This window comes from Chiloscyllium punctatum, chromosome 33 (assembly GCF_047496795.1).
Source record: "Chiloscyllium punctatum isolate Juve2018m chromosome 33, sChiPun1.3, whole genome shotgun sequence".
Classification (NCBI taxonomy): Eukaryota; Metazoa; Chordata; class Chondrichthyes; order Orectolobiformes; family Hemiscylliidae; genus Chiloscyllium; species Chiloscyllium punctatum.
The window spans coordinates 32273265-32561622 of record NC_092771.1 but is presented as its reverse complement, the minus strand read 5'-3'; the positions used below and the strand labels follow the sequence as shown (position 1 = coordinate 32561622).

The following is a 288358-nucleotide window of genomic DNA, read 5'->3' as shown; positions in this document are numbered from 1 at the left end:
CTGCCAATGTAGGTAACTCAGCCACATTAGGGAAATTTAAACAATCCTTGGATAAGTACATGGATGATGATGTAATGTGAGGGACGATCAGAGAGTAGTTCACAGGTCGACGCAACATCGAGGGCCGAATGGCCTGTTCTGCGCTGTATTGTTTTATGTTCTATGTTCTAACAATGCAGATCACGTCCCTCAGCTCCCACAGATTCAGTTTGTGTGGACCTTACAAATAGCAGGGAGAAACAAATATTGGTGCATTATATATCTTGACCAAGACTGTCATGCAAATTTTCTGCTTGTTATGCTCTCAAAAATTGATATGCAATTTTTCTGGGTGCCGCAGTAATACTGGATGATCTCAAATTGCTTCTAAACTGCATTGACTAAGTGACTGCTAATGCTGCGAAAAGTAACTTCCATTAAATGTCTAATCAGGTAGGTTGAACAGTATGTTGTGAAAAAATAAGAAATATAGGCCAGGTTATTTCGGATTCGATATTGTACAGTCAGAAGAACTAATTAATAAGCTTGTTCTAAAGCCGCATTTGAGAAATAGTGACAATATCTTTCGATTTTACACGGTATCTGCATACAACATAAAAGTTTTGAACTTTGCAGTCCAGCATCATGGAAACCTGGAGGCTGGAGGTTCAAGTTGGTTACAGTGAATTAGAAAAATAGACACGACGTTTAGCATTGTAAATGACTGTTACTGATAGAAATATTACAAAATCTGAAATATATGTATATATGACTAAGTTACAAGCACCAAGGAAGGGCATGTGACTCAATGATGTTTAACGTAAAAAATTAAAGATTGCATTAAATCAAAGCAAGTGGCTTCAGAAGAATTCCAGATATTGGGGAAACCTGCGAATTCTGAGAGATTTACGTTCCAGAAAATGAGGACGCAGAAACTGTTAAGGAAATAAAAAAGAACATGATTGCAAATACACAGGAAACACCTAGAATGTTTTAAGCCTCTATCCATATATCAAAGAAAACAAAAACATGGTCAAATGTCGAAATTTGTAAGGTACAGGAGAATTTATTGTGGGGAACAAGGAAATGACAGAAAAAATATATATATTTACTTCGCGTCTGTCTTCATGGAGAAAGCTACAGGAAATCTCCGAGATATAGCTAGTGATCACGTGACTTATGGTACTAAAGACATAAAGTCAATTCATATCAGTAACAGGGCCTGCTTGAAAATGGAGTTAGATTGATTATTGCTAAGTCTGATGGACCAGATGCACTTCATATCAAAGTGTCAGAAATAAAGCAGCATGTTAATTGAACTGTCGATGACTGTGTTTTATTATCCTGTAGATCGCGCAAAAGCCATAAACCATCGTAGATAACTGGAAGGAAATATGATCAAACTATAAACGGAGGGAAAAAGAGATAATGTGGAGGACTGCAGACCAATTAATTTGACATCCTTAGGGAAACAGTTACAATCTAAGATGTGATATTGCGTATTTAGAAATTAACAGCAACATCGAAGAAAGAGTATACTGATCATAGAGGAAGTGCAATGGACATTCTACAGATTAACCCCTCCGATGACAAGTTTTTTCTGATGAGGAAACCTATCTTGTGTTCTCTATAGTTCCAAAGAATGAGAGGTGATTGCAGTGAAATTTACAAAATTCACTAAACATATGACAAGGTGGAAATAAGCAGAATGTTTCTCTGGTCCTCTATATTTAAGGTAAATAATGTCAGGATAAGGACAGGCCATTTAAAACAGAAGTAAGGAAGAAATTCTTCATTCCGAGAGGAATGACTAATGCAGGGCCTGGAAAACTGCTGGCAGACACGATTATGTAGAATGGCCAGATATTCTACAAGTTTGTCAAATAGAAGAGAATAACCAGAGAGAAGGAAGGAGCCATTTGTGACCAGCCAAGTTGAATCCAAACTCAACTTACTAGCAGGAGACAGAGGGTGGTGGTAAATGGCTATTTGTGTGAACGGAGACCAGCGTTCGTTGTCAAACCACAGGGATCACTGCTGTGTACTTATTATTTGTGGCATTCCTAACTGATGTGAATGTGAAAGGGGTGGGGAGAGTGTGATTAGTAAGTTTGTGTTTGACACAAAGACTGACTGGGTGGTTGGCAGGTTTTATTTATATTCCCTCCAGTGTGGAAACAGGCCATTTGGTCCAACAAGTTCACACTGACCCTGGAAAGATTAACCCACCCACGCTTTGACTAATGCACCTAACACTACGGTCAAACTAGCATGGCCAATTCACCTGACCAGTACATTTTTGGACTGTGGGAGGAAACCCACGCAGACACGGGGAGAATGTGCAAACTCCACACAGACAGTTGCCCAAAGCTCAAATCGAACCTGAGACCCTAGGGTTGTGACCCTAGCAGTGCTAACCACTGAGCCATCGTGTCCCCCCACGCCCGTGCGAAGGAAGATATTGCAGGAAGATACAGATAGAATGGTCAAATGGGAAGGACAGGTCCACACCCCCCAACAATCTTAGGAAGCAGCGATCATAATATGGTAGAGTTCAGTCTGGAGTTTGAAAGAGAGAAGGCAAAATCGAATGTAATGGTGTTACAGTTAAATAAAGGTAATTATGAGGGCATGAGAGAGGAACTGACAAAAATAGACTGGAAGCAGAGGCTTGCGGGGAAGACAGTAGAGCAAAAATGGCAGGAGGTTGTGGGTATAATTGAGGACACTGTACAGAGGTTCATCCCCAAGAAAAGAAAGATTATCCAGGGAGGGATTAGACACAAAGGAAGTCAGGAAATGTATCAAAGAAAAAGAGAGATCCTATAAAGTGGCCAAGAGCAGTGAGAAATCAGAAGATTGGGAAGGCTACAAAAACAAACAGAGGATAACAAAGAAAGTAATAAGAAAGGAGAGGATCAAATATGAACGTAGGCTAGCTAGTAATATTAGAAATGATAGTAAAAGTTTCTTTCAATACATAAGAAACAAACGACAGACAAAAGTAGACATTGGGCCACTTCAAACTGATGCTGGAAGCCTAGTGATGGGAGATAAGGAAGTAGCAGGAGAACTTAACAAGTACTTTGCATCAGTTTTCACAGTGGAAGATAGGAGTAATATCCCAACAATTAAAGGGAGTCAGGAGGCTGAGTTGAGTATGGTTGTCATTACAAAAGAGATAGTGCTAGAAAAGCTAAAAAGTCTTAAAATTGATAAATCTCCTGGCCCCGATGGGATACATCCTAGAGTTCTGAGAGAGGTGGCTGAGGAAATAGCGGAAGCATTGGTTGAGATCTTTCAAGAGTCACTGGAGTCAGGGAAAGTCCCAGATGATTGGAAGATCGCGGTTGTAACCCCATTGTTCAAGAAAGGACCAAGACAAAAGATGGAAAATTATAGGCCAATTAGCCTAACCTCGGTTGTTGGTAAAATTCTAGAATCCATCATTAAGGATGAGGTTTCTAATTTCTTAGAAGAGCAGAGTCTGATTAGAACAAGTCAACATGGATTTACTAAGGGGAAATCATGCCTGACAAACCTGTTGGTATTCTTTGAAGAGGTGACAAGTAGGTTAGACCAGGGAAACTCAGTGGATGTGGTCTATTTAGACTTCCAAAAGGCCTTTGATAAGGTGCCACATGGGAGGCTGTTGAGCAAGGTGAGGGTCCATGGTGTTCGAGGTGAGCTACTGGGATGGATTGAGGATTGGCTGTCTGACAGAAGGCAGAGAATTGCAATAAAAGATTCTTTTTCAGAATGGCAGCCGGTGATGAGCGGTGTCCCGCAGGGTTCAATGTTGGGGCCACGGCTGTTCGCATTATATATTAATGATCTGGATGAAGGGACTGGGGAAATTCTAGCAAAGTTTGCAGATGATACGAAGTTAGGTGGACAGGCAGGTAGTACTGAGGAAGTGGGGAGGCTGCAGAAGGATCTAGACAGTTTGGGAGAGTGGTCCAGGAAATGGCTGATGGAATTCAACGTGAACAAATGCGAGGTCTTGCACTTTGGCAAAAAGAATAAAAGCACAGACTACTTTCTAAACGGTGAGAAAATTCGTAAAGCCAAAATACAAAGGGATCTGGGAGTGCTAGTCGAGGATTCTCTAAAGGTCAACATGCAGGTTGAGTCTGTGATTAAGAAAACGAATGCAATGTTGTCACTTATCTCAGGAGGGTTGGAATATAAAAGCACCATTGTGCTACTGAGAATTTATAAAGCTCTGGTTAGGCCCCATTTGGAGTACTGTGTCCAGTTTTGGTCCCCACACCTCAGAAAGGACATACTGGCACCGGAACGTGTCCAGCGGAGATTCACACGGATGATCCCTGGAATGGTAGGTCTAACGTATGAGGAACGGCTGGGGATCCTGGGATTGTATTCATTGGAGTTTAGAAGATTAAGGGGAGACTTAATAGAGATGTAGTAGATAAATACATGGCTTGGAAAGGGTGGATGCTAGGAAATTGTTTCCATTAGGTGAGGAGACTAGGACCCGTGGACACAGCCTTTGAATTAGAGGGGGTAAATTCAGAACAGAAATGCAGAGACATTTCTTCAGCCAGAGAGTGGTGGGCCTGTGGAATTCATTGCCGCAGAGTGCAGTGGAGGCCGGGACGCTAAATGTCTTCAAGGCAGAGATTGATAGATTCTTGTTGTCTCGGGGAATTAAGAGCTACAGGGAGAATGCGGGTAAGTGGAGTTGAAATGCCCAGCAGCCATGAATAGCCTTGCTTCCACTCCTATGTCTTATGGTCTTATGGTCTTAACCTATCATCCCCTCCTGGCACCTTCCCCTGCCACTGCTGGAATTGCAAAACCTGCACCCACACCTCCCCTCACTTCTACCCGGACCCAAAAGGAGCCTTCCACATCCATCAAAATTTCACATGCACATCCACCAATGTTATTTATTGCATCCGTTGATCCCGATGTGGTCTCCTCTACATTGGGTAGACTAGATGCCTTCTCGCAGAATGATATGGGGAATATCGCAGGAACACCGCACCAGACAACCCCGCTGCCCCGTGGACGAAAATTTCAAATCTCCATCCCACTCTGCCGAGGACATGCAGGTCCTGTGCTTCCTCTACTGCCACCGCCACAGAAAATTGTGGCACGGTGGCACAGTGGTTAGCACTGCTGCCTCACAGCGCCAGAGACCCGGGTTCAATTCCCGCCTCAGACTGTGTGGAGTTTGCACGTTCTCCCCGTGGGTTTCCTCCGGGTGCTCCGGTTTCCTCCCACGGTCCAAAAATGTGCGGGTCAGGTGAATTGGCCATGCTAAATTGCCCGTAGTGTTAGGTAAGGGGTAGATGTAGATGTAGATGTAGATGTAGGGGTATGGGTGGGTTACGCTTCGGCGGGGCGGTGTGGACTTGTTGGGCCGAAGGGCCTGTTTCCACACTAATCTAATCTAAAAAAAATGTCGGGGTCTGGTTCACTTCCCGGAATGTCGATATGACGGTCCCTGTAGAGCGGGGTATGTCCTGGGCTGTTGTTCACTTCCCGTGTGTGCCATGTGGTGCTCTATGGATAGGGTGCATGCTGAGTTGGTATATCTTCCTGGTGCTATGTGGTTCGCCATGCAGAGGGGTGTGTGTTCTGGCCTGTTGTTCACATCCTGTGCTGTCAAAAGTGGTGGATAATGGTGTGTGTGCCGGTCTCTCGTTCACTTCCCGGTGTTTTCCATGTGGTACTGCATGGATAGGGGGGGCTGTGTATGTCAGGCTGTAGTCCACATCCCACTGTGTCCAAAGTGGGGCTCAGTAAAAGGGTGGAATGTGTGCTGGGTTCTCATTCAGTTCCCGGTGTGTCCCATATCATGCTCAATGCGACTGTGAGTCGGGTTGTTGTTCACTTCCTGTTATGTTCGCATTGTGCTCCATACACAAGTGGGTGTGTGTTGGGCTGTAGTTCACGTCTTGGTGTGTCCGATGTCATGTTCCTTGGAAAGGGGTGTATATCGTAAGCTTTTTACACTTGCCGCGTGTTGCTCGATGGAAAGTGTAAAGTGTGTGTCCGGCTATTGTTCACTTCCCAGTGTGTCCCAAGTGGTGGTGTAAGGAGGAGGGAGTGTGCCGGGTTCTTGTTCACTTCCTGGCATGTCCCCTGCCGTGCTCCTCGGACAGGGGCTTGTGTGTTTCCGGCTGTTATTCATTTCCCCGTATGTCCCATGTGGTGCGCCATGAATAGGGGTGTGTGTTATGGGGTCTTGTTCACTTGAAGGTGTATCCCATGTATTGCATCAGTGTGACCCAAATGGTGCTCCATGGAGAGGGGTGTGTGTCTTGTTATTGTTTACTTCTTGGTCAGTCCTGTGTGGTGCTCCATGGACTGGGGCATGCGTGTTGGGCAGTTCCCGGAGTTTCCCATGTCGTGCTCCTTTAACAGAGGGGTGAATGCAGGGCTCTCATTTACTTCCCAGTGTATCCCATGTAGTGCTCCTTGGACAGCGTGTGCATGCTGGTCTGTTGTTCCCTACTTTGTGCGTCCCATGTGGTGCTCCACGGACAGGGGGTGTGTACTGGTCTGCTGTTCGCTTTCCCGTACATCCCATGTGGTGCTCCATGTACAGGCGTTTGGTTGCTGTGCTATTGTTCACTTACTGGTGTGCGACATGCAAGGACAGGTGTGTGTGTGCTGTGCTCTCATTTACTTCCCGCTTTGTCCCATGTGATGCCCACTGGACAGCATTGTGTGAGTCTGGCTATTGTTCACTTCCTGGTGTGTTCCATTTGGTGCTCTATGGACTGGGGTTTGTGTGCTGGGCATCTGTTCTTTTCCTGGTGTGTCCCATCTCTTGCTGTATGTCGGGCTCCTGTTCACTTCCCGGTGTGTCTGACGCACTGCTCCATGGACAATGGGTGTGTGCTGGGATCTTCTTCACTTCCCAGTGTATCCCAAGTCGTGCATCATGGAGGTGGTGTGTGTCGGGCTGTTAATTTCCCAGAGTGTCAATATGACGGTCCCTGTAGAGCGGGGTATGTCCTGGGCTGTTGTTCACTTCCCGTGTGTGCCATGTGGTGTTCCATGGATAGGGTGCATGCTGAGTTGGTATTATCTTCCTGGTGCTATGTGCTAATCAATGGACATCGGTGTGTGTATCGAGCTGTTGTTCACATTGCAGTATGTCCCATGTCGAGCTCCATTTACAAGGGGGTGCATGCTGAGCTGTTTGTCACTGGAGCACCATGAACAGGGGCTAATTTTTGGGATGTTGTTCACTTCCAGGTGTGTCCCATGTGGTGTTCCATGAATAATGGGGTGTGTGGTGGGCTGTCGTAAACTTCATGCTGAGTCCCATGCTGTGCTCCATGGACAGGGGTGCGTGTGCTGGGTTATCGTTCACTACCCAGAGTGTGCCATATGTTGCTCCATGGAGAGCAGGCTGTGTGTTAGTCTGTATTTCACTTCCTGGTGTGTCCCATATTGTGCTTCATAGCCAGAGGGTATGTGGTGGACTTTTGTTCTCTTCCTGGTGTGTTCCGTTTAGTGCTCCATGAACAGGGGGCTGTCTGTCGGGCCCCTGTTCACTTCCTGGTGTGTCCAATGCGCTGTTCCATGGACATGGTGTATTTGTTGGGATTTTAATCACTTCTCAGTGTGTCCCAGGTAATGCACCATGGGCAGGTGGGTGTGTGTTGGGGTGTTAACTTCCTGGAGTGTCCGATGCGATGCTCCCTGTAGAGTGGGGTATATCCTGGGCATTTGTTCACTTCCAGGTCTGTTCAATGTGTTACTGAATGGAAAGAGAAGTGAGTGTCCAGCTTTTATTCACTTCCTGGTGTGTCCTATGTGGTGTTCCATGGACAGGGGTGTGTGTGCTGTGCGGTACTTCATAGACATGGAGTTGTGTGCTGGGCTGTTGTTCAGATCCTGGTGTGTTCAATGTGGTTCTGCATTGATTTAGACATGCTTATTGGACTGATGTTTAATTCCCGGTTTGTCCCATGTGGTGCTGTGTGGAGAGTTTGTTCTGTGCCAGGCTATCGTTCGCTTCCCAGTGTGTCCTCCATGATGCTCCATGGACAGGGGTTTGTGTGTCGGGCAGATGTACATTTCCCCGTGTGTCCCATGCTGTGCTCCATGAACTGTGTGTATGTCCATTAACAATTGGGTGAGTGCTCTCCTCTACTTACAAGTTGTAACCCATGCTCTGCTCCATGGAGACGGGGATGTGAATCGGTTGTTTTCCCATTCCCAGTGTGTCCTATGTGATACTCAAAGGACAGGGAGTGTGTTTTGGCTTCTTTTTGTTCACCTCACGGTGTGTCCCATGTCGTGCTCCATGGACAGGGGGCTGTGAATCGGACTGTTGTTTACTTCCCGTCATGCCCCATTTGGTGCTCCATGTACAGGGGTTCGCGTGTCGAGGCTGTTGTTCATTTCCCGTGTGTCCCATGCAGTGCTCCATGATCGTGTGTGCACGTGTGTGTGTGTGTGTGTGTGTGTTGTGCTCTTCTTCACGTGTCTTGCTCCTTGGACAGGGGGATGTCTGTTGGGCTATTGTACACTTTTCAATGTGTCCCATCTGGTGCACCATGTCCACCACGTGGGACACAGGGGTGTGTCTGTCGAGCAGTTGTTTAGTTTCTGGAGTGCCCCAAATAGTGCTGCCTGTGACAGGGCGTGTATGCTGGGCTCTTGTTCACTTCCCGGTGTGTCCATGTGGTGTTCCATGAACAGGTGCGTGTGTGCTGGGCTGTTGTTTATTTCCTAAAGTGACCTATTTGGTGCTCCATAGAAAGTGGTGTGAGTGTAGGGCTCTCGTTTACTTCCTGGTGTATCCCATATGCTGCTCCATTAACAGCGGAATGAGTGCAGGGCTCTTCTGTACGTACAAATGTATCCCATGTTGTGTTCCATGGACACAGAGGTGTGAGTCGGCTGTTTTCCAAATCCCACTGTGTCCCAAGTGGTACTCCATAGACGCAAGGTGTGTGCTGGCTTGTTTTTCACCTCCCGGTGCATCCCATATGGTGCTCCAAGATCAGGGGTGCGGCTGTGTGTCCTCGCCTGTTTTTGTTCCCGGTGTGTCCCATGTGGTGCTTAAAGGATAGGGAACGTGTGCTGGGCTCTTGTTCACTTCACGGTGCGTCCCATGTCATGCTCCATGGAGACGGGGCTGTGAGTCGGGTTGTTATTTACTTCCTGTTATGTCCCATTTAGTGCTCCCCGGAATGGGGTGTAGGTCCTTGGCTTTTTTCAATTCCCGGTGCGCCCCATGTGTTGTTCGATGGAAAGGGAAGAGCGTTCTCGGCTTTCATTCACTTTCTGGTATGACCCATGTGTGATCCATTGACGGGGTGTGCGTACTGGGCAGTTGTTCACTCCCGGTGTGTCCCATGTGGTACTCGAAGTATAGGGGAGCGTGTGCTGAGCTCTTGTTCACTTTACAGCGTGTCCCATGTCTTGCTCTATGGACAGGGGCTGTGAGTCATGTTATTGTTTACTTCCTGTTATGTCCCATTTGGTGCTCCCTGGAATGGGGTGTATGTCTTGGATTTGTTTTCAATTCCCGATGTGCCCCATGTGTTGCTCGATGGAAAGGGAAGTGTGTGCACAGCTTTCATTCACTTTCTGGTGTGTCCCATGTGGTGATCCATGGACGGGGTGTGCGTGCTGGTCAGTTGTTCACTTCCCGGTGTGACTCATGTGCTGTTCCATTGACAGTGGAGGCGTGTGTCAGGCTGCTGTTCATTTTCCACTATGTCTCACGTGGTTGTCCACAGACTGATGTTCATTTCTTGTTGTGTCCCATGTGGTGTTCCATGCACGGGGTGTGTGTGCTGGGCTATTATTCACTTCCTAGTATGCAGGTGTTATGCTGCATGGACAGCAGTGTGGGTCGGCCTGTTGTTCAGTTCCTCGTGTGCCACACGTGATGCTCCATGAACAGGGGTGAGCATGTTGGGTTCTCCTTCACTTCAAGGGGTGCTCCATTGACAGGTGGATATGTGCTGGGAGCAGGTACATGGCTTGGTGTCTCCATGCGGTGCTCGATGGAACGGGAGATGCTTCGGACTGTTGTTTGCTTCCCAGTTTATACTCTGTGTAGCTTAATGCACACACGTATGTATGTCTGGCTATTTTTTGCTTCCCGGTATGCCGATGTGGTGCTCCATGGACCGGGGCTTGTGTGTCGGGCTGTTGTTCACTTCCTGGTGTGTCCCATGTGGTTCTCCATGGACACTGGAGTGATCGTAGTGCTCTCGTTACTTCCCTGTGTGTCCCATGTGGTGTTCCATGAACAGGAATGTGTGTGTTACGTTGTTATTCACTTCCTAGTGTATCCAATGTGGTTCTCCATTAACAGAGTGGTGAGTGCAGGGCTCTCGATTACTACCAAGTGTATGCCATGTGGTGTTCCAGGGAAAGCATGTGCATTCGTTGGGCTGTCGTTCACTTACCAGTGTGTTCTATACGATTCCCAAAGAGCAGCAGGGTGTGAGTCGGACCAATGTTCACTTCCCATGTGGTGCTCCAAGGACAGGGAGTTGTGAGTCTGTCTAATGTTCACTTCTAGGTGTGTTCTATGTGGTGGACCATTGACAGGGGGGTGTGTCGTGTACTCTTGTTCACTTCAACGTATATATTATTTCGTGCGCCATGGACAGGAGTGTGTGTGCCGGGCTGATGTTCTCTTTCTGGTGTGAGCAATTTGGTGCTGCATGGATAATGAGATATGTGCTGGGCTTTTGATCACTTCCCAGTCTGTCATATGTAGTGCTCCATAGACAGGCAGAGTGTGGGTCAGTGTGTCGTTCACTTCCCAGTGTGTGCCATGTGGCATTCCCTGAACAGTGGGGTTTGTGCTGGGCTATCGTTCACGTCACGGTGTGGAGCTTGTGATGCTCCATGGGCAGCGGGGTTAATGTTGGGCTGTTATTCACTTCCCAGTGTGGCCCATGTGCTGCCTCAATGGCAGTGGTTTGCGTGCTAGGCTGTTGTTTCCTTCCCATGTATCCCTTGTAGTCCTCCATGGACGGGGTGTGTGTGTGTGTGTGTGTGTGTGTGTGTGTGTTGTGCAGTTGTTCGTTTCCTGGTATGTCCCTTTGGACAGGGGTTAGTGTGCTGGGCTGTGGTTCACTTCTTGATTTGTCGCATGTTCTGCTCCATGGTCGAGGGGTTATGTAACTGGCTCTTGTTCGTTCCCAGTGTGTCCCATGTGGTACTCCATAAAGAGGGGTGTGTGCCAGTGGTGGTTAACTTCCCGATATGACCCATGCGTTTCCCCATGTCATGAGCATTTGTCTTCTTCCAGGTCTGTCCCATTTGGTGCTCCATGAACTGGGGTGCATGTGTCGGGCTGTTGTTCACTTCCCGCTGTGCCCGATGAGGTGCTCCCTGTAGAGGGTGTTATATCCTGGGCTTTTGTTCACTGCCCTGTGTGTCCCATGTGGTGCTCCATGGACAGGGGTATGTGTGTTGTGCTCTCGTTCACTTCAAGTTGTGACCGATGTAGTGCTCCATGAGCAGAGACATATCTGTCCATCTGTTGTTCACTGCCTGGTATGTCTGATGTGGTGCTCCCTGGACAGGGGTGTATATACTGGGCTTTTGTTCACTTCCCGGCGTGTCCCATCAGGTTTTCCATGGACAGGGGTTGTGTGTTTCCAGCTATTATTCAATTCCTGGTGTGCACCATGGTGCTGAATGGACAGGGGTGGGTGTGTTGGGCTGTTCATCACTTCTCAGTGTTCCCCATGTTGTGCACCGTGGACAGGGGTGTGTGCTGAGCGGTGGATTACTTCCCAGTGTGTCCTAAATGTTGCATGGACAGGGCTGTGAGTGTTGGGCTGTTGTTAAATTCCCCGTTGTGTATAATTGGCAGTGGGGTATTTGCTGGGCTTTATTGTCATCTCCTGGTGTGTCGCATGTGTTGCTCTAGAGGGTGGCGGTATGTGTCGGACTTTTGTTTACTTCCCGGAATGTCCCATGTGTTGCTGCATGTGTTTCACTTTCCAGTGTGTACCATGTTTTACTCCATGGACAGAGTGTTGAACTATTGGTCATTTTTCAGTGTGTCCCATGCGGTGGTCCAAGGACAGGGGTGTGTTGTTCACTTCCTGGTCTGTCCTGTATGGTGCTCCATGTCGAGGGGAGTATATGCTGGACTATTTTTCACTTCCCACTGTTTCGCATGTGCTGCTCCATGGACAGGACTATGTGTGCTGGATTCTCGTTCACTTCCCGAAGTGTCCCACGTGTTACTCCATGTACACCACGTCAACTGCCCTACCCTCATCGACAAGCTTGGTCACCTTCTCAATAAACTCAATGAGGTTTATGAGACACGACCTGCTCTTGATGAAATCATGATGACGATCTGAAATCAAATTGTTGCTTGCTTGAAGATTAGAAATCCTATCTCTTATAATCCTTTTCAAAAACTTTCCTACAACAGAAGTAAGGCTCACTGGCCAATAATTACCTGGGTCATCGCTACTGCCATGCTTGATCAAGGGCACAACATTTGCAATCCTCCAGTCCTCTGGTACTAAACCTACAATGACGACTCAAATATCAAAGCCAAAGTCTATGTTATCTCCTCCCTAGCTTCCCAGAGAATCCTCAGAAAAATCCAGTCCAGCCCAGGGGACTTGTCTACTTTCACTCCTTCCAGAATTGGTAACACTTGTTCGTAACTAACCTCGATCCTTTCAAGTCTAATATCTCGTACCTCTTTCTTCTCCTCTACAATGTTCTCCTTTTCCTGAGTGAAAACCGATGAGAAATGTTCGTTTTGCACCACTCTGATTTCTATAGGGTCCACACTCAACTTCCCACTTCTGTATTTGACTTGCCCTATTCCTACCCTAGTCATCCTTTTATTCCTCCCATGCCTATAGAACGTTTTAGGGTTCTCCTTTATTCTATTCGCTAAAGACTGCTCGTGTCTTCTCTTTGCTCTTCGTAACTCTCTCTTTAAATCCTTCCTCGTTGATCTGTAACTCTCCACCGCCTCATCTGAACCAATTTGCCTCATCAACACATAAGTCTCCTTCTTCTGCTTAACAAGGGATGCACCTTCTCCAGTAAACCATGGTTCCCATACCTTGTCACTTCGTCCTTGCCTGACAGGGACATACCTATCAAGGACACGCAATATTTGTTCCTTAAACAAGCTCCATATTTCCATTGCCTACATCTCCTGCATTTTATTATCCCATTCTATGCATTCAAATTCTTGCCTAATCGCATTATAATTGACCTTGCCCCATCAATAACTCTTGATCTGTGGCATGTAGCTATCCCTCTCCATCGCTAAACTAACTGTAAACGAAATATGGTCACTCCGTCTTAAGTGCTCATCTACAACTAAATCAAATACCTGGCCTGGTTCATTACCAAACACCATATCCAGTGTAGCCTCCCCTCTTGTCAGCCCTTCGACATACTGTGTCAAGAAATCTTCCTGTACACATTGGAAAAAAACTGATACATGTGACGTACTAGAGTTATAACATTTCCAGACAATGTTGTGGAAGTTAATGTCCCCCATGATGACCGCTCCGTTCCTTTCACTCCTTTCACTCCTTTCACTCCTTTCACTCCTACCCAGGATAATTTTGCCAATCCTCTCTTCCAAATCCCTGGAACTCTGCGGAGGCCTATAAAAAACTACAAGCAGTGTGATCTTTCTTCTCCTGTTTCTAAACTCAGCTCACCCTACCTCAGTAGGCGAGTCCTCGTCAAAAAGTTATTTCAGCCACCGTTGTACTATCATTGACTAACAAGCCCACACCTCCCCCTCTTTTACCACCTTGCCTGTTCTTAATGAAAGATCTAAACCCTGGAACCTGCAACATCCATTCCTCACCCTGCACTATCATGTCTCTGAAAATGGCAACAACATCAAAATCCCAGGTACCTAGCCATGCTGCAAGTTCACCTACCTTATTTCGGATACTTCTGGTGTTGAAATAGAAACACTTCAATCTAATTTGCTGTCTGCTCACACATTCCTTTGACTCTGAAATCCTGTCCCTGTCTTCGTTTCTCTCATCGTCCTGTGCACTGCAACTACATCTTAGGTTTCTATCCCCCTTCTGAGCCATTTTAAATCCACCCGAATAGCACCAGCAAATTTCCCAGACATGATATTAGTACCCCTCTGGATCAAGTGAAAACCGTCCTGTTTGTACAGGTCCCAAATTCCCCAGAATGAGCCCCAACTCCTGCACCATCCTTGCAGCCACGTCTTCAGCTGATATCTCTCCCAATTTCTTGTCTCGCTATCACATGGCAACAAACCAGAGATAACTCTGTTTGTTCTAGCTCTCAGCTTCCACCCTACCTCCCTGAAACCCTCCTTACATCTCTACCCCTCTTTCTACCCATGTCGTTGTTACTTACATGGACCATGACTTGAGGCTGGTCATGAGATATGATCCGAGACATCACAGACCCTGGCACCTGGGAGGCAACACACCAACCGTGAGTCTCGTTCGTTCTCAACAAACCTTCTATCTGACCCTCTAAATATTAAGTCTCTAATGACTAACACCCTCCTCCTTTCCCTCCTTCCCTTCTGTGCAACAGGAACAGGCTCTGTGCCGGAGACCTGCACCCCACTGCATACCTCTGGTTAGCTGCCTACCTCAACAATATCCAAAAAGGCATACATCTTTTTCAGTGGAACGACCACAGAGGAATCCTCCACTGACTGATTTTACCCCCTTCAAAGTAGCCACACTGTATTTCTGTAGTGTTGTGATTATCACATTCACCTCACACGTGAAAGGTTCCTGGGATACAAACAAGGCTGTGCTGCTGCTTCATTGTGCAGGAAATCGGCATTGCCCATACTGGATAGTTCAGTGGTTAGCGCTGCTGGCTAATAGAACCAAGGAGCTGGGTTCAATCCCAGCCTCAGGTGACTGCCCCAAGCTCCCGGCTTGGCATGGCCTTCTGACTGCAGTCTGCGTTTTGTTTCCTCTGCCCAGATCTCAGAGATATAAGCAGTGTAGTGAGTTCTGAAACCAGAATTCAATACAGGAAATGACATTAGCACGCTGTCCAGTGTACACACTCACCAAATGGGGAGCTGTAACATTGAAAAGGATCTAGATCTCCTTGTACAATAGTCACTGAAAGCAATATTGCTGGAGCAGTAAGCAGTTAGGAAGATAAATAGTGTGTTTACTTTCACTTCAAGGGGATTTGAGTATTACCCCTGTACAAGGCCGTGGTGAGACCTTATCTGGAACATTGCGCGAATTTACATCTCCGTACCTAATACAGGACAAACCTGACATTGAGGGAGTGCTGCAAAGTATTGCCAGACTGATCTCTCGGGTGATATTCTTGATGTGGGAGCAAAGTTTGGGTCGACTGGGCGTATGTTCTCGCATTAGCAAAGTGTGTGGTGATCTCAGTGAAATAATTAAATCTGTGACAGGGTAAAACAGATTAGAAGCAGGGATGATAATTCAGCTGGTTGTATAAAAGAAGTGACCACAGTATTAGTTACAGGCAGGTAACTCTGCATTTAGATGGGAATAATTGTCTGCACTCAGAAACTGGTGTACCTGGACAATTCTCTCCCAGATAAAGCTATGGAAGCAAAGTTACTGAACATACATTAGGATTTCTAGACACTAGAGGGAGAGAGCAGGAGTATGGTGTGGAGATACAGCATCAGCCATCCGTTTTGGAATTTGGTGGAAAACTCAGTGGAGCAAAGTGATCAAAGCAGTTTCTAGCTCATAGTTTGTTACGATGGTTAATCATATTAAGGTATATGTATCTTGTGTGGGTAAATTGCATTGAAGAAATCTTCTCTCATGAGCGATTATGGGGAAGACTCAGTGGTTGCCTGGCTTATTCCATTCCCGATGTTTCTGTGCAGTCTGTGGGAAAGCTCTGTGGGTGTTGTCACAACCTGTCTGGTGTTAGGAAGGAGGCCTCTGCAGGGTCGACAGGACTGTGTATCCGGTTCCATTTTCACACCGAGACTGAGGCTGGGTGTTCTGTCCGGTTTTATCCTTTACGTCCACGGAACAGTTTGATACAACTGAGTGACTTGCTTGGCCTTCTCAGAGACCATTGAAGGTTTTTCACGTGTTTGTCAGACTGGAGTCACTTGTAGGCCAGGCCAGGAAATCACGGGACATTCATCCTGAAAGTACATTGGGAACCAAATTGGTGTTCCCAATCGTTATTGGCTTCAGGTCACTGCTACTGACACCAGATTTTAGGTCTCGATATTTAGTTTAACTTCCACCAGCTGCCAGATAATTAGCTTGATCTTAATTAGTAATCCAGTGACATGTCCACAACAAAAAAATCTCCACATGGAGACCTATCAGAAACCAAACTGAGCAGGTTATTTTTGTGCTGCTTGACAGCTCTGTCAGTCAGAATTTGCACGAATTTGCCTGCCATGATGTGACTGAGGGTGTGGTAATTGATCACATTGAAATTATTCCCCTCTTGGGGGACTGGACATAGTTGATTAATTTCTCACATTGCCAGTAAGATGTCAGAGTTGGAGCTGGAATGAAGCAACTTCCCCGTGTAAACGGCTTGTTGTGCAGTACAGATCTTCAGTCCTATTGCAAGAATGATGTTGAGGCCCTTTACCTTTGTCATGTTTGTGTTCAGCTATTTCTTCATGTCATGAGCAGCGAATCGAACTGTATGAAGACTGGCATCTATGATTCTGTGGGCATCATGACAAGGGTGAGATCTGTCATCGACTGAGCACCTCTGGTTAAGAATGGTGTAGAGACTACATTACTGTATTGAAATTGATGTTCAGGGCTATTTTGGAGTTATTTGTGGAGCTATCTCCTCCAATTAACTGTTTATTCATCCATCACCATTTATAACTGGACGTGGCAGGATTGCAGAGGCTTGGTCTGACCTGTTGGCCCTGAAATCATTTCACCATCTCCATCAGATGTTAGTTCTGTTGTTTGGAATATAATTAGTCAACTGTGGTAGCTTCAAAGTGTTGTCATCAGGTTTTGGTACACATGGTCCCAATCCCAGCATGTTCACCCTCACTCGTCACTGAACCACAGTTTAACTTGATGGAAATGATGGAACATAGAACATAGAACATAGAAGAATACAGCACAGTACAGGCTCTTTGGCCCTCGATGTTGCGCCGATCCAAGCCCACCTAACCTACACTAGCCCACTATCCTCCATATGCCTATCCAATGCCCGCTTAAATGCCCATAAAGAGAGAGAGTCCACCACTGCTACTGGCAGGGCATTCCATGAACTCACGACTCGCTGAGTAAAGAATCTACCCCTAACATCTATCCTATACCTACTACCCCTTAATTTAAAGCTATGCTCCCTCGTAATAGCAGACTCCATACGTGGAAAAAGGTTCTCACGGTCAACCCTATCTAAACCCCTAATCATCTTGTACACCTCTATCAAGTCACCCCTAAACCTTCTTTTCTCCAATGAAAACAACCCCAAGTGCCTCAGCCTTTCCTCATATGATCTTCCTACCATACCAGGCGACATACTGGTAAACCTCCTCTGCACCCGTTCCAGTGCCTCCACATCCTTCCTATAGTATGGCGACCAAAACTGCACACAATATTCCAGATGAGGCCGCACCAAAGTCTTATACAACTGCAACATGACCTCAGGACTCCAGAACTCAGTTCCTCTACCAATAAAAGCCAGTACGCCATATGCCTTCTTCACTGCACTATTTACCTGGGTGGCAACTTTCAAAGATCTGTGTACATGGACACCAAGATCCCTCTGCTCATCCACACTACCAAGTATCCGACCATTAGCCCAGTACCCCATCTTTTTGTTACTCTTACCAAAGTGAATCACCTCACACTTAGCTACATTGAACTCCATTTGCCACCTTTCTGCCCAGCTCTGCAGCTTATCTATATCCCGCTGTAACCTGCCACATCCTTCCTCACTGTCAACAACTCCACCGACTTTCGTATCATCCGCAAACTTGCTCACCCAACCTTCTAGCCCCTTCTCCAGGTCATTTATAAAAATGACAAACAGCAATGGTCCCAAAACAGATCCTTGCAGAACACCGCTAGTAACAGCACTCCAAGATGAACCTTTACCATCAACTACTACCCTCTGTCTTCTTCCAGCCAGCCAATTCCTAATCCAAACCTCCAACTCACCCTCAATGCCATACCTCTGTATTTTTTGCAGTAGCCTACCATGGGGAACCATATCAAACACCTTACTAAAATCCATATACACCACATCTACCACTTTCCCCTCGTCCACCTCCTTAGTCACCTTCTCAAAGAATTCAATAAGGTTTGTGAGGCACGACCTGCCCTTCACAAAACCATGCTGACTATCCTTGATCACATTATTCCTATCCAGATGTTCATAAATCCTATCCCTTACAATTCTCTCTAAGACTTTGCCCACAACAGAAGTGAGACTCACCGGCCTATAGTTACTAGGATTATCCCTACTCCCCTTCTTGAACAAGGGAACCACATTTGCTAGCCTCCAGTCTTCTGGCACTATTCCTGTAGACAACAAGGATGTAAAAATCAAGGCCAATGGCTCTGCAATCTCCTCCCTTGCCTCCCAGAGAATCCTAGGATAAATGCCATCAGGCCCAGGGGACTGAAAGAATATCCCAGGCAAAAAGTTACAGATTGTGGTTGAATACAATTCTCTCTCTTGAAATGTTTGAAGGAGATCTTTGACCAAGAAATGAATTGAAGGCAGGAATGAATTAGTGACAAAAGATGAGTTATAAAGACATGGACTCTTCATGTCAAACAATATGCAAAAATATCCTTTGGCCCAACCTGCCCATGTTCACCAGCTTTCCAAAACCACACTAATCCTATTTGCCAGCGTTTGGCACACATCCCTCTCAAACTTTCCTGTTCATATATCCAACCAATTGTCTTTTACATATTGTACTTTATTGCCCTTTACTGCTTTCTCTGACTACTCATTACATATACAGTCGATGTTTAACATTTACCTAATAAAAGCAAATTACTGCGGATGCTGGAATCTGAAAGGAGAAAAAGAAAATGACGGAAAATTTCAGCTTTGACAAAGGGTCAGTTAGACTAGAAATGTCAGCTCTTTTCTCTCATTACAGATGCTGCCAGACCTGCTGAGATTTTCCAGCATTTTATCTTTTGGTTTAACATTTACCTCTTAGACCCCTTTTAAATCTTTTCCATCTCACCTTAAAACTGTGACCTTTGCTTTTACAGACCGCTTCCCTGGAGAAAAGGCCTTAGCTATTTTCCTTATCCATGGCCCTCATTGTTTTATAACTATAAGGTCATCCTCCTACGCAAAAGGGAAATCATTCCTAAGCTATCTCATTCGTCCTTATATCTTAAAACCTCCAATATCTGTCATATCACTTTCAATATATTTGCACTTTTCAGCTTGAAACATCCTTTCTATCGTTGGGCGACAGGAATGGTGCTTAGTGCTCCAAACGTGGCTTTATCATTTTTTACAGCCACAACATGATGTCCAAACTCCAGTACTCAAAGTTCTGACTGGTGAAGGTAAGCATGCTTAATGCCTTCGACACTATCCTGTATACCTGCAACTCCACTTTCAAGAAACTATCTACGTGCATCCCTGGATCTCTCTGAATTGCAACACAACCCAGAGCCCAACCACTAACTCTCTAAATCCTGCCCTGGTTTGTCTAACAAAATACAACACCTCACATTTATCTGCATGAAGCTCCATCTGCCATTCCTCGGCCCTCAGCCCAGTAGATCATGATCTCATTTTCCTTTTAAATAACCTTGGTCATTGTCCTATTTACCAGCAGTTTTGGCGAATCCAGAGAAAGTGGGAGGGAAGGGAGAAAGAGTTGGCATGAGAGATCGAGAGTTGTGGGGAGAGAGAAAGAGACTGGTGCACAAGAGAGAGTGCGTGGGTTATGAGAGCTGGGTGGAGAGACAGTGAGCAAGTGAGAAAGAGAAATGTAGGAGACAATGAGATTGGATGAGAGAGAGGGAGAGAAGAGAGAAAGTGGGGAGAAAGAGAGTGGGGAGAGAGAGTGGGGAGAAGAGGGAGAAGATGGGGAGAAGAGTGAGTGTGCGAGGGGTATGAGAGCTGTGGAAGAGAGAGTGTGGACAAGATAGCGAAAGAGTCGGGACAGATTAAGAGAATGGATGTTTGAAAGAGAGATTGAGGAGAGAGAGAGGTTGTGGATAGAGTGGGGGTCAGACACAGAGTGGAGGAGAGAGCGATAGAGGAGAGATGGAGTTGGGGAGAATGAGAGAGACAGAGGGGGTGAGAAATGAAAGAGACTGTGTGGGGGAGAGAGTGGGGGATGAGAGGGAGAAAGTGAAAGAGAGAGAGGCGTCCTGAAGAGAGAGTGTAGGTTGGAGAGAGAAAGAGTGTGGGGGAAATCGGAGAGAGTGTAGTGGAGAAAGACAGAGATTGCTGGCAGAGAGGGAGAGTGGGGGAGGGGGATGAGAAAGCGTGCTGGGAGAGAGAGACAGAGAGTGGGGGTAGCAAGATAGAGCATCGGGTGAGAGACAGTTGGGAGGAGTAAAAGTGGGAGGGGAATGAGAGCTGGTGAATAGAGAGAAAAAGAAAGAGAATGGAAAGAGAGAGACTGGGGAGAGAGAGCGATTTTGGGATAGAGAGACAGAGAGGGAGGAGAGATTGTGTGCATAAGTGAGTCAGAGTGAGAGGGGAATGAGAGCTGGGTGGGGAGAAAGAGAGAGTGGGCGAGATAGAAAAAGAGTCGGGGATCGAGAGACAGCGTGGGCAGGAGAGTGAGTGGAGAGAGAGAGTGGAGGACAGAAGAAGCGTGGGGAGAAGGCAGTGAGTTGGGCTCAGGGAGAGGGAGTGTGGGGTGGAGATAGATTGGGGAGAGAGAGATTGGGGAGGAGACAGCGTGTTGGGGGAGAGATAAAGTTTGGGCTGGGTGAGACAACTGGGACAGAGAGAATTGGGGAGAGAGAATGTTCAGTAGAAAGAGAGCAGTTGAAAGAGATAGTGAGGGAGGAGAGAGACATTTGGGGAAGTGAGAGAGTGGGGTATCAAGACAATGGGTGGTAGAGAGAGTGGGCGGGTAGGGAGAGAGTGGGGACAAAGAGAGAGAATTGGAGGGGAGAGCGAGTGAGGGCAAAAGAGAGTGGCGGAGAAAAGGAGCGAGTGGGGAACAGAGAGGAGGGATGGGCGATAGCTATAGTAAATGAGAGAGAGTGGAGTGGAGAGAATGTGTGTGGTATGAGAGAAAGCAAGAGAGGAAAAAAAGAGTGGGGAAAGGGTAATGAGAGCTGGGTCGAGAGACAGTGACCGGATGAGAAAGGGCAAGGGTGGGAGATGGAGAGATTGAAGGAAGGAGAGATAGTTGGGGGAGAGATATAGAGTGGGAGGAGAGCGAGAGAGACGAAAGACATAGTGGGGTGAGAGATAGAGTGGAGAGGAGGCAGAGTGGAGGAGTGAGCGAGTGTGCGAGAGTGCGAGAGAAATGAGAGGTTGGGGAGAGACAGAGCGGACGAGGTAGAGAAAGAAAGTGTAGCATAGAGAGATACTGATTGGGAGAGAGATTGGGGAGAGAGAGTTGGGGAGAGTGTGTGTGGAGAGGAGAGCGAAGAAGAGCTGGGAGGAGAGAGAGAGGGGGCAGAAGTAGAAAAAGGGGAGAGAGAGAGAGAGTAGGAGGGTTGAGTGAGTGGGGAGAGAATGAGTGCGAGGAGATAGTGGGGGACGCAGAGAGTCTGGAGTGTGGGAGAGACAGTGGGGGAAGAGAGGGAGTGAGTAATGAGAGTTATGGTGTGAGAGAGTGTGGGAGAGCAAGAGTGAGGGCATATTGAGAAAGTTGGGGAGACAGTGGGAGTGGAGAGAGTGTGGTGGGAGAGAGAGAGAGAGAATGAGAGTGGGGATGCAGATATAGAGTGGGAGGGGAATGAGAGCTTGTTGGAGAGATAGTGACCAGGTGATATACAGAAAGAGTGGGAGACAGAGAGATTTGAGAAGACAGAAAGTTGGGGAGGAGAGAGATTGGGGGAGGAGAGCGTGTACGTGTGAGAGAGAGATGGAGGAGAGCGAGAGAGTGGGAGCAGAGATCAAGTTGGGTAAGAGAGAGTGGAGGGGAGAGAGAATGGGACAGGTGAGCGAGAGTGTGAGACGAATGAGAGGTGAGGAGACAGAGAGATTGGGCGAGATAGAGAAAGAATGGGTGACAGAGAAAGCGAAAAGGAGAGTGTGGTCGGAGAGAGAGAAAAAGAGAGTGGGGGCAGAGATAGACACTGGTGGGGGAGAGAGAATGAGGGCATTGAGAGCTGGAGGAGAGAGTGAATGATGAAATCGAAAAAGAATGGGAACTGAGAGAGTGAGGGGGGAGTGAGAGAGAGTTGGGTCAGACAAAGAGTTTGGGGAGAGAGAGAGTGTTGGAGCGGAGTGTGGGGAGGGTGAGAGTGGGGGTGTTTAGAGAGATAGTGGGAGGAGAGAGAGTGGAATGAGAGGGAGTAGTGCGAGAGAGAGTGGGAAAGGGGGAAAGGGGGAAGTTTGGAGGGGAGAGAGTAGCAGGAATGAGCGAGAGTGGGAGGGCAATGGGAGCTGGGGAGAGGGTGGGTGAGGTACAGAAAGAATGGGGACAAAGAGAGAGAGATTGGGGAGAGACAAAGAATGTGAAGGAGAGAGAATGGAGGTGGCAGAGAGACAGTGGTGGGAGAGAGAGACATATGAGAGAGAGTGGGTGAGACAGAGAGAATGGACATGAGAGTATGGGGAGAGGCAACTGGGGGGAGAGACAGTTGGGAGAATCTTTCTCTATCTAGCCCTCTGTCTTTCTCTCCGAGCACTCAATCCCTCTCTCTCTGTCTCTCTCCACCCACTCTCTCCGTCACTCCCATTAAATATCGCGCTCCCAACCTGCTCTTTCTGCCCCCACTCTTTCTTTCCACAGCTCTCTAGCTATATCCGCACTCCCTCACTCTGATAACCACTCTCTCTCCAATATCTCTTTCTTACCCACTCTCTCGCCCCGCCTCTCAATTACCTCATTCACTCTCTCATCTCCACTCTCTTTCTCGCCCACTCTGTCTCTCTTTCCCCACACCCTCTCTACATAACTCTCAATCTCTCCCCTACACTCTGTCTCAGCACCATTCTCTATTTCACCCCTCTGTCTCTGCACCCCCATTGACCCTCTCTCTCACTGTCTCCACCACTCACTGTCTCTGTACCCCGAATTCTCTCGCTCTCCAGTATCTCTCTGTCTCCCTAATACCTTCCCCCTCTCTCTCCGTGCACATTCCCTCTCCCTTACATCCGATCTCCCCCACTTTCTCTCCCCTTCTGTATCTCTCCCAACACTCTCTCCCACTCTCTCTGCCCCACTATATCTATCCCACCACACATTCTCTCTCGCTGTGTCCCATTCTCTCTTCGCCACTCTCTTTTGCCTCCTCTCTCCGTGGGTGGCACGGTGATAGTGGGTGGCACGGTGGTTAGTGGGTGACATGGTGGCACAGTGGTTAGCACAGTTGCCTCACAGCGCCAGTGACCTGGGTTCATTTCCCACCTCAGGTGACTGACTGTGTGGAGTTTGCACATTCTCCCCGCGTCTGCGTGGGCTTCCTCCGGGTGCTCCGGTTTCCTCCCACAGTCCAAAAATTGTGCAGGTTAGGTGAATTGGCCATGCTAAATTGCCCGAGGAGAAAGTGAGGACTGCAGATGCTGGAGATCAGAGCTGAAAATGTGTTGCTGGAAAAGCGCAGCAGGTCAGGCAGCATCCAAGGAACAGGAGAATTGATGTTTCGGGCATAAGCCCTTCTTCAGGATTCCTGAAGAAGGGCTTATGCCCGAAACGTCGATTCTCCTGTTCCTTGGATGCTGCCTGACCTGCTCCACACTAAATTGCCCGTAGTGTTAGGTGCAGCGGTAAATGTAGGGGAATGGGTCTGGGTGGGTGTTGCAGATCAGCTGGGAAGGATTGAAAGATAGAATTAAGAAGAGCAAAGAGAGGAGAGTCTTTAGCAAATAGAGTAAAGGAGAACCCTAAAGCTTTCTGTCGATCTGTGAGGAATGAAATGATGACTCGGGTAGGAATACGGCCATTCAAAGACAGAAGTGGGAAGTTGAGTGTGGACCCGGTGGAGATCGGAGAGGTGCTAAACAAAATTTCTCACCGGTTTTCACTCAGGAAAAGGAGAATATAGTAGAGGAGAAGAAAAGTACAAAATATTCGACTAGAAATGTTCAAGGTTAGTTGCGAATTTTCGATTAGATTACTTACATTGTGGAAACAAGCCCTTCGGCCCAACCAGTCTACATGGAACCTCCGAAGGGCAACCCACCCATTCCCGTACATTAACCCTTTCACCTAACACTACGGGCAACTTAGTATGGCCAATTCACCTAACCTGCACACTTTGTTTTGGACTGTGGGAGGAAACTGGAGGACCCTGAGGCGGGAATAGATCCTGGGTCTCTAGCACTGTGAGGCAGCAGTGCTAGCCACTGTGCCACTATGCCACCCATTTTAGAAGCAGTGAAAGTAGACAAGTGTCCTGGGATGGATGGGATTCATCTTGGAAGCTGGGGAGGAGATAGCAGAGCTTTTGACTTTGATATTTGAGTCGTCATTGTCTACAGGTTTAGTAAAAGAGGACTGCAGGATTGTAAATGTTGTGCCCTTGATCAAGCATGGCAGTAGAGATGATCCAGGTAATTATAGACCAGTGAGCCTTACTTCTGTTGCAAGAAAAGTTCTTTTTGAATGAATATAAGAGATAAGATTTATAATCATCCAGCAAGCAGCAAATAGATTTCAGATAGTCAACATGGTTTCATCAAGGGCAGGTCATGAGTTTTTTGAGAGGTGACCAAGCATGTAGATGAGGGTAGGGCATACGTACTGTACACGGTGGCACGGTGGTTAGTGGGTGACATGGTGGCACAGTACACGTATGCCCTACATAGTGTACACATAGACGTAGTGTACACGTACTTCAGTAAAGCCTTTGATAAGGTTTCACATGGTAGGCTGTTGGAGGAAATGCAGATGCATGGAATTGAGTGGCAATTTGGATAAGAAACTGGCTTTCTGAAAGAAGGCAGCGAGTGGTGGTTGATGGAAAATGTTCATCTTGGAGTCCGGTTACTAGTGGTGTACCACAAGGATCTGTTTTGGGACCACTGCTGGTTGCAATTTTTATAGATGACTTAGACGTAGACATAGGTGGATGGTTTAGTAAAGTTGCAGATGACACTAAAGTCAATGGAGTAGTGGACTGTTTGGAAAAATGTTACAGGTCGCAGGGGGACTTGGATAGACTGCAGAATTGGGCTGAAAGGTAGCAAATGGAATTCAATGCAGCTAAATGTGAGGTGATGCATTTTGGGATGAATAACAGGAAGGCAGAGTACTGGGTCAGTGGAAACATTCTTGGTAGTGTGGATGTGCAAAGGGATCTTGGAGTCCACGTACATAAATCCCTGAATGTTGCCACCCAGGTTGATAGTGGTGTTAAGAAGGCATACCTGATGTGTTATGTTTCATTCGCAGAGGGATTGCATTCCGGAACCGCAATACCATGCTGCAACTATACAAAAAGCTAGTCCTGCCACACTTGGAATATTGTGTACAGTTCTGTTCACTATATTTCGGGGAGGATGTTGAAGCATTGGAAAAGGTGCAGAGGAGATTTACCAGGATGTTGCCTGATCTGGAGAGAAGGACTTATGAGGAAAGGCTGAGAGTTTTGGGTCTGTTCTCCTTGGAAATCAGAAGGCTAAGAGGGGATTTGATAGAGACTCGCAAAATGATCAGAGGATTAGATAGGGTAGCCAGTGAAAGTCTTTTTCCTAGGATAATGACATCAGCTTGTCATAATTACAAATTGAGGGGTGATAGATTTAAGACAGATGCCAGAAGCAGGTTATTTATTCAGAGAGTGGTAAGGGCATGTAGGGGAATGGGTCTGGGTGGGTGCGCTTCGGCGGGTGGACTTGTTGGGCCCAAGGGCCTGTTTCCACACTGTAAGCAATCTAATCTAATCTAATCTAATCTCTCTCATTCTTTCCCCATTCTCTCTCAAAACCTCCACCCTCTCTCTCTACGTCCTCACTCTCCCTCCCCAATCTCTCTACTTCAACTCTCTCTTCTCCACACTCTGTCTCTCCACCTTCTCTCCCCATTCTCTCTCTCTCCTCTCTGCCCTACTCTCCCTCTTTTTCTTCTCCAATTTCTCTCTCTACAGCCCCATTCTCTCTCTTCACAGCCACACTCTCTCTACACCTCCTTTATCTCTCCCCTTACTCTCTCTCCCCCACACTGTCTCCCCAATTCTCCCTCTCTCCCCCACTCTCTCTTTCCGCACTCTCCCTCTCCCTCAACTTTTACTCTATCTCCCCTCCTCTCTCATCCCCCTCACTCTATTTACACCCACACTGACCCTGCTCCCACCTCACTCTCTCTCCACTCCACTCTCTCTTTTCCAAGTCACTTTTCCCCGCCACTCTCACTCACTGCCCCGAGTCTCTCTGTCCAAACCACTCTCTCTGCTCCACAATCTCTCCACCCCCACACTCTCTCTGTACCCCACATTGTTTTTCTCCCATTTTCTCACTGTCTCTCTGACCCCAATATTCTCTCTCCCCACTCTCTGTCCCCTTCACACTATCTCCCATGCTCTCTCCTGTCCATCTCTCTCTCTCCACACTCCAAATATCTCTGTCCCCACACACTCTTTCCCCCATCGCACTCTCTCTCCCTCCCCCTCTCTCTCACCCCAATATCTCTGCCCCCCCCCATTCTATCTCTCTTTCCTACTACTCCCACACTGTCTCTACATCTTCACTCTCTCTTCACACAGTAACACTCTCGTCCCTCCTCATTCTCTCTTTCTGTGCCCCACTCTCTCCGCCACTTTTGCCACCCTCTCTCTTTCTGCCTCACTTTTTATGCCCCCCATCCCCACTATCTCTCTCCAATCCATGCTGTCTCTTCTCCACACTCTCACTCTCCCGCCCACACTCTCTGCAATTTCTCGCCGAACTCGCTCTCTCTCAGACCAAATTTTTCTCTTGTCCCCACTCTTCCACTATCTCGACCGCTTACTGCCTCTCTTCCCCACCCGTTGTCTTTCACCCCCCAGTTCCTCCGTTTCCCCGTCAGTCTCTCTCTCTCCCCAACTCTCTCTCCTCCAAACTCTCTCTCTCAGCCCTCAATCTCTCACCCGCACTCTCTCTCCCACACATTCTCACTAAACCCCACTCCCTTTCACACCACTAGATTTCTTTACCGCCACTCTCTCCCCCACACTCTCTCCCCTTACATCTCTCTCAAACCCACTCTCTCTCCACCACTCTCGCTCCACAAATCTTTTTCTCCCCTACTTTCTCTACCGTCACATCTCTCTCACCTTAGCTCTCTCCCTCTCCACCATTGTCTCTCCTCCACTCCTTTCACCCCCCCCTCTCTCTCCCCACTCTCTCTCAAATCACTGTCTCTCTCTCTCTCCCCCCCCACTCTCTTCACACACACTCTCTACGCCTGAACTGCTGTGCTCTTCCAGCACCACTAATCCAGAATCTGGTTTCCAGTATCTGCAGTCATTGTTTTTACCCTGCTGTCTCACCCCACTCTCTCTTTGTCCCTCACTCTATCTCCCCCTCACTGTCTCTCCTCAATCACTCTTTCCCTTGCTGTCTCTCTTCCCCTTCTCTCACTCTCCGCACCCTCTTGTCTTTCACCCCCACTGTTTTCCTGCCTCTCTCTCTCATTCAACTCTCTCTCTCCCCAAACACTTCTCTTCCACAGACTCTGTCTCTCAGCGTCCACTCTCTCTCAGTCCCCATTCTCATTCTCTCCCTTCACAATCTCTGCTCCCTTCACAATCTCACACCTCTCACCCCCACTCTTTCTCTTCACCATTGTCTGTCACCCTCAATCTCTTTATACGCCACTCTCTCTCCACTCTTGCTGTCTCTTCCCCCACTCTCTCTCTTCTCCCCACTCTATCTATTTTGCACTCTATTCTCTCTGTCCCCACACTCTTTCTCTCCTGTCATTCTCTCTCAGCCCCCACTCTCCATCTCCCCATATTCTCTTCCCCCATTGTCTCCCCATCACATCTCCCTCACCCGCCACTCTCTCTGTCTCCCACTCTCTCTGCACCCACTCTCTTTCTGCACTTCCACTGTATTGACCACCCAACATTCTCCCACTATCTGCCCGCTATCTCTCTCTCTCCACCCACTCTGTCTCTGACCCCCACTCTGTTTCTCCCCACTCTCTCTCTCTCTCTCTTGCCCACACTCTTGAACGCACCCACAATCTCCACTCCACTCCACTCTTTCTCTTTCTCTATATCGCCCACTTACTTTCTCTCCCAGGAGTTCTTGATCCTCTCTCTTTCTCTCTCTCACTCTCCCCAACTCTCTCTACATCTCTCTCTCTCCTCTCACTGTCTCTCTCTATCTGGTCCCTCCCCCCACCTCTCACGCACGCACACACACAGGCACGCAAACACACACACACACACGCACACATTCTCTGTCCCCCAATCTTCCACTATCTCACCCATTCTCTCTCTCCCCAGCTCGAATTCCCCTCCCATTCTCTCTCCTCCTCTCTACACTCACTCTGTCCATCTTCCCCACTCTCTCTCTCCCCCACTGTCTCTCAGTCACCCATTCTCTCTGTCTGCCCCCCACTCTTTCTCTATCTCACCCACTTTCTTCATCTCTCCTAGCTCTCATTTCCCTCCCACTCTAGCTCTCTCTCCCCCAACTCTCTCCAGTCTTCCGACACTGTCTTGTTCATCTATTCTCTCTGTCTTCCCCACACTTCACTCTCACCCCCAGCCATTCTCTTTCGGCCACCACTCACTCAGTCTCCCGACCATTCTCCCAACTTCGAGAGAGACAGACAGAGAGAGAGAGAGAGAGAGAGGAGGCGCAGGGAGAGTAGAGAGACAATGCATTGGCGAGGTAGAAAGTGGTAGGGGAGAGATAGAGTGGTGGGAGAGAGAGAGTTGGGGATAGATATAAAGTGGGAAGAGAGAGAATAGGAGGGGAGAGAGTCAGTGGGGTCTGAGAGACATTGGAGGAGAGAGTGAGGGGCGTGAGAGTGGCGGTTAGAGACAGAAGAGAGAGAGAAAATGAGGGATGGATAGAGTGTAGGGGAAAAGTGAGAAAGAGAGTCGGTGGGAGAGAGAGCATGGGGTGAGAGATAGCGAGAGAGAGAGAGAGAGAGAGAATCGGGGCTTTGAGAGAGAATGCAGGGTAGAGAGAGAGGAGGGTGTGGGAAGAGACAGAATAGTGGTGGACAGAGATAGATAGGGGATGACAGAGAGTGATGAAAGATAGAGACTGAAGGAGACAGAGAGTGGGAATGAGAGATAGAGGAGGAAAAAAGAGACAGAGTTGGGAGGAGAGAGTGAGTTGAAAGAGAGAGAGTGGGGTCAGAGAGTGAGAGTATAACAGAGTTGGAGAGTGGGAAGACATTGAGAACTGGGGAAGAGAGAGATGGTGGGCGAGGTAGAGAAATAATGGGTGAAAGACAGAGAGAAAATGTGGCAGAAAAAGAGAGTGGGGAGGAAAGCGAGTGGGAAAGGAGAAAGAGAGAGTGTGGAGAAAGAGAGAGAGTGGAATGCAGAGAAAGTGGTAGATGATGGAGAGCTGGGCGAAGAGAGAGAGTGGGCAAGAGGGAGAAAGAGTGGCGGCAAAGAGACAGTGGGTGTGGAGAGAGAGTGTGAGGAGATAAAGACAGACAGTGGGTGCTGAGAGAGAGTGAGTGAGAGAGCAAGTGGGGAGAGGCAGAGAGACTGTGTGGAGGAGTGTGTGAGAGTGTGGGGAGTAGAGACGTGTGGGGGGGGAGCATCGAACATCGAACATCAAACATTGAACAATACAGAGCAGAACACAAACTTCGACGCTTGATGATGGGCTGACCTGTGAACTCATCTAAGCTCATCCCCCTACACTATTCCATCATCATCAATCCAAGGATTGTTTAAATCTCCCTAATGTGGCTGAGTTAATTACGTTTCCAGGCAGAGCATTCCACGGACTTAGCACTCTCTGATAAATAACCTGCCTCAGACATCTGTCTTAAATCTATCACCCCTCAGTTTAGAGTTAGGCCCCCTCATACAAGCTGACATGCTAGGAAAAAAATCACTATCTACCCTGTCTAATCATCTGGTCATCTCGTATGCCTCCATTAATCCCCTCTTAGCCATCTGTTTTCCTTTTAGAACAGACCAAAGTCATTCAGCCTTTCCTCATAAGACCTTCCCTCCAGACCAGGCAACATCGTGGCAAAGCTCATCTGCACCTTTTCCAATGCTTCCACATCTTTCCCGAAATATGGCAACCAGAACTGTACACAATATTCCAAGTGTGGCTCACTAGTGTTTTATTTTGATGCAGCATGCTATTACGGCTCCGGAACTCAATTCTTCTACCAATAAAGCCTAACACACCATATGCCTTCTTAGCAGCACTACCACCACTTTCAGGGATCTATGTACTCCAACATTGCTGTGCACATCCATACTATCAATAATCTTTCCATTGACCCAGTAATCTGCCTTACTATTAATCTTTGCAAAGTGAATCACGTTTAGCAGTATTAAACTCCATTTACCACCTCTCAGCCCAATTTTGCAGATAATCCAAGTCCCCCTGCAACTTTCCTCCACACTGTCCACAAATCCCATTGACTTTAGTGTCATCTGCAAACTTACTAACCCATCCACCTATACCTGTGCCTTAGTCATTTGTAAAAATACCAGTGGTCCCAAAGCAGATACTTGGGGCACACCACCATTTACCGGACACCAGGATGAACATATTCCATCAACCACTATTCGCTGCCTTCTTTCAGAAAGCCAGTTTCTAATCCAAACTGCTAAATCACCCTTAATTCCATGCCTCTGCATTTTCTCCAAGAACATCCCATGTGGACCCTTATCAAAGGCTTTACTGAAGTCCATGTGCACCACCTCATCTGCATACTTGGTCACCTTCTCAAAAAACTCAGTGAGGATTGTGAGACACAACATGCTCTTGACGAAACAATGTTGACTATCTGAAAAAAAATGCTTGCAAGATGATTATAAATCCTATCTCTAACAAAATTTTCCAAAGCTTTTCGAACAACCCAAGTGATGCTCATGTCTAAAGTTACCTGGATCATCTCTACTGCCCTTCTTGATCAAGGGCACAACATTTGCTATCCTGCAGTCCAAATGCCAAAGCCTCCACCAATGTTTTCTAGCTTCCCAGAGAATCTTCAGATAAATCCCATCCAGCCCAGGGGACTTGTCTACTTTCACTCATTCGAGAATTGATAACATCTCTTCTTTTCTAACCTCATTCCTTTCTAGTCTAATATTTTGTATCTAATTCTTCTCTTCTACAATATTCTCCTTTTCCTGAGTGAAAAACGATGAGAAATATTCATTTAGCACCTCTCCAATCTCCACATGGTCCACATTCAACTTCTGACTTCTGTCTTTGACTGGCCTTATTCCTACCCTAGTCATCCTTTTATTGCTCTCAAACCAATGGAAAGTTTTAGGGTTCTCCTTCATCTGCTCATATCCTCTCTTTGTTCTTCTTTACTCTCTCTTTAAATCCTTCCAAACTAATCTGAACCATCTTGTCTCATTGTCACATAAGCTTCATTATACCGCATCACAAGCGATGCAAATTTTGTAGTAAACCACGGTTCCCTGACCTTATCACTTCCTCCCTGCCTGACAGGGACATATCTATCAAGGACACGCAATATTTGTTTCTTAATCCAGCTCCACATTTCGATTCTCCCCATCCCCTCCAATTTGTTACCCTATTCTATGCATCCTAAGTCTTGCCTAATCGCATTATAATTGCCCTTGCCCCATCGATAAGTATTGCCTTGTGGCAAGTACCTATCCTTTTCCATCGCTAAACTAAATGTAACTGAACAATGGTCACTCCCTCCATAGTGCGGCACGGTTGCACAGTGGTTAGCACTGCTGCCTCACAGCGCCAGAGACCCGGGTTCAATTCCCGCCTCAGGCGACTGACGGTGTAGAGTTTGCACATTCTCCCTGTGTCTGTGTGGGTTTCCTCCGGGTGCTCCGGTTTCCTCCCACAGTCCAAAAATGTGCAGGTTAGGTGAATTGGCTATGCTAAATTGCCCAAAGTGTTAGGTGCAGGGTAAATGTTGGGGAATGGGTGTGGGTGGGTGCGCTTCGGCGGGTTGGTGTGGACTTGTTGGGCCGAAGGGCCTGTTTCCACACTGTAAGTAATCTAATAATCTAAAAGTGCTCATCCACAACTAAAACAAGCACCTGACCTAGTTCTTTACCAAGCACCAAATCCAGCGTGGTGTCCCCTCTTGTCAGCCCTTCGACGAACTATGTCAGGAAGCCCTCCTGTACACATTGGACAAAAGCTGATCCCTCCGACATACTAGAATCATGCATTTCCAATCAATGTTGGGGAAGTTAAACTCCCTCATAATGACCACCATGTTCCTTTCACTCCTGCCCAGAATCATTTTGCCAATCCTCTCCTCCATCTCCCTGGAACTCTGTGGAGCCATATAAAAAACTCCCAGCAGTGTGACCTCTCCTCTCTTGTTTCTGACCTCAGCCCATATTACCTCGGGAGATGAATCCTGGTCGAAAGTTCTTTCAGTCACCGAGAGAGGGCGAGATAGAGATAAAGTGGAGAACAGAGAGAGGGGGGTGGGGTAGTATAGAGAGAGAGAGAGTTGGGGTAGAAAGGGAGATTTGGCAGAGAAAGAGAGTGGGGGGAAGAGTGTGGGTGTACAGAGACAGAGAGTCGGAACAGGGGGAGAGGGGGACAGGGAGAGAGAGCGTGGGGAGGAGACTGTGAAAGCATTGGGAGGAGAGAGAGCGGGGGCAGAGAGAGTGGGGGGAGAGAGATTGGTGAGAGGGAGAAGTAGAAGGGAGAGAATGAGTGAGGTAGAGAGGGTCGGGGACAAGAGAGGGATTGTGGGGCGCAGACAGAGAGTGCGGATAGAGAGAGTGGGGCGGAGAGAGTATGAGGAGAAAAAAGAGAGTCAGAAAAGGTCGATAGCTGGGAGAGAGAGTGCGAGATAGACGAAGAGTGGTGGACGGAGAGGTGGAGAGTGGGGGCGAGAGAGTTGGTCCAGAGAGAGAGTGAGTGGAGGGGAGAGAGGGAGGAGTGAGAGAGAGTGGCTGGGACAAAGATAGAGTGGGGTGAGAGAGAGTGGGGGCTGAGAGAGAAATTGGAGAGAGAGAATTTGGGGAGAGAGAGAGGGGGAGAGAGAGAAAGCGTGGGAGAGAAAGAGTGCAGGAGAGAGACAGAGTGCGGGTGAGAGTGGGGGAGAGAGACTATGGTGAGACAGTGTGGAGGAAAGAAAGAGTGCGGAAAACAGAGAGAGTGGAGAGAAAGGAGAGAGTGGGGAGAAAGAAAACGTGGCCGGGAGACAGAGGGAGTGAGCGATGAAAGAGAGTTGGTGGGGGAGACACAGAGGGGCGAGAGAGAGAGAGAGAGGAGTTGAAAGAGCGAGTGAGGGAGAGGGAGAGAGTGCCGGGAAACACAGATAGGGAGGAAAGAGAGTGGGTAGTGGGAGAGAGAAATTGGTAGAGAGAGAATGGGGACAGAAACACACTAGGTTGAGAGCTCAAGAATGGGGGAATTACAGAGAGGTGGGGAACGGGAGACCAGTGGAAGAGAAAGAGTCAGCGAGGGAGGATGACAGAGATTGTGGGGGGAGAGAGACAGTCAGCGGATAGAGAGAGTGGGAAGAGGGGGAGAGTTGTGGAGGAAGTGAGTGGGGCATTGAGAGAGAATGGAGGGGTTGGTATAGAGAGTGGGGGCGAGTGACATTCAGTCAGAGAGAGAGTGTGGGTAGGAGTGGGATTGGGTAGAAGGAGAGTAAGGGCAGATAAAGTGTAGTGAGAGAGAGAATGGAGAGAAAGCGAATGGGGAGGAAGAGAGTGGGGGGAGAGAAAGAGTGAGGTGGAGAGAGAGAGGGGAATGAGGTGGGAGAGAGAATGAGGGAAAGGTGGAGAGAGGGGAAAAAGAGACAATGGGGAGTGAGAGAGTGGCAGGGAGACAGAATGGGGGAGGAAGACAGTGGGTGGGGAGAGAGAGAGAAATGCGGAGAGAGGGCGAGTGGAGGGTAGATCGACTAGGGAGGAGAGACGGAGAGGGGAGACAGAGAGAGAGAGGTGAAGAGAGTCAGTGGGGTAGAGATAGTGAATGAGAGAGAGTGGCAGGGAGACAGAGTGTGGGAGGAAAGTGTGTGGATGGGGCAGCGGAGTGGAAGACAGAGAGAGTCTGTGAGAGAAAGAATGGGGGAGAGAGAGACTGAGGAGTAGTTACAGTATAGGTGTTAGAATGACTGGAGGAGAGAAACAGTGGCGGGGAGACAGTGTGTGAGAGTAAAACTGTGGGTGGGAGGAGAGAGAGATTGGTGAAGAGAGAGAGAGTGGGGTAGTAGGGGGAATCTTATGATGTTTGTTACTGAACCTTAACTGAATTACTGTATGACTGATGTAATAACTGATGTAATTGATGATTACTTTTAGAATTTGGCAAAGTAAATGATTCAATACTTCCCAACGAGTTTGCTCTGCTGTTGATTAGATAGTTAGTAAGATCACTGAGCAGAGAATTAAAATGTGTGGCATGATGAGTTAAAAAAAGGAGGCATTCAGTGATTATTGATCAGAATTGTTTGGTCACTTCATATTCTCAGATATTCAAGAAATACGTACTTTCTGCCTATGCCTTTCTTCTGGGGAAATACAATATCGAATTCTTGGAATTTTTAATATCATCAATATTTAGATATTTGAGACAGAATTACAAAGGAAAAAAGTAGATAAAGAACATTGGGATCAGAAAACTAAGTCAATGGCATTTGTAGGGAATTGTTATTAGTATTGTCTCTGAAAAAAATCAATAAGCTTAATGGGGATCTGTTCAAAATGTTTGCAGCAACTGTTGTACTTGGTCACAATTATATTTTGGTATGGATGATTGGACTGGAAACCTATTGGAAACTGGCCTATATTCAGGACTTGCTCCATCACGATATATGTTCCTCAGCTATAAGTAATGAAGTGTGATTATTGGTCTGGGAAAGATGCAGTGTGTAAAGTGTAAGAAAGTGTCTCATGCTCATCTTTCGATGGGGTGAAAGCAATATTTCGCTAGCACTTTGCTGTAATGTTGATTGAAGGTTCATTAAAATTGGCAAACTGCGGATTAAAATAAATAGATTTATAAATAGATGAAAAAAATGAGCCATTCAATAAATGTCGAACAGGATTTTCTCTTGCTCAAAAATGCAGGAAATACAAGGGAATACATTTTGCTATATATCGGTTTCCCAGTAGAGCATTATAATTTTAAATTACGTAATTATTTAGGTTATCAATGCTGATATATTTGAGTCATAATCAGGAAGACAAAATATATAGACAAAGTGAGCATTGCACTGACCAAAAGATAAAGTGAATGGCATTTGATTGTAAAATGAATTTTCATAAATACATGATCATTGTACGTTGATACTTTATATTTGAATAAGAAAGAATAGACTTCAAAATTTTAAAAGCAGTTTTCTTGTTATGAAATGAAAATATTAATCATTTTACAGTGTGCATGATTTGAAAAGAAAAGGTCATTTCATGCGACATACCAGCTGAAGACTATTTCCCATTTTCCAGATATTAGGACTTCCAAGAATTCAGAATTTAGCGTTGTTGAAATATACAACAAAATGTGTGTAACTTGTCCTGTCTCTTGCCCACAGGAAAGAATAGGAAATTTCAAATACTTTCAGCATGAAAAAGATTTAGTTCTTAGTATTAACATCAATATTCGTCCAGAAGTATAATTATTGTTTCAAGCCACACTGTGTTTAATTACGAAACTAAAATATAAGAAGTAGATTACAGTCATTGGTTGGAATGATAACTAAATGTTCACTTAGATGATTGCTGTCCAGAACAGTACGATACTTGGTTACTCTACTGAACAGTAATTAGATGCTCATGAAGATCTGTGTTGCTCCATGAGCTGTGTTTTGTGTGAGCACTGATTTCAGTAACATTGAGATATCTTCCAAGAATTGGGAGCAGATTGATAACTAAATGTCAAAGATCTTAGTTAAAATTAAAAATTTAAAAATAAAATATTTACTAGTATTGCTTTGTGAAACGCTCTTAAACCATTATGCAAGAAATGAGAAAAGTGAGAGATATGCAAAGTCAACTTTCAAATGTACCACAATCCAAGATTTTCAAAACATTTCAATTTTATTTTCAGATTACAGAAATGAGTGGAAGAGTAAAAACAAACTGCAGATAATTCATAAACTGAACTATTATTTATAGCACTGGAGAATAAGTTGTTTCTATGTTTCAGTTGTTTGAAAGAAGCTCTTTGGAAGAAGAATTGATGGATATCATTACTTCACCTCTTTCATTTTTGCAGATAACATTCTCAAATATTTTCAAGGAACATGGAACCAGCAGAATTTGATGCCTGCATTTCTTTGTGGCCTGACTGAAATAAATAGCAAATATTGTAATTATTGGAATGAACAACAGATAGAAGAAAAACTCATGTTGACTTGAAAGACAATTCAAGATCGTTTCTAATCAACATCCAGAGCTGCTCCGAAGCACCACTGTTGAAGGTCTGAATTAAAACCGTGCCCTCTGGTTTTGTACAGACTGTTAGTGACCATTAATCCACACATCCACTTAGTGTCAAACCTTGCAGTTTCTGTAAAATGTAATATTCTCAATGTCTCCGATTTCTACATCCATGTTATGTGCCGGGCCTGATATTTATCTTGGGACTGAGAATCAGAGATTGACAGGATGTTTTGATATAGTGTGCCTGTCTTTTGATTGGCAATTGTCAAGGCACTACCAGAAATCCACAAAAATCTTCATAATGTTCCCACCAGGAAGGGCAGGACAGGAATCACATGCTCATTGTTGTTACTTAAATGTTTATTGTTATTCTTGAATTGCGAATTCATGTGTTTCTGTGTGAAATGGACTGAAAGTGAAACAGTAATTTATATTAATCGTGGACGGTATCAATACATTTCACATTTAGTATGAAGTTTATAATAATTCGTGGAAAGGCAATTTGACATAATTGTGAGAATACTGTACATTATCCAATAAAAATCAATTATATAATTCCATTTGTTCAAAGCAGTTTATCATTTGACGAAATGAAAATTAAATTGATTTTGCCTCACACATGAACTGAAAAAAAAATGAATGAATCATTCACTGTGGCTATTCATCTGAAGAGAACATTTATTCTTTCCGAAAATTCACAATTTCCAAGAATTCAAAATTAACTGCGATTTTTTAAATGAAAGAACAGAGATAAAAATTCATTTATTCTGTACTAAGAAAATTTACATTAATTTAAGTAATTTTGTCACATGAATAATAGATAACTTTTATTGTGATTAGAAAAACAATAAAGGTTGGATTTGAAGTGAAATATAATGAAATCAATTCAACAATGTTTCCAAGTTAAAATAAAAATCAACATTTGCAATGATTGAGAGATGGCACATTGCAATATTTTTACATTAGTTATTCTATAGAGACATAACGTCATGACATTACTGGTTTGACCAATTATTAGATATTAGCAACAAATAGATTGTAAAAATGCTATCAGTAAACTGAAGCATAATGAAACATCTCATCTTTCTATTTGACAGAGCATTGTATATACAAAGAACAAAGAAAATTTACATCTACTCATGCATCTACCCAGATGCATCATAAATAAATCTACCGTGCCTGCCTCTACCACCTCTGCTGGCAATGCGTTACAAACGCCCACCACCCTCTGTGTGAAGTACTTACCGCGTGTATCCCCCTTAAACTTTCCACCTCACACTTTGAAACCATGACCTCTCACTATTGAATCTTTCACACTGAGAAAAAGCTTGTTTCTATCCACCCTGTCTATACCCTTCAGGATTTTGTAAACTTCAATCAGGTCCCCGCTCAATCTCCTTTTTTCTAGTGAAAATAAACCTAACCTACTGAACCTCTCTTCATAGCTAGCACCTTACATAGCAGGCAACATCCTCGTAAACCTTCTCTGAACCCTATCAAAAGGATGTGGATGCTTTGGAGAATGTGGCGCCAAGGACTGTACACAGTATTCTAAATATGGCCAAACCAAAGTCTTGTACAATTTTAACATGCCTTGCCAGCTCTTATACTCAATACCCCGTCCGATGAAGACAAGCATACAATATGACTTCTTGATCACTCTATCCACTTGTGCAGCAACCTTATGGTTATAATGGACCATACCTCTCTGCCCATCAACTTTTCCAAAGGCTCTTCCATTCATTGTATAATTCGCTCTAGAATTAGACTTGCCTAAATGCATCACCTCACATTTGTCTGGATTGAAAGCCAACTGCCACTTTTCCACCCAAATCCCCAGTCTATGTATATCCTCCTGTATTTTCTGACAGTCCCTTATGCTTTCTGCTGCTCACCAATCTTTGTGTCATCTGCAAACGTGCTGATCGTACCAACAGTGCCCTCTTATAGATCATTTATGTATATTACAAACATCAGCGTCCCCAATACTGGAACATCACTGGTCGCCTTTCTCCATTTCGAGAAACTCCCTTCAACTACTACTCTCTGACTTCTGTTGCTCAACCAGATCTTTATCCACCTAACTAGAAGACCCTGCACACCATGTGACTTCACTTTCTCTGTTAGTCTACAATGGGAAACCTTATCGAACGCCTACTAACGTCCATGTATATGACATCAACATCCCTTCCTTCATCTAACAACTTGGTCACTTCCTCGAAGAACTCTATCAAGTTGATAAGGCACAATCTCCCCCGCACAAAACCATGTTGCCCATCACCGATAAGCTCATTCCTTTCCAAATATAAATAGATCTGATCACTCAGTACCCTCTCCAGCAACTTCCTCACCACCGACATCAGGCTCACTGGTCTGTAGTTACCTGGAATATCCCTACTACCCTCCTTGTACAGGGGGACAACATGAGCAAACTGCCAGTCCTCCGGCACCTCACTTGTATTTAAGGATGCCACAAAGATGTCTATCAGGGCCCCAGCTATTCCCTCTCTCGCCTCCCTCAGCAACCTGGGATAGATCCCATCCATTCCTGTGGACTTGTCCACCTTAATGACCTCTTGCAGACACAACACATCTTCCCTACTTATGCCAATGTGATTCAGACTAATCATGTTTCTATCTCTAATCCCAAGATTCATCATGCTCCTCTCCTCAGTGAACACTGATGCAAAATTCAGAATCTCACCCAGTCTCTCTGTTTTGGCACACAGCCTTCCTTCATTATCTTTTAGTGGACCAACTTTTTCTCGAGTTACCCGCTTCCTTCTTATATAACAAAACAAAATGTTTTGGGAGTTTCCTTAATTCGGCCAGCTGCAGCTATTTCATGACCCATTTTAGCCCGCTTGATTCCTTGTTTAAGACTTGTCCTACTCTTCCAATATTCATCCAGGGCCCATTCTGTTCTCAGCTGCCTAGACATTATGTGCTCTTCCCTTTACCTCTTAGCTATAAATGAAAAATAACTTTTATTGCGATCATTATTTTGAGATTTGTATCAGATTTAAGAAGAAAACAAGGAGCAATTAACATGAGAACTTTAGTGAATGGAAAGCACAGTAAATTAAATTTCAAGAGGCAACTTTTAGTATTTGCTCTGAATGAGCAGATAAATACATTAAATTGCCATGAGTTGAAAATGTCCACAGTTGAACAAAACCTAAATTACACTTGTTTTGCAATATTTGATTTGAAAACCTGTTTAAGAAATGCCACAAATCAGAACTATTAACAACTCTTTCTCTATAATCCTTGGCCATTGGTAATAAAGAACAAGTATTGTCTTGAGCAAGAAACACCGTGTGTATTTACTGAACAGTAATGTTAGAGGACATGCATTGGATTTATTGGAGTGAATGATAACCAAATGCTTACTGTGATGGTAGCTTTCAGGAACAAAAAGATAGTTACTCAGATTATTCCACTGAAAGTAATTAGCTGGTCATGAAGACTTTTGTATGACTTCATGTGCACTGTTTTGTGTGAGCATTGATTGACAACCATGTGTTAAAGATATTATGTAAAGTGAAGATTTGATTAAATAAAAACGTTGCTGACATTTCGACTTGAACACAATTAAACCATCATACAAGAGCTGAGATAAGTGCGAAACATGCAAAGTAGATTTTCAAATGATCTCATTCCAATATTTTCAAAACACATCAAATTTCCATTCAATATGACTGGGTGAAAGGAAAATAAAAGGAAAATTCTCTACATTTTAAGAATTGAATTTTAAAAGAAATTTAATTTTATCAAAGGACTTAACAATGTTTGAATAAATTGCAATAGTTAGTTACATAAATTGCAATAGTAAGTAATCAGCTGACTACTAATTGATCGAAAATCACATTTTGTTATTTTACAGAAGAATAAATCATCTTTTCTTTGGTACGTTTACAACATTAAAGAACAAGGATTGACGTTTTTGACTTAAGCACTTTTGAATTTAAAAAAAATCAATGAGTATCATTACTTAGACTTTTTCACCTTAAGGGCTGCAAGGAGTCCTGAATTTCTTTCAGGAAAATGCTCATGTTAATTGCTTCTCGTTTTCTTCATAATGTTGATAGAAGTGTCGAAATATTGATCATAGTAAATTATATGAGTTATGAATGAATGTTTTCTACAAGAAAACCAAACAAAGAATGAATGGATCACTTTGTAAAATAGTTCCACGTTTCTGAAATCAAAATACACACAAACCTCTTGCTCAGACTAGAGAATATGGATTGATGCATGTGAGGTACTGAAATGTATAATGCAGATGTGTTAAATGTTTATTGAAACTCCTTTGCGGAACATAAAATACTTGAACATTCCTGAGCTGTTTGGAACTAACATACTATTGCTCACCATATGGATAATATTTGGATTTCGTAAGTTGTTTTGAAAAAAAAAGAACTTCATTGTTTCGTTATTTCAAGTTTTCAAAACTCTAGTGTCGTGAAATTTAAAATATAGATGCACTATAATGAGATAAATAGCTTTATTAGTGATCTTAATATAATAAATTGCAGATTATGTGATCGTAGGAATGAACAACAGATTGAAGCAGATCAAATCTTTGATTCAAAAGCAGGTGGGAATGGAAGACACGCCTCCTGCTTTGAGGGGGGTAGACTCATTGCCAGCGCTCCACAAGATCATTGCATTATGTTCCCAGCCACGAAGGGTGGAATTATAATCACATGCTTACTGTGGTTGCACAAGTGAAATCTCATCAATCTTTGTTGCGATAATTGGTCTGCTTCTATGTGTAATGGATTAAAAATGATGTAGTCATTCTCAATAATAAAATAATCTTAATTAAAATTGATATCATGATAACTGCAAGAAACATATATAGACATAATCTTATGATATTGTAAATTTATTAAAATAATTGTAACTATTCAATATGTTTAAAGTGATTTTCTTATAATTAAAAGACGATTGGAATATTTTTGCAACATGAGGAAATCAGCAAAAAAAAGTTCAATGCGACGATTCAGCTGCAGACAACTTCCCTTCCTTCCCATGATGTTCAAAGTTGAAAATTTTAACATTGATAAATAAAGAACATAAAGGTGTATACTCTTCTTGTTTCCATAAGAAATTTACACAAATTTAAACAAATCAGAAATTTCCTTTGCTTTTAAATCATTTAACGCTTAGTCTGATCAGAAATGCAATAAATTTTCGGATTGAAGATAAATATAATCAAATTAAAATACATATTGATCTTCATAATAATTGGCAGATTGAACACTGCAATATCTTTCCATCAGTGGATGTACTGAGTCGTAATGAATGAACTGAATATTAATGACAACTCTCACAGCCATTTTAATCAGCAATTTGTCAAAATAAACAGCAATTAATTAATAAAATGTCCTGAGGTGCCTCTTAATAGATGAGGCTGTGATTACTTTGACTGTTCAAATGTGCATCAGTCAGATATTTCCAATGGCGTTGATTGGAAAATCAATACCTTCGTTTTATGAATTTATTTTTTGTTGTAGTATCGGCACTACGATTGGCATTGCATTATGATGCCAATCTCACTTTACTAAATATTTTCAACTTTTCTGACAGGGTTCTAGTCCAATTATCAGTGGACATTTTTGGCTCAGTACATCAGTAACTGCAAACATTTTAAGCACATCCATTAAACATATTTGTCTGTTAATTCAAAACAAGTATTATAAAAAAACACAGCAAGTGTCAATGAACTGCATCTTTCTATTATACCTGTTTGTTGTCTACTTATTTTCATCCACATTCTGACAGTCATGTTTAAATATTGATTATATCAAATGTTACACACTATTTTTCTCTCCCAGAGCAGAGAACACAGATCTTACAGCACGAACTGGCCCTTTGGCCAATGATGTAGTGCTGAATGTCATGCTAAATGAATCTCAGCACTTCTTCCTGCCCTTGGTCCATAACTCTCCGGTCCTTCCATATTCATGTATTAATATAAAAGACTCTTAAATGCCCCTATTTTATCTGCATCCACCAGAAGACCCGGAAGTGCGTTCCAGACACTGACCACTCTCTCTGTAAGGAAAACCTGTCCCTTACATCTCCTTTGAAGTTTCGCCCCGTTCTTCAACGCACGCCATCTAGATTTGACACGTCAATTCTCGAAAAAAAACATTCTGACTATCTCCGTATTTCATAATTATATACAATTCTATCAAGTCTTCCCTCAGCCTCCGAAGCTCCAGAGAAAACATCCTGAATTTTTATAGCATCTCGTTGTAGTTCATATACTCTAATCCAGACAGCAATCAGGTAAGCACCCTTCTAACCCTCTTCAAAACATGTATATCCTTCCTGTAATGTGGTGAACAGAACTGAACACGGTTAGCTAGCCTAACCAAAGTCTAATAAAGCTGCAACATGATCTGCTGATTCTTGTAATCAGTTCCGTGACCAATAGAGGCAAGCATGACATATGCCTTCTTTAGCATGCTACCTACTTGCATGATCACTTTCAGGGAGCCAAGGACTTAAACTCCAGGATTCCTTTGAACAAGGTCCTGCCTTTCCTTAATATTGTACTTAATCTCCCAGGGAGAAGCACCTCCCACTTACATGGATTAAACTCTATCTACTATTTCTCCGTTCATATCTGCAGCTGATCTATGTCCCGCTGTATCCTTTGACAATTTTAGAACATAGAACATAGAACATAGAAGAATACAGCGCAGTACAGGCCCTTCGGCCCTCGATGTTGCGCCGATCAAAGCCCACCTAACCTACACTAACCCACTATCCTCCATATACCTATCCAATGCCCGCTTAAATACCCATAAAGAGGGAGAGTCCACTACTGCTACTGGCAGGGCATTCCATGAACTTACAACTCGCTGAGTGAAGAACCTACCCCTAGCATCAGTCCTATATCTACCCCCCCTTAATTTAAAGCTATGCCCCCTTGTAATAGCTGACTCCATACGTGGAAAAAGGTTCTCACTGTCAACCCTATCTAACCCCCTAATCATCTTGTACACCTCTATCAAGTCACCCCTAAACCTTCTTTTCTCCAATGAAAACAACCCCAAGTGCCTCAGCCTTTCCTCATAGGATCTTCCTACCATACCAGGCAACATCCTGGTAAACTTCCTCTGCACCCGTTCCAGTGCCTCCACATCCTTCCTATAGTATGGCGACCAAAACTGCACACAATATTCCAGATGCGGCCGCACCAGAGTCTTATACAACTGCAGCATGACCTCAGGACTCCGGAACTCAATTCCTCTACCAATAAAAGCCAGTACGCCATATGCCTTCTTCACTGCACTATTTACCTGGGTGGCAACTTTCAGAGATCTGTGTACATGGACACCAAGATCCCTCTGCTCTTCCACACTACCAAGTAGTCTACCATTAGCCCAGTAATCCATCTTTTTATTACTCTTACCAAAGTGAATCACCTCACACTTAGCTACATTGAACTCCATTTGCCACCTTTCTGCCCAGCTCTGCAGCTTCTCTATATCCCGCTGTAACCTGCCATATCCTTCCTCACTGTCTACAACTCCTCCGACTTTCGTATCATCCGCAAACTTGCTCACCCAACCTTCTAACCCTTCCTCCAGGTCATTTATAAAAATGACAAACAGCAATGGTCCCAAAACAGATCCTTGCGGAACACCGCTAGTGACGGCACTCCAAGATGAACCTTTGCCATCAACTACTACCCTCTGTCTTCTTCCAGCCAGCCAATTCCTAATCCAAACCTCCAACTCACCCTTAATGCCATATCTCTGTATTTTCTGCAGTAGCCTACCATGGGGGACCTACACTATCCACAACTCCAGCAATCTTTGCATTGTCTTCAAACTCATTAATCCACCATCTATATTTTCATCCAAGTAATTTATATGTATGCCATAAATAGCAGAGGTCCCATAACAGATCCTGTGCAAGAACGAGTAAAACCGAAGGAAATGAAAAAAGAAACCCTGAAGAAATAAGATTTTTGAACGGTGAAACAATTCTGATTAATAATCTCTGAACTTTTAAAGAATATGTAATCCTCAGTTTACTGATCTTTATGAAAATCTAGAAAAGATCAAAGCAAATTGCCTTGAAAATATTGAATAATTGTAATTGTTGATTTCAAACATTATATTCATTCACAGGATGAGGGCATCGCTATCGAGGCCTGTATTTATTTTCCATCCCTATTTGTGCAGAGGGCAGTTGAGATTCAATCACATTGTTATGGATATGAAGTCATACGTAAGTCTGAAAAGTAAAAATGGCAGTTTCCTTCCCCTAAAGTTCATTAGTGAGCCAGTTGGATTTCTCTGACAAGCGGCAATTGATTCCTGGTCATCATGAGACTTTTAGTTCCAGATTTTAAAAAAGAAATTGAATTCAAATTTCAACACCTGTTGTGGCAGGATTCAAACCCTAGTCCCCAGAACATTATCTGATTCTCTGGATAAACAGTCCGGTAGGTAAAAACAATGACTGCAGATGCTGGAAGCCAGATTCTGGAGTAGAGTGATGCTGGAAAAGCACAGCAGTTCAGACAGCATTCGAGGAGCAGTAAAATCGACGTTTCGGGCAAAGGGCCTTCATCAGCCTATCTATCTCCGTATTTCATAATTATATACAATTCTATCAAGTCTTCCCTCAGCCTCCAAAGCTCCAGAGAAAACATCCTGAATTTTTATAGCATCTCGTTGTAGTTCATATACTCTAATCCAGACAGCAATCAGGTAAGCACCCTTCATCAGTGAGCCTGAAGGGTGGAGAGATAAGTGAGCGGAGGATGGGGGTGGGGAGAAAGTAGCATAGAGTACAATAGGTGAATGGGGGTGGGGATGGAGGTGATAGGTCAAGGAGGAGAGCAGAGTGGATCGGTGGAAAAGAAGATAGGCAGGTAGGACAAGTCATGGGGACAGTGCTGAGCTGGAAGTTTGGAACTGGGGTGAGGTGGGGGAAGGGGAAATGAGGAAACTGTTGAAGTCCACATTGAAGCCCTGGGGTTGAAGTGTTCTGAGGTGGAAGAGGAGGCGTTCTTCCTCCAGGCATCTGGTGGTGAGGGAGCGGTGGTGAAGGAGGCCCAGGACTTCCATGTCCTCGGCAGAGTGGGAGGGGGAGTTGAAATATTGGGCCACAGGGCGATGTAGTTGATTGGTGCAGGTATCCCAGAAATATTCCCTAAAGTACTCTGCTAGGATGCGTCCAGTCTCTCCAATGTAGAGGAGACCACATCGAGAGCCATGGATACAATAAATGATATTGGTGGATGTGGATGGAGCTGAGGGAGGAGGTGTAAGTGCAGGGGAAGGTGCCAGGATGGGAGGGTGGATTGTAGGGGGGCGTGGGCCTGACCAGGTAGTCATGGAGAGAACGCTCTGTGCGGAAGGCGGAAAGGAGTGGGGAGGGAAATATATCCTTGGTGGTGGGATCCGTTTGGAGGTGGCAGAAATGTCGGCGGATGATTTGGTTTATGCGAAGGTTGGTAGGGTGGAAGGTGAGCACCAGGGTTCGTTCTGTCCTTGTTACGGTTGGAGGGCATATTTAACCATGTGGGAGGGGAAATTGTGGTCTCTAAAGAAGGAGGCCATCTGGCGTGTTCTGTAGTGGAACTGGTCCTCCTGGGAGCAGATACAGCAGAGGCGGAGGAATTGGAAACACGGGATGGCATTTTTGCAGGAGGTAGGGTGGGAAGAGGTGTTATCCAGGTAGCTGTGGGAGTCGGTGGGTTTGTAAAAAATGTCAGTGTCAAGTCAGTCGTCATTAATGGAGATGGAGAGGTCCAGGAAGGGGAGGGTAGAGTACCAGAGGCCTTTGCCGCCTGAATAGGTCATTAATCGCTTGTCATTTTAATCATCACACTATTGTGAAATGTAATCTTTGTAACAAACATCGTGAGATACACATTTTAGTATAATCCATTATTTCTTAATGCCAGTACCATTATGAAACATTATTTTTTTCAGGTCAGCACATCTGCAATAAACCAAAGAGTTCTAACCCAAAAGTCATAGTAAATATCTGATTTTATTTCATTTGTCTACTCATATTAAGTGAATGATTATTAATCAGACTTATAAATTAGGAGATTTCTAATGATTTTTCACATCAATATTTCAGTTCTTTCCAACATATTGCGCAATCACGTTGCAGTAAAAGTTTTCACATCATTCTTAAGTTTGTTCTCAGCTACTTTAAAACTAATTATTGATAATATCGACCAGTTAATAATTATTGAAATCCAATATATCCAAGTATAGATGTGCAATTATGTTTCAGTACATCAACTGATAAAAAAAAATTGCATTTTACAATCTCCCAATTTAGATAAAAACGAATATTATCGGTGGAAATTTAGTTGAATTCACTTAATTTCACTTCAACGCTAACATTTATTGTAGTTCTAATAATCCTACTGAGAGCTGCATATTTTTCATATGAAAAATCCACTCAATTTCATATGATTTCCTCAAATTCTCACATGTTTGGAAAAAAATGGAAATTGTTTTCAGTTGATTTTCCTCTTCAATAACTGTTTCTTCCCCCCAATTCATGTCCATTGTAAAATGTTTTCTTTTAGTTTTCAGATCAATGCAAGAAAGAGTGCTTTGAACATATAGAAATTTTAAAGATTATATTCCAAACTATTTGTCAATGTACAATATTTGTACAAGTATGTCGACTCTTCTTTCTACCATACATGGCATATTTCATTCACAAGTATAATTGCATTCATTATCTATTCACATTCTGCCTAATTCTGAGATAAACGTCCAACCACTGATTGTGGTGAAAATTTAGCAAATTATAAGATACCTTTCTCTGTAAAAAAAAATTGGAAGGAAAAGAGAATTCTTGGATCGTCTGCATTTTTTCATGAAAAGAAATCTGTTTGATAATCACTGTTAATTTTATTTCAACCAATCAATCTTGTTAATATTTTTTAATCTTGTTCACTGATCTTAATGAATATATAATCAACATCAAAGTAAACTACTTATTGTTGAAACAAATTATTGTTTCGAACTCTTACTTTAATTATAAATAAAAACCGACAGATCTGTGAATGCTGTAAATCCGGAACATAGAACATAGAACAATACAGCACAGAACAGGCCCTTCGGCCCACGATGTTGTGCCGAACTTCTATCCTAGATAGAGAATGAGAACAATCCTAGATAGACAATGAGAAATTGCTGGAAACGCTCATCAGATCTGGCAGCATCTATTGGAAGACAACAGGGTTCACGTTTTGGTTTGATTGACGTTCCTCAAAGGGGTTCTTTGTGTCAACAAACTCAGAAAAAAAATAACTTCACATGCAATATTGTAGAAAATAATGCATTTTCTTTCTTATTTGAATACTCATAATAATCATAGATTCTTATTCAGCCTTATCAACTCTCTCCAACAATTACTGTCAGTCAAATAGTGATGAGATGTGTGACTATTCTTTATTTCAGTAATTTAAGTTTTTAAAAAAAATGCAATTATTGCTAATATCTAGTATTGATTTTTTCTATACTTTTCAATCCAGTAATTACTAAAATTTGGAAAGATGGCTTAGTTCATCAATTGATGTAAACTTACACTGCACATTCGCCCGATCATTCAGAACATTGATTTTCATTTCAACAGAGGAAACCGAGCTGAATTGAATTGCTTGTGAACAAAAATGCATTCTGAAAAAGGATCGCTGCACACAAAGTATTAACTCTGCTTTCTCTCCACAGATGCTACCAGACATGCCAAGCTTGTTTTCCAGAAGTTTCTGAGTTTGTTTCTGATTTCTAGCAACCACAATTCTTTGGTTTCTTGTATTGATTGTATTTCATTTCAATGCTAACATTTATATATTTCTAATTATTACAATAAGATCTAACTATTTTTCGTTTCCTATGTACACACAAAACCGAATCTCCTTGTGTTTGTTCTTTTCTTTAACAGTAAATCTTGAATTCTTAGGAATCACAAATTTGTGGAAATGAACGAAGTTTTGTTCAGTTAAGTAGTCACATTGAATGGTTCATCCGTTATTTCCATTTCATGTGAATTGCCAAGCGGTTTAGACGTCATTTGGGTTTATGAACAACTGCTTCACGCATATTGATCTATTTTATGCTTCACTGATTGTCATTTCAAATTTATGCTAATTATCACGAGATTTGTTTTAATTAAGACCATTGTTGCTTGGCTTCATCTTTGTTACAATTCTATTGGTTATTTCAAGGCGCACAGAAACTATCTAACTCAATCTAAATCTAATTATTACTTTACAGTCAATCCCCTACAGGGTGGGAAACGGGTCATTCGGCCCAGTTAAGTCCACACCAACCCTTCAAAGAGTAACTCGCCCAGATTTATTTTCCTACATCTACTCCTAATTAACACACCTAATAGTCGGGCAATATAGCATGGCCACTTCACTTAACCCACACATTTTTGGATGATGGGAGGAAGCCGTAACACCCAGAGAAAACTCACACAGACACAGGAAGAATGTACAAACTCCACGCAGACAGTCGCCAGAAGCTGGAGTCAAACCCAGGTCCTTGGCGCTTGGTGGCAACATTGCAAACCACTGAGCCACCGGGCCATCCATATAATTATCACAACTAAACTGATTTTTTTTTCGTGAGTAGGCATGTGATTGTTGTCCTGTCCTGCGGAGGGACAATCTGGAGGGCTCTTGTGGAGCTGCAGTATCCACCAATAAACTTGGAGGCATAAGTTGTGTCCACTTTCAACAAAGGTGTACCAAAGTACCTGTGAATTTTAATGGTGAAAAAAATTAAGTGTCTATTGAATTGCTTTTCAATCAAACATGAAATATATTTATTCATTTCAATGATCACAATATCTCCAATTTATTAGCTTCAGGCCGCTAATTAAAGTATGAATGTCATGATGCGGCGTCCACGTTTCTCTCAAATTTTAAGAATTTTGCAGTCTGAATTATTTTATCGTCTACATGATGCTTTAGGTGAGGGAGGCCGATTTAAAAGGGCTCTGAGGAGCAACTTTATTCACAGAGTGTGCTGTACACATTGAATGAGCGGTCAGAGGAAGTGGTCGAGATTGTTACAAATACAACATTTAAAAGGCTTTTGGATAGTCATTTGGCTAGCAAAGATCCAGAGGGCTATGGGCAAACTGCAGTACATGGGATTAGTTCAGGTCAGGAAACCTGGTCAGCATGGAAAAGTTGAGATGAAGGGCTTGTTTCCATGCTGTTTCAATCTAGGTTTCTTCAATTCTAAATTTACTGAAATTGATAAAGGAAAAAGCAAATGGGTTTTAATTCCATTTTGCGTTCTTAAAAAGTGACAATTTTTTTTAATGTTGTCACGTAAAATACTCTATATTTACTGCAATTAGAAATGCAGTAAATGTGAATGTTGAAGTACAATATGATGGAAATGATTCAGCAGCGTTCCCATGATTAAAATATAAACTGATCTTCGCAATGACTGAGTTTCCATACTGCAATATCTTCACATTAGTTCCTGAACTGAGACATAATTCCACAATTATACCCATTACTGAACTGAACAATTATTAGATTTTAGCAATACTTACATTTTCAAAAACTCTATTAGTGCACTTAGAAGAATCACAAATTTACGTTTGCATTTAATTTTGCAATATGCAGAAATAAACGGGAATGCTTGCATTAAAAGTAATTGCAGTAACCTCGACTTATAAGGCTGAGATTACTGTGACCATTCATATGAGCAAAAGTCAGATATTTACACTGAATTTTGGATTGTAAATCATTGATTCCATTGTGGGAGAGGAGACCTGAAAACTAATGCATTTCTTTTTTTTTCTAAGGACACCCGGTCTCAACACTTCTCTTCATTTTTTTTTCTCTTTTTTTCCTTTTTTTTAACTTTTTTTTCTTCCCCCACACTTATTTTTCCCCAGCACCCATGGTGTGTGTGTGTAGTGTGAGGCACAGTGAAAGACACAAAGTGCACAAATCTTTATTCAATTTCCACCACCAGGAAGATATGAAAAACACTCAGGTAGCCAGTGACAAGCACTGCCCTTCACATCAAAGGGCAATGCTGTGTGATCAAAACAGTGAAGGGGAGGGTAGGGACTAAATCAAAATAGAGTTGGACGGGGAAATGATGCACTCCACTCCCTGCGGCGCCCACCTCTCCCTGAACGACTCCAGGGTGTTGGTGGACACCGCGTGCTCCTTCTCCAAGGACACCCGGGCTCTAACGTAACCCCAGAAGAGGGGCAGGCAATTGGCCCTAACGACCCCCTCCACGGCCCGCTGCCTGGACCTGTTGATGGCCAGTTTGGCCAGGCCCAGGAGCAGACCCACGAGGAGGTCTTCGGACCTGCCCTCCCTCCTCTGTACCGGGTGCCCGAAGATCAGGAGCGTGGGACTGAAGTGCAGCCAAAAACAGAGGAGAAGGTTCTTAAGAAAATCAAAAAGGGAGTGCAAATGCCCACACCCAATATATACATGGTCCACAGACTCCACAGCGCCACAGAACAAGCAGTTGGGCTGGGAGTCCGTGAACCACCGCAGGGGACTGCTGCATGCAGCACCCTCCACCCCAGATCCCCGAGAGAAAGGGGGAGGACTCCCACGTAGAGAGACGTCCACTGGGGATCTCCACCGCCCGGTGGCAAGTGGGCACGCCAAGGCGTGTCCGGACGGTGGATGAGGGAGAGGAGGTGGACGGTGTGCAGCAGCAGTCTATACAGGGTCTTTCTTTTCACATCTTTGAAGGGAACAAAATTAAAATTTCGGAGGCGGCTCAGGTTGTGGGGCACAGGCTCCCGCGGGAAGTACGGGACCTTGGGCCAATGTGAAATTCCATCCGGGCTGGGGTGAGCGCGGACGGGATCCCACCGCACACCTGAGCATCCTCCAACTGGTGCACTACGTCGGGTCCGAGCACCGCCGTTTTAAGGCGTCGGATGGTGGTGGCCACGTACCGGATGTCTACCGCTGCCCTGCTAGCTATGTCCTGCTGCAGCGTCCAGCCCAGGACCCCAGCACCCAGCACGTCCCCGACCCTGGTCGCCCTCACCGCCACAGCCCTCCCCTCCGACAGCCACTCGAACCCGCGAGTACGGAGGTGTGGATTCCTGAGCAATGGCTCCCTGATGACAGCCACTACTCCAGCCGGAGGGTAGGCGCGACGCGTTTCGACCATGTTCCAGACAGTGATCAGGTCCTGGTAAAAGACAGGCAGCATCTTGAGGGCGACCTCCAAACCGTCACGGTCGACGAACAAGAGCTGCGTGTCGTAGTTGAGGTTACGCACCTGGCGGAAAAAATACGTGACCAGGGCGCACCACCTAGGAGGAGGCTCGACGTAAAGGTATTGCCGCAAGGTCTGAAGGTGGAACGTCGCAACCTGGGTGCGGACGCACACCAGCGACTGACCACCCTCCTCAATAGGGAGACTCAGAACCTGCGCGGCGACCCAGTGCATCTTTTTGTCCCAAAAGAAGTCGACCAACGTTCTCTGGATGTCAGCGACAAAGCCAGGAGGAGGGACCAAAGTGACCAGCCGGTACCACAGCATGGCGACCACCAGCTGGTTTATGACCAGCACTCGACTCCTGTAAGATAGCACTCGGAGCAGTCCTGTCCAGCGGCCTAGGCGAGCCGAGACTTTGGCCTCCAGCTCCTGCCAGTTGGCCACTAATGCATTTCTATGTTGTAGCATTGGTGAAATGGATTAAATTAAGCAGTGGATTAAGTTAAACAATGGGTAAAATTAAGATGTAAATCTCACTAGACACTTTAGAAGGACAACCGTAAATTATTCTGAAGTTATCATAATTTTTATGACTTGACAACTAACGCTGTAATCTGTACAAATAAATTGACATACTATTTTGAAAGTATTTCGCTTTGATGTTGATTGTATGTTCATTAAGATCAATAAACTGAAGAACAAAATACATTTATGGATTGAAGAAAAATATTAGTCATTCTGTAATTATGGAACAGAATTTAGTTTTACTTAACAATGCAGACAATATAAAATTATGTATGTCCTTATGTTGGTTTACTTGTGGAGGCGTGTATTTTTTAATGGATATTTTATCTGATCAATGTTTAAATATTTGTATCACCATTATAAAGAAAATCAGTAAGAAATGAAAATAAGTATCACAGTGACCATGATGGGAAGAAAAAATAATTTTCATTTTTTTGTGATAAATGGATGTTGACAAATAATGTTGGAATAAAAATGAAAACAATTTCAACACTTTAAGATCAGTTTTGTTCATAACGAATTGAAAATAAAAATAATTTTGCAGCGCAAAGAGATCCGAAAAGGCAAACAATCATTTTAACGTGATACATCAGCTGAAGACTACTCCCATGTCTGGCTTTTAAAAAGTAGGACTTGCAAAATTTGAAAATTTATTGTGTCTGTTGAACTGAACCACAAATGTCTGTGAATTAATTTATCGCAAAAAGAAATCACAGGAAATTCCAGGTATTTTAGCATGAGAAAGATGTAGCTGTTTGTGTGATTATTGAAAACAGAATAAATGTTTATGTATTTAAATATAATCGAAGCAAATTAAACAGGACCTTATTGCTGAAATAAAAATCAACGATGATTCCATTCTTGAGCTAAAAATCAACTGGGAACACACTATCACCATATGCCTCAGCATTAGCTGTGATTGTAAAACTATACAGTGCTATACTGAAACATAATTCCACACTTAAAGCTAGATGTACTGGATTTGAACAATTATTAAATGTTGGAAATAAGCAACAATTAGTGTGAAAAACAATTAATGTCAAACTTTGAATTGGTGAGAAATCACATATTGCTGTACAACTCCGTAATTTGTAGAAATGAAGAGCGATTTTTAGAGTGAATTCTAATGTGACATGTCTTAATTGGAAAGACTTAATATTAATTCCATGATTGTTTTGCGTATTCACAGCAGAAGTGTTATGAGTGCTGAATGGGAAATCATTGGTTGTTTTCCAAATGTATTAACCTGAATGGGACGATTTTTAAAAAATTTAATATTGAAACATAGAACATAGAACATTATAGCGCAGCACAGACCCTTTGGCCCTCGATGTTGCGCCGCCTTGTCATACTAATCTGAAGCCCATCCCACCTACACTATTCCATGTACGTCCATTTGCCTGTCCGATGACGACTTAAATGCACTTAAATTTGGCGAATCTACTACCGTTGCAGGCAAAGCATTCCATACCCTTACTACTCTGAGTAAAGAAACTCCCTCTGACATCTGTCTTATACCTATTTCCCCTCACTTTAAAGTTGTGTCCCCTCATGTTTGTCATCCCCATACTTAGAAAAAGGCTCTCCCTGTCCATGCTATCTAACCCTCTGGTTATCTTGTACGTCTCTATTAAGTCACCTCTCAACCTTCTTCTCTCTAACGAGAACAGCCTCAAGGCTCTCAGCCTTTCCTTGTGAGACATTCCTTCCATACCAGGCAACATCCTAGTAAATCTTCTCTGCACCCTTTCCAAAGCTTCCACATCCTTCTTATGCGGTGACCAGAACTGTACACAATACTCCAAGTGTGGCCGTACCAGAGTTTTGTACAGCTGCAGCATAAGGTCCTGGTTCTGGAACTCAATCCCTCTAATAATAAAGGCCAAGAACACTGTATGCCTTCTTAACAACCCTGTCAATCTGGGTGGCAACTTTCAGGGATCTGTGTACTTGGACACCAAGATCTCTCTGCACTCCCAAGAATCCTACCATTAGCCCAATACTTTGCATTCCGATTACTTCATCCAAACTGTTTCACCTCACACTTGTCCACATTAAACTCCATTTGCCACCTCTCAGCCCAGCTCTCCATCCTGTGTTTCTCTGCAACCTACTACATCCTTCGTCACTATCCACAACTCCACCGACCTTAGTGTCGTCCACAAATTTACTAACCCACCCTTCTATGTCCTGATCCAAGCTCAATTATAAAAATGACAAATAGCAGTGGACCCAACACCGACCCTTGCGGTACGCCGCTAGTAAGTGGATACCAAGATGAACATGTTCCATCAACTACAACCCTCTGTTTTCTTTCAACAAGCCAATTACTGATCCAAACTGCTATGTCTCCCACAATCCCATTCCTCCACATATTGTATAATAGATAGAGACGGGCAGGGAGAGTCAGAGAAAGAGATAGGTGGGGAGAGAGAGTGACAGGCAGGTGAGAGAGAGAGAATGACAGCAGAGAGAGAGATAGGCGGAGAGAGAGCACAATAACAGAGATAAAGCTAGAGACTGACAGGCGGAGAAAGAGAAATAAAATAGACAGAAAGACAGGCTTAGAGCAAGAGAGAGAGACACCCAGGCAGAGAACAATCTCTGCCTGGCAGAAAGACAGATGGGGAGAGAGAGAGAGATAGCGAGAGATTGAGAGGCGGGGATAGAGAGGGAGAAACAATTCGTAGGGGGAAGGAGAGAGAGAAACAGACAGGTGTAGAGGTACAGGCAGATAGAGACAGAGATAAAGCGAGAAACAGGTTCGGGCGGGGAGGCAGAGACAGAGGTGGAAAGGTAGAAAGAGAGACAGGCAGAGAGAGATTGTGTGAGAGAGACAAACAACTGCACGGGTGAGAGACAGATGGGAGGTATAATAAGAGACAGAGAAACAGGCAGGAAATGGGGTATGGAGAAAGAGAGGTGGAGAGCGATTGAGAGAGAGATAGACAGACACGTGGCAAGAGGGAGAGAGAGACTGACAGGCATTGATAGAGAAGAGAGAGACAGACGGTGTGAGAGAGAGAGAGAAAGAGAAAGGGAGAGAGAGCGTCTTACAGACAGAGAGAGAGAATGAGAGAGAGATAGTGGGATGTGGAGAGAGAGGCGGGAGAGGGAAAGAGAGAGTGAGAGAGACATATCGGTCGAGATAGAGACAGAGAGAGAGGCGGGGCTGGAGAAAGAGACAGACACGCGGAGAGGAAGTTGGAGAGAGAGAACTGTGCGGGGCAAGAGGTAGAGGCGGTTGGGAAAGTGATGATGATGTGTATACATAGAGAGAGAGAAAAAGTGAGAGAGACAGAGACAGATAGGCAGAGATGGAGAGAAAGAGGGGGAACACTGAAACACAAAGAGACTCACAGACAGGCGGAGAGAGAGAGAGAGAGAGACAGAGGCAAACAGCTGAGGAGAGAGACAGAGCGACACGGCGGGGTGGGGGGAGAGGCAGAGATACAGAGAGAGAGGGAGAGAGAGATGGTCACGGAAGTGGAGAGAGTAAGAAACAGGTGATGGAGAGAAAGAGACTGGGACAGATGACGAGTGTGAGGGTGAGACAGACAGTTAGATGGGCGGAGACAGAAAGAGAGAGAGATAGCCCTGGGGAGTGAGAGAGAGAGAGAGAGAGATGCAGAGAGGGAGAGAGAGAGAGAGAGAGAGACAGGTGGGTAGAGAGCGAGAGAGAGACTGACAGGCAGAGAAACAGAGGGAGAGACACATGCGGTGGGGGAAGAGATAGAGAGAGGGGGATGGAGAAAGCGAAAGAGAGTTGCTGGGAATGAGAGAGCAAGAGAGCCGGGGATGGAGGGTGTGCGTGTGTGTGAGAGAGAGAAAGAGAGAGTGAGAGAAAGGGAGAGAGGGTGTGACAGTGGTGCGTGGGGAGTGATAGAGAGAGTGTATTGCGGGCGAGAGAGAGGCTGACAGCCAGAGTGAGAGAGAAAAGAGACAGACAGTTGGCGATAGACATTGGAGAGTGAGAGAGGCGGAGAGAGACAGAAACTGGGAAAGCTTGAAACAGAGAGGGAGAAGAGAGACAGTGAGGGGAGAGGGAGAGAATGAGAGAGGGGGAGAGAGAGAAAGAGAGAGCGAGAGAGACAGATAGAGCTCGACAAGCAGAGAGAGAGAGACAGAGCGAGCGAGAGAGAGATAGTGAATAACTGTGAGGGAGAGAGAAAAATAGAAAGATCGAGAGGAGGAGAGTGAGAGTGAGTGGAAAGAAGTAAGGATAGAGAGCAGTGGCGAGAGAGGGAAACAGAGAGAGGTGGCGGGGGGGTCAGAAAGACTGGCAAGGAAGAGTGTGTGTGAGAGAATGAGAGAGACAGGCGGGAGGAGAAAGATAGACATGTGGAGAGAGGGAGTATTACAGAGACAGAGATAGACAGAGTGGCTGACAGGCAGAGAGATGGTGAGAGAGTCTGACAGACAGAGAGAGAGTGGAAGAGAGAGAGCATGGCAGGGAAAGAGTGGCGGGGAGAGGGAGAGATATAGTTAGAGAAAGATACAGAAAGGAGGAAAGAGAGACAGAGAGAGAAAGAGGCGGATCGATAGAGAGAGAGCCACAGACAGACAGGCAGGCAGGCAGAGAGAGATAGCGAGAGAGAGAGGCTGGGAGGGAGAGATACAAGCAGGGAGAGAGAGACAGGTGGTAGATGAGGGAGGGAGGGAGAGAGAGAGAGACAGGTGACAGATGAGGGAGCGAGAGAGAGAGAGACGGCGGGGAGGTAGAGACAGACAGACAGATAGAAAGACAGGGAGACAGAAAGAGACAGACATATGGGACGAGACAGGAGAGAGGGACAGCGTGAGACGGACAGGGAGAGAGAGAAGAAGATGGAGAGGGAGAAACAGAGAGAGTGACAGGTGGGGTGGGAGAGAGGTCGAGAGGGAGGCGATGAGTGTGTGTAAGAGAGAGGGGAGCGAGAGAGAGAAAGGCTGGCGTGGAGGGGAGGAGAGAGAGGCAGATAAACAAAGACAGCGTGTGTGTGTGTGTGAGAGAGAGAGGGTGAGGGAGAAAAGTGGGCAGGGATAAATAGGGAGATAGACAAGCGGGGAGAGAGAGAATCAGACACGAGAGGGAGAGGGGGGTGGGCGGAGTGAGTCTTAGAGACAGATGGTGTGGAGTGAAGAGAGAGAGACTGGAACAGGCGGGAAGTGAGAGGCGGGGAGAGAATGATAGAGAGATAGACAGGAGGGAGAGGGAGAGCGAAAGAGAGATGCAGTGAAAGAGAGAGTGAGAGACAGGTGTGGAGGAAGATCGGGAGATACAGAGAGAGAGGTGGGATAAGAGAGAGAGACAGAGAGAGAGGTGCGTAGTGAGATAGAGAGAGTGTGAGTGAGAGGGAGACAGAGATAGAGAAAGAGACTGACAGGCGGGGAGAGGGGGAGAGAGGCGGGTAGAGAGTGGGGCTGGGGAAAGAGAATACAAGCAGAGAGCAATAGAGAGATAGACAGGCGGGGAGACAGAGAGATAGAGAGAGGGAGGGAGAGAGAGACTTAGAGAGACAGACAGGCGGAGATAGACAGCCATGTGAAGAGAGATAGCGAAAGAGACTGACAGATAGAGAGAGACAGATAGATAGAAAGACAGCGAGTGACAGCGAGAGAGGAGATGGACAGAGAGAAAGTGAGTCTGGGAGAGACAAAGGGAGAGAGTGAGACAGCGAAAGACAGGAGGGGTGAAAGAGAGATAGTGAGAGAAAAAGACAGACAGGTGGAGAGACAGACGGAGAGGCGGAGAAAGAGAGAGAGAGCCGGGCGGGGGAGAGAGAGCGACCGCAGAGAGAGAATGAGGGCTAGAGAGAGGCGGGGAGGGTGAGGGCCAGTGCCAGTAACAGAGAGAGATGGAGATTCACAGGCGGAGAAAGTGAAAAATAGACACACAGGTGGAGAGCGAGAGAGAGAGAGAGAGAGAGATGCGGTGTGAGAGAGACACAGGCAGCAAACGAGAGAGACAGCAAGAGAGGCGGGTGAGATAGATAGCGAGAGATAGAGAGGCGGGAAGAGAGAGAGAGAAGTGGGGAGAGATAGACATTTGGTGTGGGAAGGAAAGAGACAGACAGGATTAGAGAAAGAGGCAGATAGAGACAGACATAGAGCAAGAGAGAGGTTTGAACGTGTAGGCAGACAGAGAGAGAGGTAGGAAGGGACTAAGAGAGAGACATGCAGAGAGGGAGTTTGAGAGAGAGCCAGAGAACTGCGCAAGGGAAGAGAGAGATGGCAGGGAGAGTGAGAGACAGAGACAGAGAGAGGCGGAAAGAGAGTGAGAGGGATAGAGACAGACAAGTGGTGAGAGATAGAAAGAGACTGACAGGCAGTGAGAGAGAAGAGAGAGTCAGGCGGGAGGATAGAGAGACATTGGAGAGAGAGCGAATTAGAGAGAGAGTGGCTGATAGGCAGACAAGAGTTAGAGAGAGAAGTCAGACAGGCAGAGAGAGTGAGAGAGAGTGGGGCGGGGAGAGAGAGAGACATATAGGGAGAGAGAGGGTGACAGAAAGGAGAAGAGAGAGAGAGAGATAGAGAGAGTGAGGTAGATTGATAGAGATAGAAAGATGGGCGAAGAGAGATAGAGAATCGGAGAGAGAGAGAGGCGGGGATACAGAAATAGAGACACGGGTTGAGAGGGAGATGGAGAAAGAGAGAGACAGAAAACTGCGTGGGGAGACAGATAGAGGCGGGAAAGAGAGTGTGAGAGAGATAGATGGGAAGGGAGAGAGATAGAGAGAGGCACAGAGAGGCAGAGGCAGAGAGAGATGGAGAGAGACAGAGAGACAGGCATGTGGAGAGAGATAGAGAGAGAATGACAAGCGTGGGGAGAGTGAGAGAGAGAGACAGGGAGGGAGAGAGACTGAATGTGTGTGTGTGTGTGTGAGAGAGAGAGAGAGAGAGAGAGACCATGGTGTAGATGGGAGAGAGATAGAGAGAGAAAGAGAGAGAAAATGTGAGAAAGAGAGACAGATAAAGACAGACAGGCAGAGATGGAGAATAAGGGCGAGAGAAGCGGAAACACTGAAACACATAAGCAGAGAACCACAGACAGGCCGAGAGAGAGTGTGAGATAAAGACAGGCAGAGAGAAAGAGACAGACCGTGAGGGAGAAAGACAGTCAGATGTTTCAGTAAAAACAGAGGAGATGATAACAGAGGGGGAGGTGTGGCATTGTTAGTGGCAGAAAGGACATTTGAGAACTCATTTACTGAGGTAGTATGGGCTGAGATTGCAAACAGGAAAGCAGAGGTCACCCTGTTGGGGGTTTTCTATAGGTCTCCAAATAGTTCCAGAGATGTAGAGGAAAGGATAGCAAAGATGATTCTGGATAAGACTGAGAGTAACAGGGTAGTTGTTATGGGTGAACTTGACATTTTCGAATATTGACTTGAAATACGATAGTTTGAGTACTTTAGATGGGTCAGTTTTTGTCCAATGTGTGCAGGAGGGTTTAGTGACACAGTATTTAGATAAGCCAACAAGGGGTGAGGCAACATTGGATTTGGTACTAGGTAATGAACCCAGCCAGGTGTTAAATTTGGAGGTAGATGAGCACTTTGGTGATAGTGACCACAATTTGATTATGTTTACTTTAGCGATGGAAAGGGTTAGGTATATACAGCAGGGCAAGTATTATAGCTGGGGGAAAGGCAATTATGATGTGATTAAGCAAGATTTAGGATGCATAGGAAGAGGAAGGAAACTACAGGGGATGCACAATTGAAATGTGGAGCTAATTAAAGGAAGAGTTATTGCGTGTCCTTGATAAGTATGTACCTGTCAGACAGGGAGGAAGTGGCTGAGCAAGGAAGCCGTGGTTTACTAAACAAGTTGAATCTCTTGACAAAAGGAAGAAGGCTTATGTTAGGATGAGACATAATGCCTCAGTTGGGGCACTTGAGAGTTACAAGTTAGCCAAGAAAGACATAAACAGAGAACTAAGAGGAGCAAGGAGGGGACATGAGAAGTCATTGGCAGATAGGATCAAGGAAAACCCTAAAGCTTTCTTTTAGTATATCAGGAATAAAAGAATGACTAGAGTAAGATTAGGGCCAATCAAAGATATCAGTGGGAAGTTGTGCGTGGAGTCCGAGGAGATGGGGAGGAACTAAATGAATATTTTTTGTCAGTATTCATACTGGAAAAGACAATGTTGCTGAGGAGAATACAGAGATACAGGATACTAGGCTAGGCAGGATTGAGGTTCACAAGGAGGAGGTGTTAGTAATTTTGGAACCTGTGAAAATAGATAAATCCCCTGCGCAAAATGGGATTTATTCTAGGATTCCCTGGGAAGCCAGGGAAGAGATTGCAGAGCCTTTGACTTTGATCTTTATGCTGTCATTGTCTACAAGAATTGTGCCAGAAGACGAGGATAGCGAATGTTGTCCCCTTGTTCAAGAAAGGGAGTAGAGACAACTCTAGTAATTATAGACCAGTAAGCCTTACTCCAGTTGTGAGTAATGTGTTGGAAAAGGTTATAAGAACTAGGATTTATAATCATCTAGAAAGAAATAAGTTAATTAGGGATAGTCAACACAGTTTTGTGAAGAGTAGGTTGTGCCTCACAAACCTTATTGAGTTCATTGAGAAGGTGACCAGACCAGTGGATGAGGGTAAAGCAGTCAATGTGTTGTATATGGATTTCAGTGAAGTGTTTGATAAAGTTTCCACCAGTAGACTTTTGCACAAAATATGGATGCATGTGATTGAGGGTGATTTAGCAGTTTGTTTAAGAAATTGGCTAGCTGAAAGAAGACAGAGGGTGATGGTTGATGGAAAATGTTCATGCTGAAGTTCAGTTACTCGTGGTGTACTTCAAGGATCTGTTTTGAATCCACTGCTGTTTGTCATTTTTATAAATGACCTGGATAAGGGTGTAGAAGGATGCATTAGTAAATTTGCAGATGCCATTAAGGTCAGTGGAGTTCTGGATAGTGCTGGAGGATGTTGCAGGTTACAGAGCAACATAGATAAGCTGCAGAGCTGAGTTGAGATATGGCAAGTGGAGTTTAATGCAGAAAAATGTGAGGTGATTCACTTTGGAAGGAGCAACAGGAATAAAACATATTGGGCTAATGGTAAGATTCTTGGCAGTGCAGATGAGCAACGAGATCTTGGTGTCCCTGAAAGTTGCCACCCAGGTTGATAGGCATACTGTGTGTTAGCTTTTATTGGTAGAGGGATTGAGTTTCGGAGCCATGAGGCCATTCTGCAGCTGTACAAAACTCTGGTGCAGCCGCACTTTGAGTATTGCGTACAGTTTTGATCACCATATTATGGGAAGGATATGGAAGTGTTGGAAAGGGTTCAGAGCAGATTTACTCGGATGTTGTCTGATATGGAAGGAAGGTCGAATGAGGAAAGGCTGAGGAACTTGAGGCTGTTTTCATTCGAGAGAAGGTTGAGAGGTACCTTAATTGAGACATATAAGATAGTCAGAGGGTTAGGTAGGATGGACAGTGAGAGCCTTTTTCCTCTGATGGAGATGGCTAGCAGGAGGGGGCATAGCTTTAAATTGAGGGGTGACAGATATAGGACAGAGGTAAAAACAATGACTGCAGATGCTGGAAACCAGATTCTGGATTAGTGGTGCTGGAAGAGCACAGCAGTTCAGGCAGCATCCAAGTAGCTTCGAAATCGACGTTTCGGGCAAAAGGCCTTCATCAGGAATCTGAAGGGCTTTTGCCCGAAACGTCGATTTCGAAGCTACTTGGATGCTGCCTGAGCTGCTGTGCTCTTCCAGCACCACTAATCCAGATATAGGACAGATGTCAGAGGTAGTTTCTTTACTCAGAGAGTATTAGGGGTGTGGAACACCCTGTCTGCAACAGTATTAGACTCACCAACTTTAAGGGCATTTAAATGGTCATTGGATAAACATATAGATGAAAATGGAATAGTGTAGGATAGATGAGCTTCAGATTGGTTCCACAGGTCAGTGCAACATCAATGGTCAAAGAGCCTGTACTGCATTGTAATGTTCTATCTTTCAACATGCATTGAAACTCCTTTTGAGCATGTGCCAAGGTTAAAGGGTTAAGTCTATATGCATGTTGCTTAATTGGAACAGCATTTTCCATATCTACATTATGCATAATTAGATTAATACTTCCCAGCAAATTTCCACTTATCACCCCACGTGATAGCAATAACTCTTTCAGGTCATTTTGATTTTCCTCTGGAAGGTAATTCAATAATTTATCCAATTTTTAAAGACTTCCTCATTGTCCAATTTAATGTGAGAAATGTCCAATTCAGAATCCTCTGAACTTGGTTCTTCACTCTTTAGTTGTAACCAGAACCACAAGCTCCTTCTGCTTTCTTTCCTTATCAAAATAACTTTTAAGCATATTTCCATGACACACTCTGTGAGATTTCTTTCTGTTTGTCAAATATTTCACCTCACTCAATTCCCTTTCAATTTGATAAGGTCCACTAAACCTTGCTTTTAAAAAGTCACTTGTCCCTGGAAGTCACACTAACACTTTATCTCCATGAGCAAATTTGTGAGGTTTGGATTTCTTGTCTGCTGCCTGTTTCATTGTATGCTGTTATATTTTAAAATGCTGTTTGTCCAAGATCCCCACTCGATTTAATTGTTCCGTAAAATTTGACACACAGTCCAAATATGTGGTCACAGAATTCTAATTCACCAATTTCTCTTTAATTAATCTTAGCGATCCTCTCACCTTATGCCCAAAATCTAAATAAAATGGATTGATTTTGGTCAATTCATTTGGTGCATCTCTGATGGCAAAAAGTACAAATGGAATTCCTTTATCCAATCATCTGGATAGTCATAACTGTAAGCCCTTAACATGGTCTTCAATGTCTGATGCCACCTTTCTAGTGCTCTGGATTAGATTAGATTACTTACAGTGTGGAAACAGGCCCTTTGGCCCAACAAGTCCACACCGACTAATCGAAGTGCAACCCACCCAGACCCAGTCCCTTACATTTACCCATGCCCCTAACACTATAGGCAATTTAGCATGGCCAATTCACCTAACCTGCACATTTTTGGACTGTGGGAGAAAACCGGAGCACCCGGAGGAAACCCACGTAGACACGGGGAGAATGTGCAAACTCCTCACAGTCAGTCGTCTGAGGCGGGAATTGAACCGGGGTCTCTGGCGCTGTGAGGCAGCAGTGCTAACCACTGTGCCACCGTGCTGCCCACTGGATGGTATGCAGTGGATCTGAAATTGTTTTATTCCTAAACTGTCTATAACTTCCTTGAATAATAAAGTTTGACCCTTGATCTGATTAAATCTCTGTGAGTCGTCTGTACCTAGCTAAAAAAAGTAACTCTTCTACAATCCTTTTAGCTGTGATTTTGCATAATAGTATAGCCTCTGGAAATCTAATGGACATATCAATTACTAACAATAACTGATTTCCACTTCTTTGTTTATGTAGGGGTCCTATGCAGTCAATTAAGACTCAAGTGCAGGAATGGATATTAAAGGTGCAGGTTTTATTCCAGCCTGCATTTTTCCAATTGCCTGATATGTATGACATGTCTGACAAAATTCAGCTACAGCCTTATGCAGTCCAGGCCTCTTGTATTTTAGCTTGAGTTTTTCTTACCCCTACATGACCTCTTACTGGTAGTTCATGAGCGACCCACAAAACCTTTCTATAACCCAGTGGTAATATGACTTGATGAACTTCTGTCCATTTCTCAGCTGCCTGAATATGTGATGGTCTCCATTTCCTCATTAAGACATCATTTTCAAGATAGTAGCACTCAGGGATACACTCAGATTCCTTTTCCATATATGCTTTCTGATACAATTATATTGGTTTTTCATCTTTCTGTTGTAAATCAATTAATTTCTTAGAGCTAAAGATATCCACATTGCCCTCCACCTGTCCCTGTATTGCCTCAAACATTTGATTAAATATGGTTTCTGATAATTCTACTTCAACTTTCTTATCTGTATTTTTGATTTCTACTTCTGTTTCAACGATTGACTTTGTGACCTTGTTTACCACACAGTCTGGAAAAATCATAGGATATACTTCCTGTAATATCTCAGTTGCCTGATTTTCTGTTAGCTTGTCACCCATAGTTGACAGCACTCCTACCTGTGAGCCAGCTGTATCATTAGCAAAGACAAATTGTATTCCTGGAGCTGAGAGTTTTTCCAGTAGTCCTACTACTACTTTTCCACTTTTCACTGGATAGTCTAACCTCATTCTATATAATTGAACACTTATAGTCTCACTATGAATTCCATGTACTTTCACTTTTTCTGGCAGTAGTCCTTCTGAGTTACATATCTCCTCATCTTTCAACATCAAAGATTCACATGGCCCTGTGTCTCTTAAAACCTTACCTGCTTCTCCTGGCCTATGCAAGAAAACCTTACCTTTGCACGTAAATGGTTTATGAAGATCTGGTACTTCTTCCTTAACCAAACTTCAACCAGATTGTACACTCTGGTGCAGAATTTTAGCCTCCACTGTGCATTTCTTTACCACTCCAACAAAATTCACTGGCTTATCCTATTTTACTGCATCTGTCTTTCCAGTGCTTTTCCTAACCCAGCAACACTGTGATTTCCTGTGCCCTACTTTGTTGCAGTGAAAACACCAGAGCTTTTCACTTCTTTTTTCCTATCATGGGTTTCCTTTTTACCCTGTGGTAAAAGCATCCTTATGCTTTTCACCGAGACCTGTTGTTCCCTTACCATGTGAGGATTTTTCTTTTCCCCAATTTCTATCTCTCACAGTTGAAATTGATGTTTGAAGTCAAACTTTGATTTATGAACTAACTCTGGATGAGCTGTGGGTTTACACAGGGTCTTAGCGGGGAGGCAGACGAGGAGATTCAGGAGGATAAAAAAAACGTGTTCGGCACAGTGGTTAGCACTGCTGCCTCACAGTGCCAGAGACCTAGGTTCAATTCCCGCCTCAGGCAACTGTCTGTGTGGAGTTTGCATATTCTCCCCGTATCTGTTTCCACACTCTAAGTAATCTAATCATAATCAGCTGCCAACCTTGCTGTTTTAACTCCCAGCTCTTCCACATGCATTCTCACCACTTCAGGAAGTGAAATTGGTCTTTCTAAGAGCATCATATGTTTGATCTACTTTTAATGCATTTGTCCATGTATAAAAATTACTTTGTTTGATCCTTTCAAACTCAATTTATGCTTGACCAGGGTCCATCCTTAGCTTCCTGAAATGTTGCCTGCAGGCTTCTGGCACAGACTGTGTGCACTTAAGATGGCTTTCTTCACCTCCTCATACTCCCCAGATACCTCCTCTGATAGTGATGTAAATACCTCACTAGCTCTACCTACCAACTTTGTTTGGATCAACAAATCCACATGGTCACTGGCCACTCCATTTGTTAGCCACCTTCTCAAACAAGATGAAAAAATGCTTCTACATCCTTCTCATCACATTTATGTAATGCTTGAATATATTTAAACAAATCCCCACTAGGCCTTTGGCTACGACGGGTTTGCTCATCCTCACTATCTTGCTCACTAAGCTTACCTTCTGCCTTCACCTCCCTCCATATAAGCCAGCTTTCCAGTCTAAGTGCCAATTTCTGAATTTCAAACTCTCTTTCTCCCATTCTTTTCTCTCCTTTACTTTTTGTTCTGCTAAAATGATTGTCACAGGGTGATAGGGATGTACAGCATGGAAACAGACCCTTCGGTCCAACCTGTCCATGTCAAACAGATATCCCAACCCAATCTAGTCACACCTGCCAGCATCCGGCCCATATCCCTCCAGACCCTTCTTATTCATATACACATCCAAATGCCTTTCAAATGTACAATTGTACCAACCACCACCACTTCCTCTGGCAGCTCATTCCATACGCGTACCACCCTCTGTGTGAAAACAATTGTCCCTTAGGTGTCCTTTATATCTTTTCCCTCTCACCCTAAACCTATGCCCCCTAGTTTGGACTCCCACACCCCAGCGAAAAGACTTTGTCTATTTATCCTATCCATGCCCCTCATAATTTTGTAGACTTCTATAAGGTCACCCCTCAGCCTCTGACACTCCAGGGAAAACAGCCCCAGCCTGTTCAGCCTCTCCCTATAGCTCAAATCCTCCAACCCTAGCAACATCCTTGTCAATCTTTTCTGAACCCTTTCAAGTTTCACAACATCTTTCCGATAGGAAGAAGATCAGAATTGCAATAATCCATCAGTTCCTTAACCAATGTCCTGTTCAGCCACAACATAACCTCCCAACTCCTGTACTCAGTACTCTGACCAATAAAGGAAAGCATACAAAACACCTTCTTCACTATCCTATCTATCTGCGACTCCACTTTCAAGAAGCTATGAACTTGCACTCCAAGGTCTCTTTGTTCAGCAACACTTCCTAGGACCTTACCATTAAGTGTATAAGTCTTGCTAAGATTTATTTTCCCAAAATGCAGCACCTCACATTTATCTGAATTAAACTCCATCTGCCACTTCTCAGCCCATTGGCCCATCTGATCAAGAGCCTGATCTGAGGAAATCTGAGGTAACCTTCTTTGCTGTCCACCACACCTCAAATTTTGGTGTCATCTGCAAACTTACTAACTGTACCTCTTGTGCTCACGTCCAAATGGTTTATATAAATGACGAAAAGGACCCAGCACCGATCCTTGTGGCACTCCACTGGTCACAGGCCTCCAGTCTGAAAAACAACCCTCCACCACCACCTTTGTGCCAATTCGGTATCCAAATGGCTAGTTCTCCCTGTATTCCGTGAGATCGAACCTTGCTAACCAGTCTCCCGTTGGGCACCTTGTCGAACACCTTACTGAAGTCCATATAGATCACATCTACCGCTTTGCCCTTATCAATCCTCTTTGCTACTTCTTCAAAAAACCCAATCAAGTTTGTGAGATATGAGTTCCCACGCACAAAGCCGTGTTGACTATCCCTAATCAGTCCTTGCCTTTCCAAATACATGTCCATCCTGTCCCTCAGGATTCTCTTCAACAACTTGGGCAGCACGGTGGCACAGTGGTTAGCACTGCTGCCTCACAGCGCCAGAGACCCGGGTTCAATTCCCGCCTCAGGCGACTGACTGTGTGGAGTTTGCACATTCTCCCCGTGTCTACGTGGGTTTCCTCCGGGTGCTCCGGTTTCCTCCCACAGTCCAAAGATGTGCAGGGCAGGTGAATTGGCCATGCTAAATTGTCCGTAGCGTTAGGTTACGGGTAGATGTAGGGGTATGGGTGGGTTGCGCTTCGGCGGGGCGGTGTGGACTTGTTGGGCCGAAGGGCCTGTTTCCACACTGTAAGTAATCTAATCTAATCTAAAAAAAACTTGCCCACCACCAACGTCAGGCTCACTGGTCTATAGTTCCCTGGATTGTCCTTGTCACCCCTCTTAAACAGTGGCACCATGTTAACCAACCTCCAGTCTTCCGGCACCTCACCTGTGACTATTGATGATACAAATATCTCAGCAGGAGGCCCAGCAATCAGTTCCCTAGCTTCCCACAGAGTTCTAGGGTACACCTGATCAGGTCCTGGGGATTTATCCACCTTTATGCATTTCAAGACGTCCAGCACTTCCTCCTCTGTAATATGGACATTTTGCAAGATGTCACCATCTATTTCCCTACATTCTTTATGCTTTTCCACTGTAAATACTGATGCAAGATACTCATTTAGTATCTCCACCATTTTCTGCGACTCCACACAAAGGCCGCTCTGCTGATCTTTGAGGGGCCCTTGTTACCCTTTTGTCCTTAATATATTTGTAAAAACCCTTTGGATTCTCCTTAATTCTATTTGCCAAAGCTATTTCATGTCCCCTTTTTGCCCTCCTGATTTCCTTAAGTATACTCCTACTACCTTTATAGTCTCCTAAGCATTCACTCGATCTATCCTGTCTATACCTGACATATGCTTCCTTCTTTTTCTTCACCAAACCCTCAATTTCTTTAGTCATCCAGCATTCCCTACACCTACCAGTCTATTCTTTCACCCTAACAGGAATATACTTTCTCTGGATTCTTGTTATCTCATTTCTGAAGGCTTCCCATTTTCCAGCCGTCCCTTTACCTGCGAACATCTGCCCCCAATCAGCTTTCGAAAGTTCTTGCCTAATACTGTCAAAATTGGCTTTTCTCCAGTTTAGAACTTCAACCTTTAGGTCTGGTCTATCCTTTTCCATCACTATTTTAAATCTAATAGAATTATAGTTGCTGGCCTTAAAGTGCTCCCCCACTGACATCTCAGTCACTTGCCCTGTCTTATTTTCCAAGAGTAGGTCAAGTTTTGCACAAGGTGCATCCACATTCTGAATCAGAAAATTTTCTTGTACACACTTAACAAATTCCTCTCCATCTAAATCCTTAACACTATGGCAGTCCCAGTTTATGTCTGGAAAGTTAAAATCCCCTACCATAACCACCCGATATTTGCTCTGCTTTTAATTCTTACTGTTCCAAGTCTTTTTCTCTTTCTTTTGCCTCTAACTCAAGTTGTTTCACTTTCACTTGAATTTTAGCCAATTCCAAAGATTCTGATGGCGTTTCCAGTAAATTTAAATGCCAAGCTGTTGCTGTAATTATCTCTCCTTTCTCATGGATAAAGGTAACTCCAATTCCAGCGTCTGCCAATTCCAGCAGCTTTGCTTTGTTCACCTTTAGTAAAGCCCCCCCAAGTCACTTTTCCACCCCCCGAAAACTCTTCGTGCCCGAAAAACCATTACTACCCCAAGCACTGCTTAAACCAACCAAATTCAACACCTGGAACAAAAGACACCATACACTCGCCACCTTTGATTCCAATAACCCTAAACCCAAATTGGAACTATACAACAAATTCTGGAGGGCACTCAATCTGTTCTGGACCAGGCCAAACCCCTCAAAATATTTTAAGAAAGTAGTTCAGACCCAAACTTTTATTTTTTACAGGCAAACATAGAGTGGATTTTCTGGGAGCAATGTGGCTGGTCAAAGTACCCAACTTCAAGCAAAACAGAGTGTACTTACACACTATGGTTGGAACATGAACAAAAGTAAACTGAATTTAGAATAACTTAACTATATGAAAAGCACAAATTTCAAGTTAGATATTGTAGCATGTATCACAATATTATGGGATAATGAAATAATAGCAAAATCTGAGAACGCTGGAAATCTGAAATAAAAATGAAGTGCTGAAGAAACTCAGGCTTTGTCACATCTATGGAGAGAGAAAGACTTAACATTTTGGTCTGATGTAACACTTCTCCAAAGAAGTCATATTGGACTGCAAATGTCAACTTTATTTCTCTCTCCACAGATGCTGCCAAACCTTCTAAGTTTCTAAAGCACTTTTGGCTTTTATTAAACAGTGAGTCTTGGTTGACATAACACTGCTTACAGCCGACAGAGGTTAAATTAATGGTCCAAGGCATGCACTTAATGTTAAAATTATGCTAAAGGAAATTTTCCAACATTAGGGACATAAAATACTACAAAATCTATATGTATCTCACAAGCAGAAATTCTCATTTCTAAGTAGAAAGAAACTTTTATTTCTAAGTTGAAATTACTCAGAGGGTACTGGCAGGTACCTTTATTTGAAAGAGCGAAGACATTTTCAGCTTTTGTGACACCAAACTGACCAGACCAATTTAAAGTCATGCCATTTGTTATGAAAAATGCACCAGCCACATTTCAAAGACCATCCAAGAAAGTCATTTTGAGAAAGTCTATAGCCTCAAAACTTGTCTTTAAACATTTAGACTAAAATGTAATGCTGAATTTACACATTTACTGCAATAGAAAATAGACAGGCAGAAAGGCTCAGAAAAAGGGGGGAACTTAAAGAATGCTAAAGATAGGGACACCTGTGCTCACCAAGTGATAACAGAATGCTGTAAGGCAATTAAGAACATTTGCCTTAGCATCGGTGAATCTGTGTGAATAGGACACCAAGTGATAACATTCACAGCCGTTCCCTTGTGAAATTAATAACAGATTTTTAATCTGACCCTGAAACGAAACTTCGTACTATCAAAAGCTTTGTAATTAATGGTTGGTTCTTGTCCACTATAATGGATTCTTACTACCCCTTGCAAGCGGGGCAGACACAGTGAGAAAAAAAACATTTGCTGACTTGAGAGTTCAAAAGGACACTAGAGAGAGAGACCATTTTAGTGCTGAGACTGTTGGTGCCAGTAAAAAATGAACTCTTAGTGCTTACTTGCTATGGATTGAATTTGATTGCATTTTGAGACTTTTTAATGATTCTGAGCAGCCATTACTGGTATACAAACTCTGCAAGAGGTAATATTGATAAGGCTTTAACTTACTTGCTGGTTTTACTGTGTTGCTGGAAAAGCGCAGCAGGTCAGGCAGCATCCAAGGAGCAGGAGAATCGATGTTTCGGGCATGAGCCCTTCTTCGGGAATGAGGAAAGTGTATCCAGCAGGCTAAGATAAAAGGTAGGGAGGAGGGACTTGGGGGAGGGGCATTGGAAATGCGATAGGTGGAGGGAGGTCAAGGTGAGGGTGATAGGCCGGAGTGGGGGTGGGGGTGGAAAGGTCAGGAAGAGGATTGCAGGTTAGGAAGGCGGTGCTGAGTTCGAGGAATTTGACTGAGACAAGGTGAGGGGAGGGGAAATGAGGAAACTGGAGAAATCTGAGGTCATCCCTTGTGGTTGGAGGGTTCCTAGGCGGAAGATGAGGCGTTCTTCCTCCAACTGTCGTGTTGCTATGGTCTGGCGAAGGAGGAGTCCAAGGACCTACATGTCCTTGGTGGAGTGGGAGGGGGAGTTGAAGTGTTGAGCCACGGGGTGGTTGGGTTGGTTGGTCTGGGTGTCCCAGAGGTGTTCTCTGAAACGTTCCGTAAGTACACGGCCTGTCTTCCTAATGTAGAGGAGGCCACATCGGGTGCAGCGGATGCAATAAATGATGTGTGTGGAGGTGCAGGTGAATTTGTGGCGGATATGGAAGGATCCCTTGGGGCCTTGGAGGTAACAAAGGGGGGAGGTGTGGGCGCAAGTTTTGCATTTCTTGCGGTTGCAGGGGAAGGTGCCGGGAGTGGAGATTGGGTTGATGGGGGGTGTGGACCTGACGAGGGCGTCACGGAGGGAGTGGTCTTTTCGGAACGCTGATAGGGGATGGGAGGGAAATATATCCCTGGTGGTGGGGTCCGTTTGGAGGTGGCGGAAATGACGGTGGATGATACGCTGTATATGGAGGTTGGTAGGGTGGTAGGTGAGGATGAGTGGGGTTCTGTCCAACACCATCCACCCCAACCTCAAATTCACCTGGACCGTCTCAGACTCCTCCCTCCCCTTCCTAGACCTTTCCATTTCTATCTCGGGCGACCGAATCAACATGGACATTTACTATAAACCGACCGACTCCCACAGCTACCTAGACTACACCTCCTCCCACCCTGCCCCCTGTAAAAATGCCATCCCATATTCCCAATTCCTTCGTCTCCGCCGCATCTGCTCCCAGGAGGACCAGTTCCAATACCGTACAACCCAGATGGCCTACTTCTTCAAATCTGCAATTTGCCCCCAAACGTGATCGAAGATGCCCTCCACCGCATCTCCTCCACTTCCCGCTCCTCCGCCCTTGAGCCCCGCCCCTCCAACCGCCACCAGGACAGAACCGCACTGGTCCTCACCTACCTCCATGTCCAGCGTATCATCCACCGTCATTTCCACCACCTCCAAATGGACCACACCACCAGGGATATATTTCCCTCCCCTCCCCTATCAGCATTCCGAAAAGACCACTCCCTCCGTGACGCCCTCATCAGGTCCACACCCCCACCAACCCAACCTCCACTCCCGGCACCTTCCCCTGCAACCGCAGGAAATGCAAAACTTGCGCCCACACTTCCCCCCTTACTTACCTCCAAGGCCCCAAAGGATCCTTCCATATCCGCCACAAATTCACATGCACCTCCACACACATCATTTATTGCATCCGCTGCACCCGATGTGGCCTCCTCTATATTGGGGAGACAGGCCGCCTACTTGCGAAACGTTTCAGAGAACATCTCTGGGACACCCGGACCAACCAACCCAACCACCCTGGGGCTCAACACTTCAACTCCCCCTCCCACTCCATCAAGGACATGTAGGTCCTTGGACTCCTCCATCGCCAGACCATAGCAACATGGCAGTTGGAGGAAGAACGCCTCATCTTCCACCTAGGAACCCTCCAACCACAAGGGATGAACTTAGATTTCTCCAGTTTCCTCATTTCCCCTTCCCCCACCTTGCCTCAGTCAAATCCCTCGAGCTCAGCACCGCCTCCCTAACCTGCAATCCTCTTCCTGACCTCTCCGGCCTACTACCTGGTCAGGTCCACACCCCCCTACGACCCACCCTCCCATTCTGGCACTTTCCCCTGCCACCGCAGGAACTGTAAAACCTGTGCCCACACCTCCTCCCTCACCTCTATCCAAGGCCCTAAAGGAGCCTTCCACATCCATCAAAGTTTCACCTGCACATCCACCAATATCATTTATTGTATCCGTTGCTCCCGATGTGGTCTCCTCTACATTGGGGAGACTGGGCGCCTCCTAGCAGAGCGCTTTAGGGAACATCTCCGAGACACCCGCACCAATCAACCAAACCGCCCCGTGGCCCAACATTTCAACTCCCCCTCCCACTCTGCCGAGGACATGGAGGTCCTGGGCCTCCTTCACCGCCGCTCCCTCACCGCCAGATGCCTGGAGGAAGAACGCCTCATCTTCCGCCTCGGAACACTTCAACCCCAGGGCATCAATGTGGACTTCAACAGCTTCCTCATCTCCCCTTCCCCCACCTCATCCTAGTTTCAAGCTTCCAGCTCAGTTCTGTCTCCTTGACTTGTCTGACCTGCCTATCTTCTTTTCCACCTATCCACTCCACCCTCTCCTCCTTGACCTATCACCTTCATCTCCTCCCCCACTCACCCATTGTACTCTATGCTACTCTCTCCCCACCCCCACCCTCCTCTAGCTTATCTCTCCATGCTTCAGGCTCACTGCCTTTATTCCTGATGAAGGGCTTTTGCCCAAAACGTTGATTTCGCTGCTCGTTGGATGCTGCCTGAACTGCTGTGCTCTTCCAGCACCACTAAACCAGTATTTGATTTTCAGCATCTGCAGTCATTGTTTTTACCCTCTCCGGCCTATCACCCTCACCTTGACCTCCCTCCACCTATCGCATTTCCAACGCCTCTCCCCCAAGTCCCTCCTCCCTACCTTTTATCTTAGCCTGCTGGACACACTTTCCTCATTCCTGAAAAAGGGCTCAAGCCAGAAACATTGATTCTCCTGCTCCTTGGATGCTGCCTGACCTGCTGCGCTTTTCCAGCAACACATTTTCAGCTCTGATCTCCAGCACCTGCAGTCCTCACTTTCTCCTTGCTGTTTTTACTGACAATGACTGCCCCACTGTGAATTCTAACTAATCAGATCTTATGTCTTATTTGAATTTGAATCACAAACTTGACAAGAAAGCATGCTTAATTTGAGACTAATATATCATTTTGAATACAATCTTGCAGTAACATTTCAGCCATTTTATAGTCCAAAGTTTGCCCTCCTTGCTAAGAAACCATTTCATAAAACAATTGTATCAGACAAGCGAGCTGTGCAAGGTTACCTTATGGACTCTCCAATGAGCTCAGACTAGTACCTTGTTATGACAGAAGCTTATCTCGCTAGCAGGCGCTTAACTCAGATGAGTATGTTTTTCCCACATGATGGATAGCTCAAGGCCTGTAGGAGTGATCAGTCAAGCACACACAGATCTGTCAATTAGCTTTTCTTCCTTACGAATTATTGTCTTTCACTGTTATCTAATTAAGAACATGCAATTTTTTCAAAAAACTTTTGTATAAAGGAAGCCACTTTGTATCAGTACATTGGAATAGCCTGCTGGGGCACTTGAAGATCTGCTACCCTACTCTCCTAGGTATTTAGAACTTAGTTTAGCTTATAGGTATCAGTGTTATGTTGTAACAGTGATGCAATTAGTGAATAAAGGAGATGACTAAAATTAAACTAAACTGTCTGTAAGAGGTTTTTATTCCAGACTTCCAAACAATACGATCTCTGAGAAGAACCGAGAGAGGCTTTACAGGTCTGAGTCCACAAGGGATTCCCTGGGCCGTCTCAAATCTCCATTTTAACAATTTCTGAATTACCAATTATGTGGTCTACATTGACAACCTGGTGATTTTGTCATACATGGAAGGAACATTTGCAGAATCGATTGGAATTGATCGATTGAATTCGGGAAGCAGGCTCGGTGATCAACCTGGCTAAGAGTGTTTGCAAAAGCCCAGGTCAGCTTCCTGGGATATGCTATTAGACTTGGAGAGATGGCCTCACAGAATCTGAAGCCAAAGGTTGTTGGGGAGTTTCCCGTACTATCGATGAAGTCGGCAGCGCTATGATTTCTGGGATACAGTGGGTTTTATCGGAAGTCAGTACCAAATTTTAGCAGTGTGATTGCTCCACTACTGAGTTCCTGAAGAAGGATAGAAAATTTCAGTGGACGGCAGACTGTCAGAAGGCATTTGACAGCCTGAAAGTTGTGTTAACCACTGCTCAGTGTTAGCCACACCTAATTATGCAAAGCTATTCAAGGTGACTATTGATGCGAGTGATGTGGGGGTTGATGCTGTACTCTGACAAGAAGTCAAAGAGTCAATAGAAAGACCGATTGGGTATTTTCCTAGAAAATTGAATACTCATCAAATATTCCGTGGTTAGGAAGGAAACCTTGACCTTGGTGTTGGAGTTACAACAGTTCAACATTTAGACAGCCAGTAATGTGTCTGAGATAATTGTACATCCTGATCGTAACCCATTAATATTTTTTGAGAAATTTAAGGACAAACATTCCAGCCTGTTTGGATTGAGCTCATTGTTGCAGCCATTCAATTTGAAAACTACACATATGGCGAAACTAGCTAACAGAATTGCTGAAGAGTTGTTGTGACGGATGAAGAAAGATGGAGATGTTCGGCAGCAGAAGTAAACAGATTGAAATAGATTGTGGTAGTGAATGTTTGCATGTTTAAGAGTCAATGCAATGTATATTTATTGTAACGGACTAATAGAGTAAGACTAAGGGTATTTTTAAAAAATGAATCCATCTTTGTATATTGATGGTTCATTTCTTTCAAAGGGTGGGGGGAGGGGAGGTGTGACAATGCTGTGAACTTAGCAAGTTATTTTGTCCTGGTTTTTTTGAAGTGAGGTTGTAAGGCAGTGGCACCGAGCAGTCTAGCAGAACCACAGGAGTAAACAGCCTGGAGGCCTTGGGTTATTTTTCAAAACAGCCTGAACAGCTGTGGCCAGCTCTCACATATCAGGATTTCTGGGTTTTAGGTTTAACTTAAAGCAGACGCTATTGGGGTCTCAACACAATTTGAAGCTTCAGTGAATGTCTCCTGGTTGCTACTCTCTCCGAATTTTCCTTTTCGCCATGGAGTGTGTTTCTAGGATGTTACTATATTGGAACAGTTAATCAGTAATAGTTATTATATCTATTATTTTGTTAAGTTTTCCAATAGAGTTAAATTATTCTAACTTCCTCTTTCTTTAGTTTATTATACCTGCAGTGTTTGAACAAATTATGTTTTGCGTAACATTAAATAGTTTGACTAGCTGCATTGCATCTGGAACAGACCTTCTTAAAATATTTTGAGGGGGGTCTGGTCTGGTCCATAACAAATTTTGGGCTCTTATCTCAAAGTTCAGTTTGGGTTTAAGATTGTTAGAATCAAAGGAAATTGATGGTGTCTTTTATTTTGGGTAATAAATTTGGTTGGTTTAAACAGGATGTTCCTTGTCTCTACATTGGTGAGACCAAACGTAGACTAGGTGATCATTTTGCAAAGCATCTTCACCTGGCCCGAAAAGGCGAGCCTGACCTCCCAGTCACTACCCATTTCATTTCCCCCCCCCCACTCCAACATGTCCATCTTTGACCTCCTCCATTACCACAGTGAATCAGACCGCAAATTGGAGGAACACCATGTCATCTTCCACCCGGGCAGCCTACGGCCCAGAGGACTTAGCATTGAGTTCTCTAATTTCAAATAACCTTTCCACCCATCCCCTGGCTCCGTTCCATTCCTTCCTTCCTTTCAGCTACCAACCGGATTCATCTCTCCCATTGACCAACTAGGTTGTACTCACTACCTGTGTCCACCTGTCACTACCTCACCATTCTGCTACTCTCCCCACCCTACCCCTCTCTCTCTCTTTATCTGTAGCTCCCCCTACCCCTATATCTAGTCCTGAAGAAGGTTAATAGCTGAAGCATTGACTTCTCCACCTTCTGATGCTACCTGGCTTGCTGTGTTCTTCAAGCCTTCTGTTTGCCTACAGCTTTAAAGTTACTATTTTCTTTGATTTCATGCAAAATCAGCAGGAATAATGAACTTACAAAGGCTGTGAAGCTATGTTTGAAAATAGAAAGAATGATAGAAATACTTTAGTGCACGAAGTGTTTATCTTTTTAAAACATGACAATATATTACTCCCTGACACTCTCACCAATTGTTTTTCATTTACTCTGTAATGCATTTGAGGTTACAGTGTGCAGGGTCCTTTGCACTCAGTGTTTGTCCAAAAGGAATTGTTAATTGATACATTGCCTAATGTTCTGAGATGAAGGAACAATAAAGGCATGAGTTCCTGAACCTGCCCTTGTCCTCATGGTCCCATGTGGCAAACTGATTTCACAGCATTTCAAGAATTCTAGTAGTTTACTGTTGTACTTTATCATACTACCATGTGTTTACCATGGCAGGAATTCCTCAGGCATGCAGAGAAGCAACATCAAAGCTGGAAATTTCTCCACTTAGCACTTTTTTTTCACCAAGTGATGACAATGTCCCTCAGGATAAGTAAATCACCAAGATTTTCTATCACTTCTCTAAATCCTAATTATTCCTGGTCACAATAACGGTCTCCATGCCCCAGTTAACTATGGTCATACCTAGGTTGTCTCAGGTTCAGGAACTCACTAATGTATGCATTATTCAAAGCCTATAGAAACTCTCCTTGACCTGAACACCTCCACTAGACCTGAGGCAGTGGTAGCACTGTCCTGGTTCCAGGTTCTCACATGGCCCCAGACTCAAAATATGTGCATACATTCTGGTTCGAGCTGGGTTCCCAAAAGGTCAAGGGATGTTCAGAGCCAGGCTGTTCCTAGGCCATTTACAACATGATCCCAACTATCTCAAAAGGCAGGTTACCTCTATCAGACCTGGAACCTCTTGTTCTTCAACTCTATCACTGCTCTGCTCCTGTCACCAACTTCCCTGGGAGCCCTACTAACCCTGATTGTCATACACGTCCAACGTGTAATGATTGCCCCTGCTAGTTACCCCTGCTCCCAAAGTCCTCCTGGCCTTGTCACTCTGGTCACCTCCAACAACCCTCGTGTTCCTTGTTATTACACGCCCCCACCAAGCCCTGTGTTGACATTCAATCTCCCAAGCATTGTGAGGTCATTGTCACCCCCCCACCACCCCCCATGTCGCCATGGAAACAGGAGGTGAGGTGGGTGCATTGTGACGGGGGGACCAGTTGCCATGGAGAGGGGCAGCCGTTACTGAGGCGGCGGCGGCCACTCGACAGGCACCATCGCCCCAGCTGATAGCCAGGCGGGGGGAGAGAGAGAGAGAGAGAGAGAGGGGGAGGCTTCAAGGACTCGAAGCATAAGTTACTCCTCCTCCTCCTCACGATCCATCCCTAGCTCCTTTTCACACTGCCGTTCTCCCCCCCCCCCCCGAGTACCCGAGGCCCAGCGGCGGCGGCTGGAGGTGCACTGTGATTCGGCCCGGAAGATGGCGGCCTGAGAGGGAAGAAAGCGGCCCCGCTGGCAGACAGTTCCGCATCGGCCTCCGCCCCTTCCTCCAGCCGGCCCACCCTCCCCCGGCAGTGACTCCCGACAGACAGAGAGAGAAGCAGCGCCGCTTTCCCCCTCCCCCCCTCTCTCTCTCCTGGCCTGGGCCTCGGCCTCAGGCCCCGCCGACATGGAGTGCCCCCACTTGGCGAGCAGCGTCTGTATCGTGCCCGACTCCACCAGGTTCCCGAGCGGCTCGCCGTCCTCCTGGTGTTGTGCCGGTGAGTGCCGCACGGTTCCGCTCTCTGCACAACTTGACCGCACTTTATCAATCGCTCTCCCTGTTCTGTGTGTCTGTGTGTGTGAAAGAGCAGCTGGCTTCTACCCCACCCCTGTGCTCGTCGCCCGGTTTTCAAAGCACCAGAAACACCAGCCCACAACAGGCTGCCGTGTAGGCCTGGGCTGCACAGGGTGGGAAAGGAATTGTGAAGCTGGATTGAGTTTCTTTGTCAGGGAGGTAGGGGATTGTGAAACTGATTTTTTTAACAGTTTACCTTTGAGGTGAATCTCAGACCGGAGCTCTCATTGGAAGGACCAGTTTGTCTTGAACTTGTGAGCACCTCGGAAGGTTCTTCTGCATCAATCTGACATGTTCCTCAGCAAATTGGAGGGGATTGGATTGAAACTAGCTCGAAGTTGTATTTAAGATGGGCGATTTTGTTTTGAAACATTAATGAGCTGAGCCAATGTGTATTTTATAAAGTTAACCCTACAATCTTTGCCACGTCCTATATCAATACAGCCTGGATTGAGCGGCAAGCATTTAATTTCCTGTTTATCCCGGACATGGAAGATTTATTTTACAAAACAATAAACTGAACCAGTTCGACTTCTGAATGACTTCCTTTGTGGAAAGCATTTGGTACTGTTTTAAAGTCGGAGCAGACTGGCTTTCCTTAGCTAAAATGTTAGGCCTTTTGTTTCCATTGTCTGAGCCGCCCAGTGCAATGTCCGTAAGGAACTTGTTCTCAAGACCTGCTTTGGTTTTAATAGGGAATCGCCCCCGTGAATTGTATTCTTTGTTTGAAAACTGGCACAACAGGCTGCATACAGCTCAGACAACCTTGGACATGGAATTCTATGCGATGATAAAACTCTGGAGACAGGATGGGTTTGTGATCTAATCGCCCCAGCAAGGGGATAAGAAATACAATGGGATTTTCAATTTAAGTGACGTGAAGTATTTTCTATGATGATTGTTAGCAGCTTTAAACGCTTAACATTTTCTTGTCTGCTATGTATGACGAATATTGGTGATTCAGATAGTACTATAAGATAGTTTTAAAACTCAAAATCTTTTATCATTGTAATTATTGTGCCTTTGTAAATCTGATATGACATAGAATGTCTGAAATTTTCAGATTTGTGCTGAGACAGCTTTATTTTGTCTGTTGTGCTAGTGTGTAAAATTTCTGAAAGTTTGTGGGACTTCATCTAAACTGTAATTGAATGAATGTTTCAAGATGAGATCTGTGTGTTGAGCTACCGTTTACAGTTGCACACTATGGAAATAAGGAACACAAGAGTCATAGGCACAACTCCTCCGTGCCTAATAGAGTCCCATTTGCCAACACTTGGCCCATATCCCTCTAAACCTTTCCTATGCATATACCCATTCAGATGCCTTTTAAATGTTGTAATTGTACCAGCCTCCATCACTTCCTCTGGCAGCTCATTCCATATATGCACCACCCTTTGTGTGAAAAAGTTGCCCAATAGGTCCCTTTTTAAATCTTGCCCCTCTCACCGTAAACCTATGCCCTCTAGTTCTGGATTTCCCCATCTCAGGGAAAAGACCTTGTCTATTTATCCTGTACATGTCCCTCATGATTTTATAAACCTCTCTAAGGTCACCCCTCAGCCTTCGGGCTCCAGGGAAAATAGCCCCAGCCTGTTCAGTCTCTCCCTGTAGCTCTCCTTCAACCCTTGCAACATCCTTGTAAATCTTTTCGGAATCCCATCTTTCACACCATCTTTCCGATAGGAAGGAGACCAGAATTGCACGCAATATTCCAAAAGTGGCCTAACCAATGTCCTGTATAGCCTCAGCAAGACCTCCCAATTCCTATACTCAATGCTCTGACCAATAAAGGAAAGCATTCCAAACACTGCATTCACTATCCTACCTACTCGTGACTCCACTTTCAAGGAACTATGAACCTGCATTCCAAGGTCTCTTTGTTCAGCGGCATTCCACAGAACCTTACCTTTAAGTGTCAAAGTCCTGCTCTAATTTGAAAATGCAACACCTCTCATTTATCTAAATTGAGCCCCATCTGTGCACCTCAGTCCCCTCAGCCCATTGGCCCATCTGATCAAGATCTTGTACTCTGTGGTAACCTTCTTTGCTTACTGAGTTTTGAGAAGATTTGATGCTCGGGTTGAGGTTCTGGATGTAGGTTTGCTTGCTACGCTGGAAGGTTCATTTCCAGACGTTGCGTTACCCTGTTAGGTAACATCTTGAGTGGGCCTCTGGGCGAAAAACTGCTGATAACTCCTGCTTTCTATTGATATGTTTGGGTTTCTTTGGGTTGGTGATGTCATTTCCTGTTCTTTTTCTCAGAGGTGGTAGATGGGGGCCCAAGTCAATGTGTTTGTTGATAGAGCTTTGGTTGGAATGCCATGCTTCTAGGAATTCTCGTGCATGTCTGTTCGGCTTGTCCTAGAATGGATATATTGTCCCAGTCGAAGTGGTGTCCTTCCTTATCGGTATGTGAGGATACTAGAGAGAGAGAGACGGTCATGTTGTTTTGTGGCTAGTTGATGTTCATTTATCCTGAGATAACACATCCTTCCTAGGACAAGCCAAACAGAGACATATGTGAAAATTCCTAGAGTTCCGGTTAGAATGCCATGCTTCTATCAACAAATACGTAGAGTTTGAAACCACCCTCTGACAAAAAGAATAGGAAATGACATCACCAACCCAAACATATAAATAGAAGAGGAATTATCAGCAGGCCCCTGAAGTAGGGTGACAATACTTCTGGAAGTGAACCTTCCAGCTCAGTGAGCAAACCTATATCCAGAACCTTCTTTGCTGTCCACTGCATCTCCAATTTTGGTGTCATTTGCAAACTTACTAATTATACCTCCTATGTTCATATCCAAATCATTTATATAAATGATGAAAGGCAGTGGACTCATCACTGATCCTTGTGGGACAATACTGGTCACAGGTCACCTGTCTGAAAAGCAACCCTCCACCATACCCTCTGTCTTCTAGCTTTTGAGTTAGTTCTGTGTCCATATGGCTAGTTTTCCCTGTATTCCATGAGATCTAACCTTGGTAACTAGTAAATGGTAAATGAGGAACCTTGTCAAACCCTTTGCTGAAGTCCATATAGCTCATCCTCCCAGTCTACATTTGGAAAGTTAAGACCCCTATTATTCTTAAAAGATAACTGAAGTCTCCTTACAAATTTCTCAGTTCCCGCAGACTGTTAGGGGGTCTGTAATGTAATCCCAATAAGGTGATAATTCCTTTCTTATTTCTCATTCCTCCCAAATAACTTCCCTAGATGTATTTCCAGGAATTTCCTCCCAAGTACAGCGGTAATGCTATCCCTTATCAAAAACGCCACTCCCCCTCCTGTCTTGCCCCTCTTTCTATCCTTCCTATAGCATTTGTATCCTGGAAGATGAAGCTGCCAGTCCTGTCCATCCCTGAGCCACGTCTCTGTAATTGCAATGATATCCCAGTCCCATATTCCTTACCATGCCCTGATTTTATCTGCCTTCCCTATTAGGCCTCAAATTAAATGTAATTTAATTTCAGTCCTACCTTGTTTTCTGCTTTGTTCCTGTCTGCCCTGATTGTTTGACTGACTCCTTTTCCCAACTGTACCAGTCTCAAATTGATCTTTTCCCTCACTGTTTCCCTGTGTACCATTCCCCTACCTTGGTTGTTTAAATCCTCCTGAGCAGCATGGTGGCTCAGTGGTTTGTACAAATGCCTCATAGTGCCAGGGACCCAGGTTTGCTTCCAGCCTTGGGCGACTGTGTGGCGTTTTCACGTTCTTCCTGGAGTGAGTTTCCTCTGGGTGCTCTGGTTTCCTCCAACAATGCAACAATATGCAGGTTAAATTAATTGGCCATGCTAAATTGCCCATAGTGTTCAGGGATGTTTTCGTTAGGGGTAAACATAGAGTAGTAGGGGATTAGGTTTGGGGAGAATACTCTTCAGAGGCTCGGTTTGGACTTGTTGGATCAAAGAGCCTGTTTCCACACTGTAGGGATTCCATTTTATTGAGAGCAGCTCTAGCAAATCTCCTTGCCAGTATATTAGTCCCCTTCCAATTCAGGTGCCATCCATCTTTCTTGTACAGGTCGCTTCTACCCCAGAAGAGATTCCAATGATCCAGAAATGTGAACCCTTCTGCCCTGCACCATCTCCTCAATCCCGCATTCATCTGATCTATCCTGCTATTCCTACCTTTGCTGGATCGTAGCATTGGGGCTAATCCAGATATTACTACCTTCGAGGACCTCTTTGTTAAATTCCTGCCTAACTTTCTATATTCTCCCTTCAGACTTTCCCATCCTATGTCATTGGTTCCATGTGTACAGTGACCTCCTGCTGGCCCCTCTCCCCCTTGAGAACATTATGCGTCCTCTCTGAGATATCCTTGATCCTGGCATCAGGGAGGCAACACACCATTCTCATTTTTCGCTGCTGGCTGCAGAAACACCTGTCTGTGCCTCTGAGTAGAGAGAGCCCTATAACAATCGGTCAGTTGGAACCTTACTTACCCCTCATTACAGTTAAATCAGTCTTGATACCAGAAACTTGGCTGTTTGTGCTACGTTCCCCTGAGAGTCCAAAACCCCCTACATTTCCCAAAACGGCATACTTATTTGAGATGGGAATAGCCACAAAAGACTCCACTACCTGCCTACTCCTCCTACCTTTCCTGGTGTTAACTCATCTACCTGACTGTATCTGCAGCTTTTTCCTCCTTTCTAGAACTGCCATCCATCAAACCCCAGCTCTTGTAAATTCCTCATTGTCTCTAACTTCTGCTCCAACCCATCCATGCGATCTGATAGGATTTACAACCAAAGACACTTCCTGCAGACGTAATCATCAGTAACACGGAAACACACTCTAAACTCCCACATCCTACAGAAAGAGCACATCACTCTACTAAGGTCATCTTTGCTCCTTCACAAGTTACAGACCCAGAAAATAGTACCATCTTATTGCTCTAAGGGTTAGAATGTGTTGGGTTTTGGAACTATTTTAATGATACAAGTTTGTTCTAACCTCAAGCTTAAATGTCTTATGATGTTTTGGAATGGAAATGCAGAGCTGAAATTTCATCCCATGTGGCTTATTTTGGCTTCAATTTTGAATGGTTCCCCTAACACATTTGCTAGCTAACTGATCTGGTAAACCTCACACAAGGACTTAATGAAATTTTGCTCAAAGTAGAATGACAGGACTGATGATTATGTACTGTTGACTTCAACAGTTCTTCCTGACTGTTAATTAAAGGTGAGTGTGTTGTAATGTAATCCTTAACATTCTAAATGGGTATTTCCCAATAATGTAATGCTACTGTGGTTTCCATGTGGTGTGACACTGTGTCCCTGTGATATAACAGTGAATGGGAACAGTAAATTAGGCAGTGGTATCTTCATTTCCGTAGAGTACACCTTTAAGATCACAGAATTGAGATCCATAATTTTGTTCAGCATTTGAAAGACCTTGTGCAGCATAATGTGCACCTCTAGGCATTCATTCCATGTGTCATAGATTCAATCAGCATAGGTGGTGGGAGAGAGTGGGGCACTCGTCTATACCACTTCTCTAAAAGAGCTCTTTACCCCATTCTTACCCTACTGTTGTAGAGTCCCACAGAATAAAGACTGGCCCTTTGGCCTAAACTGGTTCATGCTAACCAAAATGTCCATTCACACTAATCCCATTTCCCTGCACTTCGCCCACATCCTTCCATGTATTTATCCAAATGCCTTTTAAGTGTTAATGTACTCGCCTCAACCATTCTCTCATGCAGCTCATTCCATATGTGTACCACCCTCTGTGTAAAAGAAGTTGCCTGCCATGTTCCCTTTTATTCTTTTCCCTCTAACCTTAAGCTGATGCCCTCTAATCCTCTATTCCCTGACCCTGGAAAAAGACTCAGTGCATTCGCCCTATCTATGCCTCTCATTACCTCCATTATGTCCCCCCTTAGTCTCCTACGCTCTAAAGAAAAAAGTCCTAGATTGTCCAACCTCTCCCTACAACTCAGATAATTGAGTCCAGGCAATATCCTTGTAAATTTCTTCTGTACTCTTTCCAGTTTAATAACATCCTTCGTATAACAAGGTGACCAAAATTGAACACAATCCTCCAAGTGCGGCCTCACCAACATCTTGTATAACAGCAACATAACTTCCCAACTTCTATACTGTCGACCTGTGACTCCACGTTCAGAGAACTGTGAACCTGAACTCAAAGATCCCTTTGTTCCACTGCACTCCTTAAGGCTCTACCATTCATTATGAAACTCTTACTTGATTTGACTTTCCAAAATGCAAGACATCACACTTAACTATATTAACTTCCATTTGCCATTTCTTGGCCCACTTACCCAGCTAGGAGAAAGGAAGAACTGCAGATGCTGGAGATCAGAGCTGAAAATGTGTTGCAGGAAAAGCGCAGCAGGTCCAAGGAGCAGGAGAATCGACGTTTCGGGCATGAGCCCTTCTTCAGGAATGAGGAAGGTGTGCCAAGCAGGCTAAGATAAAAGATAGGGAGGAGGGACTTGGGGGAGGGGCATTGGAAATGCGATAGGTGGAAGGAGGTTAAGGTGAGGGTGATAGGCCGGGGTGGGGGTGGGGGCGGAGAGGTCAGGAAGAAGATTGCAGGTTAGGAAAGTGGTGCTGAGTTCGAGGGTTGGAACTGAGACAAGGGGGGGAGGAAATGAGGAAACTGGAGAAATCTGAGTTCATCCCTTGTGGTTGGAGGGTTCCTAGGTGGAAGGTGAGGCGCTCTTCCTCCAACCGTCCTGTTGCTATGGTCTGGCGATGGAGGAGTCCAAGGACCTGCATGTCCTTGATTGAGTGGGAGGCGGACTTGAAGTGTTGAGCCACAGGGTGGTTGGGTTGGTTGGTCCAGGTGTCCCAGAGGTGTTCTCTGAAATGTTCCGCAAGTAGGCGGCCTGTCTCCTCAATATAGAGGAGGCCGCAGCGGATGCAGTAAATGATGTGTGTGGAGGTGCAGGTGAATTTGTGGCGGATATGGAAGGATCACTTGGGGCCTTGGAGGTAAGTAAGGGGGGAGGTGTGGGCGCAAGTTTTGCATTTCTTGCGGTTGCAGGGGAAGGTGCCGGGAGTGGAGGTTGGGTTGGTGGGGTGGGTGGACCTGACGAGGGAGTCACAGAGGGAGTGGTCTTTTCGGAATGCTGATAGGGGAGGGGAGGGAAATATACCTCTGGTGGTGGGGTCCGTTTGGAGGTGGCAGAAATGACGACGGATGATACGATGTACCTGGAGGTTGGTGGGGTGGTAGATGAGGACCAATGGGGTTCTGTCCTGGTGGCAACTGGAGGGGTGGGGCTCAAGGGCGGAGGAGCAGGAAGATGTGGTGGAGAGCATCGTTGACCATGTCTTTTGGGGGGGGAGGGAATTGCGGTCTTTGAAGAAAGAGGCCATCTGGGTTGTTCGTTATTGGAACTGGTCCTCCTGGGAGTAGATGTGGCGGAGACGAAGGAATTGGGAATATGGGATGGTGTTTTTACAGGGGCAGGGTGGGAGGAGGAGTAGTCTAGGTTGCTGTGGGAGTCGGTCAGTTTATAGTAAATGTCCGTGTTGAGTCGGTTGCCCGAGGTAGAAATGGAGAGGTCTAGGAAGGGGAGGGAGTAGTCTGAGATGGCCCAGGTGGGGTTGGGTTGGGGTTGGGGTGGATGAACTGTGCAACCTCCTCATGGGAGCACGAGGCAGCGCCGATACAGTCATCGATGTAGCGGAGGAAAAGGTGGGGAGTGGTGCTCGTGTAGCTGCGGAAGATGGACTGTTCCACATATCCTCCGAAGAGGCAGGCATAGCTGGGGCCCATGGCTACTCCTTAGGTTTGGAGGAAGTGGGAGGATTGGAAAGAGAAGTTGCTCAGCATGAGGACCAGTTCAGTCAGTCGAAGGAGTGTGTCAGTGGAATGGTACTGGTTGGTTCGGTGGAAAAGGAAGAAGCAGAGGGCTTTGAGCCCTTCGTGATGAGGGATGGAGGTGTACAGGGACTGGATGTCCATGATGAAGATAAGGCGTTGGGGACCGGGAAAGCGAAAATCATGGAGGTGGAGGGCGTGGGTGGTGTCCCGAACATAGGTGGGGAGTTCTTGGATTAAGGGGGACAGAACCATGTTGAGGTATGCAGAGATGAGTTCGGTGGGGCAGGAGCAGGCTGAGACAATGGGTCAGCCGGGGCAGTCAGGTTTGTGGATTTTGGGCAGGAGGTAGAAATGGGCGGTGCGGGGTTGTGGGACTGAGGTTGGAGGCGGTGGATTCCATCGTCTCTGCCGCATCTGCTCCCAGGAGGACCAGTTCCAATACCGAACAACCCAGATGGCCTCTTTCTTCAAAGACTGCAATCTTCCCCCAGACATGGTCGACGATGCTCTCCACCGCATCTCCTCCACTTCCTGCTCCTCTGCCCTTAAGCCCAGCCCCTCCAATTGCCACCAGGACAAAACCCCACTGGTCTTCACCTACCACCCCACCAACCTCCATATACACTGTATCATCCATCGTCATTTCTGCCACCTCCAAACGGACCCCACCCCTCCCCTATCAGCGTTCCAAAAAGACTACTCCCTCGTCAGGTCCACACCCCCCACCAACCCAACCTCCACTCCCAGCACCTTCCCCTGCAACTACAAGAAATGCAAAACTTGCGCCCACACCTCCCTCCTCCTTCCCTCCAAGTCCCCAAGGGATCCTTCCATATCCGCCACAAATTCACCTGCACCTCCACACACATCATTTACCGCATCCGCTGCACCCGACGTGGCCTCCTCTATATTGGGGAGACAGGCTGCCTACTTGCGGAACGTTTCAGAGAACACCTCTGGGACACCTGGACCGACCAACCCAACCATCCCATGGCTCAGCACTTCAACTCCCCTACCCACTCCACCAAGGACATGCAGGTCCCTGCACCCCTCCATTGCCAGATCATGGCAACATGACAGTTGGAGGAAGATCGCCTCATCTTCCGCCTAGGAACCCTCCAACCACAAGGGATGAACTCCGATTTCTCCAGTTTCCTCATTTCCCCTCACCCTCACCTTATCACCCTCACCTTAACCTCCTTCCACCTATCGCATTTCCGATGCCCCTCCCCCAAGTCCCTAACTTTTATCTTAGCCTGCTTGGCACACTTTCCTCATTCCTGAAGAAGGGCTCATGCCCAAAACATCGATTCTCCTGCTCCTTGGATGCTGCCTGACCTGCTGCGCTTCTCCAGCAACACATTTTCACTACTTACCCAGCTGTCCTGCATTTTTTTTTCGCTTTTATGTATTTTATCTAGTTTCTTCTTCAATAACAGCATAAGAGCAGGGATTAGACTAGCCCATTTAATCTTTCAAGCCTTCGCCATTCAACAATAAGAAATAACAAGAGTAGGCTGATTTGCCCCTCGAGCCTGCTTTGCAATTCAATAGGGACCTGGCTGATCTGCTCTGGGCCTCAGATCCTTCTCTTGTCATTCTGTTTCCATTATTTTTAAGAGGCAGATGAAAAGGTAAAGCTGAAAAACAACTTCAAATTAAATGTCAAATTAAATTTGGAATTTGTGTAAACTTTACACTTGGGTTTTGAGTCTAGTTTCTGCCTAAATACTTCAGGAAAATCTTAGAACATAGAACAGTACAGCACAGAACAGGCCCTTTGGCCCACGATGTTGTACCGAGATTTAATCCTAATGTAAAATGTAGTAATTTAACCTATGCACCCCTCAACTCACTGCTGTCCATGTGCGTGTCAACCAGTCACTTCAATGTCCCCAGTGAATCTACTTCCACCATCACTGCTGGCAACTCATTCCATGCATTCACCACTCTCTGCATAAAGAATCTACCTCTGATGTCTCCTTTATACCTCCCTCCTAATTTCTTCAAACTATGACTTCTTGTACCAGTCAATCCTGCCCTGGGGAAAAGTCTCTGGCTATTGACTGTATCTATTCCCCTCATTATTTTGTACACCTCGATCAGGTCTCCTCTCTTCCTCCTTCTCTCCAGAGAGAAAAGTCCGAGTTTATTCATAAGGCAGGCCCTCCAGTCCAGGCAGCATCCTGGTAAACCTTCTTTGCAACCTCTCCAAAGCCTCTGTATCTTTCGTATAGTAGAGCGACCAGAACTGGACACCATATTCCAAGTGTGGTCTCACCAGGGACTTGTAGAGCTGCAGCAAAACCTCACAGCTCTTAAATTTGATCCCCTTGTTAATGAAGGCTAAAAAGACATATGTTTTCTCAACAACTCTATCCACTTGGGTGGCAACTTTGAGGGATCTATGTACCTGCACACCCAAATCCCTCTGTTCCTCCACACTTGCATAACTTCTATTTTGGCCATCCTTTATGATTGCTGATGCCAGTCCTGTTTGTTTCTTATTTGATGGATTCAATGTCCTGATATCCAGCTCTGGCACTTAATTTGAAGTTGTTTTTCAGCTTTACCTTTTCATCTTATTTACTCTTATTTTAATGAGACTTGTCTCTTAGGCACCTCCTTTCCCAATTAGTCTCTGTGTTGGAGTATCCAGCAAGGCCTTTTCAAAAGGGTTTTGTGTGGTGTGCTCCCACACGCTGACAACAACATCAGGGGTGCCCAAAACACCGTGCTTTCCTAATCACAACTGCACTGTCAGTTGGAGGTGTTAACTTATTGGCAGATTTTCCTCAGCAACACCTCAAGTGGACATTCCTTGTCTGAGCTGTGTTGATGAGCTGTTGCCTAAAATATGATCATAACTGGTCATGATATTGCCCTTGATTTGGTTTGCACTTGAGTTAGTAATTGTTAACGAGGTAAAAACAATGACTGCAGATGCTGGAAACCAGATTCTGGATTAGTGGTGCTGGAAGAGCACAGCAGTTCAGGCAGCATCCAAAGAGCTTTGAAATCGACTTTTCGGGCAAAAGCCCTTCATCGGGAATAAAGGAGTGAGCCTGAAGCGTGGAGAGATAAGCTTGAGGAGGGTGGGGGTGGGGAGAAAGTAGCATAGAGTACAATGGGTGAGTGGGGGAGGGGATGAAGGTGATAGGTCAGGGAGGAGAGGGTGGAGTGGATAGGTGGAAAAGGAGATAGGCAGGTAGGACAAGTCATGGGGACAGTTACTGAGCTGGGAGTTTAGAACTAGGGTGAGGTGGGGGAAGGGGAAAATGAGGAAACTGTTGAAGTCCACATTGATGCCCTGGGGTTGAAGTGTTGCGAGGCGGAAGATGAGGCGTTCTTCCTCCAGGCGTCTGGTGGTAAGGGAGCGGTGGTGAAGGAGGCTCAGGACCTCCATGTCCTCGGCAGAGTGGGAGGGGGAGTTGAAATGTTGGGCCACGGGGCAGTGTGGTTGATTGGTGCAGGCTCATCTCATCTCCGGGACACCCGCACCAATCAACCACACCACCCCGTGGCCCAACATTTCAACTCCCCCTCCCACTCTGCCGAGGACATGGAAGTCCTGGGCCTCCTTCACCGCCGCTCCCTTACCACCAGACGCCTGGAGGAAGAATGCCTCATCTTCTGCCTCGCAACACTTCAACCCCAGGGCATCAATGTGGAATTCAACAGTTTCCTCATTTTCCCCCTTCCCCCATCTCACCCTAGTTATAAACTCCCAGCTCAGTAACTGTCCCCATGACTTGTCCGGACCTGTCCTACCTGCCTATCTCCTTTTCCACCTATCCACTCCACCCTCTCCTCCCTGACTTAATCACCTTCATCCCCTCCCCCACTCACCCATTGTACTCTATGCTACTTTCTCCCCACCCCCACCCTCCTCTAGCTTATCTCTCCACGCTTCAGGCTCACAGCCCTTCATCAGGAATAAAGGCATTTGCCCGAAACATCAATTTCAAAGCTCCTTGGATGCTGCCTGAACTGCTGTGCTCTTCCAGCACCACTAATCCAGAACCTTAGTAATTGTTAATGCCATTCTTCAAGGAATAAATGCTGTTCCTTCACTATTGCTGAGTCAAAAGCCTGCAGTCCCACCTTTTTGGCACTGTGGGTGCGCCAAGGACCTCAATTGTTCAACAAGGCAATTGTTCAACAAGGCAACTCTCCACCACTCAACCTTCAGGGCAATTAGGGATGGATAACATAATGCTGGCCTTGCCACATCTTCAAATGAATTTGAAAAAAATTAGAAAAAGTAAGCACAGATTTGAATGTAGATGTTTATGCCCAGTTTATTGATTCTAAAAAGGGTTGAGCTGTACTACCTGTTTTGAAATGAGCACCATTTAATGTAAAATGTGCAGCTGAATCGCTATGTGAAATTGAAATCTTAATATACCTTATTAAATGAGTTGTGTGGTGAAGGAGTTAATTTCTTGGTGATCTGATCACTTTAAGCAGTTATTTTACTGTATTAATGTGCAAGAATCCTTCCATTCCTGAAGAAGCAAAGGGATATTCACAGGTTTCATTGTGTTTTCCATTTAAATGTTAGGAAATGACGATCACCATATCTCTTCTATTTCACAATGACATTACCACAGTTGCTGAGAGTGAAAGTATAACTTATAAACAATAGGTTTGAGGAATTAAGCAATCATGGAACTATTTTGAAGAGGCATGTTTCCTGCTGCTGTTAGTGTTTGCAAGAGGAAGTGGAAAGGACTGTGTAATATCTGTTTGGGGATGTTTCTCATTAATGCGTTACTGTGTAATAGGGTATTGATCTAAGTATGGAGCTCTGTCTCTAACCTGGCATCGTAAATCGATTTACACTTGGATTTGTGGAAGGGACACAATAGGAATAAAATCCTTTGCAGGAAACTACCGAGGCAAGACGAACAAGTTACCCACTACAGTTAAATGAGCACCAAAAAAAATTTGGAGAGACAAAGAAGTAAGGTAATTAATCCAAAGACTCATCAGAAATTCCCTGTAAAAGGGGAAAGCTGTGAGGTTAAAAAATAGCAAGAAAGGAACAGTCATTCAGTTCCACTTGTGAATTGTTCTCTTTATTTTAAGGGTTGTAGCTGATATTGTTGTTACTTTACTCAGCTGGAACCTCAACATAATAATCATAGCCTTTTAGTCTGTTGGTATTTCTGGAGTTCTTTGTAATCAGCATTAACCTTTTAGAGCGTGACAGTAATGTTTGTAATAGTCATGATTTGGAGATGCTGGTGTTGGATTGTAATAGTTCATAATAGTGTTTGCAATATAAGGCTCCACTAGTCAAATAATTGACAGTACTGGAATAAGATCACAAATCCTCATACTTCACTACTTTTTCTTACAAAATCTATGTGTAATCACATATCATTTATATTGTGAAATCAAATCTAATTTGCGTAAAATTTTATTTTCAATATTACTACATAACAAAATTTACTTGGTTTAATTATTATAGAATGTTCTTTAATATTAAAGAGTAGTGAGATGTTGTGAATAAATTTTTGAAAATTATTTGTTCATGAGATGTGGGGGTTGCTAGCAAACCCAGTTTCAATTGCTCTCGAGGTGGTGCAGGTGAGCATTAACTATGGACTTAAAATTACTGGTGAACTGTTCATTTTAAATGGGACAAATGGCTTGACTGTTAACTACTCTCAATGGCAGTTGGGTTTGGGCAAGACCAAATGTTGGTCTTGCCAGCAACTCTAGGAGCCTGTGAAAAAAATTAAAACACGGTGGGAGTTAGAGTTCAGGAAGTCTACATTACTTCTGTCTAACACTGTTTGAATGATGGCTGCAGACACTATTTCTAAATGCAACCTGGGAAAAAACTGTGGGAATTGCATTCAGTTGTGAACATAGAACATTACAGTGTAGGAATGGGCCCTTCAGCCCATGATGTTGTGCCGAACATGATGCCAAATTAAACTAATCTCTTCTGCCTGCCCTTGTTCCATATCCCTCCATTATTTTACATATTCATGTGCTTATCTAAAAGCCCCTATCATATCTGCCTCCAGTACTTCCACTGGCAGCGGTGTTCCAGACTCCTACCACTCTCTGTGCAATAGACTTGTCCCTCGCATCCCCTTTTAACTTTCTCCCTTTCACCTTAAGTGCATGCCCTCCACTATTAGACATTTCAACTCTGGGAAAATTGTACAGACTGTCAACTCTATCTATACATCTATGGAACCAAATGCCTACTTTTCCTTAATATTTGATCACCCAAAGTGCAGCACCTCACACTTACCTGGATGAAACTCCATCTGCCATTACTCCACTCAAATCTGCAACTGACCTATATCTGGCTGTATCCTGTGACAACTTTCTACACTATCTTCCACTCCTCCAATCTTTGTATTGTCTGCAGACTTACTAACCACATCCTCCATCTGCATTTTGATTCAAATCATTTATATCTGTCACTAACAGCAGAAGTCCTAAAGTGGATCTCTTAGATCCACTAGTAATGGATCTCCTGCCGGAAAACCATCAGCCCACCACTCCCCTCTTCCTTCCATGTGCAAGCCAGTTTTGAATCAAAGCAGCTAAGTCACTGTGGATCCCATGCATCATCTTCATCTGGCTGAGCCTACCATGAAGGATGTTGTCGAAAGCCTTAGGGAAATCCATGCAGACAACGTCCACTCCTGTGCCCTCATCAATCATCTTTACCACCTTGAAAAATTAAATCTAGTTAGTAAGACCTGACCTGCCCCAAACAAAGCCGTGCTCACTGTCCCTAATTAGGTCATGCTTTCTCAAGTGCTCGTAAATCCTGTTCCTCAGAAACCTCCAAGAGCTTCCCAATCACCGATGTGAGACTCACTGGTCTATAGTTTCCTGGATTATCCCTATGTTCTTTCTTGAACAGAAGAAAAACATTAGTGACTTGCCAGTCTTCCAGGACACGTCTAGTGGCTAGCGAGGTAACAAAGGTCTTGGTCAAGACCTCAGCAAAAGGGGTCTTCTCTGGCATCTCTTAATAAGATGGGGTAGATACCATCAGGTCCCAGGGACTTATTCATTTTAATGCTGTTCAAGAGACCCAACACCACTTTCTTTCTTGATCTCAAAATGTCCTAGCATATTAGCATGTTCCACATTAATCTCACTATTCTCTATATCCCTCTGCTGGATGATTACTGATTCAAAATACGCATTTAGGATCTTGTCCACATCCTCTGCCTCCAAGCAGGAATTCCATGCTTTATCCTGGAGTGGTCCCACCTCCTCCCTAGTCGTCGTCTTGTTTTTTAATGGATGTGTAGAATGCTTTGGGATTCTCTTAACCCTACTAGCTACTGTCATTTGGCTCCTTGCTTGAGTTCTTTCCTGCTTTCTTTATATTCCTCACTGGTCCTGTCCAATTTTAGTGGCATCTATAAGGTTTAGGAAGTTTTTTCCCTTTTGAATAAATTCACAACCACCTTCGTTATCCGAGGTTCCCTTCTCTTGCCATCCTTATCCTTACTGGAACATGCCGGTCCTGAATTCTGATCAGTAGATCTTTGAACAATTCCTACATGTCAAATGTGTATTAGCCTAATAACAGTTCCTCCCAATTAACACATCCTGGCTCCTGCCTAATACTGACATAATTTGCCCTCCCCCAATTTAGTACCTATTCTAGTCGCAAGATCCTGACTTATCCTTATTCACAGCTATCTTAGAACTTAAGGGGTTGTGATCACTGTGTTTACAAAATGCTCTCCCACTGAAATATCAGTCACCTGGCTGGGCTCCTTAGCTGGTATAAGGTCCAGTATGGTCCCTGTTCTAGTTGGACTAGCCACATACTGTGCCAAGAAACTTTCTTGCATGTACGTTACATATTCTACCCTGTCCATGCCTCTTGCTGTAAGGGAGACCTTGTCAATGTTGGAGAAGTTAAAGTCATCCATTTTGACAATTCTGTTATTGCATCTTTCCATAATCTGCCTACATATTGGACATGGACAAGGGAATTGCTGGACACATGCATTGATATATTTGGGCTGTGCTAAACCTGAAACACTACATGTGAAGTGTCTCCTACCCGTCCTCCTCTAACCAAAAAAAGACTCTGTGGAGGTTTGGTAAGGTAAGGCTTTTTTTTCCCCCCAATTATTCAATCTCTCTTGGTAATTTAGAGCAGAGGGGATGGAGGCTAGGGCAGTTGCATGCTCCTCTTGCAGGATAAGGGAGGTAAGGGTCACCACTGGTGTCTCTGTGTACATCACCTGTGAAAAGTGCCTGCAACTCCAACTCCTCACACACCATGTTAGGGAGCTGGAGCAACATTGGAACATTTAGGAGGCTGAGGCGGTGGCTGGTTTGTGGGGGGGGGAGGGGCGGTGAGAGAGAGGAGGTACAGAGAGGCAGTCACACCTGAGTTACAGGACCGAGGTAGCTAGGTGAAGTGTCAGGAGAGGGAAAGGGAATAGGCAGACAGTGCAGGGACCTCCTGTGGTTGTACCCCTCAATAATAAGTATACCGTTTCGAATACTGTTGGGGATGAGGCGTGGGGAGGATGGAGATGACTTAACAGGAAAGCCATAGTGGCCAGGTTTCTAGCACTGAGCCTGGCTCTGGCTCAGAAGGGAAAGGGTGTAGAATAGGAGAGCAATAATGACAGGAGATTCAATAGACAATAGATGCAGGAGTAGGCCATTCTGCCCTTCGAGCCTGCACCACCATTTAATATGATCATGGCTGATCATCCTTAAATCAGTATCCTGTTCCTGCCTTATCTCCATAACCCTTGATTCCACAATCCTTGAGAGCTCTATCCAACTTTTTTTTTCTTAAATGAATCCAGAGACTGGGCCTCCACTGCCCTCTGGGGCAATCCCGCCATTCCAGGAATTGACCTATGCTGTACTCCCTCAATAGCCAGAATGTCTTTCCTCAAATCTGGAGACCAGAGCTGCACACAGTACTCCAGGTATGGTCTCATCAGGGTCCTGTACAGCTGCAGAAGAACCTCTTGGCTTCTATACTCAATCCCTCTTGTTATGAAGGCCAGCATGCTATTAGCCTTCTTCACTACCTGCTGTACCTGCATGCTTACCTTCATTGACTGGTGTACAAGAACACCCAGATCTCTTTGTACTGCCCCTTTACCTAAATTGATTCCATATAGGTAGTAATCTGCCTTCCTGTTCTTGCCACCAAAGTGGATAACCATACATTTATCCACAATAAACTGCATCTGACCACTCAAACAAACTTGTCCAGGTCACCCTGTAATCTCCTAACATCCTCATATCCTCAATTCAATTTTGAGAGGAACAGACACGAGATTCTGTGATCATGAGCGAGACTCCCGGATAGTGCGTTGCCTCCTGAGTGCCAGGATTCTTTAGGGGGAGGGAGAGCAGCCAGAAGTCGTGGTACACGTAGGTACATATGTCACAGGTAGCAAAAGGGAGGAGGACCTGAAAAGTGAATATAGGGAGTTAGGTTGGAAGCTAAAAGGCAGGATGAGCAGCGTAGTAATGTTCGATGTCACAGGCTAGTGAGGCGAGGAATAGAGAGTGAGTGCAGCTGAACATGGGCTGGTGTAGGCGGGAGGGCTTCAGATATGTGGATCATTGGGATACCTTCTGGGGAAGGTGCGACCTGTGCAAGAACAGGTTGCACCTGAACTGGAGGGGCACCAATATTAGATTAGATTACTTTTAGTGTGGAAACAGGCCCTTCGGCCCAACAAGTCCACACCGACCTGCAGAAGCACAAGCCACCCATACCCCTAACACTATGGGCAATTTAGCATGGCCAATTCTCCTGACCTGCACATCTTTGGACTGTGGGAGGAAACCGAGCATCCAGAGGAAACCCACGCTCACACTGGGAGAATGTGCAAACTCCACACACAGTCGCCTGAGGTGGGAATTGATCCCGGGTCTCTGGTGCTGTGAGGCAGCAGTGCTGCCCACTAATATCCTGGAAGGGCAATTTGCTAGAACTATTCGTGAGGGTTTAAACTAGATTGGCAGTGATGTTGGAACCAGAGCTACAGTCAGAGGAAGGGGTATTTGGTTTACAGGCAGTGAGTGTCTGAGAGGAGTGATAGACACTTGATAGGGCAAAAGTGAAGTCAATGTTGAAGTGTGTCTTCCAAATAAAAGTGTGTCTATTTTAATGCAAGAAGTATCAAGAATAAGGGTGACTCGGAGCATGAATCAGTGCTTAGAACTGTGATGTTATGGCCATTGCGGAGACTTTGAAATCTCAGGGGCAGGAATGGTTGTTGATGTTCCCGAATTTAGATGTTTCAAAAGTAATAGGGGTGAAAGGTAAAAGAGGTGGAGGAGTGGCATTGCTAATCAGATAGTAGCACAGCTGCAGAAAGGGCGGATGTTGAGTAGAGTTTGCCTACAGAGTCAGTATGGGTGGAAGTCAAAACAGGAAAGGAACAGTCACTGTAGTGGGAATTTTCAACTTCCTTAATGTCTCGGTGGCTGTTGAAGGGCCTAGTATAATCCCATCAAAGTGTTTGCAGCCATCTTATTTTTGAGCATAACCCACATTTCCTTAAATGAGCCCTCCATTATGTCCTTGATGTAATGCAACTCCTCCACCTCTTTTACCTCCCTCTCGAACTCATCTATAACAATGAAATCCTGCAACGTTGAGCAGCTAGTTCTGTCTATCACTCAACCAAGTCTGTATCATGGCCACCACATCATCGTCCTATGTACTGATCCAGGCTTTAACCTCACTTGATTTACCTCTAATCCTCCTGTGTTCAAATTAACACACATCAGCACATTAGTACCATTGTATCCATTTACTGGTCTCTGCCTGTTTTTGTTCTCTGACTTGCTGGTCCTATCATATACCTTCCCCTCAATCCCTCCATTTGTTGACCTGCTGCTCTGGTTCTCTGCACCCTACCATTTCAAGTTGCGTTAGCGGACCTCCCTGTGAGGATATTGGTTCCCCTCTAGTTTACATACAACCCATTCCTCTTGTACAAGTTGCCCTGCCCCAGAAGAGATCCCAATGATCCAAGAACCTGAAAACCTGCCACTTCCTCCAACTCTTTAGTCATGCATTCATCTCTCCTACCTTGATATTCCTTGCCCTGAGATCACTACCCATAAGGTTCTGCTTTTCAGCCTCTTTCCTAACTCCCTATACTCCAATCCATGGTATTTCATCCCTCTTTTTACCTATGCAATTGGTACTAATGTGCACGATGACCTCTGGCTGCTTGCCCTCCCTATTAAGAATTTCGTGCAACCACTCAGACGATCTTGATCCTGGTACCTGGCAGGCAATTCGCCAATCTAGAATCTTGAGCACTGCCACAGACACCTGTCTGTGTCCCTAACTAGCAAGTCTCCTGCCATTGTTGCTTGCTTGGACTTTGCCTGACCCTGCTCAACAGCAGAGCTGTTTGTAGTGCCACAGGCCTGGCTGCTGCTGTTATGCTGTCCTGAAACGCTATCCTTCACAACAGTATTCAAAACAGTATAGCTGTTAGAGGGGACAATAGCCACAGGAGACTCCTGCACTACCTACCTGCCTGCCTGCCTCTCCTGGCAGTCACCCATCTACTTAACTGAACCTGTCGTGTCAAAAAGTGAAGCGCTGGAAAAGCATTGCAAGTCAGGCACATCCGTGAGGCAGGATGGTCGACGTTTTGGGCATAAGCCTTTCATGGGGAATGTGCCTGTGGTGTGACCACTTCCCCGTAACTAGTCTCTTATCATGCTCGCTGCCTGCTGTATGCTCCTCAGTGTTCAGCTGAATGACGTGATCTGTGAGGAGCTGCAGCCAATCTCATTTCCTATAGACATAGTCGTCTGGGACATTAGACTGCTCCCTGAGCTCCCATATTTGGCAGGAGGAGTACACCATTGACCTAACTGCCACCTCTGTCCCTTTACAGTAAGAAAGATGAAAGAAGCTTACCTTGTCTTTACCTTCTGCACCTTTCTAAACCTACACTTCCTCTAACCAGCTGCACTTACACCACACTGCAACCTCTCTCAAGCTATTTTGTTGGTAATTTCTATTGATTGCATTGTAATTTAAATAACCAATCTTTACAAATGGACCAAGTACCTTTTGAGGCTACCAAAAGAGAAAATGCTGGAAAATCTCAGCAAGTCTGGCAGCATCTGTAAGGAGAGAAAAGAGCTGACGTTTCGAGTCTAACTAACTGACCCTTTGTCTGTTCTGTTCTGCATGTATCAAATGAACAAATAAACATTAAAGTTTGACTCTATCCCAACAAACCAAAGGCATCTCTTACACATAAAGACTATATTTTCATACATTTGAGGTACTGGGAGGGTTCAATAACTGAATGGGCCCCGAATTAACTTCAGGAAGACTGCAGACTGTGGTCTTTCCCCGCTGTGTCTGTGCATTTCTCAGCTTGTAGTCCTGGACCTTGGAATGTACCAGTCTGCAACACTAGGTCAAGTTCTGGAAGACCAATAAGTTTTGGTCAGACTAAAAGTTAATGGTCCTCCAGGTGCAGTTATGTTTGTCTCGGTGTGTGTTGCAGGGAACAGACCATAGAGCACAGAGTCCTGCTAATGGAGCTGCTCAGGATGAACTTCGACAAAAACCTGTACATCTTTCGCAAAAGCCCAAGTCATGTTCCTGGTCCATGTCATTGAAATCTACAAATGGACCAACAGGATTTGAAAACAAAGGTTATTGGGGAGTTCCTTATACCGTTACGGAAGAGGGAAGTACTCCTGATTCCTGGGATTGAGTGGCTTTTATCGGAAATTCATTCTGAATTTTAGCAGTGTGATTGCCTTTATGATTGTCCTGTTGAAGAAGTGCAGGGAATTTCAGTGGATGGAGGAATGTCTGAAGGCATTTGATAGCCTGAAAGCTATGTGAGTCACTCCCCCAGTGTTAGCCACAACTAATTACACAAAGCCATTCAACATGTTTAACAACGTGAGTGATGTCGGTGTTGTTGCTGTACTTTTGCAAAAAGATGACGAGAAGATAGATCTATTGTGTACTTTTCCAGAAACTTGAAGAATCATCAACAGTAGTATTTCACAATTGAGAAGGAGATCTTGAGTTTGTTGTTGGTGTTGCAACATTTTAATATTTATATTACCAGTAACACCTCAGGCAATTATATATGTGATCATAACCCCTTAAAAGTTTTCCAATAACTTTTAAGGATAAAATACCAGACTGCGTTTAGATTGAGCTTATTATTTCAGCCATTCAGTTTGAAAATTATGCATGCGGCAGGACAAGAGAACGGAATTGCCAACGTGGTGTTGTCTTTGAAGGAAGACGGCGGCATTCTGTGGCTGGAAGAAAATGGACTGAAATTGACTGTAGTAGTGAATAATTGCATGCTTAGAGTCAATGTAGTATATATGTATTGTACTGTAATTATAATGTAAGGGTTTTAAGAAAATGAAACCATCTTTGTATATTGACTTTTTTTCGTGGGGGAGTTGTGACCATGCTATGGCTTCAAGATAGGTATTTTGTCCTGGTTTTCTTTGTGTGAAGAAATATTGAGACAGGTGAAGTGGGGTCTGCTTAAAGTCAATAGATTAAACAGCTTGTGAGGCCTTGGGTTTTTTTAAAATTAAAACAATTGAAGCAACCTGAATGAATGGGGTCAAGCTTCCACAGCCAGGATTTTTAGCATGTTTATGATGTATGGCACTGAGTGTGGATCTTGAGATGGAGCAAAAGAAGCTATCTGTGGAACATTGAACATCGCAAAGATACCTACGATCCCGGGTGAATTCAAAGCAGGAAGGATAAAATTTGAGTTGGAATCCATGTGAGGTGAATTTGAGCTGGAGGCAGTCATTAAGGAATGTGATGTGGCTATACAAATGAGTTTTAGCTAATACCTTGTTGAACACCCAGAGTGACTGAAATTAATGATAGTGAATGAGAAAAAAGATTAGAATGGAAACCCCATCGGAGACAGAAGCAGAACTTCTTCAATGTGAACATACCTAGAAGAAAAGTGGCAGTGAGTTAAATACTAAATAAGAATCAAAAGAACTGTGGATGCTGTAAATCACAAATAAAAACATAAATTGCTGGGAAAGCTCAGCATCAGCATTCTGAAGAAGAGTCACCTGATCTGAAATGTTAACTGTGCTTTCTCTCCACAGATGCTGCTAGATTTGTTGAGCTTTTGCAGCAATTTGTGTTTTTGTTTTTGATTTACAATGCCTGCAGGTGTCTCAGTTTTTAAATTCAGGATGTTTAGTTTTAGCTTTCTGCAGTTGCAGAGGTCTTGAAGCTGGATGTGAAAGCTTTTATTCTCATCTCGGTTACAGCTAAAAGCTGCCAGAATCACGTGTGAGACAATCTATTTCATTGAATTTATCTTTGCCAAGGATGCGTTTATGGAACGTTACTATATTGGAACAATTAATTAGCAGTTAGTATATCTATTACTTTGAACATTTTGATAGTTGTGTCAGTTCTTATTTTTATTTTCTCTGTACTTTTGCATTGGTGTTAAAATAAAGTGTGTTTTGCTTAAAGTCGAATAGTCTGACCAATCGAATTGCATCTGGAACGCAGCACCTTACTAATCCTAAAAATAAGAAAACATTCTGGTCTAGGATATCTTCTGAATACATTTTGAGGGGGTTTGGTTTGATCCATAACTTTGTGAAGTTCAGTAATTTGATGTCTTGGCAAAATGTTTCCTTAAAAGTGATTTTCAGACTCTATACAACATGAACTGCTACAATTTCCAAATTTCTTTACCACTGCTTGAACAACACATACTTACAGCAGTTGTAAGGAAAAGGAAACTTTGAATTTTTATAATATGACAGCCCTGCTATTGCCATGCAATAGACCAGGACTTTTTTCTTTTGCCAGAAGAAGTAAAACCATTGAAAATATTTATTTCTGAAAATAAAACAATTATGTTCTTTTTATTTTGCAGTTTGTCGCTCCAACAAAAGTCCATGGGTCTGTCTAATGTGTTCAAGTGTTCATTGTGGAAGGTACGGTAATATTATCATGAGTCTTAGGCTGTCATAACGATAAGCAGACTGTGATTGTTGCACTTTACTTTGGTGTTATATAAAGATTGGTAGGTAATGTTGTTCACCTCTTCAACTGAAGTGTGTTGCACTCGATAGTGGATTGTTAACTCGCAGTTATTAAAATTCCTGTAATTAGTTTTAAAATATTGATAAGTAGCACAACCTTGTTTGGAAGTATACGATATGATGCAGAAACACTACAGGTAGTTCTGCTGTAATGCGGTAGTTCCGTTTCCATGCAACACAAGTGTTATAGAAAATCTCACGATATAAATAAATGGGTCTTATGGCAAACTGCCAAAAATATCAGGAGAACTCGAAGCAGTAGTAGTTAGTCCAAAATATCTTTAAATCATATTTTAATGAAATAATACAATAAATTCAACACTTTAACTTTAACTCACAGACTACAGTACTGTCTCTTTCATGAAGCTCTTCACCACATGAATGCCAACATGGCATTCTCAAGATTCTCCCCCAGTTTGAAATAAAGTTCCTCCTAAATGTAGACTACAATTCCCAATTTCAAGTTAAGTTTCAAGGCTTACAGAGTTGATGCATTCCTGTTTTAGCTGTACACACTGAATTTGCATTTTGCAGATAGAAGATCCTGAAGCTGGGTTTTACTGTTCTGGTAGTGCCAGGGATAGAATTGTGTAATAGCAAATGGAAGTTCACTTTATATTAAAAAAAGTCCACAAATTGTATTATAGCCAAATCATGTTTAATAAATGCGCATTGTAGGAAAACTATCTGTAATGGTGATTTGGAGATGCCGGTGTTGGACTGGGGTGTACGAAGCTAAAAATCCCAACACCAGGTTATAGTCCAACAGGTTTAATTGGAAGCACGCTAACTTTCGGAACGATAGCCACTATCACATGATGAAGGAGCATCACTCCGAAAGCTAGTGCGCTTCCAATTAGACCTGTTGGACTAAACCTGGTGTTGTGTAAGACCATAAGACATAGGAGTGGAAGTAAGGCCATTCGGCCCATCGAGTCCACTCCGCCATTCAATCATGGCTGATGCGCATTTCAGCTCCACTTGCCAGCGTTCTCCCCGTAGCCCTTAATTCCTCTAGACAACAAGAACCTATCAATCTCGGCCTTGAAGACATTTAGCGTCCCGGCTTCCACTGCACTCCGTGGCAATGAATTCCACAGGCCCACCACTCTCTGGCTGAAGAAATGTCTCCGCATTTCCGTTCTGAAATGACCCCCTCTAATTCTAAGGCTGTGTCCACGGGTCCTAGTCTCCTCGCCTAACAGAAACAATTTTCTAGCATCCACCTTTTCAAAGCCATGTATTTTGGACGTCTCTATTAGATCTCCCCTTAATCTTCTAAATTCTAACAAATACAATCCCAGTATCCTCAGCCGTTCCTCATATGCTAGACCTGTCATTCCAGGGATCATCCGTGTGAAGATGATTCAGGAGAAGAGTGACAATAATAGGGTGATTGTTATGGGAGACTTTAACTTTCCTGATATTGATTGGGAAAGCTATAGCTCAAGTTCGTTAGATGGGTCAGTGTTTGTGCAATGTGTGCAGGAGAGTTTCCTGACACAATATGTAGATAAGCCAACAAGAGGTGAGGCCATACTGGATTTGGTTCTGGGTAACGAACCAGGCCAGGTATTAGAACTAGAGGTGGGTGAGCACTTTGGGGACAGTGACCACAATTCGGTGATTTTTACTCTAGGGATGGAGAGGGATAAGTGTGTACTACAGGGCAAGAGTTATAGCTGGGGGCAGGGAAATTATGATGCGTTGAGGCATGATTTAGGATGTGTGGATTGGAAAAGTAGATTCCAAGGCAAGAGCGTTATTGATATGTGGAACTTGTTCAAGGAGCAACTATTGAGTGTCCTTGATAAGTACGTACCTATCAGGCAGGGAGGAAAGGGTCGTGTGAGGGAGCCATGGTTTAATAAGGAGTTGGAATCCCTTGTTAAATGGAAGAGGGTGGCCTTTGTAAAGATGAGGCGTGAAGGTTCAATAGGGGCGATTGAGAGTTATAAGGTAGCCCGGAAGGACCTGAAGAGAGAGCTAAGAGCAGCAAGGAGGGGACATGAAAGGTCCTTAGTGGGTAGGATTAGGGAAAACCCTAAGGCTTTCTATAGGTATGTTAGGAATAAAAGAATGACTAGGGAAGGAATAGGTCCAATCAAGGATAGTAATGGGAAGTTGCGTGTGGAGGCTGAAGAGATTGGGGAGGCGCTGAATGAATACTTTTCGTCAGTATTCACTCAGGAACAGGACATTGTTGTCGATATGAATACTGAGGCACGAATAAGTAGAATGGATGGCTTTGAGATATGTAGAGAAGAGGTGTTGGAAATTCTGGCAAGGGTGAAAATAGATAAGTCCCCTGGGCCTGATGGCATTTATCCTAGGATTCTCTGGGAAGCAAGGGAGGAGATTGCAGAGCCATTGGCCTTGATTTTTGTGTCCTCTTTGTCGACAGGAGTAGTGCCAGAGGACTGGAGGCTAGCAAACGTGGTTCCCTTGTTCAAGAAGGGGAGTAGGGATAATCCTAGTAACTATAGGCCAGTGAGTCTCACTTCTGTTGTGGGCAAAGTCTTAGAGAGAATTGTAAGGGATAGGATTTATGAACATTTGGATAGGAATAATGTGATCAAGGATAGTCAGCATGGTTTTGTGAAGGGCAGGTCGTGCCTCACAAACCTTATTGAATTCTTTGAGAAGGTGACTAAGGAGGTAGATGAGGGGAAAGCGGTAGACGTGGTATACATGGATTTTAGTAAGGCGTTTGATAAGGTCCCCCATGGTAGGCTACTGCAGAAAATACAGAGATATGGCATTGAGGGTGAGTTGGAGGTTTGGATTAGGAATTGGCTCTCTGGAAGAAGACAGAGGGTAGTAGTTGATGGCAAAGGTTCATCTTGGAGTGCCGTCACTAGCGGTGTTCCGCAAGGATCTGTTTTGGGACCATTGCTGTTTGTCATTTTTATAAATGACCTGGAGGAAGGGTTAGAAGGTTGGGTGAGCAAGTTTGCGGATGATACGAAAGTCGGAGGAGTTGTAGACAGTGAGGAAGGATATGGCAGGTTACAGCGGGATATAGAGAAGCTGCAGAGCTGGGCAGAAAGGTGGCAAATGGAGTTCAATGTAGCTAAGTGTGAAGTGATTCACTTTGGTAAGAGTAATAAAAAGATGGATTACTGGGTTAATGGTAGACTACTTGGTAGTGTGGAAGAGCAGAGGGATCTTGGTGTCCATGTACACAGATCTCTGAAAGTTGCCACCCAGGTAAATAGTGCAGTGAAGAAGGCATATGGCGTACTGGCTTTTATTGGTAGAGGAATTGAGTTCCGGAGTCCTGAGGTCATGCTGCAGTTGTATAAGACTCTGGTGCAGCCGCATCTGGAATATTGTGTGCAGTTTTGGTCGCCATACTATAGGAAGGATGTGGAGGCACTGGAACGGGTGCAGAGGAAGTTTACCAGGATGTTGCCTGGTATGGTAGGAAGATCCTATGAGGAAAGGCTGAGGCACTTGGGGTTGTTTTCATTGGAGAAAAGAAGGTTTAGGGGTGATTTGATAGAGGTGTACAAGATGATTAGGGGGTTAGATAGGGTTGACAGTGAGAACCTTTTTCCACGTATGGAGTCAGCTATTACAAGGGGGCATAGCTTTAAATTAAGGGGGGGTAGATATAGGACTGATGTTAGGGGTAGGTTCTTCACTCAGCGAGTTGTAAGTTCATGGAATGCCCTGCCAGTAGCAGTGGTGGACTCTCCCTCTTTATGGGTATTTAAGCGGGCATTGGATAGGTATATGGAGGATAGTGGGTTAGTGTAGGTTAGGTGGGCTTTGATCGGCGCAACATCGAGGGCCGAAGGGCCTGTACTGCGCTGTATTCTTCTATGTTCTATGTTCTATGAATCTCCGCTGGACACGTTCCAGTGCCAGTATGTCCTTCCTGAGGTGTGGGGACCAAAACTGGACACAGTACTCCAAATGGGGCCTAACCAGAGCTTTATAAAGTCTTAGTAGTACATCTCTGCTTTTATATTCCAACCCTCTTGAGATAAGAGACAACATTGCATTCGCTTTCTTAATCACAGACTCAACCTGCATGTTTACCTTTAGAGAATCCTCGACTAGCACTCCCAGATCCCTTTGTGCTTTGGCTTTATTAAGTTTCTCACCATTTAGAAAGTAGTCCATGCTTTTATTCTTTTTGCCAAAGTGCAAGACCTCGCACTTGCTCACGTTAAATTCCATCAGCCATTTCCTGGACCACTCTCCCAACCTGTCTAGATCCTTCTGTAGCCTCCCCACTTCCTCAGTACTACCTGCCTGTCCACCTAACTTCGTATCATCGGCAAACTTCGCTAGAATGCCCCCGGTTCCCTCATCCAAATCATTAATATATAATGCGAACAGCTGTGGCCCCAGCACCGAACCCTGCGGGACACCGCTCGTCACCGGCTGCCATTCTGAAAAAGAACCTTTTATCCCAACTCTCTGCCTTCTGTGTGATTTTTAACTAACTGTAATGGAGTACTCTCCATTGAGTGATTGACACTCTTTGTAAATATAGTAAATGTTTTTTTTTTAAATCCAGAACCTGAGTTCTAAACCATATGTGAATATTGGGGACTATCCAAAATTCCTTGGATTTTAGAATTATTGCAGTGATTTGCAAGTTAGTGAATGTAACACTGTTATTCAGAAAATGAAGGTTAGAGCAAACAAGGGACTGTAGATAAAGTCATTGGGAAATTTCTGCAATCTATTATTAAGGAAATTTCAATGCATTCAGAAACTTATTGTATGGTCAGGTAATTTTAGCATTTTATTTTTAAAATATCTGGTAACAAATCTTCTGAGTAAGTACCTAGTAGGATAGATAAAGGGGAACCAGTGGCTGTAGTTGGCATGGATTTCCAAAAACCGATTCAATGAGGTGCCCACACAAAAATTTTAGAGTTTGGGGTAATGCTTATAAGAGTGGTTCACTGATAGGATATAAATTAGTGGTAAATGAGATGTGAAAATTGGCAGGTGGTTAAGGATCAAAGCTGGGGCATTGGATACTTTCAACATATTTTAATGACTTAGATAAAGCAGCTGAAGACTCCTGTGGCACTACTCACTACCTCGGAAGCACGGCTCAAGTCTCACCTGGTCCAGAAATTAGTAATGACAACTCTGAACAGGTTGATTATAGGAAATATCTAGATGAAAAGCTGAGTGTAACATATCCAGGTTTATAGATATAATGTGAGGAATCGACATCATAAGAAGGATGTGATGTATGGGAGAGGATGCAAAGAAATTGTTTTCCTTAGACAGGAGAGACTGAGAGAGGAATGTGATTTGAGATGTATAAAGTTATGATGACCATGATATGGAGGTGCTGGTGTTGGACTGTGGTGTACAAAGTTAAAAGTCACACAACACCAGGTTATAATCCAACAGCTTTATTTGGAAGTATTAGCTTTCAGAAAGACCAGCACTCTGAAAGCTAGTACTTCTAAATAAACCTTTTGGACTATAACGTGATGTCGTAATTTTTTTAAAACTTATGATGTGCATAGATAGTTAGACAATTATAAGGAATGACATAGGCTCAGATGAGGTTTGAATCTATTTGGGGGGGGGGGGGTGAAGAAGTGGAAGGTAAATAGAAACAAGGGAAACAAAACACTGGCAGGAGTCATATATAAACCCCCAAACAGTAGCCACACAGTAGAAAAGGCTGTCTGTTAACAAATAGTAGCATCATGCAAAAAGAAGAGCGTAATAATTATGGGTGTCTTTATTGGCATGACCAATGTGAAGATTAAAGTTAGAAACAGTAGCTATGAAAATAGATTCATAGAGTTCATTAGGGATAGTTTCTGAGAGCATATGTCAGGTAGCCTGCTCCCTGGTTGACTATCTTGGATCTGGTAATGGCTAATGAGGCAGATTTAACAAATTAACTGTGATTAGAAGATCCCCTAGGAAGTAGTAATCATAACAGGAAAGATCCTAAGAGAGGAATGAATCAACCATGGCTAACCAAGGAAGCTAAGGAGAGTATAAAGTTGAACGAAAAAGCAGATGAGGTAAAAGTCAGTCATAGCCACAAAGACTGGCATAAAATCAGAATCAGGTAGGTAAAAACAAGGACTGCAGATGCTGGAAACCAGAGTCTAGATTAGAGTGGTGTTGGTAAAGCACAGCAGGTCAGGCAGCATCCGAGGAGCAGGAAAATCGATGTTTCGGGCAAAAACCCTTCATTCAGGAATAGAGGCAGGGTGCTTGCAGAGTGGAGAGATAAATGAGAGGGGGGTGGGGGTGGGGAGAAAGTAGCCAAGAGTACAATAGGTGAATGGGGGTGGGGAGGTGATAGGTCAGAGAGGAGAGTGGAGTGGATAGGTGGAAAGGAAGATAGGCAGGTAGGACAGGTCATGAGGGTGGTGCTGAGCTGGAAGGCTGGAGGTGGGGGAAGGTGAAATTAGGAAACTGGTGAAATCCACATTGATGCCATGGGGTTGAAGTGTTCCGAGGCGGAAGATGAGGTGTTCTTCCCCCAGGCATCGGGTGGTTGAGGGAGTGGTGGTGGAGGAGGCCCAGGACCTGCATGTTCTCGGCTGAGTCATTGAGACGTACAGCACGGAAACAGACCCTTTGATCCAACCCGTCCATGCCGACCAGATATCCCAACCCAATCTAGTCCCACCACCAGCACTCGGCCCATATCTCTCCAAATCTTTCCTATTCACATACCCATCCAGATGCCCCTCTGGCAGGTCAGTTCATACATGTACCACCCTCTGCGTGAAGAAGTTGCCCCATAGGTCCTTTTTATATCTTTCCCCTCTCACCATAAACCTATGCCCTGTAGTTCTAGACTTCCCCTGCCACCCCCCCCCCCCACCTCTCCCCCCGCCAAGGTGGGAGGGGGAGTTGAAATGTTGGGCCACAGGGGCGGTGGGGTTGATTAAAATCAGAATCAAACAAAGGAGAACTACAAAGATAATAAAAGAGAGAAAATAAATTGAGGGCAAACTAATGAGGAATATAAAAACTGACAACAGTTCGACAAGGTTCCCTATGGGAGACTGATTAGCAAGGTTAGATCTCACGGAATACATGGAGAACTAGCCATTTGGATACAGAACTGGCTCAAAGGTAGAAGAGGGTGATGGTGGGAGGTTGTTTTTCGGACTGGAGGCCTGTGACCAGTGAAGTGCTACAATGATTGGTGCTGGGTCCACTACTTTGTCATTTACATAAATGATTTGAATGCGAGCATAAGAGGTATAGTTAGTAAGTTTGCAGATGACACCAAAATTTGAGGTGTAGTGGACAGTGAAGAGGCGTACCTCAGATTACAACAGGATCTTGATCAGATGGGCTGAGAAATGGCAGATGGAGTTTAATTCAGATAAATGTGAGGTGCTGCATTTTGGGAAAGCAAATCTTAGCAGGACTTAATGGTAAGGTCCTAGGGAGTGTTGCTGAACAAAGACCTTGGAGTGCAGGTTATCATAGCTTCTTGAAAGTGAAGTTGCAGGTAGATAAGATAGTGAGGAAGGTGTTTGGTATGCTTTCCTTTTATTGGTCAGAGTATTGAGTACAGGAGTTGGGAGGTCATGTAGCGGCTGTACAGGACATTGGTTAGGCCGCTGTTAGAATATTGCGTACAATTCTGGTCTCCTTCCTATCGGAAAGATGTTGTGAAACTTGAAAGGGTTCAGAAAAGATTTGCAAGGATGTTGCCAGGGTTGGAGGATTTAAGCTATAGGGAGAGGCTGAACAGGCTGGAGCTGTTTTCCCTGGAGCTTTGGGTGACCTTACAGAGGTTTACAAAATTGAGGGGCATGGATAGGGTAAATAGGTAAAGTCTCTTCCCTGAGGTCGGGGAGTCCAGAACTAGAGGACATAGGTTTAGGGTGAGAGGGACAAAGTTATATAAGAGGCAGCTTTTTCACACAGAAGGTGGTACGTGTATGGAATGAGCTGCCAGAGGATATGGTGGAGGCTGGTACAATTGCAACATTTAAGAGGCATTTGGAGGGGTATATGAATAGGAAGGGTTTGGAGGGATATGGGCCAGGTGCTGACAGGTGGGACTGGATTGGGTTGGGATATCTGGTCGGCATGGACGGGTTGGACTGAACGGTCTGTTTCCATGCTGTACATCTCTATGACTCTTAAGAGTTTCTTTAAACGTATAAAAATCAGGAGAAGGTCAAAGCAAATGTAGGCCCCTTAGAAAGTAAGTATGGGGAAATAGTTATGGGGAACAAGGAAAGGGCAGAGGAGTTAGATATTTTGTAGCAGTCTTTATGGTGTAAGATACATTAAACACCTCATTCATAAAGAATGCAGGGAAGTACTATGTAAGAATAATAGGGTGATAATGATATGGGATTTTAACTTTCCAGACATAGACTGGGACTGCCGTAGTGTTATGGGCTTGGATGGAGAGGAATTTATTAAGTGTGTACAAGAAAATTTTCTGATTCCGTATGTGGATGTACCTACTAAAGACTGAGCAAAACCTGACCTTCTCTTGGAAAATAAGGCAGGGCAAGTGACTGAAGTGTAAGTGGGAGAGCACTCTGGGGCCAGTGGTCATAGTTATATTAGTTTTAAAATAGTGATGGAAAGGATAGACTTGATCCAAAAGTTCAAGTTTAAAATTTGGAGGAAGGTCAATTTTGATGGTATTAGGCAAGAACTTTCAAAAATTGATTGGGGCGGATATTAGCTGGTAAAGGGATGACTGGAAAATGGGAAGCCTTCTGAAAAAAGATAACGGGAGTCCAGAGACAGTATATTCCTGTTCGGGTGAAGATTAAGGCTGATTGGTATAGGGAATGCTGGATGACTGGAAAAATTGAGGTTCTTAACAAGGGGGAAAAAAGGAAGCATATCTCAGGTAGAGACAGCAGGGATCAAGTGAATTCCTAGAACAGTATAAGGGCAATAGAAGTATGCTTAAGAGGGAAATCAGGTGGGCAAAAAGGGACATGAGATACCTTTGGCAAAAAAGAGTTTGGGAGAATCCAGATGGATTCTACAAATGTATTAATAGCAAAAGAGTAACCAGGGATAGAACAGAGCCCTTAAAGATCAGCCACGCCAACTGTATGGAATTGCAGGGGATGGAGAGATACTAAATGAGTATTTTGCATCAGTATTTACTGTGGTGAAAGATATAAGAAGAATAAGGGGGAATAAATAGTAATACCTTAAAGTGTGCATATTATAGAAAAGGTCATCTTAAAATCTACTCATTTGGGTTTGTTGCTGAGAAATTGGTGGACTGTGTTCATTGGGTACCCATTCTTTTTGAATACATGGTATAGGTGATTTTTCTTTTCTCTGCTCTGCATAGTTCCTCTGTGCTGCAGTATGTGTTGGCTCGTTGAAAAAATGTTCTGATACAGCTTCGTTTATGGGTGTTGGGATGATTGCTTTGTGATTCAATATTTGGTCCATATGTGTTGTTTTCCTGTAGATGCTGGTTTGAAGTTCTGCATTGGCTGTTAGCTCTACTGTGACATCTCGGAATTGTGTATTGTTGTTGTTTCCCTCCTCTTTAATGAATTTTATGCCAGTCAGGGTATTATTGATGGCATTGAAGGTTTCTTCTAACTTATTTCATTTTGTGATGACAAAGGTGTCCTCCACAAAGCAGATCCAAAGTTTAGGTTGGATGGTTGGCAGAGCTGTTTGTTTGAGTCTCTGCATTACTGCCTCTGCTAAGAACCCTGATATTGGAGATCCCATGGGTGCTCCGTTGGTTTGTCTGAGGGTTTTGTTGTTGAGGGTGAAGTGTGTGGTAAGGCATAGCTTGATGATACTGTCCTTGTTCATTTAAGTTAGTGATGTTTGGTGTATGTGTCTTTGGGTCTTCTAATAATGAGGTCAGTGTTTCCTTTGCCAGGTTAATGTTGGTTGATGTAACAGCCCTGTTTACATCAAAAGGAGACCATTATTTCATCCTCTTCTATCTTAGTGTTTTTGATAGTCTTCAGGAATTCTTGGGTGGATTAGATGGAGTGGCGTGAATCTGAGCATTTTAGTCTTTGGTGTAGCTCCTTGGCTAATCTGTAAGTTGGTGTTCCAGGTAGCAAGACTATAGGTCTGAGAGGGGGGGCTCCTGGTTTGTGAATTTTGGGTAATCTTTAGAAGCGTGGTGTGTTGGATCCGTCTGGTTTCATTTTTTGGAAGTCGGTCTTATTTATTTCTCCAGATTTCTGAAGTTTTTTGAGTAGGACTTTGATTCGGTTCTCTAGTTGTGGGGTTGGGTCTATTGACACCTGTTCGTAAGTGTTGGTATCTGTAAGTACAGCGTTCGCTTTTTCAATGTAATATCTTCAATTTAGAATGACTGTCAAGCGTCCTTTGTCTGCAGGTAGGATAACAATTTTTTCTAGTCTTTCTAGTACCTTTTCTTTCTCGTGTATTGAAAGTGTTTCCTTCCCTTTTTCCTCTTAGTAAGAGGATTAAATTACAACTGCCAAGATGCGGACAAGAAAGATGTCTTAGCATTAGAAACAACACTAAAAGACAACTAACTCACAGAAGAAACCCAGCAAACCATCAGACAGGTAGTCGCACCAATGTTGCTTAATGTCTGATGGTTTGTTGGATTTCTTCTGAGTTGGTTGTCTTTTAGTGGGATCTCTGATTTCAGGGTTCTTAGCAGAGGCAGTAGTGCAGAGACTTGAACAAACAGTTCTGCCAACCATCCAACCCAAACTTTGGTCCACTACGTGGATGACACCTTTGTCATCACAAAACGAAACAAATTAGTGGAAACTCTCAAGACCATCAATAATACCCTTACTGGCATAAAATTCATTTAAAGAGGAGGAAAATAACAACAAACTGCTATTCCTAGATGTCACAGTAAAGCGAACAGCCAATGCAGAACTTCAAACCAGCAGGAAACCAACACTGCAGCACAGAGGAACTACGCAGAGCAGAGAAAAATCACCTATACAGTGTATCCAAAAAGAATGGGTACCCAATGAACACAGTCTGCCAATTTCTCAGCAACAAACCCAAATGAGCAGACAAAACACATCCAGGAAACCCTAGCCACTCTCTTCTACGTTACTCGGTAACGAACCGGGACAAGTGGTGGGCTTGTTAGTGGGTGAACATTTTGGTGGTGGCGACCACAATTCTGTGACTTTCACCTTGGTTATGGAGAGAGATAGGTGCGCACAACAAGGAAGTTTTTACAATTGGGGGAAGGGAAATTACGATGCTGTAAGACAGGATTTGAGGAGCATACGTTGGGAGCATAGGCTGTCAGGGAAGGATGTGGTGGAAATGTGGGACTTTTTCAAGGAGCAGATACGACGTGCCCTTGATATGTATGTACCGATCAGGCAGGAAAGAAATGGTCGTGTGAGGGAGCCTTGGTTGACGAGGGAGGTTGAATGTCTAGTAAAGAGGAAGAAGGAGGCTTACATAAGGTTGAGGAAACAAGGTTCAGACAGAGCAGTGGAGGGATACAGGATAGCCAGAAGGGACCTGAAGAAAGGGATTAGGAGAGCTAAGAGAGGGCATGAAAAATCCTTGGCGGATAGGATCAAGGATAACCCCAAGGCATTTTATGCGTATGTGAGAAACCTGAGAATGACGAGAACGAGGGTAGGTCCGATCAAGGACAGTGGTGGGAGACTGTGTATTGAGTCGGAAGAGATAGGAGAGGTCTTGAACAAGTACTTCTCTTCAGTATTTACGAACGAGAGGGACCGTATTGTTGAAGAGGAGAGTGTGAAACGGACTGATAAGCTAGAAGAGATACCTGTTAGGAAGGAAGATGTGTTGGACATTTTGAACAACTTGAGGATAGACAAGTTCCCCGGGCCTGACGGGATATATCCTAGGATTATGTGGGAAGCAAGAGAGGAAATTGCAGTACCGTTGGCAATGATCTTCTCGTCTTCACTGGCAACTGGGGTGGTACCAGGGGACTGGAGAGTAGCGAATGTTGTGCCCCTGTTCAAAAAAGGGAATAGGGATAACCCCGGGAATTACAGGCCAGTTAGTCTTACTTCTGTGGTAGGCAAAGTAATGGAAAGGGTACTGAGGGATAGGATTTACGAGTATCTGGAAAGACACTGCTTGATTAGGGACAGCCAGCACGGATTTGTGAGGGGTAGGTCTTGCCTTACAAGTCTTATTGAATTCTTCGAGGAGGTGACCAAACATGTGGATGAGGGTAGAGCAGTGGATGTAGTGTACATGGATTTTAGTAAGGCATTTGATAAGGTTCCCCATGGTAGGCTTATGCGGAAAGTCAGGAGGCATGGGATAGAGGGAAATTTGGCCAATTGGATAGAAAACTGGCTAACCGGTCGAAGTCAGAGAGTGGTGGTAGATGGTAAATATTCAGCATGGAGTCCAGTTACAAGTGGAGTTCCGCAGGGATCAGTTCTGGGTCCTCTGCTGTTTGTAATTTTTATTAATGACTTAGAGGAGGGAGTCGAAGGGTGGGTCAGTAAATTTGCAGATGATACAAAGATAGGTGGAGTTGTGGACAGTGAGGAGGGCTGTTGTCGGCTGCAGAGGGACTTAGATATGATGCAGAGCTGGGCTGAGGAGTGGCAGATGGAGTTCAACCCTGCCAAGTGTGAGGTTGTCCATTTTGGAAGAACAAATAAGAATGCGGAATACAGGGTTAATGGTAGGGTTCTTGGTCAGGTGGAGGAACAGAGGGATCTTGGGGTCTATGTACATAGATCTTTGAAGGTTGCCACTCAGGTGGATAGAGTTTGTAAGAAGGCCTATGGAGTATTATCGTTCATTAGCAGAGGGATTGAATTCAAGAGTCGTGAGGTGATGTTGCAGCTGTACAGGACTTTGGTTAGGCCACATTTGGAGTACTGTGTGCAGTTCTGGTCGCCTCACTTTAGGAAAGATGTGGAAGCTTTGGAGAGGGTGCAGAGAAGATTTACCAGGATGTTGCCTGGAATGGAGAGTAGGTCGTACGAGGATAGGTTGAGAGTTCTCGGCCTTTTCTCGTTGGAACGGCGAAGGATGAGGGGTGACTTGATAGAGGTTTATAAGATGATCAGAGGAATAGATAGAGTAGACAGTCAGAAACTTTTTCCCCGGGTACAACAGAGTGTTACAAGGGGACATAAATTTAAGGTGAAGGGTGGAAGGTATAGGGGAGATGTCAGGGGTGGGTTCTTTACCCAGAGAGTGGTGGGGGCATGGAATGCGCTGCCCGAGGGAGTGGTAGAGTCAGATTCATTGGCGACCTTTAAGTGGCATTTGGATAGGTACATGGATGGGTGCTTAATCTAGGATAGAAGTGCGGCACAACATCGTGGGCCGAAGGGCCTGTTCTGTGCTGTATTGTTCTATGTTCTATGTTCTAAAGACATCTCTGAAATGACTGCCAGACTACTCGGACTCCTTGGCATCATGATAGTCCACAAACCCACCAACACACTGAAACAGCAGCTAATGAATTTGAAAGACCCTGTACAGACTACAAGCAAAACTAATGTCATTTACAAAATACCGCACAAGGACTGTAATGAACACTACATTGGACAAACAGGCAGAAAACTAGCCAGCAGAATACATGAACACCAACTAACCACAAAAAGACATGATCCGCTCTCAGTAGTATCCTCACATACAGCTGAGGAAGGACACCACTTCAACTGGGACAATACATCCATCCTAGGACAAGCCAAACAAAGACACGCACAAGAATTCATAGAAGCATGGCATTCCACCTGAAACACACTCGACAAACAGAGTTAGACCCCTCTACCACCTCCTGAGAAAAGGAACAGGAAGTGACTTCATCACAGAAAATGACATCACCAATCCAAAGAAACCCAAACATATAAATAGAAAGCAGGACTTTTCAGCATTGCTTTGCCTGAGGCCCACTGAAGGTGTTACCTAGTGGGTAAACGAAATGTCTGGAAATGAACCTTGCAGCTCAGCGAGCAAACCTACATCCAATTCAGTAAGATGTTCAACAAGGTTCTGAATTGTAGACTGGTTAACAAGGTGAGATCACGTGGAATACAGGGAGAACTAGCCACTTGGATGCAGAGCTGGCTTGAATGTAGGAGACAGAAGGTGGTGGTGGAGAATTGCTTTTCAGACTGGAGACCTGTGACCAGCGGTGTGCTGCAAGGATCGGTGCTAGGTCCACTGCTTTTTGTCATTATATATAAATGATTGGATGTGAATATAGGAGGAATGGTTAGTAAGTTTGTGCACTACACCTTTAATTTTAGTGTGATGTGCAATGAAAAAGGTTACCATTTGAGTACAACGGGACCTTGATTAGATGGGTCAAGGAATGGCAGATGAAGTTTAATTTAGGTAAACGTGAGGTGCTATATTTTGGAAAGACAAATCAGGGCAGAACTTGTACGCTTAAGGTAAGGTCCTGGAAAGTGTTGAAGAACAAAGGGACCTTTGAGTGCATGTTCATAGTTCTTTGAAAGTGGAATCGCAGATAAACAGACAGCACTTGGTATACTTGCATTTATTGGTTAGTGCATTGAGTATAGGAGCTGGAATGTCATGTTGCATCTGAGCAGGACATTGGTTAGACCATTTTTGGAATATTGTTCAATTATAGTCTCCCTCCTGTAGGAAGGATGTTGCAAAACTTGAAAGGGTTAAGAAAAGATTTACAAAGATGTTGCCAGAATTGGAGGGTTTGAGCTATAGGGAGAAGTTGAATAGGGTGGGGCTATTTTCCCTGGAAAGTTGGAGGCTGAGGGGTGACCTTTATAGAGGTTTATAAAATCATGAGGGGCATGGATAGGGTGAATAGCCAAGGTCGCTTCCCCAGGATAGGAGAGGCTAAAACTAGAGGGAATAGGGTTAAGTTGAGGGGAAAGATTTGAAAAGGGACTTAAGGCGCAAATGTTTCATGAAAGTGGTGTGTGTGTGTGTGTGTGTGTGTGTGTGTGTCTGTGTCTGTGTCTGTGTATATAGAATGAGCTGCCAGAGGAAGTGGTGGAGGCTGGTAAATTTGAAACATTTAAAAGGCAGCTGGATGAGTATATGAATAGGAAGGCTTTCGAGGTATATGAATGAATTGCTGGGAGATGGGACTCATTTAGGATATCAGGTCGCCATGGAAGAGTTGGACCAAAGGGTCTGTTTTCATGCTGTATATCACTATGACTCTATGACTAGAGAAAATGCTTTTAAAAAAGTTAATGGGATGAAAAGCAGTTATGTCCGTTGGCTTTGATGGCTTGCATCCTAGGATCCTAAAAGAAGCAGCAACAGAGAGAGTGGATGTTTGCATTGGTTGTAATGTTCTAAAAATCTTTTGGATTCTAGAGAGATATCAGAGAATTAGAAAACTGCCAACATGACACCCCATTTTAAGAGGGAGGACAAGTAAAAGCAGACAACAATAGTCCACTTATGCTAACATCTACTGTTGTAAAAATATTGGTATCAATTATTAAGGAAATATTCCATATTTTGAAAGTCGTATCTGTTAAGCAGATTCATGGCTTCATGAAAGAGAAATTGTATCTGACCAGTTTTTGAGGAAGTCTCAACCAGAGAGGTTAGAGGGGAATCGGTTGATATGTTATATTTTACTTCCTGAAGGTGTTCAAGAAGATACCAAAAGATGAAGTCATAAGATATCTCCTGGAATCATTGTATGCCAACTCCTTAGAAGAGGATGATTTTTTTTTAAAGTTAGGATCGATGAGATCATTTCCAAGGTTGACCCTTTTTTATGTGGGTAGATGGATACCAGGTTGTGTATGAACTTTCCATAATAATTTACCAAAACCAGAAATGACCTAATCACTTGGACAGATATGGCAGATGGGATACCTCTGATCACCCTAACTTTACATATATAACTTGGTCTTATCGAACTTGTAGCCCACATAGGTCACTTAGGGCCCTGGAACATGCATTTTTTCCCATCATCGACATTTACCTGCCTCAGAAAAACTTCTAAAAACTGTACTCATTTTCCCTAACTCATCCTTATTTGTTTTCCCTGTTATAATGATGTCCTCTAGGTAAGTGGGGATCTTAGGTAGGCCTTGCAAAATGTTCTCCAACTACTGAAAAATTGAATCAGGTGACAATACACTAAATGACAGTCTTATATATTGATATAAGTCTTTATGGGTATTAATTGTAGCACACTTCTGAGAATCTTGTTCTAAACACAATTGCAAATAAGCATGGCTCATGTCAAGCTTCGTGAAAGAAAACTCCTCTATCTAGAGATTGAGTATTTATCCAACTGCAAAAAATGGTTTACTATTTAAAATCCCTACAAAGTCAAATTAACCTCTTGGACTTCAAAATTGGTACGACTGGTGCTGTCCATTCAGTGAATTGGATTGGTTTAATGATTTTGTTTTCACTTTTCTGAGTTGTGCTTTTGCTTTTGCCCATAAGGCAAATGGCACTGGACAGGCCTTGCAGAATTGCAGAAGTTGCTTTCACTTTTCTGATAGGTTATTAGGAAGGTCTAGGAACTTCCAGGAATTAGTTAGAACTTCAGTGAGGCAGCCATTTTCTAATCGAAAAATGTTGAGCCAATCTAGGTGAATATCTCTCAATTTCATGCCAACAAGCTTGGATCCGAGCCTCCTTCTACAATCACTGGTAACTGAGCCAGCTACCTTTCATTAGAGACCAGAACAGAGGCTGTACTCTTAATCTTCAAAAGCTCCCCTCCCAGTATAGCTCTTGGCCCTGGCTGAAGTCTTGGGCAAATTTGAGCGCTGGAGTCCAGAATGAATTTTATTAAAAGGTGATCTGCAATGACTGAGACTACCAATGTTAAGTCTGGATGGTGAAGAATTTGTGTTCAAGAAAATGTTCTTTATGTAAATGTTCCTTCCTTTGGGTAATAAGACAGGGCCAAGTGACTGAAATGAGAGTAGGGGAATGCTTTGGATCGAGAGTAAAATTCCATTAGTTTTAAAATAGCTGTGGAAAAAGATAAGCCATCTATAAAAATTAAAGCTTTTATTGGAGTATGGTAAATTTAAATGGTGTGAGACAAAACTTTCAAAAGTTGATTAGCATTCACTATTCTCAGGTAAAGGAATGTCTCATAAACGGGAGGTTTTCAAAAGAATGATGGTGAGAGTTCAGAGTCATTATGTGAAAGGTAAGGCTGGTAGGACTAGGGAACAGTGAGGTTCTGGTCAAGAATAAAAAAGAATCATAGATATAGACAACTGGGTTCAACTGAACCTCTTGAACAGTATAAAGAGTATAGGGGCATTCTTGTGAGGGTGATCAGGAAAGCAGAGAGGAGATATGAGAAAGCTTTGGCAGATAAGGTTCAGGATAATCCAAAAAGATTCCACAAGTACTTCAAGAGCAAAAGAGCAACTAGAGAGACAGTAGGGCTCCTTTTAAAGATCAAAGATGTCATCTTTATGTTGAATCTAGGAGATGGGAGGGATAGTAAATGAATATTTTGCATCAGCTTTTACTGTGGAGAAAGAAACAGAGGCTAGAGAACTCCAGGAAATAAGTGTTGATGTTTTCAAAACAGTTCATATTACTGAAGAGGAAGTGCTGGAGGCCTTAGAAAATATAAAGGCGGATAAATCTGGTTCCTGACCAAGACATTGTGGGAAGTTAGGGACGAAATTGCGGGACCCCTTGCAGAAGTTGTTCTATCACCTGTAACTATGGGAGAGTGGCTAATATTGTACCTTTTGTTTAAGAAGAGATGTAAGGCGAAGCCTGGAAACTATAGACCTGTGAGTCTGACTTTGGTGGGTAAGTTTTTGGAGGTGATTCTGAAAAATAGGATTTGGAGAGGCATGGAATGATTAGAGATAGTCAGCATGGTTTTGTGTAGGGGAAATAGTGTCTCTCAAACTGAGATTTTTTGAGGATTAATAAGGACAGAGTGGTAGATGCCATTTATTTTGACTTTAGTAAAGCCTTTGCAAGGTTCCGCATGGTAGGTTAATTAGTAACATTAGATCACATGGGATTCAGAGTAGCTAGCCAATTGGATACAAAATTGGCATAATGGCAGGAGATCGTGTGGTAGTGCAGGGTATTTTTCCTGCACTGGAGGCCTGTTACCAACAGTGTTCCATAGGGATTGGTGCTGAGTACAATTTTGTTTTTCATTTTATGTAAATAATTTAGATGAGAATATAGAAGGCATGGTTCGTAAGTTTGCAATTTGTACCAAAATTGGTAGTACACCAATTTAAGATTACAAAGAGATTTTGATTAGGTCAATGGGCTGAGGAATGACAGATGGAGTTAAATTTGCATAAATGTGAGATATTGCATTTTGATGGAACAAACAAGGGCAGGAGCAGGACATATACAATTAAAAGTAGGGCCTTGGATAATGTTGTAGAACAGAGACACATCTGGGTTCAGGTACATAATCCTTGAAGTATACGCCACATGTAGACAGGGTGGTTAATAAGGTGTTTAACACGCTTGCCTTCTTTGCGTAGACCTTTTGAGTATAGGAATTAAGGCTGTTCAGGTCATTAGTGAAGCCTCTTCTTTGTCCAGTTTTAGTCACCCTGTTTTAGGAGGATATTAGTAAACTGGAGAGAGTTCCGAAGAGATTTACCATGATTTACAAAATGCTGGTGCAGCCACACTTGGAATATTGTGTACAATTCTGGTCACCCTATTACAGAAAGGATGTGAAAGCATTGGAAAAGGTGCAGAGGAGATTTATCAGGATGTTGCTTTGTCTGGAGGGAAGGTCTTATGAGGAAAGGCTGAGAGACTTGGGTCTGTTCTCATTGGAAAGAAGAAGGCTAAGGGGGGATTTGATAGAGACATACAAGATGATCGGATTAGATAGGGTAGACAGTGAAAGACTAGGATGATGACGTCCGCTTGTATGAGGGGGCACAACCTCAAATTGAGGGATGATAGATGTAAGACAGATGTCAGAAGCAGATTCTTTATGCAGAGAGTGGTAAGGGCATGGAATGCCCTACCTGCGAACGTAGTCAACTCAGCCACATTAGGGAGATCTAAACAATCCTTAGATAAGCACATGGATGATTTTGGGATAGTGTAGGGGTACGAGCTGAGAATAGTTCACGGGTCGGCACAACATCGAGGGCTGAAGGGCCTGTTCTGCGCTATATTGTTCTATATTCTATGTTGTTGGGAATGGAAGGTTTGAGTTCTAAGGAGAGATTGGATAGGCTGGGACCTTTTTCACTGGCGCACAAGGGGTTGTAAAATTGAGGGGTATTGATAAAGTGTATGGCAAGTGTCTTTTCCCTAATGTGGGGAATTTCAAAAGGAGAGAGCTTATTTTGAAATTAGAGGAGAAAGATTTTAAAAGATGATGGATTTTTTTTTGAGTGATTTTTGCATGAAATAAACTTCCAGAGGAAGTAGTGAATGTGGATACAGTTACAACTTTTTAAAAAAGACATTCAGATCAGTCTATGAATAAGAAATGTTTAGAGAGATGTGGGCTAGAAGCAGGCAGGTGGGATTAGTTTGTTTGTGATTATGATCAGCTTGGACTGAAGGGCTGTGTGACTCTACCACTGACTTGAGACTCATCAGTCTGTAATTTTCTGGTTCATTCTCTACCACCCCTCTAAAAAAGTGGAACCACGTTAGCCATCCTCCAGTCCCCTGGTACTTCCCCCGTGACCAGAGATGAATTAAAAATTTGTGTCACAACTCCTGCAATTTCCTGCCTCCCCTCCCACAGCAGCCTAGGATGCAATTCATCTGGGCCAGAGGATTGTCTCTATGTAAGCTTGGCAGTGCGCCAATACCTCCCCGTTTCCTGTGTCAAATTGTGTTAGTTCCTCACAGTCCCTTTTCCTGAATTACATACCAAAGTTCTCCTTTTCCACAGTGAAGACTGAAGAGAAGCATTCACTCAGCTCCCATCCAATATCCTGTGGCATCAGACATTGGTTGCCCCTTGTTACCTATTGGGCCTTACTCTTTCCCTGGTTAGTCTCTTCCCTTTAATGCGTTTGTAAAATATTTTTGGATTCTCCCTAATCCTGTTTACAAGTTCTTTCTCAGATTCTCTTTTAGCTCTTCTAATTGTTTTCTTAAGTTCCCTCTTGGACTTTCCATATTCCACTAGGGCCGTAACTGAATTATTCCCTTTGGACTTGCTAAAAGGCCTAATCATCATCTTTATCCAATCCAGAATTGTCCTAGACAGCCAGGGTTCTCTGAACTTGTTGCTCCCATATTCCCCTCTAAAGGGTACATGTTGCATATGAACTCTCCCCAGCTCCTTTTTGAATGCCCCTGTTGCTCTGCTGTAGACTTACTCACAAGGGACTGTTCACAGTCTCCTGTGGCCAGATCCTTGGAAGCGAAGTCACAGGTAGATAAAATAGTGAAGAAGGTGCTTAGCATATTTGCTTTCATTTGTCAGTGCATTAACTATAAGAGTTGGAAGGTCATGTTATGGCTCTACAGGATCATCGGGGACACCTCTAAAGTGCTGTGTACATCTTTGGTTGCCCTTCTGTAGGAAGGATGTTGTTAAACTTGAGAATGTGCAAAAATGATTTACAAGGATATTGCTGAGACTGGCGGGTTTGAGTTATAAGGAGAGGCTGAACAGACTGGGATGTTTTTCCCTGGAGCTTCGGAGGTTGAGTGACCTTTACAGAGGTTTATAAAATCATGAGGGGCATGCATAGGATAGATAGCCAAGGTCTCTTTCCTAGACTAAGTCCAAAACTAGAGGGCATAAGTTTAAGACGAGGGGAAATATTTGACAGGACCAGGGACAGGTTTTTCATGCAGAGGGTGGTGCATGTATGGAATGAGCTGCCAGAGGAAGGGATGGAGACAGATATATTACAAGGCATCTGGATGGATATATGAATAGGAAGGGTTTAGAGAAGTACAGGCCAAATGCTGGCAAATGGAACTAGATCAGATTGGGACTGTCTGGTCTGCACAGAGGACCCAAGAGTCTTTTTCCGTGCTGCATGACTCTGACTCTGACTTTATATGGAAATGTAAAACAGACCATAACAGGAAGAAATAGAAATTCTAAGTCTGTTAGTGAACCATATATTGTTTCCCACATGATGATCCACATGTTGGCAAGTTACTCCTCTCTCGTACCCATGGAGGAATAATGTCCAGAAAGAGTCACTGATGATGCTTTTCAATGCCTCCCCAGTTGAATTGATATATTTGGGTAAGAATTGAGTATTCACCACATTGTTCTGGAAATATCAGCTGTAAATCCACTGATGTGTTTATTGTTTGATTTTCTTTTTCCAGTAGAGACTATGGGGACAGGTTTCAAAGTGTGCTTCTTATGTTTGCTTCCATCCCTGAGGTGGAACTTAGAACATAGAACATAGAACATAGAAGAATACAGCGCAGTACAGGCCCTTCGGCCCTCGATGTTGCGCCGATCAAAGCCCACCTAACCTACACTAACCCACTATCCTCCATAAACCTATCCAATGCCCGCTTAAATACCCATAAAGAGGGAGAGTCCACTACTGCTACTGGCAGGGCATTCCATGAACTTACGACTCGCTGAGTGAAGAACCTATCCCTAACATCAGTCCTATATCTACCCCCCTTAATTTAAAGCTATGCCCCCTTGTAATAGCTGACTCCATACGTGGAAAAAGGTTCTCACTGTCAACCCTATCTAACCTCCTAATCATCTTGTACACCTCTATCAAATCACCCCTAAACCTTCTTTTCTCCAATGAAAACAACCCCAAGTGCCTCAGCCTTTCCTCATAGGATCTTCCTACCATACCAGGCAACATCCTGGTAAACTTCCTCTGCACCCGTTCCAGTGCCTCCACATCCTTCCTATAGTGTGGCGACCAAAACTGCACACAATATTCCAGATGCGGCCGCACCAGAGTCTTATACAACTGCAGCATGACCTCAGGACTCCGGAACTCAATTCCTCTACCAATAAAAGCCAGTACGCCATATGCCTCCTTCACTGCACTATTTACCTGGGTGGCAACTTTCAGAGATCTGTGTACATGGACACCAAGATCCCTCTGCTCTTCCACACTACCAAGTAGTCTACCATTAGCCCAGTAATCCATCTTTTTATTACTCTTACCAAAGTGAATCACTTCACACTTAGCTACATTGAACTCCATTTGCCACCTTTCTGCCCAGCTCTGCAGCTTCTCTATATCCCGCTGTAACCTGCCATATCCTTCCTCACTGTCTACAACTCCTCCGACTTTCGTATCATCCGCAAACTTGCTCACCCAACCTTCTAACCCTTCCTCCAGGTCATTTATAAAAATGACAAACAGCAATGGTCCCAAAACAGATCCTTGCGGAACACCGCTAGTGACGGCACTCCAAGATGAACCTTTGCCATCAACTACTACCCTCTGTCTTCTTCCAGAGAGCCAATTCCTAATCCAAACCTCCAACTCACCCTCAATGCCATATCTCTGTATTTTCTGCAGTAGCCTACCATGGGGGACCTTATCAAACGCCTTACTAAAATCCATATGTACCACATCTACCGCTTTCCCCTCATCTACCTCCTTAGTCACCTTCTCAAAGAATTCAATAAGGTTTGTGAGGCACGACCTGCCCTTCACAAAACCAGCATCTTCCAAAAGTAACAAGTCTTCATCTGAACCCTCCATATTGAAGGTGCTAAGTTCATCCATGTTCTTGTCCAACATTTGCTTGCCCAGATTGATTTTTTTTTTGAATATTTGTCAGGTCTACATGAATATTTTTTACTTTCTCAATTCCTCTTGGGTCGAAAGCAGACTCCCAAACGTAGAGGGGATGAAAAACTCCTGTAAGAATCAGAATGTATAAATGGGGGATGAAAATTGAAAATGTATTAGCTCAGGACTGTGTGCATTCTGTAGGTGCATGTGCTGGCACTGAGTGGTGACAAACAGACCTTTGAATATTTGAGTTGAGTCTACATGAATAGTATGAAGTTTTACTCTTGAAGTGCAACCACTATTTTGATGGAAAATATGCAGTGGTTAATTTTCACAGACCTACTTCATTGGTGATGGTCTGTTTTTGGTAGTAATGGTTGAGGAAAAAATCTTGGCCATGACACAAGAACACTTATCTGAGAGGTTAAGTGAGATGTTTGTTTAGTGTCTGTTCAGGAAAATACATCTCTGATATTGCAGAGTTAGCTGTACTGCCACAAACATGGAGAATGCTCAAGAAACTTCCAACTTTTAAGGCAGCAACCATGTTTTGTGTGATATGACTCTTGAGAACAGGCAGGTGAAATTAAAAAACTTAGACCCCAATAGGTAGTGAATGTTTGGAAACTGAGAGCTGAATCCTTCTCATGTTTTCCTGTTTTTGTTTGCAGATATGTGAATGGACATGCCAAGAAACACTATGAAGATGCCCAGATTAATTCAAACAACATTAAAAAGTCAGAGAAGCATGAAAAAGAGAAATTGCAGCATGCAGTGTGTATGGATTGCAGCAGTTATAGCACCTTCTGGTATGTGAAGTAAAATATTAAATCTGTTAATGCAGGGTTTATAATATTATTTGAACCAAAGAACTTGCTGTGCACTTTAATGTATGCTCTTTAATTTAAGTACCTGCTCCATTCTGATCTTCAATGTTGAATAATATTTGCCTTGAGAAATCCAAGTAGTTTTGGTGTATGTGTGGGTTTTAACTTGTTGGTATTTAACAGCTTAAAGAAAGATCAAAACAGCGAAACCCTGATTTTTATCCCTTTTTTTAAAAACCTATATTGAAAAAAAGCATGGTGATTTTATAGTGCCCCATCCATGTCCTGAAACACTTTACAGCCAACAAATGATGAGATTTTGTTTTTCTGGCAATGTTGGTTAAAGGAGAAATGTTGACCAATAGACGGTGGGAAATCTCAATCTTCGCCTTGAAGTAGAGGACTTTTAGCACAATGGATTTCGGCACAAACAATTTGTATATACAGCAAGGTCCCTCAAGCAGTTTAATGAATACCTGACTGGATAATGTTTTTGATTGGGAATGATGTTTGGCTAGGATGAGAGGAGGATTGCTTGCTGATTCTTGGGTTAACAGCTCATCTAAGCAAAACAGCCTTCCCTAATGCTGTCTTTATCTTTGGTTATCTTAAACTTTTATAGCCTTGCAGTTCTCCCATTTCATCACTCTTTGATACTCGTGCATGCACCCTCTTCACTTATTTTTGATTGTACCTTTGTTGTCTAGTGCTATACTCCGAAGTTTTCCTCATTTTAACATCTCTAAATCCCTCTTCTTTGTCCATGCTTTTTATCAGTCATTTAACCCCTTTGGCTTTTCATCTACTTTTTGACAACTTTGGTTTGGAATGCTTTTCTGTTAAAAGTGACAAGTAAGTGTAAGTTATGAGTAACAAAGTGATAACTGAAGTGTACAGTTTTTATTTTAAATAAAATAAATTCTTAGCTTCAGCTGCTGAGTTTCCCTACAACTATTTAACCTTTTTAAAATCATGCACAGATGTAGGCATCGCTGGTTAGGCCAGCATTTATTACCCAGCCATAATTGCCCCAAAGATGGTTAAGAGTCAACCATATTGCTGTGAGTCAGGAGTCACATGTGGGCCAGACCAGGTAAGGACAGCAGTTTCCATTAGCAAACCGGATGGGTTTTTTCCAACAATCTGCAATAGCTTCATGGTGACCATTAGACTTTGTTATCTGCTATTACAGATGTGAACACAGATACTCAGAATATTACCCGAATCTCTGGATTAACAATCCAGCAATAATACCACTAAGCTATCACAGGAAAAGAATTGAAAATGAAAATTTGAAATTGTGTTATAATTGCACAATACTATGTGGCAATAACTTTATTTGGAAAAGCTGTTGTTTCTGCTAAAAACTTCTGGAAGCACAACTAATAGCACTGGTTGCCTTGTCATTAACGATAGTGACAAGCAAGTTAAATGTCCAATTTAGATCCATGAAACTTATGGTTCATCGAGCATTAGCTCATGTCCATAGATACTGCCACATGCACCTCAGTAGTAATCTGCAGCAAAGCACACTTTGTCTGTGATTGATTATTCCAGAGCTTCTGCTAAATTTTGATGTCAATTTTAGTTTCTTCAAATCATTCAGCTCCATTGTAGACTGCACCTCTGATCCGTACTCAGGTGATTTTCTCAGGGCTTTTGAATGTGTTTCCGCTGTGAGAGGCTTTTTTTTTCAACTGAGTACAGTACAGCCCTAGGTGGGGGAGGTTTGTCTATTTAATATTCTCATCCTGTCTGAATTATTGTGTTTGCATCTGTCCCATTAACAAAGCTGTGAATGAAGTATTCTTGACTGGCTAGGGCAAACAAGATGACCACACAATTACAGCACTGGAGTAAGCTTCTGTTCCTGCTAGCTGAATTGCTTGACTTAGTATGTGCAGTGAAGCTACCATTATGCAGTTTTTCTTTGGTGCTGCATATGCTTGTTAAATTACCTCTGACTTGCATTGCATGTGAAAATCCCAAAGGGTTTCAATAGTTCTTCCTTTTCCAGAACTGGATTTCATGTAGTTGTGTATCCTTGTTTATAACGAACTTTTACAAAAAAAATCTCAAATCAATGCTGCCATTGTTGTTCTAAGGGACAGTGACATCTTGTGCTTCCTCTCATTCTCCTTTTGGTTTTTTTTTGGATATTTTGGTTCCCCAACTGGACTGATGAAACAAAGAAAAGAGTACAGTATCAGTAGTCTTTATTTCTGCAATTTACCATTCCACAAAATGACACCAGAAAGTGTGAATGAAGTCCTAATGTTGGACTTTTGATCACTTATTTCAAAATAGGAAATGTCCTTTGATGTGTCACCATAGTTGAGACATGAAATGTGGAAAAATAAAATGTATTGGCATATGTAACTGTTCATGGGACAAATACAATTGGGATTACGCACTTTTAGTGGTAGTTATGTCGTAGCAGACTTGATGGGCTGAAGGGCTGTATGAATCGCTGGAGGTATGAGTGGTTAACTCTGCCATTAGGCAAGATTCCAGATTAGATGTGCACCTTATGAATATTCCAATTGGTCTATGCTGCCACGTATCATTTAGTCAGAGTAAACTGAGCACAGATTAAACCTGACTACATGGTTAATGTTAAGTTAAACATTGCTTCATAGAAATGTAATTCGCTTGTAAAACAATCATTTTAAATGAGAAAGCAACATTTTCCTTTAGCATGAATTTGGAGATTTCAGATTTCTCTTGGGAAAATTTCTAGAAAGGCTCATCATTTTACACTAAAATATGCAGTTCATAATTGAATTGTATTTTAGGAATCCTCAGCCAAATATAAATGCATTTTTTTTCTTTCCAATTTCAGGTGATCCTTTAAATTCAATTTAAGTGCTACAAGATCCTACTTTATGGATTTAGTTTGACAAGTTATGTTATTTGCAGTATTGTCTTTTCTGCTACATATAGTTACTGCTAAATACTTAGAATTTTCATTAAAATTACTCCATTCATTTTATTATGCTGGTTTTATATATAATGATCTATTTCTTTCTATGATCTTGCATCTGTGATCGCTTTAGTCCTGAATTTCCTGGATTACATTTATGGTGCACATTGTGCTGATTTAACTGTTTGTTTTTTTTTAAACAATGCAGAAACCTATATCAGGTGTCCTTGATACTGTTGGCACTTCAGTCTTGAACCTCTTGTCTCTTCTTGATGTTTTAGTCCTTTATTATGCTGGGGAGTGTCAATATCAGAAAGCATTCTTGCTTGGTCCCACTGAAAACATTGTATGTTTTTGTCAGGTTCCAAAAAAAAAGAAAATTTGAGAGTATGGAGTATGACAGCATAATTCTTGAAGTAGTGCAGGTCTCATTCACGTGTAATTTTTTAAAAAAGTGGCTGAAGTTTTAGGAAGATTCATTTTTGGGAATAGTGCAAATGATTGAGGAAATGTTCACACATTTGACATTAAACCTATCATGATCAGTTATGCAGGAACTTCCTCAAGAATGAAAGAGTTAAATTCCACTTTTAGTTATGTTGAAAGTTTCTAAGAAAGTCTAGAGCTTTTTGTCCTCCTTTTTCATAATTATTTTCCTCTGTTTACACTTTCAATTGAGATGGCCTTCGGTCACCTTATTGTATTGGAATTATGCTCTCCTGCCAATGGACACAGTAGTATTGACAAGTTGCAATAAAGTAAAGCTAGAAGACATTGACTGAATTTCATGTGAATATCCTGATTCAGTTACCCCTGTGATTTGTTCCTCCTTCACCCAAAGATGGTTCTTGGTCTCAACTGCTGTGCTCATTGCCACAGGAGATGAACTAGTTAATCAAGTGATGTACGATCAAATAATTAGGGTTCAGTAACATTGAAAATAAATCAGAAAAGTACTTTTTGTTTAATGTGTAATCTGTTTTTGCTTTAGTTACAGATGTGATGATTTTGTGGTGAATGATACCAAGATGGGCCTGGTTCAGAGGGTCAGAGAGCATCTACAGAACTTGGAGAAGTATGTGTGAATAAGTTAATGGTACTATAATCTTGACTGTTTTCAGGTTTATTTTCTAGACTAGTTTATCTTTTGGATGCAGTTTTTAGAAATCAAAAAAAATTTCAAACCATGTTTGTATGGAACCCTGGAATAAGCTTGTAAGACAATATAGGTGCAAGAGAGCAAAAAGATGAGGTGAGTCTAAATAAAAATTGAAAGAACTCCTGATGCTGAAAATCAGAAACAAAAACAGACATTGTTGGATAAACTCAGTAGGCTGGCAGTATCTGTGGAGAGAAAACCAGAGTTAATGTTTCAGCTCCAGTGACCCTTTCTCAGTTCTGAGGAATTGAACTTCTGCTTGTGATATCTTAGTGAGCTGTGAATGAACCTTTCCTACAGGAAAATTGATTTTCCAGCATTAACAACAACTGTTCTATCTCGTTTAGAAAATAGTGTTAATTAGTTCAATATGTACTTTGGGAGTAGAAATGTGGTTAATGAGTTATAATGTTACTTTTTTTGCTCTGATATACGGATTTAGAACATAGTACAGGCCCATCGGCTTTTGATGTTGTGCTGACCCTTTATCCTATTCTAAGATCAAACTAACCTACATACCTTACATTTTACTACCGTCCGTGTGCCTATTAAAGAGTCACCTAAATGCCCCTAATGTATCTGACTCTACTATCAATGCTCTCAGTGCATGCCACACACCCACCGTTCTCTGCGTAAAGAACCTACCTTTGACATCTTCCCTAAACCTACCTCCAATCACCTTAAAATTATGCCCCCTAATGATAGACATTTCTGCCCTGGGAAAGTGTCTCTGACTATCCATTCTATCTATGCCTCTCGTTATCTTGTACACCTCAATCAAGCCACCTCTCGCCCTCCTTCACTGCAATGAGAAAAGTCTTTGCTCCCTCAATTTTTCTTCATAAGACATGTCCTCCAGTTCAGGCAGCATGCTGGTAAATCTCTTCTGTACTTTCTCTAAAGCTTCCACATTCTTCCTAGAATGAGGTGACCAGACTGAACACAATATTCTAAGTGTGCTCTAACTAGGGCTTTGTAGAACTGCAGTATAACCTCAAAGCTCTTAAACTCAATCCCCCTGCTAATGAAAGTCAACACACTATATGCCTTCTTAACAACCCTATCAACCTTGAATGGCAACTTTGAGGGATCTCTGGACGTGGACCCTAAGATCCCTCTATTCCTCCACACTGTTAATAATCCTACCTTTAACCCTGTAATCTGCAATCAAATTCGACTTTCCAAAATAAATCACTTCACATTTTTCCAAATTGAATTCCATCTGTAACTTCTCAGCCCAGCTCTACATCTTGTCAATGTTCTATTGCAACTTACAACAGCCCCCCACATTATCCACATCTCCACCAACCTTTGTATCATTGGCAAACTTACTAACCCACCCTTCCACTTCCTCATGCAAGTCATTTCTAAAAATCCTAAAGAGCTGAAGTCCCAGAACGGACCTCTGCAGAATATCACTGCAGGCTAAATAATTTCCATCAATACCAGCCTCTGTGTTCTATTGGCCAGCCAATTCTGTATCCTGACAGCCAAATTTCTCAGTATCCCATACCTCCTCACTTTCTGAATGAGCTACCACAAGGAACCTTATCAAACGCCTTGCTAAACTTTATATACGGAGTTGAGAGTGTGGAGCTGGAAAAACACAGCAGGTCAGGCAGCATCTGAGGAGCAGGAGAATCTGTTTCGGGCATGAGCCCTTCAGGAAGAGGGCTTGTGGACTGGGGGCCTGAGAGATAAATGGGAGGAGAGGGGATGGGATTGGGGGGGTGGTGGGGGTGGGGGGGTGTGGTGAAGGTAGCTGAGAGTGTGATAGGTAGATGAAGGAGAAGGAGGAGGTGATGGATTGGAGAATAGATGGGAAAGGTAATAGACAGTTCAGGAGGGCGCTGCCGAATTGGAGGCTTGAGACTGGGATAATGTGGGGGAGGGGGAATGAAGAAACTGTTGGAATCCACATTTATCTCGTGTTGTTGCAAGGTCCCAAGACAAAATATGAGGCGTTCTTCCTCCAGGCGTTGGATGGTAATAGTTTGGCGGTGGAGGCGGCCTGGGATCTGCATATCATTGACAGTGGGAGGGGGAGTTGAAGTGTTTGGTGCAGGTGTCCCAGAGATGTTCTCTGAAATGATCCGCAAGTCCTGTCTCCCCAATGTAGTGAAGACCACGTTGGGTACAACGAATACAGCGGTTTACATTGGCAGAGGTACAGGTAAATTTCTGTTGGATGTGGAAGGATCTCTTGGGGCTTTGGATGGAGGTTAAAGGAGTGGGTATGGGCTCAGGTTTGCACTTCCTGCAGTGGCAGGGAAATGTGCCAGGAGTGGGGTGTGGGCTGGTGGGGGCGTGGACCTGACAAGGGAATTGCGGAAGGAATAGTCTCTCCAGGACACTGATAAGGGTGGGGAGGGAAATATATCTCTGGTGGTGAGGTCCATTTGGTTCACCTGGACCATCTCAGACATCTCCCTCCCCTTCCTGGACCTCTTCATCTCCATTTCCAGCAACCAACTAATCACGGACATCTACTAAGCCCATAGGCTCCCACAGTTACCTAGACTACACCTTCTCCCACCCTACCTCGTGTAAAAGCAACATCTCTTATTCCCACTTCCTCTGCCTCTGTTCCCAGGATGACCAATTCTACCTTAGAAAATCCGAGGTGGCCTCCTTATTCCAAGATCTCAATTTCCCTTCCGATGTGGTTAACAATGCCCTCCAGTGCATCTCCTTTACTTCCAACGCCCCACCCTTGAACTCCAACCATCCCAATGCAACAATGACAGAACCCTCCGGTCCTCACCTGCCACCCCACCAACCTCCGCATCATCCTCCACATCATCCTCTGTCGCTTCCGCCACCTACAAATGGACCCCACTACCAGAGATATATTTCCCTCCCCATCCCTATCAGCGTTCCGGAGAGACCATTCCCTCTGCGACTCCTTTGTCAGGTCCATGCTGCCCCACCAGCCCACACCCACTCCTGGTACCTTTCCCTGCCACCGCAGGAAGTGCAAAGCTTGCACTAACACTACTTCGCTCACTTCCATCCAAGGCCTTAAAGATCCTTCCACAGCCGACAGAAATTTACCTGTATCTCTGCCAATGTCATCTACTGTATCTGTTGCACCTAATGTGGTCTCCTCTACATCGGGGAGACAGGACGCCTACTTGTGGATCATTTCAGAGAACATCTCTGGGACACCTGCACCAATCAACTCCGCCGCCCCGTGGCTGAATACTTCAACTCCCCCTCCCACTCTGTTAAGGACATGTAGGTCCTGGGCCGCCTCCACCGCCAAACCGTTACCACCTGATGCTTCGAGGAAGGAATGCTTTATATTCCGCCTTGGGACCCTGCAACCACACAATGGGGATTTCAAGAGTTTCCTCATTTCCCCATCCCCCACATTTTCCCAGTCTCTTTTCTCACCCCGCCCCCCCCACCCCCCTCCCATTTATCTCTCCCCCAGTCCACAAGCCTCATTCCTGGTGAAGGGCTTATGCCCAAAACGTCGATTCTGCTCCTCAGATGCTGCGTGACCTGCTGTGCTTTCCCAGCACCACACTCTCAACTCTGATCTCCAGCATCTGCAGTTCTCACTTTCTCCTAAAATCCACATACAGCCACATCCACTGTTCTACTTTCATCAAGGTAGAGATTTGACAAATAGCAGTTAAAAGTATTAACTTTGTAATATTTTAGGGCATCTTTAGGTTTCTAAACTGGCATGTTTAATGTTTTGTAACAGGCATAATGGCAATTCACATTGTAATTATTTTCTTTACTCAATTGCTTATCAGCTCATAGTAAAAGGATTAAATTTGCAGATGATGGCTGTTCCATATTGATGTTCTGTTCGCAATAGTGGCTCCCAAACAAATGCTTTCAGGGTCTGAGAAATGCCGCTGACACCAAGTTGGAAAGTTAGGGTGAAAACTTTAGCACCCCAATAGGCAGTGAGGTCATAACGTTTAAGAACAAGGAACAAAACAGCACCGGGATCAGGCCCTTGTCCCACCATTTCTCTGTTGATAATGATACCATCTGCCTGCATGTGGTCTATTCCTTGCCTATTCATGTATCTGTCTGAATGCTACTTAAACATTGTTAGCATATCTGTTTCTCCCAATTCCCACAGCAGTGTGTTCCAGGCACCTATCACTTCTGTGGAGAAAAAAATGCTTCCAAAAGGATTTTTGGAAAAGAGTGCTTCCAAATAAACCAGTTGGACTGTAATCTGATGTGATTTTTAACTTTTTCAACCCTAGTCCAACAATGGCACTTCCAAATCAGGGAAAAAGATCGTTTTGCACATTGTTTCGGCCACTTTTGGAATATTGCGTGCAATTCTAGTCTCCTTCCTATCAGAAGGATGTTGTGAAACTTGAAAGGGTTCAGAAAAGATTTGAAAGGATGTTGCTAGGGTTGGAGGATTTGAGCAATCGGGAGAGGCTGAACAGGCTGGGGTTGTTTTCCCTGGAGGCTGAGTAGTGACCTTGTAGATGTTTATAAAATCATGAGGGACATGGGTAGAATAAATAGTCTTTTCCCTGGGGTGAGGGAGTCCAGAACTACAGGGCATAGGTTTAGGGTAGTAGGAGAAAGATATAAAAGAGACCTAAGGGGCAACTTTTTCATGCAGAGAGTGGAGTGTGTATGGAATCAAGCTGCCAGAGGAAGTGGTGGAGGCTGGTTCAATTGCAACATTTAAAAGGCATCTGGATGGATATATGAATAGGAAGGGTTTAGAGCGATATGGGCCAAATGCTGGAAAAAGGGACTAAATTAGGTTGGGCTATCTAGTCAGCATGGACGAGTTGGATCGAAGGGTCTGTTTCTGTACTGTACGTATCTATGACTTTATCATTTTTAAACGTACCCTGTCTTACTGTAAATGTATGAATTGTTATATTTGACATTTCTACCCTGGGAACGAGACTCTTGACTGTCCACCCTATCCATAATTTTATTGTTGCTTCTCCATCAGGTTGACCCCTCAGCCTCCAGCGCTCTAGCAAAAACATTCCCACTTTGTTCAGCCTCCCCTTATAGCAATCCAGGCACCATCCTGGTAAACTTCTTTTGCACCGTCTCCAAAACCTCCACATCCTTCCTATTGTGTGGTGACCTGAGCTGCACATAATGCTCCAATTGTGGCCAAACTAAAGTTTGATATAGCTGCAAATGACTTGCCAACTTTTATACTTAATGCCCCAAGCGATGTAGGTAAGCGTGCTGCATTTCTTCATTACCAACTTTTATCCACTAGTGTTCCCACTTTCAGGGAGCTATGGACTTTCACCCCAAATTCCCTGTGTGTCAGTGCTCCTGGGTTAAGGATCCTGTCATTTATTGTATATTTCAAAATTCATCACCAAACACTTTTTTTTTACCAGATTATACTCTATCTGCTATTTCTCCACCCAAGTTTCCAACCAATCTATATCGTGCTCTATCAATTGGCAATCTTCCTCATCCCTGTCCATACCTCCACCAATTTTTGTGTTGTCTGCAAACTTACTAATCAGACATTTTCATCAAAATCATTGATATATTACACACAACAGAAGTCCCAGCTTATGGAACCTTATGGAACACCACTGATGATAGACCTTTAGTTAGAAAAGCACCCCTTTGCAACTACCCTCTGTTTCCTATGACCAAGCCAATTTTATATTCAACGTGCCTGCTTACTGTGGATCCAATATGTTTAATCTTCTGGACAGGTCTACCTTGTCAAATGCTTAAAGCCCATGCAGACAACATCTACTGCTCTACCCTCATCAATCAGCTTCTTCATTTCCTCAAAAACTTTAATCATATTTGTAAGACAAGTCCTCCACCACAGAAAGCCATGCTGACAACATCTAATAAGTCCATTCTTTTCCAAACGCGAGTGAATTCTGTCTCAGAATCTTGCCCAATAATTTCCCTATCACTACTGTAAGGCTCAAGGCCTATAATTTCCTGAATTCTCCCTGCAGCCATCATTAAACAAAGGAGCAATATTGTCTATCCTTTATCGAACCGGATCCCCTAGCAGTGGCAAAACAGGCCAATCGACTCAATGAGTCCACGTTGACCCTCCGAAGAGCTTCCTACCCATGTCCATTCCCCCTAGCCTATCCCTGTAACCCAGCATTTTCCATAGTTAACACACCTAACCTACACATTAGATTACATTACAGTGTGGAAACAGGCCCTTCGGCCCAACAAGTCCATGCCGACCCACCAAAGTGCAACCCACCCATATCCCTACATTTACCCCTGCACCTAACACTACGGGCAATTTAGCGTGGCCAGTTCACCTGACCGGCACATCTTTGGACTGTGGGAGGAAACCAGAGCACCCGGAGGAAACCCACGCAACACTGGGAGAACGTGCAAACTCCACACAGTCAGTCGCCTGAGGCGGGAATTGAACCCGGTCTCTGGCACTGTGAGGCAGCAGTGCTAACCACTGCCGCCCACATCTCTGGACACTACAGGGCAATTTAACATGGCCTGTCTTGCATGTCTTTGGACTGTGGGAGAAACCGTAGCACCTAGAGGAAATCCATGCAGACACTAGGACAATGTGTAAACTCAACACAGACAGTTGGCCAAGTGTAGAACCGAACCCAAGTGTCTGGCAGTGTGAGGCAGTGCTAACCACAGCCATTGTTCTGTCCCTTGGTGTATCCTCACATCTCTCCAGTGGTTAAAGAGGATACAAAGATCTCAGTCAAGGCCCCAGCAACTCCTCACTTATCTCCCTCTGTATTATGCGATACATCCCATCAGGTACTGGGATCTTAGCCCTCCTAATGTTTTCATGGCATCTAATACCACCACTTCCTTGATATTGACCATGCTCTAGATTACATATATATCCCTCCCTAGTCTTACCATTATTCACATCCTTTTCGGTGAATACCGATGGAAAGCACTCATTAAGCTTCTCACCCACTTTCTCGTGCGCTATGCATAAGTTCTCTCCTTTTGTACTTGAGTGGACCCCCCCCTTTCCTTAGCTTACCCTCTTGCTCCTAATATATGTGTAAAATGCCTTCGGATTCTCCGTAATCCTACTTGCTAAGGATGCTTCCCATTTTACCCTCCTAATTCCCTATTTTAAGTACTTTCCTGCTTCCTTTATATTCAGGAGTCTTGTCTGATTTCAGCTGCCCAATCTTATGTATGCTTCCTTTAAAGTAAAATCTGAGTAAAGTTTCAAAATCTCTTGTCATCCAGCATTCCTGAATCTTGCCACCATTATCTTTGATCCTCACAGGAATCTGCTGGTCCTGAACTTTGATCATCTGGCCTTTTTTTAAAAAAAACGCTCATGTCAGTTGTGGATTTATCCTCTAACGGCTGCCTCCAATCTCATTTTTCCAGTTCCTACCAAATACTATTGCAATTAACCTTCCCCCAATTTAGTGCCTTCATGTGAGCACCAGTTTAATTTTTAACCATAACTACTTTCTGAATTATGATCACTGTTCCCAAAATCCTCCTCGTTGAAACGTCAATTACTTGGCTGGGCTCATTCCACAATGCAAGATCTAGTACAATGCCTTTTCAAGTGGGGCATCTACATATTGTTTCAGGAGCCCCTCCTGGATGAATCTAACAAATTCTACCTCCTCTAAGCCCTTGGCACTAAGGGAGTCCCAGTCAATATTGAGGAAGTTAAAATCACCCTTTACAACAGCTGTATTTTTACATCTTTCCGTGCTCTAACTCTAAATGTGTTCCTCTATCACATGTTGGCAATTGGGAGCCCTGTAGTATTCCCTATTATAAGAGTAAGAAAGGTGTAATCATTGAGTTCTACCCATATGGTCTTGCTGGATGATCCCTCCAAGTACAACTGTGACATTCCCCTTAATCAGTAATTCAGTTCCTTTGCCCTTTTTACATCCCCCTCTATCATGCCTGAAATATCAAAACCCTAAAATTCCCAGCTACCAGTTCTGACCGTCTGTCAACCAAGTTTCTGGAATGGGTACAGTATCATAGTTCCATGTACTAATTCAGGCTCTTATGTTCATCTGTCTCAACTGTTATATCCATTGCATTTAGATGTGCACTTGTGATGCTAAGGCATATAAGGCTATAGGCCAAGTGCTGGAAAGCTAGGTGCTCATTTTTGACCAGCATGGGGTGTTCCTTTTCCTGTGCTGTAGGTCTCTCTGATTATGACCTAAGGAGCTGCAGGTTAATTCATTTTCTAGTCAGGTGGACATCTTGCTGAGTAAACGTTCTCACTTGGGTTTTGCTGGTCTTGGAATGGATGTGTGTATTGGCAAGCAAATAAAATATTTTATGGCTAAGTGCGTCATTTGCTGTGATAATTGAATACTTTCATTTGAAGTCTTAGATACATGTTCTTTTACTTTGTGTTAATTTGGTTTCTGTTGAAATTAATACTTTTTATTTAAAATTTTGTTTCGACATCTATCAGCCACATTTTGCACATTGGCCCTCTTTTCATTGTGTATTTGTTATTTCAGTGCAAATGTTGTATGAAAGGTTTTGTTATAGTATGTTTTTAAAAAACCTCGCATTTAAAGCATCCTGCACGTTAGCTTCTGTAAGTCTGGAATAAGAACAAGAAATAAGAGCAGGAGTAGACCATATGATCCCTAAACCCTCCATTGTCAATAAAGACTATAGTTGAAATTCTAAGTTAGCTCAGCATTGATCCTATTAAACCATCTTTAAAAATTTTATACATTTCAGTGAGATTACTTATTCTTCTAAATGTCAGGAATATAGGTCTATTCTACTCCCATCTGTCTTCATAAGACCAGCCTCTCATTTCAGAAATCAGGTTAGTGGATCTTTTGTACACCTTCTAATGCAAGTATACTTATCCGTGCATACCAGAGTTATGTACATACAAGACTGTGGTCTTGGCAAAGCCCAAAATAAATGCTGCAAGACATCCTTACTCCTTATAACCCTTTGCAATAAAGGCCATGTGCTAGTTCAAGAGCAAAGTATTGTAGCTACTGGAAATGAAATAATGGGAAATATTCAGTTCAGGCAACATTTGTGAAGAGAGAAATAGAATTGACACATTGGTTCTGCAAGATTTTCTTAATTCTTTCCAAGCAGTATTTGGACTGCTGCTATTCAGTCATTTACACTTACTCTGGACATAGTCTTTTTTTTGTTTCTTTGAATTTAACAAAAGGAAATAAATTAATTATACTTTGTTTTTGAGGAGATTGTGACAGAACTGTGGAAGCTGGATGCCTGTCACAATAGATCCATAGCCTTTCGTAGAATCATAGAATAGTTACTGCACAGAAGGAGGCCAAACTCTGTTTGTGCTGATTCTCTGCAAACACGTTTTGCTTACAGCCACTCCCCACACCTTTTCCCTTTGGCCCTGCATTTGTTTTTCAGATAATATGATTCCCTTTTGGGCACCTTGATGTCTCCATCATACTCTCAGGCAGTGCATTCCAGAATGTACAGAAGATTTTCCTCTTGTTGAATTTCATTAAACCTATTCATAATATAATTGCTGGAGAGCTTAGGTTCTTAAGTTGAGGAACTTTCTTTTAAGTTTGATTTTATTTTGTGTGTTAATGGAGGGTTTTTTTTTAGTTTGAGAGGGTTGTTTGGTTTACGTGCATTTAAGTGGGGCAAAAGTGAGGACTGCAGATGCTGGAAACAGTTTAGATTAGAGTGGTGCTGGAAAAGCACAGCAGGTCAGGCAGCATCAGAGGAGCAGGAAAATCAACGTTTTGGGCAAAAGCCCTTCATCCAATCTAAACCCTTGCATGCATTTAAGCAAAGTCTTTAAAATCCTTGAAGATTTGCATTTAAAAATGCAAACTGCATTTTAAAAAAAAGTTAGAAAAGAAAAAAATCTGCTGTTGTTGAGAGACCAGAGTCCAGTAACACAGTCAGAACAACCCAGAACAGACAGGCAGTGTGCCAGGTTCACTTAGAGAGAAATGTCTGTAGCAACAGAAGTACTGTTAGTTTAGCAACATCCAAAATAGTCCAGACAGAAAGAAAAAACTTCTGAGCGGTTAAAAAGAGCCAGAAACCCAAAGACCTGAGGTTACCAAACCCATATTAAATATTAAGTGAGCTGAACCAGAAGGGCACCAATATCCTGGGGGGTAGGTTTGCTAGCACTCTTCCGGGGGGTTTAAACTAATTTGGCAGGGGGATGGGATCCGGACTTGTAGTCCAGCAAGTAAGCTAGCTGTGTGTCAGGATGTCCAAGACTGTAGGGAGGCTGTGGAGAAGGTAGCACTGACAGGGACTACTTGCGGACACAGAGATGGGCTCAAGTGCATATACTTCAATGCAAGGAGTATCAGAAATAAGGTGGGTGAACTTAAGGCGTGGATCGGTACCTGGGACTACGATGTTGTGGCCATCACGGAAACATGGATGGATGAGGGACAGGAATGGCTGTTGGAGGTCCTGGTTACAGATGTTTCAGTAAGATTAGGGAGGGTGGTAAAAAAGGAGGGGGGGTGGCATTGCTAATTAGAAATGGTATAACGGCTGCAGAAAGGAAGTTTGAGGGGGATCTGCCTCTGGAGGTAGTATGGGCTGAAGTCAGAAATAGGAAAGGTGCAGTCACCTTGTTGGGTGTTTATTATAGGCCCCCCAATAGCAGCAGAGATGTGGAGAAACAGATTGGGAAACAGATTTTGGAAAGGTGCAGAAGCCACAGGGTCGTAGTCATGGGCGACTTCTACTTCCCAAATATTGATTGGAAGCTCTTTAGATCAAGTAGATTGGATGGGGCGGTGTTTGTGCAGTGTGTCCAGGAAGCTTTTCTAACGCAGTATGTAGATTGTCCAACCAGAGGGGAGGCCATATTGGATTTGGTACTCGGTAATGAACCGGGACAAGTGGTGGGCTTGTTAGTGGGTGAACATTTTGGTGATGGTGACCACAATTCTGTGACTTTCACCTTGGTTATGGAGAGAGATAGGTGCGCACAACAAAGAAGTTTTTACAATTGGGGGAAGGGAAATTACGATGCTGTAAGACAGGATTTGAGGAGCATATGTTGGGAGCATAGGCTGTCAGGGAAGGATGTGGTGGAAATGTGGAACTTTTTCAAGGAGCAGATACGACGTGCCCTTGATATGTATGTACCGATCAGGCAGGAAAGAAATGGTCGTGTGAGGGAGCCTTGGTTGACGAGGGAGGTTGAATGTCTAGTAAAGAGGAAGAAGGAGGCTTACATAAGGTTGAGGAAACAGGGTTCAGACAGAGCAGTGGAGGGATACAGGATAGCCAGAAGGGACCTGAAGAAAGGGATTAGGAGAGCTAAGAGAGGGCATGAAAAATCCCTGGCGGATAGGATCAAGGATAACCCCAAGGCATTCTATGCGTATGTGAGAAACCTGAGAATGACGAGAACGAGGGTAGGTCCGATCAAGGACAGTGGTGGGAGACTGTGTATTGAGTCGGAAGAGATAGGAGAGGTCTTGAACAAGTACTTGTCTTCAGTATTTACGAACGAGAGGGACCGTATTGTTGAAGAGGAGAGTGTGAAACGGACTGTTAAGCTAGAAGAGATACCTGTTAGGAAGGAAGATGTGTTGGACATTTTGAACAACTTGAGGATAGACAAGTCCCCCGGGCCTGACTGGATATATCCTAGGATTATGTAGGAAGCAAGAGAGGAAATTGCAGTACCGTTGGCAATGATCTTCTCGTCTTCACTGGCAACTGGGGTGGTACCAGGGGACTGGAGAGTAGCGAATGTTGTGCCCCTGTTCAAAAAAGGGAATAGGGATAACCCCGGGAATTACAGGTCAGTTAGTCTTACTTCTGTGGTAGGCAAAGTAATGGAAAGGGTACTGAGGGATAGGATTTACGAGTATCTGGAAAGACACTGCTTGATTAGGGACAGCCAGCACAGATTTGTGAAGGGTAGGTCTTGCCTTACAAGTCTTATTGAATTCTTCGAGGAGGTGACCAAGCATGTGGATGAGGGTAGAGCAGTGGATGTAGTGTACATGGATTTTAGTAAGGCATTTGATAAGGTTCCCCATTGTAGGCTTATGTGGAAAGTCAGGAGGCATGGGATAGAGGGAAATTTGGCCAATTGGATAGAAAACTGGCTAACCGGTCGAAGTCAGAGAGTGGTGGTAGATGGTAAATATTCAGCATGGAGTCCAGTTACAAGTGGAGTTCCGCAGGGATCAGTTCTGGGTCCTCTGCTGTTTGTAATTTTTATTAATGACTTAGATGAGGGAGTCGAAGGGTGGGTCAGTAAATTTGCAGATGATACAAAGATAGGTGGAGTTGTGGACAGTGAGGAGGGCTGTTGTCGGCTGCAGAGGGACTTAGATATGATGCAGAGCTGGGCTGAGGAGTGGCAGATGGAGTTCAACCCTGCCAAGTGTGAGGTTGTCCATTTTGGAAGAACAAATAAGAATGCGGAATACAGGGTTAATGGTAGGGTTCTTGGTCAGGTGGAGGAACAGAGGGATCTTGGGGTCTATATTCATAGATCTTTGAAAGTTGCCACTCAGGTGGATAGAGTTTGTAAGAAGGCCTATGGAGTATTATCGTTCATTAGCAGAGGGATTGAATTCAAGAGTCGTGAAGTGATGTTGCAGCTGTACAGGACTTTGGTGAGGCCACAGTTGGAGTACTGTGTGCAGTTCTGGTCGCCTCACTTTAGGAAAGATGTGGAAGCTTTGGAGAGGGTGCAGAGAAGATTTACCAGGATGTTGCCTGGAATGGAGAGTAGGTCGTACGAGGATAGGTTGAGAGTTCTCGGCCTTTTCTCGTTGGAACGGCGAAGGATGAGGGGTGACTTGATAGAGGTTTATAAGATGATCAGAGGAATAGATAGAGTAGACAGTCAGAAACTTTTTCCCCGGGTACAACAGAGTGTTACAAGGGGACATAAATTTAAGGTGAAGGGTGGAAGGTATAGGGGAGATGTCAGGGGTGGGTTCTTTACCCAGAGAGTGGTGGGGGCATGGAATGCGCTGCCCGTGGGAGTGGTAGAGTCAGATTCATTGGCGACCTTTAAGCGGCATTTGGATAGGTACATGGATGGGTGCTTAATCTAGGATAGAAGTTCGGCACAACATCGTGGGCTGAAGGGCCTGTTCTGTGCTGTATTGTTCTATGTTCTATGTTCTATGTTCTGTATTAGCAGTTTAAAGGTTTCGAGAAAAGACACTAAAGAAAATAGCATCAATCTTGCTAAAAAGAAACTGATTACAACAATGCCGGTTGTTGAGAATTTAAAGTATGGACAAGGAAGACCTTTCAGCTGAGGTTTGAGAGAGTGTTTAAGATTTGTTTATGGTAAAATAACTGAGCGTTTCTTTTCATAGTGGTAATAAGAAAATTTAAGAGTTCTTGTGTAGCATAACAATGAGTTATGAGAAGATTTGTAGGTCAAGTTGAGGTTTTGGATGCATGTTTGCTCGCTGAGCTAGAAGGTTCATTTTCAGACGTTTTGTCACCATACCAGGTAACCTTATCAGTGAAGCACTGGTGTTAATGACCAGCTTTCTATGTGTGTGTATAGGTTTCAAGCAGGCTAAGATAAAAGGTAGGGAGGAGGGACTTGGGGGAGGGACGTTGGGAATGCGATAGGTGGAAGGAGATTAAGGTGAGGGTGATAGGCCTGAGAGGGGGTGGGGAGGGAGAGGTTGGGAAGAAGATTGCAGGTCAAGAAGGTGGTGCTGAGTCTGAGGGTTGGGACTGAGATAAGATAGGGGGAGGGGAAATGAGGAAGCTGGAGAAATCTGCATTCATCCCTTGTGGTTGGAGGGTTCCTAGGCGGAAGATGAGGTGCTCTTTCTCCAGGTGTCGTGTGCCATGGTCTGGAGATGGAGGAGGTCCTTGGTGGACCTCTGAAACATTCCGCAAGTAGGTGGCCTGTCTCCCTAATGTAGAGGAGGCAACATTGGGTGCAGCAGATGCAGTAAATGTGTGTGGAGGTGCAGGTGAATTTGTGACTAATATGGAAGGATCCCTTGGGGCCTTGGAGGGAAATGAGGGGGGAGGTGTGGGCGCAAGTTTTGCATTTCTTGCAGTTGCAGGGGAAGGTGCCGGGAGTGGAGGTGGGGTTGGTGGGGGGTGTGGACCTGACAAGGTAGTCGCAGAGAACACCTCTGGGACACCCGCACCAACCAACCCAACTGCCCCGTGGCTGAACACTTTAACTCCCCCTCCCACTCTGCCAAGGACATGCAGGTCCTTGGCCGCCTCCATCGTCAGACCATGGCAACATGACGCCTGGAGGAAGAAAGAGTGCCTCATTTTCCGCCTAGGAACCCTCCAACCACAAGGGATGAATGCAGATTTCTCCAGCTTCCTCATTTTCCCCCCCCCCCCCCCCCCACCTTATCTCAGTCCCAACCCTCTGACTCAAAACCATCTTCTTGACCTGCAATCTTCTTTCCGACCTCTCCGCCCCCAGCCTATCACCCTCACCTTAACCTCCTTCTACTTATTGCATTCCCAATGCCCCTCCCCCAAGTCCCTCCTCCCTACCTTTTATCTTAGCCTGCTTGGCACACCGTCCTCATTTCTGAAGAAGGGCTTATGCCCGAAACGTCGATTCTCCTGCTCTTTGGATGCTGCCTGACCTGGTGTGCTTTTCCAGCAACACATTTTCCAGCTCTGATCTCTAGCATCTGCAGTCCTCACTTTCTCTCTGTGTATAGGTTTCCTTGGGTAGGTGATGTCATTTCCTGTTTTTTTTCCCCCTGAGGATGGTAAATGGGGTCCAAGTAAATATGTTTGTTGATAGAGTTGAAAACTAGCCACCAAGATACATGAACATCAACTAGCCACAACAAGATATGACCCACTCTCAGTAGTATCCTCACATACAGATGAGGAAGGACACCACTTCGACTAGGACAACACATCCATCCTAAGACAAGCCAAACAGAGACATGCATGGGAATTCCTAGAAGCATGGAATTCCAACCGGAATTCTATCAACAAACATATCGACTTGGACTCCATTTATCACCCTCTGAGAAAAAGAACAGGAACTGACATCATCAACCCAAGGAAACCTAAACACACAAATAGAAAGTGGGTCACTAACGCCAGTGTTTTACCGGAGGCTCACTGATGATGTTACCTAATATGGTGATGAGACATCTGAATATGAACCTTCCAGTTCAGTGGGCACATTTGCATCCAGCATAAAATCATTTCTGTTTTCTCTCTCTATGTAATAAACTTTGTTCTTTTGTTAAAAGAACAGTTAGCAGCATCGTGTGAATTTGTTCAGTTACTGACTACCACTGTAAACAAATAGTAAAACTCAATATCAAGCAACATTTCACTCTGGGATCCATGTATTACTATCAGCTAGGATCATAACACTTCTATCTGGTTCTTGTTCCTTCCACAAATGTGAGTAGATTTTCTCTCTCTAATCTCTCCAGCTGGTGATTTTGAATACTTCTATCAACCTTCCTCTAAACCTTTTCCTTTAAGAAGAATAGTCCACCATCTCACTCTATCTATACAACTGCAGCTTCTGTCAAGAAACTTTGCACTTTCTCTAATTCCTTTATCTATCTATCCTAAAGCTTGGTGTCCAGACTGGACACAGTTGGCCAACTGAAGTAGAACCGGTGTTTATATAAGTACACTAATTTCCTTGTTTTTAAGCTTTATACCTTTCTAGGTAAAGCCCAGATTACTCTGTGCTTTATTGACTGCTTCAGTATGTACACCTTCAGTATGTACACACCCAAGTTCTTTCTTCTCTTTCCATCTGTTTACAATTATAACCTTTATATTATATTGTCTTTCTACTGTTATGATTCCAAGTGATGTTAGTATTACACAGGTTAGATTCTAGAAAGAGATCTGGCCGGAGATCAAGTTTTGATTTTTAAACAAAATGAGCATGGCCTGAAACATAAGCACAAAAGGCTGTAAATTTGACGTTAACAAGACACAAAGGAAAGAAAAAGAACAAACCAAGCTATCTAAATATGACACCATTTTAAAAGATTTAAAAGCACTCGACAAAACTTCACAATTAATCAAAATCTGGAGAAATTACTTTCCTATCAAATTTGTATGTTTGACTTCACTGCTTCTTCTCCGCTCTGGTCCTGTGAACGGAGGTCTTTGTTCTTGTCCACTGGTACGACCCAGAGCTTAAACATCCTTGGTTTTTAATAGTCTCTAGAGTCCTAACTAAATACTACTCATCTAGAAGTTTAACAAACCTCACTTTTTCATTGAGGTAACTTATTGCTTTTAATTGCTGTGATCAATTTCCCTTTTCAAGGAGAGACTATACGTACATCGAATCCGTCTCTCTTTTATGCCCATTTGTCAGAATAGGTGTTACCTCTCTGCTGAAATTCTGCTCAAAGTGAGCGTGGAAGGCGTTGAGACAATCTGGGAGGGATGGGTCATTGTCTGCTATCTTGCACAGTCTCATTTTAGAATCTGTGATGTCATTCAGTCCTTTCCATTCACTCTTGGATTTTAGCAGATTCATCCAGGGTTTCCTGCTGGAGAACACCCAGATTGACTTCCTCTGTATACAGTCCTCCATACACTTGCTGATTAAGTCTATCACACTGGTGGTGTACTCATTGCTTCAATTTTGCCTGAGCCAAATCAGTTCTTATTCTAAGTTGTCTCTCCTTCAGTTAATCCAGCGTGGGGTCAATATGGTGGTTTACATCTACCTCAATGCCAGTGTTCAATTTCAGCCTCTGCCAACTGTCTGTGAGGAGTTTGCATGTTCTCCCTCTGTCTCTTGAGTTTCCACCCGGTGCTCTGGTTTCCTCTACAGATATGTGCAGGTTAGGTGGGTACGCAATGCTAAATTGTTTGTAGTGTCCAGGGATGTGTAGGCTAGGTGAATTAGCTCTAATAAATGAAGGGTTACGGGGTTAGGGAGAGAGATTGAATGGGATGCTGTTTGGATGGTTGGTGCAGACGCGATGGACCAACTGGTCCCCCTCTGCACTGCAGGGATTCTATAATTCAAATCATGCTTACTTTGGATTGTTCTTTGTCAATTTCCATAGCCACCTTAAGCTTTATGGATAGTGACTAACGTACTGAAATGATGTCCAACTGACACTAGATCTATTTGGCCCACCTCATTCACAAGAACAAGATCCAGCAATGCTTCCTTTTCTTTTGAAGTGGAAAATTACTAATGTGGAAAATGATGCTTAACATACATTGTGCTTTTTGAGTCTGTATTCTGATGGTTAAATCCATGTGCTAGAACGACTGTGTATAATTCTAGCAACTTGCAAATGTGCTTCTCAATGTCTCTCCCATTAACAGGTAGTCTACAGACGACACTGAGGCTACACTAATTGTATCTATTTGTTTCTGCCCTCTTTTTTTTTCTCTTTGACTCCATTGGATCACTTCTTGCTCCTACACTCCAATGTTCTCTTTAATAAAGATTATAACTCTTCCGCTGCTGCTTTCTTTCCAATCTGTTCAAACATCATCCACCTCACATTCTGATCCACACCATTCATGAATATCTCAAACTATAAGGGGCCAACACTAATCCCTCTGCTATGCCTGGTCTAACTCAACTGCCCTTCTTTTAAAGTGGGACCATATTCCCTCAAAACGTTTCCTATCCATGCACCTGTCCAAACATCTTTTTAAAAGTTGGAATAGCATTATCTCTACTAGTTCCTCTGGCAGCTCGTACCTTATACACTTTTTTTAAAAAAAAAGTTGCCCCTCCAGTCCCATTTTTAAAACTTTTCCCTCTCCCCTTAAACCCATTTCCTCTAGTTTTGTTCTCCCTTACCCTGGGGAAAAAAAAACTTACTTTTCACCTTATCTATGCCCCTTATGACTTTATAAATCTCCTATAAGGTGACCCTTCAGACTCCTAATCTCCAGGGGTAAAAAGTCCCAGCCGATCCAGCCTCTTCTTATAACTCAAACCTTCCAGTCTTGGTAATACTCTTGTGAATTGTTTTTACATCCTTCCTATTCTTTTTATCTAGATATTTTCAAATCAGCTTGTTTCAAGATGTTTATTGCTCATCTCTGGAGCTGGTGGGATTTGAACCTAGGCCTCCTGGCTCAGAGGTCGGGGTGTTACCACTGTCCCACAAGACCCTCTATGCTTCATGCACCAGAACTAACTCTTCACTAAAATGTTAGTATTTTACTTTGTGTAAAAACAGGAGAGAATTGTTGAGTTCACATCCCCATATGGAGTGTTTCTGCTCTGCTCATGCACATAGTCATAGAGATGTACAACATGGAAACAGACCCTTCGGTTCAACCCATCCATGCTGACGAGATATCCCAATCTAATCTAGTTCCACTTGCCAGTACCCAGCCCATATCCCTCCAAACGCTTCCTATTCATATACTCATCCAAATGCCTTTTAAATGTTGCAATTGCACCAGCCTCCACCACTTAGTCTGGCAGCTCATTCCATACACGTACCACCCTCCATGTGAAAAAGTTGCCCCTTAGGTCTCCTTTATTTCTTTCCCCTCTCACCCTAAACCTATGCCCCGACTCCCTGACCCCACAGAAAAGACATTGCCTATTTATCCTATCCATGCCCCTCATAATTTTGTAAACCTCTGAGGTCACCCCTCAGCCTGTGACGCTCCTGGGAAAACAGCCCCAGCCTGTTCAGCCTCTCTGCATAACTCAAATCCTCCAACCCTGGCAACATCCTTTGTAATTCTTTTCTGAACCCTTTCAAGTTTCACAACATCTTTCCAATAGGAAGGAGATCAGAATTGCACGCAATATTCCAACAGTGGCCTAACCAATGTCCTCTACAGCTGCAACATGACCTCCCAACTCCTGTACTCAATACTCTGACCAATATAGGAAAGCATACCAAATGCTGCCTTCACTAACCTATCTACCTTTGACTACACGTTCAAGGAACTATGAACCTGCACTCCAAGGTCTCTTTGTTCAGCAACACTCCCTAGGACCTTGCCATTAAGTGTATAAGTTTTGCTAAGATTTGCTTTCCCAAAATGCAGCACCTCGCATTTATCTGAATTAAACTCCATTTGCCACTTCTCAGCGCATTGGCCCATCTGATCAAGATCCTGTTGTAATCTGAGGTACCTCCTTTGCTGTCCACGACACCTCCAATTTTGGTGTCACCTGCAAACTTACTAACTGTACCTCTTATGCTCACATCCAAATCATTTATATAATTTAAAAAAAAATAGAGGACCCAGCACCGATCCTTATGGCGCACTCCACTGGTCACAGGCCGCCAGTCTAAAAAAAACCCTCCACCACCACCCTCTGTCTTCTCCCTTTGAGCCAGTTCTGTCTCCAAATGGCTCTGTATTCCGTGGGATTTAGCCTTGTCGAACGCCTTACTGAAGTCCATATAGATCACATCTACTACTCTGCCCTCATCAATCCTCTTTGTTCATCTTGACTAAATGACTTCCTCTATCACTGAAGAGGATGCGCAACCAACATTAGCATTCAACAGTTGACTTTGTTGCAGCAGTTATCAGGCTAGTGATACCTTTCTTGTTGTCATTTATGTACTTGCTTTACACACCTGCCTTTTCTCTCACTGGTTGAATCTGTACTGTCACCGAACAACTGTATTTAATCACTAGTTGCATGGATCCTAATGAGGATCTTAGCCAAATCTATTGCAACTCAATGACACCTTTACAGAATTGACGAGCATCGTCCGTAGAATATAAATTATGGGTCATTGCCAACACTCTGCAGAAGGTATACGACGTTGTTGGAAGTGCTGTCTTTCAGGTGTTAAGCAGTGGTCCTGTCTGCTCATAGGTGGACATAAAGTATCCCTTGTTACAACAAGGTATTTACTGTGTATGGTCAACATTTATCCCTCAACCAAATTGCTTTTTGTGGGACTATGCTATGTGCAACATGCCTACATCACAGCAGTATTCCCATGTTTAAAAATAATTAGTTGGAAATTTCATGCTTTTGAATACTTGTGTTTGAAAGATACAATAAAAATACAAATTCTTTCTCTACCTCATAATTGGAAAGGGACAAGATGTGTTATGCTCACAAAAATCTGGCAATGAACAGTGCCAATCAGATTTGCATTCAAGCCTTGATATGGTCGGAAATTGTGCTGTTTAAGATATTTTATTCACTATCGTTATTGACCATTGGTCTGTAAGATTAATATCCAGGCAATGGCATAGTGGTATCTCTAGGCTCTTAAGCCAGAGAACCAGGTAATGTCCGAGGACTTGGATTCAAATCTTGTCATGGCACATGGTGGAATTTGAATACAATAAAAATGTGGTTCTGGAGTTCAGGTTTCATCTGTCTTCCTGTTCTAATAATTAACACACATTTCTGTTAAACCTAGAGTCCTAGAGATACATAGTATGGAAACAGACTCTTCAGTCCAACTCGTTGATCAGATAACCTAAATTAATCTAGTCCCATTTGCCAGCCCTTAGCCCATTACCTCTAAAGCCTTTCTATCCATATACCCATCCAGATGCCTTTTTATATGTTGCAGCCTCCACCACTTCCTCTGCCAGCTCATTCCATACATGCACCACCCTTTGCATGAAAAAGTTGCCCCTTGGATCTCTTTAAATTACTCCCCACCCCCCTCCCCACCACCCTAAACCTATGCCTCCTAGTTCTGGACTCACCCATTCCAGGGGAAAGACATCTGTCTATTTTCCTATCCATGTCCCTCATTAAATTAATTCTGTGTTGAAAATAGTTGTTTGTCACTCCTTCCTGTCGTGATGACATCCTAACACATGGACATGTTGTAATTGCGTTACCTGTTTGAGTCAATGGAACTATTCTGCACAGTGCCATTTAGAAGGAAAAGGGCAAATAAAAATGGTTCAGCTTTCCCTATTCCCTGCAAAGACATTTTACATTGTCATTCTTTCCGAAGTTGGCTACTTTTATCTTTCTGATGATTAAGTGATCAATAACTTGGCATTGCACAGCTAAAAATGCTCGCTCTATATAGCAAGAATCCCAAGAATTGAGCTGAGAAAACAAGTTAAGCTGTGGTTTTCCAGCTGTTTAAAATAAATCATCTGTTTTATAGTGTTCTCCATTATATGTATTTAATATAAACTTTAAATATGATTTCCAGTTAAATGGTGGAGGAGTCTTTTCCAAAACATCTGTGGGAGAGGGCTTCATTCTCAAGCATTGTTCATACCTTTCGCATACTTTTGCCTTTTCAATTCTGGCTGACCATTAACAAAAGAACAGTCAAGTTCTGGGACTTGATCCACATTCTAGCATTAAAAGTTTAAAATAAATTTATTGCACTTTTTTGAAACTTGTCAAATGTTATACTCTAGGAGTAAAAGCCAGTTGCATTATACTAGAGGGAAATCAGAAGGGCAAAAAAGGAATGTAAGATGGCTTTGGCAAGTAGAGTTAAGGAGAATCCAAAGAGATTCTATAAATACATTAAGCGCAAAAGAGTAACTGGGGGAGAATAGGGCCCCTTAAAGATCAACAAGGCTGTCTGTGTGGAATCGCAGGAGATGGATGAGATAGTAAACAAATATTTCACATTAGTATTTACTGTGGAGGAGGATATGGAAGCTAGAGAACTTGGGGAAATAAATAATAAGAGTGGCATGGTGGCTCAGTGGTTAGCACTGCTGCCTCACCGCACCAGGGTCCTGGGTTCAATTCCAGCCTGTCTGTGTGGAGTTTGCCCATTCTCCCTGTGTCTGCGTGGGTTTCATCCGGGTGCTCTGCTGTCCTGTCACAATCCAAAGATGTGCAAGTCAGGTGAATTGGCCATGCTAAATTGCCCATAGTCTTAGATGCATTAGTCAGGGGTAAATAGAAGGTAGGGGAATAGGTTAAGGTGGGTTTCTCTTCAGAGGGGCAGTGTGGACCTGTTGGCCCGAAGGGCCTGTTTCCACACTGTAGAGAATCTCATCAAATCTAATCTTGAAAAGTGTTCATATTACAGAGGAGGTGGTGCTGGAGGTCTTAAAACACATAAAGGTGGATAAATCCCCAGGAGCTGATCAGTTGTACCCTAGAACTTTAAGAAGTTACGGAAGTGATTGTGAGATATTTGTATTGTAGATAGACACAGAAGACTGGAAGGTGACTAATATGCTATTAATTAAGAAAGGTGGTAAGAAAAAGCCAGGAAACTTTAGACCAGAGAGCCTGATGTCAGTGGTGCATATGTTTCTGGAGGGGATTCTGAGGGACAGAATTTACATGTATTTGGAAAGGCAGGGACTAATTAGGGATAGTCAACATGGCTTTGTGCATGGGAAAGTGTCTCTCACTAACTTGATTGATTGAGTATTTTGAAGACGTGACAAAAAAGATTGATGAAGGCAGAGCGGTGGATGTTGTCTAGATGGACTTCAAGCTGTTTGACAATGTTCCGCATGGTAGTCTGGTTAGCAAGATTAGATCACATGGGATCCAGGGAGACCTAGCCATTTGAATACAAAATTGGCTTGAAGGTAGGAGACAGAGAGTGGTAGTAGAGGGGTATTGTTTGGACTAGAGGCCTTTGACCAGTGGTGTGCAGCAAGAATCAATGCTGTGTCCACTACTCTTTTGCATATATGTAAATTATTAAGAGGAATTGTTAGTAAGTTTGTAGGTGACACCAGAATTGGTGCTGTAGTAGACAGTGAAGACTGTTATCTCAGTATAAAAGGGACCTTGGCCAAATGGGCCAAGGCATGGCAGATGGAGTTTAATTTAGATAAATGTGAAGGTTTTCATTTTGATAAGACAAATCAGGGTTGGACTTATACACCTTAATGGTAGGGTCCTGGGGAATGTTGCCAAAAGTAGTGACTTTGCATTGCTAGTGGAGTCACAGGTAGATAGGTAGTGAAGAAAGTCTTTGGTCCATTTGCATTTAGTGGTCAGTGCATTGATTATAGGAGTTGGGATATCATGTTGCAACTGTACAAGACATTGGTTAGGCCACTTTTGGAGTACTGCATTCAATTCTGGACTTGCAGCTGCAGGAAAGATGTTGTTAAACATGAAAGGGTACAGAAAAGATTTACCAGGATGTTGCTGGGTTGGAGAGTTTGAGCTATAGGGAAAGGCTGGGGTTTTTTTTCCCCTTGAATATTGGAGGTTGAGGGGTGACCTTATAGAGGTTTTTAAGAGGAAGGGGAGAGTTACCTGGAAGCTTTGTTTCAGGAGGCAGTCATACCTGGTAGATTAGCTATCACAAATTCAGTCAGTGGTCAAGGAAAGAAGCAGGGTGTGACCACAAATGAGCCAAGTAGAGGAATCTCAGCTTTTAACTTTGTCCAACAGATCTGAGGTACTTGCTCCCTGTATGGATGAGGAACATAGCTGTAGGGAGGATGAGCCAGCTGACCAAGGTACTGGAGGCATTCAAGAGGGGGAGCAAAAAGTTAAGTGGTAGTTGTAGGGGATTCTATAATTAGGGGAATAGATAATATCCTTTATAAGCAGGATCAAGAGTCCCGCCTAGTGCGTTGCCTGCCCGGTGTCAGGGTGCAGGACATCTTTGACTGGCTTGAATGGATGTTGGAGAAGGAAGGGGAGGATTCAGTTGTGGTTCACGTAATGACAAGCAATGGAGGCAAGATGAGGAAAGATGACCTGTTTAGGGATTATTAAGAACTAGGAATCAAATGATAGAACAAGTCCTCAAGGGTCATAATCTCCAAATTACTGTCTGAGCCACATGCAAATTGGCATACAGATGTGAGAGTAAGGGAAATAAACACGTGGCTAAAGGAGTGGTGCAGGAAAGAGGGGTTCCTTTCCATGGAGCACTAACATCTGTATTGGAACAGGAGGAATCTGTACAGTTGGGATGGTCTACATCTGAAGCGAGCTGGGAGCAGTGTTCTAGTGCAAAGGGTTAAGAGCACTCTTTAAACAAGGAAACAAAGGGGGAGAAAGGAAGGGTAAAACTGCAAGAAGTATAATGACCAATGGGAAGCAAAGCTGCAGATTAGATTCAACTGCATGGAAAAATATGAAAAAAAAGTCAGGAAAAATTATTAAACTCTCCAGCACACAAAATAAGAGTGCGTTTGAAAAGCATTAAGAATCAAACTTCAAACACATAGGATAAAAAATGACAGTGAGAAGACACACAGTCAATTAAAGACCGAAGGTGTTATATCTGAATGCACATATACAAAATAATGTAAGTGAGCTTGTGGTGCCAATCGAAATTGGCAGATGTGATATAATGGGCATCATGGAGAATAAATATCCAAGGATATGTATTCTATTGAAAAGACAGACAGGTGAGCAGAGGAGGTAGGGTTGCTCTGTTAAAAAAACAAACTTGAAATTAAATCAATAGCAGTAAACTAAGTAGGGTCAGATGATGTGGAATCTGTGTGGGTAGAGTTGAGGAATTGCAAAGTTTTAAAAAAAAAAATCCACAATGGGTGTTATGTACAGTCCTCCAAACAGTCGTCAGAATTTTGGGCATAAGATACACCGAGACAGAAAGGTAAGGCTACAGTGATCATAGCAGATTTCAATATGCAGGTGAACTGGGAGCATCAGGTTGGTAGTAGATCACAAGAAAAGGAATTTGCGAAATGTGCATAGGCACCAAAGATATAGGTAGGAAAAGGGATGGGGATTTAAAGCAGAAGTTCACGAGCTAGGGTGGAAGCTTAGAGCTAGAACAAAGAGTTATTATCTCTGGTTTGTTGCCTGTGCCTCCTGCTAGCGAGGTCAGTAAGCTTGCAATATGGGTTGGTACCTGGGACTTCGATGTTGTGGCCATTTCAGAGACATGGATAGAGCAGGGACAGGAATGGTTGTTGCAGGTTCCAGGGTTTAGATATTTCAGTAAGAACAGGAAAAAGAGGAGAGGCATGGCATTGTTATTTAAGGACAGTATTACAGTGGCAGAATATTTTGATGACTCATCTACTGAGGTTAGAAACAGAAAAAGGAGGTCACCCTGTTGGGAGTTTTCTGTAGGCATCAGAATAGTTCCAGAGATGTAGGGAAAGGATAGCAAGGCTGATTCTGGATAGGAGGGAGAGTAACAGGGTAGCTGTTATGGGGGCTTTAACTTTCCAAATGTTGACTGGAAGTACTATAGATAGGTTAGTCTTTGTCCAATGTGTGCAGGAGGGTCTCCTGACACAGTATGTAGACAGGCCAACAAGGGGCGAGGCCATATTGGATTTAGTACTAGGTAATGAACCAGGCCAGGTGTTAGATTTGGAGGTACATAAGCATTTTAGTGACCACAATTTGGTTATGTTTACTTTAGTGATGGAAAGAGAGAAATATATAAATGGCAAATGAGACACAAAAGTGTACATTGGGCCATTGGAAAATGATGCTGGAGAAGTAGTAATGGGGAGCAAAGAAATGGCTAAGGAACTGAATAAGTACTTTGCATCTGTCTTCATGGTGGAAGACACAAATGATATCCCAAAAATTCAAAGAGTTAGGGGGCAGAGAGGAGTATGGTGGCCATCACCAAGGAGAAGGTGTTAGAAAAACTGAAAGGGTTGGAAGTGGACCATGTGTGTACACACTAGAATTCTAATGGAGATAGCTGAAGAGATAGTAGAGGCTTTAGTAGTGATTTTTCAGGCATCACTGGGGTTGGGCAGGTTCTCAGAGGACTAGAAAATCGCTAATGTAAGGCAAAAGATGGGAAATTATCATCCAATTAGCCTGACCTCAGTCTTTAGATTAAATTACTTAGTGTGGAAACAGGCCCTTCGACCCAACAAGTCCACACCGACCCGCCGAAAAGCAACCCACCCAGATCCATTCCCCCTACATTTACTCCTTTACCTAACACTACGGGCAATTTAGCATAGCCAATGCACCTAATCTGCACATTTTTTTTGGGATTATGGGAGGAAACCGGAGCACCCGGAGGAAACCCACGCAGACACGGGTAGAATGTGCAAACTCCACACAGTCAGTCGCCTGAGGTGGGAATTGAACCCGGGTCTCTGGCGCTGTGAGGGCAGCAGTGCTAACCACTGTGCCAATATGCCACCGTCTTTGTAAGATTTTGAAGTCCATTGTGAAGAATGAGATTTCTAAATACTTGGTAGTGCATGATACAGTTGGGCAAAGTTACCATGGTTTCATCAAGGGGAGGTCATGCCTGTTAAATCTGTTAGAATTCTTTGAGGAGGTGACAAGCAGGTTAGACCAAGGAGAGCCAATGGGTGTTACTGGACTTCAAGAATGCGCTGTAACCCTTGATCTCTTTGATACTGAAGAATCTAATTATCTCTGTCTTAACTATACTCAGTGACCTGGCCTCCACAGCCTGCTGTGCCAATGAATTCCATAGATTCACTACTGTTGAACTGAAGAAGATTCTCCTTATCTCTGTTCTAAAAGGTTTCCCTGTACTGTAACCCTGGGGTCCTAATCTCTCCTACCAATGGAAACATCTTCCCCACATCATCATTGTCCAGGCCATTCAGTATTCTGTATGTTTCAATTCGATCCTCCCTCGATCTTCTAAACTCCATCGAGTACAGAGTCCTCAAACATTCCTTAAATGTTAAGCTTTTCGTTCCTGGGACCGTTCTTGTGAACCTCCTCTGAACATGCTCCAAGGCCAGTACAACTGCACAAAAATATTCAAAATGTGGTCTGACCAGAGCCATTTAGTGTCTAACCTAACCTGTCCATCTTCAGACTCTGAGGAAACCAGAGCTCCTGGAGGAAACCCACGCAGTTGCCAGAAGGTGGAATTGAACCTGAGACTCTGGCACTGTGAGGCAGCAGTGCTAACCCCTGAGCCAATATGCTGCTTTAATTTAATTAAGGATATCTGGTTAGCATGGATGAGTAATACCGAAGGGTCTGTTTCTGTGCTGCACAACTCTGATTTTTGATCTTTACTAGTTCACAGATCATGGTTCCGCTTATGCCCAACAGCCTCCAAACTTGATGAAGGGCTTATGCCCGAAACACCGATTCTCCTTCTCGGATGCTGGCTGACCTGCTGTGCTTTTCCAGTGCCATACTTTTCGGTGACTACAAACGTGGTCTGATTTGTAGAAGTGTAACACCACTTCCTTTCTTATTTTCTATGCTTATATTTATAATCCAGAGGATGCTATAAGCTTTCTTAATTGTTTCAACTTGCCTGGCTGCCTTCAGAGAATCATGCATGTGAACCCCAAGGTCCCTCTGCTCCTGTTTGAAATAGTATCATTGAGCCTGTATTGCTGCTTCATGTTTGTTCAACCAAAATGCAATGGCTCACGTTTCTCTACATGGAAGTTAATCTGCCTGGTGTCCTGCCCATTTGGCCACCTTCTGAAATCACTTCACACCATCCTCACCTAGCTTAGCATCATCTGCGAATTTAGAGATCTTGCCTTCAATATCCTTCTCCAAATCAGTTATATAAACCAAAGAAAAAAGCAAGGTTCCCAACACTGATCCCTGTGGAACACAACTTTCAACACTTATCCAATCTGAGACGTGCCCACCCGTACAGATGCTGTCAGACTTGCTGAGTTTTGCCAGTAATCTTGTTTCAGATCACCAGCATCCACAATCTTAGTTTTATTTTATTGCACAGAGATTTAAATAGGCTGTGAGTGGGCAAACACTCAACAAATGGAATATGATTGTGTGAAACTGTGAACTTGTCCACTTGGCAGGGAGAACAGGGGACCATGGTACGTGAATCTCACAAAATTAGTGTGCAGATACTGAAAATGGAATGTTGACATTTATTGCTCAGTAAGTGAAAAGAACAGGAGAGATATTTTGTTACAGTTGTGCGGCATTTGTGTCTCCTTGTTAAAGAAAGGAGAAAATTGTATTAAAAGCCATTCAGAGATAAGATTCCCTATAGTGTGGAAACAGGCCCTTTGGCCCAACTAGTCCACACTGACCCTCCAAAGAGTAACCCACCCAGACCCTCTGACTAATGCACCTAACACTATGGGCAATCCAGCATAGCCAGTTCACCTAACCTGCACATCTTTGGACTGTGGGAGGAAACCGGAGCACCCAGAGGAAACCCACACAGACACAGGGAGAATGTGCAAGCTCCACCCAGACAATTTCCTGAGGCTGGAATTGAATCTGGGACCCTAGTGCTGTGAGGCAGCAGTGCTAACCACTGAGCCACCGTGTTGTGATGCTGCCTTTTTTAGCAATTTTGTCCTTGTTTTTCTTTGAGAGAGTCTCAAATGTCGAGTTATTGCTACAATTATCTCTCCTTTTCACATGGATGAAGGCAACTCCAATTCCAGCAGTTTTGTTTTGTTCACCTTTTGTAAAGCCCCCAAAGTCACTTTTTAATCTAAAGGTGCTGAAATGTTTGGGAAAGAACCTAGTTTAACAATGGTGGGGGAGTGGCCAGGTTTCCCAATTCGGGTTTCTTCTGTTGTAGCAGTGAGAAGCTGCTGCAATCCCAAAAAAAAGGTTCCAAGCTTCAGCAGATGATTGACTGACTTCTTCCTCTGAAATCTCTCCTGCCTGAAAGAACCTGTGTTTGTGTTTGCCTTTTGACAAGGGGTGCACTTATAGGATGTTATGGGAATTGGAAATGCTCCTTTGTGTTGAGTTTTCAACTAGTTAAGTTATTCTAAATTCTGTTTTCTTTTGTTTGTGTTTCAACTGTAGTATTTAAATAAATTCTGTTTTGCTTAAAGCCGAGTGGTTTGACCACCTGGAATATCCATTTAAGGTCCAGGGTACCTCCTTAAAATATTTTGAGGGCCTGGTCCATAACAAATTGGAGGCTCTTGTCAGGATTGATTCGATTGTTCCAATTTGGGATTAGGGTTGTTGGAATGAAAGATGGTGAGTGTATGATGTTAATGTCTTGTTCTGGGTGTTGAATTCGGTTGGTTTAAACACTGCTTGGGATAGTAATGACTTTTTCAGTCACTAAGAGTTTTCTGGGGGTGAAGAGGTTTAGGTTTAGATTGGATTACTTACAGTGTGGAAACAGGCCCTTCGGCCCAACAAATCCACACCGACCTGCTGAAGCGCAACCCACCCCGACATTTACCCCTTCACCTAACACTATGGGCAATTTAGCATGGCCAATTCACCTAACCTGCACATTTTTGGACTGTGGGAGGAAACCCATGCAGACACGGGGAGAATGTGCAAACTCCACACAGTCACCTGAGGCGGGCTTTATAAAAGGTGAGCAAAGCAAAGCTGTTGGAGTTGCCTCCATCCATGAGAAAAGGAGAGATAATCACAGCAATAACTCAGCATTTAAATTTGCTGGAAACACCACCAGACTCTGTGGAAATGGGTACATTCAATTGACAATGAAGCAGCTTGAGTTAGAGGCAAGAGAAAAAGAAATGAAATGAACACGTTTGAATTATGACTAAAAGCAGAGAAAAGAGAAAAAGAACAAATTGCCCTCGCAGAGAAGTTTTGGTGGGGGCGGGGGGCGGGGGGTGGGGGGTGTGGTGGAGAGGAGTTTCAGGAGGTGAAGAAACCCATCTTAAGTGCATATCAGGCAACATTTCAGGAATCTAAGGAGAGACCCTAGTCAAACATACATTGAGTTTGAAAGGACCAAAGTTATTTTGTTAGGTAGATCAAACATATGATGCTCTTAGAAAGACTATTATTTTGGAGGAGTTCAAAAGTTCACTTCCTGAAGTAGTGAGAACTCCTGTGGAAGAGCCGAGAGTTAAACTGCAAGGTTGGCAGCTGAAATGGCTGATGATTAGAAGTTGTTTTTTAACTCAAAGTTTGGCTTCCAACATAAATTTCAATCCATCAAGGATATAAATTTGGGAAAAGAGAAATCCTCACATGATAGGGGGAATGTAGACCTCAGAAAAACTCAAAGATAACTTACCACAGAATAAAAAGGATACCTGTGAAGAGGAAAGAGAAGTGAAAAAGCTCCAGTGTTTTCATTACAATAAAGTAGTCCACATTGAAGTCACAGTGGTCGCTTAGAAAAAGCACTGAGAAGATGAATGTAGGAAAACAGGATAAATCAGTGAATTTTGTTTAAGTGGTAAAGGAAAGCACAGAGGAGGCTAAAATGCTGCACCGGAATGTACAACCTGGTCGGAGGTTGATTAAGGGAAAAGTGTCAGGTCGTCTTAAACCATTTACTTGCGAAAGTAAGGCTGACTTGCAGAGGCCAGGAGCAGCAGGTAAATAGGTTACAGTATTAAGAGATACGGGATCATGTTAATCTTTGATGAAAGATGAGATATGTAATTCAGAAGGACTATTGCCAGTAGTAGTGCTAGTATGTGGAGTTCATAGTGAGGCAACAAGTGCTCAATTATGTAGAGTGAGGTTAGTGTCCAGTGAAAAGTGGAGAAGTGGTGGTAGGGGTACAGGAAGAGCTCTCTGCTCTGGAATACAATTTGTCCTTGCTAACAATATAGCTGGGTCACAGGTAGAAATGCTGCCAACTGTGGTTGGAAAACCAGTGGAAAATCGGGAAGTATGTGCTGGGATTTTTCCTGACTCTGGTAAGGAGGTTACAAAGTCACCAGTTGAGACAGGAGGAGTTAAGAACCAAGAAAATTTACAGCCCAAGAACAGGCCCTTCAACCCTCCAAACCTGAGCCGATCCAAATCTTCTGTCTAAATTTGTTGCCAAACTCCTAAGCATCTGTATCCCTCTGCTTTCCACCTTCTCCTGCATCTGTCCAGATACATCCTAAAATGAATCTACAGTGCTTACCTTTACCACCTCTGCTGGCAACATGTTCCAGGCATGTGTAAAGGACATGCCACGTGTGTCCCCCTTAAACATTTCATCTCTCACCTTGAGAGTGTGACCTAGTTATTGAATCCTTCATCCTGGGAAAAAGCTCATCTCTATCTACCCTGTCTATACCCTTAATGATTTTGTATACTGCAATCTGGTTTTCCCCCCCACCCCCCCAAATTTCCTTTTTTCTAATTAAAACAAACCCAACCTACTCAAACTCTCTTCTAGCACCTTCTATACCAGACAGTATCCTCGTAAACCTTCTCTGCACCCGCTCCAAAGCGTCCACATCCTTTTGGTAATGTGGCGACCAGAACTGTACACAGTATTCTAAATGCGGCCGAACCAAAGTCTTGTACAATTTTAACATGACCTGCCAGTTCTTATACTCAATACCTCATCCAATGAAGGCAGAGTGGTCAATGAAGCCTTCTTGACCACTCTCCACCTGTGCTGCAACCTTCAGTGTACAACGGACCTGAACTCCCAGATCTCTCTGCTCATCAACGTTTCCCAAGACTCTTCTGCTCATTATATAAATTTGGTCTAGAACGACACTTGCCTAAATGCATCACCTCACATTTGCCTGGATTGAACTCCATCTGCTACTTCTCTACCCAACTCTCTAGTCAATCTATATTCTCCTGTATTCTTTGACAATCCCCTATGCTTTCTGCTACTCCTTTGTGTCATCTGCAAACTTGCTGATCATACCAACAGTTCCCTCTTCCAGATCATTTATGTATATCACAAACAACAGTGGCCCCAGCACTGATCCCTGTGGAACCTTCTTCCATTTCAAGAAACTCCCTTCAACTATTACTCTATCTCCTATTGTCCAACCAGTTCTTCATCCACCTCGCTAGAACACCCTGCACACCATGTGACTTCACTTTCTCTATTAGTTTACCATGGGGAACCTTATCAAATGCCTTACTAAAGTCCATTTATATGACATCTATAGCCCTTCCTTCATCTATCAACTTAGTCACTTCCTCAAAGAACTCTGTTAAGTTGGAATGGCATGATCTCCCCTGCACAAAACCATGTTGCCTATCACTGACAAGCCCATTCTTTTCTGAATATAAATAGATTTTACCCCTCAGTACCTTCTCCAGCAATTTTCCCACTACTGACGTCAGGATCATTGGTCTGTATTTAACTGAAATATCACTACTACCCTTCTTGTACATGGGGACAACATGAGCAACCCTTCAGTCCTCCGGCACCTCACCTGTGTTTAAGGATCTACAAAGATATTTCGGTGCTCCAGCTATTTCCTCTCTCACCTCCCTCAGCAACCTGGGCTAGATTCCATCCGGTCCTGGGGATTTGTCCCCCTGAATAACCTCTAGCCTACACAACACATCTTCCCTGCTTATGTTAACGTGATCCAGAGTGATCAACCCTCTATCTCTAATCTTAGCATTCATTATGTCCCTCTCGTCAGTGAACACTGATGCAAAGTAATCATTCAGAATCTCACCCATACTCTCAGGTTCAACACACAGCCTTCCTTCATTATCTTTTAATAGACCAATCCTTTCCCTAGTTACCGGCTTGCTGCTTATATAAGAATAAAAGGCTTTGGGATTCTCCTTAATTCTGCTTGCTAAAGTTATTTCATGACTCCTTTTAGTCCACTCGATTCCTCATTTAAGACTGGTCCTTCTCTTTCGATATTCCTCCAGGGCCCGTTCTGTTCTTAGCTGCCTGGACCTTATGTATGCTTCCCGTTTCCTCTTGGCTAGTCGTACGATTTCTCCTGTCATCAACAGTTCACAAATCATGCCTTTCCTACCCTTTGCTTTCAATGGGACATGCCTATCCTGCACTATCTTTGAAAGCCTCCCACATCTCAAATGTGGACTTGCCTTCAAATAGCTGTGTCCAATCCACATTTCCCAGCTCCTGCCTAATTTTGATATAATTGGCCTTGACCCAGTTTAGTACACTTCCCTTAGGATCACTGTTATTTTTGTCTATGAATATTCTAAAACGTACAGAATTGTTCCCAAAGAAATCCCCCACCGCAACTTCTACCACCTGGCCTGGCTCATGTCCCAATGCCAGGTCCAATATGGCTCCTTTCCTCGTCAGGCTATTGACATACTGCTGTAGAAAACTTTCCAGGACACTTCTTTCAAATTATGCCCCATTCAGACCTCTGTCACTAAGTGTATCCCAGTCAATGTTGGTAAATTAAAATCTCCCATCACCACTACCCTGTCACCTCTACATTTTTTCCATAATCTGTTTACCTATTTGTTGTTCTTCCTCACAGGTGGCACGGTGGCTCAGTGGTTAGCACTGCTGCCTCACAGCGCCAGGGACCCAGGTTCAATCCTTGGGTAATTGTCTGTGTGAAGTTTGCACATTCTCCCCGTATCTGCGTTGGTTTCCTCCCACAGTCCAAAGATGTGCCGGTCAGGTGAATTGGCCATGCTAAATTGCCCGTAGTGTTAGGTGCATTAGTCAGGGGGTAATAGAGGGTAGGGTAATGGGTGTGGGTGGGTGACTCTTTGGAGGGTTCGGTATGGACTTGTTGGGCTGAAGGGCCTGTTTACATACTGTAGGGAATCTAATCTAATCTACTCTCACTTGCTGTTGAGATGCCTGTAGTACAGCCCCAACACTGTAACTGCACCCTTATTTCTCGGCTCCACCCATAATGCCTCATTACTCAGAAACAGGGGAATATATTACGGGGAACAAAGAAATGGCAGAAGAATTGAATTGTTACTTCAGATCTGAGTTCACTGAGGAAGACACAAGCAATCTTCCTGAAGTAACAGTGGCTGAAGGACCTGCACTTACGGGAATTTTATTTGCCAGGAATTGGTGTTGGAGAGGCTGTTAGGTCTGAAGGTTGATCAGTCCCCCGGGGCCTGATGGTCTACATCCCAGGGTACTGAAGGAGGTGGCTTGAGAAATCGTGGATGCGTTGGAGACTCTTTTCCAGAGTTCGACAGATTCGGGATCAGTTCCTGTGGATTGGAGGGTGGCTAATGGTTGTACCACTTTTTGAGAAAGCAGGAAATTATAGACCAGTTAGTCTGACCTCAGTGGTGGGAAAGATGCTGGAGTCTATTATAAAGGATGAAGTTACAACACATCTGGATAGTAGTAACAGGATAGGTCAGAGTCAGCATGTATTTATGAAGGGGAAATCATGGTTGACTAATCTTCTGGAATTTTTTGAGGATGTAACTCTGAAGATGGACGAGGGAGATCCAGTAGATGTAGTGTACCTGGACTTTCAGAAAGCTTTTGATAAAGTCTAACATAGGAGGTTAGTGAGCAAAATTAGGGCGCATGGTATTGGGGGCAAAGTACTAACTTGGATTGAAAGTTGGTTGGCTGATAGGAAACAAAGAGTAGTGATAAACAGCTCCATTTCAGAATGGCAGGCAGTGACCAGTGAGGTACCACAGGGATCAGTGCTGGGACCGCAGCTTTTTACAATATATATTAATGATGGTATTATTAATAACATTAGCAAATTTGCTGATGATACTAAGCTGGGTGGCAGGGTGAAGTGTTAGGAGATTACACGGTGACCTGGACAGGTTAGGTGAGTGGTCAGATGCAAGGCAGATGCAGTTTAATGTGGATAAATGTATGGTTATCCACTTTAGTGCAAGAACAGAAAGGCAGATTACTACCGAAATGGAATTAATTTAGTTAAGGGGCAGTACAAAGAGATCTGGGTGTTCTTGTACACCTGTCAATGAAGGTAAGCATGCAGGTACAGCAGGTAGTGAAGGTGGCTAATAGCATGCTGGCCTTCATAACAAGAGGGATTGAGTATAGAAGCAAAGAGGTTCTTCTGCAGCTCTACAGGGCCCTGGTGAGACCATATCTGGAGTACTGTGTGCAGTTCTGGTCTCCAAATTTGAGGAAAGAGATTCTGGCTATTGAGGGAGTGCAGCGTAGGTTCATGAGGTCAATTCCTGGAATGGCGGGACTACCTTACACTGAAAGACTGGAGCGACTGGGCTTGTATACCCTTGAGTTTAGAAGACTGAGAGGGGATCTGATTGAGACATAAGATTATTAAAGGATTGGACCCTCTGGAGGCAGGAAACATGTTTCCGCTGATGGGTCAGTCCCGAACCAGAGGACACAACTTAAAAATACGAGGTAGGCCAGTTAGGACAAAGATGAGAAACTTCTTCACCCAGAGAGTGGTGGGTGCGTGGAATGCTCTGCCCCAGAGGGCAGTGGAGGCCCAGTCTCTGGATTCATTTCAGAAAGAATTGGATAGAGCTCTCAAGGATAGTGGAATCAAGGGTTATGGAGATAAGGTAGGAACAGGATACTGATTAAGGATGATCAGCCATGATCATATTGAATGGTGGTGCAGGCTCGAAGGGCAGATTGCACCTATTGTCTATTGTCCTCTTTTAGCACAGTCGTGATATCATCCCTGACCAGCAATGCAATTCCTCCCACCCTTTTACTTTCTTCTCTGTCCTGTCTGAAGTGTCTATATCCTGGAACATTTAGTTGCCAATCATCTTCCTTCAACTAAGTCTCTGTGATTGCAATAGCGTCATACTCCCAGGCACCAATCCAGTCCCCAGGTTCATCTATACTCCTTGCATTAAAGTATATGCACTTCAGGCCACTAGTTCTTTTGCGTTCATCTGTTCTCTGCCTACTCTTCCCCTTATTAATGTTATCTTCATGATTCTTTCAGTCTTCAGTTTCCAACTTGCTGTCTACTTGTCTTCTGTTCTGGTTCCCAGCCCTCTGCCACATTAGTTTAAAATCTCCCCACAGCAGTAGCAAAAACTTCCCCCAAGGACATTAGTTCCAGTCTGGTTCAGATGTCGACCATCCAATATGTAATAGTCCCACCTTCCCCGAATCGGTCCCAATGTCCAACAAATCTGAACCCCTCCCTCCTACACCATCCCTCAAGCCACATGGTCGTCCCAACTATTTTCTCACTTCTACGCTGGCTAGCACGTGGCACTGGCAGTAATCCCGAGATCACTACCTTTTGAGGTCCTCCTTTTTAACTTGTCTCCTAGCTCCTGAATTCTTCTTTCAAGGTCTCATCTCGCATTTACTTATATCATTGGTGCCTATACGCACCAAGACAACTGGCTGTTCGCCCTCCCCTTTTAGAATGTTCTGCAGCCGATGGGTGACATCCCTTACCCAGGCATCTGAGAGGCAACATACCATCCAGGAGTCATATTTTGGCCACAGAACCGCCTATCTACTCCCCTTACAGTAGAATCCCCTATGACTGTGGCCCTACAAGTCTTTTTCCCGCCCTTCTGAACAGCAGTGCCTGCCACAGTGCCATGATCTTAACAACTGCTGCCATCCCCTGATGAGCCATCTCCCCTAACAGTATCCAAAACGGTATACCTGTTTTGGAGGGAGATGACTGCAGGAGACAACTGCGCTGCCTCCCTACTCTTTTTCTGCCTTTTGGTCACCCATTCACTGTCTCCCTCAGCAATTCTAAGCTGTGGTGTGATCAGTTCACTGAACATGCTATCCACTACCACCTCCGCATCGCTGATGCTCCACAGTGAGTCCATCCGCAGTTCCAGAGCTGTCATACGGTCAAACAACAGCTGCAGCTGGACACATTTCTTGCAAGTGTAACAGTCAGGAACATCAGCCATGTTCCTGAGCTCTGGATTAGAATGGTGCTGGAAAAGCACAGCAGGTCAGACAGCATCCGAGGAGCAGGAAAAATCTATGTTTCTGGCATAAGCCCTTCTATTCCTGATGAAGGGCTTTTGCCCAAAATGTTTCCAGCATCTGCAGTCCTTGTTTTTACCTATGTTCCTGAGCTCCCACATCAAGCAAGAGGCACATGCCAGTGGTCTAAGGTCCACTGCCATTGTAAGCCTTAGTTTTATATCAAATAACTAAAACCAAACAATGCACTTAAATGTATGAAAGAAAAAGATAAAAGATAAAATAAAAGCCTCACCTTACAGAGCCTTTTTGTTTTGGTTAGAGGAAGGGGGGGGGGGGGGCGGGAGGGAGATACTACATGTGTCGTATCTCAGGTTTAGTCACTGCCTAAATATATACTAAGTCCTTACCTTCCCGACACCCTCCTGGTCTCCACGTCATCTCCACCCTTGTCTCCTGGATAGGAAAAAAAATGTTGAAGCAGGATAATCAGAGACCACGTTTGATTGAACGGCTGAGACAAAACAGGAACAGGAAGTAGACAAGAAATCAAAAACTCGCAAATTTTGCTAACTGAGATAAAGTGTTAGTGTTACTTCCAGTGATCAATGAACCTTTAAAAGCAAGGTTTAGTGGTCCTTATCTAATAGAAAGGATATTGAGTGAGGTGAACTATTTGGGAAGGACTCACACACACAGATTTCTCTCTGATCATTTGAACATGCTCAAAAGATATTTAGATAGGGAAGAAAAGCAGAAGGAGAATGTATTACTGGTTGCAACACTGGGTGAAGAACCAAGTTCAGAGGATTCTGAATTGGACATTTCTCAAATTAAATTGGATAATGAGGAAGTCATCAAAAGTTGGAATAAGTTATTGAGTTACCTTAGGAAAATAGAAATGATTTGAAAGAGTTATTGCTATCACGTGGGGAGATACGTGGGAATAAGGTAGTTGCCATACTGGAAGAAGGATGTGCAGGCCTTGGAGAGAATGCAAAACAGCTTTACCAGGATATTGCCTGGATTGGAGGAAATTAGCTTGCTATAGTGTCAGAGGCTGAAAGAAGTACATAAAATTGAGAGGTATGGATAGAATAGGTGATCAGAATCTTTTTCCCAGGGTGGAAATGTAAAATTCTAGGGGGCTTGGTTTACTGTGAGAGGGGGAATGTTTAAGTAAGATGTGCAAGGAAGGTTTACTTACACAGAGGGTGGTAGGTGCTTGGCATGCACTGCCAGTGGGAGCGATAGAAGCAGATAATTTGGACAGATGCGTGAACAGGCAAGAAATAGAGGAATATGGACCATGTGCAGGTAGATGGGATTAGTTTAGAATGGCATCCTGGTCAACACAGCCATGATGAGCTGAAGCACTGTTCCTGTGCTGTATTGTTCTATGGTCAATTTATGGGAGGTAGTTAAAAATCAGATATCCATGATCTTATTAAATGACAGAGCAGGTTCAAAGGACCAAAAGGCCTATTCCTGTTTCTAATTCTTATGTGTTTGTAACCTATTTACTTGAGTTTGAAGATCATTTGTGGGCTGTGAGCATCACTGGCTAAGTCAGCTTTTATTGCTTATCTGTAGTTCCCCTTGAGAAGGTGGTAGTGAGCAGCATTCCTTAATCACTTCAGTCTTCAGGGTATAAGTACATCCACATTGCTGTTTAGGAAGGATTCCAGGACTTGAATGACAATGAAGGATGGCTTGGAGAGGTACTTACTTGGCACTATGGATTGTAGACATACATTTGGAGAGCCTGGGTGAGTTATTGCAATGCATCATAGAGATGTAGAGCACGGAAACAGACCCTTCGGTCCAACTTGTCCATGCCAAGCAGATATCCCAACTCAATCTAGTCCCACCTGCCAGCACGCGGCCCATATCTCTCCAAACCTTTCCTATTCGTATATCCATCCAGATGCCTTTTAAATGTTGCAATCATTCTAGTCTCCACCACTTCCTCTGGCAGCTCATTCCATACACTTATCACCCTCTGCATGAAAAAGTTGCCCCTTGGGTCTCTTTCATATCTTTCCCCTCTCACCCTAAACCTATGCCTTCTAGTCTGGACTCCCCCACCCCAGGGAAGAGACTTTGTCTATTTATCCTATCCATGCCCCTCATGATTTTATAAACCCCGATAAGGTCACTCCTTAGCCCCAGCCTCCAACCCTGGCAACATCCTTGTAAATCTTTTTTGAACGCTTTCAAATTTCACAACATCCTTCTGATAGGAAGGAGACCAGAATTGCACACACTATTCCAACAGTGGCCTAGCCAATGTCCTGTACAGCCACAATATGACCTCCCAACGCCTGCTGATGGTATGCATCTGTGATTCAGGGACTAAATATGAAAGATGGTGAATTTGATGGGTGCTAGTCATACAGGCTGTTTTGTCCTGTTTGGTGTCAAATTTCTTTAGTGTTGTCGGAGCTGCAGCCATCCAGGCAAGTGCAGACTGTTCCATCACAGTCTTGATTTGTGCCTTATAGCTAATAGTCGAGTACTGGGAAATCAGGCAGTGAATTACTCACTTCTGATCTGCATTGGTAGCTATCATGTTTATTTGGTTATTGCAGTTCACCTTCTGCTCAATGCTAAACTTTCCATGTTGTTAGTAGGGGATTTTAGCAATGGTAATGCCACTTAATGGGTAGTGGTGACATTGGCTCTTGTTTGTGATGGTCAATGCCCGGCATTTGTGTGGTGTGATTGAAACTTGCTTCTTTAGCCAAAGACTGGCATTAAAACTTCATGACTGGATGATGTTACATATGAACATAAGTGGTTTCAGTGTTTAAAGAGTAGCAAATGGTGCCAAACAGTGTGACCATCAGTGAACATCCCCACTTCTGACGTTATGGTGGGAAAGTTATCAATAAAGTAGCTGAAAATGATTGGGTTTGGATATTACTCTGAGAAATTCTTAGTGATCTTCTGGAATCAAGTTGATTCATCTCTAACAACCACAACCATCTTTTTTTGCACGAAGTATGGCTCTAGCTAATTGAAAATCCTCCCTCGAGTTCCAGTTTTGAGTGTGCTCCTTGATGCCATATGCTACATTCACGTCCAGAGTGATCATCCTTGCCTCATCTCTGGAGTTCAGCACTTTTGTCCATGTTTGGACAAAGGCTGTAAATAAGAGTTTTTGGAAATTAAAGTAAGAATCTGACTTTATTATACATATCAATTTATGTTTTTGTGTGGCATAAAAAGAGTTATTTAAATGAGCTTTATCCCCCCTGCCCCCGTACTTTTGAATGAAACTTTTGCATGATATATTAAAACATTATTGTGTGGATGTAAAATAAAAACACACCTAATTTTTTTTTGGAGAAGACCAGGGAGTCCACCCCTTAACTTCAGCACTGATGCTGGAAACACTCCAGTTTAGGCAGCATCTGCAAAACTAAAACAAATAGATATGTTAATTCAAATATTTACTCTGTTTCTTTCTACAAATGCATCATCATTTTCCCTAAAATTATACATAACAAATTTTCAATTTAGTTTGCCGCAGTATTAAAAGCTTCCCTTATCTTAATTTCAGTTTTTCGAAATAAAGAATGAATTGGATTTCAGATAAATAAAAAAGACATATTAGCATCACCTTTTTAAAAAGGTTTTAAGTACACAATGTGAGCAAAAAAAAACTGATTCCTCACTTTATTCTATCAAGTCTGCTCTCGTTCCCTATGCATTGTCAAAGGTAAGTGCTGATATCTATATTTCCTATTGTTGTTAAGATGCTATTTCCTGGCTTCAAAAGGCTTTCTTACTTTACTACTGTTGCTCTTTGATGTCTTATTTGAGAGAAATTCTTCAGAAGCATGCTAGCCATAGGAGGTATGCAGTTTTGTGACATTTGGATGAACTTTACCCAGGATGAACTTTAACCACAGCCATGACTGAATTCATCATAAAGTGCAGTCAAGCAAAGAATGGATTTATTATTTCAATCCTTGAAAGAGTACGTGCATCATCTATTGTTCAAACCTTTTTCGAACTTGCAAAGCAGTACATTATGCAGTGCAAGATGAATGTTCTGAGATCTCATTGTGGTGCACAGTCAGTTGAATACTGTCCTGGTTTAAAGCATTTCATGCCTATAACAAGCTGAACACATCACTTTTGAAAGAAGAGAATTAAAGCTTCATGACTAAGCAAAGTAAATTATGATTAAAAAAATACAATGAGTTATCGCTTTAGTTTGGTATTGTATGACCTAGTCAGAAATTCAACCCAGACAAAGCACCATGTACCAGGCATTCAGCCAGTTACTTACTGCCACTGATGTTTGCTAATATTTGTATAACGTATTTTCAAGCCTAATGCGCAAGTAGTTGCCCATTTTTAAAAGAAGCCGCGTGATAATAATTCAGTCTCTTGCGTTAGAAATTATAACTGATCCATATTCACAGCTGCTCATTCTCATCTTTTCTGTTAACTGAAACCTTCGTCTTATCATGACCTTAAAGTCTATCTGGTCAGACCGCTTTCTGCTTTCCCTTACCATTGGATTGTTGAAGCTGCTGCTGCTTTTTCCTTGTTTCCTCTTTAACACCCAAACCAAATGTCACCAGAGCACTGTTGACCTACCAAGCAGTTCCCTGCTGCTTAAGTTCCCTATTCCCAACGATGCAAACTTCTTGCCCATGGCCTCTTCACTACCTACACTAGAAAAATGTAAAGCCAAATCCTGCAAATTAACATAGCCATAAGCATAAGCACTCAGGATTACATCATTCTCCTAAAAAGGGTTTACTATTCCAGAATAATTCTAGAGCTCAAAAATGACTTTATAGCTCCAATCTTTTCTCCACCCCCTTAATCCTAGCTTCACACTTGGACAGGAGAAGCTTGTGAATTTCTTTGCCTTTGAGATGACCATTCAGCTACAACTCCTCCTTTACCAGACCTAGAATCTTAGACTTCCCTACAGTGTGGAAAGAGACTGTGTTTGTTTGGTCCTGTCAAGTCTAGATTTACCCTCTTGAGGAGCATCACACCCAGATCCAGACACCCACTCTATTCCTGTAAACCCACATTGAACAGAGGGGGGAACCTGGAGCATCTGACTAACTTCGCAGACTCTGAGAGAATGTGCAAACTTCACACAGACAGACACCCAAGGTTGGAATCAAACCTGGGTCCTGATGTTGAGGCAGTAGCATTGTGCAACCTCCACAGAGTAACTCAAGCCCTACTAACCATGTTTCATTTTGCCATTTTATCAACCTTTTGAAAACCCTGGTGGATTTTCTAAAACCCCTTAAGCAATACCTTATTGCTTAAATACCACTTATGGTCTCTATTGCAATTGGCATGATGAAAGTTCCCTTTCCTGAGGGACTGTCACCCTACCATTCAAAATTGCATTGTCTTTTTCCATCACCAAAAATGCACTGGATCTTTGAAAAAACATCTTGCTCATTGACCCCAACCCCAACCTAAACTGTGTTTATCGCTTCAAGACCGCCATTCCTTTGGCTTAAGTCATAAGTGTTTGTGATTGAATTATCCCTTTTCACAGTTTTCCTGTTGGGTGAAGTTGCCATAGTCTGACCGGACTATATGGCTGCTTTCTCATTGAAAAGAGGATTGTCATGACTAATTTTTTTTTTCCCCTGCCTTATTAAGAACGTATCAGAATAGGGACATGAGAAGGCCTGCTCCACCATTCAATAACATTATGGTTGATCTGGTAGTGGCTTCATTTCTACATGCTGTTTGCAACCCTCAGCCCTCAAATCCTTTGATCAAAAATCTAACAGTCTTATCAACCTTCTGACAGAAAAGGATACTCATCATCTCCATCTCAAAAAGAAGTCAAAAGTCACACAACACCAGGTTTATTTGAAATCACTGCTCCTTCAATTAGGTGATGTAAAAAGCAGAGAAGTTATTCTTCTGCACTGCATAATCTTGCATGTTTCAATAAGATCAAATCTCATTCTCCAAAATTCCAATGGGTATAGCTCTAACCTATTCAACCTTTCTTCAGAGGATGACCCTTTCGTCCCAGGAATGAATCGTGTGAAGATTCTCTGAACTGTCTTTAAGTAATTATTACCAATTATTCAGCTTTCTGACAGTGCTCTTAATTCCATTCCTATCCAGTGAATGCAGCCAGTATATTACCAGGCAGTAGTTTCCGTGCCATTTGTCTTAGGCGTCTGTCAATATCACATGCTTGGAGTATCTTAATCTCTCCATCTCACTTCATGTCCCTTGATGGCAAACTGACTGTAGTGTTTGGCTTACTAGCAGGCAGTTTTGATTTTGTCACTACTTCTTCTGCCACTGAAAATTAAGCCTCGTAAGCAATTATTCTAAATAAGATTTATCACATCCACAAGACACCCCAAAGCACTTTGCATCAATATTATCCTTTTAAGGGATGTCACTGTTATACATAGTTTTAATCAACATACTGAGATGTTATAACTCACCTCTAGAGCAGATAGGACTTGAATTGGCCTTAAAGGTTGGGATCCAAGAGCCATAAGTCAGTGTTATATGATTAACTGTCTGATCAGCACGAATTGGGTGAATGATGTGACGGACATTCCAGCCAATATTTTCCATTTAGCTAAGAAAATGCCAAGCTCTTCTTGGCACCATTTATTATCTGCTTGAACAACTAGTTTATCATCTATCCTGAAATATGTCATCTTCTATAATGCAGCATCCCTAAAATTCTTAAGTGCCAGCGTGTGTTATATATTCAAAGGCTTGAGAAGGGTTTGAACCTATTTCAATATTTTTACTAAGGCAAGAATGATTTGAGGTCAATGAATGATTGTCAGTATCCTGAAATTGACTGTAAAATTAATTATTATTGTTTGAATGGAATTCAATCTAGCAAATCTCCTTGAAAGTCTAGAGTGTATAAAGTGAAACTAAAAGTCTAATTAATTGTAGGGACAAGCCTTGTAGAATTGCACAAATAACAGGCTTTTAGTCAATTTTTTGGGTCGGAACTGGAATTAAACAACTTTGTTAATTTTGGATCCAAAGCTGTTTTCACCAGCTAGATGGCATGAGAATGATCAAATGATCCACCTTTGCTTCAGTGAATGTAGTTCCAATAATGTCAAGGGACTGAAGTGCTAAACTTTTGCACCTTTAAATCGATCTTTCTGGTGAAGCTTTTTGCATCCAATGTTTCCTTCCAATGCACAGTGTTAACTTTTATTTACCTATATTCCTGAGAAGTGTTAAAGATGGTACAAGTGTGAATTATTGGGCTGAGAGAGTTTATTACCTAACTTGGGAATTCCACTTGAATTGTTCAAGATGTATTTGTTACTGGCAAGGCAAGCATATATTCCCTGTTCAAAAGGAAAGTTTCAGTGCCAGCTCTGATGGGTAGAAATATTGTGATATGATGTAAGTGTTTAGAGCATAGGAAATGCAAACTCCATATTGATTTTGTATGGGTAAAAACAAAAACTGCAGATGCTGGAAACCAGATTCTGGATTAGTGGTGCTGGAAGAGCACAGCAGTTCAGGCAGCATCCAAGGAGCAGTAAAATCGACGTTTCGGGCAAAAGCCCTTCATCAGGTGCTCTTCCAGCACCACTAATCCAGAAATTGATTTTGTATGGTAAGGACTCCAGAAAAACTAAGTACAGTCCTTACATAAAAGGAGAACTTGATGCTAGGGAATGACTTAATAGTACAATCAGACTTTCACTTCCTATTTAAAATCATACAGTCTCATTGTGGAAACTGCCAATGTAAACTTGTGCTATAATTGTAACCTTCTGCATTGGTACCATATTCAATTGGGACAGGGATTTGACTAAATCAATCAATTCTTGTAAATATGGAAATGAAATCAGATTTCTGCAGATGCTAAAAATCTCAATTGAAATAAAATATAAAATGATGGAAATACTCAGCAAGTCAGGCAGCCTTTGTGCAAAGTAGTAGTTAATGTTTCAGGTTGCTGACCATTGCGAGTTCACTGAAGTTTGCTAACTTAAATTTCATTTGAGGCAGTTCAGAGAAGGTTTACTTGGGTGGTCCCTGCTATGGAGTGATAGTCTGAGCAAAGCAAACCGTTTGGGTCTCTACTGGAACTTAGAATGAGAGTTGATTGAGATGAGGAGGATTTTCTTCTCTGAAGGTTTAGAATCTTTGGAATTCCTTGCTACAGAGAGCTGTAGGGCAGAGTCACTGTTTATATTTCAGACAATAGATTCTTGATCAGTTCTTCTGACCCTTCAAGTGCTTATCAAATAACTTTTAAAGGTTGTGAAGTTTCTCTCCTCAACTATCCTCAAAGGCATTTCAGATTCCCATCATGCACTGGACATCAAAAGTTTAGAAGGGACCTGAGGAAAATCTTAAAGACTATTTAAAACTTTAAATAGTCTTTAAGTTATACTTCCTTGTTATTGATGCTTTGACTAAGGGGGACAACTGCTTTCTATTCACCCTATCAGTGCCAGTCATTATCTAGCAACTCTTTGACAGCCTTCTCTATTCCAAAGAAAATAACCTGAGCTGAAATGCTCCATCCCAGACAATATCCTGGTGAATCTCATTTGCACCCCCTCCAGTGCAATCCCATCGTTCCTGTAGTCTGGTGACCATAACTGCAGGCATTACTCATGCTGTGGCCTAACCAAAAGTTCTGTATCACTCCCATAGGACCTCCCTGCTCTTATCTGTTCCATGACTGATGGAGGTAAGCATCAAATGCTGCCTTATTAACCCATCCTGCCACATTCAGGGATCTGAGGATAAGCCCTTCAAGATCCGTCTGTCATTCATCAAGTATTCCTTTGTCCCATTCCTTCTTCAAAAATGCACCACCTCTCATTTACCAGGATTAAGTTCCATCTGCCACTGATATGTCCACCTGGCCAATCCATGTATATAGTCCTATAATGTAATACCTTCCTCCTCATTGTGAGCCACCTGGCCAATCTTTGTGCCATCTGCATTACTGCATCTTAGCTCTCACATGCACAAGCACACATACTTATTGACAAAATCCTTTGGTAACGCCTCTGCATATCAACCTCCAGTCACAAACAGCTTTATACCACTACACACATTCCTGCCACTAAGCCAGTTTTAGATCCAACTTGCTAAATTGCCAAAGTTCAATGGTGCAATACCTTAGCAGGGATGACAGTGGAGGAACAATGGCAGATATTTCGGTGTATAATGCAGAAGATGCAGGATCAGTTCATTCCAACAAGGAAGAAAGATTCTAGGAAGAGGCATGGGTGGCCATGGCTGACAAGGGAAGTTAAGAAACATATTAAAAGAGAAGAAGTATAACATAGCAAAGATAAGTGGGAAAACGGAGGACTGGGAAGCTTTTAAAAGAACAGGAGGATTACTAAGAAGGAAATACGCAGAGAAAAAATGAGGTACAAAAGGTAAACTGGCCAGAAATATAAAAAAAGGATAGTAAAAGCTTTAGGTATGTGAAAAGACAAAAAAAAATGGTTAAGACTAAAATTGGGCCCTTGAAGACAGAAACCGGGGAATATATTATGGGGAACAAAGAAATGGCAGAAGAATTGAATTGGTACTTCAGATCTATGTTCACTGGGGAAGACACAGACAATCTCCTTCAAGTAACAGTGGCTGAAGGACCTGCACTTAAGGGAATTTATATTTGCCAGGAATTGGTGTTGGAGAGACTGTTAGGTCTGAAGGTTGATCAGTCCCCGGGGCCTGATGGTCTACATCCCAGGGTCCTGAAGGAGGTGGCTTGAGAAATCATGGATGCTTTGGTGATTATTTTCCAGAGTTCGACAGATTCGGGATCAGTTCCTGCGGATTGGAGGGTGGCTAATGGTTGTACCACTTTTTGAGAAAGGTGGGAGAGAGAAAGCAGGAAATTATAGACTAATTAGTCTGATCTCAGTGGTGGGAAAGATGCTGGAGTCTATTATGAAGGATGAAATTACGATACATCTGGATAGTAGGAACAGATAGGTTAGAGTCAGCATGGATTTATGAAGAGGAAATCATGGTTGACTAATCTTCTGGAATTTTTTTGAGGATGTAACTCTGAAGATGAACGAGGGAGATCCAGTAGATGTAGTGTACCTGGACTATCAAAGCTTTTGATAAAATCCCACATAGGAGGTTAGTGAGCAAAATTAGGGTGCATGGTATTGGGGGCAAGTACTAACTTGGATTGAAAGTTGGTTGGCTGATCGGAAACAAAGAGTAGTGATAAACGGCTCCATTTCGGAATGGCAAGCAGTGACCAGTGGGATACCGCAGAGATCAGTGCTGGGACTGCAGCTTTTTTCAATATATATTAATGAAATAGAAGGTGGTATTAGTAATAACGTTAGCAAATTTGCTGACGATACTAAGCTGGGTGGCAGGGTGAAATGTGAGGAGGATGTTAGGAGATTACAGGGTGACCTGGACAGGTTAGGCGAGTGGTCAGACGCATGGCAGATGCAGTTTAATGTGGGTAAATGTATGGTTATCCACTTTAGTGGCAAGAACAGAAAGGCAGATTACTACCAAATGGAATTAATTTAGTTAAGGGGCAGTACAAAGAGATCTGGGTGTTCTTGTACACCAGCCAATGAAGGCAAGCATGCAGGTACAGCAGGTCATGAAGAAGGCTAATAGCATGCTGGCCTTCATAACAAGAGGGATTGAGTATAGAAGCAAAGAGGTTCTTCTGCAGCTGTACAGGGCCCTGGTGAGACCATACCTGGAGTACTGTGTGCAGTTCTGGTCTCCAAATTTGAGGAAAGACATTCTGGCTATTGAGGGAGTGCAGCGCAGGTTCATGAGGTCAGTTCCTGGAATGGCAGGACGACCTTGCCCTGAAAGACTGGAGCGACTGGGCTTGTATACCCTTGAGTTTAGAAGACTGAGGGGCGATCTGATTGAGACGTATACGATTATTAAAGGATTGGACCCTCTGGAGGCAGGAAACATGTTTCCGCTGATGGGTGAGTCCCGAACCAGAGGACACAACTTAAAAATACGGGGTTGATAATAGAGGACAGAGATGAGAAGAGACTTCTTCACCCAGAGAATGGTGGGTGTGTGGAATACTCTGCCCCAGAGGGCAGTGGAGGCCCAGTCTCTGGATTCATTTAAGAAGAAGAAAAAAAGAGTTGGATAGAGCTCTCAAGGATAGTGGAATCAAGGGTTATGGAGATAAGGCAGGAACAGGATACGGATTAAGGATGATCAGCCATGATCATATTGAATGGTGGTGCAGGCTCAAAGGGCAGAATGGCCTACTCCTGCACCTATTGTCTAAGTTAACTTGGATCCCATTAGTTTTTACCTTTATCAACTTCCCATGTGGGATCATGCTGAAATCCATATCAAGTACATTAACTGCCCTAACTTGATCCAAACGATTAGTCACCTTCTCAAAAGACTTACTAGATTTGTTGGGCATGACCTGTCAGCTATGCTGACTATGCATGGTCAAACGCTGCCTGTTGAAATGGGGAATCAAGGGTTACGAGGTAAGGGAAAGAAAGTGGACATAAGGAATCAATCATGATCCTATTAAATGGAGAGCAGACGTGAGGGGGCTGAATAACAATCTCTTGTTTCTATTTATGGTCTTTATGCTCTAAGTTTTCAACCCAAGTTATTTGCTTTCCTGCTTCATAGGCACAGGGTTAGCCAGCATCAATGGTATACAGTCATGTAATTGTCAACGTCAATGTAGCATTTGGTCTTAATTGTGCAGTGTGACTGAATATTATTTTAAACAATTGGATAATTGAACTCTGCAATGAAGTATTGAATAGAAAATACCACTTAAGACTGACAAACATGCTGCATTCCACAGCATCCAGTGAAAAATGATGCACACTCTAATATGTCCTTCTCATCATACAGTTCAGCAATTTCAGTAGACAGACACCGCAAAAGAAAGTTGATGGAAAGTTCATCTGTGAGCAAGTATTTGAAGATAAATGTAAGTAAGATCGTAATAATTACTGGACACTTTGTCCATGAAAAAATTATTCAAACAGTACTTACTCTTGCACCAATTGTTTTCCATATATTGTGACCAAATATATAATTTTGTTCTGACTTCAAAAAAAAGACTCAGTTTCCCAAAAATATTGAAACAGTGTCTAGTGAACAGAAGGAATTGAGGAAATCAGTATTCGTAAGGAAATATAGTGTTGGAGAAACTGATGAGATGAATGGCTGATAAATCCCCAGGACCCAATTGTCAACATGTTACATAAGGAAGTGCCCACTGAAAGGGTGATTCGGCAATCATCTTTCAAGTTTGTATCTACTCTGGAATAATTCTTATCGATTACAGGGTAGGTAATGTCATCTCACTATTTTTAAAATGTAGGCAGAAAGGAAGTGGGATTTATAGACCAGTTAGCTTGACATTAGTAGTGGGGAAAGTCCATTTAATAGTAAAGTGTTTGATAAATAGTGACAGGATTGGACAGTCAGCATGGATTTATGAAAGGGAAATAATGCTTGACAGATCTATTGGAATATTTTCAGAATATAGCTCGTAGAGCTAATAACAGGGAGTCATTGATATGGTTCACCTGGACCTTCAGAAGGCATTGATAAGGTCTGACGCAAGAGATTAACATCTACCATTAAAACATGTAGGATTCGGTTTATGTACTGACATAGAAAAAACAGGAAACAAAGGAGTAGGAATGAACGCATGTTTTACTGCGTGACAAGCAATGACAAGTGAGTACCACAAGGTCAGTGCTTGGGCCCCAGCTTTTAATATTATATATTATTTAATTATTTAGGTAAGGAAATTAAACATAATATCTCCAAGTTTGTAGATGTCCTAATACTGGATGGGAGGGTGAGCTGTGAGGAGGATGTAGAGATACTTCACTGTGATCTAGACAAGTTGAATAAGTGGGCAAATGTATGGCAGTTGAAGATGAATATCAAGTTATACACTTCGGTAGCAAAAACTGGCAGTTTTTGGGGTGACAAGACGGTCATAAGGAGAGAAAGAGACTGGTTTGGTTAAGAATATATTGTTCTAAATTACAAGAAATGAGGGAGGATATCAGAAAGCTATAAAAACTCCAACAGATTCAGACAAGATAAATACAAGAAGCAACTTCCCAATGACTCCAGAACTGGAGGTCACAGGCTAAGGATATGGGGTGGTAGGCCAGTTAGTTCTGAGTTAGGGAGAAATTTCTTCACCCAGACAGTGGTGACCCTGTGGACTTCTGTGGCATTAGTTGAGGCCTAAACATTCAATATTTTCAAAAATAAAAGCAAGTTCAGATGTCAGTGGCTCAGTGGTTAGCACCGCTGCCTCACATTGCCAGGGACAGGTGTTTGATTCCACCATTAGGTGAATGTCTTTGTGGAGTTTGCACATTTTCCCAGTATCTGCATGGTTTCTTCCTGGTGTTCTAGTTTCCTCCCACAATCCAAAAGGTGTGCAAGTAGATGGATTGGCCATGCTAAATTGTCCGTAGTGTCCAGGGATGTGCAGCTGAAATGGATTAGCCATGGGAAGTACAGAGCTACAGCGTAGGAGTTGGGTCAGAATAGGATGTTCTTTGGAGGATCAGCGTGGACTCGATGGACCAAATGAGCTACCTCTACACTGTAGGGATTTGATGATCCTAAATAGTTACAGGGGCCAAAAAAGGGATTGAAGGCTATGGGGAGAAAGCTGGAACAGGATGAGATAGACGGATGATCAGCTATGAGCAGAGTGTATGTCAGCAAAAGCATAGTGCACCAAATTTAGAACAAAGAACAATACAGCACAGGAACAGGTCCTTCGGCCTTCCAAGCCTGTGCTGACATATTTTGGCCTTCCATATTAAAACGGTCTTCACTTACAGGATCTGTGTTCCTCTATTCCCTTCCTCTTTATGTATTCATCTAGGTGTATCTTGAATGCTGCTATTGTGTCTGCTTCCATCACCACCTCTGTCAGCACGTTTTAAGCACTTGCCATTGTGTGGAAAAAGTTGCTTTGCACACCTTATAAACCCTCCACACCCCCGGCAACCCCAACCCCTTTGCACCATGAACCTGGTCCCCTGATAATTGAGCCCTACACCCTAACATGCCATTCACAATCTTAGAAATTCCTATCAAGCCACACCTCAACTTCCTGCATTCCAGTGAAAACAAACCTAGTCTAGACAACCTTTCTTCATTGAAAAAATTCCTCATACCAGGAAACATCTTGGTTTACTTTACCTGTATCCTCTCCAAAGCATCCATATCCTTCTGGTGGTGTGGTGACCAGAATTATACATGGCTCCGTTGTTAGCACTGCTGCTTCACAGTGCTAAAGATCTGGGTTTGATTCCAGCCTCTGGCGACTGCGGAGTTTGCACGTTTTCCCCATGTCTGCATGTGTTTCCTCCGGGTTCCTCCTCCAATCCAAAGATGTGCAGGTTAGGTGAATTGGCTATACTAAATTGCCTATAATGTTCAGGGATGTATTGGTTAGGTTCATTAATCAGGGGTAAATAGGGTAGGGGAATGGGTTTGGGTGGGTTCTTCTTTGAAGGGTTGGTGTGGATTTGTTGAGCCCAGTGGCCTGTTTTCATATTGTAGGGATTCTATGATATTCTTTGAATATTCCAAGTGTGTCCAAACTAGAGTTCTGTAAAGCTGCAACATAACTTTTCCATCCTTCTACTCCATGCCCCTTCCAATGAAGGGGCAAGAAAGCCATTTTTTTTTTAACTACCTATGTTGACTGTAGGCCCCCCAATAGCAGCAGAGATGTGGAGAAACAGATTGGGAAACAGATTTTGGAAAGGTGCAGAAGCCACAGGGTCGTAGTCATGGGTGACTTCAACTTCCCAAATATTGATTGGAAGCTCTTTAGATCAAGTAGATTGGATGGGGCGTAGTTTGTGCAGTGTGTCCAGGAAGCTTTTCTAATGCAGTATGTAGATTGTCCAACCAGAGGGGAGGCCATATTGGATTTGGTACTTGGTAATGAACCGGGACAAGTGGTGGGCTTGTTAGTGGGTGAACATTTTGGTGATGGTGACCACAATTCTGTGACTTTCACCTTGGTTATGGAGAGAGATAGGTGCGCACAACAAGGTAGATTTTACAATTGGGGGGGAAGAGAAATTACGATGCTGTAAGACAGGATTTGAGGAGCATACGTTGGGAGCATAGGCTGTCAGGGAAGGATGTGGTGGAAATGTTGAACTTTTCCAAAGAGCAGATACGACGTGTCCATGATATGTATGTACCTATCAGGCAGGAAAGAGATGGTCATGTGAGGGAGCCTTGGTTGACGAGGGAGGTTGAATGTCTAGTAAAGAGGAAGAAGGAGGTTTACATAAGGTTGAGGAAACAGGGTTCAGACAGAGCAGTGGAGGGATACAGGATAGCCAGAAGGGACCTGAAGAAAGGGATTAGGAGAGCTAAGAGAGGGCATGAAAAATCCTTGGCGGATAGGATCAAGGATAACCCCAAGGCATTTTATGCGTATGTGAGAAACCTGAGAATGACGAGAACGAGGGTAGGTCCGATCAAGGACAGTAGTGGGAGACTGTGTATTGATTCGGAAGAGATAGGAGAGGTCTTGAACAAGTACTTCTCTTCAGTATTTACGAACGAGAGGGACCGTATTGTTGAAGAGGAGAGTGTGAAACCGACTGTTAAGCTAGAAGAGATACCTGTTAGGAAGGAAGATGTGTTGGACATATTGAACAACTTGAGGATAGACAAGTCCCCCGGGCCTGATGGGATATATCCTAGGATTATGTGGGAAGCAAGAGAGGAAATTGCAGTACCGTTGGCAATGATCTTCTCGTCTTCACTGGCAACGGGGGTGGTACCAGGGGACTGGAGAGTAGCGAATGTTGTGCCCCTGTTCAAAAAAGGGAATAGGGATAACCCCGGGAATTACAGGCCAGTTAGTCTTACTTCTGTGGTAGGCAAAGTAATGGAAAGGGTACTGAGGGATAGGATTTACGAGTATCTGGAAAGACACTGCTTGATTAGGGACAGCCAGCACGGATTGTGAAGGGTAGGTCTTGCCTTACAAGTCTTATTGAATTCTTCGAAGAGGTGACCAAGCATGTGGATGAGGGTAGAGCAGTGGATGTAGTGTACATGGATTTTAGTAAGGCATTTGATAAGGTTCCCCATGGTAGGCTTATGCGGAAAGTCAGGAGGCATGGGATAGAGGGAAATTTGGCCAATTGGATAGAAAACTGGCTAACCGGTCGAAGGCAGAGGGTGGTGGTAGATGGTAAATATTCAGCCTGGAGCCCAGTTACAAGTGGAGTTCCGCAGGGATCAGTTCTGGGTCCTCTGCTGTTTGTAATTTTTATTAATGACTTAGAGGAGGGAGTCGAAGGGTGGGTCAGTAAATTTGCAGATGATACAAAGATAGGTGGAGTTGTGGACAGTGAGGAGGGCTGTTGTCGGCTGCAGAGGGACTTAGATATGATGCAGAGCTGGGCTGAGGAGTGGCAGATGGAGTTCAACCCTGCCAAGTGTGAGGTTGTCCATTTTGGAAGAACAAATAAGAATGCGGAATACAGGGTTAATGGTAGGGCTCTTAGTCAGGTGGAGAACAGAGGGATCTTGGGGTCGATGTACATAGATCTTTGAAGGTTGCCACTCAGGTGGATAGAGTTTGTAAGAAGGCCTATGGAGTATTATCGTTCATTAGCAGAGGGATTGAATTCAAGAGTCGTGAAGTGATGTTGCAAGCTGTACAGGACTTTGGTTAGGCCACAGTTGGAGTACTGTGTGCAGTTCTGGTCGCCTCACTTTAGGAAAGATGTGGAAGCTTTGGAGAGGGTGCAGAGGAGATTTACCAGGATGTTGCCTGGAATGGAGAGTAGGTCGTACGAGGATAGGTTGAGAGTTCTCGGCCTTTTCTCATTGGAACGGCGAAGGATGAGGGGTGACTTGATAGAGGTTTATAAGATGATCAGAGGAATAGATAGAGTAGACAGTCAGAAACTTTTTCCCCGGGTACAACAGAGTGTTACAAGGGGACATAAATTTAAAGTGAAGGGTGGAAGGTATAGGGGAGATGTCAGGGGTGGGTTCTTTACCCAGAGAGTGGTGGGGGCATGGAATGCGCTGCCCGTGGGAGTGGTAGAGTCAGAATCATTGGCGACCTTTAAGCGGCATTTGGATAGGTACATGGATGGGTGCTTAATCTAGGTTAGAAGTTCGGCACAACATCGTGGGCCGAAGGGCCTGTTCTGTGCTGTATTGTTCTATGTTCTATGTACCTTATCTATGGCAATCTGCACTGACACCATCTATGGACTTGCACACACAGGACCATCTGCACATAGATATTCTTAAGGGTTCTGCCATTCACTGTATAATTTCCACCTGCATTTGACCTTCCAAAGTGCCAGTAAACTCCAGCCATTTTTCTGCCCATGCCTCCAACTGATCCAAGTCCGATTGTATCCTCAGGCAATTCTCACCAATCTTTGTATCATCTGCAAGCTTACTAATTAGATCAGCTGTGTATTCCTCCAGATCATTTATGTAGACCATGAACAGCCAAGGTCCCACCACTGATCCCTGTGACTTGTGGTGTTCCACAACGCTTCATTCCCAAAAGCATTCTTCCATTACTACCTTTGGTCTCCTATGACTAAGCCAGTTCTGTATCCATCTTGCCAACTCACCCCTGATACCATGTGACTTCACTTTGTACAGTCTGCCATGAGGGACCTGGTCAAAGGCTTTACTGAAGTCCATCAACCACTTTTTCCCTTCAATCATCTCAAAAAACTTGATAGAGTCAGCAAGACATGAAGTCTCTCGCACTAAACCATGCTAATAAGTCCATTTTCTTCTAAATTCATCTAAATCTTTTCTGTAAGAATGTTTTCCAATAAATTTCCTTACCACCAACGTGAGGATCACAGGCCTGTAACTTCCAACCTTATCCCTGTTACCCTTCTTAAACAATGGGATAACATGGGCTATTCTCCAGTTCTCTAGGACTTCACCTGTGGCCAATGAGGAGATCTGTCAATACTCCAGCCATTTGTTCTCTTTCCTCCCTCAATATTTTGGGATAGATCCCATCAGGACCCAGGGACTTATCTTAATATTTAAGACGCACAACACCTCTTCCTTTTCAATAGCAACTTGGCTTAGCAATTCAACACTCCCATCCCTGAGAAGGCCTTCCACCAATTCCTTCTCTTTGGTAAGTACTGACAAAGAGTTTGTTTAGGACCTTACCTCCCTCTTCTGGTTCCACACATAGGTTCCCTCCTTTGCCCTCAAGGGGTTTGACCCTTTCCATGACTACACTCTTGCTTATAAATAAAAACATTGGAATTCTCCTTAATCCTGTTTGCTAATGACTTTTAATGACCCATTTTAGCCCATTTAATTCCTTAATTAAGTTTTTCCTATGTACTTCAAGGGCTTCGTCCATTCCTATCCTCCTAGACTTACATATGACCTTTGTCAAAAAGGAAGCATAATGTCCCTGGTCGTCCAAGGTTCATTAACATGCCATACTTATCCTTGATTCTCATAGGGACATGCGAGTCCTGAATGTCAATCAATTGCTGTTTGAAATACACCCACAAGTCCAATGTGGATTTACCCTCAAACAGCCGTCTCCAACCAACATGCTCCAGTTCCTGCCTAATATAGTTGTAATTCACCTTCCCCAAAGTTTAACACCTTCACCCAAAGACTGTTGTTATCCCTATCACTACTCACAAAGTGTTCCCTGACTGAAACCTCACTAACCTGGGTGGCTCATTTCCCAAAACCAGGTGTGGTATAACCCTTTCCCTGGTTGGATGGCATTAAGAAACCCTCCTGAATGGTCAGAGATGTACAGCATGGAAACAGACCCTTCATATCCCTCCAAACCCTTCCTATTCATATACCCATCCAAATGCCTCTTAAATGTAAACAATGCGCCATCCAAGTCCCTACCACAAAGTGAGTCCCAGACAATATAGGGGGAAGTTAAAAAGTCACCCACCCTGCTGTTTTTACTTTCCAAAATCTGTGTACATATTCTCTCCTCTATCTCCTGCTGGCTGTTGGGTGGCCTGTAGTACACACGCAGCATTGAGTTCACATTTCCAATCCCAGAGTTCTACCCATATTGCCTTGCTGCACAAGTCCTCTAATATATCGTCCCTCAGTACAGCTGAGGGATACTCCTTTATGAAAAAGGGAACTCCCCCACCCCTTTTACACCTGGAACATATAAATCCTGGGATATTCAGCCGCCAGTCCTGTCCCTTTTTCAGCCCAGTCCCTGTAATTGCTGTAATGTCATAGTTCCAAGTACTAACCAAAAGCTCTGAATTTATCTACCTTGCCTATTATACTTCTCGCATTGAAATACATGGATTTCAGAACACCAGCCCTGCTCTTTTTCAGCAGTGTTTCCTGCCTGTTCTTGTTCTGTCATGTTTGCCTTGGTTTCTACCTTTCTCAATTTCTGCATTCACTGCTGTACTCCTGCTTCCCATCCCCCTGCCACACTAGTTCAAACCCTCCCCAGTCACTTTACCAAGTACCCCCCTTCATTTCTATGTGCAGACCAATCCTGGAATGGTGACTAACATGGCCAACTGACAACACTGACTTCCACCTGCACTCAGCTATTTTCCCAGCACTGTGAAGCTGATTGTCGTCTTTCTCAGCAGCAGAAATAATGATCTGTGAACAATCCTGTGAGATCTTTCTATGTAAATCTTTTTGGAGTTTCTTGGAAATTACTTTTAGGTTTCAATGCCTTTTTTCTCCAAATTGAGAATTATTAATTCTTAAAATTAAAATATCATCTAAGTTGCACTAGCCTTGTGATTAGGTATTTAAAAACCAGCAAATTTCACTTAGTTTGTATAGTTCAATATGAATAACTTCCATTCTAGTTGTATTTTAAATTTTTATCTTTGCACAAATATAGATTAATGATTGAAGATCAATAGTTTATTTTGAAAGGGAACCTTCCTCCTATTCAAAAAGGGAGGTGAAAAATGGGTAGTTACAGGTGGATTGTCTATTGATGGAAAAATGTCAGCTATTAAAAGGAAGCAATAGAAGCAATTTGGAAAATCATAATCTAATCAAACAAACAAAAACAGTCAGCATGGCTTCATAGAGAAATTATGTCTAATTTATTAGAGTTTTTCAAGGAAGCCTCTGGATTCCATATATTTACTCAATGTTTGGACTTCCAGAAGACATTTGACAAAGTAACTCATAAAAAGATTAGGTCTGGCAGTTGGCTAATGGGCAGGAAACAGTGAATGGGGTTAATGACCTGTAATCAGTGGAGTCACAGAAGGATCAGTACAATATATTTTATGTATTGTTTAAAATATATTTCTGACTTGGGAAGGAAGCGAACGTACTGTAGCTAAATTTGCAAACACATAGGTGCAGAGCTAAGTTGTGAAGGGATACAAACAGTTTACAGAGGGGCATCGATAGGTTAAATAAGTGGGCTAAAGGTTGGCAAATGGAGTATGGCGTAGGGAAAACGCGAGTTCAATTTTGAGGGAGAACAATGTTATTTAAAATGGAGAAGAAAACTGCAGCTCAAAAAGGGACTTGGGGGGGGGGGGGGTTACATGCACGAAATACAAAGCTAGTGCACAGGTGCAACAGGTAGTTAGGAAGGCTAAATGTTAGCCCTTGGATCAAGGGCATTGGATTATAGAACTTTGGAAGTGTTACTACAGCTGTACAAGGTGCTGGTGAGACCACATCTGAAAAGAGCAGTTTTTGACTCCTTTAAAGTAAAAATATTTTATTGGAGGCAGTTCAAGGAAAGTTAATTGGGGGGATTGTCATGAGTGAGCACAGTCCCAACCTGTTTATTGACATTAAGAAAAAAAAAGAAGTGATCTCCTTGAAACATGTAGCATTCTTAATGGGGTATGAGAAGGTAAATGCTGAGAGGATGTTTACCCTTCCAAAGGAGTCTCTAGGAAGAGAGAACATACTCAATAGGGCTGCCAATTTAAAACAGGTAAGAGGAGGATTTTTTTCTGTGTGTTACAAGTTTTTGGAATGCCTTGCTACGAAGATCTGTAGGGGCAGCTGAGATTTCTTGATCAATAGGGAAAGAGGGGATTAAGGAAAGGACAGGAAAGAGGCTGTGAGGAATATCAGATCAGCAATGATCCTATTGAATAGTGGAGCAGACGTGAGGGGCTGAACAGCCTATTCTTGTTCCTATTTCTTATGGTTCTGTGGCTCTTCACTTTGGACAATTCTAGTAGTGAGAGTTGAGATAGTGTTAACAAGCAAAATTTGCACTTCATTCCAGCTAGTTAGGTTCACGTTGAACTTTGCTATTGAGCTTACTAGTCAATTAATAGGTTCTAAATTGTCTGATAGGGAGGGACCACTGCCGTTTGTGCCACAGGACTGCGGAATCTTGGGAACACCTGTTTTATGAATGCCATCCTCCAGTCACTCAGGTAATACTCATCGTAAGGGTATAATAAACCCACCGTTGTACTTTCTAGATTATAAATTCTATTTTTTATATTGGTTTGACAATTTGTGTTGTTTAACCAGCTGTTTGGGACACTAAGTGTTATACCTAACCACAAGCTTTTGTTAAGTCTGCATAGTGATGCTAAATAATCATATGCAGCTAACACTATAGTATTTAGGACGGAATGAATTTTGGATAATATTTAACAAACCTTTCTAAAACAATACTCAAGCTCACCTTCCTACAGCTCTGACCACTTCAAGGAACTTATCTTTGTAATGTTAGTATATCAAAATGTTTCCCTGTTCTCAGATTTATAAAACAGGCTAGTTTAAATGCTTGTAGAATTTGTCATACCTAGTTGGGCATTTATCTCCCCATTTCTTTGAGCATTATACAGAGTAAGTAGTGTCACAAAATTCTTGAATTTGTAATCTCCCTGTTCAATTTTGAATCTGCAATTTCCACGTACCTTGTATTGCAGCCAGCCTCAAAATTTATTTAACTGGCTTGTGGGAATTGAACGCAAGTCCCTAGAGCATTAGCCTAGACTTCTGGATTACTGATCTATTATGCCACTGCCTCATGTTCTCAACACCTGCTGGAGTTTCTGCTTTCTGACCTGGATGACAATTTTTCAGCCCTAGCAGTAAGCCTTCGATTAGTTTTTCTGCAGCAAAAACATTTTAATCTACCTACTGCAGCAATTATATAAACAAAATAGCAAGGGCCCCAACACTAAGCCCCACTGAATCCCACCAGTTACAGGCTTTCAGTCACTAAAATGCCCCTCCACCTTACTTTCTGCTTCCTGTCACTCAGCCAATTTTACATTCAATTAATCAAACTTCCTTGGATTCCATGAGCTCTTACCTTTGGTATCAGATTCTCATGTGGCACCTTCTTAAAGGCTTTGCTAAAGTCCACCTCAAAATGCATTGCCCTTAACTGCACCCGTGGTCACCTCTTAAAAATTCAAATCAAGTTGGTCAGATGTGACCACCCCTTAGTTCCATGCTGACAGTTGTTGATTAATACCTACCTCTAAGTAGATATTAATTCTGTCCTTCAGAATTATTGCCAAAAGTTTTCCCACTATGGAGGTTAGGCTGACTGGCCTGTAGCTGCCACTGCGACAGTCACTTCCACCTCACTGGTAGGGCCCATCGGTGACATCACTTCTACCGCCACTGACATTAGCAGCTGAGTACCCAACAGTAACGTTGCCCTCTCAGCCTGTGACGTCACCTCTACCCCGGTTGTTAAATCTACCATCAGCACCATTCCTGCCCCCTTTGTAAGGGTCACCTCCTTTGGGGAATGTCACTACTGACCCCATAACCACACCCAGCCCCACTCCAGGTCCCAGCTTCCATCCCTGCTGTGTCTTCACCACTCTCCTAGGTCTCCTCCTAGGTCTCCTCCTCCTCCTCCTCCTCCTCCTCCCGAGGACGAATGCCTGTCCACGGTAAAGGTCTCATCTTTATCCCTCTACAGTTTCCAGATTAAGGAGTTAGAGACATGCTGCGACCTTGAACGTTTCTTGCAGCGCCTCTGCCTCCGTGCCTACTTTTATTTAACCAAGACACCTGCGCTCCCAACAAGGACCCCTTCTCCCACCTTGAAGACATCCCATCCAGCTGGACACCCTGTGCTGGCCTGCTACCTGCCCTTGACCTCTTCATTTCAAACTGCCGCCGTGACATTGACTGCCTCAGCCTGTCCAACTGCCTCCCCCATTCCAACCTCACCCTCAACGTGAAGTCCTCACCGTCGAACCATGTGGACAAAACAGGTGCTGTGGAAGTTTGACAGTGACCTCTATAGCGCTGAAGCCAGATGCCAATTGGAAGACACCTCCTCTTACCGCCCCCTCGACCATGACCCCACTCCCAGTCATCTCCCAGACCATACACAAGCTCATCCCAGGGGATCTTCCACCCACATCTTCCAACCTCAGTTCAGGAACACCACATGCCTGACTCTACCTCCTACCTAAAGTCCACAAGCCTAACTATCGTGGCCAACCTATAGTCTCAGGGGAGAAAGTGAGGACTGCAGATGCTGGAGATCAGAGCTGAAAATGTGTTGCTGGAAAAGCACAGGTCAGGCAAGGAATAGGAGAATTGACGTTTCGGGCATCAGCCCTTCTTCAGGAATGAGGAAAGTGTGTCCAGCAGGCCAAGATAAAAGGTAGGGAGGGACTTGGGAGAGGGGCATTGGGAATGCGATAGGTGGAGGGAGGTAAAGGTGAGGGTGATAGGCTGGAGTGGAGTGGGGGCAGAGAGGTCAGGAAGAAGATTGCAGGTTAGGAAGGAAGGAGTTAGAGGGATTGACTGAGACAAGGTGGGGAGGGGAAATGAGGAAACTGGAGAAATCTGAGTTCATTCCTTGTGGTTGGAGGGTTCCTAGGCAGATGATGAGGCACTCTTCCTCCAACCGTCGTGTTGCCATGGTCTGGCAATGGAGGAGTCCAAGGACCTGCATGTCCTTGGTGCAATGGGAGGGGGAGTTGAAGTGTTGGGCTATGGGGTGATTGGGTTGGTTGGTCCGGGTGTCCCAGAGGTGTTCTCTGAAACGTTCCGCAAGTAGGTGGCCTGTCTTATGCCTCGTCCAGTTCTGTCCACCCTGCCACCTTTCGACCACTTGTAGGACAGCCCCCCCCCCCCAGTACCTGCCTGGGGTGACAGCACGGAGGACAGCCTACCTGCCTTCCCCTACTTACCATTGGTTACTCACCCACCCTGATGTGCCATCTGGCCTGTGAACTGCCCTGACACCTTAAGGCCCCCTCTAGGACAGCCAGTGCCCTTCCCCGGGATGACAGCATGCAGGGCATCCCACAAGCCTTCTGGCGCTCAGCCTGCCCCTATGCATCTTTTGGCTCTCAGCTGCTCTGAGACCTTCTGACCACCTCTAGGACAGCCTGTCCCGATCACCCCTTCTCGGGATGACAGTGCTCAGAACAGCCTACCCACCTTCTATCTCTCTGGGTGACGGGCATTGTTTTTACCTGGCATTGAGGTGACCTACCCCACCCTCCAGCTCTCAGGATGACCTGAGCATCCCAGCTCACAGTAAGGCCTGCCAGACCCAGGGACAAGACAGTGCAGTGATAATTAACTGTCATGTTGCTTGTTGGGTCAACAAACCGTCCTCTTATACACAATCCAATAGCATAGACATTTCTCTTCAAAATACGGAGTCCATTCCCAGGGACACAGTCTACTCCAGTATACAAAGTGCATTGTCAGAAATAGAGTCCACTCCAAACTGCAGAGTCCTTTGCTAAAAACAGGGTCCACAGAGGGCAGAGTCCACTCCTGAAGACAGGAAATGCACACCCCATAGCACACAGGTGTTCTGGCCCATCCATAGAGAACGAGGCCCACTCACAGGAACTTAGTACATTGCAAAGGTGCAGTTAACTCACAGGGCTTTGGTCCACACCTGAAGGCAAGGTCTTCTCTCAAACTCCAGGATACAGCCAGTGCTCCCCTCCCAGCACATGTACACACATTCAATCTTCAGGGGCCTAGTCTTAGGGCTAGGCCTCCCCACAGGAACAGCTCCTCTGGTAAGATTTTTCTTTCACAAGGGCTCAGTCCAAAAAAACCAAAAAAAGTGAAGATGCACAAAAAAAACCTAGAATCCAAGGGCTAAGCCATACCACAAAAATCAACATTGTTCTCTTCTCAAAGTTTAGAAAAATGTAACAGGCTGCAACCAGCCAGTGAAACAACAGTCCACAAATAAGAACAGTTACACCTGAAATCCATTGTGCGCATCAGGAGTTTGGAAATCAGTCCTCACTAAAGTAATCCCAGTTAACAAACTGACTGCATAATTCAGCCAGTTCAGGAATCAGGTTCCCCCCCTCCCCCAAGAAACAAAAACAGCAGAAACCAACAGTAACACGGACTGTCCCCTAAATTGAGAAGGCTCAATCTCTTGTTTATGTCAGCCAGCCAGAGCTTTCCTGATTGTCCCACGTTAACAGTACATGCTGACTGTGGCCTTAGATTCTGAAATTAGATCAGATTCCCTACAGTATGGAAACAGGCCCTTCGACCCTCTGAGTAACCCACCTAGACCTTACCCCTTACTAATGCACCTAATACTATGGGCAATTTAACATGGCCAATTCACATAACCAGCACATCTTTGGACTGTGGGGAGGAAACCCATTCAGACACCGAGAATGTGCAAACTCCATACAGACAGTCACTCAAGGCAGAAATCAAACAGAGGTCCCTGAGAGGCAGCAGTGATAACCAGCCATCGTGCTGCTGTACCGCACAGAGCCAGCATCCCATCAGCCTTTATTTACTTGTGCAAAGTACACTGCCTGTATCCAGCCAACTTGGAGTCAGTCCACTGAACTGAGGAGATTCTAAATCCCCTGTTTAATTTTTTGTTTTCCCCCACACTACCGCCTAACTGCAGTAGTGCTTATTTTTCCCCAGCACCCATGGTGTGTGTGTGTGCAGTGTGAGACACAGTGAAAAGACACAAAGTGCACGAATCTTTATTCAATTAAATCCCCTGTTTAATTTGGTCAGCTAGGCTTTCCTGATTGGCCTGGGTTAACAAGCCCAATCAAGGACCTCTTGGTGAAGAGAGTCCACCTAGTTCCAATCACTACGTACCTCCCCCATTAAGTCCAGGGATGTAGGCCTGATCTTTCTCTTGTAGCCTTCGCTGTGGTGTTTTTGCCCCAGGTCCAGTTCCCTTGATTCAGACTCTGACATGGGCTGCACATATTGGACTGTAGCCAGTCTTTTGTATCTGGAATGTCTTAAAGGTTTCCTCCTCTTCTGGCGACAATGGTATCAAGGCTACATCCACAGACTCCGGTTTCCTTGACACTAGGCATAGGGGGGAAAAAAAAAAAAACAGGTCTTCTGGCTGTTCTGAGGGGCCAGCTATGTTTTGGTCCTGTCCTGTTTGAGGTAACAGTTTTCAGGTGTTCCACGTTTGTTCAGGACCACCTCACTCAACCGAACTTTATAAGTCGTAGGAGCTGACCTCGCTTTGCATTCTTTCCATACTGGGCCCAGTCTTCAATAGTAGGATCAAACAAGTCAGACTTCCCAAATAAAGGCATAATACCAGAAATGCTTACCCCAACTCCAAGATGACTATTGCAAGCATCTTTTTCAGGCATATCCTGTTTTCTCCTGTTGCCACTGAAATAACTAGTGAGGCCAGTATCATGTCACCAAATAATCCTTTGTTTACTTGTGCACAGTACACTGGCTGTAGCTAGCCAACCAGCTCAGTCAGTCCCCTGAACTGATGAGATTCTAAATCCCGTTTGTATATTTTTATTTGTTCATTCGTTATGTAATATCACTGTTGTATTTTGGATATGAGAAATAGTGACAACCATTAAAAGGTGCCAGATATCTCACAAAACAAAACACTACAGAAAATTTTTCCACAAGTCACTGTCCTTTTAAAAGAAAATACCATAATGACAAATCCAGAAAAGAGTCCGGTTCAGCCCAAAGGGCAAAGTTTACCACAGACAAAAGCCAAATAAAACAGTAAACAATATACAATTGCAAGCACTTTACACATCATCTGCACCTAGGCAGAAAAATCAGTAGTCTACAAAACAGCATAGGCAAAAATGAAAAAAACACCAATACCTAGCTCCGCACCCTACACACCACCTAATAGTGGTCACACCACACTGATCAGGCTAGCCTTTGAGGGACAGTCAGTCTTCGGCCATCCTGTGTACTGACTGAGCTTCCCCAGGCATGCTTTCCATCGGGCTGGTCATCAGTCACCCAATGTACTGACCAGACCAGCCTAATCTCCTTTCCTACAGGCAAGCTGTCAGCCTTCCAGTTCTCAGTCCACCTCCTATGCAGCTCACGTCCAGATCTTACCCACCCTGATATACCATCCAGCCCATGGACTGCCCTGACATACCTTCCAGCCACCTAGGATGGCCTGCCCCATACCTCCCCAGGATAGCCCACATGTCTTGCAGCCCTCAGCCTACCCTGACACCTTCTGGCCACCACCTCTATGATAGCCCATCCCACACCTCCCTTGGGACCATTTTGCTAAAGATTGTCTACTTACCCACCAGCTGTCGGGGTGATAGCTTTCAGGACCACCTCTGGCTCACATGAAGGCCTGTCAGACCCAGGGACAGAAGGCACAGTACAGTTGATAAAACCAACCAGCAAGGAGGCAGGATCTACTCCCAAAGGCAGCAAACGCACACCCTACAGCACACATACAAGTGTGTTCAGTCTCAACAGAGGCCTGGTCCATCCACAGTAGTATCATTGGCTCAGTCCAAACACCAAAAAGTGAAAACATATGCAAAACAAAAAAAAAGTACAGATGAAGTGTAAGGGCTGAGTCCTGCCACAAAATCAGCATAATCCTTTCTCAAAATGAAAGGAGAAACAAATAACACACAAGCTGCAACAAGCCAATGAAGCAACAGTTGCCTGGCAAGAACTAAAATACACCAGTAACACACTGATTATGAAGATCAGCCAGTTCAGGAATCAGGCCCCCAAAGCTAAAACCAATAGCAGTAGCCAGCCAGCTCAAAATCGGTCCCCTGAACGGAGGGGATTTAAAATCACTCCCTGGTTGGCCAGGGCTTCCTGATTAGCCCTAGTTAACAACCCTCATGATCAAAAATGTCCACCTGTTTCCAATCACTACAGATTCCCTGATCAATATTTCACCTTCCTCGTTGTTTCTTTGAATATAAAGCTGCCAATCCTGCTGCTCTCATACACCATATCTCAGAGACATCATATCCCTATGTTTCAATCGGTACCTTCAACTCATCAGCCTTGTTCTTCAGATTCCTTGCATTACAATAAATACTATCCAATCTTGCAAACTCCCTTGTGCCTTCTTGGCTGCCTTGCTGTCTCTTAATTTCATCCATGCATCTCATCTGTTGAATGTTCTTTCAATGTCCCACCCCTCCCAAACAGCACTAACAAACCTCCTCACAAGGAAACTAGTCCTATTCTGGTTCAGATGCAGCTCATCTGCCATGTACAGGACCCATCACCTGCATAAATAGGCATAATTTCCAAGAAATCTAAAATCCCCATCCATCACCAATTCTCCAGCCACTGGACAAACTTCCTACTAACTAGCACATGGTTTCAGAGTAATCCAGAATTTTAGTTTGTGTTCTTCAGTCTACTTCCTAGCTCTCTCAATTCTTTTTTTCCTGCCTATGTCATTGATACCAATGTGTGTGTTTGTGCTTCCCCTTCAGAATGTCCTGCAGCTGTTGAGTGAGTTCCCTGACCCTGACAGCAAGGAGGCAGTGTAACCTAAAGGTCTCTTTTGTGGCTACAGATATGCCTGTCTCTTTCCCTTATAACTGATTTTTTTTCTATTATTCATTCACAAGAAGAGGCATCATCTGCCAGATCAGCATTTATTGCCCCTCCCTAAGAGTCAATCACATTGTCGGACAGGGGAATGGGTCTGGGTGGGTTACTCTTCAGAGGGTAGGTGTGGACTTGTTGGGCTGAAGGGCCTGTTTCCATTGTAGGAAACCTAATCTAATCTAATCACTGTGGGTCTGGAGTCACATGTAGGCCAGACCAGGTATTGATGGAAGTTTCCTTCCACAAAAGACATAGTGAACCAGTGGGTTTTTCTGACAAAGGATTCATGAAATTAGACTCCTAATTTCAGACTTCTTTTAAATTCAAATTCCACTATATGCTGTGGCAGAATTTCACCCAGGTCCCCAGAATGTTACCTGGGTTATTGGATTCACAGTTCAATGATAATATCTCTAGGCTGTCACCTCCCCTATCTATCTGCTCTTGTGAAGCAAGCCCACCCATGCTGCCGTGAAATTGGCTCTGACTGCTTTCCCCTACAGTCATATTCCCCAACAGTATCCAAAGCGGTATATCTGTAGAAAGGGGGATGATCACAGGGGATTCCTGCACTGCCTGCCTTCCTCTGTTCTGCCTTGTGGTCATGCATGCCGTTCCTACCTGTTCAGAGTTCACCTGCGTTTTGATGTGCTACCTATGACATGCTCAACATCACAGGTGCTCCATAGTGAATTCACCTGCAGCTGTAACTCTGAAATGCCAGTAGCTACAGTTGGACACACTTCCTACATGCATGGTTGCCAGGGACAACTGAAGCTTCCATATTTATCACATAATACAGGATGAGCATATCACGGGTACAAGCTCTGCTGCCATGACTTCCCTTAAGCCCCTTAATATCTCACTTTTTTAAATAGTATTTTTTATTTTTATATTCGAATACTGTAAACATGCTTCCTTTACACTAACTCTTTTTCCCTTATCCTATTTTGTGTACTTATGCTATTTTATAATGTATTTGTTCCAACTTCGACTTATCCTGCTGTTTTTCAGTTAGTTCCTCCTTCCAAAAAATACAGTTTTAAAATCACATTCCAGTCAACTTCCCTGTGATGTCACATTTTTCCCAATCAGTAGTTATACTTCCATTATGTTTTCCCTCCTCTCTTGCTGCTGTGTTGAAATTGAAACTTCTATTTTTTTCCTTGGAAAGAAAGGTTAACTTGCATAAAGGAAATGCAATCTTGTCCCAATTGTGTAAATTGCAAATTCACATATTCCAAATATTAGCTTGGTGATTTCCCATCTCCACTTTCATCTGTGCTTTTTCCATCAATGGTGTACTTAATGACATTACTTCATTAAGCACTAAATTATGCTTATAAAATGATCAATTCTTATTTTATAAGGATTAACCAGTTTTTTCAAAGATTTGTTTGCTATCATCTTCAACTCTAGAACTATCAAATTTCCTAATCTTATCTCAATTTATTTTTTTACACAGAGTCAAGGTAGCATACAGACAGCACACTCTGCTTCCACTAATCCTGTACAATTGAAAGTCTCCGCCATCGATACTTTTCTCACTGGGCTGAAACTTCTTATGAACAGTACAAAACCCTCTTTTTGGCCGGTATCTCCATTTTCTTTCTCTGACTTAATGCTGTCCATATTTTGTCACAGTCCAACAACACATTGTAGAGATTTCAATAGGAAATTCCCCAATGAAAGCTACTGAATTCCATTTTGTATTTTTCCATGTCAAAGTCTGACCATGCCTCATAAGCAATCAATAGATTTAACTTCTTGTGAAATTTTATCCCTGAAAAGTTAACGCACTGCCCAAACCTTTATCCATGCTCAAATCATTGAGCTCCAATTCTGAGAAAAATCTTTGCTGCTTATTCTGCTTTTGTAAGGTAGTGAAAGTATAAAGGTCAAACGTGCTTCCTCTTTGGTAAAGAATTAACCCAGGGCCACAATGTAATATCTTTTCAGTTCGCTATACTCCATAATACATTCACCCCACCGATTTTGATTTTTAGATATTTTTAATTGTCTTGCTCAGAGATGTTATTACACACCTTTGAGCATCTGGGACTTAAACCTGGACCTCCTGGCTCAGAGGTAGGGATTGCACCACAACAGACCATAAGACATAGGAGTGGAAGTAAGGCCATTTGGCCCATCGGGTCCACTCCGCCATTCAATCATGGCTGATAGGCATTTCAACTCCACTTACCTGCAATCTCCCCATAGCCCCTAATTCCTTGAGACAACAAGAATCTATCAATCTCTGCCTTGAAGACATTTAGCGTCCCGGCCTCCACTGCACTCTGCGGCAATGAATTCCACAGGCCCACCACTCTCTGGCTGAAGAAATGTCTCCACATTTCTGTTCTGAATTTACCCCCTCTAATTCTAAGGCTGTGTCCACGGGTCCTAGTCTCCTCACCTAATGGAAACAATTTCCTAGCGTCCACCCTTTCCAAGCCATGTATTATCTTGTACGTCTCTAAAACGTACCTTAAACCCCCACTGACTACGAGCTCCCCATATTTATACAGCTAGGTCAAACCTAATTAACTCTTAATGTATCCATCATCCGTTTCCTTTTATTTGGGTCCCAGGCATTAATTCACACTATGTTAGTTGATAACAAACAAGCAGTGAAGTTAACTCTTATCTCCCCTTACAAATGGCATAGTAAGCCATTCAGTTGTACCAAACGACTACACAAAATATAACAAGGATAAAATGTGATGGACCTGAGCATTGTATTAGTACATAATAAAGATACTAGTCAGTCCTGCATAATGTTCTTTACATTCCAGAGTTAAGCCAAAATTAAGAATTGTCCAACAGACTAGTCAAGCAACAACCTCAATGTTAGAATCATACCTTACCGCTGTTGTCCCTAGCTTCTACAACAGCAGCTGTAGTATGTCTCATTCCATTAACAGGTCAGAACAACCAGAAGTGATAGCATACACAGACCATGGGAGTTGTTTTTTAATCTGATGTGTTTTAAAGTTTTTTTTTGAATGAGATAAGCATCATTGGCTAAGCAAACGTGGTCATTTTTGCATGTCAGAGACTGGAAGTCTGTGCCATCTAATCCATCACCTGACTCCTCATGGCTTGTCCATCATCTGCAAGTTTCTAATCAGGAGCATGATTACATATTCTCCACTTTCCTGAATGCATTCAACTCAGCAACATTCCACCATCCAATTAACGGGCAACTAGTCTATCTTTCACTGTCTTCACCACCAACTTACTGCAGCTGCAGTTAATACCATTTACAAGATGCACTGCTACAACTCCCAAAGTTTCCTTTGATGACACCTCGCAAACCTACAAACTCTAGGAGAAGGAGAAGGGCAGTAGGTGCATGTGAATACTCTTCCCAAGTTACACACCATCTAAATTTGCATATTGCCATTTTTCAGATCAGTTATTAAAAATCCCAGTATTCCTCCTCTAACAGCACTATGGGTGTAAGAGTACAGTTGTTCAAAACACCCAGTCTTCAAATGCAACTCGAGTTGGATAGCCAGCTGACACCCTGTTAACTAATTAAAAAAAAGAAGTCCTCTAGATTGTTTTCAATATGGAGCGTTCTGCTTTTGAATGTGAGAGAGCAATTGTGATTGGTTGATCTAATGATGGTTACTAAAAGTGTAATGATTTCATCCAGAGAAGGTATTTTAAAAGAATCTGTTATCCCAATCTATGCCTAACTCGTATGACTCCCTTTGCAGTATGGATTGAATAAATGTTAGTGGTAACTGAAACCTTGTGTACAAACAATGGCAAAGCTCACAGGCATGTATTTAACCTTAACGCTTTGTGTTTGCTTGATGCCATATAAATGTATGGTCCAACTTGTTCATGCTGACCAGATATCCTAAATTAATTTAGTTGCATTTGCTAGCAATTGGCCTTGCTCCTCTAAACTCTTCCTATTTGTATACCCATTCAGCTGTCTTTTAAATGCAATTGTACCAGCCTCCACCACTTCCTCTGGCATTAATGCACCACCCACCGCATGAAAAAGTTCTCCCTTAGGTCCCTTTTAAACCTTGCACCTCTCACCATAAACCTATGCCCTCTAGTTTTGGACTTCCCTGCCCTGGGAAAAAGACTTTGGCTATTCACCCTATCCATGCCCCTCATGATTTTATAAACCTCTGTAAGGTCACCCCTCAGCCTCCGACACATCAGGGGAAATAGCCCCAGCCTATTCAGTCTCTCCCTTCCAGTTTAGGGCTGGAGCTGAATAGGGTCTGCATAGCTGGCTTATCCAGAGAAGTCCCAGGATATTAAAATCTAAGGCTGTAACCTAGTAACATCATTGTAAATCTTTTCTAGACCCTTTCAAGTTTCACAACATCTTTCTGAGAGCAGGGAGACTAGAATTGAATGCAATATTCCAAAATTGGCCTCAGCAGTGCCCTGCAATGTACCGCCTCAACATAACCTCTCAACTCCTATACTCAATGCACTGACCAATAAACAATATAAACCAATTTACTGTATCCGTTGCTCCTGATGCGGTCTCCCCTACAGTGGGGAGACAGGACACCTAATTGCAGAGCGCTTCAGAGAACATCTCTGGGACACTCGCGCCAACCAACCCCAAAATCCCGTAGCCGAACACTTCAACTCCCCCTCCCTCTGCTGAGGACATAAGCCTCCTCCATCACCACTCCCTCACCACCTGACACCTGGAGGAAGAACGCCTCATCTTCTACCTCAAGATCCACCAACCCCATGGCATCAACTGGATTTCACCAGTTTCCTCATTTCCCTTCCTCCCACCTTATCCCAGTTCCAAGCTTGCAACTCAGTACCGTCCTCATGACTTGTTCCATCTGTCCATCTTCCTTCCCACCTATCTGTACCACCCTCCCCTCTAACCTATCACCTTTACTCCCACTTCCATCCACCCATTGCACCCTCAGCTCCCTCCCCCACCCCAACACCATCCCCTCCCATTTATCTCTCCACCCCTGAGGCTCCTCCCAGCCTCATTCCTGAAGAAGGGCTTTTGCCCGCAACATTGATTTTTCTGCTTCTCAGATACTGCCTGACCTGCTGTACTTTTCCAGCACCATACTTTTCAACTCTGATCTCCGGCATCTGTAGTCCTCGCTTTTGTTGGTCTGACCAATAAAGGCAAGTGTACCAAACACCACCTTCACTCCTCAACCTGCCTGCGACTCCACTTTCACGAAACTATGAACCTGAACTTCAAGGCCTCTTTGTTTGGCAACACGCCTCAGGATCTTACCATTAAGTGTATAAGTCCTACCCTGATTTGTCCCAGCAAAATGCAGCATCTCACATTTATCTAGATTAAACTCCATCTGCCACTCCTCAGACCGTCGACCCATCTGACCAAGATCCTGTGGTACTCTACAATAACCTTCCTCACTGTCCACTACACCTCCAATGTTGGTGTCAACTGCAAACTTACAAACTTATGTACCTCCTATATTCACATCCAAACCATTTACATGAATGACAAAAAGCAGTGGACCCATGTTCTCCATGCAGGTTTTTAAAAAGTGCTTTTTCCCTCTAAATATTTTAACTGCTGCCAAGGTACAACACTATACCTTGTATATAAAGTTGATGTTGAATCAGCGTTGAGTTAAATTGATCTGTTCAAAAACCCTTTGGATTATATGGTATAATCAGATGCAGTAAATGCACTTATTGTATACTTGATGTAGGAGTGATTGCAGTATACTTATTCAACACTGGTTGATCTCCTTGAGACTTGCAAATGGGGATTCCAGATTAAGTAGCCAATTTGATCTCCCAAAGGTTATGTGGCAGGAACTAAGGCAGGCAGAAAAATATCTAGTCCATCACAGCGTGTGGTCTTAGAGATTTTAACATCCTGGGACTTCTCTGGATAAGCCAACTACGCAGCCCCCATTTAGGCACCAACCCTAAACTGGCAAGAAGCATTTGCTCAATAGTGGGCAGGTATGTAATTTCAGGCTGCTGACTTGGGCACAAAGAAACTTGGCAGTCATGTAAGGGGTGGAGAGGCCCAAGGTTCCTCTTTGAGGATGATAGAGTATTCCTGATCTCCTTTGCCACAAAGAAACAAAATCAAAAACAATTAATTCTCACTTTTGAGCCTCTGGTGAAGTTAGCTCCCCTTGCCACCTTGATGGACTTTGTGGGGAAACTACAAATCTCCCTGGGCAGCCCTCTGTTTGAAATCGGAGTCAGAGCCCGATATAGGTTTTGGAAGGTGACCTATATTTTTAAAAAGGACCCACACTGCCTTCTATTGGCTGGTCTATTTCTCTGCTCAATAGAGCAAGTTAAAATGCAGCAGTGGGAAAGCATCAAGAAACATTCACTGCAGCCATTTTACTTATTGCCCTGACTCGAAGGCAGGATAAAAGGGGGAAATCTCTGTTTTTTCAACACTCCATCAGTATTCAGCAAAGAAATGATGTGGAGGATAGTGAGATTAGTGTAGGGCATGCTAAAATGCTAGGGCATTTTGAAGTCAAGAAAAACATGGTGTTAGACCTCTTGTGTATAAGTCCCCAGGTATCTATGGTATCTATTTCAGGTTCTTGAGAGAGGCAAGAGAGAAGATTGCTGGGGCCTTGACCAAGATCTTTGTATCCTCTCTTGTTATTGGAGAGGTTGCTGAGGACTGGCAAACAGTTAATGTTGTTCCTCAGTTAAGAAGGGAAATAGGGATAACCGAGGAAATTATAGACTAGTGAGTCTCACATTGGTGGTTGGGAGTCTATTGGTGGGGATTCTTAGGGATAGGATTTATGTGCATTTGGAAAAGCGTGGCCTAATTATGGAAAATCGGCATGACTTTGTGTGCGGCATGTCATGTCTGACTAATTTGATTGAACTTTGTGAGGAGGTGGCGAGGGTGATCGATGAAGGCAGAGCAATGGATGTTGTTTTCATGGATTTTAGTAAAGCTTTCGACAAGGTAGGCTCATCCAGAAGGTTAAGATGTATGGGATCCACGGTGACTTGGCCATTTGGATTCAGAATTGCCTTGCCAATAGAACAGAGGGTAGTGGTGGAAAGGTGGTTTTTTTGGCTGGGGGTCTGTGACTAGTGCTGTTCCATAGGGATCTATACTGGGACCTCTGCTGGTGACTTATATAAATGACTTGGATGAGAACATAGATGATTCAAAAAGTGTGGTTCTGGAAAAGCATAGCAGGTCAGGTGGCATTCAAGGAGCAGGAGAATTGACGTTTCGGGCAAAAACTCTTCATCAGGAAACGTATGTGGGTTCGTAAGTTTGCAGGCGAGACAAAGATCAGGGGAGTAGTGAACAGTGTAGAAGGTTGTCAAAGGATACAATGTGATATAGATCAGTTGCAGGTATGGGCGGAGTGGTGTGGACAGACATGGCAATTGGTGTTTAATCTGAATAAGTGTGACCTGCTACACTTTGGCAATCAAATGTTAAGGAAGTGTACAGTTAGTGGCAGGACCCTTTAACACTATTGATATCCAGAGTGATCTTGGGGTCCTGGTCTAACTGAAAGTGGCCACACAAGTAGACCGGGTGGTAAAGAAGGCGTTTGGTATGCTTGCCTTTATCAGTTTGGGTATGGAGTATAAGAGTCAGGAAATTATGTTGCAGGTTTGTAAGACTTAGTTCAGGCCACACTTCAGAGTATTGCATTGACTTCTGGTCACCACACTACAGGAAGAATATTGAAGCTTTGGAGAGAGTGCAGAAGAGGTTTATCAGGATGCAGCCTGGATTAGAGAGTATGAGCTATAAGGTTGTTTTGTCTTGAAGGGTGGAGGCTGAGGGGTGACCTGATAGAAGTTTACAAAACTATGAGAGGCATAGGTAGGGTTGACGGTCAGAATCTTTCCCAGATTTGACATGTCTCATACATTTAAGGTGAGAGGATCAGGTTTTTTTTTACACAGAATGGTACATGCCTGGAGCAAGTAGTGTTGGATACAGATTTTAAGGGGCATTTAGATAAGCACCGACTGGACAATGGGCTGACAGAAGGGATTAGTTCAACTTGGTGTGATGTTCAGCACAACATCATGGACCAAAGGGCTTGTTCCTGTGATGTACTCTTCTATGTCAGAAATCACATAACACCAGGTTATAGCTGAAAATGTGTTGCTGGAAAAGCGCAGCAGGTCAGGCAGCATCCAAGGAACAGAAGAATCGACGTTTCGGGCATCAGCCCTTCTTCAGGAATGCTGCTCCTTTGTCACTTCACCCGATGAAGGAGAAGCACTCTGAAAGCTTGTGGTTTTAAATAAACCTGTTGGACTATAGCCTGGTGTCATGTGACTTTTATAGCCTGGTGTCATGTGACTTTTGACTTTGTCCACCCTTGTCCAACACCTGTACTGTTTCATGTAACATAGATCAGGGATTGAACCTGGGCCTTTCAGATAGGCCTGGGTCTATCTGATCTGCTCAAGAACTAAATGAGAAAACCCTCAGGATCTTGTTTGTGATGTTTTTGTCAATTTAATTTTTATAACTTAATAACTTGGGTGGAAGCATAAGCTTCTAGTCTGCACCATGAACTTTGACTCCATTTCCCTGCATGGCATAGACTAGGAATGTAAAAACAAACGTGTTACAAATGAGTTGCAGTTTTGAGTATGATATTGGCTGGATCTATCTTGCAATTTCATTAGTGCACACTTAGTACTTTTTGCAAAAAAACCCCATACTCCTACACTTGAAAGTTAAGTACTTAAGAGCAATAAGAAGGCAATGATCCAATTGATGAAATGTTCAGAATAAAGTGCAATCTGAATAGGTTCCAGGAGACACAGGAGCTCACTTCAGAGTACTCTTGGTACTAGTTGCACTATCAACTCCTGGCTGAGTCCTAGGATAAGGACAATAAGAGCTGATTACACTGTAACTGTGATCAGCGTGCTGAAGCACTCTTCAGGCAGTAATCTCACCTCAGGGAAACTCTATATGATGTTCACTTGTTCCGGAGACTGAACAATTAGTTTGCTGCCTTGTGATTGCTTTTAGGCAGGTATTATTTAGCATGACACTAAGGAAAATTTGGACAACTAATACTTAAAAATACACACTTCAGAATATAAAGGTAGTGATGGCATACTTTTCAAATAACTGTCGTCATTTCACTGTTATTCATTTGCAGCAACATCCAGCAGTTCTGCTGTTATTTCAAGGAGCTTCCAGCAGTGGAGTTGCGCAGTGGTAAAACTGCAGGGAGAAGGACCTATCACACTCGGAGCCAAGGAGATAACAGTGTGTATGTTCCTAGGTTTCTTTGATTTCAATGCACTGTAATATTGACTAAAACAGGTGCTGTTAGAGAAAACTAGTTCAGAAAGTAAAATGAATACTGCAAGATGTCCATTCTTGGAAACTTCCTTCTATTATTTACAAAGATCAGCAGGCAAGTGCTCATACTATAGTACTGATGAGAATTATTCCACTCTGCATAAATTTTAATTGAGCTGGACATAGAGAGGATGAAGACGGAGGGAAAGAGGTGAACTGCATTGGGAAAAGGATGTTGAATAATTAGAGGAAGTGGCTCTAAAGTGAAGGAAAGGGAGGAAAGCAAGAGGCCATAAGGAGAAGAGGGAAGAAATGAGATTTCAAGTGCAACAGGAAGGAAAGGAGGAGACACTACAAGGGAGCTGGTGGGAAGAAAAGGAGATGGCTTGAAAAGATATCGAACAGTAAGGAAGGACTTAGCTAACTGGGAGTCAGGAAAATTTGAAACCAGTGATGTAATGAACTCCTTGAAACTTAATGTGGAATCTCTAATTGAAGGTCAAGTTAGTTGTTAAATTTAAATCTTGAATTGAGATCTAAAAAGCCGTGATTTCAGCAGTAACTACCTGGTTAAATGTTCCACTGTCTGTGTGCATATGTAACAGTTCAGCTGTGATTTCAAAAAGCTTGCAGATGTTTACATTACCTTTTTGTGTACAAGTTTCTAAAGGTTATTTTGAAAAAAAAACTTTTTAACTAATGTGTGATGCGGGCGGCACGGTGGCACAGTGGTTAGTACTGCTGCCTCACAGTGCCAGAGACGCGGGTTCAATTCCCACCTCAGGCGACTAAGTGTGTGGAGTTTGCACGTTCTCCCCGTGTCTGCGTGGGTTTCCTCCAGGTGCTCCGGTTTCCTCCCACAGTCCAAAGATGTGCAGGTCAGGTGGATTGGCCATGCTAAATTGCCCGTAGTGTTAGGTAAGGGGTAGATGTAGGGGTATGGGTGGGATGTGCTTTGGCGGGGCGGTGTGGACTTGTTGGGCTGAAGGGCCTGTTTCCACACTGTAAGTAATCTAATCTTAAGTACTGTGGTGTTGAGGAAATCATTACTTTCCTTGCATCCTGACTTGGAGGAGCTGGTGTTGGACTGGGGTGGACAAAGCTAAAAATCACACAACACCAGCTTATAGTCCAACAGGTTTATTTGGAAGCACTAGCTTTCGGAGCACTGCTCCTTCATCAGGTGGTTGTGTTCCTTGCGTGTTGTACCTCTAAGTTTAATGGGAGTTAAATAATTGAATATATTGATGGATTCTTCAAATGTTGTTTCCACGGAAGTCGAAATAGATCAAATATCAACTCAAATACAGAAGTTGTTCTTACTGTATGGTGGCAACGTCTAATATTAGGTGCTTTTTTTAACCATTCTATAAGACATTGACGAGAAGGTGGTCATCAAAATCTATCAAAGATTAGAATGAGGGCAGAGTTGTGTACAGGGGATCTGGAAGCATGAAAGGCACCAATAACCATGATTTCTTGCTCTGGTCCTGGTGCTGATGAACTGGAAAATTTCAAATCTTACCATCTTGTTTAAAGAAAGGAGTTCAGAATTTTTGTTGGTTAGAACCTGGAATGTACTACCTAAGAGTTTGATGGAGATGGGGTCTCCAGTGATGTTTTCAAAGAGATTTGGATCATCATCTGAAAACTGAGAATGCGCAGGGCCAGAGGGAGAAGGTAGGAGAGTGACACTAAGTGAACTTCTCCTTCAGGGGGCCAGTACAAAAACAAAGGGCTAAATGGCCAGATCCTACCCTGTAAGCAATCCAAGATTCTAATTTATTTTGGAAGCAAATATAAATTTCAGAAAGGATCAAATGATTTTCAACAATTTGTGTCTCATCGATTAACGGCTATCATCATTTTCAAAGCAGTTGTAAAAGTGTGAGTGCTATATTGTGCTGTGTTTGTATAAAACTCAAAACCTTTAGCAGCCAATGACTTTTCTTACACCAGAAAGCTAGAGAACAGAATCCATGATAACTTTTAAATGTGAAGAGGGTAATTCAATAAAATGTTCATGTGTTATGACGCAGAGGGCTGAACCCCTTTGTTAATTATAACCAAACATCCAGAAAAGCTCAAAGTGAGAACTGCAGATGTTGGAGATCAGAGTCGAGGGTGTGGTGCTGGAAAAGCACAGCAGATCAGGCAGTGTCCAAGGAGCAGGAGAATCGATCTTTTGGGGAGAAGCCCTTCATCAGGAATGAGGCTTGTGGGCTGGGGGGGCTGAGAGATAAATGGGAGGGGAGTGAGTTGGGGGGGGTGGGGATGGTAGCTGAGACTGCAATAGAAGAAGGTGGGGAGAGAAGATGATAGGTCAGAGGAGGAGGATGGAGCAGATGGATGGGAAAGCCGATGGTCAAATCAAGGGGGCGGTGCCGAGTTGGAAGCTTGGGACTGGGATAAGGTGGAGGAGGGGAAATGAGGAGACTGGGGAAATCCACATTAATCCTGTGGGGTTGCAAGGTCCCAAGGCAGAATATGAGGCATTCTTCCTCCAGGCATCGGGTGGTTAAGGTTTGACAATGGAGGAGGCCCAAGACCTGCATATCCTTGGTAGAGTGGAAGAGGGAGTTGAAGTGTTCAGCCACCGGGCTGGTTGGTACGGGTGTCACAGCGATATTCTCTGAAACAGTCCATAAGTTGGTGTCCCGAATCCCTGATTTAGCGAAGACTACATCAGGTGCATTGAGTACAGTGATGACATTTGTGGGCCTTGGACAAAGGTGAGTAGGGAGGTGTGGGCGCAGAGTTTGCACTTCCTGCGGTGGCAGGGGAAGGTGCCAGGAATGGGACGAGGGCTGGGGTGCATGGATCTGACAAGGGAGTCTCAGAGGGAATGGTCTCTCCAAAATGCTGATACGGATGCAAGGAAATATATTCCTTAGTGGTGGCAAAAGTGGCCGAGGATGAAGCAATGTATATGGAGGTTGGTGGATAGGAAGGTGAGGACCAGGGTGTTCTGTCCTTGTAGCGTTGGGAGGGGTGGGGTTCATGGGCAGAGGTGTGGGAAGTGGAGGAGATGCGCTGGAGGGCATCGTCAACCATGTGAGAGGGGAAATTGCGGTCTTTGAAGAAAGAGGCCATCTGAGATTTTCTATGGTGGAATTGGTCATTCTGGAAACAGATGCAGCGGAGGAATTGGCAATAAGGGATGGCGTTTTTACAAGAGGCAGTGTGAGAGGAGGTGTAGTCCAGGTAGCAGTGGGAGTCTGTGGGTTTGTAGTAGAGCTTACCTCACCTCGTAACCTATTAAAAGTGTGAGGGAGTGAAAGAGAACTCATAATTTCTGTTAGTTAACGAAAAATAACAATTGGTTTTCCTAACAGAACACTAAATAAAAACTATTAACAAATCCAAGCTCTTTTTTCTTAACTAATTACTATCTGACCCCAACTCTAAAAGTACTGCTTTAATAACAGTTATTAAACATTACATTAACTTAATCTCAAGTCCACACAGACTCTGTCTTCTCCGCTGTCTTCAGTCTTCTGTCTGCTGATCTCCCTGGATTGTCGTCTTTCTTTTTACTGTTTTTACAGGGAAAGATATCTTTTGAAAGAGATTGCCTTCTTATTTCTTTGAGAGCAAGATGTTAGATGGACAGTTAGCTCTCCGGCTCTATGGTAATTGCTCTGACCAAATTTTCAAAATACCCTGGTTTTCTACCCCCAACATCATACACTCTCAATGGTTCAATGTTGTCGATAAAGTAACTTCAAACTCAATTGGGATTTAGTATCCTGGGCATAATTTAAATTAATTGGTTAAATTTGAATTATTCTCAAACAGCAACAAAACCTCCGGTATCCATTTAACAGCCAATTGTTCCACGTATCTATTTTGGAACAGCCTGTCTGTTAGCTTCTGTTCACCAGCTGTACTTTAAATTCAGTTTAAAAGTTCAGAAAACACTTTCTGTCTTAAAGTGAGTTTATACTCTTTCGACATTATAATACTTGTGTAAGGTAGAATGGAGCTCCATGTTTTGAAAACCAGGGCAGGGGAATGAGTCAAGATGGCCTCATAAGTTCAAAGAACAAAGAAAATTACAGTACAGGAGCAGGCCTTTTGGCCTTCCAAGCCTGCACCAATCCAGATCCTCTGTCTAAACCTGTCACCTATTTTCTGAGGATCTGTATCCCTCTGCTCCCTGCCTATTTCTGTACTTGTCTAGATACATCTTAAATGACCCTATCATGTCTGCCTCGGCTGGTAACACGTTCCAGGCGCCCACCACCCTCTGCATAAAGAACTTTCCACGCATATCTCCCTTTAACTTTTCCCCTCTCACCTTGAACTCATGACCCCATATAATTGAGTTCCCCACTCTAGGGGAAAAAGCTTCTTGCTATCCACTCTGTCTATACCTCACATGATTTTGCAGACCTCATTCAGGTTCCACCCTCAACTTCCATCTTTCTAACGAAAATAATCCTAATCTACTCAACCTCTGTTCATAACTAACGCCCTCCATACCGGGCAACATCGTCATGAACCTCCTCTGTACCCTCTCCAAAGCAACCATATTCATTTGGTAATGTGGCGACCAGGACTGCAAGCAGTACTCCAAATGTGGTTGAACCAAAGTCCTATGCAACAGTAACATGACCTGCCAACTCTTGTACTCAATATCCTGTCTGATGAAGGAAATCATGCCGTATGCCTTCTTGACCACGCTATTGACCTGTGTTGACACCTTCAGGATACAATGGACCTGAACACCTAGATCTCTCTGTACATCAATTTTCCACAGGACTTTTCCATTTACTGTATAGTTTGCTTTTGAATTGGATCTTCCAAAATGCATCACCTCCTATTTGCCCAGATTGAACTCCATCTGCCATTTCTCTGCCCACCTCTCCAATCTATCTATATTCTGTTGCATTCTCTGACTATCTGCTACTCCACCAATCTTAGTGTCACCAGCAAACTTGCTAATTTGACCATCAATAGTTTCCTCCAGATTATTTATGTGTATCACAAACAACACTAGACCCAGCACGGATCCCTGTGGATCACCACTAGTCACAGTACTCCATTTTGAGAAACTCCCTTCCACTACTACTGTCTGTCTCGTGTTGCCCAGCCAGTTCTGTATCCATCTCGCTAGTACATCCTGGACCCCATGTGATTTCACTTTCTCCATCAGCCTACCATGGGGAACCTTATCAAATCCTTAATCAAATCCATGTATATGACATCTACAATCCTTCTCTCATCAATGAACTTTGTCACTTCCTCAAAGAATTCTATTAAGTTGTTAAGACATGACCTTCCCTGTATAAAACCATGTTGCCTATCACTGATAATCCCATTTTCTTCCAAAATGGAATAGATCCTATCCCTCAGTATCTTCTCCAGCAGCTTCCCTACCACTGATGTCAGGCTCACCGGTCTATAATTACCTGGATTATCCCTGTTGCCCTTCTTAAACAAGGGGAAAACATTAGCAATTCTCCAATCCTCCAGGACCTCACCTGTGTTCAAATTGGATGGTCTACACCTGAGCTGGACTGGAACCAATGTCCAAAGGGGTGCTTTTGCTAATGCCTGTAAGGAACTAGATAATGAAGTCAGTGTGACTAAGGGCAAGTGTAGGCAGGGAACAGATGATGAACGCAAAGGGACAAGTGGTCCGAGGTGCATTTGTTTTAATGTGACAAGTGTAGAAGGTAAGGCAGATGATCTTGGGGCTTGCTTTAGTACCAGAGAGTATGATGTTATTGCTATTACTGAGACTTGGTTGAGGGAAGATCATCTGCTCCTTGCCTACACTTCCCCTTAGTCACGCTGACTTCATTATCTAGTTCCTTACAGGCTTTAGTTACAACGTCCTTACTGTCCACTAGCCACCTCATTTGGTTCCCATTCCCACTGCCACATTAGTTTAAACCCTCCCCAACAGCATTAGCAAAAGCACCCCTTTGGACATTGGTCCCAGTCTGGCGCAGGTATAGACTATCCAGTTTGAACACTGATGAGGCCCTGGAGGACTGGAGAATTGCTAATGCTTTCCCCTTGTTTAAGAAGGGCAACAGGGATAATTCAGGTAATTATAGACCAGTGAGCCTGACATCAGTGGTAGGGAAGCTGCTGTAGAAGATACTGAGGGATAGGATCTATTCCATTTTGGAAGAAAATGGGCTTATCAGTAATAGGCAACATGGTTTTATATAGGGAAGGTCACATCTTATCAACTTAATAGAATTATTTGAGGAAGTGGCAAAGTGATTAATGAGGGAAGGGCTGTAGATGTCATAAACATGGACGTTTGATGAGGTTTCCCATGCTGGCTGATGGAGAAATTGAAAGCACATGGGTTCCAGTGTGTACTAGCTAGATGGATACAGAACTGGCTGGGCAACAGGAGAATAGTAGTGGAAGGGAGTTTCTCAAAAATGAGATCCGTGCTGGGTCTACTATTGTTTGTGAAATACATAAATGATCTGGAGGAAGCCATTGGTGGTCTGATTAGCAAGTTTGCAGATGACACTTAGATTGGTGGAGTAGCAGATAGTGAAGGGGACTGTCAGAGAATACAGCATAATATAGATAGATAGATTGGAGAGGTGGGTAGAGAAATGGCAGATGGAGTTCAATCTGGGCAAATGCAAGGAGATGCATTTTGGAAGATCCAATTCAAGAGCAAACTATACAGCAAATGGAAAAGTCCTAGGGAAAATTGATGTACAGAGATCTGAGTGTTCAGGTCCACTGCTCGCTGCAGGTGTCAACGCAGGTCAGTAGAGTGGTCAAGAAGGCATACGGCATGCTTTTCTTAATCGAACGGGGTATTGAGTACAAGAGTTGGCAGGTCACGTTCCTATTGTATAGGACTTTGGTTCAGCCACATTTGGAATACTGTGTACAATTCTCGTTGCCACATTACCAAAAGGATGTGAATAATTTGGAGATGGTACAGAGGAGGTTCATGACGATGTTGCCTGGTATGGAGGGTGCTAGTTATGAAGAGAAGTTGAATAGATTAGGATTATTTTCATTAGAAAGACGGAAGTTGAGGGAAGACGTGATTGAGGTCTACAAAATCATGAGAGGTATAGACGGTGGATAGCAAGAAGCTTTTTCCCCCAGAGTGGGGGACTCAGTTGCTAGGAGTCATGAGTTCAAGGTGAGAGGGGAGAAGTTTAAGGGAGATGTGTGTGGAAAGTTCTTTACGCAAAGGGTGATGGGTCCCTGGAATGCGTTGCCAGCTGACGTGGTCGAGGTGGGCATGATAGCATTGTTTTACGATGTATCTAGACAGATATGGAATGGTCAGGGAGTAAAGGGATACAGACCCTTAGAAATTAGGTAACAGGTTAAGATAGAGGATCTGGATCAGTGCAGGCTTGGAGGGCATAAGGGCATGTTTCTGTGCTGTAATTTTCTTTGTTCTTTCTAATAGACCCATATCCCCCAGAACCGGTCCCAATGTATCAAAAATTGGAACCCCTCCCTCCTGCACCATCTCTCAAGCCACACATTCATCCTGCCTATTCTTTTACTTTCTACTCGTGACTAGCACGTGACACTGGTACCAATCCTGAGATTACTATCTCTGAGGTCCTGTTTTTTAACTTGGCTCCTAACTCCCTAAATTCTGCTTGTAGGACTCATCCTGTTGTTTTATCTATATCATTGGTACCTACATGCACCACGACAGCTTCAGAATGTCCTGCAGCTGATCGGAGACATCCATGACCCGTGCACCTACCATTCGGGAGGCAACATACCATTTGGGAGTCTCGTTTTTGACCACAGAACTGCATATCTCCTCCCCTTACAACTGAACCACATATGACCTTGTATCAGATGTGGGAGTCAGTGATCAAGAGTCTTAGTGCAACATGATTAACAAATCCTTTTTTTCTGTTTCTTTGTTAAATGTTACAGCTCCCTGGTAGAAGAGTTCCGGAAAACTCTTTGTGCCTTATGGCAAGGAAGCCAAACTGCATTTTGTCCTGAATCTCTCTTCTATGTAATTTGGAAAATTATGCCAAATTTCAGGTAAGAAACCAATTGTTCTATGAAACAGTTACACTCAAATTTGTTGAACTGCCTTTCTCTTTACAGATGCTAAATGACTTGCTGTATACTTCTAACATTTAGTTAATGCACTAATCTGAACTGCAGTAACACAGAGGTGTAATGAGTCAAATGTGCTACCCTCTAGTTCATCTTAGCTGTAAGGGCCTCCCTTCTTCTGTATCATCTGTGAGGACATACACGTTGTTCAGTACAGATGGTTAGTTAAAATTTTGTTTAAATCACACAAGGAAGGAGCCTGTTAATCAAGAAAATGTGGCATTGGTTTCATTGGTTTTTATTTTGTATCTATCAGTTAAAAATATGTATAAGCAACATAATTCTTGGAAGTTAGTGATTTGTAAATCAGCAGAAGTATTTGAGTTTCTTTCAGTGCCCTAGCTTTAAACTGTAGCTAGTGACTCTTTTTCACAATCTATCCTTTCAGAGCTTCTAAAGTACATCATAAAATATGGAATTTAAAGGAATCATCTAATTTATTGGTATGGAAAAATAGATAGTGACTCATCTCTTTTCAGACCCTCAACAGAATGAAATTACTTCAAACCAAGAAAACTTTATTATGTACTTTAGCATAGAGCTAGTGTTAATAATCCTGACTTAAAATGCTTGATGCAGTAAGATAGAACATAGAATAGCACAAGAACAGGCCCTTCAGCACACTATGTCTGTGCCAACCATGACCCACTATGTCTATGCCAACTAAACTAATCTCATCTGCCTCTGCATGGTCTGTATCCCACTATTCCCTGCATGTTCATGTATCATGTGTCTGTCTAAATACCTTAAACTTTGCTAATGTTTCTGCTTCTACCACCTCCTCTGGCAGCACCTGCCACCCTCTTGTGTATTTAAAAAAAAACTTTCCTCACCCATCTCCTTTAAACTGTTCTTCTCTCACCTTAAACCTGTGCCCCCTAATATTTGAGATTTCCTTCCTGGCAGACAGATTCTAATTTCTACCCTATCCATGTCTCAGAATTTTATTTAATTCAATCAGGTTGCCCCTCAACCTCTGATGCTCAAGTGAAAACAATCCAAGTTTGTCCAACTGCTCCTCTTGGCCAATGTGCTTCAATCCAGATGACACCCTGGTAAACCTCTTTTCTACCTTCTTCAAAACCTCCACATCTTTCCTATAGGGTGGTGACTATACCTTAACACAATACTTCAAACATGGCCTAACTAAAGTCTTATATAGTTGCAACATGACTTGCAAACATTTGTATTCAGTGCCTTGACCAATAAAGACAAGATATGCCTTCCTTACCACTTTATTCACTTGTTACTTTCAGGGAACCAGGGACTTGCATTACAAGATTCTTCTGTATACCAATGCTCCTAAGAGTCCTGCCATCTTTCCTCTTGCATTTGACCTCCCAAAATGCGTTACCTCAGACTTGTTATAGAATCACAGAGTCAGAGATGTACAGCGCGGAAACACACCCTTTGGTCCAACTCGTTCATGCTGACCAGATATCCTAAATTAATCTAGTCCCATTTGCCTGTATTTGGCCCATATTCTTCTAAACCCTTCCTATTCAAAAATCCATCCAGATATCTTTTAAATTTTGTAATTGTAACAGCCTCCACCACTTCCACTAGCAGCTCATTCCATACTCACCACCACCCTCTGTGTGAAAAAGTTGCCCTTTAGTCCCTTTTAAATCTTTCCCCTTTCACTCTAAACCTATGCCGTCTAGTTCTGGACTCACCCACCCCAGAAAAAGACCTTATCTATTCAACCTATTCATATATCTTATGATTTTATAAACATCGATAATGTCCCCCCTCAACCTCCGACGCTCCAGGGCAAACAGCCCCACCCTGTTCAGCCTCTCGCTATAACTCAAACCCTCCAACGCAGGCAACACCTTTGTAAATCTTTTCTGAACCCTTTCAAGTTTCACAACATCCTTCCTATAGGAGGAAGACCACAATTGCACACAATATTCCAAAAGTGGCTTAACCAATGTACTGTACAGCCACAACATAACTTGCCAACTCCTATACTCAATGCTCTGATCAATAAAGGAAAACATACCAAACACCTTCCCCACTATCCTATCTATCTGCGACTCCACTTTCAAGGAACTATGAATCTACACTCCAAAGTTCAGCAACATTCCCCAAGAACTTACCATGAAGTGTATATGGGAGGGGGATGAGAACTGGAGCTACGGATCAAAGGATGGGTTAGCTGGTGAACAGGCAAATAAAGCATATAGATAGGGCAAAGTTGCAGTCATTATGACAGGTGTGTCTATTTTAATGCAAGAAGTGTAAGGAATAAGGGTGATGAACTTAGAGCGTGGATCAGTACTTGGAGCTACGATGTTGTGGCCATTACGGAGACTTGAATATCACGGGCAGGAATGCTTATTGGATGTTCCGGGGTTTGGATGTTTCTGGAGGAATAGGGAGGAAGGTAAAATAGGTTGGGGAGTAGCATTGCTAATCAGGGATATTATCACAGCTGCAGAAAGGGAAGTCCTAGAAAGGAAGGAAGGTTTGTCCACAGAGTCCATATGGGTGGAAGTCAGAAACAGCAAAGAAGCTGTCACCTTATTCGGAGCTTTATATAGACCCCTCCCCATAGCAATAGAGACAGGGAGCAGCAGATTGGGAGGCAGATTTTGAAAATGTGCAGAAGTAACAGGGTTGTTGTCATGGGTGACTCCAACTTCCCTAATATTGACTAGAACCTCCTTAGCACAAATAGTTTGGATGGAGCAGACCTTGTCAGGGGTGTCCAGGAAGGATTCCTCACTCAATATGTATATAGGTGGACTGGAGGGGAGGCCATATCAGATTTGGTGCTTGGCAACGAGTCAGGTCAGGTGTCAGATCTCTCGGTGGGAGAGCATTTCGGTGATAGTGATCACAGCACCCTGACTTTTACTATAGTCATGGAGAGGGACAGGAGCAGACAGTATGGGAAAGTATTTAATTGAGGGGGGAGGAATTACAATGCTATTAGGCAGGAACTGTGGAGCGTAAATTGGGAGCAGATATTCTCAGGGAAATGCACAACAGAAATGTGGAGGTTTTTAGGGAGCACTTGCTGCAAGTGCTGGATAGGTTTGTCCCTCTGAGGCAAGGACTGGATGGTAGGGTGAAGGAGCCTTGGATGAGGTGATGTGAAATATCTCTTGTCAAGAGGAAGAAGGAAGCTTACTTAAGGTTGCGGAAGCAAGGATCAGACAGGGCTGTAGAAGATATCAAAGTAGTCAGGAAGGAACTGAAGAATGTACTTAGGAAAGCGAGAAGGGGGCGTGAAAAAGCCTTGGCGGGTAGGATTAAGGAAATCGTAAGTTGTTCTACACTTACGTGAGAACAAGTAGATTGCCAGAGTGGGGGTAGGGCCGATCAGGGATAATGGAGGGAACTTGTGCCCGGAGTCATAGGAAATAGGGGAGGTCCTTAATGAATACTTTGCTTCAGTATTTAGTAGTGAGAGGGACTTTGTCGTTTGTGAGGACAGTGTGAAGCAGGCTGATATGCTCGAACAGGTTGACTTTAGGAAGAAAAACTTTGAAAAACATGAGGATAGATAAGTCCCCTAGTTCAGACAGGATATATCCAGGGTTACTATGGGAAGTGAGGAAAGAAATTGCTGCACCTTTGGTGATGATCTTCACTTCTTCACTATCTGCTGGAGTAGTACTGGATGGTTGGAGGGTGGCAATGTTATTCCCTTGTTCAAGAAAGGGAAGAGGGATAATCCTGGGAATTACAGATCAGTCAGTCTTACATTGGTGGTAGAACATAGAACCTTACAGCACAGTGCAGCCCCTTCAACCCTCAATGTTGCGCCAACCTGTGAAACCAATCTGAAGCCCATCTAACCTACACTATTCCATTATCATCCATATATTTATTCAATGACCATTTAAATACACTTAAAGTTGGCAAGTTTAAGTTGCAGGCAGGGCATTCCACACCCCTACTACTGAGTAGGCAAATTATTGGGGAGGATTCTGAGAGACAGGATTTATGACTGTTTGGAAAAGCGTAGCTTGATTAGTGATAGTCATCATGGCTTTGTGAGGAGTAGGTCATGCCTTACAAGCATTATTGAATTCTTTGAGGTTGTGACAAAAGACGTTGATGAAGGTAGAACAGTGGATGTGGTCTGTATGGATTTTCGCAAAGTGTTTTATAAGGTTCCCCATGGTTGGCTTATTCAGAGAGTAAGCAGGCATGGGGTACAAGGAAATTTGTCTGGATACAGAATAGGCTGGCCCATAGATGCCGGGAGTGGTAATTGATGGTGTTCAGCCTGGTGCTTGGTGACCAATGGTGTTCCACAGGGATCTGTTCAGGGACCTCTGCTCATTGTAATTTTTATAAATTACTTGGATGAGGAAGTGGAAAGGTGGGTTAGTAAGCTTGTCGATGACACAAAGTGGGTGGCACGGTGGCACAGTGGTTAGCACTGCTGCCTCACAGCGCCAGAGATCCGGGTTCAATTCCCGCCTCAGGCGACTCTCTGTGTGGAGTTTGCACGTTCTCCCCGTGTCTGCGTGGGTTTCCTCCGGGTGCTCCGGTTTCCTCCCACACTCCAAAGATGTGCAGGTCAGGTGAATTGGCTATGCTAAATTGCCTGTTGTGTTAGGTAAGGTGTAGATGTAGGGGTATGGGTGGGTTGCGCTTCGGCGGGTGCGGTGTGGACTTGTTGGGCCGAAGGGCCTGTTTCCACACTGTAAGTAATCTAATCACAAAGGTTGATGGAGTTGTGGATAGTATGGAGGACTGTTATAGGTTGCAGTGAGACAATGGCAGGATGCAGAGCTGGGCTGAGAAATTGCAGATGGAGTTCAACCTGGAAAAGTGTGAAGCGAATCATTTTGGAAGGTGGGATGCAGAGTATAGGGTTTAAAGCTGGATTCTTGACAGTGTGGAAGAACAGAGGGATCTTGGGGTCCACATCCATAAATCACTGAGTTGCCACCCAAGTTGATAGCATCATTGAGAAGGCATATGATGTGTCGGCTTTCATTAGTAGGGGGTTTGAGTTTAAGAGAGACGAGGTTATGCTGTAGCTGGTCAGACCACACTGGGAATATTGTGTTCAATTCTGGTTCCCTCATAATAAGAAGGATGTGGAAGCTTTAGAGACTTTGCAGAGGAGATTTATTAGGATGCTGCCTGGGCTGGAGGGCATGTCTTAAGAAAGGTTGAGGGAGCTAGGGTTTTACTCATTGGAGCAAAAAAGGATGAGAGGTGACTTGATAGAGGTTTAAAAGATGATGAGAGGCATAGATAGAGTGGATAACCAGAGACTTTTTCCCAGGGTGAAATGTCTATCATGAGGAGGCATAATTTTAAGGTGATTAGAGGAAGGTTTAGGGGAGATGTCAGAGGTAGGTTCTTTACGCAGAGTGTGGTGGGTGCGTGGAATGCACTGCCCGCAATGGTGGTAGAGTCGAAGACATTAGTGACGTTTTAAGAAACACATGGATGATAGTGAAGTGTCAGGTATTTAGACTAGTTTGATGTTAGAGTAGGATAAATGGCCAGCACAACGTTGAGAGCAAAAGGATCTGTACTGTGCTGTACTGTTCTATGTTCTGTGTTAAGTCCTGCCTTGATGTGCCTTTTCAAAATGTAGCACCTCGTATTTATCTAAATTAAACTCCATCTGCCATTCTGCGGCCCTTTGGCCCATTTGTTCAAGATCTTCTATGACCTAGCCAATTTCGTACCCAACTTACCAACTCATCATGGACTCATGTGACTTCTGGATCAACTTACCATGACTTATCTTGTCGAATAGTTTAGTAAAGTGTGGACAGCATCTGCTGCCCTATCCTCATCAATCATGTTCATCACTTTCTCAAAATACTCAGTCAAATTTGTGAGACAAAACCTCCTCCATATAAAAGCATGCTGACTATGCCTAGTAAGTCCATTCTTCTCCTTTTGTGACTGAAACCTGTCTCTAAGAATCCAATGAGGCTAAAAAGGATACAAAGCTCTCTCAGGTCACAGCAGTCTCCTCTCTTGCTGCTTCAATATCCTGGGATACATCAGATCAGGCCCTGGGGGACGATTCTACCTTATTCTTTTTCAAGCCACCCAACAGAATAGAGGAATGATCACTCAATAGGTTTAGGGTGAGAGGAACAATTTTAAAAGGGACCTAAGGGACAACTTTTTGACACAGAGGGTGGTGCATGTATGGAATGAGCTGCCAGAGGAAGTGGTGGAGGCTGGTACAATTAGATTAGATTACTTACTTACTTGCCCTTTGGGCCAACAAGTCCACACCGAACCTCCAAAGAGCAACCCACTCAGACCCATTCCCCTACATTTACCCCTTCACCTACCACTGTGGGCAATTTTGCATGGCCAATTCACCTAAACTGCACATTTTTGGACTGTGGGAGGAAACCGGAGCACCCAGAGGAAACCCACGCAGACACGGGGAGAATGTGCAAACTCCACACAGACCTGAGGTAGGAATTGAACCCGGGTCTCTGGCGCTGTGAGGCAGCAGTGCTAACCACTGTGCCACCGTGCCACCCACAATTACAGCATTTTAAAGGCATCTGGATAGGTATATGGATAGGAGCAGTTTAGAGGGATATGGGCCAAATGCTGGAAAATGGGGCTAGATTAGTTTCTGGTTGGCATGGATGAGTTGGACCGAAGGGTGTGTTTCTGTGCTGTATATCCCTATGACTCTATGACCCGAAACATTAACTATGATTTCTCTCTGCAGGTGCTGCCAGACCTGCTGAGCATTTCCATCAATTTCTATTCTTGTTTCTGATTTCCAGTATCTGCAGTTCTTTCAGTTTTATGCATATAAATTGTACTTGCCAATGGCATTGCATGGCCTTTTCTAGCCCTTTCAAGTTCCTTGTTTGTTTTTTTCTGCTTCCTTTACACCCATCAAGGGCTTTTTTTTAATTTCTGTTTGCTAAATTTTACATGTGCTTCTTTTTTGTTTTGGGTTAGCCTTTCAATATCTCTTGTCATCCAGAGTTCTCAAATCTTGCCACCCATATCTTTCTTCCTTGCAGGAACATGCCGGTCCTGTACTCTGATCAGTTGCTCTTTAAAAGACTCCCATGACTCAGATGTGGATTTACTTCATACAGTGGCCCCCAATCTAATTTCTCCAGTTCCCGCCTAATGTTGTTGTAGTTAGCCTTCCCCCAATTTAGTACTTTTACCCCAGCACCAGTCTTATCTTTATCCATGACTACCGTAAAACTTATGGAATTCCAATCGCTGTTCCTAAAATCTGTCATCATACTGAAACTTCAGTCAGGCTTACTTCACAACACAAAATTAAAAATTGCACAATGCCAGATTGCAGTCCAAAAGGTTTATTTGGAAGCACTAGCTTTGAGTGCTGATTCTTCATCAGGTAGTTGTGGAGCAGGACCGTGAGACACAGAATTTATAGCATAAGATTACAGTGTCATGCAACTGAAATGATATATTGAAAAACCTAGATTGTTGTTAAGTCTTTCATCTTTTAGAATGGGTTGCAGGTTTCAGTTCATTAATATTTAAATCCCAGAATTTTTTTAAAGTTGCATTCTCGCAATAACTTAAGGTTTTATTAAGAAAAAGGTGACATCTACATTGGCATGGTGGCTCAGTGGTTAACACTGCTGCCTCACACCGCCAGGGACTTAGGTTCGATTCCAGCTTCGGGTGTCTGTGTGGAGTTTTCACATTCTCCCCATGTCTGCCTGGGTTCCCTCCAGGTGCTCCGGTTTCCTCCCACAATCCAAAGATGTGCAGGTTAGGTGAATTGACCATGCTAAATTGCCCATAGTGTTCAAGGATGTGTAGGTTAGGTGCATTAATCAGGGATAAATATAGAGTAATGGGGAAATAGGTTTGGGTGGGATACTCATCAGAGTGGACTTGTTGGGTTGAAGGGCCTATTTCCACACTGCAGAATTCTATGATTCTAGGATGATCTCAGCTCAGACGATGCATTAAAGGTGTGAGGTTAGAGTCTGTCTGATTCCCATTTGTGACTCAGACTGGTTTTATTTCCAAAGTGGAATTTATAAAATATTACTTGGATTGACTGCCTGCAGGTTGTGCATTTTTTGCGCAAAATAAAATGTCCAACACCAGCTCCTCCACATCTTCACAACGCAAGCTTAATTATTTCCGAGTGGACTATCTACATAACTTCGGATATTTCGGGAGGCTAAGGGGATTATTGAGAGGAGTTACAGGAGGTAGTCACACCTCAGATACAAGAAACAGGCAGATGGGTTAGTCAGGGGACAGAAAGAGAACCAGCAGATAGTGGCTGTTCCTCTCAATACCAAGTATACCATTTTGAACACTGTTGTGGAGGATGATTTACTGGGGTAGGTCATGGGGGATAGGTCTCTATACCCCATGTACAGAGTCTGCCCCTATTGCTCAGAAGCAAAGGGGGTGAGGGGAGCAGAGCATTAGTTACTGGGGACTCTATAATTAGGAGGATAGATAGAAGGTTCTATGGGGACAAGAGAGGCTCACAGTTGGTGTGTTACCTCCCGGGCTCCAGGGTTCGTGATGTCTTGGATTGTGTTTTCAGGATCCTTGGGGGAGGGGAAGTTGGGGTCCACATAATCACTAACAACATAAGTAGAAAAAGGGATGAGGATTTCAGAGAGCTAGGGTGGAAGCTTAGACCTAGAACAAACAATTGTTATCTCTGGTTTGTTACCCATGCCACTTGCTAGCGAGGTGAGGAATAAGGGGAGAGAGGAGTCAGAAATAAGGTTTCAAGGTCGCAAGAATGCCCCAGCAAGCAGGAAGATGGTTTGAAGTGTGTCTACTTCAATGCCAGGAGCATCCGGAATATTTGGGTGAACTTGCAGTATGGGTTGGTATCTGTGACTTCGATGTTGTGATCATTTCGGAGACATGGATAGAGCAGGGATAGGAAAGGTCGTTGCAGGTTCCAGGGTTTAGAGGTTTCAATAAGAACCGGGAAGATAGTAAAACAGGGGAGGTGTGGCATTGTTAGTCAAGGACAGTAATACGGTGGCAGAAAGAATGTTTGAGGACTCGTGTACGGAGGTAGTATGGGCTGTGGTTAGAAACCGGCATGGGAACGTCACCATGTTGGGAGTTTTCTATAGGCCTCCGAATAGTTCTGGAGATGTAGGGGGAAGGATGGCAAAGATGATTCTCGATAGGAGCGAGAGTAACAGGGTAGTTGTTATGGAGGACTTCAACTATCCACGTATTAACTGGAAATACTATAGTTCAAGTACTTTAGATGAGTTAGTTTTTGTCCAATGTGTGCATGGGTGTTTCCTGACACAATATGTAAACAGGTCAACAAGGGATGAGGCTACATTGGATTTGGTACTGGGTAATGAACCCGGCCAGGTGTTAGATTTGGAGGTAGGTGAGCACTTTAGTGATAGTGACCACAATTCGGTTCTGTTTACTTTAGCGATGGAAAGGGCTAAGTACACAACACAGGGCAAGAGGAGGGAAGGGAAATTCTGATGCAATTAAGCGAGATTTAGGATGCATAGGATGGGGAAGGAAACTGCACGGGATGGGCACAATTGAAATGCGGAGCTTATTCAAGGAAGGCTTATGACTACTGCGTGTCCTTGATAAATATGTACCTGTCAGGCAGAGCAGAAATGGTTGAGTGAGGATGCCGTGATTTACTAAAGAAATTGAATCTCTTGACAAGAGGAAGAAGAAGGCTGATGTAAGGATGAGACGTGAAGGCTCAGTTAGGCTGCTTGAGAGTTACAAGTTAGCCGGGAAAGACCTAATGAGAGAGCCAGGAAGGGACATGAGAAGTCATTGGCAGGTAGGATCAAGGAGAACTCTAAAGCTTTCTCTAGGTATGTCAAGAATAAAAGAATGACTGGAGTAGGATTAAGGCCAATCAGGTTCAGTTGTGGGAAGTTGTGCGTGGAGTTTGAGGAAATAGGAGAAGCATTAAATGAATATTTTTTGTCACACTGGAAAAAGACAGTGTTGATTAGGAGAATACTGAGATTCAAGCTACTAGACTAGTCGGGATTGAGGTTTACACAGAGGTGGTGTTAGCAATTCTGGAAAGTGTAAAAACAGATTAAGTCCCCATGGCTGGATGGGGTTTACCCTAGGATTCTCTGGGAAGTCAGGGAGGAGATTGCAGAGCCTTTGGCTTTGATCTTTGTCGTCATTGTCTACAGGAATAGTGCCAGAAGACTGGAGGATAATAAATGTACCCTTGTTCAAGAAGGAGAGTAGAGACAACCCTGGTAATTATAGACCAGTGAGCCTTACTTTAGTTGTGGGTAAAGTGTTGGAAACGGTTATAAGAGGTAGTATTTATAATCATCTTGAAAGGTATAAGTCGATTAGGGGTGGTCAACACTGTTTTGTGAAGGATACATTGTGTATCTCAAAGCTTATTCAGTTCTTTGAGAAGGTGACCACACAGGTGGATGAGGGTAAAGTGGTGTATATGGATTTCAGTCAGGTTTGGTAAAGTTTCCCATGGTAGGATATTGCTGAAAATACAGAGACATGGGGTGGAGGGTGATTGGCGATTTGGATCAGAAATTGGCTGGCTAAATAAGACAGGGTGGTGGTTGATGGAAAATGTTCATCTTTGGAGTTCAGTTACTAGTGGTGTACCGCAAGGATCAGGGCCACTGCTGTTTATCATTTTCATAAATGACTTGGAATATGGCGTAGAAGGAGTGGTTAGTAAATTTGCGGATGACACTATGGTCGGTGGAGTTGTGGATGGTGGCGGATGGTGTTGCAGGTTACAGAGGGATATAGATAAGCTGCAGAGCTGGGCTGAAAGTTGGGAAATGGAGTTTAATGCGGAAAAGTGTGAGATGATTCACTTTGGGAGGAGCAAAAGGAATACAGAGTATTGGGCTAATGGTAAGATTCTCGGTAGTGTAGATGAGCAGAGAGATCTCGGTGTCCATGGACATAGATCCTTGAAAGTTCCCACCAAGATTATTAGGGTTGTTAAGAAGCTGTACTGTGAGTTAGCTTTTATTGGTTGAGGAATTGAGTTTTGGAGCCATGAGGTCATGTTGCAGCTATACAAAATTCTGGTGTGGCCGCTCTTGGAGTATTGCATGCAGTTCTGGTCACCGCACTATAGGGAGGATGTAGAAGCTTTAGAAAGGGTTTAGAGGAGATTTACTAAGATGTTGCCCAGTATGGAGGAAAGGCCTTATGAGGAAAGGTTGAGGGAGTTGAGGCTGTTTTCGTTGGAGAGAAGAAGGTTGAGCTGTGACTTATGAGACATATAAGATAATCTGAGGACAGGAGAGCCTTTTTCTCGGATGATGATGGCTAGCACAAAGGGCCATAGCTTTAAATTGTGGGGTGATAGGTAGAGGACAGATGTCAGAGGTAGTTTCTTTACTTAGAGTAGTTGTAAGGGCATGGAACGGCCTGCCTGCAACAGTAGTGGCCTCACCAACTTTAAGGGCATTTAAATGGTCATTGGATAAACAAATGGTTGAAAATGGAATAGTATCGGTTAGATGGGCTTTAGATTGGTTTCATAGGCCGGCGCAATATCAAGGGCCGAAGGGCCAGCACTGGTCTATTATGTTCGATATTGTTTCAAGAAATCCTCCTGGATACACTTAAATCCTGTTTCAGCTAAGCACCTATCACTAAGGGAGTTCCAGTCAATATTGGGGAAATTAAAATCACCCACTGCAACAACCCTGTTGGTGTTCTTACACCTTTCCATGATCCCCTTGACATAGCTGTTCCTCTGTGTGTCGCTGGAAAGTTGATAACCCCATTATAGTGATTGCACCTTTCTCCTATGTACTACCCATACAGCATCACCGGATGAGTCCTCCAAGGTGTCCTTTTGTTGGATAGCTGTGACATGCTCCTTAATCAGTAATGCAACTGCTCCACCCCTTTTACTCACCTAAAACACCTAAATCTCCGAATGTGGAGGTGTCGGTGATGGACTCGGATGGGCAAAGTCAGAACTCTCAACACCAGGTTATTGTCCAAGTGACTTCACCTGACGAAGGAGCATTGTTCCAGACCTTATAATTTCACAGTAAACCCATTGGACTATAACCTGCTGTTGTGTGATTTCTGACCTAAATCTTAGAACATTGAGCTGCCAGTCCTGTCCTTCTCTGAACCGTTTCTGTAATGGCTGCAATATTGTAGTCTCATGTACTAATCTGGGCTCTAAACTCATCTGCTTTATGTCCTTGCAATGAAATAAATAAATAAAATCACACCTCCAATCCCGCTGTCTGTGTTCATTAAACTAGCACTGTCTGCTTTTCTGATTAGACTTACTTGACTTAACCATGACCTTCTCCTCAATCACTCCATGTGCTGGCATTTTATTGTTTCTCAACCAAAACCTCCACCCCCCCAAAAAAAAATGTACACTTGTTCAAACCTTCCCAAGTGGCATGAGCAAACCTCTGTGAGGATAGTAGTGCCGCTCCAGTTTAGGTGTACCCCTGACCTTCTTGTACAGGTCCATCCTGTCCTGGTAGAGATCCCAATAATCCAGATATCTGAACTCCTTCTTCCTACACCAGCTCTTTAACCACTCCTTGAACTGTCTTACCTTCCTATTTCTGGTCTCAGTAGCATGTGTCACAAGGAGTGACATAGAACATAGCGCAGTACAGGCCCTTTGGCCCTTGATGTTGCACCGACCTGTCATACCAATCTGAAGCCCATCTAACCTACATTATTCCATGTACGTCCATATGCTTGTCCAATGATGTCTTAAAAGTACTTAAAGTTGGCGAATCTACGACCGTTGCAGGCAAAGCATTCCATGCCCTTACTACTGTTTGGGTAAAGAAACTACCTCTGACATCTGTCCTATATCTATCACCTCTCAATTTAAAGCTATGCCCCCTTGTGCTTGCCGTCACCATACTTGGAAAAAGGCTCTCCCTGTCCACCCTATCTAACCCTCTGATTATCTTATATGTCTCTATTAAGTCACCTCTGAACCTTCTTCTCTCTGACAAAAACAGCCTCCAGTCCCTCAGCCTTTCCTCATAAGACCTCTCCTCCATACCAGGCAACATCCTAGTAAATCTCCTCTGCACCCTTTCCAAAGCTTCCACATCCTTCTTATAATGCGGTGACCAGAACTGTGCACAATACTCCAAGTGTGGCCGTACCAGAGTTTTGTACAGCTGTAGCATAGCCTCATGGTTCCGGAACTCGATCCCTCTATTAATAAAAGCTAAAACACTATATGCCTTCATAACAACCCTGTCAACCTGGGTGGCAACTTTCAAGGATCTGTGTACCTGGACACCGAGATCTCTCTGCTCATCTACACTACCAAGAATCTTACCATTAGCCCAGTACTTTGCATTTTGGTTGCTCCAACCAAAGTGAATCACTTCACACTTGTCCACATTAAACTCCATTTGCCATCTCTCAGCCCAGTTCTGCAGCTTATCTATGTCTCTCTGTAACCTACAACATCCTTTGTCACTATCTACAACTCCACCGACCTTAGTGTCGTCTGCAAATTTACTAACCCACCCTTCTACACCCTCATCGTTTATAAAAATGACGAACAGCAGTGGACCCAACACCGACCCTTGTAGTACACCACTGGTAACTGGACTCCAGGATGAACATTTCCCATCAACCACCATCCTCTGTCTTCTTTCAGCAAACCAATTACTGATCCAAACTGCTATATCTCCCACAATCCCATTCTTTCGCATTTTGTACAATAGCCTACTGTGGGGAACCTTATCGAACGCCTTGCTGAAATCCATATACACTACATCAATCAGTTTACACTCATCTACCTGTTTGGTCACCTTCTCAAAGAACTCAATAAGGTTTGTGAGGCACGACCTACCCTTCACAAAACCGTGCTGACTATCCCTAATCAAATTATTGTTTTCTAGATGATTATAAATCCTATCTCTTAAAACCTTTTCCAACACTTTACCAACAACTGAAGTAAGGCTCACTTGTCTATAATTACCAGGGTTGTCTCTACTCCCCTTCTTGAACAGGGGAACCACATTTGCTATCTTCCAGTCTTCTGGCACTATTCCTGTAGACAATGACGATTTAAAGATCAATGCCAAAGGCTCTGCAATCTCCTCCGACTTCCCAGAGGATCCTAGGATAAATCCCGTCCGGCCCAGGGGACTTGTCTATTTTCACACTCTGTAGGATTTCTAATATCTCTTTCTTGTGAACCTCAATCACACACATAGTCCAGTAGCCTATATCCCCGTATTCTCCTCGACCATATTGTCATTTTCTAGAGCGAATACTGTCGAAAAATATTCATTTAGTGCTTCCCCTATCTCCTCTGACTCCACACACAACTTCCCACTATTATCCTTGATTGGCCCTAATCTTACTCTCATCATTCTTTTTTTCCTTAAATACCTATAGAAAGCCTGAGGGTTTACCCTGATCCTATCCGCCAACGACTTATGTCTCCTCCTGGCTCTTCTGAGCTCTCTCTTTAGGTCTTTCCTGGCTACCTTGTAACCCTCAAGCGCCCTAACTGAGCCTTCACATCTCATCCGAACATAAGCCGCCTTCTTCCTCTTGACCAGAGATTCCACTTCCACTGTAAGCCACGGCTCCTGCACTCTACAGCTTCCTCCTGCCTGACAAGTACATACTTATCTAGGACACACTGGAGCTTTTCCTTGAATAAGCTCCACATTTCTAATGTGCCCATCCCCTGCAGTTTCCTCCCCCATCCTATGCTTCCTAAATCTTGCGTAATCGCATCGTAATTGCCTTTCCCCCAGCTATAACTTTTGCCCAGTTGTGTACACCTATCCCTTTCTATCACTATAGTAAACATAACAGAATTGTGATCGCTATCACCAAAGTGCTCACCTCCTTTCAAGTCTAACACCTGGCCGGGCTCATTATCCAGTACCAAATCTAATGTGGCTTCGCCCCTTGTTGGCCTGTCTACATACTGTGTCAGGAAGCCCTCCTGCACACATTGGACAAAAACTGACCCATCTATAGTACTCGTACTATAATGTTCCCAGTCAATATTTGGAAAATTGAAGTCCCCATGACAACTACCCTGTCTCTCTCACTCCTATCGAGAATCATCTTTGCTATCCTTTCCTCTACATCTCTGGAACTATTTGGAGGCCTATAGAAATCTCCAAACAGGGTGACCTCTCCTTTTCTGTTTTTAACTTCAGCCCATACTACCTCAGTTGATGAGTCCCCAAACATCCTTTCTGCAACTGTAATACTGTCCTTGACCAACAATGCCACACCTCCCCCTCTTTTACCATCCTCTCTGTTCTTACTGAAACATCTAAATCCTGGAACCTACAACAACCATTCCTGTCCCTGCTCTATCCATGTCTCCGAAATGGCCACAACATCGAAGTCCCAGGTACCAACCCATGCTGAAGTTCCAGGAGCATCCTTATTCCGGATGCTCCTGGCATTGAATTGGACTCACTTCAAATCAACTTCTTGCTTGCTGGTGCCATCTTGCGTCCCTGAAACTTGATTTCGGACCTCCCTAGTCTCAACCTTTTCTATACTCGAACTACAATTTTGGTTCCCATCCCCCTGCGGGATTAGTTTAAACCCACCCCAATAGCCTTAGCGAATTTCGCCCCTAGGATATTGGTACCCCTCTGGTTCAGATGAAGACCATCCTGCTTGTAGAGGTCCCACCTACCCTAGAAAGAGTCCCAATTATCCAAGAATCCAAAACCCTCCCTCCTGCACCATCCCTGTAGCCACGTGTTCAACTCCTCTCTCTCCCTATTCCTCGCCTCACTAGCACGTGGCACTGGCAACAAACCAGAGACGACAACTCTGTTCGACCTAGCTCTAAGCTTCCATCCTCGCTCCCTGAATTTCTGCCTTAAATCCCCATCTCTCTTTTCCTGAGATTATAGTCATGAAGGCCTTGCTTTTCAACTTCCTCCCTCATTCCCTAAAATCTCTTTGCAAGACTTCATCTCTCTTTCTGCCAGCTTCATTAGTATCAATATGGATAATGACCTCTGGCTGCTCATCCTCACTTTCAGAATATCCTACTCCCGCTCAGAGATATCCTTGACCCTGGTACCACGGAGGTAACACTCCATCCTGGAGTCTCACTCACAGCCGCAGAAATGACTGTCTGTGCTCTAACTATAGATTCCCTATCACTACTGCTCACTTAAACTTTAACCCTTCCTGCTTCTGCTGTACAATAAAGCCATTTGTGGTGCCACTAATCTGGCTGCTGCTGTTGCTTTCCTTTGAGAATCCACCCCCCCCAACAGTATGTTTGAGAAGAAGTGGCCACAAGAGACACCTACACTGCCTGCCTATGCTTCCTTGTCTTCCTCAGTAGTCACTCAACGCTTTTCTGACTTTGTAGCCCTTACTTGTGATGTGACCAACCACATCATGTTATTCATTATGTTCTCGGCCTCGTAGATGCTCCATTGTGAGTTCATCTGCAGCTCCAGCTAATCCATGCAGCAAATCCGGAGCTGCACCTGAACACACTTCCTGCATGCATGACCACCACCATTGATGCTGGAAGTGTCCCTGACTTACCATGTATTGTAAGAGCAGTATTCCTTCGGACTGAGCTCTCCTGATGTTGTGAACCTTAGTAACTGCAGACAATAAGCCAATTACATAACCTTACCCACTACTCACCAAAATCAAGATTCCCACTCTTGCTCTCTATTCCTAACAAACTACAAACCATATACTTTATAAGTCCCTCTGGTTATGACTCACTTAGTCTCTTGACTTTGTTCCTCAGCAGCAAGCCTACGTCAGTTTTTGATTCCTGACATCACATCCGGTACTTCACTTCTCCATGCAACTCTACTCCTGCTGCTGCTTTGACTGACCTTTGTCTAGGTCCCACTCCTCAGTATTCATCTGGAGGCTCCTGCTGCTGTTTACTCCCAGGTTCACTCTTCTGTGCTTTCACCAAAACTCTGAATGACCTCCATTCAGGCCCCGTTCTTCTATAGTCTATAAAATTATGATACACCCATGTTACATTTGAGAAAGCATGTTACAGTTGAAGAAATCTGACCTCTTCACATGGCTTGTTTCACCTTATTCATTGTCGGATAATTCTTACTACTAGGCAATGGCCTAATAGTATTATCAATAGACTTAATCTGGAGACCCAGCTGAAATACTGGGAGCCTGGATTTAAATCCTGCCATGGTAGATGATGGTATTTGATTTCAATAAAAGGATGAAATTAAAGGTCTGATAATGATCATGAAACCATTGTCAGTTGTCAGGAAATCTTATCTGGTTCACTAATGTCCTTTAGGAAAGAAAACTGCCCTCCTTACCTGCTCTGGCCTACATGTGAGCCCAGACCCCAGCAATGTGGTTCACACTCAACTGCCCTCTCGACAATTATAAATGAATGCTGGCTAGCCAGTGACATCCACATCTGAATATATACAAAAATAAATAAATTAACATTCCATGTCTTAGTCCAGCTGCAAACTCAGCAACTAATTCCCAAAGCTTTGCTTGTACCTTTCAAAATGTGTTTTCCCTTCCCATATCATCCCTCGAATATGATTTATAAGATACAACATAATGCACTATTTTTTTAAAAAATTCTTGCACACAACATAATGCAGGATTTTTATGAATATTGCTGGGAAGGCCAACTTTTGTTATCCAACCCTAATTGCTGTTGAGAAGGTAATGGTGAGCTGTCTTCTTGAACTACTGCTGAATATACAGTATAGGTATAATCGCAGTGTTATTAGGGAGGGAGTTCCAGGCTTTGGACCGAGCTACAGTTAATAGTGATGAGTTCCAAATCAGTAAGATATATTATTTCATAGCATCAAAGTTTCACACCAAAAGCGAGCAGTTCGAAAACACTGACATTTACATTTACCATTTATTGCATGTATTCAACAAATTACAACTCCCTCATTAGGAATATTATAAGAGGTAAAGTGGTCCAAGCAATATGGAATGGAAAAAATAAAATGGTTTTTAATGATATTCTGTGCCTCAAAAGATTAAATAGTGCTTCCTGTCTCCCTTTGCAGAGGATATCAGCAACAAGATGCTCATGAATTTATGCGATACTTGTTAGACCATCTCCACTTAGAACTTCAGCGAAGCTACAATGGTATGACGACTTCATTTATCTCACCAGACAGCTCAAGCATCTCCTCATCCAGTAAATGCTGCGTGTAAGTCTAATTCAGTTAAAATGTATTAGAAATATATAAAATGCTGCTTCTATGTCTTAACCATCATTGCTGAAATGTATAATCATCAGTTATTTGACAATCATGCTGTCTCTTTGAAATTTTACTGTGATGATATTTTGACCTCTTTCAGAAATGGTGTTTCAACAATTGTCACAAACATATTTGGAGGAATACTTCAGAATGAAGTAAACTGTTTAATTTGTGGGACTGAATCCAGAAAGTTTGATCCATTCCTTGGTAAGTATTTTTGGTTTAAAATATTTCTCACATAGGGATTTATTGTACTCTTAACCATGTTTTTTCCCCCCCAAGATCTTTCATTAGATATCCCAAGTCAGTTCAGAAACAAGCGATCCAAGAACCAGGACAATGGACCAGTATGTACTTTACGTGGTAAGGTTTTTTTTCAATTTCATGTTTACATATTTGGAAAATACAAAGTAAGTTTAAAATATCGATGATCAGACCACTAAAAGTAACCTCAAATAAAGAAGAGGAAAAATGCCACAACAGCAAGATGTGCTTAACTTGTCTCATCTTAAATAAATATTTCATTCTCTGATTTTTCCTATGTTAAAACGGATAGTATTTCCGACCCCCCCTGAGTTGCTGACCAGTGGTAAACCCCAACCCCACCCTAGGATTTCGTTAGTGGGGGCTTTGGCGATGGTAATGCCAGTGATTGTCAATTGGCAATGGTTAGATTCTCACTGGGGATCTTTTGTTTTTGCCCTCATACATTGTTTATTGGTGTATTAGTAATGATTGAAGAAAAAGTCTCAGCTGAAAAAATTGAGAAAATGTTTTAAGTAGCTTGTTTTGTTCACTATTGCCAGATTTTGCTTTGTGATCTTTGAATTTTAAATGTCTGCCTAACATTTACTATTTTTGACTGTTCAGTTTTTAATCAAATCTGCACTACAAATATATACTGCTGCAGACACTCTTCCCACCTTCCTGTAGTAGGCTCAATAAACTGTTCGTTGCCACAAATTTATTATAAATTATGACATGATTGTTTCAACTAGCTCATTGTGACACCTTCAAGCCAAGCTACAGAATCAATTTATTATTACTATTTATCAATTTATTATTATAAGTATTACAAATAATTTGTATATTATAGTCCTTCTGGTCTTTAAGATGTGTGAAACAGTCATGTTACAATTTCTTTTTGCATGGGATTACAGGATTTAATTGGTGCTTCAGTCCCTTGTTTCCAGTCACTCCTTCACTCCCTCCCACTCACTCATTCCCGGTCACTGACTACTAGTCCCTCCCTCACGCATTTGCTTATCCCCATCCCTCCCTCCCTCACTCACTGCCAGTCCCACCGTCTCTCACATCCAGTCACTCACTCGTTCCCACTTATATTTTCATTTCCATTCACTTCCAGTTCCTCCTTCCTTCCCATTCACTCCCAGTTTGTCCTTCACACATTCCCAGGCACTACTACATTCCCACTCCCAGTCATACTCCCACTCCATCCCAGTCCCAAATCGCTCATTCCATTCTACTCCAAGTCCCTCCCTCACTCCTTGATTCTCACTCACTCCTCATCCCTCTCTCCCCTCCCTCTTCACTCACTCTCAAGTACTCATTCCCTCCTCACTCAGTTATTGAACCTCCTCCTAATTTGAGTGAAAGCCGCTGCTGGAGTTTGTACAGCAGACTGAGTCAGCATAAGATGAAGTTAGTAGCAAGGAAGGAGTAGTCACTTTATTAGGTGTTTTCTATAGACCCCTGCAATAGCAGTAGAGAGATGGAAGAACAGATTGGATAGCAGATCTTGGAAAGGTGCAGATGTTGTTATGGTGAGTTCAACTTCCTCAATATTGATTAGTACTTCCTTAATGCAGATGGTCAGAACAAAGAACAAAGAAAATTTACAGCCCAGGAACAGGCCCTTTAGCCCTCCTAGCCTGAGCCGATCCAAATCTACTGTCTAAACCTGTCACCTAGTTGCTAAGTATCTGTATCCCTCTGCTCCCCACCTACTCATGCATCTGTCCAGACACATCTTAAATGAATCTACCGTGCCTACCTTTACCGCCTTTGCTGGCAACACATTTCAGACACCCACCACCCTCTGTGTGAAGTACTTGCCACGGGTATCCCCCTTAAACTTTTCACCTCTCAACTTGAAAGCGTGACCTCTCATTATTGAATCCTTCACCCTGGGAAGAAGCTTATCTCTATCCACCCTGTCTATAGGAGAAAGTCAGGACTGCAGATGCTGGAGATCAGAGCTGAAAATGTGTTGCTGGAAAAGCGCAGCAGGTCAGGCAGCATCCAAGGAACAGGAGAATTGACGTTTCGGGCATCAGCCCTTCTTCAGGACTTCTGCCAAGGCTCTTCCGTCATTGTATAATTCACTCTAGAATTAGACTTGCCTAAATGCATCACCTCACCTTTGTCTGGATTGAACTCCATCTGCCACTTTTCCGCCCAACTCTCCAGTCTATCTATATCGTCCTGTATTCTTCGACAGTCCCTTATGCTTTCTGCTACTCCACCAATCATCGTGTCTGGATGGAACCAATTTTGTCACGTGTGTCCAGGAAGGATTCCTGACTCAATACGTAGATGGGCCAACTTGGCGGAGAGGCCATATTGGATTTGGTGCAAGGCATCGAACCAGGCCAGGTGTCAAATCTCTCAGTGGGAGAGTATTTTTGTGACAGTGACCACAACTGCCTCAACTTTACGATAGCCATGGAGATGGATAAGAACAAACAGTATGGGAAGGTATTTAATTGGGTTAAGGGGTAATTATACTGCTATTAGACAAGAGTGGTGGAGTATAAATTGGGAACAGTTCTACGGGAAATGCACAACAGAAATGTAAAGGCTGTTTAAGGAGCACTTTTTGCGAGTGTTTGCTAACATTGTCCCACTGAGACACGCAAGAAATAGTAAGATCTTGGCTGACAAGAGAAGAGGAGCTTGTTGTCAAGAGGAAGAAGGAAGCTTACTTAAGGTTGAGGAAGCAAGAATCTGGCACAGCTTTAGAGGATTACAGGGTAGCTAGGAAATAACTCAAAAGTGGACTGAGGAGAGTTAGGAGGGGGCATGAGAAAACCTTGGCAGGAAGGATTAGGGAAAGCCCAAAGGTATTCTACACATAGGTGAGGAATAAGAGAATGATCAGAGAGAGAGAGCAGAGCCAATCAAGGATAGTGGAGGGAACATGTGCCTGGAGTCTGAAGAGCTGGGGAAGCCCTACATGAGTTTTTTTGCTTCAGTATTCACCTTGTTGAAAGTGAGAACACTGTGGACCAGGTTAGTAGGTTTGAATAGATGGATATTAAACAAGTGGATATGCTGGAAACTCTGGGAAGCGTCAAGATAGTTAAGTCCCCAGGGCTGGACCAGATATATCCAAGGTCAATACGGGAAGTGAGGAATGAGATTGCTGCACCTCTGGTGATGATCTTTGCACCCTCACTCTCCACGAGAGTAGTACTAGATAATTGGACGGAGGCAAATATTGTTCCTGTGTTCAAGAAAGGGAATAAGGAAATCCCTGGAAGTTACAGACCTGTCAGTCTTGAGGGAGAGGATTTATGATTATTTGGAAAAACATAGTTTGATGAAGGATAGTCAGCATGTTTTTGTGAGGGGCGGGTCATGCCTCATAAGCCTTATTGTATTCTCCGAGGATGTGATGCGACAACTTGACAAAGGGCGAGCAGTGGATGTGGTGTATATGGATTTCAGTAAGGCATTTGATAAGTTGCCCCAAGATATGTTCGTTCAGAAAGTTGAGTCATGGGATATAGGGAAAGTTTCCTGTCGGGATGCAGAATTGGCTGGCTGAAAGAAGACAGTGAGTTGTAATGGATGGAAAGTATACCACCTGGAGGTCGGTGACCAGTGGTGTCCTGCAGGGATCTGTTACATAGAACATTACAGTGTAGTACAGGTACTTCTGCTGTCGATGTTGCGCCGACCTGTGAAACCAATCTGAAGCCCATCTAACCGACACTATTCCATTTTCATCCATATATTTATCCAATGACCATTTACATACCCTTAATGTTGGTGAGTCGACTACTGTTGCAGGCAGGTTGTTCCACACTCCTCCTATTCTCTGAGTAACGAAACAACCCCGACATATGTTCTATATCTATCACCCCTCAATTTAAAGCTATGTGCAAGCCATCACTATCAGAGGAAAAAGGCTCTCACTGTCCACCCTATCTAAATCTCTGATTATCTTATATGTCTCAACTAAGTCACCTCTCGTCCTCCTTCTCTCTAACAAAAAACAGCCTCAAATCCCTCAGCCTTTCCTCATAAGACCTTCCCTACATACCAGGCAACATTCTTCTCTGCAACCTTTTTAAATCTTCCATATTCTTCCTATAATGCAGTGACCAGAACTGTTCACAATACTCCAAGTGTGGCCGCACCTTGGATTTGCACAGCTGCAACATGACCTCATGGCTCCGAAACTCAATCCCTCCACCAATAAAAGTTAACACACTGTATGCTTTCTTAATAACCCTATCATCCTGTGTGGCAACTTTCAGGAATCTATGTACATGGACACCAAGATCCCTCTGCTCATGTACACTACCAAGAATCTTACCATTAGCCCAGTACTCTTTATTCCTGTACTCCTTCCAAAGTGAATCACCACACACCTTTCCATTAAACTCCAATTGCCAACTCTCAGCCCAGCTTTGCAGCTTTTCTATGCCCCTCTATAACCCTTCAGCATTATCCACATCTCCACTGACCTTAGTTTCATCTGCAAATTTACTAATTCATCCTTCTACGCCCTCGTCCAGGTCATTTATAAAAATGACAAACAGCAGTGGCACCCACCAAAAGAGATCCTTGTGGTACACCACTAGTAACAGAATGAGCATTTCCCATCAACCACCACCCTCTGTTCTCTTACAGCTAGCCAATTTCTGATCCAAACTGCTAGATCGCCCTCAATCCTGTACAGATTTTGTGCAATAGCCTACCGTGGAGGACCTTACCAAAAGCCTTACTGAAATTTATACACACCACATCAACCACTTTATCCTCATCCACCCCTTATCTCAAAGAACTCAATATGGTTTGTGAGGCACAACCTACCCTTCACGAAACCGTGTTGATTATCCCTATCAACTTAATCCTTTCTAGATGATTATAAATCCTATCTCTTATCATCTTTTCCAACATTTTATCAACAATTGAAGAAAGGCTCACTGATCTATACTTACCAGGGTTGTCTCTACTCCCCTTCTTGAACAATGGGGACAACACTTGCTATCATCTAGTCTTCTGGCACTATTCCTGTGGACAATGACGACACAAAGATCAAAGCCAAAGGTTCTGCAATCTCCTCCCTGGCTTCCCAGAGAATCCCATCCAGCCCAGGGAACTTAATCTATTTTCACACTTCCCAGAATTGCTAACAGCTCCCCCTTGTTAACCTCAATCTATTCATTTAGCACTTGCCTATCTCCTCGGACTCTGTGCACAACTTCCCACCACTGTCCTTGTTTCACCCTAATCTTACTCTAGTCATTCTTTTATTCCTGATCTGCCTATAAAAAGCTTTGGGATTTTCCTTGATCCTATCTGCCAATGACTTCTCATTTCCCCTCCTGGCTCTTCTTAGCTCTCTCTTTATGTCTTTCTTCACTAACTTGTAACTCTCAAGCACCCTAACTGAGCCTTCACATCTCATTCTAACATAAGCCGTCTTCTTCCTCTTGACAAGAGATTCAACTTCTTTAGTAAACCACAGCTCCTTCGTTCAACCACTTCCTCTCTGCCTGACAAGTACATACTTATCAATGAAACACAGTAGCTGTTCCTTGAATAAGCTCCATGCTTCAATTGTGCCCATCACCTGCAGTTTCCTTTTCTATCCAATGCATCCTAAATTTTGCCAATCAGATCATAATTGCCTTTCCCTCAGCTATAACTCTTGTCCAGGGAGGTGGAAGAGAGGAATAGCAACATTATCCTAAGCAGGAGTGAAAGGAACAGAGTGGTCATTATGGGGGACTTCAACTTCCCCAACATTGATTGGAAATGCTATAACTCTAGAACAGATGGATCAGTTTTAGTCCAATGTGTGCAGGAGGGTTTCCTGATACAGTATGTCGAAGGGCCGACTAGAGGGGAGGCCCCACTGGATCTGGTGCTTGGTAACAAACCAGGCCAGGTGTTCGATTTAGCTGTAGGTGATCACTTTGGAGAGAGTGACCATTTAGTTTAGCAATGGAAAGGGATCGGTACATGCCACAGGTCAAGAGTTATTGATGGGGCAAGGGCAAGTATAATACGATTAGGCAAGATTTAGGATGTATAGAATGGGGTAGCAAAATGCAGGGGATGCAGACAATCGAAATGTGGAGCTAATTTAAGGAACAGATGTAATGTGTCCTTGATAGGTATGTCCCTGTCAGACAGGGAGGAAGTGATATGGGAAGGGAACCATGGTTTACTACAGAAATTGCATCTCTTGTTAAGAAGAAGAAAGAGGCTTATGTATTGATGAGGCAAGATGGTACAGATGAGGCGATTGAGAGTTACAGATCAGCTAGGAAAGATTTAAAGAGAGAGTTAAGAAGAGCAAAGAGAGGACACGAGTAGTCTTTAGCAAATAGAATATAGGAGAACCCTAAAGCTTTCTATAGGTATGTGAGGAATAAAAGGTTGATTAGGGTAGGAATAGGGCCAGTCAAAAACTGAAGTAGAGTGTGGACCCTGTGGAGATCAGAGAGGTGCTAAATGAACATTTCTCATTGGTGTTTGCTCAGGAAAAGGAGAATATTGTAGAGGAGAAAAATGAGGTATGAGATATTAGACGAGAAAGAATTGAGGTTAGTTACGCACAGGTGTTATCAATTCTAGAAGGAGTGAAAGTAGACAAGTCCTCTGGGACGGATGGGATTTATCCAAGAATTCTCTGGGAAGCTAGGGAGGAGATAGCAGAGCCTTTAGCTTTGATATTTGAGTCATCATTGTCTATGGGTTTAGTACCTGAGGACTGGAGGATTGCAAATGTTGTGCCCTTGCTCAAGAAGGGCAGCAGAGATGACCCAGATAATTATAGATCAGTGAGTCTTTCTTCTGTTGTAGGAAAGGTTTTGGAAAGGATTATAAGAGGTTAACATTTGTAGTCATCTAGCAAGCAACAATTTGATTTCAGATAGTCAACATGGTTTCATCAAGGGCAGGTCGTGTCTCACAAACGTCATTGAGTTTTTTAGATTAGATTAGATTAGATTACTTACAGTGTGGAAACAGGCCCTTCGGCCCAACAAGTCCACACCGCCCCGCCGAAGCGTAACCCACCCATCTACATCTACCCCTTACCTAACACTACGGGCAATTTAGCATGGCCAATTCACCTGACCTGCACATCTTTGGACTGTGGGAGGAAACCGGAGCACCCGGAGGAAACCCACGCAGACACGGGGAGAACGTGCAAACTCCACACAGTCAGTCGCCTGAGGCGGGAATTGAACCCGGGTCTCCGGCGCTGTGAGGCAGCAGTGCTAACCACTGTGCCACCGTGCCGCCCCCTTTTGAGAAGGTGACCAAGCATGTAGATGAGGGTAGGCATTGATCTCGAAGGAGGGTGCCTGTAAACAGGAAGGTGGCTTGAAGTATGTATACTTCAATGCCACAAGTATAAGAAATAAGGTAGATGAGCTTGCAGCATGGGTTGGTACCTGGGACTTTGATGTTGTGGCCATTACAGAGATGTGGGTAGAACAGGGACAGGAATGGCTGTTGCAGGTTCCAGGGTTTAAATGTTTTAGTAGGGTCAGGGATGGGGGTAAAAGAGGGGGAGGTGTGGCATTGCTTGTCAAGGATAGTATTACAGCAGTAGAAAGGGTGATGGAGGAAGACTTGCCATCTGAGATAGTTTGGGCGGAGATTAGAAATAGGAAAGGTGAGGTCACCCTGTTAGGAGTTTTCTACAGGCTTCCTAATAATCCGAGAGAAGTAGAGGAAAGTATTGCGAGGATGATTCAGGAGAAGAGTGAAAGTAGCAGAATGGTTGTTATGGGGGACTTTAACTTCACAGATATTGACTGGGAAAGCTATAGCTCGAGTTCGTTAGATGGGTCGGTGTTTGTCCAATGTGTGCAGGAGGGTTTCCTGACACAATATGTAGATAGGCCAACAAGAGGTGAGGCTATACTGGATTTGGTTCTAGGTAATGAACCAGGCCAGGTGTTAGACTTGGAGGTAGGTGAGCACTTCGGGGGCAGTGACCACAACTCGGTGACTTTTGCTCTAGTGATGGAGAGGGATAAGTATGCACTGCAGGGCAACAGTTATAGCTGGGGGCAGGGAAATTATGATGTGGTGAGGCATGACTTAGGATGCGTGGATTGGAAAAATAGGCTTCAAGGGAAGAACACAAATGATATATGGAGATTGTTCAAGGAACAGCTAATGGGTGTCCTTGATAAGTATGTACCAGTCAGGCAGGGAGTAAAGGGTCTAGTGAGGGAGCCGTGGTTTAATAAGGAATTGGAATCCCTTGTGAAAGGGAAGAGGGCGGCCTCTGTAAAGATGAGGCGTGAAGGTTCAGTTGGGGCGATTGAGAGTTATAAGATAGCCAGGAAGGATCTAAAGAGAGAGCTAAGAGCAGCGAGAAGGGGACATGAAAAGTCCTTGTTTGGTAGGATTAGGGAAAATCCAAAGGCTTTCTATAGGTATGTCAGGAATAAAAGAATGACTAGGGTAGGTATCAGTCCAGTCAAGGATAGTAGTGGGAAGTTGTGCGTGGAGGCGGAGGAGATCGGTGAGACACTAAATCAATACTTTTCGTCAATATTCACTCAGGAACAGGACACTGTTGCTGATGTGAATATTGAGTCACAAGTGATTAGAATGGATGGCCTTGAGGTACGTAGGGAAGAGGTCTGGGGGATACTGGAAAGGGTGAAAATAGATAGGTCCCCTGGGCCTGATGGCATTTATCCTAGGATCCTCTGGGAAGCTAGGGAGGAGATAGCGGAGCCATTGGCCTTGATTTTTATGTCGTCGTTGTCTACGGGAATAGTGCCAGAAGACTGGAGGATAGCGAATGTGGTCCCCTTGTTCAAGAAGGGGAGCAGGGATAGCCTGAGTAACTATAGGCCAGTGAGTCTCACTTCTGTTGTGGGCAAAGTCTTAGAGAGAATTGTAAGGGATAGGATTTATGAACATCTGGATAGGAATAATGTGATCAAGGATAGTCAGCATGGTTTTGTGAAGGGCAGGTCGTGCCTCACAAACCTTATTGAGTTCTTTGAGAAGGTGACCAAGGAAGTGGACAAGGGTAAAGCAGTAGATGTGGTGTATATGGATTTTAGCAAGGCGTTCGATAAGGTACCCCATAGCAGGCTAATGCAAACACTACGGAGGTATGGCATTGAGGGTGCATTAGAGGTTTGGATTAGGAATTGGCTGGCTGGAAGGAGACAGAGGGTAGTAGTTGATGGTATAGGTTCATCTTGGAGTGCAGTTACTAGCGGTGTTCCACAAGGATCTGTTTTGGGACCATTGCTGTTTGTCATTTTTATAAATGACCTGGAGGAGGGGCTTGAAGGCTGGGTGAGCAAGTTTGCGGATGACACGAAAGTCGGTGGTGTTGTGGACAGCAAAGAAGAATGTGGCAGGTTACAGCGGGATATAGATAAGTTGCAGAGCTGGGCAGAAAGGTGGCAAATGGAATTCAATGTAGCTAAGTGTGAAGTCATTCACTTTGGTAGGAGTAACAAGAAGATGGATTACTGGGCTAATAGTAGGCTATTTGACAGTGTGGATGAGCAGAGGGATCTTGGTGTCCATGTACACAGATCTTTGAAAGTTGCCACCCAGGTAAATAGTGCTGTGAAGAAGGCATATGGCGTACTGGCTTTTATTGGTAGACGAATTGAGTTCCGGAGTCCTGAGGTCATGCTGCAGTTGTATAAGACTCTGGTGCGGCCTCATCTGGAGTATTGTGTGCAGTCTTGGTCGCCATACTATAGGAAGGATGTGGAGGCATTGGAACGAGTGCAGAGGAGGTTTACCAGGATGTTGCCTGGCATGGTAGGAAGATCGTATGAGGAAAGGCTGAGGCAGTTGGGGCTTTTTCGTTGGAGAAAAGAAGGTTTTGGGGAGATTTGAGAGGTGTACAAGATGATTAGGGGTTTAGATAGGGTTGACAGTGAGAACCTTTTTCCGCTAATGAAGTCAGCTGTTACTAGGGGACACAGCTTTAAATTAAGGGGTGGTAGGTATAGGACAGATGTTAGGGGTAGATTTTTTACTCAGCGGGTTGTGAGTTCATGGAATGCCCTGCCAGTAGCAGTGGTGGACTCTCCCTCTTTATGGTCATTTAAGCGGGCATTGGACAAGCATATGGAGGTTATTGGGCTAGTGTTAGGTTAGGTAGGCTTCGGTCGGCGCAACATCGAGGGCCGAAGAGCCTGTACTGCGCTGTATTTTTGTATATTCTATGTTCTATGTAGGGCAGTTGACGTGGTATTCTTGGACTTCAGTAAAGCCTTTGATAAGGTTCCACATGGTAGGTTGATGGAGAAAATGCAGAGGCATGGAATCGAGGGTGATTCAGCAGTTTGGATTAGAAACTGGCTTTCTGGAAGAAGGCAGCGAGTGGTGGTTGATGGAAAATATTCAGCCTGGAGTCCAGTTACTAGTGGTGTGCCACAAGGATCTGTTTTGGGACCACTGCTGTTTGTCATTTTTATAAATGACTTAGACGCAGGCATTGGTGGATGGATTAGTAAATTTGCAGACGACACTAAAGTCGGTGGAGTAGTGGACAGTTTGGAAGAATGTTACAGGTTGCAGGGGGATTTGGATAAACTGCAGAATTGGGCTGTGAGGTGGCAAATGGAGTTCAATGCAGCTAAATGTGAGGTGATGCACTTTGGGAAGAATAACAGGATGGCAGAGTACTTGGTCAATGGAAAGATTCTTGATAGTGTAGATGCGTAGAGGGATGTTGGAGTCCATGTACATAGATCCCTGAAAGTTGCCACCCAGGTGGATAGTGCTGTTAAGAAGGTATATGGTGTGTTAGGTTTCATTGGTAGAGGGATTCAGTTCCGGAACCGCAATATCATGCTGCAACTATACAAAACGCTGGTGCGGCCACACTTGGAATATTGTGTACAGTTTTGGTTGTCCCATTACAAAAAGGAAGTGGAAGCATTGGAAAAGGTGCAGAGGAGATTTACCAGGATGTTGCCTGGTCTGGAGGGAAGGTCTTATGAGGAAAGGCTGAGAGACTTGGGTCTTTTCTCATTGGAAGGAAGGAGGCTAAGGGGTCATTTGATAGAGACATACAAAATGATCAGAGGATTAGATAGGGTAGACAGTGAAAGACGTTTTACTAGGATGATGACATCAGCTTGTACGAGAGAGCATAACTACAAATTGAGGGGTGATAGACTTAAGACTGATGTCAGAGGCAAGTTCTTTACACAGAGTGTGGTAAGGGCGTGGAATGCCCTACCTGCGAAGGTAGTCAACTCAGCCACATTAGGGAGATTTAAACAATCCTTCGATAAGCTCATGGATGATCTTGGGATAGTGTAGGGGGACGAGCTGAGAAAAGTCCACGGGTCAGCGCAACATCGAGGGCCGAAGGGCCTGTTCTGCGCTGTATTGTCCTATGTTCAATATACCTACCACTTTCCACTGCTAAAGTAAACATAACCAAATTGTGGTCACTATCAACAAAGTGCTCACCTACCTCCAAATTTAACACATGGCTGGGTTCATTACCCAATACCAAATCCAGTGTGGCCTCACCCTTTGTTGGCCTGTCTGCCTACTGTATCAGGAAACCCTCCTGCACACATGGACAAAAACTGACCCATCTAAAGTACTCAAACAAAAGTATTTCCAGTCCTCAAACATCCTTTCTGCCACCATAATACTGTCCTTGACTATCAATGTCACACCTCCCCCTCTTACCATCTTCTCTGTTCTTACTGAAACATCTAAATCCCGGAACCTGCAACAACTATTCCTGTCCCTGCTCTATCAATGTCTCCGAAATGCTCTCAACATCAAAGTTCCAGGTACCAACCCATGCTGCAAGTTTACCCATTTTATTCCAGTTGCTCCTGGCATCTGCAAGTAGAAGCAGACACACTTCAAACCACCTTCCTGCTTGCTGTAGCACTCTTGCAACTTTGAAACCTTATTTCTCCACTACTCTCAACCTCCTGGACACTGGAACTACAATTTAGGCTCCTGTCCCCCTGCTGAATTAGTTTAAACCCTCTCAAAGAGCATGACCAAATTTTTCCCTCTCTGGTTCAGATGTAGACCATCCTGTTTGTCGAAGTCCCACCTAACCCAATTTGAGCACCAATTATCCAGGTATTCAAAACTCTCCTCCTCCACCATCCCTGTAGCCACATGTTCAACTCCTTTCTCTCCCTGTTCCTCACCTCGTAAGCACGTGGTTGTTAAGAAAAAAACTAGGAGAAAGTGAGGACTGCAGATGCTGGAGACCAGAGTTGAAAAGTGTGGTGCTGGAAAAGCACAGCAGGCCAGGCAGCATCCGAGGAGCAGGAGAATTGACGTATCGGGCATAAGCCCTTCTTCAGGAATGAGGCTGGTATGTTCAGCAGGCTGAGATAAAAGGTGGGGGGGGGGGCGTTGAAATTTGGGGGAGGGGCGCTGGGAATACGATAGATGGAAGGAGGTGAGGGTGATAGGCTGGAGAGGGGGTGAGGGCGGAGAAGTCAGGAAGAAGATTGCAGGTCAAGAGGGCGGTGCTGAATCCGGGGGTTGGAACTGAGATAAGCTGGGGGGAGGGGAAATGAGGAAGCTGGAGAAAACTACGTTCATCCCGTTGTTAAGAAGGCATACGGCATTTTGACCTTCATTAACGAGGATTGAGTTTCAGAGCCGTGAGGTTTTGCTGCAGCTCTCTAAAACCCTGGTTAGACCACAGTAATGAAGCTGAAAGCTGTGTGCGCAGTCAGGACAGCTTAAGAAGGCAATTAACCTGCTTGCTTTCATTGCTCAGACCTTTGAGTAAAGGAGTTGAGACGTCATTTTGAAGTTGTACAGATATTGGTGAGGCCTCTTCAAGAATACTATGTCTCATTCTGGTAGCCCAGGAAGGGAAGTATGTTATTAAATGGAAGAATATAGTAAACATAATATTAAACTAGAGAGGGTTCAGAAGCGATTTGGCAGGATGTTGCCAGGAATGGTATATTTGATTTATAAGGAGATAGTGGATAGGCTGGGACTATTTTCATTGGAGCTTGGCAGGTTGAGGATTGACCTTATAAAGGTTCTACAATTATGTCTCCACAAATGTTTCCTGAAGTGTTGATTGTTTCCAATGTTCTCTTTCATTTCAGATTTCCAGTATCTGCATTATTTTGCTCTTCCTTGTTATCCCAACAACCTTTTATCACAGCCCATGCCAGTGTGAGTTAGGATGTAACAAAAACAGAAATTGCTGTAACAACTTAGCAGTTCTGGCAGCATCTTTGGAGAAAAATCAGAATTAACGTTCGGGTCAAGTAGCCCTTTTTCAGAACCGATGGTATCTAAGAAAAGCTTGGTATTTATACAGATGATGTGGTGGGGTTCAGGGGGAGAGTAAAGGTCAGTCTGGGGTAATGAATGGCTGCACATGGATACTAATAGTAGCTGACAATAGGTTGTGTATGCTAGCAGTCTGTGTGATGACAAGGCCTAGTGTATGGCAGTTGGGATAAGAGAAGGTGCCTCAAGCTCTAAAATTGTTGAATTCTATATTAAATCCAGAAAGTTATAGGGTCCCTAAGTGGAAAGTGAGATCTGTTGTTTGAGCTTGCACTGAGCTTCGGTGGAACATGGCACCTAGCCCGAGAGAGATGTTGGCCAGGGAACAATTGGCATGTTGAAGTTGCAAGCAACTGAAGGCTCAGGGTCATTTTTTTTACGGACAGAATGAAGGTGTTCTGCAGTGGTCAACCAGTCTGCACTTCATTTTCCCAATGTGTATTCTGTCTCTACTTTTGCCTGGGCTGGCCTTGCAGAATTGTAGAATTGCTTCCTTGTCAACCTGCAAAGTGGCCTTGGCTCCTTTGATATTCTATAACTTCCTGAAAAACATCCAGGTATTTAATTAGGAATTCACTCAGGCAGCCATTTTCTGATTGAAAAGTGTTGATCAACCTAGGTGAATCTTTCTCAACCAATTTCACCCCATCAAGTTTGGGTCCAAGCCTTTTACTTCAATCCATGGAATCTGAACCTGCTGCTTCTCTTTGAAAACAAAAGGACCAAAGTGATATCCTTAATCTATAAAGGTTCCCTGGTATAGGTCCTCAGTCTAGACAAGGTCTTGTGCAAATTTAAAGGTTGGAATCCAGAGCAAATTTTGTTAAAGATTGGTTCTGCGATCACTGAAACCACCAAGCCATTAACAATCTCCATTAGAACTGGATGACCATTTAATCAGACATTTAATTGGTTCTGATTTGAACATTATTGAACAATTTAACTGTTCTCGACCAGATATAGGTGGACTTTCCGGGGTGTGCACTCTCCTGGATGCTAGCCAATGAGTTCTTATACTCAATTTAGATCAAGTAGGACTCGTTTAGCTGTCTCAAGTCAGCATGCCAGCAGCAACTACAATGGCTTGTTAGCCTGGATCCTCAAGAATATTTTAACCATTTGGCCGAGGCTTGGCTTTAGTTTTGGAGTTTTGCAGTGGGCCGACCGAGAATCCCTCCATTTAGGATATGTCCTGAGTGAGGCTATGCGATTGCCTTCACTCGTGTGGACGAGTCGGATCGAAAGGTCTGTTTCCGTGCTGTTTATCTCTACGCCTCTATGATTGTATTTCCCAAGATCAGTCGTACTGGCAAAAGCGTCCACTTCTATCGGAATACACTGAAACTGGTGCTCAGTTTGCCGCATTCTTCAATGATAAAGCTAGTTGTATTACCTGTTTGAAGTACAGTTGAGCTTCAGTTTCTCGCACTTTTGCATGGTGACATCATTAATCACACATAGCAAATAATCTCTCACATTTCATTAAGGATGAAACCAAAGATTTTGTCAGGTATGTCCAGGATTCCTCACTCAATATGTATGTAGGCCGACTAGAGGGGAGGCCATATTGGATTTGATGCTTGGCAATGAGCCAGGTCAGATATCAAATCTCTCGGTAGGAGAGCATTTCAGTGACAGTGGTCACATCTCCCTTTTAGTCATAGAGAGAGATAGATGGGAGCAGACAGTATGTGAAAGTATTTAATCAGGGGGAAGGGGAATTACAGTGCTATTAAGCAGGAATTGTGGAGCATAAATTGGAAGCAGATATTCTTAAGGAAATGCATGACAGAGATGTGGAGGTTGTTTAGGGAGCAGTTGCAGCGAGTACTGGTAAGGTTTGTCCCACTGAGACAAGGAAGGGATGGTGGAGTGAAGGAACCTTGGATGTCAAGAGCTGTGGACATCTAGTCAAGATGAAGAAGGAAGCTTACTTAAAATTGAGGAAGCAAGGATCAGACAGGGTTATAGTAAGTTACAAGGTAGCCAGAAAAGGACTGAAGATGGACTTAGGGGAGATAGAAGGGGGCATGATAAAGCTTTGGCGGGTAGGTTTAAGGAAAACCCAAAGTTGTTCTACATATTTGTGAGGAACAAGAGGATAGCCAGAATGAGGGTAGGGCCAATCTGGGATTGTGGCGTGAACTTGTGCCTAGAGTCGGAAGAGGTAGGGAAAGTCCTATATGAATTCTTTGCTTCAGTATTCACGGTTGAGAGAGACCCTGTCATTTGTGAGGAAAGCGTGAAACAGGCTAATACGTTGAACAGGTTGATGTTAAGAAGGGGAATATAATGGAAATTTTGAAAAACATGAGGATAAATTAAGTCCCGTGAACCAGATGGGATATACCCAAGGTTACTACGGGAAGTGAGGGAAGAGATTGCTGTGCCTTTGGCGATGATCTTTGGATCCTCACTGTCCACTGGAGTAGTAACAGATGATTAACAGCTGGCAAATGTTATTCCCTTGTTCAAGAAAGGGAGTAGGCATAGCTTTGGGAGTTAGACTAGTCAGTCTTACATCGGTGGTAGACAAATTATTGTGGAGGATTCTGAGAGACCAGATTTACGATTATTTGGAAAAGCATGCCTCACAAGTCTTACTGAATTCTTTGAAGATATGACAAAACACATTGAGGAAGGTAGAGCAGTAGATGTGGTTTACGTGGATTTTAGCAAGGCATTTGGTAAGGTTCCTATGGTAGTCTCATTAGAAAATAAGGAGGCATTGGATACAGGGAAATTTGTCTGTCTGGATACAGAATTGGCTGGACCAGAGGAAATAGAGAGCGGTAGTAGATGGAAAGTATTCAGCCTGGAGCTTGGTGACCAGTGGTGTTCCATAGGGATCTGTTCTGGGACCTCTGCTCTTCGTGATTTTTAGAAATGACTTGAATGAGGAAGTGGAAGGGTGGGTTCGTGAGTTTGCTGATGACACAGAAGTTGGTGGAGTTGTGGACAATGTAGAGTGCTGTTGTAGTTTGTAACAGGACATTGACAGGATGCAGAGCTGCGCTGAGAAGTGGAAAGTGGAGTTCAACCTGGAGAAGTGTGAAACTATTCATTTTGGAATGTGGAATTTGAATGGAGATTGCAGTTTTAAAGGCAGGATTCTTGGCAGTGTGGAGGATCAGAGGGATATTGGAGTCCACGTCCATAGATCCCTCAGTTGCCACCCAAGTTGATAGAGTTGTTAAGAAGGCGTATGGTGTGTTGCCATTCATTAGTAGGTGGTTTGAGCTTAAAGCCATGAGGTTTTGCTGCAGCTCCATAAAGCCCTAGTTAGATTCCACTTGGAATACTGTGTTCAATTCTGGTCACCTCATTATCGGAAGGATGTGGAAGTTTTAAAGAGGGTGCAGAGGAGATTTGCCAGGGAGTTGCCTGGTCTGGAGGGCATGTCTTATGAAAAACATTGAGGGAGCTCGGGCTTTTCTCATTGGAGCAAAAAAGGATGAGAGGTGACTTGATAAAGGTGTATAAGATGAGGAGAGGCATAGATAGAATGTATAGCCAGAAACTTTTCCAAAGTCTGGAATGTCTATCATGAGGGGTCATAATTTTAAGATGATTGGAGGGACGCTTAGGGGAGATGTCAGAGGTAGGCTGTTTATACAGAGAGTGGTGGGTGCTCGGAATGCACTGCCAGCAGTGGTGGTAGAGTCAGATACATTAAGGAGATTTAAGAGACAATTGGATAGGCACATGGATGGTAGTAAAATATAGGCTGAAAATATGTTGCTGGAAAAGCGCATCCAAGGAACAGGAGAATCGACGTTTCGGGCATTAGCCCTTCTTCTGGAATCTTCGGCTGATGCCCGAAACGTCGATTCTCCTGCTCCTTGGATGCTGCCTGACCTGCTGCGCTTTTCCAGCAACACATTTTCAGCTCTGATCTCCAGCATCTGCAGTCCTCACTTTCTCCCAGTAAAATATAGGGTATTGTTTGATCTTAGAGTAGGATAAAAGATTGACACAACATCAAGTGCTGAAGGGTGGTGTACTGTGGTGTACTGTTCTATGTTCAAAGTCACATGCCTCTGCCAGTGACCTTATGCTTGTCAAAATTCCCTTGTTCTCGAATTGCCAAGTCTCTCAGTCAATAGTCTCTCAGAATTGTCTGAGTTTTGGGGTCATAATATTCTTTAACTAAAGGTATCAACACTGGAAAGGTTTTAGTATCTGGTGCCTCAGGGAAGGTTAAGATCATAGTAACTGAAAAAGCTGCAAGTCCACAAGCTGTCAGGAGAATTACTCGCTGCTTTTCATCAACCGCAATGCCATTTGCCCAGAAAAGATGACACGTTCTTTCCGTATACTGGACCCAGTATTCAATGACAGGATCTGTTGCACGTCAACTGTGCAGGTCCTTTCACGGGTCCAATGTCACGGTAGATGCCCACGGTAGTTGCTGGATGTGCAGAGAGTTCATTCATCAAACTTGGGGTTGACAATATAAAAGCTGTACACTTCTTTTTCAATAGCGAGAGTCCTGGAGGTGTTTGTCACAGATAGCAGGTCATCATTTACCTGCAGAGAATTTGGTTATTTCTCAAAGTTGAATGGAATTTGACATGTAAGGGCAGCTCCATACCACACATCATTCAGTTGTTTAGCAGAAAGAGCAATCCAAACTTTGATGGCCGGCTTAAACAAACAGTCTTTAGCTTCACTTGATACCAAATTGTCCCAGTTACGATTTGACTATATTACCACTTCTCAGGCAACAACAGGGATAACTTGAGCAGGGTTGCTAATGGATAGAAGACCTTGAGGGGGAAGGAGGGGGTGGGTGGGAAGAAATGGCATCAGGAATGCCAATGCTAGACACAAGATTCCATGAAGCAAGGCAGTTTACTTAAGGGGCCGAGGTTTGGTGTAGGAACTATGGGAATAGCCCTGCATGGAGAAAGTGAGGACTGCAGATGCTGGAGATCAAAGGCGAGAGCATGGTGCTAGAAAAGCACAGCAGGTCAGGCAGCAACCGAGGAGCAGGAGAATCGACGATTCGGGCATAAGCTTCTGGCATGGTCGATGCAAAGTCAGGACCAGTGACACATAGAGCGCGGGTAGGCAAAAGTCCTTGAACAAACCCTTGGACCATATGAAAGCTGCAAACTTGCAAACAGTGTGGGAGCAAAATGTGCTCGGCTCCTCGACACCCTTTCCGGCTATTCCGGAACATGTGGGTTTTTCCTCTTTGTCAAGTGTTGAAGGTACCTTGGAATCTGAAATGGACACAGCAGATGTCACCATCTTGACACCTTTGCTGCCTGAAGAAGAGAATGAACTTCTTCCAAGACACTTGGGTGCAAGAGGCGAGCTACAGTGCATTAGATGCCACCTGTATCAGAGGCAAAGTTGGAGGAATCTGACTTGGTGCTAAAACACCCCTCAGGAGGAGCTACAAACAAGAAAAGAACCGGCTGATGTCCTTTGACTCAGAGGGATAGAGGTGTAGTAATTGTAGGGGTTTTGTGATCTATGATCACAAATTTCTGTCCATGAAGGTATTGATGAACTTTCTGACTCCAAAAATGAATGCCAGTCCTTACTTCTCTATCTGGGTATATTGTACTCTGCTTTAGCCAAACACCTGGATGCATACTCATTGGCCCAGATCTTTCTTGGGACCATAATGTGCCAACACCTTTGAGGATGATAATTGTTTCTTTACTTAATTAAATACTAGGGCTTGTCTATGTAACCATTTCCAAGGCTGAATCTTTTTTTGGAATTACTACCAGAATGGATCCCAGCTTATGAGTGAAGTTTGCATAATAATTTACCAACCCAAGAAATAACCTATGCTCATGGAAAGACATGGGAACCAGGGCACCTTTAATTGTCCCTGCTTTATCTTCCAACAGGTGTAACTCTGTGGCCAAGTAGGTCACTTGTGGTGCCTGGAACACATTTTTCCCTTCTTTGGTGTACACCCACCTTGGAAAAATGCCATAGGAGTATATCAAAGTTTGCTAAGTGCTCTTTATTAGTTTTTCCTGTTATTAGCATGTCATTTGGTAAATAGCAACCTGAGGTAGATCTTACAAAATGTTCTTTATTGCCTCTTTTTTTATCAATTTAAATTTTCCATTTTCTATGTTTAAATTCCTTTCGTTTGAAGTAGGCATCAAATACCCTCAATGTAAGTTCATAGTGTTTTAATCAGTGGTCTGTCTTGCAAGTATATCCATGAGCCCATCACCACCAGCTGTATTCAATAATGCACTGGCCTAGTCCCTTTTTACTTTTTTTTGTCAAATTTGAAGCTGTAAATGTTTTATTCTCCACCTTGCTTCTGAATCGGGGTAGTCATAGAGTTAAACAGCATGGAAATAGACCCTTCAGTCCACCTTGTCCACACCAACCATATGTCCGATTAGATTCCCAACAGTGCAGAAACAGGCCGTTCGGCCCAACCAGTCCACACCGACCCTCTGAAGAGTAACCCACCCCAACCCATTTCCCTCTGACTAATGCACCTAGCACTACAGGCAATTTAACACAGCCAATTCACCTAACCTGCACATCTTTGGGCTGTGGGAGGAAACTGGAAGACCCGGAGAAAACCCACACAGACACAGGGAGAATGTGCAAACTCCACACAGACAGTTTCCCAAGGCTGGAATCGAACCTGGGACCCTGGTGCTGTGAGGCAGCAGTGCTAATCACTGAGCCACTGTGCCACCCCACATAGATCGAATTCCATTTGCCAGCATTTAGCCCATAACCCACTAAACCCCTGCTATTCATATACCCATCCAGGTGCCTTTTAAATATTTTGGAAGATCCAGTGTTGGACTGGGGTGCACAAAGCTAAAATTCACATGCACCAGGTTATAGTCCAAAAAGTTTATTTGGAAGCACTAGCTTTCGAAATGCTGCAGCTTCAACCGGTGATTGTGAAGTAGGATCATAAGACACAGAATTCATAGCAAAAAATTACAGTGTCATGCTGCTGAAATAATATATTGAACAAAACTAGATCAAGTCTTCATCTAGTTTCAACTAGACTTGATCTAGTTTTGTTCAATATATCATTTCATCTGCATGACACTGTAATCCTTTGCTATAAATTCTGTCTTATGGTCCTGCTTCACAACACCTGATGAAGGAGCAGCACTTTGAAAGCTAGTGCTTCCAAATAAACCTCTTGGACTATAACCTGGTGTTGTGTGATTTTTAACTCTGCTGCTAAGCTAGTCTCTCAAGAATTGCTTCTTGAGTGCTGCTTTCCTGAAAACTCTTGTTTTGGAGTGCAGTTGATGCACTCGTTCTCTTCAATTTTTGTAAAGCTTCCGCTTCTTTCAGATCTTTCCACAGAGTTATGTAACACAGAACTCATTACCTCATTATACGACCTCATAATTAAATATTCTACTGATAAAAAATTATTTTGATTGAAGTGATTCAGTGTGGAACTTTTAGTTTTTATCCCTCATTCTCTACCACAAATTACAAATAGCAAGAAAAAAATTATAGTAATGTTTGCGACAAATGTACACTTATTTATTATATGCATGTGTATTCAATTTTGTAACACTTTAAGAAGATTTTCAGCAAATAATTCATTAATTGATAGTATAGTTTATTATGAGTCACTGAGAAAAACTGACTTTCAAGGCCAAAGGAGGACATTTTGAAATGCATTGATTGGAAATTCTGGGTGAAAAGAATTGTTCATCGGTCAGTCAAACCTAAAAAATGGGGGAGGTATTGGATGTTAGAGACTTCCATAGTGCAGTGTTAAAATATTGGCAGTTTTAACAAGAGCTCCCAATCCAGTGTAGCAAATTGATAAGCAATCATTAATGCTGCAGTAAATAACTGAGAAATAGGAAACCTTTGGAAGACAAGACCGTAGAAGTACTGCATCTCGTCAAAAAATATAAATTCAGCATGGGATTTTGAGCAAACAATGTTTAAGGTTTATCTTTAATTGTCTTCCTTGATTCCATGACCTGGGTTTATGCTTTTTCTGTGGTTTTCCTTTGTGCACTGTCCAAGTTCCCACAGGTGTACTCCTATTTTGGCATAGATAGCCAAGCCCTTTAACTGACTAAATTAAAAGACACAGAGCTTGTGTAATCTATCATGCTGCAACTCTGAGCATGCACTAGAACTCATAGTCTGTTGGGAATTGTAGAAACCTGCAGTAGCAAATCTGTAATTTAGCATTTTCTAACAGTTTAGAAACATAGAATAAACAAATAAGATTAGCGCCTGTGCTTGTGTTGACTCTGAAAAACGCAATTTTTTCCATTTTGAGTATTTATATCCATTTCCCTTTTGATAGTTAATATTGAATCTACTATCACTCCCTTTTAGAAATATATAACTTGCTAAGATTTTTTTTTACAAAATTCTGCTTCCCTTTGATCTGATGCCTTTCCTAATGACCTTAAACCTGTGTGTCCTGTTTAATGACCTTGTCAATTAAAGCAATTTCTTGCGATCTTGCGATATGTCAACACCTCATATTATTTTGGACATCTGGACAGATGAAATCAAAGGATCATTTTTAACTTTTATTAATTTCTATCTTGGGGCGTGTATAGGTGTTACTTCATCATCTCTTTCCTGAGACTAGATTTACTAAGCTTGTTGAGAAATTAAATATGGATAAGAATCTAGAGAGCCAGTGGTTGAAGTTCTTTTGTTATTCCTATTGTAGATTGCCTACGGAGTTTCACAGATTTGGAGGAGCTGGATGAAACCGAGCTGTACATGTGCCATAAATGTAAAAAGCGACAGAAATCCACCAAAAAGTTTTGGATTCAGAAGTTGCCAAAGGTAAATACTTAGCTTTTTAACATTGTTAAAATTGCTGTATTTGTTGATGAAGTTGCAGGGCCAAATATAAAATAATTGTTGAAACTGAATTATCTGAGTTTTTTTTCAAATCTGGGTTATTTTCAAATCTTAGATAACCAAGGGAAAAAAAGGAAGGCATCCAATTAAAAGCTCAGGCTTACAAAGTAACCAATAGTAGTGGGAAACAGGAAATTTGGGAAAACCTTAAAAAGCAACAAAGAATCACGAAGCAAGCAATAAAGAAAGGAAAGATAGATTATTAATGTAAACGAACACCAAATATAAAAACAGGAAAGTTTTTATAAATATATAAAACGGAAAAGGGTGGCCAGAGTGAATTGCAAGATGAGAAAAAGGAATCCTGAAACAGCCGAGGCCTTGAATAACTATTTTGTTTCAGTCTTCACAGTGGAAGATGTGTCTAACATGCGAAAGAATTATGTTATGGATGCATGGGAGGTGAGGACTTCAATTCAATTTTTATCACTAAAGGTGTAGTGTTGAGAAAACTTGATCCAAAGGTAGATAAGACACCTGGTCCTGATGGAATGTATCCGAGGGTACTGAAAGAAGTGGTGGAAGTTATGGTAGGTGTGTTAATGGTAATTTACCAAAATTCACTGGTCTCCGGGCAAGTCCTGGCGGACTGGAAGACTGTGAATGCCATACCGCTGTTTTAAAAAAGGGTACAAGTAAAAGGCAGGTAACTAAGTCAGTTAGTTGAATATCTATAAGTCAGAAAAATGTTATCATTAAAGAAGAAATAGTGAGATATCTAGATGGAAAGGGTTCCATCAGGCAGGCGCAGCATGGATTCAGGAAGTGTAGGTCAGTGTAATAAGCATGGTGGATGGAGGGGAACAGGTGAATGTTGTATACTTGGATTTCCAAAAGGTGTTCAATAAGGTGCTGCATAAAAAACTCATTCATAAGATAAGAATGCATGGGGTTGGGGGGAATACACTAGCATGGATAGAGGATTGGTTAACCAGTAGAAAGCAGAGAGTTGTGATAAATGGGCAATTCTCTAGTTGGAGATCAGTGGTGAGTGGAGTGCCACAGGGGTCGGTGTTTGCTTGCAACTGTTCATGATAGATATAAATGATTTGTAACATATCCAAGTTTGCTGATGACACTAAATTATATGGAAAAGCGAACTGTGCAAAGGATATGGAGGGTCTGCAGAGAGATTTAGATTGATCAAGTGAATGGGCAAGGGTCTGGCAGATGGAGTACAATGTTGGTAAATGTGAGATTATCCACTTTGGAAGTAAAAATAGCAGGTCAGAGTATTATTCTGCTGTTGTGCAGAAGGACTTTGGAACGCTCATACATGAATTACTAAAAGTTGATTTGCAATAGGTACAATAGTTGAGGTGCAATAGGTAGTCAGGAAGGCAAACGGATTATTGGCTTTCATTGCTAGAGGGTTTGAACTTAAGAGCAGGGAGGTTCTGCTGCAAGTGTGTAAGGTGTTAGTGAGGCTGCACCTGGAGTATTGTGCACAGTTCTGGTCTCCTTACTTGAGAAAGGATATCCTGGCTTTGGAGGCGGTGCAGAGGAGGGTCACCAGGTTGATTCTGGAGATGAGAGAACTACCCTGTGAGGAGAGGTTGAGCTGCCTGGAATTTAGAAGAATGAGAGGGAATCTTAGAGAAATGCATAAAATTATGAAAGATAACGGCAGGCAAATTGTTTCTGCTGGTTGGTGAGACTAGGACTAGGTGACATAGTGTCAAGATTAGGGGGTATAGCTTTAGGACCGAGATGAAGAAGAACTGCTTTTTTCAGAGAGTAGTGAATCTATGGAATTCTCTGGCCCAGGAATGCAGTAAAGTCAGCTTCATTAAATTTATTCAAGACACAAAAGAGAAAATGCTGGAAAATCACAGCAGGTCTGGCAGCATCTGTAAGGAGAGAAAAAGAGACAATAGACAATAGGTGCAGGAGTAGGCCATTCTGCCCTTCGAGCCTGCACCACCATTCATTATAATCATGACTGATCATCCTCAATCAGTATCCTGTTCCTGCCTTATCTCCATAACCCTTGATTCCACTATTCTTGAGCACTCTATCCAAGTCTTTCTTAAACGAATCCAGAGACTGAGCCTCCACTGCCTTCTGGGGCAGAGCATTCCACACACCCACCATTCTCTGGGTGAAGAAGTCTCTTCTCATCTCTGTCCTAAATGGTCTACCCCTTAGTTTTAAGCTGTGTCCTCTGGTTCGGGACTCACCCATCAGTGGAAACATGTTTCCTGCCTCCAGAGGGGCCAATCCTTTAATAATCTTATACGTCTCAATCAGATCCCCTCTCAGTCTTCCAAACTCAAGGATATACAAGCCCAGTTGCTCCAACCTTTCAACATAAGATAATCCTGCCATTCCAAGAATTGACCTCGTGAACCTACGCTGCACTCCCTCAATAGCCAGAATGTCTTTCCTCAAATTTGGAGACCAGACTGCACACAATATTCCAGGTGCGGTCTCACCAGGGCCCTGTACAGCTGCAGAAGAACCTCTTTGCATCTATACTCAATCCCTCTTGTTATGAAGGCCAACATGCTATTAACTTTCTTCATTACCTGCTGTACCTGCATGCTTGCCTTCATTGACTGGTGTACAAGAACACCCAGATTGCTTTGTACTGCCCCTTTACTTATCTTGACTCCATCTGCCTTCCTGTTCTTGCCACCAAAGTGGATAACCATACATTTATCCACATTAAACTGTATCTGCCATGCATCTGTCCACTCATCTAACCTGTCCAGGTCACACTGTAATAACCTAACATCCTCCTCACATTTCACCCTGCCACCCAGCTTTGTATGATCAGCAAATTTGCTAATGTTACTATTAAAACCATCTTCTATATCATTAATGTATATTGTAAAAAGCTGCGGTCCCAGCATTGATCCCTGCGGTATCCCACTGGTCACCGCCTGCCATTCTGAAAGGAAGTCGTTTATCACTACTCTTTGTTTCCTGTCAGACAACCAATTCTTAATCCAAGTCAGTACTTTGCCCCGAATACCATGTGCCCTAATTTTGCTCACTAACCTCCTATGTGGGACTTTATCAAAGACTTTCTGAAAGTCAGGTACACTATTTCCACTGGATCTTCCTTGTCCATCTTCAGAGTTACATCCTCAAAAAATTCCAGAAGATTAGTCAAGCATGATTTCCCCTTCATAAATCCATGCTGACTTTGACCTCTCCTGTTACTGCTATCCAGATGTGTCGTAATTTCATCCTTTATCATGGACTCCGGCATCTTTCCCACCACTGAGGTCAGACTAACTGGTCTATAATTTCATGCTTTCTCTCTCGCTCCTTTCTTAAAAAGTGGTACAGCATTAGCCACCCTCCAATCCGCAGGAACTGATCCTGAATCTATGGGACTCTGGAAAATAATCACCAACGCATCCACGATTTCTAGAGCCACCTCCTTCAGTACCCTGTGATGTAGACCATCAAACCCCGGGGACTGATCAGCCTTCAGACCTAACAGTCTCTCCAACACCAATTCCTGGCAAATATAAATTCCCTTCAGTTCAGGTCCGTTCAGCCAATGTTACCTCTGGGAGATTGCTTGTGTCTTCCCTAGATCTGACGTACCAATTCAATTCTTCTGCCATTTCTTTGTTCCCCGTAATATATTCCCTTGTTTCTGTCTTCAAGGGCCCAATTTTAGTCTTAACCATTTTTTTCCCTTTCACATACGTAAAAAAGCTTTTACTATCCTCCTTTATATTTTTGGCCAGTTTACCTTCGTACCTAATTTTTTCTCTGCGTATTTCCTTCTTAGTAATCCTCTGTTGTTCTTTAAAAGCTTCCCAGTCCTCCGTTTTCCCACTCATCTTTGCTATGTTATACTTTTTTCTCTTCTGACTTTATATGTTTCTTAACTTTCCTCGTCAGCCACGGCCACCCCTGCCTCCTCAAGGGATCTTTCTTCCTTTTTGGAATGAATGGATCCTGCATCTTCTGCATTATACCCAGAAATATCTGCCATTGTTCCTCCACTGTCATCCCTGCTAAGGTATTGCACCATTGAACTTTGGCCAGCTCCTCCCTCATAGCTCCATAGTTCCCTTTATTCAACCGAAATATTGTCACTACCGATTGTACCCTCTCCCTTTCAAATTGCAGATTGAAGCTTATTGTATTATGGTCACTACCTCCTAATGGCTCCTTCACTTCGAGGTCCCTGATCAATTTTGGTTCGTTGCACAATACCAGATCCAGAATTGCCTTCTCCCTGATAGGTTCTAAGAATCCATCTTGGAGGCATTCAACAAAGTCTCTTTCTTGAGGTCCAATACCATCCTGATTCTGCCAGTCTACCTGCATGTGGAAATCCCCATAACAACTGTAGTAACATCTTTGCGACAGGCCAATTTCAGTTCCTTATTCAACTTACACCCTACATCCATACTACTGTTTGGGGGCCTGTAGATAACTCCCAAGAAGGTCTTTTTACCCTTAGAATTTCTCAGCTCTATCCATACTGACTCTACATCTGGAAGCAAACCGGAGATAACCACTCTGGACACACCCACTCAAATAACAATCACTTACCTTCCCAACTGGCTCTGCGCTCCGACTTCACTTCCGCCCAGCTCTCTGCTGCAAAAAGACCGTTGGCCTCGAGGTAAATTCTTAAATAACAATCCCTTAAGATTGCGTGCATCAGGTCCCGGACCTTCCTGTGGCTTGCCATTTCAACACACAATCCTGCTCCCATGCCCACATGTCTATCCTTGCCCTGCTGCAATGTTCCAGTGAAGCTCAATACAAATTGGAGGAACAGCATCTCATCTTCCGACTGGCACATTACAGCCTGCCGGTCTCAACATTGAATTCAACAACTTCAGATGATTATCCCATCTCGACCCCTCTGTTTTCATTCTACTTCATAATTTTATTTCATTTATTTTATTTAGTTTTTTCAATTTTTTTTCACTGTTATGTACCTGTTATTTCTTGATTGTCTCACTTTCTCTCGCTCCCCACTCTCTCATCATCTTTTTCCTCTCCTCTTCCCCTTTTGCTACCCTTCTACCCTGTTTTCCATTTTGCCTCTGCTTCACCCATCCCCCACATACTTTGCCACATAGCACTGGCTTCAGCCTTGGTCATTCACAGCTCCTAATCTCCCTATAATCTCTCTATGCACTGTCATTATCACCTCGTTATTGCTACCTTTGCTTCTGGAGCCATGACTCACCTTCTCTCAGTCTAGTATAAATACCTTTCTATTTCTATTACTATTACTATTCTAATACTATTTCTCCCTTTTTTTAGCTTTGACAAAGGGTCAGTTAGACTCGAAACGTCAGCTCTTTTTCTCTCCTTACAGATGCTGCCAGACCTGCTGCGATTTTCCAGCAATTTCTCTTTTGGTTTCAGATTCCAGCGTCCACAGTAATTTGCTTTTATTCAAGACACAGTTGGATGGGTTTTTGCCTGGTAGGGTTATGGGGATAATGCAGGTAAGAGGAGCTGAGATGATGGATAGATCAGCCACGATCTTAATGAATGGCTGAGCAGGCTCGATGGGCCAAATGGCCTACCTCTGCTTCTATTATCATAAAACTATAAATTAGAAATCTGTAGTTTTAGCAAGCTTTTAGTCCACGTACCCAAGTTTTCCTTTTTCAAAATAACCTTTGAGGAACATGAGCAACAGACTTCCTTTGCTATCATGATATACAGGTTTGTGCTCATTATTAATCACTTTTTAAGAAATCTACTGCTTTTTGTCAAACGTTGAAATCTCCATCCATTGAACACTGAGCAAGTTTCAATAATAAGGATGTGCTGCAAGACCATGTAGTTAACCTTGTGCTTCAGTTGTCCAGTACAGTGCAGCCTACAATCAGTTGCTTAGAAAGACAGTTGTGTTGAATGGTAATATAGCAGGCCTTGCTGTGTTTTTAAGGATTAAAGGGGGAGGGAACTGTAGTTGCTTATGAAACAAGGCTCCCAAGACACACATTTCAGATATAAAATGCATAGTGCTATATCTTGTTCAGCCCATCTGTTACATTTAATTGAATGAAGTGGAGCTATCTTTTGAGTGTGATATATAAAGAAGTGGAATTTTTTAAACGTGTTTATCAAAGGAGTTCTTGTACCATGTGAAAAGCTACATAAAAAAACAAAATAGGAATGGACCATTCAGCCCCTTGAGCCTGTTCTGCTATGCCTGTATTCCATATCAGGAGTCTAAAGATGTTAAGGACAGGAGTAGACTGTCCAGCCTCTCGAGCTTGATCTGCCATTTATGGCTGATCCGACATTCCTCACGTCCACTTCCTGCCTTTTCCTGTAATCCTTGATTCCTTTCCTGATCAAGAATCAATCAAATTCAATATTAAATATACACAAGTTCCAAAGACTTTCAACCCTTTGAGAGAAGAAATTCTGTCTCGTCTCGGTTTTAAATTGCCGCACCTTTATTCTGAAACTGCTCTCTGGTCCTAGACTCCCATTTGGGGGGGGGGGGGGGGGAAACATCCCTCATTTACCTTGTCAAGCCCCTTAACATTCCTATCTGTTTCAACGAGATCACCTCTCACTCTTCTTAACTCACGTGAATAGAGTCCCAACCTGTTTAGCCTTCACTCACATAAGAGCCCCTCCATACCAGGGATCATCCTTGTAAATCTTCTCTGGGCTACCTCCAATGGGACGGTCCCTTTCATTAAATAAGGAGCCAAAATTGCTCTCAGTACTCCAGATGTGATCTCACTAACACTTTGTACTATTGCAGTAAGACTTCGCTTCACTCATACCCCAACCCCTTTGAAATAAGAGCCAACACTCCATTAGTCTTCCTGATTACCTGCTGCATCTGTGTGCTAGATCGCTGTGTTCTGTGTACAAATACCCCCAAGTCCCTTGGTATTGCAACGTTCTGTAGCTTTTCTCCATTTAAATTGTACTCTGTTCGTGCCTCCTTTTAGATAACTATATATCCAACTCATCCTTGGAAATATTCTCCACTGCTCGAAAAATTCCAAAGATTAACTATTTTCTAATAGAAGAAATTCTCCCTTCTCTCAGTCTTAAATGACAAACCGTTTGTTTTCCAATCAGTGGGCCTCCAGTTCTAGATTTCCATCAGAAAAGGGAACATCCTTTAATTAGCTCCTTAGCATCCTGTCAGTTGCAATTAGATCACTCCATGTTTTTCATAAGTATGGGCACAAATAAGCTGTACTCATAATACATCCCTAGAAGCAACTTAGTGAAACTTCTTTAAACTGCTTCTGACATTGCACCAGACTCCCTACCATCAATCCTACACCCCATCTGACTATCTCCAGATGCCGAGAGAGACCTATCACCTTTTCAGGTTGCTACATAGCTGTTTAACACACCATGTGGCCTTATTTGGCTTGAAGTGAGACTTTCTGTCCCATCTGAGGAGGAGCTCTGAGAGTCACTGTCAAATCAAATTTTCAGTAGCTCCCTGTCCCAGCAGTAACACTGGTGTGATAGCTAATGCTGAAACTACATCCAGTTCACAATTGGGATGGGTTCTACAGAACGAGGCCAGCATGACCTTGGCAAGGGAAGTTGGGAAACTGGATTGGATGGTCAAAATAAAATAGTTCCTGTGATCAGCCAGGGGTCAATTTTTCAGCTCCTGTCCACCAACCAATTTTTTTCTGGAGGAGATTAAATTAAGTACTTTATTGCCCTCATGATTTGTTTACCTACCTATCTATATGTTGTCACTAAATTTGGCTCCAATGTACATTGTCTCTTCATCGAAGTCATTAATGTAAAGTGCGAGTAGTCAAAAGCGCTGATCCCTGTGACATTGCACTACATATGGTTTGCCAATCTGCAAATTATGTATTGATTCCCCACTGCCTGATTCTTGTTAATTCCCTACCAGTGGTAATATATTACCCCAACTCTCTAACCTTTTGTATGTTTATTGAATGTCTTCTGGAGATTCAAATACTACTATCTGCTAATTCCCTGGTTTCTGCCTGCTTATTACATTCTTCAAAATCTCTAATGAATTTGCCACTCCTAGTTTCCTTTTCACCTATTGTATTGACTTGTCTTGAATGGATTATGATTTTTGAACTGTCTTACTATTACTTCCTTAATTATGGATTCCAGCATTTTTCTCATGATAAATGTAGGATTAAGTGACCTACAATCTCCTGCTTGTTATTTCTTTATTTCCATTAATACTTGCCCACTGTTATTCCTGTAAGGCTACTTTCATTCTTTTTAGTTCCTTGTCGAGCTTTCATTTGTAAATTTTTTACAAAACATTTATATATAAAAAAACCCATTAAAACAGAAAAAAAGCAGTACAAAGAACAAGGCCATAACATAGTACCATTGTTACTAAACAACCCACTATTCTACCAAAACAAACCTATCTCCTTAACTAAAACTAAACTACAAACATGTAGAATAAATACTAGCTTAAATTTCATTCAAGTTACTTAAATTAGATAATGTCTTACTACTTTATTCTGTCTTACTCATCACACCTCCACTGAGGCTCCCGTCCCTGGGAGTACCCCCTACAGTACCCATATTCTTTTCCTTCCAGTCTCCTTCCCTGGGGCCCCACGGGCGCCCATAAGGATTCCCACAGCTATACCACAGTCCTGACTAATATTGCCGACAAGTCAGTTTCAATATAATTCAAAAAGGGCCGCCATGTCCTATAAAACTGTTCCGTGTTGTGGTGCACCATATTTGTAAGGTAATCTTGGGGAGATGCTCCATCACCAGCTTACGCCACCCCATAAGATCTGGTGGTTTTTCTGACGTCCAATTTAGTAAAATGTTCTTCCTTGCGCAGTGGGCCAGGATATTACACAGTCTCTTCCCATGTTCCCCCAGAGAGGGCAAGTTTGGCAGACCCAAAAGAAGAATTACTGGATCCATGTCAATTTCAATCCCCAAAACGTCCTTTAGCTCCCTTACTAAAGTACTCCACTATCTTTGGATCTTGCAACATGACCTATAACAATGTGTGAGAGTACCTATATTAATTTTACATTTGGGACATTCATGTGACACTCCTCTCTTAAACTTAGCTAGACTTTCTGGTGCCATTTGAGCCCTGTGTAAGATCAACAATTGCATAGCCTGTGCTCTGTTACATACTGAAATTTTCCTTACATTCCCCCAGATATCTTCCCATATCATTGTCTGTTTTTATATTTTGCACTTTTTTTGTTCTTATTTTTAATTCTTAATTTATTTTAATTTAACCCTTTAATTTCTAAACTTTTACCAAACTCTTGCCTACCACTCATTTGTTTACCTACTATTTATCTTGTAACCTATTTTCGCAGTCCACTGCAGTCAACTCTTACCTTCACACTTCTGTAGTTAGTTTATTTAAATTAACACGAGTTTCAGACCCAAATTTCTTAACCTCAAACTGAATGTTATGATCACTGTTACCAAGAGGCCATTAATTAATCCTGTCTCATTATGCATAGCCTAGTCTCAAATAGCCCGATCCAGAAACCATCCTACGCAGGCTCTGAGCTCATCCTTAATGCTACCACTACAAATTTTATGCACCCAGTATGTGTGAAGATTGATGTTGCCCACAACGTTTTAGAACTTTTCTCACCAGTTTGCGTTAGTTATTGATTCATATGGGGCTTCTAAGCTACTCTCAATTGATACCACTTTCTTTGGCTGTTTATTGTTACAGCCCAAACTTATTAAATTCTTGATCTTTGATCATACCTCACTACCGATCTCATATTTCATTAACAGAGCTAGACAACCACCTTTACCCTTCTTCATAGCTTTTCTACTGAGTAACCCACCTGATCCTCAACATCTGTTCACAATCAACAAGAAACAAATTAGGAATGTGGTGGAAAACTCCCCACTGGCTGGATGTGTGCCACTCCAAAAATACTCGTAGTATGACATTACCAAAGATAAAGCAGCCCACTTGTTTGGCACCACATTCCACCATCTAACAGGCTTAAACATTTACTCCGTCCACCACTAATGCAAAGTGGCAAAGGTGTGAGTCATATATACAAGATCATTGTAGCAGTTCTGCAAGGCTCTTTCAAAAGCATCTTCCAAACTTGCAACCTCCACCAGTTAGAGTAATAAGGTCTGCAAATGCATGGAACACAACCCTTGCAAATTTCCCTCCAAGCTATATGCCATCCTAACTTTGAATATTGTTTCATTGTTGTGCAGGTAAAACCCTGAAGCTCATTCTTCAACAGCACACTGTGTGCCCCTGTATCATATCGACTTTCATCACTACCAGCTTCTCACATATGCTGGCCTTGTTAGTGACACTGACTTACCCATGAGGAATAAAAGAAACTCATCAAATTTCTGAGTTTGATTTTCTATTGAAGCTGTACTCTGTCAAGTACGAAGCTCTGTGCTTTGTGTTAGCAAAATTGTGCCAACTTGCATTTGCTGCAATGTGAGGACTCTGTTTTTAAATCTCGATATTAAAATTAGGGACAAAGCTTTTTACCTTCAAACCTTTAAAACTGCAAGCAAATCTGTTGCCACTCTTTGCAATGACTGAGTAAAGCAAATTTCGTTTTGGGAGATACTGACTAGAGCAGATTTTACCTTGTGATAATAAACTTCTAATTCACAGGTAGCACAGGCAAATGTCAAATAAACTTCATCTTGATGCTGAGAAAAATTAATTTAATATCACTAATTAAAGCCATCAAACTGAACAGTTTAATCAAATTCTTATTCCAGTCCGCATGTTCCTTTGCCGCAACTGTTAATCGTTCTTGCTGAGGTTTTAGTTTTGGAAGTTGGAGTGCATTTCTGCTGATGCTGCAGCTTAATTTCTTGCTAATCGGCATAAATGGAATCTTGTTCTACTTAATCTTATGAAATGGCAATTATTATGTATTACTTTGGCTTTAGGTCTGCCACATTTTCTCTTAATGATGCTTATGGACCACTTGGGGAGTCAGTTAGCTCAGTTGGCCAGGTGGCTGGTTTGTGATGCAGAGTGATACGTCACAGTGGGGTGGCATGGTGGCACAGAGGTTATCACTGCTGCCTCATAGTGCCAGGGACCCAGGTTCAATTCCAGCCTTGGATGACTGTCTGTCTGTGGAGTTTGCACATTTGTGTGGGTTTGCACGTTAGTGTGGGTTTCCTCTGGGTGCTCTGTTTTTTTCCCACAGTTCAAAGATATGCTGGTTAATTGGATTGAGCGTGATAAATTTCTCTGCAGTGCCCAGTGTTAGCCATGGTAAGTGCGGGTAATGGGTATGGGGTGGATCTGGGTAGGATGCTCTTTAGAGGGTTGGTGCAGACTCAATGGATCAAATTGCCTCTTTCTACACTGTAGCAATTCTGTGATACAAACATTATGGGTTCAATTCTTGCACTGCCTGAGGTTACTGTGAGGGATTCTCCTTCTTGACCTTTCCCCTTGCCTGAGGTGTGGAGACCCTCAACTTAAGCCACCATCAGTCGTGACTCTGTCTACCTCTTTCTCTGTCTACCTCTTTCTCTGTCTACCTCTTTCTCTGTCTACCTCTTTCTCTGTCTACCTCTTTCTCTGTCTACCTCTTTCTCTGTCTACCTCTTTCTCTGTCTCTCTTTCTAATGAGATAGTGTCCCTATAGTCTGGTAAGACGATGACATTCACCTTAACATTCACAGACCACCAAATGGAGCAAAGGTTCAGATTGTTCTGAGCACAGTAACATGCAGTATGAGGACTGAAAGAGGCATCTGAAATGAAAAATTGCTTCAATTTGGGTGATTCGACAGTTCCTTTAACTCTTGGTATGTTCACTGTATGATAGAAACTGATGTAGCATGTGATATTGTATTTTCAAATGTGATAGTACCTTATTCATTTGTGGTCTGTTGTACTAGAAAGTGAAAAGTAATAGCTGTTGTTTTGTACAATGAATTAAGTATTAATGAATCTAAAATGGATATAAAACCCAGCAGATTAATTTAAGGACACATGAAGGACACCATTTGGATCATACTATAAATGTTATGGCCACTTTTTTTCTGATGGTTCAGCAAGTTGAATGTGTTGAAAAGAGCTGTTCAAATATGAAGTATGTAACTGAATGACTCTGACACCATTTTTAAAAAAAAGTTTTGATTTTATTTTCCTTTTTAACCTTAGGTGTTATGCTTGCATCTGAAAAGGTTTCATTGGACAGCTTATCTGCGAAATAAGATAGATACATATGTAGAGTTCCCTCTACGAGGTCTAGACATGAAGTGCTTCTTATTGGAGGTAAATATATTCTGATATGATATTTTATCTACTATATTTATACAAGGATGTAAATATTGCAGAATATGTTCTCTATCTGAAATCCTTATCAAGTCTTGCAGTGCTGTGCCCAGCCCTTCTGTGCGTATTTCATGTCCTCTACAGAGAGGCCCTTTTCCTGCTGGATTCTTCCACTTACACACTATAATTTCAAGGAAAAGCCAGAACAGTTGTGGAAAAACACCAAAAATGGCATTTTTGCAATTTCCCCAGGTTTCTGTGGTTTTCTGCTGTAATTTTGATTATTGATTATGAAACCCTCTCTGGTAATTCACCATTACATTAAGTCTTATAAATAGGTACACTAAAATTTCACATTCATTTCCTGGAATGCCTTCCCAATCAAATGTTTTGTTAATAGCTTTTGGGAAGAGTTTGTTGTCTGCCATACTGAGTAACATCCTAGGAGACAACATGAAAATTGATGGTAGTGTTGATAGTAAGGAGGATGGTCTCAGGCTACAGTTCAATATTGATCAGCTGGTAAATTGGGCAGAGCAATGGCAGATGTAATTTAATCCTGATAAGTCTGAGGATTTCCACAGTGAATGATGGGTCCATTGGAAATGCTGAGGAGGAAAGGGACCTTGATGTATAAGTCCATAGATACCAGAAGGTTTTAGCACAAGTAGTCCGGGTTGTGAAGAAGGCAAATGGGATCCGCTCCTTCGTTAGTCACTATGTGGAATACAGAAGCAATGAAATGCTCTTACAACTTTATAGAGCATTGGAGTGGATTGCAGTGGAGAGGGTACAGAGAAGCCTCATAGCACCAGGGTCCCAGGTTCAATTCCAGCCTCAGGCAACTGTCTGTGTGAAGTTTGCACATTCTCCCCGTGTCTGCGTGGGTTTCGTCCCACAGTCCAAAGATTAGGTGAATTGGCCATGCTAAATTGCCCATAGTTTTCAGTGCATTAGTCAGGGGTGAATGTGTGGACTTGTTGGACCGAAGGGCCTGTTTCCACACTGAAGGGAATCTAATCTAAAAAGATACACCTGGGTTTTGCCAGTGATGGAAAGTTTCAGTTATCAGGAGAAATTGGGTAGGCTGGGGTTGCTTATCCTGGAACAAAGGAGGGTGAGGGGAGATCAGGTTGAGGTATGCAAAATTATGAGAGGCATAGATAGGGTTGATAGTGAGAATCTTTTCCCCATGGTAGATGTGTCTAAGAACCAGAGGCTTAAGTTTAAGGTGAGAACTATGTGCTTTAGAGTGAATCTGAGGAAAACGTTTCTACCCAGAGGGTGGTAGAACTGTGGAACGAACAACCTGAGCGGGTGGTGGAGGCAGGTACTTTTGCAGCATCTGTATGAGCACTTAAAATACTAGGGAGTTTAGTATAGTATAGGTTATGGACCAAGTTCAGATAATTAGGATTAGTATAATTTGGAGTTAATTGGTCAGCATAGACATGGTGAACTGTTTCTGTGCTGTGTGGTTCTGTCTCTATCTGCTATCCGCATGCCCCACAGCATAACAGGCCTTCCACATCCATCAAAGTTTTACTTGCACATCCACTAATATCATTTATTGTATCCGTTGCTCCCAATGCGGTCTCCTCTACATTGGGGAGACTGGGCGCCTCCTAGCAGAGCGCTTTAGGGAACATCTCCGGGACACCCGCACCAATCAACCACACCGCCCCGTGGCCCAACATTTCAACTCCCCCTCCCACTCTGCCGAGCACATAGAGGTCCTGGGCCTCCTTCACCGCCGCTCCCTCACCACCAGACGCCTGGAGGAAGAATGCCTCATCTTCCGCCTCGGAATACTTCAATCCCAGGGCTTCAACAGTTTCCTCATTTCCCCTTCCCCCACCTCACCCTAGTTCTAAACTTCCAGCTCAGTAACTGTCCCCATAACTTGTCCAGACTTGTCCTACCTGCCTATCTTCTTTTCCACCTATCCACTCCACCCTCTCCTCCTTGACCTATCACCTATCACTCCCCCACTCACCCATTGTACTCTATGCTACTTTCTCCCCACCCCCACCCTCCTCTAGCTTATCTCTCCATGCTTCAGGCTCACTGCCTTTATTCCTGATGAAGGGCTTTTGCTCGAAACGTCGATTTCAAAGCTACTTGGATGCTGCCTGAACTGCTGTGCTCTTCCAGCACCACTAATCCAGAATCTGGTTTCCAGCATCTGCAGTCATTGTTTTTACCAGCATGACTTCATACACCAGTCTTAAAATGCTATGTGCTTCTCTTGCAATAAACATCATACTCTACAGTTCTCTGACAAGACAATGAACCAAGTGACCTTTGAGCTCATATTTACTTGATAACTGTTAAACATTTCTGCTAGACAATCCAAGTCAATACCAGAAGTGACTCATCAGTCATTTGAAGAATGTAGCGCAATGTCATCTTGAAGTCATAAAGATTTACTACTCAGTGTAAAAATGTTTTGAAAAAAATATGATTGGGGACCTGACTGGTTGCATTTGGCCAGGTGAAAGTTAGACAGTGATGAGTAACTTTTCACATGAGTAAATTTGGTATACAGTCAGACATCACTGTCCTCCACTATTCACACACATGCTGTCCAAGTAATATGTAGGATCAGCTGTGCTCTCAAGCAAGTATTTTTAGAAATAGTGAGGTGAAAGAAACATTTTCAAGGTTTCAATAAAATTTGGAGTGATTTAGTAGGTTTGAAAGTATCTGTGTAAAGAGAAATTTGGAGTTTCAATATTTGAATATCTTTCATAGTTGGCACACACGAGAAAGTATTTCAGCCCAATCTGAGTGTGCTGACTCTCTGAAAGAGCAGTTTACCTGGTGCCGATCCCCGGGCTTCTTAAGCAATCCCACACATTCATTCTGATCAGCAATCTCCCTTTGCTTCAATTGAGGCTGCATTCCAGATTTCAACCGCTCACCACTGACAAAGTTTTTGCTCATGTTAGAATCACTACTGTCCACACTGACCCTCTGAAGAGTAACCCAACCAGACCCATTCCCCTACACTTACCCCGGGCTAATGCACGTAACCTACACATCCCTGACCACCATGAGCAATTTAGCATGGCCAGTTCACCTAACCTGCACGTCTTTGGACTATGCGAGGAAACCCACACAGACATGGGGAGAATGTGCAAACTCCCACAGACGGTCGCCTGAGGCTGGAATCAAACCTGTGTCCCTCGCACTGTGAGGCAGCAGCGCTAACCACCATTAGCTTCCTTTGCCAACTGCCTTAAATGTGCACTGTCTAGTTTTTGAGGCTTCCAACAATGGGAACAATTTCTCCCTACCCAGAACCCTTGATTTTGGATGCCTATATTAAATTTCTCTAAAACGTCTCTTCTCCAATGAAACAGTCGCACGTTCATAAATCAGTAACTGAAGTGCCTCATTCTTGTGAATCTTTTCTGCACCCTCTTTCATGCCCTTATGTACTTCCTAAAATGCGGCCAGAACAAGTGCAATACTTCAGTTGAACTCAAATAATATTTTACACATGTTTAGCATAACCTCCATGCTTTTGTACTGTATGTCTTAAATGATCAAGCCCAGGATATTTTGTCAAAAATTCTCTCAACCTGTCCTTCAACCTTCAATAATTTATGCACACTTGCTATAGGCTCCTCTGGCCTTGTACCCCCTTTTTGGGTTCTACCCTTTAGTTAATATTGTGTCTCCATGATCTTCCTACCAATATGAATCAGCCTGTTTTGTGTTCCTTTGAGTTTCTACAGTACCTTCCTCATAACTCATAATGGTCCCAAGTTTTGTGCCATTCACAGATTTTTAAAATGTGCCCTGTAACCCGGTTACTAATATATCAGGAACAGCAGGGGTCCTAACACACACCTGAGGAACTTAGAGTCATAGAGATGTACAGCTTGGAAACAGACCCTTCGGTCCAACTTATCCATGCCGACCAGATATCCCAACCCAATCTATTCCCACCTGCCAGCACCCGGTCCATATCCCTCCAAACCTTTCCTATTCATATACCCATCCAAATGTCTCTTAAATGTTGCAATTGGACCAGCCTCCACGACATCCTCTGGCACCTCATTCCATACACGTACCATCCTCTGCGTGAAAAAGTTGCCCCTTAGGTCTCTTTGATATTTTTCCCCTCTCACCCTGAACCTAAACCTATGCCCTCTAGTTCTGGACTCCCCGATCCCAGGGAAAATACTTTATCTATTTATCCGATCCATGCCCCTCATAATTTTGTAAACCTCTAAAAGGTCACCTCTCAGTCTCCGACGCTCCAGGGAAAACAGCTTTAGCCTGTTCAGCCTCTCACCTGTAGCTCAAATCCTCCAACCCTAGCAACATCCTTGTAAATCTTTTCTGAACCCTTTCAAGTTTCACAACATCTTTCCATTAGGAAGGAGACCAGAATTGCATGCAATATTCCAACAGTGGCCTAACCAATGTCCTGTAAAGCTGCAACATGACCTCCCAACTCCTGTACTCAATACTCTGACCAATAAAGGAAAGCATACCAAACGCCGCCTTCACTATCCTATCTACCTGTGACTCCACTTTCAAGGACTTGTGAACCTGCACTCCAAGGTCTCTTTGTTCAGCAACGGTCCCTAGGACCTTACCATTAAATGTAGAAGTCCTGCTAAGATTTGCTTTCCCAAAATGCAACCCCTCACATTTATCTGAATTAAACTCCATCTGCCACTTCTCAGCCCATTGGCCCATCTGGTCCAGATCCTGTTGTACTCTGTGGTAACCCTCTTCGCTGTCCACTACACCTCCAGTTTTGGTGTCATCTGCAAACCTTACTAACTGTACCTCGCATCCAAATCAGTTATGTAAATTACAAGAAGTAGAGGACCAAGCACCGATCCTTGTGGCACTCCACTGGTCACTGGCCTCCAGCCTGAAAAATAACCCTCCACCACGACCCTCTCTCTTCTACCTTTCAGCCAGTTCTGTATCCAAATGGCTAGTTTTCCCTTTATTCCATGAGATCTAACCTTGCTAATCAGTCTCCCATGGGGAACGTTGTCGATCGCCTTACTGAAGTCCATATAGATCACATCTACTACTCTGCCCTCATCAAAAAACTCAATCAAGTTTGTGAGACATGATTTCCCATGCATAAAGCCATGTTGACTATCCCTAATCAGTCCTTGCCTTTCCAACTACATGTACATCCTGTCCCTCAGGATTCCCTCCAACAACTTGCCCACCACCGAGGTCAGGCTCACCGGTCTATAGTTCCCTAGCTTGTCTTTACCGCCCTTCTTAAACAGTGGCACCACTTTTGCCAACCTCCAGTCTTCCAGCATCCCACCTGTGACTATCGATGATACAAATATCTCAGCAAGAGGCCCAGCAATCACTTCTTTAGCTTCCCACAGAGTTCTTGGGTACACCTGATCAGGTCCTGGGGATTTATCCATCTTTTTCCATTTCAAGACATCCAGCACTTCCTCCTCTGTAATCTGGACATTTTGCAAGATGTCACCATCTATTTCCCTACAGTCTATATCTTCCATATCCTTTTCCACAGTAAATACTGATGCAAAATATTCATTTAGTATTTCCCCATTTTCTGTGGCTCCACACAAAGGCCGCCTTGCTGATCTTTGAGGGAGCCCTATTCTCTCCCCAGTTACCCTTTTGTCCTTAATATATTTGTAAAAACCTTTTGGATCCTCATTAATTCTATTTGCCAACACTGTCTCATGTCCCCTTTTTGCCCTCCTGATTTCCCTCTTAAGTATACTCCTACTTCCTTTATACTCTTCTCAGGATTCACTCGATCTATCCTGGCTATACCTGACATATGCTTCCTTCTTTTTCTTAACCAAACCCTCAATTTCTTAAGCCATCCAGTATTCCCTATACCTACCAACCTTCCCTTTCACCCTGACAGGAATATACCTTCTCTGGATTCTTGTTATCTCATTTTTGAGCCGTCCCTTTACCTGTGAACATCTGCCTCCAATCAGCTTTCGAAAGTTCTTGGCTAATACCGTCAAAATTGACCTTTCTCCAATTTAGAACTTCAACTTTTAGATCTGGTCTATCATTTTCCATCACGATTTTAAAACGAATAGAATTATGGTCGCTGGCCCCAAAGTGCTCCCCAATGACACTTCAGTCATCTGCCCTGCCTTATTTCCCAAGAGTAGGTCAAGTTTTGCACCTTCTCTAGTAGGTACATCCACTTACTGAAACAGAAAGTTGTCTTGCACGCACTTAACAAATTCCTCTCCATCTAAACCTTTTACACTATGGCAGTCCCAGTCAATGTTTGGAAAGTTAAAATCCCCAACCATTACTAGCTTATTATTCTTACAAATAGCTGAGATCTCCTTACAAGTTTGTTTCTCAATTTCCCTCTGACTATTAGGGGGTCTATAATACAATGCCAATAAGGTGATCATCCCTTTCTTATTTCTCAGTTCCACCCAAATAACTTCCCTGGATGTATTTCCGGAAATATCCTTCCCCAGCACAGCTGTAATGCTATCCCTTATCAAAAATGCCACTCCCCCTCCTCTCTTGCCTCCCTTTCTATCTTTCCTGTAGCATTTGTATCCTGGAACATTAAGCTGCCAGTCCTGCCCTTCCCTGAGCCATGTTTCTGTAATTGCTATGATATCCCAGTCCCATGTTCCGAACCATGCCCTGAGTTCATCTGCCTTCCCTGTGAGACCCCTTGCATTGAAATAAATGCAGTTTAATTTATTAGTCCTACCTTGTCCCTGCCTGTCCTGACTGTTTGATTCACTTCTGTTCTCAACTGTACCAGTCTCAGATTGATCGCTTTCCTTACTATCTCCCTGGGTCCAATCCCCCCAATTTACTAGTTTAAATCCTTCCAAGCAGTTCTAGCAAATTTCCCTGCCAGTATATTAGTCCCCTTCCAATTTAGGTGCAATCCGTCCTTCTTGTACAGGTCACTTCTACCCCAAAAGAGATTCCAATGATCCAAAAACGTGAATCCTCCCATACACCAGCTCCTCAGCCATGCATTCATCTGCTCTATCCTCCTGTTCCTGCCCTCACTAGCTCGTAGCACTGGGAGTAATCCAGATATTACTACGCTTAAGGACCTCCTTTTTAAATTTCAGCCTAACTCTCTGTAATCTCCCTTCAGAATCTCAACCTTTTCCCTTCCTATATCGTTGGTTCCAATGTGGACAATGACCTCTTGCTGGACCCTCTCCCCCGTGAGAGCATTCTGCACCCTCTCTGAGACATCCTTGATCCTAGCACCAGGGAAACAACACACCATTCTGCTTTTTCTCTGCTGACCACAGAAACGTCTGAACCTTTCGCCAATCTGAAACAAAATTGTCCACCACTCATCAAAAAAAACTTGAACAAGTTATTTCAACACAAGTTGTCTTTAATAAATTGCATGGCTTTGTTAATTAATTAACCCACAATTGTTGAGGTAACCATCATTTTCATCCCAATTGTAATTTCTAGCAACTTCACCACCACCTTGGTTAACCTGACTGGCCTGCAGTTGCTGGGCTTCCTTTTGAACAAATGTGTAAAAGAGTTCATATATTTCAGTCCTCTGGCACTACCCAGAGTCTAAAAAAGAGTTAAAAATTATATCCAGTGCTGCCTCAACTTCCATTCTCAATACTTTAATGCCTTAATAACTTAGGTGCATCTCATCTCGTTGTGGAAATTTTTTCAACTCTAGGAACAGACCACATTCCCAATGTGGTGAAAGTAGATACTGCTGATGCTGGAGATTAGAGTCAAGATTAAAGTGGTGCTGGAAAAGCACAGCAGATCAGGCAGCATCCAAGGAGCAGAAAAATCAATGTTTCGGGCAAAAGCCCTTCATCAGGTTGCCCTTCGAGCAAAAGCCTTCCTGATAAGGGCTTTTGCCCGAAATGTCAATTTTCCTGCTCCACGGATGCTGCCTGACCTGCTGTACTTTTCCAGCACCACTCTAATCTTTCTAATACCATCAGCTTTTCAATTTTAAACCTTTCAAGAGGCTGACTACTTTTTCACCATGATTTATTTACATTGCGTTTATACCTTGACGAAGTCAGAAGCAAAGTATTTATTTAGTTCCTCAATCATGTCCTTGCCTCCAAGAGTAAACTTTTTGCCTGAATCTGTCCTACTCTTCGTTTTACCACCTTTTTGCGATATATGTACTTATGGATAGCTTTTGATTTTCTTTTTATATTAGCTGCTAATCTCTTCTCAAATTCTTTCTGCTTCTGTAAATAGGTATTGTGGGCTGCACGGTGGCACAGTGGTTAGCACTGCAGCCTCATAGCGCCAGAGACCTGGGTTCAATTCCCACCTCAGGCAACTGTGTGGAGTTTGCACATTCTCCCCATGTCTGTGTGGGTTTCCTCCCACAGTCCAAAAATGTGCAGGTTAGGTGAATTGGCCATGCTAAATTGCCCATCGTGTTAGGTGAAGGGGTAAATGTAGGGGAATGGGTCTGGGTGGGTTGCTCTACGGTGTGGACTTGTTGGGCCGAAGGGCCTGTTTCCACACTGTAAGTGATCTAATCTAATCTAAGTTCCTCTCTGAACTTTCCATGTTCAGTCTGATTCTCCATTTGATGACTGATATAAGCACACTTTTTCTTCACTATCTTTATTTTTGTCATCCAGGAAACTCTGAATTTGTTTCTGCCCAACCTTTTCCTTCTTTGGCAATATATTTTGGCTTTGGCACAACTCTCCCTTTTTTTTAAAGACAGCCCTTGTTCAGCTACAGTCCTGCCTGCCAATCTATGGGGTTCTGACTCATGAAATAATTCTGGCCTTATTGATCTTAGTGGTCCCAGCTCTGTCTTGATGCAATCTTCCAGCCTGTACAGGTCTTCTCTCCCCAGAGCCAGTCCACTATTCCAGGAATTTAAATCCTATCCTCTTGCACTATCTTTCTTTACCTTACTAAACTTTACTACTTTTGAGGTCCTGCTGTTAATTTCCGATGTAACTTTCCAAATTTGAACTGCAGGACAACATCCCTCATTTCTACTTGTGTCATTTGGTACTAATAGGACCATGACTGTGGCTATTTACTTTTCGTCCTCTGGGTGCTCTGCAATATTTTGGTGGAGTCAGGGCAGTAATGCCCATCCCTTTGCCCTCCCTCCTCACTTTGTGCCTTCTCACCAGGAATCACAGTGGTGCAGGAGGCCAAACGGCCTCTCATGCCTGGGGTGACTCTGTTATCTTGTACCAAGCTCCTGCCTTTTCCTCATATCCCTGCACACCATTACTAATAAAAAAAAATCCAACATCCTCTTGAATATCTCATATGAACCTTCCTCTACAACATATTAGGTAGTGAATTCCATATTCTAAAAATTCTGTGAAAAAATTATTTCTCACATTACCCTGCTTCATTTACACACCATTTTAAATCTATGCCTGCTTGTTCTTGTTTCCTTTTCAAGCTTCAAGCAGGAAACTCTTCACCCTGTCTACTTTGACTATGCCCATTCATGACTTTGAAAACCTTAATCAGGTCACCTCTTAATCTGTCTTTTCCGGGACAAACAGATCCACCTCCTTTAAACTATTCTCATTGCTGAAGTTTCTTATCTCTAGAATGGTTCTTGTAAATTGCTTCTCTCCTCCCTCCAGTGTACTTACATCTTTCCTATAATGTTTTCACCCATAACTGTATATACAGTACTCCAGCTGAGGTCTAACACACATCTTGTTCAAATTCAACATCACCACCTTGCTCTTGTACACTATGCCCCTATTAATAAACTTGAGAACAGTGTCTGCTTTATTTACTGCTGTCCTGCCACATTCCAATCAAAGTGCATCATCTCATGCTATTCTGCAACAAGTTTCATCTGCCCACTTCACCAGCTTGTCAATGTCTTTTTAGTGTTCCACAATACCTTCACAGTTTACAGTTCTTCCATTTTTCACTTCACCTGCAAACCAGGAGAGAGGAGAACAATGGCCAAATACGGACCCCTGGGGAACTCCACTGCAAACCTTCCTCGGCCTGAAAAATATCCATTGACCATTACTCTCTGTTTTTGATCACTCTTCCAACTTTGTACTATGTTGGTCATGATATAAAAGTGACAACAACTTTCTTACAATTCGGCTCAGTGGCATTTTAAACAATGCCACTGCCCCATCTGTCATCCTCCATCCATCTGTTGTCCTCAGTTGCAGATGTGACCCTTCCTGTATTATTAAAACAGAGAAAGATTTGCCACATTTTCAAAGTGAAACAAGCTATGAAATTCTGAGAGGGGATTCTCAATGAATCAAGTAAGGTTACAGGTTGGGACATGAAAATTGTGGGAATAGTCTAGGTAAGTTTACAGGTCAGGACGTGGAGAATGTGGGAATGGGTTAGGTAAGGTTACAGATCAAATGTGAAGAATGTGGAAATACAAGTAGCATTACAGGTTGAGATGAAAATGTGGGAGTGGGTCAGGTAAGATTTCATGTGGGAATGAGGAGAATGTGGGAATTTGTCAGGTAAAATTACAGATTGGGATGTGGAAAATGGTGAATCAGCTGATGAAGAGAAAAATGTAATAACATCTGACTGTCTTAAAAGATGTTTGCACTTTTATTTTACCCCATTCTAGCCTGAGAACAGTGGTCCAGAAAGTTGCCTCTATGACCTTGCAGCTGTGGTGGTGCATCATGGTTCGGGGTGAGCATGTTTGTTTTTAGTGTCTTCGATTTGAGGGTTTACATACAATTGGCAAACACTCTTTGTGATGTACAGGTAGTTCTCCTATAATGTCGTGATTGTGTTCCAGCGAAACCTCGTTAAATAGAAAATCACTTAATGGAAATAATGGGACCTATGGGAGAAGTGGGTTTAGGAGTAGACCAGCAAAGAATATCATTCACAATTGCTTAAAAATCACCCAAAAGTCTAACGCAAAGTATAATACAGCCTGAATGAAGGTTGAAATCCTATTTATTAATGAAACTAAAGCAAATTTAACACAGTACATTTAAGAAATGTAAGAAAGCTGCTTTCTGTACAGTACCTCTCACAGAAAGCTGCTCTGTCACCAGATGACATCAACGCATGTGCAGGACAGCACGGAAGCCAGCGCTAACACCACGCATGTGCACAATGGCACAAAGACCAGCGCTAACACCATGCATGTGCAGGGCAGCACGGAGGTCAAAACAATGACTGCAGATGCTGGAAACCAGATTCTGGATTAGTGGTGCTGGAAGAGCACAGCAGTTCAGGCAGCATCTGAGGAGCAGTAAAATCAACCTTTTGGGCAAAAGCTCTTCATCAGGAATAAAGGGCTTTTGCCCGAAACGTCGATTTTACTGTTCCTCGGATGCTGCCTGAACTGCTGTGCTCTTCCAGCACCACTAATCCAGGACAGCACAGAGACCAGTGCTGACACCATGCATGTGCAGGACAGCATGGAAGCCAGCACTAACACCAGGCATGTGCAGAATGGCACAAAGACCAGCGCTGACACCACGCATGTGCGGAATGGCACAAAGACCAGCGCTGACACCACGCATGTGCGGAATGGCACAAAGACCAGCGCTGACACCACGCATACGCAGGACAGCACGGAGCCCAGCGCTGACACCACACATGTGCAGAACAGCATGGATTCCAGTGCTAATACCACGCATGTGCAGAATGGCACATGGACCAGCGCTAACACCACGCATGTGCGGAATGGCACAGAGACCATTGCTAACACCACGCATGTGCAGGACAGCACGGAGCTCAGCGCTGACACCACGCATGCGTAGGACAGCACAGAGCCCAGCACTGACACCATACGTGCAGAATGGCACAAAGACCAGCGCTAGCATCGCCCATGCGCAGAACAGTATGAAGACTGGCACTGACGTCACACATGTGTGGAGCAGCACAGACACTGGCACATGTGCAGAACTGCATGGAGATTTCAGCATGGACATTGGTGCATTAGCAGAAGGAAGCACAGGAAATCATCCCTGCTGGAATCTATTGCCAACAGAGGTAAGCATTCTTGAAAACACTGTTCCCAAATTCGTCAGCAATATTATAGCCAAATCGTGCTGCAAAAACACATCTTATCCGAGAACTACCTGTACTTGAGTAAAAAAGTTATTCTAAGATTTAAATAATGTGACAAATGCATTGCATTTTGTAGTGAAAACATACCAGAGAATCCAGTCCAGAGCCAAGACAATGCTTGACCTGTTTAAGTAGTGTGCAATTCTCTAATTGAGATACTAGTCTGATCTTTCCACCAATAATGATGTTGCATAGTTGACTCTGAATTTACTTTAGTTTATTTAATAACTCTTGTCATGTCTAGTTTGACCATAATGCCATTATGAATCCTTATGTTTTCTAAGTCGTCCTGATTCTACATATACTCAGTTGGTGATTTTGAAAAGCTGAAGGCTTTGGTGAAAGCCTTTAAATTACTTAAGGAGGCTCAAAGAGGTGGATTGGGGGAGAATGATTCCTGTTATGGGGAAGACATATCTGTGTGTGTACATCTGCAAATACTTCAATGAGAAAAATTGATTGGTGTTTGTATTTTGTCGGTGATAATTGTCTTCAATTTTAAACTAAAAGTGCTGGACAAACTTAACAGATCTGGCAGCATCTGTGGAGAGAAAAACAGTTAACATTTTGAGTCTAGTGACTCTTCGTCAGAACTGTAATTTGCTGGGAAATGGTGATAGTTGTATGATGATGGAGGGTGGGAGGGAAGAGGAGTGAGATGAATAGATGGAGGTGATGCCCAGAGAGAGAGAGAAAAGAAAGCACACAAAGGGATTAATGACAGGAGAGGATTGGCTGTGGGGGAAGCAATCCATGCAGAGCAGGACCAGTCCTGAGTAGTGTTCCCAAACAAAGAGACCTTGGAGTGGAGGTTCACTGTTCCTTGAAACTGGAGTCACAGTAGACAGGTTTGGTGTGCTTGCCTTTATTGGTCAGTGCATTGAGTATAGGAGTTGAGAGGTCATGTTGCAGGTGGACAGGCCACTTTTGGAATACTGCATTCAGTTCTGGCCCCCCTCCTATAGGAAAGGTGTTGTTAAACTTGAAAGGGTTCAGAAAAGATTTATAAGGGTGTTGCCAGGGTTGGAGGGTTTCAGCTATCGGGAGAAGCTGAATAGGCTGGGGCTTTTATCCCTGGCATGTCAGAGGCTGAGGGTTAGTTGGTTGATTTGATTTATTAGGTAAAAACAATGACTGCAGATGCTGAAAACCAAATACTGGATTAGTGGTGCTGGAAGAGCACAGCAGTTCAGGCAGCATCCAAGGAGCAGCGAAATCGACGTTTTGGGCAAAAGCCCTTATTCCTGATGAAGGGCTTTTGCCCGAAACGTCGATTTCACTGCTCCTTGGATGCTGTCTGAACTGCTGTGCTCTTCCAGCACCACTAATCCAGTGATTTGATTTATTGTCATATGTACTAAGTACAGTGAAAAGTTTTGCTTACAAGTAGTACAGGTAAGCAAGGACATACCCATCGTAGGGTGAAGTAAACTTGGACAGTGAGACATGACATCATACAGGACATACACGAATCAGGATCAATATTATCAAGATCAGCATGATTTGAAGTTAGAGAGTCCATTCAGCAGTCTAATAATGGCAGGGGAGAAGCTATTCTTGAACCGGTTGGAGTGTGTGTTCAAGCTTCTGTATCTTCTGCCTGACAGAAGAAGTGGTAGGAGAGCATTACCAGGGTGGGATGGGGTTTTGATGATGATAGCAATCTTTCTGAGGCAGCGAGAGGTGCAAATGGAGTCCATGGATAGTGCTGAAAATAATAAATGCTGGAGATCGCAGCGGGCTAGAAGCATTTGTTTTCAGTACAGATTCCAGCATCTGCAGTAATTCACTCGAAGGATGAAAGATTGGCTTCAGTGATAGTCTAGGTCGTGCACACAACCTTCTGTAGCTTCTTACAGTCCTGGGCAGAGCAGGTCCATTATGCACCCAGATGGTATGCTTTCTGTGGTGCATCTGTAAAAATTGGTGAAGGTACTTATGGGCAAACCGAATTTTGTAAAAGACCTGAGGAAGAAGTGGCATTGCTCGGCCTTCTTGACTGTCACATCTACATGGGAAGTCCAGGGCAAGTTGTCAGAGTGACCTTATAGGAGTTTATAAAATCATTAGGGGTATGGATAGGGTGAATAGTCAAGGTCTTTTCCCTAGGTTACGGAATTCCAAAATGTTTAAGGTAAGTAGGGAAAAATTTAAAAGGTATTTAAGGAGCAACATCTTCACGCAGAGGGTGGTGCATATATGGAATGAGCTCCCAGAGGAAGTGGTGGAGCTGGTACACTTACAATATTTAAAAAGCATCTGGATGGATATATGAATAGGAAGGGTATAGAGAGATAACGGCCAAATGCTGGCAAATGGGACCAGGTCAGTTTAGGATATCTGATTAGTATGGGCAAGTTGGACTGAAGAGTCTGTTTTGTCCATCTCTGACTTTATATATGGATGAGGAATGGACATAGAGGGAGGTGTTCATGTTCTGAAATTGTTAAACTCATTGTCAGGGCTGATAAGGTGCCTAGACAGAAGATGAGGTTTTGTTCCTCCAGCTTCTGTTGAGCTTCAGAAGAACACTGTGGCAGACCTGAGACACAAATGTTGGCATAGGAATATGGTGAAGTGTTGAAGTGGGAGACAACTGGAAATTCAGTGTCATTTTTATGGATATCTTGGAAGTGTTCCATAAAGTGGAAGCTAGAATTTGTTTTGTCTTCAGTAAAAGTCCTGCACTAACTAGTAGTTCTGCTCAGCTGTTCATCTGTCATTTTTTAAATAAACTGCAAGTTCAAATTCCTGTATGTTACAGCTAAATTACTGGCTTTCTCTATCTGATGTTGGATAAATATGATCCTTGTAGTAGCCAGTTGACAATACAACAGGTTTGAGAGCTGTAGAGATGTATACTGAACATTATTTACATCAGGAAGTGCCTAGAAATGACTGTGAAGAGAAATGGTGAGATCCAAAAGAATGGGAAAGCTCTGACCTTTAACATTTTAAAGCTTGCTTTCATTTGTGTAACCTGATGACATATTGGCAACCCAATGAACTGCAACTTCGGAACCAAATGTTTTCCACAAGACAAAATTAGTTCATGGTTAACAGTTGAAAAAAATGCCCATTGACTAAATTATTTATGAAATTGTCTCTTATTACTGCAAACAGTTTAATTTGGAAATCTATTCTAGTAATTCTTGTATTCAGGAAACCAAAAGGCCCAATCGACACCCATACCCCATGAAAAAAAAATAAATTAAAAAAAAACTTCCATTTGTAATTCCAATTACTTTTCAAGCAACATTGTTAAAAGGTCCATTTGAGCTTCTTTCATTTACTGTTGCCCCAATATAACCATTACAGCACAGAAAAGGCCCTCTGGTCCATTAAGTCTTCACTGACATAATTACCATGAAAAATGCGCTAATCCCAATTGCCTACACTTGTCCCATGTCCTTAAATGTTATGATATTTGAAATATTCATCCAAGTATGTTTTAAAATTTATAAGGTTTCCAACCTCCACTACTTTCTCGGGAGTGCATTCCAGATTCCCACTGCCCACTGAGTGAAACATTTTTTTTCAACTAAATCCACTCTGAATCTCTTGCCGCTTTACCCTAAAACTATGCCCTCTCGTGTTTGACCCCTCAACCAAGGGGAACAGCTGCTCTCTATTCATCCTGTTCATTTCCCTCATAATCTTATACACCTCAGTTTTGCACCTGCACCCCAGTTCTCTCTGCTCTAAAGAAAACAATCCAAGCCTATCCAATCTTTCCTTATAGCTCAATTTCTCCATCCCAAACAATATCCTGGTCAACCTTCTGTGTATCCCCTAGGGAGAAACTTTTTCCCTCAGAGAGATCATTAACCAAGGGGCACAGTTTCAAGGTAAGGAGCAGGATATTTAGATGGGATTTGAGGAAAATTTTCTTTTTCCATAGAGGGTTGTGACTGTTTCAAGCTCCTGCTTACAAGGGTGGTAGAGGCAGGAACCTCAAGATATTTAAGAGCGACTTAAATTGAAACGCTAAACTGCCGAATTCTGGAAAGTGGGATTAGAATAGATAGATGTTTGAAACTCCTTAATGTGTCACTGGGTCTGATTCCTAGAATGCCCTTCCTAAAAGTACTGAGAGAACTTTTACCAAAGGGATTGTAGCAGTTTTGAGGAGATAGCTCACTATCTCACTATCATCTCCAGGGTGGTTAGGGATGGGCAACAGATGCAGGCTCAGCAAGCAACCCCACTTCCCATCAATGATTTTTTAAAAAATCTCTAAAATAGGATCAAATTATTTCGTCTTGACATTCAAATTTGACATGGATGATTTCCCTGCCATCAACACCTTAGAGTTTAGCTGATAAGTGAGTTAGATACCACCACACGCAACTTTTCTTTGTGGAGAGAGTTTGAGTTGCTAAGGTTTTTTCCTCACACCCCACACCCAGTGTCATAGCTGCTCATTATTTACATGTACTCAAAAACGTGTTCTTCCAAACCTTAACACAAACATGAGCAAACCTTATCAATGTGATTGGTCAGACATTAACACAGTCGTGTATATATATATAAAGGAGGTACAAGAGCACGTCTGAAGCTGAAAATTCTTTGGTGCCCAACTCATCTCCTGTCTCGCCAATGTCTGTCCACAATCTCCAAGCACAAGTCAAGAGTGCAATAGAATACTCTCCACTTGTTCAGCCAGGTACCTTTCAACTTGTACTTCTAGGCGGCAATGGTCACAAGGGCTGCAGATACATGGGAGCACCATCACCTACAAAGTTACCTCAGAGTGTCATACCATCCTGACTTGAAACTATGTCGCTATTCCTTCACGGTTGCTAGTTCAAAATCACCTAGTTATCCCTACGGTCCAAAGACTGTGGTGGTTCAAGAAGGGGTTTATCACCACATTCTTCAGTACAACTATGGATGAGCAATAAATGCTAGACTCACCAATGATGCTCACATTCCTTGAAGGATAAAAACAAACTATTCAGCTCTGTTATCCAGAGACCCGGATATCATTCAAATTCCAGATAGTACATTAGGTCACTTACAGTGTGGAAACAGGCCCTTCGGCCCAACAAGTCCACACTGACGCGCAACCCACCCATTCCCCTGCATTTACCCCTTTTACCTAACACTACGGGCAATTTAGCATGACCAATTCACCTGACCTGCACATCCTTTGGACTGTGGGAGGAAACCGGAGCACCCAAAGGAAACCCACGCAGACACGGGGAGGATGTGCAAACTCCACACAGTCAGTCGCCTGAGTCGGAAATTGAACCCGGGTCTCTGGCGCTGTGAGGCAGCTGTGCTAACCACTGTGCCACCGTGCCGCTCTCAAGTATGGGCCTTAAGAGTGAAATCTAGCAAACGATGAAAAACTGTGGAAATGTAGGCTCTTTAGCTTTGAAACGGATTAGAAATCACATAACAACAGATTATAGTCCAGCAGGTTATTTGAAATCACAAGCTTTTGAAGCACTACTCCTTCATCAGGTGAAATGAAGGGAAGCACATCAGGAATGAAGGGCTTTTGCCCAAAACATTGATTTTGCTTCTTCTCTGATGCTGCCTGAACTGCTGTGCTCTTCTAGCACCACTAATCCAAAACACAGAATTTATAGGCAGATGGATCAAAAGATAGGACTGGTGGTGTGAGTGGAGTGTTGACAGGCTGAATAACAAATTTCTGCAGATGATCAAAAGTGTCAGGTGTGAGTAACGTGTCAACAGCTGATTAGCAAATGAAGGGATGACATGTGATCCAATTAATTGAGGTAGAGAGATAATTACAAAAAACTAAAAATAAGATGGTGTTGGAAACAAACCAAATGGTTGGAACAACATAATAGGTATGAGTCTCATACTGAGGATCTGACCAAAGTAGCAAGTAATTCAAAACTGTGCAAACTAATAATGATAGAGAAATCATAATAAGTTATCAAGGTGATAGTGTCAAAACAGAACAGTAAGGAAGATTTTGCAAATACAGAACAGTATGGTGGGGTTGCACGTAGCTCGACACGAACTCAAAGTTACGGTTGAGGCCGTCTTCATGGGACTTGACTATCAGTTTCTGCTCAGCAGTTCTGCGTTGTTGTATATCTTGAAGACGGCCTTGGAGGGCGCTTACCTGAAGATCGGAGGCTGAATGTCCTGGACTACTGAAGTGTTCCCCAACTGGGAGGAAACAATCCTGTCTGGTGATTGTTGCACGGTGTCCATTCATCCATTGTCGTTGCATCTGTATGGTCTAGCCAATATACCATGCCTCGGGGCATCCTTGCCTGCAGTATATGAGGTATACAACATTGGCCAAGTCATGAGTACCTGCCATGAACGTAGTGGGTGGAGTTCCCACATATGGTAGCATCCATGCCTACACTCACTATTTGTACTATCTTTGGATCTCTTTGCCTATAAATTCTGTGTCTGTGTGATTTTCTTCATTTCACCTGATGAAGCTTGTGATTTCAAATAAACCTTATAACCTGGTGTTGTGTGACTTCTGACCTTGTCCATCCTAGTCCAACAATGGCACCTCCACATCATTGAACCAGAGTTACTGAGGAGTCTTGAGGTCTGTAAGATGTTAGATATTACCAAAAAGTTAAATCTGCATTTAATCCTAATACTGAAGACTTGCCTCTTAGTGATGAGGGTTGGAATGAACTTCTTAAGTCCTTGAGTCTAGGCCAGGATGGCTAGCTCATTTCCATTTGGGTGTAAGGGAATTAAGAATGGTTAAACATGCACAGAAAAGGAGAGAACCAAATACCACTACCTGGCTTAAATAAAACATTAAAGATATAACCTTTTAATGGGCTTCACTGTTAATAGTCCTTTAGATGTACTTGGATATTGTTAGCAACTGGAGGTTCTTCGAGGTTTCAGTTGAAGAGTGGACTGAATGGTCTTCCTCAACCAAATTTTACATCCAGTATAGATGGCAGGCAAGTAGAGTTTCTGAGTCCAGGGCTCATATGGTTCAGTCTGCTTTTCTTTTAGTTTCTTTTATTTTCTTTTTTTTTTCTCTATTTTACTTTTCTCTTGTTAAAGGGCTCAGTTGCAGCGGCAGCATCAGCAGTGGTAAGTAAGCCCAGCACAGACTCATGGCGATGGTATCATGGACTCATGGAGTTTGGGTTCCCAGTGGTTCTGCATTGATGAAGTGGTCCTAGGACTGACTTATGGTTGCTGTGACGGAAGCGGGTTTGGCCCAGAACTGGATCCTGCAACAGCTACATCAGCAAGGTGGGCCTGAAGCAAACTCATGATGGCAGCCGAGTCAAGTTTAGGCTGGCATGATACCCAGAGGCATTGGTGGCATCTGCATTAGCAAGGTCCAGCATTGGTGGAGGTGAGATGGTGCCAAAGGGTAGCAACTTTCATTCCAGTGGTGGTAGCATAGCAAAGGGATTCATGCCTAGCCACCAGGCCCTTGGCAGAGGCCTTGACAAGAAGGACTCTAAAGTTCAACACTTTATTTCCATATTCTTCTGCCTTTATATTCTATATTTTGGTTTATTTCTCTGTGCCAGAGAGTGGAGATGCTATACAACACTTTTCACTGTATTTTGTACAAAAATACATATGGCAATGAATAAGTCAAATCACTTTAGAGTAGAGCAAAGATACACAATCTGAAACTTTACTGAAATTAATCCTGTCCCAAAACAGAATCTAGAAGGTTTGCATAACTGACAATGTAGTAATAATCTTTTAGATATAAGTATAATTTAGCTTAAAGCAGTAAAGTCCATAAAAAGTTATATCTTTTTAACACTTTATTTAAGCCAGATGGTAGAACTTGGTTCTCTCTCTCGGAGCATGTTTAATCATTCTTAATTCCCTTACTCCCAAATGGAAATGAGCTAGTCATCCTAGTCGAAATGAAATGGAAATTCAAGGTCCCCAATAATTGAATGTTCAAGCTGGAAATCATTAGCAAGCCACATTGTGTTTGTAGGTAGAGACAAGTGAAACATCACGAACATGCTATGAGAGAGTGGACTTGGAACCTGTGGACAGTTCCAAATAGCAAAGAGTGTTGTGGACAGCTGGGGATTTACCTTCAAGAAGGGAAGATTATAAGGTTAGCCACCCAACGATTCTTTCTTACTGTGCAGGTACTGATGCTCAAGTCTGAACTGAAAGTGGGAGGTCATTAACTTATATAATTGTACTATGATCATTCTTATTTTGACTGTTGTTCTGTGCATTCATCAATTTCTGTGAAGGTTGTCAAAATGTATTCAACACTTAAGTCACAAAACGTTTTGTATCAGGATTGCTGTATTACATAACTTGCAACTGGCCTGGAAACCAACGTTATAAGCTGTTCTGTTTCAGTATTTAGGTGTTTGACTGTTTTTTGATAGTTTTGTATCCTGTATAATGTATAGACATTACCGTTGGATGTACTGATCTGACTGATCAACTTGGTATTACTACATGATTACCAGGACTTAAGGTACAGCAGCTGGGCTAGTGTAGATCTTACTGTAGATGATCTTTTCCTCTTTCTACTTTTCTTCGTCTACATCTCTCCTCCTGTGGTGAAAGCAACAACTCTTTGGTGTATTTTCAATAATTTCAATCACCCCTACTGTCATGTATTCAAGTGCCTGTATGTGGGTGTTGACTATCATTTGGCAGGGATCACTGATGAGACATGCAGGGTTTGGAAACCCTGCCCAGTTTCTTCTATATTCACCCTCCAGTTAATGGAGCTGCCACACCCCAAAAGCTATTCCATCCCAACTGATGGTGTATTGATGCAATTGAAAACTGAACAAAAAAATAGAAATTTGGAATAGATTGGATAGTGAGGACTGAATTGCCTGATTTTCTTCATAGAATGCTTGAGACAACTGCATTGAGTTTTGATTATCTTTGCACATCTTAAAGCTTATGATGAGCTGCTGAGTGGCAGGCTAGGATGGTTACAGATCATATCTGTGGGATGTATTACCTGATCTCATTGGAAAACCTCATCACCTTTACATTTGATCTGTTTTGTTTCTGCTCCCTACACCTTCTCCAGTGGTTGTTTTATAGGATATAGTGACTACAGTTGAAATTAGATGAAATCATTGCCACATCCAGGACCCAACCACTAGTTTCACAGTGGGGTGGGGGATCTAGATGACTTTCTACTCAATGGACGGAGAGGAAGCATGATTGAACTTGAGGAAATTTGCTTTTATATGATATGGGAATACTTATAACCACAGTCACAGTCGAATGCTATCATATTCATTTTAGTAAGGCATCTCTCTTATCCATGCCCTAATAATGCTGGCATTTTCATGGGCATACTACTATAGGATTGCATTGCTCAGCCTGGTCCCCTCTAGTTGATATGAATTAAACTGGCCACTGAACAAAGATTGCAAACAAATCAAATTACTTTGATTCTAATTTCTTCATTCCAACTCATGCGTAAAAATAAAACGTAGGAACACTGCATTATTTGTTGATTTTAATTACACACTGAAATAAGAAAAAGTTTACTGGTAACTTTTGTAATTTTATGTGAAGTAATAATATGTGACTTTTCTGAATACAGCAGTAACTTTTCTTTTCCTCTCAGAGTTGGCTCGGGTCATTACACTGCATATGCAACTCATGAAGGGCGTTGGTTCCACTTCAATGACAGTACTGTTACTTTGACTGAGGAAGAAACTGTAATGAAAGCCAAGGCCTACATCTTATTCTATGTGGAACGCCAGACCAAATCGGGATCGGGCACCAAACTTTAATGCATCCCATCTTTTTATATATATTTGCAACATATATACTGATTTGGAGCGCACACAAACAGTTCCACATTTCCATAAGTACTTGATAGCTCAAGACTATTTTCATCTTGCACTTTTAAATCGCTGATGAGAATTTTGTTTATTGCAGCATTGCTAGTGTCAATACAGTAATCGAGGACACCTGACCTAATTTTAGCCTATCACAAAACCTCAACAGAATATTTTTGAATCTGTAATGGCTGCTGTTGATCAAGAATTTAGTGGCTCGGTTGACATTGAAATTGAATATTTTGAAATGATCTCTGTACTATACATTATGGGATAGCATTGATTGGCTTCAAGGTGCACTTACATTAGTGTTTCTTCAACTGTTCACACTACATCTTAGTCTGTGATTTCTAATTTGACACAAGGTTCAGAAGTCCTTATTGTTTCAGCAGTCTTTCTGCCTGAAGTGTACCAAGTGATAAAACACTTCAGTTTAGAGTAAGTGCACAAGATCAATAAAGTGCTGATGTAAGTGTTTGAAATGATTGTCTGCACAAGAAACTAATTGAGTATCCCTGAACACTTGCCCTTCTCTCTGATAAACAGCATATTACTGTCTATATTCAGAACTTGATGCTGAGATGAAGTTCAGTATTATGAGATACATGGAGTGTAACTACACCTTGACTCTGCATTGCTATACCTTCCTGTAACTGCCCATTTAAAATGGAAATAGACCTGTCTGTAATTGTTAGGGTTTTTTTCTGTTGTCATTTTTCTTGTGACCACTTGTAAACACTGGTAACTCAGAACAAAAGTATTCATCCCACATTCACCCATACTACAGAGGTACATTTATGATTTACATTTTAATTTAGGTTTTCAACTCTATTGTTTCTAAAAAAAATTCTCATTTTCTTGAGGTGTCACCAGGCACTTGCATCTTTCAGAAAGCATGAACAGTTAAAAACAAATTATGGTATGAAAAATAAAATGAACTGCTGTGTAAAAAATGGCCTTCTCATCTATCCCAATACTTTGCTGGGCAGAGTAGGGTTTATGCATAGCTATCTGCATCACGTGTTGCCAGTGAGTGACTATGATTGGATGTAGGATTGTAAGTATGGCTTATGATTTGCAACATCACCTGATTAAGAAAGACAAATTAAACATGCTGTGTTACATTTGGGGAACCAGAGTCTGGGTGCATCTTGGACAAAATCTTTTCTAACCATTACAGTATACAACATGAAATAGTCTTGTTGGAAGAGTCTTTTACTTGTATAAAATGGTATGATGTTATTTTCGTACCAGGATATAGTCCTTTTTACTTATCAAAGACACTTCTCTCATAAATTCCATTTATAGTGGCCTGAGTGGTGTTTTAATTACACAATGAGATGAATGATGTATTTGCATGTGGATGTACTATACAAGGCAGCAGCAGCAGAAAAGGCAGTTTGAGGTTTCAGGCACGAGACTCATGTCTCTTAAATGTGAAAACGTACACATCCTAAACTTGAATCTGCATATTGAAACTGTACAAACTTATTTAAAATATTACATTGTTTTGGTTTCAAAGTTATGAACTGACACAGTAACATCAATCACCATGGCATTTATTCAGTTTAATCCCCACAAACAAATCTTGATTGTAAATGTACTACTATGGCTGCTTATAATGATGGTATGTATATTAGTAAATGTTCATGTACTGTTTCATTGATAGTAAAGTGCAATGTTAATGATGCAAAACAGTGTTCTGTCTTTAAAAATAAAACATTTTATAAAGGAGTTTCTTTCAGGGAAAGGTAGTGATATAGTGGTAATGTCACTGAACTAATAATCTAGAACTTCAGACTATTGTTCTGGGAATATGGGTTTGAATCCTATCATGGCAGATTTGAATTGAATAAAAATTTTGAATTAAAAGTTAACCTAGTAGTGACCATGTCAATTATCATGAATACCCATCTGGTTCACTGATCTTCTTTGGGAAAGGAAATCAGTCATCCTCACCCAGTCTGGTCTGCACGTGGTTCCAGACCCACGTAATGCACTTTGGTAAATGTTGGTCAAGCTGACCACGCCCTCATCTCCATGAGTTTTTTTTTCAAAATGTCATGTTACTGGGACTTTTATGGTTTATAGCTGTATTGAGATAGATACTTATTAGAATGTCACTAATTTGATTATCTTGAAGAGAAACTTAATTTGTTTCTGATGTTTTTTGGACAGTTAGGCGAGACTTTGAAAGCCTAATCAACATGTTCAAAAAGGTTATGCCATGTCTGGAATAAGTGAGACAGAAACCAAGCCCTTCTGACCCAGAGA

General features: G+C 43.3%; 1 protein-coding gene across 5 annotated transcripts; it reads left to right on the top strand.

The window, feature by feature from the left end:
* Positions 1-77890: 77890 nt before the first annotated feature.
* On the top strand, positions 77891-287779 carry usp3 (ubiquitin specific peptidase 3). 5 transcript variants are annotated; one of them, XM_072553325.1, is made up of 15 exons: positions 77892-78390; positions 101213-101273; positions 124651-124788; positions 128721-128804; positions 177080-177158; positions 186560-186642; positions 203194-203307; positions 211242-211355; positions 229433-229579; positions 229731-229837; positions 229913-229993; positions 251823-251941; positions 264126-264239; positions 274834-274901; positions 285868-287779. In XM_072553325.1, exons 1-15 carry the CDS (start codon positions 78300-78302, stop codon positions 286034-286036), a joined length of 1569 nt encoding a protein of 522 aa, XP_072409426.1. In that variant the 5' UTR covers positions 77892-78299; the 3' UTR covers positions 286037-287779. The 5 variants fall into 5 exon arrangements, with proteins under 5 accessions (XP_072409430.1, XP_072409426.1, XP_072409427.1 ...); XM_072553326.1 differs by lacking the exon at positions 77892-78390 and adding an exon at positions 78435-78626; XM_072553328.1 differs by lacking the exon at positions 77892-78390 and adding an exon at positions 78882-79339.
* Positions 287780-288358: the final 579 nt, after the last annotated feature.

Excerpts from the sequence above, each read along its gene's own strand:
- usp3 (XM_072553325.1), top strand. The coding sequence starts at position 78,300 with ATGGAGTGCCCCCACTTGGCGAGCAGCGTCTGTATCGTGCCCGACTCC. Across the intron at positions 124,789-128,720 it reads AGCAGTTATAGCACCTTCTG|TTACAGATGTGATGATTTTG; the intron begins GTATGTGAAGTA and ends TTTTTGCTTTAG. Across the intron at positions 203,308-211,241 it reads AGCCAAGGAGATAACAGTGT|CTCCCTGGTAGAAGAGTTCC; the intron begins GTATGTTCCTAG and ends TAAATGTTACAG.